At 42.9% G+C, this 243,793-nt stretch overlaps 1 protein-coding gene and 1 pseudogene across 5 annotated transcripts; one reads left to right on the top strand and one right to left on the bottom strand.

Moving 5' to 3' along the window:
• Positions 1–378: 378 nt before the first annotated feature.
• Positions 379–153,921, bottom strand: FAM135A (family with sequence similarity 135 member A). 5 transcript variants are annotated; one of them, XM_067532673.1, is made up of 22 exons: positions 153,794–153,921; positions 137,815–137,900; positions 135,964–136,086; positions 107,613–107,692; positions 91,715–91,854; positions 91,546–91,616; positions 90,904–91,077; positions 86,340–86,466; positions 85,801–85,954; positions 82,386–82,463; positions 78,877–78,926; positions 72,719–72,874; positions 58,117–58,190; positions 57,672–57,826; positions 55,062–57,402; positions 50,756–50,916; positions 37,995–38,086; positions 33,481–33,578; positions 15,853–16,004; positions 13,664–13,774; positions 2,561–2,674; positions 379–1,845 (listed from the first exon to the last, which is right to left on the bottom strand). In XM_067532673.1, the coding sequence occupies exons 3-22, from the start codon at positions 136,038–136,040 to the stop codon at positions 1,640–1,642; spliced, it is 4,611 nt and encodes a 1,536-aa protein (XP_067388774.1). In that variant the 5' UTR covers positions 136,041–136,086; positions 137,815–137,900; positions 153,794–153,921; the 3' UTR covers positions 379–1,639. The 5 variants fall into 5 exon arrangements, 4 of the variants coding, with proteins under 4 accessions (XP_067388774.1, XP_067388775.1, XP_067388776.1 ...); XM_067532674.1 differs by lacking the exon at positions 153,794–153,921 and adding an exon at positions 152,349–152,469; XM_067532675.1 differs by lacking the exons at positions 379–1,845; positions 2,561–2,674 and adding an exon at positions 10,335–10,582.
• Positions 153,922–224,554: 70,633 nt separating this feature from the next.
• On the top strand, positions 224,555–227,396 carry LOC137143072 (bone morphogenetic protein receptor type-1B pseudogene; annotated as a pseudogene).
• The last annotated feature ends 16,397 nt before the right edge of the window (positions 227,397–243,793 follow it).

The raw sequence follows: 243,793 nt of genomic DNA, 5'->3' as shown, positions 1-243,793 counted from the left end.
AAAATATCTCTGAACATAATTCAAACATTTACTAGAGCATAACATACATTTTTAGAATAATGTTGTAAATTGTATTTTACACTCAACTAATAAAAATGTATTAATTGTATTCTGTCAGCACCATAGGGACTTGCCTTATGTAACTCAGTAATACATTCTTTGAAGTGATCAAATGGCTGCATTGCTAACTAGTCTAAGGTGCTCATTTGAAGCTTGTAAACTACAGAGAAAAAATAATTTTACAAAAATAAACCCTATCAAATGCAAGGTTACTTAATTATAAACTATTATTGATAATAGTTTTGTGAAATAATACAAAATATATACAGCCTCCCAACATTTTGGAAACTAGTAAAAGATTTCAGTTTCTTTAATTGCTTCTATTAGTCATTTGTTCATTTTATTAACACCAGATGCAATAACACAATGCTAAAAATAAACATGCATTAGTTATACAACAAATTTATAATTTTCAAAAAATTCATTTAGTTACAGTTAGTGAATGCACATATTACCTCCTTTCCACATTTAGTGCATTACTGTTTTAAACAGGTAAAGGGGTAAGGAGGAGGAATTGAATTCAATGCTATTCAGCACCAGTAAAACTCAACAGACCTTTAACATTCCTGTATATCAAAAACATTTTATCTGCATCACTAAACATGTAAAGTTTATAATTTTGTTCCATTTCAAGATGCCTTGATTTATATTTACAATACTTTGTAATCAATAAAACATTTTAAGAATATTTAAAAATTATCTAAATTCATAAAAGTATTGCAGAAATGTATTACATTTACTTATTTTACGTACATACAAGGAAGTCCATGTAAAAGGTTCATTTGAAGAACTGAACTGATAAGAGTAAGAGCAATTTTATTAAATTTGCAAAACCCCAATTAGAAGGCAGCTGTCATTTAAACATTCAAAAATCCCTAATTGCTGCTTACTTCTGAACACTAAAGTTCCAGTAATATAAGTGAATATGTAAACCAACATGTTTTTGAGATCATCAGTAGAAAATGTATTTCCACAGGCATAACATGTTTAATAATGTGATCATCTTGTAAAAAAACTATTAGGATGTAGTGATATCTGAACAGGCAACTCAGTTTGCTCATTAAAACAATGGTCTTTACCAGGCTTTCAGATATAGTTGTTTTCAATGTATGATATTTTAGCAGCTGGTTGTTTTTCCAGTTAAACTTTCTACAATGCTAAAATTTAAAAACCAGATGCATAATACTTCAGCAGAGTGTTGAAATTCCAATTTATTTTGGCATCCAAATCCTCTATTAAAATATAGCCACATAGCATTGACTTTTGTAGTTTAAGAGCCAATAATAAACCAACCCAAATGTACATACTGTAATTTAATCTCCGCTCAGTTAGGTACCCAAAAATTAAGAAAAAGTAATAGAAAAGTAAAAAGAATCAAATAAAAAAATATTGCACAGCCACATTACCTAGAAAGTAAAGTTGATGTTAAAAAAGCTCTAAACATGGATGATATAAATTATCTTCCATACAAAAGTATAAATATATCTTAAAATACAGCTGCAGCTATACTTTAATACCACACATTATTTGATTCATCTGTTAATGAGGTAATAGTCAAGTCTCTTACAATGTTTTTCTTCTACTGGAAATATTTTAGGGCAGCAACCAGAAAGAATTTTTCTAAAAATATTTCTGAATCAAGGACAGCAATGTGTGCTGCTCTCCCTATGAGAGAATCAGCTGTATTGGGCAATGCATTGATGACATTGTAACGAACCAAGTTACATTCCTTGTTTTGAAGAACTGGCAGAAGCAGGTTCTGGATCATTTCTGCATAAATTGGTCCTGTAAAAAAACCAAACCAAAAAACTTGAATTACATGCGTCATCCAGAGTGAGCACTTGTTATGTGCTCCTGAATATGAAAATATAAACACATTCTAGAAAATAGAGACCTATTTTATATTGTCTCCCTACCAAGAAAAAATTTGGAACCTAATTTCCATAGATTTATTTTAAAAGATAATCTTATAACCCATACATTTTACTGTTTGCATTTCAAGGTGAAATTGTGTATATCAGTACTAACATGACTCCCGAATATTTTGTTTATCTACTTGTCAGATAGATAATGCTACAGTACAAATGTGCCATAATATCTCATCAAGAACTATAAGCATAAATGATCCTCCGTAAGTGGAAAAAATTAACTTTCTTTTCACTGCTAGTATGGAATTGGGCCTCTGCTAAAGAAAATCTGCCACTTTTTTTTTTTTTTTTTTTTTTTTTTTTTTTAAATTACAGATGCCATTATGCTCCCAAAGTCAACAGCAAAGCTTCTGATTGACTTCAATGGGGATATGACCAGGCTCTACAATATCACCATTTAAGTTTTTTAAATGGTGAGAAATCAATCTTGTGTGTGTTCCCTTTACAAAAAAACAAACATTTTACATAGAAAATTCAATTATTTCAAAATAATGGTTTATTCTTGACCTTTTGTAATAAAGCCATCCATGGTCTAAAACACCCAGAGACTTCGCAGACTACTCATTTATTACCTGACTGTTTATCTTTCAGAGCTGTTTTACACATCTCTATGCGGGCAGAGTGATAAGGAACATAACGATCCTGCAGGGATCCAACTAATACTATGTTTTTGAAGTAATGAAGACCTGTAGGAAGGGAAATAAATGGTAAATATAAGCAATATGAATCACTGGAAAATTGCTGCAAGATTAATATAATAAACATATTTAAACAGAAACCTGATACTGATTTGTTATTATATCTTGTAAAAAATGAAAAGAGATTAATTTTATTCATTAGACCTTAAAAAAAATATCCAACAAAGTTACATTTCAACCCTTCCAAAAACAGTGAACTTTTTCCAACAGCCAGAAATTACAGTCCAAAACCCAAACACCTTTCAAAAAACTGAAATAAGGGACTTCTTGAAAGAAAGCAACCAAAGTGAAAGTTGACTTTTGAAAGACTAGACTTTTCACACCCATGCAATAGGAGGTGCCTGAGACCCACAGATCCAAAAAAGTGCACAGTGGCTTCTGCCTTCGATTTCTGGAAAGAGGCCCTGCACAGCTGACTTCCAAAAAGGTTCTCAGTTTTTCTGTACTTTCTGATGGAATTCAGAGATTTACAGTCAAATGGCTCTATCAACATACATTATTGAGACAGAGGCTCCCTCCACTGATCACTCACATCAAAAGGCTAATACCATGTCAAGTCCACACCCTCATGAACAATTTTTTCAAATAGTTGTGACAATCATCAGTTAGTGTTTTTTCCTGAAGCTACCCTGCTGCAAGGCTTAGTGGGCAATTGGGTTTGCTTCAGTCTGAGTCCGGTGTTCTGTGCAAAGACTCACGCTAGATTTTTGCCTTGAAGATTTTCCTTTCAAACATTCTGTGCCAGATTGAGAGAGAATTTACTAGACACTCTCAAGGCACCTTTGGGGAGGGATTTGATGTATTTTACAAAGTCAGTTAGTGTGGGTGACATCTCCAGATAGATATGACACCCTGCATACCATGTTTAACTCATATGCAGCGAGCATGTTTGCATCATCTTTCTCTGCATGGACCAGGGTGGATAAAAATCGGTGGTTTAAAAAAATTTATTTTAAAAAATTTAATTTAAATACAAATGTATGTTTCAAAATAAACATTTAAAATTAAACATGAAATTAACCACCTATGTTAAGTCCTAAACTTATGGCAATCTATTAAAATAATTTAAACTAAATATAAAAAGTAATATTAAGCAGTACATTTGCTGCCAAATTTTAAAGAAAATGAAACCACTGAATTGGTGGAAGTCATTGGCCAAGTACCTAGAAGCAGACTGTGTTGATGTGCTAAACAAGCTTATGACAGCAGTAGCCTCTTCTGTAGATAGAGAGAGAATATTTTCTTGGTTTCAATTATTCAGCTGCTTCAGTTCATTCAAATTTAAGAAACCTATTGGGAGTTGAAGAAGTAGGAAAGCTTGTTTTCCTTTTCCAATCTATGAATAAAAACTAGGTGTGAGAGGCAATGATCTACTAGTTCTAAAATCTTGAAGGCCATGATGACCAGAAACAAATCAGTTCACAGTATTTGCTTAATAAATCAGTTAGATTTAAATGAAAAACATGTTTGGATAAATTTTGGTATATTTTTTATTCTTATATATTCAGCACCTTTAAGGTAGTTTAATTTGATAAAAAAATTAAAATGATGTTTTTGTGTATTTTTAATTGACTTTGACTTTCCATGGCAATAGAATTTGACATAAATACAAAGTTAAAAAAAGCTTATAATAAATAAGAAATGCATCCTTCACCATTTTCTAACAAAAAATGTAAAAATTAGGAATCTGAATAAATGTAAAGCTATACAACTGCTTATACAACTAGAGGTCACCAAATGAAATTAATAGGCAACAGGTTTAAAACGAGCCAAAGGAAGTATTTCTTCTCACAACACACAGTTAACCTGTGGAACTCCTTGCCAGAGGATGTTAAGGCCAAGACTATAACGGGGTTCAAAAAAGAACTAGATAAGTTCATGGAGGATAGGTCCATCAATGGCTATTAATCAGGATAGGCAGGGATTGCTGTTTGCCAGAGCCTGGGAATGGCTGATGGGATAGATCATTGATGACTACGCATTCTGTTCATTCCCTCTGAAGTCCCTGGCTTTGGCCACTCTTAGAAGATAGGACACTGGACTAGACGGACCATTGGTCTGACCTAGTATGGCTGTTCTTATGCTTAAATAAAAGTGTATATGGCAGTATTCTTCACTGCAAGGCCCAGGAGCCAGTGGTGGCTCTCACTGACCCTAAGTGCAGCTCCCTGACTAATTGTTTATATTCCAATTTATTTTATTTTTAACATTAGAATATGTACTGAGCCTATCAAAGTCCGCCTTCTTTACATGTCACATTGACCACATGGCACGATGTGCGCCAATAAGTACATCCATTGTATAATAACCATAATATTACCATAACAACCATAGTGTTAATTTAGTAGTTAATGTGGCTCTCACATTGAAGTTTTTTTTGCCAAAGTGGCCCCCGCTTGAAAAATAGTGAAGATCACTGGTATAGGGTAGCCTCCTGGTTAGCAAAAAGAAGCACCAAATCTAGAGTAAAGATTATATTTAGTTGCAAATAACATGTTTCAATGGTTACCAACTAGTAAGAATCAACTTTTTTTTTTTTTTTTTTTAAAAGGAAGATGACTAAAAGGCACAAATGCAAAAAACACAATTAAAATAGATTATTTAAATCAATCTATCCTAGTATGGACATAATTTGAAACTACTGAACTTCCTTTCTTCCTTCAAGGAAACCGATCCCTTCTTTAAAGGAAGAACCAAGTGCCAAAGCACTATACAAGTGTCTGTTGATCAAAATGCATCATAGCCCCGAGTTGAGGCACTAAATGCCTATAACCAAATGCATCAAAAGCAAGCACAGACATGCCCTAGATAATACAGTGGCAGCCAAAAGAGCACTGAGGTACCCCAGAAAAACACGCCAAAGTGCTCAAAAAGGGGAGGAAAAATATGCAGAGGCAGAAAATCCTAAAACTATAAAGCTTGCTACAGAGTACATGAGACCTTTGGTTGCAGCAGGCTGAAGAAGGCAAGGTTATTCACCTTGTGAAGTAACTGGAGTTCTTTGAGATGTGCCTCTATAGGTGTGTCGCTTCAGGTGTGCAGAGCCCCTATTTGCCTCTTATTGGAGACTGTGCTGGCCATACGTGCACTGCTACTGACAGACTTCCTTCACATTTTCACGGCCCATACTGAGGATATGTAGAACTGCACAAGTGAGCCACCCTCAGTTCTTTCTCTACTGCAAAGTTCCACAGAGAAAACTCCAAAGCAGAGGGGAAGGAGGTCGGGTAGTGGAGCACACCTTGAAGAACTTCAGTTACTGCACAAGATGAGCAACTCTCCTCCTTTGAGTAGTGTTCTGTGGGTGCTCCACTTCAGGTGACTACCAAGCAATATCCCCACAGGGAGGAGGAAGAGTTTTGGAGCAGAGTTTAATACAGAAGACTGAATTGCATTGCCAACTGCAGGATCTGATCTAGAGGCAAGAACCAAAGTATAGTGCTTAGAGAAAGTACATATTAAAGTCCAGATTGCAGCATTCCAAATTTCAGCAACTGGAACATCCTTGGTTAATACCACAGAAGTAGATGCAGACCTTGTAGAATGGTCTAGCATACTAGTAGGTGGAATGTTGGAAGACTCATGAGATAAGTTGCTCAGAAATCCACCACAGGAGTCTGTGGGTGGAGACTATGGATCCTTTGGATCTGCAATTGAAACAGTCTGGGAAACTTTCTAAATGGGTTGGTTTTGTCCAGATAGAAGATTAAAGCCCTTCTTACATCCAAGGTATAGAAGGCAGTGTGATGTGGTGTTGGGGAAAAACTGGAAGATGAATGGTCTGATTAATATGAAATTCAGAAGACACTATGTAGAAACTTAGGATGTGGTTGTAATGAGACTTTTTCCTTGAAAAACATTGTAAAGGGAGGGCCTCTGCCATTAAATCCCCCCCAGTTCATTGAACTTCTGGACAGAAGTGATGGCCATGAAGAAAGCTATTTTCATGGATAGTTGAAGCAAGTAGCTAATGGCTTAAGGGGGAGGGTTCATAAGGCAATTAAGGATGAAGTTCAAATCCCATGTCAGGGTATATCCTAATCTGTGGGAAAAGATTCACCAGTCTTCTGCGGAATCTTGATATTATAGGGTGAACAAAAAGGAAATACTTTCCACGGGCAAATGATAGCTGCCAAATTAACCCTGATGCAACTCAAAATATGACCTAACCTCTTAAATTCCAACAATTAGTCTAGGGCGGTGCAAAAAGAAGAATGAACAATCACTTATGTTGTTAAAATGAGGAACTTCTCGCCAGTTACAAGAAGGGTGAAATCTCATCCATTTGCTGGGTCATCATCCGAGACTCTGGAATGGTGGCCAAAGATTGAAGGGGCACATGAATGTTTAGCGTATCTGGCACATAAACACCTTATAACGCCAGTTACGACAATGCCATGCAAACACCTGTTCTCACTTTCAGGTGACACAGTAAATAAGAGGTGAGCAGCATTATCTCCCATAAATGTAAACAAACTTGTTTGTCTTAGGAATTTGAACAAGAAGTAGGACTGAGTGGACCTGTAGCCTCTAAAGTTTTACATTGTTTTGTTTTTGAGTGCAGTTATGTAACAAAAAAAATTCTACATTTGTAAGTTGCACTTTCACAATAAAGAGTACACTACTGTTCTTGTATGTGGTTAATTGAAAAATACTGTTTCTTTTGTTTATCTTTTATACTGTGCAAATATTTATAATAAACAAAGTGAGCATATACTTTTTATTCTGTGTTGTAATTGAAATCAATATATTTGAAAATGTAGAAAACAAATATTTATGTTTAAATTGGTATTCTGTTATCGTTTAACAGTGCAATTAAAACTGCGATTAATCGTAATTAATTTTTTAATTGAGTTAATTTGTTTTGAGTAATTGCTTGAGTTAACTGCGATTGAGAGCCCTAATTAACATGGGATGTTCTGTTGGGGAACTCATTCAAGCACTCTGTGTCTGTTTCCACATCTGTAGATAACTCTTACCTACTTCTCTGGAGTGTTTTGAGGATTAATTTCCATAAAAAATGCAACCTATTTTTAATTTTCTAGTAAATACCAAGTGGTTAATTAGATAAAATCTGCTTCTTTCCACTAAAGGAATATGATTATTCTACTTCAGAGTACAAAAAACACTATATTTTCCAACTGTTTGAATTCACAAGGTTTATAATTAAATCTAAGGAAAAAAACAATTAATTTTTTTTACCTTTCAATTTATTCTGAAAAATTAAGTGACATTACGTTCTTCTTTTATGTTGAAAAGATAATGCTACAAAATATAAGATTCAGCTTATATGGAACACAGATTTAAATGTTCATGTATTTTTCATTTTTGTGGCAAAGATTTTTATATATGGAACAGCTTGCATGTCACTACAGCTGGCAAACTGCTATAATTTCTTATCACAGTATGAAATAAACAATCATTTCTAAGACCCCAGAAATTGACAGATTGTGGCTGCTAAAGACAGAATAGGCTGATTGGAAAGATATTATTCCCAAAAGTAACAGGATCATTTTAAAAATTAGCATCAAGAAGACAACAACATTAGAAAACTGATCATCACGTATATAACGAGCTTTAAGATAACAATTAAAATAATAGGAAAATTTCATTGGATGAATAATGGTTTAAATCCCTCCAACATATATTGACTTGTCCCTAAAATAATTGAAAATGCAAAAGCTAATGAGCACAAACTTGGACTCTTTTCCTTCTGAATTATCCTGTTGTCCCTTAATCCTCATCTGCAGATTTTAAAATGTTAGTACATTTCAAGAGATCAAACCCAGAATAAGCTTATAATTGAAGGGCAAAAAGATTTAAGAAAGACTATCAAGGTGCAGAATCCAGATATAAAATATTATAAAGTTTTTCTGAATAAGATGGTTCTCAAGAATTACTTAAAAAGCTCAATTTCACAATTGATAATACTGTCATAAAACAGAATGTTTAAATTCCTGTTTCCTCCTTTCAATCTGCTTTTATAACAAAAAAAAATGTGTGTACACTAGCATGCATTCAGAAACAAATATCAGTTTTAACACAGTAACCAAGAACTAGGATTTAAAAAAAATCATTTTAGTATGTCAGAATTCTGTACCTACAAGACAAGGTGTAAGTAGTTTGTTCAGGCTGCCTCTTACAATAATGGCTACTAGCTTATCAGGTTTCACTGATAAATGGTTAACTATATAATGAATGACATTAAGTTGCATTTGACGTTTTTTTTAAAAAAATCCACAACTGTAGTAGTCTCATGAAGTCTCTTCAGAGAGGTGTATGCAATGATTGTCTTGAACTTTTCTAACTGACCACATGATCTTTCCATATACACTGAAGTTACTGACAGTGCAAATGCCTGTAATGCCATACTCGATATGACAGGTAACGAGTGGGTTTCACATCTCCAATATTCAAGTGCTGTTAAACTGTCATCACAGTGCGACACTTCACGTACCATGTACACGTGAACATTGTGCTTGAACACTTTTGCTTTGCAACGGAAAAAAACCCGCAGAATATTTTCATATTCACTAAAGCTGAAGGTCATCTGAGCCTTGACAAATGTATCAAACACTTTACAGTTCGCAAATAGACATCCTGATCCATAGAGTCCATGGGGTACATTGTGGGATATGGTTGCCTTCAGTTTGCTTTAAAATTCTGATGAAAAAGCTTGCATTGCAGATTAAAGGAATTGCCTTCTTTAGCCCATGGACTTGAGTTCCACTTCTTTTAAGGCATTTATGTACATCAGCTGCAACTTATTAATGCAATATCTCAGAGGGGCATTTGTTTCCATTTGGATTTTTCCCCAAAATACATAATGAACAGTTAATTTGCAATACAGTTCTTGCTGGTTTCCATTGTCCTTGACCATCCGGTGTAGTTTAATTGCCTTCTTTGAGGTGACTGAATCCTCTTCTGTCTTGCACACTGTCCCAATGAGTATGAATGAACTGTGCTGCCTCGAGCCATGAAAACCAGCACTATGGCAAAACATAAGGGAGAACACGTAAACCCAGTGGGCTCACATTGTTGCTCGCACAGATTTTAAAAAATTCTCTTTTGCCTGTTGGTTTGTTTAAATATTTCTGGAAAATGTATCACAAATAAATTTGTTGCTGGTCTAGAACCATCTGTTCTGACTGCATAGTCAATGGCTACATGCAAAAAATGAGCAAAACATGGAATGTGCTACAGGTGTGGATACATTTCTTTCAGATCATTTACAAAATGTTGGATGTACATCGCAGAATAACTGCTGATTGACCCACAGTTTTCCCACATTTGGTCATACTCTGTCAACACACATTGAGTCCAGACTGAAATGACTTAAGAACAATAGAGAATTTTAATATAATAGTATTTATTCATTTATTTATTTTTGTCATTGTAGAATACTCAATGACATTAATTGCTGGCTATTCAGCAATTACTAAAGAGACTTCACCACCAAAAGATCCTTAATTGCAGATTTGTGGTGAGCAAAAAATTCAGGCAAATATATTTCTTCCAACTGATGACATTCTGGGCAAGTACACGCTGCTGGTACCTACATGTGAAGTAGAGCTAATAAAAAAGCTTAAACCACAGACAGTATTCATTGGAATTGCCTCAAAGCTCAACATATGTACCATTCAGTGTGAATAATCCACAGCTTCCTCTTTTTTTTTTTTGGTCTCATTCTGTCAGGCTTCTGGGTTCTTTTTGCTTGTCTTTCTTTTAATTTCAAATGAGACTTACTGTCCAAATGTTCAGCAATATAAGTTGCCTGTCAAGAGATTTGTTTTTACAAATTTTGAGGTGCAAAATATCCTCTCAACGTTTTCCAGACCTTTTCACGGTTTTAAATTGGAGGTCAGAGCATTCACTGCAAAATTCTTCTTTTGCAATCTATTTTTGAAATAAAACGACAAACTTGTCTCCGTTACTGTATAAGTGCAGTTGGGTCACCCACCACAAATGTAATTGCATTTCATTGATTTTCCTCAATTTTGACCCCAACACACTAATAAATGTTGCATAATTATCTGCAACTACAGCTCCACTAATGCTGAAACCAGCTGTTTTAGCAGAAGTATAAATCATGCTTTATGCAGCATTCACTACAACATGCTTTATATGCATCAGGATGGGATTTTAATAAGTTCTCAAACAGCATTTTTCTTATTTTGCCTATCTGTAAAGTTCAATTATTACTGATGGAAATATTTTTTCATTCGTTTGTGTGCATGGTGAAATTGATATTTACTAACATTTACTGATAAAAAAATCGTATCTTTCCAAGCCTAAAAAATATGCTATAATGAAAGTTTAAAAAACCCCACCCCTATGCTGGTGAAGACTCTATAATTTTTGCCTCCCACATCTTCCAGTCTTCTGTTTGCAGAGGTAGCCTTTAGAATGTATATAGTTTGACACTGCTGCCAGAAAAATAATAAAACCAGGTAAGATGTGGTATCCATGTGTATCAGTATATTTTAAACAGCCACATTTTATGAAGATTTGTTTATAAAATGTTAATAAATTATTAATAGACGTTTTAAATAAATAGTTAATTAATTATTATAGTACAACAGGTCAACCATGGCTTATAATCATCTATAACACATACTGCTCTTGTCTAACATGCTTATCTGAGCTATTAATCATTTAACTTTTTATAAACTACAACTGTAACCTCAATATAAAATGTGACTAATTTCAGAGTGGACTTATTTTATGATAATTTAGGGTCAGAATGTAAACTCATCTGAGCACTGGCTCGGGAATAAAGGGGTGTAGTTCCGAGGAGGAGGACAGGGAAACAGCCTCCACAGAGCAATGCCACAACTTATCCCTTTAAGCTGAACTGTTAGGTAAAAACCCAAACAAAAGCTCTTACTGCTCTTCTATGGAAGTATAAAGATACTTTAAAATTTTAAATGTTAGGCTAATTTGAAAGTAAACTTGTATTTTCTGATTGCTGTTTGCATTAGAAATATTAGGTACTTTCTCTTCTCTTTGATACAGGACCTAGGGCAGGCTCTTTAGAGCAGTGGCTCTCAACCTTTCCAGACCACTGTACCCCTTTCAGGAGTCTGATTTGTCTTGCGTACCCCTAAGTTTCATCTTACTTAAAAACTACTTGATTACAAAATCAGACATAAAAATACAAAAGTTGTCACAACACACTAATACTGAAAAATTGCTTACTTTCTAATTACTTCCTAATTTTAACCACATATAAATAAATCAATATATACCATATATATAAATAAATCAATTGGAATATAAACATTGTACTTATATTTCTGCATATAATATATAGAGCAGAGCAGTATAAAACAAGTCATTGTCTATATGAAATTTTAGTTCTGACTTTGCTAGTGCTTTTTATGTAGCCTGTTGTAAAACTAGGCAAATATCTTGATGAGCGGATGTACCTTTTGAAAGACCTTTGTGTACCCCTGGTTAAGAACCACTGCTTTCAAGGATCTAGATATGAATGTCACATAAAGCTGTGACCTGAGCTGCAGCTTTCCCCCTCAAACGGAGGGAGTAGCGGAGAGTGAGTCTTAAGGGTTTCTGGAGGTCCCCCAAGATTCAGCCTCCTCTCCTTCCCTCCCTTTCAATTGAGGGGCAGGAGAGCTGCAGCTCAGATCACAGCCTCATATGACATTCCTATCCAGACCTTCCAAACACCATGCCCCTAGGTCTTCTGTCAAAAGGAAGAGGATAAAATACCTGATATTTCTAACGCAAACAATCAGAAAATAGATTTTAAAATAATGTTGTGAAAGTGATTATATTTCACAAAGACGCAGTGAAGAGCACACAATTTAAAAAAAATAAATTTGAAGATTTTAAAGCCAACAGCAACCATTATGATTATCTAATCTGAACGCCTGCACATCACAGGACACACCACCTCACTCAGTAATTGCTGCATCAAGCCCATATATTATGGCTCAAAGAGAAATTATCTTTTAGAAAGACATCCACTCTAGATTTAAATACTTCCAGTGATGAGAATTCACTGTATCCCTAGATAAGTTATTCCAATGCTTTGCTCCTTGCAGTTCATCTTTAAATGTTAATAGCATGCCTTACCAGCAATATAATTATTATTTTGTGATAGTTACTTGTGAATGGAAAAATAGCAACATTTACTAAAAACTATAGACTTTATCAAACTTCTAACCTCAACCATTATTTTTCTTCTTGTTCCTTGCCCTTCCCCACCCATTTTCCGAGATTTTTCCTTTCTGGAACTTATCTTCCAGGAGAGGAGCAGTTGGGAAGGTCAACCTTCTCCTGTCTGTTGTGTTCTTTCATTTGCTCCCTACCAAGTCTCTGAGGCCAACTGCCAGGGGAAATGACAAGATCCTTGATGTGTGACTACCTTGATGGAGGAGAACCTCCAATTCTTTCTCTATACAGTACTGCATTCACCACAAGCATCCCATCTCAGTGCGTGCCTGCCTGAAGTATACATCCATCGATGTTTACATGATATCCTCTTGAGCCAGTGAACCCCATGTCTATCCCCTCCATGACAAACTAACTGCCTAATCAGTGATCTTGCAGAAATGCTACAACAGAAGTTTAGCATTGAAAAAAATATACATAGGTTATCAGAAATGAGAAGACATACCCCCTGCTCTTTTGGTCCTTCATGACTGTATAATAGACTCAGTCTTGCTCTCACTGAAGCCACTACTTCAGTGGTACAAGATCAAGCCCAAATACAGCTTGGCTACCTTGTTCATTAATTAGAAAGAAAGTCCCACAATGATCTACCTACCACAGTATAAACAAAGTGTCTGATTTATTTCTGAAGTAATACTTACTATAGATAAATAACGGACTGTAGAAGTGACAGGATGGTAGAACATACAATTATTTCTCTAAGAAAAATATTTTCTATTTTTTCTTTTTATTGACATCCTGTATATACTTGTCTATAAGATGAACAACATGAACAAAGCTTACCTGCTTTTTTACTAAGTTTATACAAGAAGGTTTGCCGTGGGTCTGAATGATCTCGACATGTCAATTGTAATAAAGAACCCGACTTTTTCCACTTCTGCATAAACCAGAGACCTGTATGGTTACGTACAGCATATGTAAGTATATTTCAGCAGTAAAATAAGAATCACTAAATGGCAATTAAATGTGCAAAGTCATTGTTCATACATTACATTTCCCATGCTATATTTTATTTATATATTAGCATTATCAAGTCCACAACCATTCTATAGTTCTCTCAGCCATCATTTCCTATCCGATATGTATTTAATAAAGAATTAATACTGTCCTTCGTTAAAACAAAGATATATCCTTGATGGTAAGGAAAAAGGTTCTCTCACCAAAAAGTTCAAGGTATGTCTTTAAATATTAGCCACAAGTTAATACACCCATAACATTTTAAAACAATGTTTCAAATGTTTTGATACTGAAATATATATAACCTGTCTGAAATATGAGAGACTCAAATGTCACATCTCACCAAAAAAAAATAATTTTTAAAATCACATAGGTCAAGATTCATGGAAGGTGGATAGATCATGGAAGGCAGATAGAACAGAAAGGGAAGGCTTTCTCTGGATTGGGGAGAGGAATGGAAAAGAGGTGTCAGTATTATACCCTCCTGGATGTTGTGCTAAGTAAAGCCATCTGGCAAAATGACTTTTCAGAAATTCTTACAGCCCTTGTTATCGTTAGAAAGCAGAAGAAAACAAACTACCAGGTATTCTCAAGTGGTCACATATAAACATATAGCTTTTAACCCAACGTTTTAATGCTAGACATGCTCCAGCCTATCCAGACCAGTAAGATATGGAGCTGCTAGCATTTGAATCACAACTTACTTCAAGTCATTATTGTATGAATCCTCAAAAGGTATATCATATGCAATTATTTGAGTTTTCTGGAATATTAACTTAAAATTTTATAATCCATTAAACAGATGAAAAGCAAGGAGGGTTATTGTAAGAAAATTGTATCTTAAGCAGTGCTCAACCACAAGAGATCCAACTTTTCAGAGTATAAAAGTTTTCTGTATGATACCTAGAAAGGTCTGACCTTATTGCTAAGATGACTGAAGGCAACCAGACACATTGCTGACTATGAAAATGCTCAAATATCCACATTTCTGATCTTCTGGAATACTGAACTTTCAGAAAGCAAATAATATGTTGTTCATGCTTAGTACATAACTTTTTTCGGTAACTTATGGGGGAAAAAAAACTCCCCCCGCCTCCCTCCCCAAAAAAGGCAAAAGCATGCATTGAGGGCTACATTTGTACATGCCCAGTTTAAAAAGTCCTCTCAATGTCATGGATTTCCTCAATTCCAGCAAAATATATCTGGGCAAATAATTCATGACAATGTTAATCTTTTTCCTATTCACAAAATGTACACACACAGATCATATGTTTTCCTTAATTATTATTATTTGGTTAAAAACACAAGAGGCAGTCAGAGGCTTAAGGACATCCAGAGCATGGGGTTGCACCCGATTCTCTTGGATAACAGCCACTGATGGACCTATCCTCCATGAATTTATTTAATTCTTTTTTAAACCTAGTTATACTTTTGGCTTTCACAACATCCCCTGATTGTGAGTTCCACAGCTCGAATGTGCATTGTTTGGGAAGTAATACTTCCTTTTTTTCTTTTACACCTGCTGCCAATTCATTTCATTGCCCGATTCTTGTTTTGTGAAAGGGTAAATAACACTTCCTTATTCACTTTCTCTACACCATTCATGATTTTATATACTTCTATCATATCCCGATTCAGCTCTTTTCTACGCCGAACATTCGCAGCCTTTTTAATATTTCCTCATATGGAAGCTATTCCGTAACCTTAACAATTTTTTTGCCCTTCTCTTTACCTTTTCCAATTCTAATACAACTTTTTTGAGTTGGGGCAACCAGAACTGCATGCACTATTCAAAGTGTGGGCACACCATTGTCCACAAGCATCTTTCTCCCTTTGTTCATAAAAGCAGAGTATGAGAATGTGCCTGATTCTCTTCAATCCAAAGTATACACAAAACTGTAGGCCCTAAAAGTGTCTTTTATTAACATTTCAAAGGTAAGAGATGCCTACTCATTTTCTCCTAAAACAAATTCATCCTGAATTCATACCACTTAAGATAACATTGAAGCTTTTACCTGTATTAACAAGAGCACTGCTGTTGTAGAGGGTACCAAGATGTGGTCCAGACAGAGACAGGAAGGTATGAAGTTTGTTGAGGTAATATTTAAACCGAGGTCTTGTGAGCACTGAACGGATTATTAAATTGCCCAGCGAATGTCCAATAAAACTATTCAAAAAGAAAAATAGCATAACATGAAACATGAAATGGTGAAATTCTTTGTGTTTTATTTTTCCTCAAGTAAAAACTGATGCCTTTATAAAAGTTTTACAGATTAATGAAAAATTTCCCCTCTGGACTTCAAAATGTCAAGTAAAAAACAAAAACAACAACAAACTAATAAGAAGTTCAATATTTTCCAAACTGCCCAACTTGCTTAGGAAGAGGTCTTTTGTGAGTGCCTCAGAATTGTAAAACACATAAAAAGTCTATTTCAATTAAAACGTCCACCAATTTTTTTTCACGTTTATTGTTTCTGAACCAGTTACCATTAACACCAATTGCTGAGAATGTGATATGCCTGACGGACTAAGTCATCATTTTGGTATTTAATGACTGTAGAAGTTAGTGGGATGGATGCTGATCGGCTGCCAAGAAAACTTCCATGATACAGATTTTAGAAGTGTTCCTGAGAAGGAGAACATAAGAACTGCCGTACTGGATCAGACCAATGGTCCATATTTAGACCAGTATCTTGTCTTACGACAGTGATCACAGTTAGGTGCTTCAGAGGAAATGAACAGAACAGGTAATCAAGTGATCTATCCTGTTGTCCATTCCCAGCTTCTGGCACACAGAGGCTAGGGACACTTCAAAGCATTGTTTGCATCCCTGCCTATCTTGGCTAATAGCCATTGATGGACCTATTCTCCATGAACTTATCTAGTTCTTTTTTGAACCCTGTTATAATCTTGGCCTTCACAACAACCTCTGGGAAAGAGTTCCACAGGTTGACTGTGCATTGTGTGAAGAAATATTTCTTTTGGCTTGTTTTAAACCTGCGGCCTATTAATTTCATTTTTGTTCTTGCATTATGAGTAGTAAATGACACTTCCTTATTTACTTTCTCCATACCAGTCATGATTTTATAGACTTCTATCATATCCTCTTAGTTGTCTCTTTTCCAAGTTGAAAAGTCCCAGTCTTATTAATCATACAGAAGCTGTTCAATACCCCTAATAATTTGTGTCGCTTTTCTGTATCTTTTCCAGTTCCAGTGTATCTTTTTTGAGATGGTATGACCAAATCCGCATGCAGTATTCAAGATGTGGGCATACCGTGGATTTATGAAGTGGCAATATGATATTTTCTGTCTTGTTATCTATCCCTTTCCCAATGATTCCCAACATTCTGTTAGCTTTTTTGACTGCTGCTGCACATTGGGTGGATGTTTTCAGAGAACTATCCACAATGGCGTCAAGATCTCTTACTTGAGTGGTAACAACTAATTTAGACCCCATCATTTAATATGGATAGTTGGGATTATGTTTTCCAATGTGCATAACTTTGCATGTATCAACATTGAATTTCATCTGCCATTTCATCACCCAGTTTTGTGAGATCCCTTTGTAATTCTTTGCAGTCTGTTTTGGACTTAACTTGAGTAGTTCTGTATCATGTATCAAATTTTGCCACCTCACTGTTTACCCCTTTTTCCAGATCATTTATAAATATGTTGAACAGTGCTGCTCCCAGTACAGACCCCTGGGGGACACTATTATTTACTTCTCTCCATTATGAAAACTGACCATTCATTCCTACCCTTCGTTTCCTACCTTTTAACCAGTTACTGATCCAGGAGAGGACCTTCCCTCTTATCCCATGATAGCTTAGTTTGCTTAAGAAAATGTTACTTAAGCCAATCTGGATGGATACTTTATTTTTGGTGGAAGCAACATCTCAGACGGGTTTGTCTGGAGAATGGACTAAAGAGCTGAATACTTAAGTTTTATGGTTCAATTGTCCCTCCCAGGGAGCAGAGAGCAAGTCAAGCTAGCTGCAAAAGAAGGATAGCTACACCGTCAGGAATAATGTACATCAAATTTGTTACCACCACTGGTAACGAGGAGTGAGGCTCCTCTTTACCAATCTGAAAGTTGGGTGCACCTAGCAGGATATTATATCCCTGACTAAGCTCTATTGTACTCTTATACACACTATGTATAAGGCTCTCTTCTTATACTTAAAGCAATTCTTTTGAAGGGATTTTTCCATTAAATATGCTGCAAGGTAGTCTTATAGCATTATTATAGTGGTGCCACAGGAGGGGGATGAGAACAGGCACTGAGATGAATGGAGCAGTTTACACTTCTCATAGCTATTGTTTCAGGTTGTATTCATATCCATTGGGTGTTCTCATTGATCTGAGAACATCACATGGAGATGAACAGAGCACTTCACACCTTTCCTACATTGCATATGGATGTGTAGAAAAGCCCTTTCCTTCTATTATCCCTCTATCCTTCTTGTTTAAAGGACAACATCTCTAAGTGCTCTAAAATCTGCATGCTTGCATGAATTTTCTTTCATATGCCTTGTGAGAGTGCAGAGTAAGATTTAGTGACCCTCATTTGGGTCATCTGAGCCAGGGGTCTGGAGATACAAGCCCAAGGGCATCGGAACCTTTGTAGAATTGGGGGGACCATGGCCTCCTGTCCCCCTCTCATTCCCCAGCTCTGGCGTCATTGGTGGGAGTGGGAAGAGGCGCAACCTGTACTAGGAGGAGCTGGGGATTGCTGGGGCAGAGTCCAAATGTCCTACGAATGAACCTTGCTGAAAGAGGCAGGGTCTGAACCACTATCACAGGAAGGTAAGAGCCCCATCCAGGGGACAGGGGCAGAGTCTGTCTGTGGAGGGGTTGGGGTGGGGTCTGACCAATGTATGGTGGTGCTAGGGAAGGTGAGGGCAAAGCCCCATCTCTGAGAAGCAGACGGGAGGAGGGTAATGCATGGGTTATACTGTGTCTAGGGGGCAGGATGGGGAGGTGGAGGAAAAGGGAAAGAGAAAGAGCCCCACAAACTAGGGTTGCCACCTGTCCAGGTTTAATCCGGCCAGTCTGGTTTTTGGTTTCTGTGTCTGGGTGCCATTCTGTGACCGGATACCCAAAGTCTGGTTAAGAACATCTTCACTTCTTCGCTTGTATAGATGTACAGTCTGGAACGATTACAGTGTGCATGCATCAAAAAAGAAAAAAGAAAACACCGAGGGCTTCTATGCAGCCACTTATGCTTGCCTGGGTAACTCAAGTAATCCGCACGTGTCCTCATATCACAAACACATCTTTATCAAGCAGGCCCAATTACAGCTTCCACCATTTAGTGTGGGTACACCCAACACACTAACTGCACCTGGAGCGTACGCAAAAAATTCCCATTGGCTGCTGCCAGCTCCAGGGGACCAGAGGAAAGATGGCATGGACAGCCCCCTCCCCCCTCCCTTTTTTTTTTGTCCTTTAATAGTGTTAGATGGAATTCTGTGGGTGAAAGCCAATGGGTTGTAAAAGGAGGTGAAGAGCTTGTATATTTCAGCAACTGTGGGGTTGACAGAGTAAAGGTATGTGCGTTAACAGGGCATATTGGGACTTTGCTGAGAGAGAGTTAAGGTGGCATGGGCAACCTTAACGGTGCATTTCCTGGTTTTCAAAAGTTGAGTTTTGCTCAACTTAATGTTCTACAAGTGGATGACATACCACCAACCAACCTTAACTCTGCATTAACATATTTTGCCACTGAATTCATAATTACAGTAAGTGCCTACAGATTCCAACCGAGATCCAGGCTCATTGTGCCAGATACTGATCTTAAGCATCACAGAAACATAGAGTTGGAAGGGACCTTCAGAAGCCATCAAGTCCAGCCCCCCACTCTGTGGCAGGACCAAGTAAACCTAGATCATCCCAGTTTTTTAAAACTTCCCATGATAGGGATTCTATAACCTCCCCTGGAAACATATTCCAGAGCTTAACTATCTTTATAGTTAGGAAGTTTTTCCTAATATCTAACCTAAATCTCACTTGATGCAGGTTAAGCCCTTTACTTCACTGGACATGGAGAACAGTTGATCACCATCCTCTTTATAATAGGACTTAACTTATTTGAAGACTTAGTCTTCTTTTCTCACAACTAAATATACCCAGTTTTTTTAGTCTTTCCTCCAAGGTCAGGGTTTCTAAAGCTTTTATCATTTTTGTTGCTCTCCTATGGAATCTCTCCAATCTGTTCACATCTTTCCTAAAGGGTGGTGCCCAGAACTGACATGGACTCCAACAGAGGCACCACCAGAACCAAGTAGAGCAGAACAACTATACCTCCCATGTGTTACATACAATACTCCTCTTAATATACCGCAGAATGGTATTTGCCTTTTTGCCACTGCATCACATTGTTAACCCAATCCATTTCTGATCCACTATTATCCCCAGTTCCTTTTCAACAGTGCTAACACTTAGCCAGTTATTAGCCATTTTGTAGATGAGCATATGATTTTTCCTTCCTAAATGAAGTACTTTGCACTTGTCTTTATTGAATTTCATCTTATTGAATTCAGACCATTTCTCCAATTTGTCAAAGTCATTTTGTATTCTAATCCTATCCTCTAAAATTCTTGCAACCGTTCCAAGCTTAATGTTATCTGCAAGTTTTATAAGCACACTCTTCACTCCATTATCCAAGTGATTAATGTTAATGCTGAATAGCACCAGACAGAGGTCTGATCCCTTCAGGACCCCACTAGATACTCTCTCCCAGTTTGACAGCAAGCCACTAATAACTACTTTTTGGTATGGTCCTTCAACCAGTTGTGCATCTACTTTATAGTAATTTCATTTGGGCCACATTTCCCTAGTTTGTTCATCAGACATGAGAACGTCATGGGGGACGGTGCTTAAATCAAGATATATCTTACTAAAATCAAGATATATCACATCGACTGCTTCCCCTGCATCCACTAGGCCTGTAACCCTGCCAAAGAAGGAAATTAAGTTGGTTTTGCATGATTTGATCTTCACAAATCTATTTTGGCTATTCCTTATAATCCTATTATCCTCCAGGTGCTTACAAATGGATTGTTTAATAATTTGCTCCAGTATCTTTCCAGGAATTGAAGTTAGGCTGACTGGTCTATAATTCCCCAGGTCCTCTCTGTTCCCCATTTTAACGATAGGTACTATGTTTGCTCTTCTCCAGTCTTCTGGGACCTCACCCATCTTCTATGAGTTCTCAAAGATAATTGTTAATGGTTCCGAGATTGCTTCAGTTAGTTCCTTAAGTACCACAGGATGAATTTCATCAGGACTAGAATACATCTAACTTATCTAAATATTCTTTAACCTGAGTTTACAGTCTAAATAGACAGAGAAAATGTGGAAGAAAGGGAATCTAATGCATGGAAAAATTAAGAGACTTGCCCAAAGACACAACAGTGAGCGTGAGGCAGAACCAGGAACTGAACAGAGATCTCCTGAATTTCTGTCTTGTGCCTGAACCACAAGTCCATCCTTCCTCCTCATTATACTACTATATTCCTAAACAAATATTTGGTTAAAATGGAGTTAAGGTTGAGAAAAAACAAGGTTACTTACCAGTAACAGATGTTCTTTGAGATGCGTTGCTCATGTCCATTCCATTAGAGGTGTGTACACACTTCCATGCACGGCTACCAGAACATTTTTCCCCTTAGCAGATCCCATAGGGCCAGTTCCGGCGTCCCCTGGAGTCACGTGCACATCCCACGCTATATGAGGCACTGCCGGCCCTACACACCCTCAGTCCCTTTTTTCTGCCAATTCTGGCAGTGGGGATGCGGGGTGGGTCATGGAATGGACATGAGCAACATATCGGAGAACAGCAGTTACTGGTAAGTAACCTTATTTTCTTCGAGTGCTTACTCATGTCCATTCCATTATAGGTGACTAACAAGCAGTACCTTGGAAGTGGGTTGGAGTTACCGATGAGCTGCCTGCAGCACCGCTCTGCCGAAGCCTGCATCTTTCCGCACCTGCTGGACAATGGCATAGTGGGATGTGAAGGTATGCACCGACAACCAGGTCGTGGTTCTGCAGATGTCTTGCACAGGCACTCTCTCCAGGAAGGCTGTAGACAAAGCTTGAGCACTGGTTGAGTGCGCTGTGATAGTTCCCGGAAGCGGCACCTTCGCCTGCTTGTAGGAAAACTTGATGCAGGATGTTATCCATGAGGAGATGCGCTGGGTGGAGACAGGTGAGCCTTTCATCCGGTCGGCCACTGTGACGAAGAGCTGCAACCATCTCCGGAATGGCTTTGTGCACTTGATGTAGAAAGCCAGAGCCCGTCTCACGTCCAACGAGTGCCACCTTCTCTCCTCCTCCTCCTCCTCCTCCTCCGAACCGTGTGGTTTGGGAAAAAATATGGGGAGAAAAATATCCTGGTTACAATGAAATTGGGAAACCATCTTAGGCAGAAAGGCCAGGTGCAGCCTCAACTGAACCTTATTTTTATAAAATGCCATATGGGGGGCGAGGGGGCACCGAGGGCAGCGTCCTAATCTCAGAGACCCTCCTTGCTGAGATAATGGCCACCAGGAAGGTCACCTTCCAGGAAAGCAGGAGCCGAGGGCATGAAGCTATGGGTTCATGGCCCCATGAGTTGCGAGAGAACCAGGTTGAGATCCCAGGGAGGCACCAGGTCACGGACCTGCAGATAGAGCCTCTCCAGCCGTTTGAGGAACCTAGCTGACATCTGGTGGGAGAACAGTGATCTCCCCTCTAGCAGCTGATGGAAGGCCAAAATTGCCGCTAGGTGAACCTTCAGGGAGGCCACCACTAGTCCCTGGAGCTTTAGCTGAAACAAATACTCCAGGATCGCCTGTATGGGTGAGAGGCTAGGCGAGATACCCCAGGACTCCACCCAACAGGTAAACAGTCTCCATTTAGCCCGATACACGACCTGCGTGGAAGGCTTCCTACTACCAAGAAGGACTTGTTGAACCTGTGCATAGCAGGCTCACTCACCTCCGGCCAGCCACAGAGCCTCTACACCATGAGGTGCAGGGACTCCACGCAACTGAGGGGCGATCGAGAAGTCCAGCAGCATGTTCAACCAATGCTGGAGCGATAAAGATAATATTCGATTTGTTCCTCTTGATCTTTAGCAGGACACTGAGCAGGAGGGAAATGGGCGGGAACGCATACATGAGGTTTCCTGACCAGTCCAAGAGGAAGACGTTGGAGATCGACCACAGAGAGAGCAGAACTGTGGGCATTACTTGTTCCAGGCTGATGCGAACAGGTCCACTTGGGGAGAGCCCTGCCTCCAGAAGTTCATAGATGCCACCTCTAGGTGTAGCAACCACTCGTGATGGAGTAAGAATGACCTGCTGAGGTGGTCCGCTTCATCATTCCTCACCGCTGGGAGGTGAGAGGCTATCATGTGGAAATAGTGCCTCATCGCAAAGTCCCACAGGTTAATAGCTTCTCTGCAGAGAGCTGAAGAGTGGGCTCCTCCCATGCCTGTTGATGTAGTACATGGCTGCTGTACTGTTTCTCAGCACCTGTACTACCCTGCCCACAAGAAAGCGGAGGAACATTCTGCACACTAGGCAGATGGCCTGCAGTTCCTTCACATTGATGTGCAGGCGCCTCTCTTCTCTCGACCAGATCCCTTATGTGCCATGTTTCGCGCTGACATGGGCCTCCCACCCTACATCGGAGGCGTCTGATATTAGGTAACTGAAGGGGTTAGCTCCTCGAACAAAATGCCCTTAAAAAATGGCCGAGAGGTCCTCCACCTAGGGAGCCAAGGACGGATCGGGGAACTGTGAACACTTAATCCAGGGGGTGTCTGCTCAGAACGTATACTGAGGCCAGCCATGCTTGAAATGGTCTAAGTTTCAGGCGAGCGAGCCTCACCCCATAGGTGCATGCCGCCATGTGACTTAATAACTGCAGGCAATGTCTGGCTGATGTCGTAGGGCATTGGTGCAGATGGGCAATAACAGAGGCCATTGCCTCGAAGCACGGTTGGGGCAGGAAGGCTCTGGCCTGGGAAGCGTCCAGGATTGCGCCAATGAACTCTATGTGCTGCATTGGATTTAACGTGTACTTTTGTTTGTTTATCAACAAGCCCAGCCGGCAGCAAGTGGCGCGTGTGAGGGTCACACTGTTCTGAACTTGGGACCTGGACCTGCCCCTGATTAGCCAATCATCCAGGTATGGGAAAATTTGTACACCCTTTCGCCTCAGGTGCACAGCCACTACCGCCAGGCATTTGGTAAACACCCTCAGGGCTGAAGACAGGCCAAAGGATAAAGCTGTAAATTGGTAGTGGGAGCCGGCCACCATAAAGCAAAGGAAGTGCTTGTGGCTGGGGAGGATAGATTTTTGAAAATATGCTTCCTTCAGATTGAGAGCGGCATATCAGTCTCCTGGATCCAGGGCAGGGATTGTGGAAGCTAAGAAGAACATGCAAAACTTGAATCTCTCAAGATATTTGTTGAGATGACGCAGGTCTAATATGGGCCTTAGACCCCCTTTGGCTTTGGGAATGAGAAAGTACCTCAAGTAGAATGCTCTTCCTGCCATATAACGAGGGACCTTTTTCACCGCTCCCAGGTTGAGGAGATTTTCCACCTCTTGAATGAGGAGATGCTTGTGAGAGGGGTCCCCGATGAGGAACGGAAGGGGAGGGTTGTTGAGGGGAAAAGAGAAACAGGAGGGCATAGCCCACTGCAATTATACCAAGGACCCAGTGGCCCGAAGTAATTTTGGCCAACTCGGAGTGGAAGGGCGCTAGGAGGTTTAAAAAGGGGCAGGAGGGATCCAGGCAAATGGTTGGAGTGCCACCCTCGGGTGCACCATCAAAAGGGCTTCCTTTGGTTGCCTGAATGCCTGGAGGATCCATGCTGAGGGGCTGAGGAAGAACTTGGGGGACAGATTGCATCTCCTACACCCCTATTACTGTCCTTTTGCCTATAGCTTGAGAACAGTTGAGGTCAAAACCTTTGTTGCTGCTGTGTCTGGGGATGTGACTGACACTTAGATGACTGCGGCATGTAAAGGCCCAGGGAGCGAAGCGTGGCCCTCGAGTCCTTCAGACCATGCAATTTAGCATCAGTCTGGTCTGAGAACACGGCCGACCTGTCGAAGGGAAGGTCCTGGATGGACTGCTGGACCTCTTCCACGATGGTTTATAAAGTCAAGCACCTGGTCCTGGGGAAGTGTCTCAGCGAATCTCACAGGTTAAAATTATACCTGCCCAGGATAGCCTGCTGATTGGCAATCCTAAACTGTAGGCTTGCCATAGAATAAATCTTCCCCCCAAACAAGTCCAGCTTTTTATTGTCCTTGTTTTTAGAAACAGACCCCGGCTGTCCCTCTGGTTGGCAGCATTCACCACCAGAGTCCCAGAGGAGTGGTGGGTGAACAGATACTCAAACCACATGGCCGGGACGTAGTATTTCTTCTTAGCCCCTTTAGATGTCGGGGCCACGGAAGAGGAAGTTTGCTACAGGGCCTTTACTATTTTGAGTACCTCTTCATGGACGGGGAGGGCTACTCGAGCTGGGGCAGCTGCTGCAAGTACATTAAAGAGGCTGTCCAACTCCTCTTTTAATTCCTCCACCTCCAGCCCCACCCTTTTGGAGCTCCTGGTGGAGCCACCCTTTCAAGCAGCTCCTGATGCGCTCTGAAATCATCCAGAGGCGCTGAGTGGTCTTGGAAGACTGCTTCGTCCAGTGAGGAGGAGGAGGATTGGATGGGCACAGTGGGAGGTGGCACCCCTTCCTGCCAACAAGCATTCCCCACAGAGGTCCCCTCCTGTGGGTTCAAATCATCCTCCGAGGGCAAGCGGTGGGCCTTCCCAAGTACTGGTGGCACTGACTGTGCCCCCGAGGACTTAATGGACTCAATATGGCCATTGGGGTGGCCACTGCCTTGGAGGCCATCCCGGGGCTACCTGCACCGGGGGCTCTGTCACCTTTTGTTGACGGTGACCGGGAGGGCACTGAGGCACTGTCCGAAGCCTCCGAGGCTCCCGACGTGCAGTTCCAAGCGGGGGGGAGTAGAGCCCCAAGCCACATGTGCTCTGTTGCTCCAGAGAACGTTCTCTCAATGCTGCCGACCTCAACAACGAAGAGGAATACGGTCGCTGCCGGGATTGGTGCCAGTGCATAGAACTGCGCTCAGAGGAGCTGGATGTTCCAGAGCATTGCCTTGGTACTGATGACTTGCGGCGCTGCTTGCCTCTTGGTGCCATGTTGGACTTCGGCGACTGGGTTCCGTGGATCAAGACCGGCATTGGAGGGTGACTCCATTTCCCGTCTTGGTGCAGGTCGGCTCAACGACCGTGACCTGGAACCGCTTCTAAGGGAGTGGCGCTGCTCTACCCTAGGCGACAGGCCCACAAGAGATCTTCCTCCCTGCACCAGGGATCTCCTGAGCCATTCAGGGAAACCTAACGTGGGCTTCCCCTGCGACACCGGTTCCTTCTCCCTCAGTGGGGCGTAGGCATCGTAGGCAAGGCCAACAACTTCCCGGAGTTGGGGATGGCTCCCTGACTGGAGACATTGGCTCTGATGAACGGGTGTCCGTGGTCCTGCCCCGATGCGGATCCGTGCTCGACCCCACCTGTTTGGACAGTGCGGGGATGCGTCCGTGCTCTGAGCACTGCTTCCGCTTCTTCTTCGGTACTGGAGAAGATGCGCGGTGTCGAGTTGAGGCCGGTACCGACAGTGCACTCTGCACCGACCTCACACTCGGTACCAAGACAGAGCGGGCTGTCTTGGAGGCTGGATGAAGTGCTTGAAGCAATGCTTTCAAATGGATTTCTCTGTCCTTCTGAGTCCTTGGTTTGAAAGCCTTGCAGATCTTACACTTCTCCTTGCAATGGGCTTCCCCCAACAACTTCAGGCAGCTGTCGTGGGGGTCATTGAGTGGGAAAGCTTTCCCACAGGAGGCACACAGCTTGAAGCCCGATGACCGAGGCATACCCCGATCTTGGCAAAGCCCTAGCCAGGACTACCCTAGGTACTTACTACCACTATTCACAGATAATTAATCTAACTACCTAACTAACAGAAGTAACAACAACAACAGTTCAACAACGGGGAATGAAGCACTTGCGAAGCAAGCAAAGGCAGTTCCAGCATCCGTCATGGGAGGAAAGAGGGAACTAAGGGGGTGTAGGGCCATCAGTGCCTCATATACCGTGGCATGTGCACGGGGCTCCAGGGGACACCGGAGCCAGTCCTATGGGATTTGCTAAGGGGAAAAAAGTTCCGGTAGCCGTGCACGGAGGTGCGCACACACCTATAATGGAATGGACATGAGCAAGCACTTGAAGTAGTAACCTTAAAAAGATTGAAAAGTAATTTAATCTAAAACAATTGTATGAATGCTGTAATTATCTCAAAATAGGAATCATAATCCAAGAAATTCAGAGTTAAGATTAAATGTAAAGCAAATTCAAATATGTTAAGGTATAGATTTGCACACAATTAAAGCACCCATAAACCTTAACTCTGCCCTAACTGTGCATTTATATACAGAACACCTCACATTTTAATGCAGGATTTTTTTTAATTTATTTTTTTTTTTACCGGTTTGATGTCTTTATATTATTTTAGATCGGTTTTCCTACTACAGTTGAGGATTCTACTAGAGAACGCAGTGGCATAGAGTTATGGTTTTCCAATTCAAGCTGTAAATGAAAAAAAAAAAAAAAAAAGCTTCTGTGTTATCACATGCAGTCACATTAAAAACAACAGTAGCGTGGTTGAAGAAGATGACATGCCTTCTTTGCATTTACTGACTTTCTGAATAATAAAGATTTGAGACCATTCCCAGTTCCCTTAGAATATGTTATACAAAGCATTTAAGTAAGCCAGCACAACTTTTAGCATATTCAGGAAATGAATGCCAAACAAACAAAGATTCCTTATCTCAGAGAACATCACATGATAAGGCAAGTAACTTCTTTTTCTTTTCTGGGTGACTGTCAGTATGTAATCCATTCTTGGAGACTCCAAACAGTAGAACCATAAAGGAAGTGGAATATTGGAGTCTCAGAAAGGTAAAGGTTGAAGAAGTGGCTTGCCAAATGAAACATCAAGTGCTTTGTGAAGGTATGGACTGAACTCCCAGTGGCAGCCTTAACAAATCTCTACACTATTTTTAAAAAGTCACAGAAGGAATCTGATCTCTAGTGGAGTGAGCTTTTAGCTGAACAGGGGGACTGCATTTAGCATTTTGATAAAAGAGTGCTACGCAACCTGAAATCTTCTGACATAGGCTACAAACTATTTCGCTGAAACTCTGAACCATTTGGTTTTGTTTAAATAAAAAGATAATGACTCAGCAACTTGTAAGGTAGGTAGACATCTTTCACATCATTCATGTGGGGTTTTGGAAAATATATAGGTAAACAAACTGTTTGATTAATGAGGAGATCAAAGATAATTTTAGGGAAAAAACTTAAGTGAGGTTGAAGTGATACCATATCTCTATGAAAAACTCTATAAAGTGGACCTGGCATACAAGTCTGAATTTCCCCCCACTTTGGATGCCAAAAGAACAGCAATTGGAAATGAAGTCTTCACAGAGATGATGCAGAGAACATGTGGCTAATGGCTCAAACAGTGGTTTCATCCATTAAAGCAGCTAGTACCTAATTAAAATCCCATGAACGAGATAGGTGTACTAAGCATTTTAAAAAAAACTTAGGTACCACTGGATGGAAAAAAACCTTGTAGTTTTGGACTTGGGAGCAGTAAGCCAACATAGCTGCTAAATGAACTCTTATAGATGAATTGGAGAGACCAGTTAACTTTGGAGATACTATAATAGATAGTATAAAATAATGGGCTATGTGTAGAAAAAGGGGAAACAAGATGCTTCTGTGCCCAAAAGCAAATCTCTATCATCTGGCATCATATGTAGATCTCGTGAAGTCCTTTCTCCTATTAACTAGGATATTCTGGGCATCTCTAGAACAGAACTTTTCCATGTCAGTTAAGCAGCAGGTATACAAGCTGTGAAGTGTAAAGTCTGTAGATCTGGATGTAGAGTTTTCTGCCATGCTAAAATATTGACTGATACAACAGGCAGTGATTTAGGGGTACAAATGGACTGCCTTAATAATTCTGGGAACCACAAATGTCTTGACCAAGTTGGTGCATTAGAATGTACCTGAGAATCTAAAAATAAAGGCTCTAAAAATACAGCTACCGTAATAAACTTACATTAACTATGAAACTAAAGTACAATATAACTATATAACTCTTGGAAGAGAAGGTTAAAGGACTAGAGACCCAACTATCAACCCTGTGCTGCATCAGAGAAAATGAAAACTTTCTGGATAGAAGTCATGATTTGTTCCTGCAGGTGCAGCATGTTGAAGAATCAGAAAGGGTAGCACAGGGGAGACTGAAGAACAGGGAAGAAAACTGGAAAGAGTCCAGCGGAGGGCAATGAAAATGATTAGGGGGCTGGAGCACATAACTTAAGAGGAGAGGTTGAGGGAAATAGGCCTGTTTAGTTTGCAGAAGAGAAGAGTTAGGGAGGATTTGATAGTGGCCATCAACTACCTGAAGAGGGTTCCAGGGAGAATGGAGCTAGGCCGTTCTCAGTGGTGATGATGAAAGAACAAGGAGCAATGGTCTTAAGTTGTAGTATGGGAGGTCTAGGTTGGATATTAGGGAAAACTTTTTCACTAAGAGGGTGGTGAAGCAGTCAAATGGGTTATCTAGAGAGGTGATGGATTCTCCATCCTTAGAGGTCTTTAAGACCTGTCTTGACAAAGCCCTGGCTGGGATGATTTAGTTGGGGTTCGTCCTACTTTGAGCAGGGGGTTGGACTAGATGACCTCTTGAAGTCCCTTTCAACTCTAACATTCTGTGATTCTATATACAGCTGTTTGCATAGGATTAATCAGTAGCCGCTATAGAAAAAAAAGCCTGCCTGTAGCATACGAAGTACAAAACTTGCACTGTGAGTGTTAGTAATATTATGAAGTGATGAGCCAGGTAGTAAATTTTGTTGCAGGAAATTTCTGGAAAAAAAAGTCACAGCTAAGTCACCACAAGTTTTAGTAATTTTTTTTGGGCATCTTCACTGCCTTTCAGAGGCACTAGCTGGGATTAATATGGGCATTTTTAACCGTTCCTTGGCATAGAGAATAGCAGGGATTAATGGGGACATTCCTAGGGCTCTGTCTGATAGAAAAATGAGCCATGTTTAAAAATTTAAATAATGTGTTTTAAACATTGATGAAGACAAGAAATAAAATGCCTTAAAGACGTTAAACCCTGTCAACCCTGTCTAAACCAATGTTTAAACATTTTAGTTAAAATGTGTTAGCTAACATTTCTAAAACACAACCTATTTTTCCAGTCTAGACAGGGCTTAATAAGGATAGGCCTCTGGAAGCCCTCCATAAATTCTTCAACCCCAGCAAAGTTTCTACAAACATTAAATTACATGGTTCCAAGGGGAAAAAAAGGGACATTATGGAATCCATGCTTCTCTAAATCGCTTGCTAAACTTATTTCCTCAATCATATATTATTCTTAGTATATTAATGGAGCTGGAGTTGCAGTTTTCCATTAATTCACTATTCTGTTTTACATATCTTTCTAAGCAGTCCACTGTAGATTTGTAGCTTTTTAAAATAAATTGACTTAGTCTGCCCTTGCTATGTTTGTCTGTACTTAGAGAAAAAACCATGTGTATTAGTTGATTACTAAAATGTATTTATTCTTTATGCTTTTGTTTCCCTATGAATATTATTAATAGGATATATAAGCTTCCATTCTATTGATCACCAATTCAAACTTCATCACAGATTGGTAATGAAGTTTGCTGCCAAGCTAATTTTTTTTTGGCAACCTGTGTGTGAAAGAAATCAAATGTCAGCCCAATCATAGAGGACATATGTCTATATTACATAAAAACCACAACTGGCACCCCTGAAGCCAAATTAAATGAACATGGAAAATAAACTAGCCTCCTACACCTCAGGTAGATTCCCTCAGTTTGACAAGCTATACTGGTATTATAGTGTGTTGAACACTGTATTAACACTATAGTGCAACCATCCATGATGCATTAGCTCTCTACATGAATAAGGGAAAGTCTTCAGGAATGCCTATCCAACACTTTTCATAAGGACTAAAAATTATACAAGACTAAAATGAAGAACAATAAATTTGTGTAATGCGTACAAAGGAGTTTTGGAGTCCTTATATAAGTCACTGCCAGGCATACTAACCTACACAAGTGTTATTTCTGTTAAGAGTTTTGTAGTGTATGATGTATTTTGACTTTCTGGTTCTACATTATTTAACATAGCATTGCCTTCCAAAAGGTAACCTTTTAAAATGCTGTCTCAGTGGATAGCACTTAACTGTCCCTGGTCCCATGGTATTTGATGTCAGTTTGTCTGTATATATTAACTGAACAATACAAGAATCATAGAAATGTAGGGCTGGAAAGGACCTTTAGACATCATGAAAGAATTAAAGTCTGCTATGCTCTCTCACATAATTGCTTGTTCAGATCCTCATTGTAGAGTTGTGAGCCAAGCCTTGTGATCCTGGAAACCACTCTAAAATAATTTAACCATTGGCAGGGCACATAGGGATTAGGCAGTAACTACCACTCTTAAAGGCCTATTCCTGTAAGTGTCTCGAGTTGTTCTTTCCTTCATCGAAAACACCTGAATAGAAGCGGGGAAGAATGATGGTTCGGTGTGAATTTGTAGAGGCACCATATTCAGAGAACGCTAATTACTGGGTTAATACGTACATTTCCTTTTTCCCCTCATGCAATTGTCTCTAGTGAGAGTCACTGCCAGACATTAACAAAAAGTAGAGCTCTAGAGGATGAGGACTGAATGGTTAACTGCATACAAACTAAAGTACTAACCTCCTGAAACAAGCATGTAATTGGACTCTATCTATTCAGTTACTCAGTTCTAGAGTTAAAAAAAAACAAAAACTGATGGTTGAATGTGTGAATTAAATACTGAATGGCAACCTTACTAACTTCCGTGTTAGGTACATTATAAAGATAAACTATGGAGATGTCTGCTATGTTGGTCAAAAGGGACTGAAAGGTATTTCTGGTTTTGGAACTCCTATTTGCTCACAACAGACCTTGATACCAAGTTTCAACCATTTCAATTCTCTCTGAAAAGATTACTTTCCTTTTAGACTTTTCCTCAAAAACCATGAATGAATGGGAAATGAGCATCTGAAAGGTTTTGGGTCTTTCTAAACAGTTACTCAAGGCTCTTTTGACACAAAGTTTATGCATTTTAATCTCACCAAGGATGCTATGAGACTTTGCGAAAACAAATAAAAAATACATGGTTAGATACAGATGAAAATCAGGTATCTTATGCAGAAACTGGATAGAGACAGATCATTCCTTATGTTTGTGAAATGATGAAGAAGAAGAAAAGGACAAGGGGAACAGAATGTGCATGGGCTCTCTACTGAGATATCAAAATTGCTATTTTCTACAGGATGAAGCTGGAGAATCTGAAACTGAGGAGATTTTCTCTTAGTGCTGCTCCCCTTAAGGTAACAAGCAGAATGAGATTACAGCCCCCTCCCCCCCCCAAAAAAAGTAAGATAGATACTTCTGCTGGGTTCCTATGTGATACAGTTCTTATGACACCTGAAGGAAATTGTCTTCACCTAAAGGTAAGATGAAATCCTTCTAGAAACTGAGCTGCTTTGGTTTCCTTCAGTTTTCTCAGAAGTTTTACTGCTGAGGAGATTGGACCTTTGAAAAGGCAGAGGAACAGCATTTCCCAAAGCAAAGGGTGTGGACAGCCTCAGTTGTTGTCCTCAACTTACATTAAAAATATTAGCCTACAGCCGTTTCTGCTGTGAAGAAAAACTTCAAAACATGACCTAAGTGTAACTGATGCAGCAATATCGGTCTGAGTTTGCAGAGAGCCTAAAATAATAGTTCTGAGGTCTGAATTATGTACTCATAATAAAACATATTTTTTCAAGTATAAAACAAAACACAACTTTAAATACAGAGTTGGCAACTGGTGCCTTCATGAGTATTATTAGTTAACAAGGATTGATGGTATGGTATGGTCCATATAGTAAATAAGATACACCTCATGATTTATCTCCTCTTTGATGTTCTCAGACAGGTTACTGAAGACAATAATACAGGAGGGCCCAGAATACATTACAATCAGCCCATGATGCCTATGATGCAATATGTTGTTGTGTTGCCTAAATCTCTACCAGAGGACCTTAAAACTAGACTGTTTAAAAAAGTTTCAAGATTGCAGAGACCATCACACTAATTCCCACAGTGTAGATCTAAATAGTTAATATATTCTGCGAACTTCAGTTATTGATAAAAGGAAAATTACTGTAAGATATCGCAGCTGTTGAATTATTAAACAACCAGTAACCTGAAGCCACAGTACTATTTATAGTTGTAATATTGTGTATTAAAACTATTTTTGTTTGTTTTTATTTAGAAGCCCATATCATCTAATTTTCTCTTACCTTCATTTTGGTATATTTTCCCCCAACCACCTCTTTTTCGTAACTGCATGACAGTTTAGGACAATATTAACCATATATATTCTAGAGGGTACTGTATTTTTTATAGAAATAAAGTAATATTCAGTATAGGTATTACCTGATTTTTGAAATTGTTAGGTTGTAAATTTGAATATATTGTATTATTTCATCTAAAAGGCGATCAGTCATGGAATCAAAATCAGCAAAGGTATCATTCTGTAGAAAGGCAAAATAATTATGTATGTTCCAAATATGATCAGTTATTTTGCATTCAGTATAAATTCTTATTCACCAAATATGTAATAACTAAACCCACCCATAAAAACATGCATGCTAACTTTGATAGAATACAACAGTGCAGCACCCTATTGGGTGGGGGATTTTTGGGAGCAGGAAATAAACTACTATTTGTACATCATTTTATGATAAGTACGTTGCTCTGAAAAACACCAAAACAAATATTAACAGTATAAAAGACGGTTACTTACCTCATAACTGCTGTTCTTCAAGATGTGTTGCTCATATCCATTCCATTATAGGTGTGTGCACGCCTCCATGCATGGTTACCAGAACTTTTTTCCCCTTAGCAGACCCCATAGGGCCGGCTTCGGCGCCCTCTGGAGCGCTGTGCACATGCTACAGTATATGAGGCGCTGCCAGCCCTACGCCCACTCAGTCCCTTCTTTCCGCCAACTGCGGCGGTGGGGATGGGGGTGGGACATGAGCAATACATCTTGAAGAATAGCAGTTACAAGCTAAGTAACCGTCTTTTCTTCTTCGAGTGCTTGCTCATGTCCATTCCATGATAGGAGACTCACAAGCAATACCTTAGAGGTGGGCCAGAGTTACGGATGAGCTGCCTGCAGCACTGCTCTGCCAAAGCCCACGTCGTCCCTCACCTGCTGGACAATAGCGTAGTGGGACATGAAGGTGTGTACTGACGACCAGGTGGCAGCTCTGCAGATGTGCCGCACAGGCACTCTTGCTAGGAAGGTTGTAGACGAAGCTTGAGCTCTGGTTGTGTGTGCTGTGATGGTCCCCAGAAGCGGCACCTTTGCTTGCTCATAGCACAACTTGATGCAGGAAGTTATCCACGATGAGATGTGCTGGGCGGAAACAGATAAGCCTTTCATTCGATCAACCACTGCGATGAAGAGCTGCGTCGACCTCCAGAATGGCCTTGTGCGCTCAATGTAGAATGCCAGCACCCATCTTACGACTAGCGAGTGCTGCCCTCTCTCCTCCTCCGAATCGTGCAGTTTGGGAAAAAACCCGGGGAGAAAAATATCTTGGTTATAATGAAATTGGGAAACCATCTTGGACAGGAAGGCTGGGTGCGGCTGCAACTGAACTTTATCTTTATAGAATACAGTATAATGAGGCTCCAAGGTCAGCATTGTAATCTCGGAGACCCTCCTTGCCAAGGTAATAGCAACCAGGAAGGCCACCTTCCAAGAAAGCAGGAGTAAAGAGCATACAGCCATGGGTTTAAAGGGGGGCCCCATGAGTCGCGAGAGGACCAGACTGAGGTCTCAGGGAGGCATAAGGTCACAGACCTGTGGATAGAGCCTCTCCACCTTTCAGGAACCTAATTGTCATAGGGTGGAAGAAAGTTAATCTCCCCTCCAAAGGGTGGTGAAACACCGATGTAGCCGCTAGGTGGACCTTCAGAGTGGTGACTGACAGCCCCTGGAGTTTTAGCTGTAGCAAATACTCCAGGATTGCCAAGAGACCAGGAAGGATTCCCCTGAACTCTGCCCAGCAGGTAAATCGCTTCCATTTAGTCCGATACATGACCTGCATGGAAGGCTTCCTGCTACCCAGCAGGATTTGCTGGACTTGAGCCAAACAGACTCACTCATCTGTGCTCAGCCACAAAGCCTTCACGCCGTGAGGTGTGGGGAGTACAGGTCTGGGTGCAGCAGGTGACTGAGATCCTGGGACAGGAGATCGTGCCATCTCGGAAGCTCCAGGGTGGGGGGGGGGGTGTGGGCACGATCGATAGGTTCAGCAGCATGATGAACCAGTGCTGGTGCAGCCAGACCGGTGCGATTAAGATAATGTCTGCCTTGTCCCTCTTGATTTTCAGCAGAACTCTCTGATGGAGAGGAATGAGTTGGAACGCATACATGAAACTTCCCGGCCATTGTAGAAGGAAGGCGTTGGAGAGCGACCCGGCCTCCTGACCATGGAGGAAGCAGAATTGCGGGCATTTCTTGTTCCATGCTGATGTGAACAGGTCCACCTGGGGCATGGATCTGCCCCGATCTGCAGGTGCTCCATCACTCCAGAGAGCGGCTTCTTGGTGTCGACGATCTCGAAGATCGACGAGAGCCAGTGCCGACACCGCAACCGGACGTGGAATCATGCTCCGACAAACCGGAATGTCCGGAGCGTTGTCTGGCCACCAAAGACTTGCGGCGCTGCTTTCCTTTCGGTACCAAGTCAGCCTCTGGCAACTGGGTTTGCTGCTGTCTCTCTGCAGGCAAACTCTTCAGTGCCAAGTTCCTTCCAAGGAATGGTCCCCCGTGGGGATCCAGACAGGCGCTGCCTTCTGGGGGTGAACTTCTCCCGGTGCCAGAGACCGTGACCGGCGCTGGGAGGGCAACCTCGTTCCCTGCGTCTGGCAAACGTAACCTGGAGTGACTTCTAGGGGAGCAGCACCGTTACGACTGCTCCACCCTAGGTGACCGGCTTGCCAGAGATCTTCCTCCCCACACCAGGGATCTCCTGAGCCACTCAGGAAGTCCCAGCATGGGCTTTCCCTGTGACACTGGCCCCTTCTCTCTAGACAGAGGTCAGGGCGGTGTGGGCAAGGCCAACAAGGCTCTTGCCATCTGAAAAGTCTCCGGCGTTGACAGTGCCGGTAGGTGCAGAGGTGCCCCCTCACTCACAGGAGTTAGGGGTGGCTCCCTGGCTGGAGACACAGGCTCCAGTGAGCGGGTCCCCGCAGTCCAGCTTGTCTGGTGTTCAACCCTGCCTGCTTAGATGGTGCGAGGGAGTGTCCGTGCTCTGAGCATTGTTTCCATTGCTTCTTCCTCAGCGGAGATGAGGTCCGAAGCCAATGATGCACTCTCCACTGATGCCATGCTCGATACCGAAGTGGAGCAGGCTGGCTCAGAGGCCGGTCTAAGTGCTGCCTCCAGGAGTAAGGCTTTCAGGCGGATTTCTGTGTCTTTCTGAGTCCAAGGCCTGAAAGCCTTGCAAATCTTGCACTTATCTTTACAATGAATTTCCCCCAGGCACTTCAGGCAGCTATTGTGGGGGGTCACTCAGTGGGAAAGCATTCCCTCAGGAGGCACAAGGTTTGAAGCCCTGTGACCGGGGCATGCCCCGCTCCAGGGAAAGTCCCAGCCGGGACTATCCTAAGTGCTACCTACCACTATTAAGGTCCGATCTAACCAACTAACACAACAACAAATGATTAAGGTTGAAAACAAGGGGAATTGCGATCACTTGCAATACAAGCAGAAGCAGTTCCAGCAACTGTCACAGGTGGAAAGAAAGAACCGAGGGATCGTAGGGCCAGCAGCACCTCATATACCACAGCATGTGCATGGGGCTCCAGGGGGCACCGAAGCCAGCCCTACAGGGTCTGCTATAATGGAATGGACATGAGCAAGCACTCGAAGAAAAATATACCATTAGTCTAACCTCTATCACATATGCACAGTCTCATCAGCTGGACAGAAAAAATACAAGCCACATATCCCAGACTAAGCAACACTGTATCTGAAAATGATAATATGAGGCAATTTACTGTATGCTTCTCTCACTTCCAAGTGTGAAAAGACAGCCCTTATTTCAGTCTAGGGCTGCTTCTCAACATTAATTAATAGCAACAAGTTACAGTGGCTGTAGACTAAGATCAAACAAGTTGTTTCACCTCAAGTCCATTAATGATTGACTGTCTGTAACATATATTGTAATTGGATAAAAATCATTTAAAGATGTCAGCTATACTTTTTTCAAGCTAAAGTAATTTGAAAACTATTCTAAAAAAAAAATCACCAAAATTTAAAATTGGTTATTGCTACTGATTTGTCATCGTAATGCCAATATTGCAATACAATGACCAAAAAAAAAAGGGTGATTATTTTGCGGATCTCAGATTCTGTTAGAAGAACTGGTTTGTCACGTTTCTCCCCATGCTGTTTCACTCCTGCTAGGTGGAATGGGGAAAAATTAGGGATGTTCTGATCTGAACTGGTTATTATGCTGGGAAGAAGAGGGAATTCCAGATTATATTACTATACTTCTGAATGCTCTGTAGAGTTGTGTGTGTGTGTATCTTAATATGACTCTACAGAGCATTCAGAGGTATAGTAATATAATATAAATAAAAATAATTTCAAGGTCATGTCAGTTTGTATAACTGCTTTAGTATAAAATAAAATTAAACTACAGATTCTGCAAAGGGATCCACCTGAATGGACCATTTTAAGACCACTGAGTCTCATGAAATACAATAGGAATCTGAATAGGCTAAACAGTCTATATCTAAAGATACTTCTGCAGGATCAGGATCTGAATTCATTACAATACAATAATAATGGTAACTAAGTAAACATTATTTTTTAAAAATGCACACAATTTAATTTGCATGAAAATCTTTTTGTTGTTTACAAATACCTGGTTCCTCTCAGACATAAGAAAATCTATTCGTCCTCCAGGTATTCCAAGCTCAATGTAAGTCTTCACTAATCTTAGATCTGCACTATTACCTTAAAACAAAAAAATAAAGTTCAAATGTTAGATATGGCAAAAGTTATCTTGCTACATAAGAAGGTCAATATACTAATTTAGAAACAAGCCTGACAAAATGGATAGACAGATAACTGCAGCACTGGCACTTCCCAACAAACTAATGTACATTTTATAATTTACCATTTCAAAATCAAAACTAATTAAGACCCGGGATGTTGTAGTAGCAAAACCAAACACAGTGATACAATCACAATCTACAGAAATGACGTGAAGCTCACAGCCATTCTGGAAAACCCAGGACTTATATAGTTAAGTTTTGGTGACTATGTACACAATATTATACATTCACTGGATGTTAAGACAGAAATCACAACAAAGTACTAACTAATTTTGGTAACATTCAGTGACAAACTCAGACTGGAGGAGTAGGATTAGAGAATTTGAGGGATGGGGGTGAAGAGGAAGGGACCAGTTAGAAGTAGCACTACTTAAGAATTACTAAGGTAGAAAGGCAAAATGGAGTATAGAAAATGAGGTTATTGACCTGTTCAGTAACTCTTCTTCTTCGAGATGTGCTGCACACGCCCATTCCACTCTGTGCGCCCAGCCATCAGAAAATTTTTCCTTCTGTGGTATCCTTTGGGTGGCTCGACAGCCTCTGCTGCCGTGCGCCACTGTGTACAGATATAAAGTTTAGAGCCACCCCCAGCGGTCCCTAGTTTCTTTTTGCTGGAATGCTGATGTAGGGGGGTAGGAGGGCTGTTCATGGAATGGACATGTGCAACACATCTCGAAGAACAACAATTACTGAATAGGTCAATAACTTTTTTCTTCTTCAAATCATTGCACATGTGCATTCCACTCTTGGTGACTCACAAGCCGTGAAACACGAGGTGAAATCAGAGTCTATTTCAATAAAGAACAACTTGTACAACTCTAGCATTGTCTCGAGTCCTTAGCAACAGCATAATGGGAAGAAAACATGTGCACTGAGGACAAGTTTGCACTCTATAAATGTCCACAACTGGAACATGTGCTAAAAAAGTTGCAGAGGCTAATTGTGATCTTGTTGAATGAACTGTGACTCTGCTTGGCAGCGTTTCATTAGCCAGGTCATAGCATATGCGTATCCAAGAGGCTACCCAAGAAGAAATTCTCTGAGTAGAGGTGAGGCTGATTGTCCTTTTATTCTGCCTCCCACAACTACAGTTGAGAGGATTTACAGAAGTGCCTGGTTCTGTCCAGGTAGAATGCCAGAGCTCTCATGACGTCCAGAGTGTGCAAACTTTTCTCTTCCTGCTTGAATGTGACTGTGCGCAGAATGCTAGTAAGTAAACTAGCTGGTTGATATGGAATAAGTAAACTAGCTGGTTGATATGGAATAAGTAAACTAGCTGGTTGATATGGAATAAGTAAACTAGCTGGTTGATATGGAATAAGGACATCACCTTTGGGACAAACCTTGGATGAGGATGTCCTTAAAGAAGATCTCTCAGAGAGGCTCAGACATTAAGGCATGCAGTGCTTCTACTCTTCTGGCCAAGGTGATGGCAACCAAAAATGCCACCTTCATTGATAGATATAGCAGATAGCAAGTAGCCAAAGGCTCAAACGGAGGACCCTTAAGTCTTGGCAACACTAAGTTCAGATCCCATGGGAAAATGGGGTCTTGCACCTGATGATAAAATTTGACGAGGCCTTTCAATAAACTTATGGACATATCATTAGAGGAAAAAAAAAAGACCAGTTATCTCTTTTAGAGTGGAAAGTTGAAATAGCTGACAGCTGTCCCTTGATAGAACTAACAGCCAAACCTTGGTGATTTCAGGTCCAATAAGTAATGTAGTGTGTTTTAAATGGAAGAATGGGAAGGTGATACTCCGTAATGGCGAGACCTGATGGAAAAACATCTCCACTCAGAGAGGCACGTAGTCCCAGTAAAAAGTTTTTCTACTATTTAGCAGGATCTCTTGAACCTCTTTGAGCAAGGCCGCTCTCTAATGTCTAGCCATTGAGCATCCATACAATTAACTGAAGAGATTGCAGGCTCGGGTTGAGTAGACGACCATGATTTTGGGATATTAGGTCCAAGTAGTGGAAGTGAGATTGGAGATTTTACTCTCAATGTCAGGAGAACCAATGCTCATGGGCCCATGTTGGGGGCTGAGTATGATTCTGGCCTGGTTCTGACTTATCTTTAGTGATACCCTGTGAAAGAGCAAGATTGAAGGGAAAGCATAAAGAAGCCTGCCTGACCATGGTAATAAGAACATGTCTGTCAGGGAACACAGGCTGTGACCTTGTATGGAACAGAACTGATGACACATACTGTTGATCCTTGTTGCAAACAGGAATACTTGGGGAAAACCCCACCAGAGGAAGATGTATCTGGAAATATCTGATGAAGAGACCACTCTGTGACTCAAACTATCTGCTCAGGTGATCTGACAGATCATTTTGGAACCTCAGTAGGTAAGAAGCTTCTAGATCTATCAAGTTGGCAATACAGTGCTCCCAAAGCAGAGATGCCTCAACAGGAGACAAGCAGGTTCCTCCCTGCTTGCTGAGGCAGGATATTGCCGATGTGCTGCCTGTGAGGACTAACAGGCAGTTTCCCTTGATCTGTGGGAGGAAAACTTGGCACATATATCTGACAGCTTTCATTCCTCTGATGTTGAAGTGTAAAGCTAAGTCCTCTGTGGACCACAGACTCTGAGTCTGTAGAGAATCCAGATGAGCCCCCAACCCAAGGGCAGATGCGTCTAACGCTAATGTGAGCATTAGCTGCAGATGGGCAAAGGGAACACCCACATATACAGTGGTGGACAAGTCCAGCCAATCTAGGAAGCCGGGGGACGTGAGAGGGCACTCTCACCACTAAGTCTAAATTGAGACAGCTTGGTGAGCAGATTGAGACTAGTCAACCCTAAAGGATTCTGAGGCACAGTCCACAGATGTCCACAGGAGCCTCCAACAGTTTCATGCTGTTGTGATTGGGTGAGCTTTGAGATCTATAACAACTGATCAAATTGCCTGAAACCTCTATTTCGGAAGAGATTTTAGCTTGAGTCATGTCTAGTACAGCCCCCATAAACTCTGTTCTTTGAACCGGGGAGAGAAGAGACTTTTCTGAATTGACTAGCAGTGCCAAAGCACAGAAATACACTGACCCGCACCTGCAGTCTGGATCGGCCCTTGACAAGCCAGTTGTTCAGATAGAGATAAACTTGGACACCTGATCTTGGCGCTCTTCCTACTGAAGTTAAGGACTTGGCACGGAGTCGGATCAGGACAGCTCTAAAGGTGGTCTGATCGCTGCTTCCATCACCAGGAACTTCAGTCTAGCCTCCTTATTTTTCGTCTTAGGTTTGAATTCCTGGCAAATCTGGCACTAGTGTTTCATATTTGGTTCTCCCATGCATTTGAGACAACTACAGTGGGGGTTACTCACCAGCATAAGTTTTGAGCAGGAAGCATACTACTTGAAGCCTGGCAACTGGGGCAGAATCCCAAAACAAGATAAACCAATAAAAATAAAAAACAATTTCTTTTAAACAAAACAACTAAAGCTCACTAACTATAACAAGTACTGAACTACACTTGTGTATACTATATACAAAGAGCGGAGAGTAAACTGTTCTAGCAATGAACAGAGGCTCCAATGACTCTAAGGAACTAAGGAGGACTGGGGAAACTCTGCCCTTTATGCCTGTACATAGTGGCGCACAGCACTAGAGTGTGTTCACGCCGCCCAACAGGTACTGCTGAGGGAAAAGGTTTCTGACAGCTGTTTGCTGTTCACATAGCACCAAGAACAAAATGCATAAGTGCAATCACTTGAAGAATTATAGAAATGTAGGGCCAGAAGGGACCTCGAGAAGTCATCTAGTCCTTCCCCCTGCACTGAGGCATGACCAAGTATACCTGAAAAATCCCTGACAGATAATCTAAACATTCTTAAAAACCTCCAGTAATGGGGATTCCAAAAACTTCCCTCAGTAACCTATTCCAGTACTTAACTTAACTTAATTCTTATAGATAGAAATTTGTTCCTAATATCTAACCCAAAGCTCCTTTGCTGCAGATTAAGCTGATTGACTACTACTTCTCCTTCCTTCAGTGGGCATAAAGAACAATGGATCACATCCTCTTTGTAACATCCCTTAACACATTTGAACATGCCCCCCAGTCTTTTTTTCTCAAGACTAAACATGCCCAGTTTTTAAAATTTTTCATCATAGGTCAGATTTTCTAAACTTTTTATCATTTTTTGTTGGCCTCCCCTGGACTCCTTCCAATTTGTCCACATCTTTCCTCAAGTGTGGCGCCCAAACTGGACAAAGTACTTCAGCTGAGGCACCACCAGTGCCAAGCAGAGCAGGACAATTACCTCCTGTGTCTTATACAACACTCCTGTTACTACTCCTCAGAATTAAGTGAGCCTTTTTTGCAACTGCGTCATGTTATTGGCTCATACTGAATTTGTGATCCTCTAGATCCTTTTCTGCAGTACTGATGGCTAGCCCATTATTCCCCATTTAGTATTTGTGTATTTGATTTTTCCTTCCTAAGCGTAGTGCTCTTGCACTTGTCTTTACTGACTTTTACCTATTGTTTTCAGACTACTTCTCCAATTTATTAAGGTCCTTTTGAATCCTAATACTGTACTCTAAAGCACTTGCAACCCTTCCCAGCTTGGTGTCATCTGCATTTTTACAAGCATATTCGCCAATTCATTATCCAAGCCATTAATGAAAATGTTGAAGAGTACTAGACCCAGAACAGACTCATGCGGGTCTACACTAGCTATGTCCTCCCACTTTGACAGCAACCATTGATCACTTCTCTTTGAATAGAGTTTTTCAACCAGTTGTTGATTATTGGAAGATAGGACTAACATCCCTGAGTGCTACAAGAGAGACATAAGGATCCCATAAAAATGGCTTAATTGGCCTTCTGAAGATTCCTCTTATGTTGGAGGAATCCCCTGGTGGTTTGATGACCTAAGCAAAAATACCTTCATCCTGTCTATAATACAGCTTCCACTGTTGCTACTATCAGTGGACCTGATCCAGTTGTGAATTACACATCTGAATTATGCCAGGGAAGAGAGACTAAAAGATGTCTCTTTTTTGGTTTCAGGTTCACCATTTAGTAAAAATATTGTAGGATTACAAGAAAAGGGTACTCTGCTGCCCCATTTAAATAATCAAATTCATTATGCAAGTCAGTTCCCAATAGGAAGGCTACAATCTCCAAAACAAGATTTTTTTTCCTAACTGTTTTTTAAATCAATAGATGAGGAGGGTTTGAAATGAGGCACAGTAGGGAACAAGGGCACGGTTTTGGCAACAATTTATTATGGATGGGTTAACTGCTATATACTTCTTGGCATTATATGGTGTTAGGAAAATCTGGATGGGGGAAAGAGCATCTCCCAGTCCAGTATAAAAATGGAATTAAACAAATACTAATAATGAATGCTCCCTAGACAGAGATGTGAGTAGAAAATATTTGGATATTTGTTTTTAAACATGGGAATCTGATAGCTGAACCGGAAAGATGATTATGGTATATAGGAACTGCTATATCAGATAAGACCAGTGCTCTATCTACTATACTATCTCGTTTCCTTAACTGGCCAGTACCAGATGTTTCATGGGAAGGTACAAACAAACCTCATAGTGGACAATGATGGAATAACCTACCCATAGGTAAAGTTTCTCCCTAGCCCACAACAGTTAGTAGTCTGCTTATGTCCTGAAGCATGTGAATATATTATGTCTAATTTTTTTAATCCTTCCTAATTTAAATGGTGGATGTTCTCATTACCAGAATAAATATCTAATCCTTTTTTAATCCTACTAAGCGCATGGCCTCAGTGATATCTTGCAACAACGACTTTCACTGGTAAATAGCTGGATAAACTCACTTCTCTCTTCACTTCTCTTCTCCTTATAGCTTTTAAATAAAATCATATCAATACCAAAAATTTTGTTTTATTTTTAGGATATGAGCAACTATTTAATTTAATTAATATAATATATATTTGAATTAATTAATATAAATTGATACATCTTCTCTCAGATTGATTTATCTATGACAGAGTATTTGAATGAAAGTTTTATACAAGGTACTGGTTATACCAAATTAAGTGAATTCCTGGTTTCCAAGAGAGTTTCATTTAAAAGATTTTATTGCAATCTAAAAATTGTTACAGAATAAGAGCATAAGACGTTACTCATCTTGTGCAGTAACTATGGTTCTTTGAGATGTATGGATGCTCCACTTCAGGTGCACATGCGCCTCTCGACCCCTTGATCAGAGACTTTTCCATTAGTAGTGCTCATTTGGCCTGCACATATACCTCTTTGTGTCAGACACTGAGGCTATACAGGGAGACTGTTTTAAGCAAACCGCCCTCAATTCAATCCCACAGAGAAAAGTCTGAAGCAGAGGGGATGGAGGGCAGATAGTGGAGCCTCCATAGTGCATCTTGAAGGACCATAGTTACTACACAAGGTGAGTAACCTCTTCTTTTCTTGGGTGCTCCACTTCAGGTGACTTCAGAGCAGTTTCCCCAGATGGAGGACATAGCTTCAGTACTGAGTCCAGAAAGAATGGTTACTTACCTCATAACTGTTGTTCTTTGAGATATGTTGCTCATGTCCGTTCCCAATTAGGGGTGCATGCTCCACATCCATCGGTGCCAGAATTTTTTCCCCTAGTGGTACCCGTAGGGCTGGCTCTCTAGCACCTTCTGCAGTGGCACACAAACATGCCCATATATAGGACACTACTGGCCCCTCTCCCTCTCAGTTCCTTCTTATCTAACTCTGACTGAGGGGAAGGAGGGCAGGTGTGGAATGGACATGAGCAACACATCTCGAAGAACAACAGTTACAAGGTAAGTAACCATTCTTTCTTCGAGTGCCTGCTCATGTTCATTCTCAATTAGGTGATTTACCAGCAGTACCTCCAGAGGTGGGAGGAGTTCACAGACATCTCCTTTGCAACACTGCCCTGCCAAAATCAGCATTGACTCGGGTTTGCTGCGTGATGGCATAATGAGATGTAAAGGTATGCACTGAGGACAAAGGAGCAGCTCTACAGGTGTCCTGTATGGGACTGTGTGCCAGGAAGGCTGTCGAAGATGTCTGAGCTCTTGTGGAGTGGGCCGTCATGACGTTGGTGGCACGACTTCTGCCAACTCGCAGCAAGCTTGAATACAGTCTGTGATCCAATTTGAGATTCGCTGTGACGACACAGGCCATCCCTTCATCCACTCAGTGATTGCGACAAAGTTGTATGGATTGATGGAATGGCTTAATTCTCTCTATATAAAAAGCACAGCTCTCCTGACATCGAGTGCATAGAGATGTCTCTCCGCATTGGAGTTGTGAGGCTTTGGAAAGAAGACCGGTAGGAAAATATCCTGGTTGACGTGGAAGTTGGAAATCACTTTGGAAGGAAAACTGGGTGCGGTCGTAACTGATCGTATAAGGGGATTCAGAGGTCAAGGCTTGAATTTCTAAGACCCTATTGCTGACTTGATCGCCATCAGGAACTCAACCTTCCAGGATAGGTATATGTCAGGAAACAGGAAGCCAATGGCTCAAAAGGTGGTCCAGTGAGTCTGGAGAGAATGAGGTTCAGATCCCACTGGGGAATTGGGTTTCATACCGGTGGAAAGAGTCTTTCCAGGCTTCTGCAGAATCTAGTTATTTTATGTGAGAAGACCATTTTCCCTTGCATACGAAGGTGAAATGCAAATATGGTTGCTAGGTGCACCTTGAATGACAAGAAGGCCAAACCTCCCTGTTTAGGTGGAGCGGATATTCCAAGATTATCTGAATGGGCATTTTAGTTGGAGAAATATCACAATGGGCTACTCAGTGGGTGAAGCGCTTCCACTTGGCAAGGTAAGATGCTCTGGTGGAGGGCTTTCTGCTTTCCAACAGAACATACTGGATCTGTGCCAAGAAGGATTGCTTTTCTCGACTCAGCCATGAAGTAATCAAGCTGTGAGGTATACAGAGGCCAGATCCGGGTGGAGCAGACGACCATGGTCCTGTGAGAGAAGATCCAATCGGGAAGACAATGTCCAGGGAAGGGCTATGGACAGATCAAGCAACATCCCGAACCAATGTTGACGCGGCCATGCCGGGTCGACCAGAATGATCCTCGCTTGCTCTCTCTTGCCTTTTATGAGGACTTTGTGAATCAGCGGGATCAGTGGGAAGGCATACATGAGATTGCCCATCCAGGACAGTAGAAAAGCATCGGTCAGAGAGCCTGTATCAAGCTCCTGCAGGAAACAGAATTGGTTGCATTTCCTGTTCCCTTTGGCGGTGAACAGGTCCACTCGGGATTACCCCACCTCTGGAAGATGCTCCTGGCCCCCTCTGGGTGCAAGGACCACTCATGATGAGAACAGAAGGATCTGTTGAGACAGTCCGCTAAGGTATTCCTGACCCCCGGTAGATGAACCATTTCTAGGTGAATGCCGTGGTTCACACAGAAGTTCCACAAGTGCAAGGCCTCCTGACAAAACATTGGGGATCAGGTCCCCACCCCCTTTGTCTATTGATATAGTACATTGACACTGTATGTCCATGAGAACCTTAACTACTGTGTCAGAGAGCTGAGGATGGAACACCTCGCAGGCCAGTCAAATTGCTCTGAGTTCCCTGACACTGATATGTAAGGCTACATCATCTCTGGTTCAGAGGCTTTGGGTCCTGAGGGAACCGAGGTGCATGACCCATCCCAGGTCTGAGGCATCAGAAGCTAGCAATAACGCCAATTGCGGGTCCGCAAAAGAGACCCTCACCAGTGTGTGATGCAGATCCATTCACCATTCGAGAAAGGTAAGTATCCGAGCAGAGACTGTGAGGACTGTATCTAGGTGGTGCTTGGATGGGGAGTACATGGTCACCAGCCACATTTGGAGAGGTCTCAGTTGCAGTCTGGCATATTGAACCACGCAAGGGCAGGCTGCCATGTGACTCAATGGGCTGAGCCAAATTCTTGCTATAGTGAGGGGGTGGACTGACATCCGAGTTATCAGCTCCGACATAGCCTGGAACCTGGCTTCTGGTAAGAGTGCTCTAGCCCATATGGAATCCAGGACTGCTCCAATAAATTCTATCCATTGAACTAGAATGATTGTTGACTTTGGCTCATTTATTAGTAGGCCCAGCTCTTGACAGGTGGTCTTGACCACTGAGATGCTGCACTGGACTTGCATTCTTGATCGACTCCTCATGAGCCAATTGTACAGGTAGGGGAAGACCCGAATGCCTCGAGATCTGAGATGGGCCACTACCACTGCCATGCACTTGGTGAACACATGTGGTGCAGCTGAGAGACCAAAGGGAGCACCATGAACTGATAGTGTTGCATGCCCACCATGAACTGTAGAAATCTTCTGTGACCTGAGAAAATGGAGATATGGAAATAGGCATGTTTTAAGTCAAAGGCAGCGTATTAGTTGGTTGGATCCAGAGAAGGGATGATAGCCACGAGAGATACCATATGGAACTTCAACCTCTTGAGGTATCTTGAGGTCTCGCAGGTCCAGGATAAGCCTCAAGCTGCCTTTTGTTTCTGGGATCAGGAAGTAGCGAGATGAGAAGCCTCTTCCTCTCAGTACTTGAGAAACTTCCTCCACTGTGCCCCCTTGCAGGAGGGCTGCACCTCTTGGACAAGAAGTTGCTCAGAAGAGGGATGGGGAAGGTGCATGGGGAGGTGGGAGCGAGTTAAACTGGAGGATATAGTCTGTTTCTACCATGTTCAAGACCCAGTGGGCCAAGGCTATGGTGGTCCAGGTTGGAAGGAAGGGGGTAAGACAGGATGAAAATAAATAGGAAACCAGATCTGGAGTGTCTGGTAGTTGCCCTTGAGCATATTTTCAAAAGTTCTGTTTTTCCCATTGATGGTAGAGGCTCGAGCCCAATTGGGGAGGCAGTCAATGAGGAGTGGCCTTGACGCCTCTTGTAATCCCTATTCTTTCTCTTGTAAGGCTCTCCATAGGGAGGTCCCATGAACCTCTGCAGCTGATGTGGTCTGAAGTGCTTCCTGGTGAATGATGGAGTGTACAAGCCCAGGGATCGCAGAGTGGCTGTTGAATCTTTCAACCCGTGTAGTCTGGTGTCGGTTTGGTCAGCGAACAGGGCTGAATCGTTGAAGGGGAAGTCCTGAATGGACTGTTAGATCTCCGCTGAAACGCCAGATGATTGGAGCCATGAAGCTCTTCTCATCAATATCACCGATGCCATGGACCTTGCTGTGGAATCAGCTGCTTGAAGGGAGGCTCTAACAACTGTTCTCCCTTCCTCCAGGATGGATTCGAATTCTGGTCTGGATGCCTGTGGCAGGGAATTGGAGAATTTACCCAACAACTGCCAGATGTTGACGTGGTACCTACCCAACAGCGCTTGCTGGTTGGACACATACAGTTGTAGGCTTGCTGTAGAATAAACCTTACATGCAAACAAATCAAGCTTCTTTGCCTCTTTATTCGTTGGGGTAGAACCCATCTGGCCTTGCCTGTCCCTTTCATTGGCATCTGCTACCACCAGCGACCCAGGGTAGGGATAAGTATATAGATATTCAAATAGGAAATGAGAGTCCTTAGGAAGAACATAATACTTTTTATCTGCGCATTTATATGTTGGCAGAATAGTGGCAGATATTTGCCACACAGTCTTAGCTGGATGCAAAAGTCCCTCGTTGATGGGTAATGCCATACCAGAAGATGTGGCTGACTGTAGGATATCGAACAGTTTGTGTTGTGAATCCCTCATCTCATCAAATGGAATCTGAAATGTGTCAGCTATCCTCTTTATGAGGTCTTGAAATTACTGAAAATCGTCGGCCATTGGAGGTGGTGGAGGCATAACCACCTTGTCTGGAAATGAGAATGAAACAGGTGTTTGAAGGTTGCCTCTTTCTTTGCCCTGGCCTCCTTCTCAAACGTTTACTCCTGTGGGCTGGTTGGGGAAGAGAGGACTGTACACCCGAGCCTCCCCATGAGACAGTACTGACAGTCTGGCAAATTGCTGCTATTAAGTACCCCGGGATCCTAGTACAGCCATTAGAGGGGCCTATATGGGAGTAGGGGTGGCATGCAGGGTTGAGTCCATCACGTTGGATGATGATTGCAAACTTCCCTGTGATTGTCAAAGAATGGGTTTCTGACAGGATACACCGGGGAACACTGAACTGAAATATAAGAGACTGACTGGGAGTCCCTTTCATCCTCCTCAATATTGTCCAATGGAAGAACACCCAATGAAAAGGTGTAGAGTCCTGAACTACTGGAGGACTGTAGTAGTTTGGAGATCGAGGTCTTGGTACTGAGATATGCTCAGTACCCATGAGGAGCAGGGATTCTGGATCACCTGTTACGGACAGGTCCCTTGTGTATCTGAATTCCCACAGTACTGAGTAGGGAATTGGTATCAACATAGTAGTCAAGGGCATAGTAGCTGAAGCTGACGATACTGTCGATGATGGGTGTACCAATGTAGGTCCCGATTGAGTCCCAGGATGCCAAATGGATAGATACCAAAGGTAGAACTGAACCCGATGGTACCAGACCAGGGTGTTAATGCTTGCCCTCCTTATCAGTGGTAGAGAGTACTGAAGCCCCGTCAGTCATGTCTCTCCTTCAAGACTTTCTGGCCTCACTGGTACTGGAGGAGGAGTCCTTTGACTCGATACTGAGCTGAGAGGCCAAGGCTTTAGAAGCCACAGATTTCCCAGGGGATCTGGGCTTTTTCAGAGCAGGCTCCTTAAGATAAGAATCCATGCTCCTCTTTTTGGAAGTCTTCTCTGAAGCCTCCAATGATCTCCCCTTCTTAGCAGAAGCTTGCATCAAGGTGGAAGGGGTGCAGTGCAGGAAGGTGTCTGGAGACACATGTACTGGGGAGAAGGTGCACAGGGGAGGGGAATCTTCTGACCTGACTCAAACTGGTCAGGTAGAGTGTTCCATCATTAACAGTCTGAGTTTAATTTCCCTGTTCTTCTTTCTTCCAGACTTGAAGGCTAGACAGAAGTTGTGCTCCTGGGAGACATGGGACTCCCCCAAGCAACCAATAAACTTAGAGTTGCTGTTGATCACAGGTATAGCCTCTCGACAAGAGAGGTAGCATTTGAAACCTGACAAGGCAGGCATGCCTGACTAGAAGACAAGGCTCCCCAAGGAGAAAAAGAGAGGAGGAAAACTATCCTTTCACTAAGTGCTAACTAACTGACTATAACTTATACTAACTAATCCTAAAAAAAAAAAACAACTATAGGTAAAATGGAATACAAAACAGCTGAGGCACTCTCAAGGCAGACATGCTAAAGCTCCATCTAAGACCAAGGCAGTAGAGAAGGAACTGAGGATGGTCTGCCTGCGCATCACTATATAGCCTCAGTGTCTGGGACAAAGAGGCACAGGACACATGCACAGGCCTAATGGGCACTACTAACAGAAAAATCTCCAATCAAGAGTTTAAGAGATGCATGAACATCTGAGCACTCATAGGGACACTGCTCGAATAACATCTGGTTCTCAATTCACTTTCATGAATCTATTTCTTTCAATATGATTTAATTCAGAATTCAAAACAAAACCAAAACTTGATATACAATCTCAACTGATCTGTAATTCAGTAAAAGCCAGCACAGCATACCATCTAGGCCATGAACACAGACTACAAGATGTATTCCATCTTCTGAACCTTCATCCTCTTCTGTGCTGAAATAAGGTACTGATGAAGCCAGTCTGAGAACATCACTATACATAAATCCAGGGAGTTTAAGTTGCTTTAATTCCTCTTTAGCCTGGAAAAAACTGGAACAAAACAATGCTTACTATAACAATTCTGTTATATAACTTATTAAAATCCAACAAATGTAGAGTCTCCAAGAACATAATTCCACTGCTTTTTACTTAAATATTTCATTTATTTCGTTCATATGAAGCATGAAAAACATTTATCCCAGGCTCAGGCACCAATTATTAAAAATGCAAAATTATTAAAAACAAATAAGTGACAAATTAACAAAAGAAGTCAGTCCCCAAAATTCAAATTTTCCACCTCAGCTCCCATGAAATCGATTCTCCCCAAATAAAGTTCCTACCCACAAACATAAGCTCTCCAAACACCTGTGCAAATTGGTGGGCTTTGAGGCATATCATAATGATCAACACAAGATTTTGGAGTTATTCCTGCCAAGAGCAGCAAACAGCATTCATCTAAATGAAATATTCATGTAAATAAAATTAGGTCTTAAAGCCTGATCTGAAGCTCACTGAAGTCAAAGTACAGATTCCCATTAACTTTACTGAGTTTGGATTAGGCAGGCACATAGGTCTGGATGCACAAAAGGAGTTAGGTGTTGCAAGGCTGAGCATCACAATGCCTAACTTTTAGGCACTTAGAAGAATCATTGCAATTCACAAAGCCTGCCAAAGCTATTATACAGTGAATGGGGCGAGATAAATATCTAGGCCTGACATTCACAAAAATCAGCACGCTAGGCAGGAAGCCACCTAAATTAGTCAATGACAGATGCTGATGAAAGGGGTTGAGCTAAGCCCAATTCCCTCACACCCCTGAGTGATGCCGTTATACCAACTTGAGTGCCAATATAGACTCTCACAGAGGTGGAGTTCTTTAGCCAACTGGAGAGCTCTCTCCCATCGGCTTAAAGCGTTTCCATCACTAGTGATATAGGGGTGCAGCTGCGCCGCTGTAAGTGCTGTAGTGTAGATGTAGCCTAAATCTAGGCTGCTGGAAGGTGCTAATCTGCTAGCAATTCACACTTGGGAATTCTTTTTGGAGTTAGGCACCTATACCATTTTAGCACGAAACAGCAAGATAGGGATGGTGTTTTGGGGAGGAGAATCTCCCTCAACTTTTAGCCCAGTGGTTAGGATACTCAACAAGCATGTGGGAGACACCTGATTCAATTCCCCCTTCCATCTGAGGGGTAAAAGGAATATGAACAGAATCTGTCACCTTTCAGGTGAGTGCTCAACCACTGGGCTGCGGGATATTTAGAGGTGGGGATCACTCCATCTCTTCTGTTGAAGCTGTTGCACTGTGGATAAATAGTGAATGACAGTCACTCAAGCACAGAGATTGTATCCAGTGTGACTGCTCTAATCACCAGACTAGAGTCATTCTCATGCTTGTACTTTCTCTCTCTCTCTCTATGGCCCATGTGAAAGAGAGACACGGTGGCAAGGTAATATCTTTTGTTGGACCAATTTCTGTTGGTGAGAGAGACAGGCTTTCAAGTTTACGCAAAGCTGTTTAGGTTTGGGAAACGTACTCAGAGCGTCACTGCTAAATACAAGTGAAACAGATTGTTTAGCATAAATAGTTAACACTTATTTCAAGGGACCATCCAAGGTGAAGTGGCCAGTTAACATCTCTCCAGTCATGGATGGAAGGGAACAGGTGGGGGGAGGAGTTTTAGTGGATTATAGATTGTTGTAATAGACCATAAATCCAGTGTCTATTCACTCCATGATCTTTGAGAGAGCGAGAGAGAGAGAGCAAACAAGCATGAGAATGAGTCTATAACCTGGTGGTTAGAGGATTCACCCAGAATGTGGGAGACTCAGGTTTGAACTGGAGGACTCCCCACCTCCTGGATGAGTACCTAATCACTGTGCTAAAAGTTTTGAGGGGGCTCTTCATCCTCCCTCGACCTTTGCTGTTTTGTGTGAACTCACCTGGGGAGCCCAATCTGATAGGTAGCCTCTGAGCACACCTATTGGATTGGGCCCCACACTCAATTTAAGAGGCCAAATGCTCAGTACCCTCCTGCGGTTTGTGAATTGCTCTGGGTCTTAAGCAAGAAATAGATATCCAGGCGCCTAGAGGAAGACAGCATGGCAAATGCTTAGAAGTAGAAAAATAGGTACCTAGGGAATTTCTATTGCAAAAACTTAGTTGCTGACTTATTTAGGCACTTACAGGATTAGGTGACAGCTCAGTGGGAATTTTGTGCATCGCAGTGGAGCATAAAACTGGGACTTAGGTGCAGGGACCAGAGGCATAGGGAATGGTGGGAAAGCCTACCTCCTTTTGTGCATCCAGGCCTCATTCCATAGGTCACCAAAGGATGGGAGACAATGCTTGGAATTGTCTACCAGCTGCCATTTTGAATACACGGAAGAACTGGCAGTGATTTGCTCCAAAAGGAGCCATGTACAGTCTTCGTTAGTAGAGAAAAAGACCATTATGTGAAGTCTCATGAGTGAGAGAGTCAGGAAAATAGGTGATTCTAAAATCACTTCACCAGAAAAAAGGACTCTAATCTAAGTGTCCTTGTCTATGCTTATTTATATTTAATTATTGTACATGTAGTCATTAGTGTAGATCCAGACTTTATGAATTACTGTACCTCTATAGCTCTAATAAATGTAAATGATGAGAGTATTTTAATGCTCCCACTCTTTACCAGTAGGGGTAACACACACTGTAGCTTCTGTAGCAGAGCACATTGTGCCCACCTGGAGCTTCTTGCATCCCTCCATTCCTCCTTCTTTCCCCCACAAGCACCTTGAGTGACGCCTTCCCATGCCCAACCATTTCAGGGACTCTCTACTAATCCCATCACCCCTGTCCTCATGCCAGTGGCTGTGTCTCCTCCCCCATACCACTGACTCCTATTCTCCCCTCACCCCCAATGGCAGGGTCTCTGTGTTCCTCTTCATTCCCCCATCCCATCTCTACACACACACCCCTACAGTGCCTGCTCCACTCTTCCCAGAGCTCCTTTTCCCGCCCTCATCTATCTCACCTCCCCTGTTCCTGCTTATTCTTCTCCAGCTCTATTTCCCAACTCTGGGTCTCTGCTTCTATACCCACCCAATCCCGCTCTCTGGACCCCTGCTTCCCTCATCACCACCACTCCCTCATCCCCATCCAATCTCTTGAAAGTTCCCGCTTTGTTCCTCATCCACTCACCCCTATTCTGGGTCTCTGTTTTTCCCCCTTAACCTCCAGGTCCCCTCCTTCCATCCCCTCCCATTTCTCTCCACCCTCGATTCCACCACCACCACCCAGGCCCCAGACCTTGCCAGGTCCCTGTTTTTCCTTCCACCATTCCCTAGCCCTCTAGTCACTCCTGCTTCCCTCACTGGATCCCCACTTCTCCCTCACCCTGTCCCCACTTTCCCCATACAAACCCTCCCTGTAAATCTCTCTTATTTCTGTTACAGTTCAGGATATGGCACAATGTTCCCACATGGCAAGTTAAGCTGCTGCCTCTGATATGTGTACATAGCAAGGGGGTGGAGGCAGAGTTTCCTCTGTCTGCAGCACCAGACAATCCGGGAGCCCTGATTTTCCCTTGAATCAGCCTTCTCTGGTGTTCCGATTTGCAGCAAAAGTAATAGGCTTGTACTCATGGATGCCTGGAACATTCCCTGTAATTTTGGAATTGGTGGGATGTAGTGTTCCACAGTTATTGTGTTACAGACAAACAGACTGACAGAAATTGCCACTGAGTTGAGCATTACACACCTCACTTTGCTTGGCCAATTATGCTAGGCAGCTAATTATGTTGTCTTAAACAATTTATAACTTATGATGTGTCTTTTCCTTTATTTACTATATTAAGTTTTCATTTTATAAAATGCCATTTTTCTTTTCTCTGAGAATCTGAAATATTCTGTAATTTCTCATTTTAAAAAGTGTTTTAATGTAAATATATTCAATATAAAAATCTCAAATTTTGCTTTAAACTTGCCAAACAACATGAATGTGCAGAGGTGATAACTGGAATTGTGTGTTAACATACACTTTCTAACAAGCCTCTAAAACCTGAAAAGTTAGTTATGTGTGCAGGAGGAAATAAATCTATAATTCAGAACCTGGGAAGGTATCTTGATCAAAGACCATGTTTCTTTTCCCTCTAAATACCATATTTTAAGTTTTTCAAAATTTAAAGAGACTTTGTTTAAAAATAATCACTTACACTAGCATTTGAGGTTTGGGGGAGCTTTCATACCAGGAAACAGATGAAGCTGAGCTGCAAGATGTGCTGACTGGCTGTTTTGTAATTGCATCAGATTTGCTTTTTGAAGAACATATAACACTGCAAGGAGAGTCTCTCAAGGCAGAGGGAAAAGACAAACAACCAGGAGTACAGACAGGAGTCATATTCATTCCATCTCTTAAATATTCGCTGTTGATCCTTTCAGATCTCAACTCTTTCTCTTCCATTACACCATGATTCTCCTCAGAGTCCACATTTGTACCTCCATCTAAAATATAACTATCATCCGTTTCCTCATAATACCCATTTTCAACCATTTCTTGATCCTGCTCCTCCTCCTCCTCCTCTTCCTGTTGTGAAGAGCCAATGGTTTGTTTTTCAGATGTTTCCTTTTGAGGGCTAACAGGATTGCTGTTGTCAGTAGGGCAAATATCAGAAATATCTGTACTACTTCGAGAGCCAAAGTAGTTTTCTACAAGACCTTGTTTCACCATATCGGTACTGCTGGTTGATGAGAGATTATTTGCATCTGAGTGAGTTTTACTTTCAACTGTTGGCAATTCCTCAGTTGCTTGCTTTAGTTCTAAAGGTCTGTTAAGTTTTCCCTCATTTGTTTTCTCTACATTACACTCAACATTACTAGATTCTGAACCTGAAACAACACATGGCTCCCCCAGATAAATAACTTCTGAATGTAATTCAGTTGCTACTTCTGTAGTGTTCTGATGCCTATCACGGCTTAGAGAGTCCTTAAAAACGGTGTCAAAGTTTGCATGTGGGCTGTAACTTTTCATCTCAGTAGATATATCTTCATTTGAAGCAACTAACTGTAAAGGATCTTTTATGCTTGAAAGTGAGGAATGTAGAGAGACAGTTTCATTGTCTGAATGCGCTGAAAATACAACACACTGTTGCTGCAAAATTATATTTGATTTTTTGCTGTCATCACATTTTGGCAAATCAATTGTTCCCAGATCTAATACAGTTTTGCTGTCACTTAGTTGGCATTCAGGTACAACAGATATCTTTGAATTTTCATCAGGTGAAAGATCATCATCATCGGATGGTAGAGAGTTTATGGATGTCAGGGATGACTGTATTTCACTCAGTGCACTGGTACTTTCAGTACAATGGTTTTCTATTGCATTTTTTATATTGTAATCCGGTTTTAGTAAAAGCTGAGGAAAAAGCCTTTCACTGTTGTAAGCACTTTGCCCTTGAACGGCTTCGAAAAACACATCGGGGTTGGAGTGTGCTGCAAAAGAACTTGGTTCACTTTCTACACCTGAATCTGAAAACCTAGATGAGGCATAAGTGACACTAACATCTGGTAACTTAATCATGTCTCCACTTACAGCAGCGTGAATCTCTTTTGCAGGAAGAGCAGAATGATTGTTTTTTATTTTTGTCAAGGCATCTCCAATATGTTGGAAGTTTGTTTCTTGCCCATCTTCCTTTTCAAGCATTAGTGCCTGTTCCCCTGAATTAGCTTTGCTTCCAGATTCTGTAGTCTGAAAGTTAGTCACCTGTAAATTTTCTCCATGCACTCCATCTTGCAGAAGCTCTGCCCATGACCCAGTACGAACAGTCACTTTCTCTCCTTCATAAGGATTCTTGTTACTTGGTTTGACCTCAATTGTCCTCACTCCTAGTGAAGCTGGCTGACAGCCATGACAATCTTCAACTATGCTTCTAGACATCAGGATGCTATCCACTTGTGTAACTCCAGTACCTGCTTGGGAGACATTAAGTCTGCCAAATACAGCAGAATTTGCACAATGAGAAATCACAGGGCTACACTGGCTTTGCTGAACATGGTCAGTTTTGGCAGATTTTTGTTCAGCTCTGGATGGCAAATATTTAAGTTCTTTTTGACTTATTTGTCTGGTGCAGGTCTTTGTGTCATAAGCAAAGCCACCTGGTGGAGGGTCCAGTCCTTTTTGATGATTTGAAGGCCTGCCTTCATAGCATTTAGAGATGTCCTCTGGTGCTGTATTTTTCAAACATTTGTAGCCTACCAAGACCACAGAGTCCTTAGAGGTCTGTTTTACTATTTTTTTTGTGTTTTCAGTTTTCATTGTTTTCATTAATTTAGTAACCTTAACTTTGGATTTATTTGCATCTTCATTTTTCCCTTTCAAAGACTTTGTTAGCTGCTTTTCACTTTCTGAATGCCAAATACTATAGGCACCCGCAGGTCTGATATTCAATTCTGGGCTAGAAAAACCAGCTACAAAACCTTCTTCGGCTTCAAATTTATCCAGCTTATTGGAATCTGACCTCTGAAGATTCTCAACTACCAACCAGGGTACATCCAAATCTTTTACCAAAAAAAAGAGAAAAGAAAAGTGCAGTTTATAACAAGATTATGCAAAATTACTAAAGCTATGCAACTTTCATTACTAAATATAAAAAATCTTTAAGATATAATATATATATACACACACACACACACGCACACAGGCGCACTAGATAAACATTTCAAAGGAACATTTCTCTATAACTAGAAAATACACAGAAAAAGATACCTGATTTTTCTATAGTTTTAAACTCATTTTTCAGAGGAAAAACGCATGAGCTTATATTTACCTTCAGTAATGGAATCTAAATACCGATCTTCAAAGATTATAGGTAATGAATTCAGGTCTCCATCTAGTTCACTGCATTCAATAGGAAGAGGTGGAAGAGAACTACAGAAGGAGGTGTTTTTGATAGCTGTACACATCTGCAAATGACTCTGAGCACTGAAAAATATTACCTTACATTAAGAAAATAATTATAAGAGAAGAAGGTAATCCTAAAGATAAATTATTACTGTTAATATTTAAACAGAATACACTAAATCTAAGTTCTGATTAAATTAGTTACACAAGTACGCACAAAGCATTTTTGTAATCTAAAACATATTAAAGATAATACTTGTGACATGCCATATGCTGTGCACTATAACAGCTGTTTCTGTGTATTTAGTTAGCAACAAGATTAGGAAAAGTAATAAGAAAAGCCTCAATATATTCTATTTCAAGTTACTCACTGTAGTTCTTGATATGCAAGAGCAGCTTGCCTTGGATGCTCAAGACAAAAGAATGCTTCAGAAAACCTTCGTACCTGAAAGATTCCAATAATTGCAACTAGCAAAATAAGAATTATTTTTACATTGAAAAAACAATAAAAAAAAAAAACCAACAACATTGCTTTATCACAATGTCAGTGTCTCACATGAATAAATAGTAATATTTTCATGAAATGTTTGGTCATCAAATTTCATGAACAAGAGTGTCAGTTTAATACTTTTTTTTTTAAGCACTAACAGATGTAGACTTGGGGCAGACATTAGTTTTGAATAGGCAGCATAGTCTTGACTAAATAGGGGAAAGGTAACATGTCCCAGTTGCCTATCTGGATACATAACGAAGACGTGAACAAAAAAATTAAGATTAACTAAATTTCCTTTTATTTAAATTTATTTCTTATGAGCAAATTCAAAAACATATGATGGTTATCCCTCAACAGTGAAAATTCATCAAATATTCTTCAGTTCCTGAGAATGCAGCAGGTCAAAATTATCCAGGAGTGTGTAATTTGACCTTTTTCTGTCCCAGATTTCAAAGTGAACAAAATATAGTCCATCCGTCCAATTACAATGTACAAAATATTTTCATTTTAGATTGCCTTTACCATTGCTCCTGAACAGGGGCGTACCAAGGGGGGGAAGGATGGGAAAGGACCATGCCCCCGGGCACTGGCCTGGGAGTGGGGGGGCGCTGCCAGCCAGGCCCTCCTTGGAGAAACCGCCTCCGCTCACATCCCCTACAGAGTTTATGACCGGCCCCTCCGCTCCCGTCCTCACAGCCCTTCTGCCCCCGGGCTGGGCACAACAAGAAAGCCGTGGGCCGGGTTGGTGCAGCCGCCAGGGAGATCAGTGGGGGGGCAGCTTGGCCGGTGCCCCCGCCCCTGGCTGGTGCCTGAACCCCTCAGTACGCCACTGCCGCCGCCTCCCACAGTGGGGGGGTGTGGGGGAGAGCGGGAAACAGGCCGCAAACCTCCCACCGCAGGGTGCCGCCGCTATCGGGGGAAGGGGGCCGCAAATACATGTATTGGCCCCTGGGTGCCGGAGATGCACACTACGCTGCAGTTTACAATGCCCAAACATGCAACTGTAATGCTGCATTATAACAAGTTTTATCTAGTTTGGTTGGTTTTAAAAGAGATGCAGAGAAAAGTGTTGGGGTATAGAACAAGAGAGTTTTCTGCAACTCCATAGGCTATTTTCAACACAAATATCTGTTTTATTTACTGACTCATATAACAATTTTAAGAAATGTTTAAATCACTCAGCCATCTAACTATACTTGAAGCTAATCTGTTTAATAATGTTTTCTTACTACTTTCTTTTGCACATCCCCTTCCATTCCTCTGAGTAACTGATATACTCGTGGTCTCTTAGATTATAAACTCTTCAGGGTTGAAACAGACTCAATATGCATTTGTATAATTCAATGGGGCCCAATCCTCAATTGAATCCTCTGGGTGCTACCATATCAGCTAAACACGTACACCAGTAATCACCGCTACATACAATACAAGGAAAATCTAGTCAAGCACTGTTGAGTTCTGCAGCATGAGATTATGGTACTATGCAATTCACATGTACTCAGAAGCAATAATTAAACTGAAAAGCCCAAACGACTTTTTGGTTTATGTGTAAAACCCATTTAAGTCTTATTTTCCGTGCCAATAAGTGTCCACAGTAAATATTTCTCAGAGAGAACTAGCCACATGTCAATCTCTGATTTTTCAAGTTTCTATCATTTACATGAAATTTTTTTAATGGAAAAAATATAGGAAAATATTTTATCCCAGTTGCATAATTCAGAAAAAACAAAAACAGGATATGAATCACTTTACCACAAAATTCACCTTTAGGCTATCATCAAGCATGAAAAAGTTCAACCACTAGGGAAAGATTTAAAAAAGTAATGGGGAAGTGAAAACAGCAGGTTAAAAGGGAAACTGCATTGCACATTTGACTTGTGGCTTTTCTTATAGCTTTTACCAGCAGAGAAAGTTAATCTATTTTTCCTATCCCAAGGAATCATATTTAAATGATACAGAAATGTTTCTGTTTGTAGAAGTAGACTTCCAGTTATAATGTTTCCTTAGATCTTAAATTTGCTGCTCTGGAAGCATAAGCTCAACATGGCTAGTTGGTTTTTGTTTTATATCATCAGACAAACCACACACTCTCCACTTCATTCCTACAAGAGATTGTGTCCTTTTATTCTGGAAAAATGAGACTACCTTTATAAAGAAAAATTAGCATAGTCTGTGAAATATGGAGAAAAAGCCATATTAATATCCCTGCCCTGAAAGTCTGAGCGAGAGCTTGAACCGGTGTTCAAATGGGAAAGGCATAAACAAAACAAAACAAAACAAAACAAAAACTTCAATGAGACACTCCAATCACACATCAAGGGAAAGTTCTTTACACAGGAATCAACTTTTCCTCTTTGTGATGGGGTCTAGCCCTTTTAGAGGAGTCAGGGACCAACTTATCTGAGACACGCTCCTTTAAAGGAGAACAAGCCAGCTCGGATCCAGCTGAAAGTGCTAGGTTTATTATTATTGTTAGGATTATGGTGGCACCCACAAAAACTGTGCTAGACAATTTTAAAGCATACAGTAAAACACAGTCCCTGCCCTGAAGAGCTTGTAATTTAGGAAAGGAAACCTGTGCATCATATTAATAAAAGTGATATTACTCAAATTATCCAAAATCTAAGTATAATTGATTTTTGTGCTAAACCAGTGATTAGAAATGGAAATAGAGGACTGAGTGCTGTCAACTGGGTTAAAGATGCAGATCTTCCAGCTTTATGCCATTCTTCGGAGAAAGGCACTCTACAGAAAGGCATAGTAGTAATAATACTGATCACTTACATAATTAATATTGATGTTGCACTAACTAATCTTAACATCCTTTCTAAGCAGGTAGCAGCTAGGAACATTAGCATATGGTTGACCTTTTCCTAGCAATAGACATCTGATATGTTTATGTCTTTATTAAAATATTTAAACATGTCTACTTTATTATTTAAATTTTTAATTATTAAAATATGTCTACCTTATTAAAGTATTTAAAACAAATGTCTATCTCCCAAACATGTCTACTTTAATCAAAAGTGCCCATTAAAACATCCAGTTGGCAAATGAGGGAATTCACTATTATATAAAACCAAAAGGCCTCATTCATAACTGACAGTTTACTTGCTAGTGTACTAAGAAGGTGAGTGACTCAGATGATACTCAGCAATTAAAAAACAAGGTTACTTACCAGTAACTGATGTTCTTTGAGATGTGTTGCTCTTGTCCATTCCACTATAGGTGTGTGCATGCCTCCGTGCATGGCTACCGGAACTTTTTTCCCCTTACCAGATTCTATAGGGCCAGCTCTGGCGCCCCCTGGAGTTCCACAGACATGCCGCAGTATATGAGGCGCTGCCGGCCCTACGTCCCCTCAGTCCCTTCTTTCCACCAATTCCGGTGGCAGGGACGGTGGGTGGGTTGGGGAATGGACATGAGCAACACATCTCGAAGCACATAAGTTATTGGTAAGTAACCTTGTTTTTTCTTTGAGTGCTTGCTTATGTCCATTGCACTATAGGTGACTAACAAGCAGTATTTGGAGGTGGACCGGAGTTAGTGGTGAGCTGCTTGCAGCACAGCTCCGCTGAAGCCCGTGTCTTCCCATGCCTGTTGGACAGAGGCGTGGTGGGATGTAAAGGTATGTACCGCCAGCCTGGCAGCTGCTCTGCAGGTGCCCTGTCCTGGCACTTCCGCTAGGAAGGCTGTAGATGGAGCTTGAGCTCTGTTGAGTGAGCTGTGGTGGCGCCTGGAAGCGACACCTTCATCTGCTCATAGCTGAAAACAATGCAGGAAGTTATTCACAAGGAAAATGCAACGGCAGAGATCGGTGGACCTTTCATCCCGTCGGCTGCTGCGACGAAGAGCTGCATCGCTCTCCAGAATGGCCTCGTATACTTGATCAGTATACCTGGTGCAGTGCCGCCTTCTCTTCTCCTCCGAACCGTGTGGTTCAGGGAAACATAGGGGGTAATATATCTTGGTCACAATGAAACTGGGAAGCCACCTTGCGGCGGAAGGTGCAGTGCGGCCTCAATGAACCTTATCTTTATAGAATATAGTATGAGGGGGGCGGGCTCTGAGGTCAGAGCCCTGATCCTGGAGACCTTCCTTGCCGAGGTAAACACCACCAGGAAGGCCACCTTCCCAGAAGGCAGGAGTAGAGGGCATGACGCCATGGGTTCCAAAGGGGGGGGGGGGGGAACCAGGTCGAGATCCCAGGGAGGCACTGGGTCACAGACATATGGATAGGTTCCTGAAGGGAGCGGGAGGCTCTAACTGATATCAGGTGGGAGAACCACAATTCCCCCTCCAACAACTGATGGAAGGCTGATATGGCTGCTAGGTGGGCCTCTGCGGAAGCCGCAGCTGGTCCCTGGAGCTTTAACTGTGGCAAGTATTTCCCGGATCTCCTGTACTGGCAAAAGGCTAGGCAGAATACCCCAGGACTCCTCCCTGCAGGCAACAGCCACTTCCACTTAACCCGGTACACAACCTGCATGGAGGGCTTCCTGCTACCCACCCAGCAGGACTCACTGGACTTGCTCTGAGCAGCTCACTTGTGGTCCCTTGGCCATCGATCCACCACTCCCTGAAGTGTGGAGGGTCCAGGTGATCCTGGGATCTGGGATCATGCTGTCTCGGAGGCTCCCGAGGCAGGCGATCGAGAAATCCAGCAGTATGCTGAATCCGTGCTAGCGTGGCCAGGCCGGAACAATCAAGATACCATCTGTTTAACCCCTCCTTATCTTTAGCAGGACTGTATGCAGGAGGGGAAAGGCGGGAAAGTGAATATGAAGCTCTCTGACCGCTACCAAAGAATGGCGTTGACAATTGCCCCCGCCCCTTGACCACGGAGAGAGCAGCACTGCAGACACCTCGTGCTCCAGTCCGATACAGACAGATTACCCTTGGGGAAACCCCCCTCCAGATGGTTATAGACATCCTTAGTGGGCGCAGCGACCTCTCGTGGTGAGGAAGAGCGACCCCTTGGCGCGGTCCGCCTCGTTGTTCCTCACACCCGGAAGGTGATCACCGCCAGGTCCTAAGGACTGATAGGTTCCCTTCATAGGGCTGACGAATGGGCTCTCCCCACCTGTCGATGTAGTACATGGCCGCTGTACTGTCTGTCAGCACCTGTACTACTCTGCCCTCGATAAGGCGGGGGGACATTCCGCAAGCCCTGCAAGCATTTCACAGATCTTTATATTGGTGTGCCAACTTCTCTCCTCCCTTGGCCATACGCCTTGTGAGCAGAGGTCAGCGTGGATACAGCACTTCACCCTCTGCCCGAGGCATCCGATATCAGGGTAACTGGAGGAGCCTGCTCCACGAACAGAACGTCCCTTTACACATCCCGAGGAGTCGACCACCAGTCTAGGGAGGGGAGGAGAGAGGACCATAGCCTCCTGGTGCAGAAGTTACCGGCTCGGACTGTACATCAAGGCTAGCCGTCACTGAAACGGCCTAAGCGTCAAGCTAGCTAGCCTCACCACATAGGGCCGAATTGTCATCCGAGTCCTTCCCTGTACCCAAAGCACTGACTCATCCCCGAGGAGTTGACGGACTATGGTCCTGTCCACCAGGAAACCCCATGGGCCTCCATACAGCCGTTGGGGTGACCATTTCCTCTAAGGCCATCTGGGGCTACATGTGCCTGGAGCTCTGGCACCTTTTGTTGGTGGCGGCTCCCCCAGCTACTACATCCGCAAAGGGACACTGAGGCACCGTCAAAAGACCACGGTGGGTCTGCCCCAAAGGCTCTCACTGTGCAGTACCGTCACTCCAGAGAGCGTCCCCTCGACATTGATGACCTCGACTACCAGGTTCGATGTGGGTGCCGCTGCTGGATCTTCATTAATGATCTGGAAGATGAGGTAGATTGCACCCTCAGCAAGTTTGCGGATGACACTAAGCTAGGGGGAGTGGTAGATACCCTGGAAGGTAGGGATAGGATACAGAAGGACCTAAACAAACTGGAGGATTGGGCCAAAAGAAATCTAATGAGGTTCAACAAAGAAAAGTGCAGAGTCCTCCACTTAGGAAGGAAGAATCCCATGCACAGCTATAGACTGGGGACTGACGAGCTAGGCAGCAGTTCTGCAGAAAAGGACCTGGGGGCAACAGTGGATAAAAAGCTGGATATGAGTCAGCAGTGTGCCCTGGTTGTCAAGAAGGCTAATAGCATATTGGGCTGCATTAGGAGGAGCATTGCCAGCAGGTCGCGGGAAGTGATTATTCCCCTCTATTCGGCATTGGTGAGGCCGCATTTAGAGTATTGTGTCCAGTTTTGGGCCCCCCACTACAAAAAGGATGTGGACAAGTTGGAGAGAGTACAGCAGAGGGCAACAAAAATGATTAGGGGGCTGGAGCACAGGACTTATGAGGAGAGGCTAAGGAAACTGGGCTTGTTTAGTCTGCAAAAGAGTAGAATGAGGGGGGATTTGATAGCAGCCTTTAACTACCTAAAAGGGGGTTCCAAGGAGGATGGGGCTAGACTGTTCTTCAGTGGTGGCAGATGACAGAACAAGGAGCAACGGTCTCAAGTTGCAGTTGGGGAGGTCTAGGTTGGACATTAGGAAAAAGTTTTTCACTAGGAGAGTGGTGAAGCACTGGAATGGGTTACCTAGGGAGGTGGTGGAATCTCCATCTTTAGAGGTTTTTAAGCTGAGGCTTGACAAAGCCCTGACTGGGATGATATAGCTGAGGTTAGTCCTGCTTAGAGCAGGGGGTTGGACTAGATGACCTCTGAGGTCCCTTCCAACTCTAATATTCTATGATTCTATGATACGGACAACGCTTCAGCAAGCTGGGCTGACCTGAGCATCATCCCAGTACCAAGGACTTTGCACTCTGCATGCATCTTGGCGCGAAGTCAAACTCCGGCAATCAGGTTCTGCCCGGTCTCGGTGCAGGGCGAACTCCTCGGTGCCGAATCTGTCTCCAGCATCCGGGTTCAGAGCTGCCTTGGTGTGGGGGCAAACTCCTTGGTGCTGCGTCTGTGTCCAGTGACCGGGCTCGGCCCCGCCCGGCAAATTCCTTGGTACTGAGACTGTCTCCAGTGACCGAGATTAGCGCCGCATCATTGCGAGCGAACTCTCCACTGCCGGAGCGATGGGATGGACCTCACCCGGTGCCAGGGGGTCGAGACCGGCAGCGGGCAGGCGACTTCGCTCTCTGCCTCGATACAGGTCAGTCCAGCGACCGCGACCTGAGAACTTCTAGGGGAGCGTTTCTGCTCTACCCTAGGAAACTGGTCTGCAGGAGATCTTCCTCCCCGTACCAGGGATCTCCTGAGCCATTCAGGGGGTCCCAACATGGGCTTCCCCCGTAACACCAGCCTCATCTCTCTCGTGGAGGTATGGGCGGCAGTGGCGTATGTAAGGTCAACAAGGCTCTTGCCACCCGACGGCCTTCAAGTTCGACGATGCCAGTAGGTGCCGAGGGGCTTCCCCACTCCAAAGCGTAGGAGAAGGCTTCTTGGCTGGAGACGCTGGCTCAGGCAGCAGGTCTCCATGATCCGACCTCAGTATGGATTGGTGCTTCACCCCGCCTGCTTAGATGGTGCGGGGGAGTATCGAGTGCCCATTATGTCTCCTCACGGTGCTGAGTCGGGTCAGTGCCAACAGTGCCCTCTGCACTGGCGGCATGCTGGGTACCGCAGCAGGTTGGTTCGGAGCTGGTTGGGGGCTCCATAAGCGAGGCTTTCAGGCGGATTTTTTGAAGGTCCAAAAGCCTTGCAGATCCGTTCATCTCTTACAAGGGTTTCCCCCTCAATCTTCAGGCAGTGGGGGTCACTTAGCGGGAAAGCCTTCCCGCTGGAAGCACACAGCTTGAAGCCATGAGACTGGAGCATACCCACTCCCGGTAAAGTCTCAGTTAGACTACCTCAAGGTCTCTAACTACCACTAACAACAGTTATTAAGCTAATTAACTAAGACAAAAAAAATCATTACTTAAAGTTCAAAACACGGGGAATTAAGCGCTTGCAGTGCAAGTGCAGACAGTTCCAGTAACCGTCAGAGGTGGAAAGAAGGAACTGAGGGGGCGTAGGGCCGGCAGCGCCTCATATACCGCGGCATGTCTGCGAAACTCCAGGGGGCGCCGGAGCCAGCCCTACGGAAACTGCTAAGGGGAAAAAAATTCCGGTAGCCATGCACGGAGGCGTGCACACACCTATAGTGGAATGGACATGAGCAAGCACTCGAAGAAATAGATTTTAAGGCAGCTGATGGTAGTGGTTGAACTAGCTAGAGTCCTAAACTAAATAACTTAAAATGCTGAGTTAGACGATCCTAATCAACTACCTAATAAGAAATATAAAAAAAACCAAATGCTAGCATTCTTCCCAATTACTGAAAAAAGTATTTGAGAGCCGGGATACGGAGATGTCACACCAAGAATACAGTTGCAAACCTTACTGCTGAACAAGAGAGCCGAAGTTGTCTGACCTCAGTTGTAACTAATTACCTTACCATGCAGAGCAATCAGGACTAAAAGGAGGAGAGATCCTTAGAATTTTATCAATAACTTATCTCAGGTGGCACCTTAGCAACAAGAGAAGAGGGAGTTTTACTTTTAGTTTGTGGTTTACATTATACGCAACTAGCGACACGAGGTGAGCAAGGTAATAGCTTTTATTGGACCAACTTCTGTTGGTAAGAGAGACAAGCTTTTGACCTCTCCTTCAGACCTGGGAAACGTACTCAGTGTCACAGCTTAATACAAAGTGGAACAGACTTTTTAGCATAAGTAGTTAACACATATTGTAAGAGACCATTCAAGGTGAAGTAGCCAGTTAACACCCCTCCAGTCATGGATGGGGAAGGGTGTGTGGGAGGGGGGACAGAGGGCTTTTAGTGGGTTATGATTATTGTAATAAGACATCAATCTAGTATCTCTATTCAGTCCAAGATTTTTAGTGTCTAGCAAAGTTATGAATATAAGTTCTCAGGTGTTGTGCAGGTTTCTCTTGAGGATTGAGAGCTCACATATAGAATGATCGCTTCGTGAAAAGTGTTCACCCACAGGTGATTTGGAGTTTTTGTGTCCCATCATTTTTCATTCGAGAGCATAGTGATTGTCTCGTGTCACCCACATAGTTGTCATTGGGGCATTTAGTGCACTGGAGGAGGTACACCACAAGTTGTGAAAGGCATAAGTAGGACCCATGAATCCTGAAAAGTGTGTGGTGAGGGGTACTGATAACTGTAGCAGTGGGGATATGGCTGCAGTTATGCTTCTGTTGTTCTGGCAGGATCTGGTGCTGCTTTGAGTTTCTGTGTCCTACTCTGTGGGGAGTTTGCTTCTAATGATGAGCTTACAGAGATTATGGGGTTGTTTGAAGGCTAGAAGAAGGGGCTCAGGAAAGATTTCTTTCAGGATGTGGTCCCCATCAAGTATGGGTTGTAATTGTTTAAAAATGATACTCATATGTGTTCCAGTGTGGGGTGGTAGGTAACAACAGAGTTCACTGATAGAAGTTGGTCCAATAAAAGATATTACTTCACCCACCTTGTCTCTCTAATATAATGTGCAGGCAGTTAATGTGAGATATTTAGTTTCCGTTATATTTTTAGTAGGGAAATCAGGCTGGAAGAAATAGTTACAGGATAATCTGTTCAGGCCTACCAGATATCACTATAAAACAAAAATGTATCATTACAATATATTTACATACTAAATTGATTAAGGTATAATATAAAAATAGCATACTCTAATTTTAAACATTTTTTTCAGGTCACCTACTTAACTGAAAACCTCATTAGTTGTACTTGGTAACTGTGTACACACAAACTCTCACTCAACAATACTGTAGTTATTCTTGTAATGTAGCAATAAAAATCTGTTGTAATCTTTAAATTAGAGGGATGATGTCTTATTAAAGGTAATCTGCAAGAATTTTAAAAATTAAAATAATTGTACTACTATGTGCTGAATGTCTCCAACAACAAAAATTCAGCACATAAATGTTTCAGAAATATTTATATTGCAATATCAAGACATACAAACAGACCCAGATGTCTTTGATAAACACCATACAAAATCCAGTACAAGGACAATCAGTCAGCATAACGCAGGTTTATTTCAGGGAGAGGTGATTCCTTGCAGAAGACATGGTCTATAAATATGAGAATGGTAAAATTAGCAAAGATGACGCATTTAATAGAGCACATTATCATGCAGCCTATTCATTTCTTGCAATAAAAATGCAAGACTTTCTGTGGCATGGAAAAATATAAGCTCTCCAGAGAGGGTAATAAATAGGATCTTGCATATCACAACTAAATTTATTAGCAGCCTGAAGCCAAAAAAGCTATGCCACTGGATATGAGCAGATCCTATCTTAAGTGAGACCCCTTTTCACTGAAAGCCGTTCAGCACAAGAAAATCTCATTAATCCCCAGAGCATAAAGATTCATTCTAGTATTTAATGCATAACACAAAGTGCTATATTGTGCATTTCAGAATTACGTTCCAAATAGGCAGTCAAATATTCTCTGAAATCAATGCTCATAGGTTTCTCATTTCTTTTTAATTTTAGGTCCCCATAACTCAGGGATTGTTGGCTGCTGCTCCAAATGATATGTGAACAGCAGTGTCTTCTGTGGCCTGTAATATCAACCAGAGTTTTCTGCTCAATCCTGCAGCCAACCTATATGGGGTCAATTAAGTGGACATGGACTTTTGTTTATTTTTCATTAAAAGGCATGGATTTGCACAGTGTTTCAGAAAAATAGATTTTTTTATCTTTTGGTACAGAAAACATAAAAAATCACCTTGGCAAACTAGCGTTCTATAAACTTTCAAAAAATCCATTTAACTGCCCCCCTATAAGTTGGCTCCAGGAGGGTTTCCTAGTTGATGGTACATCACCCAATTCATGGCCAACGGTGGCCAAAGAGCTGGACCCAATAACCTGAGTTTGTCAGGTTTAAAAGAAAAATACAAGTTTAATATTACTTATGTACTGCATGTCCCTTTCATCCTTTGGTGTCTGGATATAGCACATACTGTACAGGAACCTTAAAAATTTGTTTTTAAAATACTTGCAGGCCACTTTCTAAAAGAGATAAGATGAATTTAGTTCTTTTTGGCTATAAGAAGGGTCACCTTCAAGTACAGAGCTGTCACTTCAGAAATGTGGCAGAGTGCGTGTCTCTCCACAGGACCTACATTGTGGATAACATGTAATTACTCCATCCCAACTTGGAGCTGTGAATCTGGATTTACACCTGTGGGAAGTATATTCCTGTAGCTATGTTTGAAGATTTAAAGTTTAGTTTTCTACCAAAAGAGTAAATTTGAGCAATGTTTAGGCTCAAAAATGATTCTGGGGTCAAAAGTAGCTTGAAAAGAGTCATTCCTCAACTTCAAGAGAGAAAACCCAAGGCAGACCCATGTAGTAGCAAATGATTTTATTAGTACACTGTTTAAATTTCTTTTAAACACATCATATCTCAAAATAGGAAAATAAGGATTTAAAAAGCTGCTATAAAACTACAACACTGTCAAAAAATATGGAGGGAACCTCTATACAAACTCTGTGGAACATTACAATGGAGTGGAAGCTGACAGGATAGGGATCGTGAGAAAAAAAATATTTTTGTTGATATGCATATCGAAACTCAGTTAGTGGGGCATTCAACATATACTGATGTAGCTGACTGAAATTACCTAAAGTAAGTGCATCGATATTTAGTTTTCTAAGATAATAGAGCTGGAGAGATTAATTTTAAAATCAGAGGCTATTTCAAAACAAGTATAAGATACTGCACATATAAATCATTACCTAAATTATTTTATCTTTAACATAAGGGCTGAGATAGAGAAAAATATTTATCCTTTTGTATTTGTATTTGTAGGAAGGCGCAGTGGCCTTCCTCTGAGCCTGGGCCCGCGGAAGGGCTGCAGGCGCCCAATCAGACTCTAGACTTGCCGGCAGCCCAGTCTGCCCAGCAACCAGACTACTGGGCCCCGATAGGTCCTGCCGGGCGGCCAACCCGACAGCAGGGGGCGGAGCCTTAGGGAGGGCGGCAGCTATAAAAAGTAGGCCCTGCAGCTCAGACGGGAGAAGGCTGCCGGCGGAGACAGACGCGCTGCCTCGCCGGCTGCGGAAAGGGGCTGAACCTCGCCAGACTACTGCCGCAGGTAACCCCCTCCCGGCCTTGCGGCCCCGGTGACCCGCCTCTAAGGCCTGGGTTGGGCCTCCGGGCCCTCTGGACTGGCCGAGGTCTCCAGGCCCGAGGCGCCGGGCCCAGCCTCAGGCCCGCAGTGGCTGGGACGAGCCACCTGAACCAGAGGGCTGGGAGTTCCGCCCAGAAGCTGGTCCGGACCTGGAGGTGCTGCCAGACGCCCAACCCCAGGAGGCGGGATCTGACCTGGAGGAGTTGCCGGAGGCGGAACCATACCCACAACCCTGCGATCTGGAGGAGCTGCCCCTCGCTGAGGAGCTTCCCAGTCTGCCCCCCGTGGACGCGGAAGGACTGACTGGACTACCCCGTGCAGTGTACCCCGACGACCCCGAGGAACCAACGGACATAGGTACCGGGGAACCAGGGGAGGAAGGAGCCCAGGGACAGCCAGAGGCGTGGCTGTACGAGGGGTAACGCCCTGTCGGCGTGTTGCGGCGGGAGCCCCGCCGAGTGAGTGGCAACACCCGTGCCACTGCTAGGGCCCTGGGCTGGGACGCAGTGGAGTTGGGTGGGCCTGCGTCCCCCTCCCCTCCCCCCTGATCCTTGCCAATCCCCAACAGGGAATCAGCCTCTGCCGCCCGCTAAACTCGAGCCACTGCTCCTTGCTCGCCCGCCCGGCCTGAGGGCCGGGGCGAAAGACTCCTTGCTCGCCCGCCCGGCCTGAGGGCCGGGGCGAAAGACTCCTTGCTCGCCCGCCCTGCCTGGGGGCCGGGGCGAAAGACTAGAAGAATAACATTCCCCTGTTGTGTAGGAAGGCGCAGTGGCCTTCCTCTGAGCCTGGGCCCGCGGAAGGGCCGCCAGGACTGGACCGGGCAGGAGCCCGTCCTACAGTATTATACACAGAATCTGTAAACATCAACATACTATGTGGGCTACCATACAGCGATTTCTAAGTAAGAGTGGCTTCCCCTTTATATCCAACTTTAGAAATAACTTGGAGGATCCTCAATACTGCTATTGATTTTACATGGAAGGTGCTCAGATACTAGGGTGATGGATGGCAGTGTAAGACTAGGATAGATACATAGTTGAATGGGGTCATCCAACTATTAATAATAAAATATCTTCCCTACAGAGTGAACTTTGCATCATTTGTGAAGAATCAAGATTCAGTCTGCCCAGGAAAAGCCAGTGCCATAGCCATGAGTTCTTTCACCAAGAAGGCAGAGTATCCAGCTCTTGTTAGTTATGCCCTGGACTCCGTCAAAGTGTCCCTGATAATCATAGCTGTTGGGCCACAAGAAAAAGGTCATTGAGACAGCTGGGTTACAGGCTAGCCAGTGCGCTTTGTAGAGAACCAGAACCTCAAAATGGACTTTTTGTTGGATAGGTAACTACTGTAATGTATAAAGCACAGGTATGATGTGGTATGATGGGCCAGAGCTGCAAAGTGTTTTATCAGCTGCAGCTTCCAGGTAACCTTTTCATTATCACAGATATAGTGAATTACAACAGTTTAGCTTGGATATGACAAAGTCATTGATCACTGTGATTATGTCTCATTCAATAAGGACTGACACTGTTTCCTGATCTGCTATAAACAGAAGAGGTTTCTAGCTACTCCTGCTATCTGAGAATCTATGCTCCAAGTTTGCACATAACCTGGATAATTGAAGAAAGGAGGGAGAAAATACCTTCATTTGAGGTTGTAGTCACAGCATTTGCTTATTCTTGATAATATTTTACTCTATCAACCAGCATCATCTCTGTTTTGCCTAAAATAAGCCCAAGGCAGAAGCTTTTCACTAATGTCCCAGGTGGTTTCTGATTTGTTTCTTCTATTCTAAGATTCTCCATAATAGCCTTTTCTCTTCAAGAAGTTATGAATGCTATCATACCTTAAGCTGCACATTTCAATTCATGGCTAGCAAGTAATGCCTACATGTAACAGGGAAGTACAATGGTACAAAGATCAGCTAAGTAGGACTCCTAAAGAAAAATGTTATTCTGCACAAATACTCTCTCTCCAAAGCATGAAATTTATTTTCTAAGCTGGGTTTCTAATTCAGAAATGCTGTTAATTGCTACTATGCAGTAGACAGAAATATCTTTTAATTACTTTTAAAATCACATTTCACCAATTAGCATCAATAATTAATTTAATCCACAATTATAATTGCAGTTCGAAGACTACTCTCTAAATTCTATTCTTCTGATTTTCACAATTATAGCAGAAAAAGATAGAATTTGTCATCTCATTGAAAGCTTGTCAGTTTACAGAATAAAAGGTCATCAAAAAAGTTTAAAAATATATGAATCTGTTCTATGTAATACTCAACTGTCAGGTTCAATACTCACCCTCAATGTGTGATGTTCTTGTGCTAGTAATGCTGTGACTTCCTCCTGCAAGGTAATGATCTCTAAAAATTGCCCCCACAGAGCCATCAGAAGAGAGCAAAGCTGTGCAAGATTCATGTTTATAAGTTCTGCCAGTTCATCAGGATTTTCCATTTTCTGAAATTAGGAAAAAATATTCTTACTAAACTTATAAATGCTTGATTATCAATGATGCCTTAACTTGCACACAAAACCAATGAAATAAACTCAGTTTCATACGGTAAAATATTTATCCTCAAAATAATTTTACAAATAAATAAATAAATAAATAAAATTAAAGCTTTTTTGTCCAAACATCAAACACACTTGCCTTCATTTAAAGTTACATTACTAACGAAACATTTTTTATGTGGTATTATCCTGGAAAGTCGTTTAGAATCAGGTCACATCATCTTAAATTGCAATGAGAACTTGACTCACATCAACTGTAATTTTAAAATGAAGGCCAAGTTTGTAACCACTCTCCTTGTTAGAGTTCTAAACTACAGTGTGAAGTACAAACACAGGGAATTAGAAACATGACACATTAACACAAATTGTGTCATTGCCAATGATGAGTGCTGCAGGGATAAAACTGAGATACTGATGTTATCTTACAACTAGTTTAAAATAAGAGACATCTCCTCTCCAGAGCTGATCCCACTGATCATTGACTGTGTGGCACTTGTATTTTTAAAAAGTCAGTTTGCTACTTCAGGGCCCACTCTCATGAGGCATTGAGGACCTCATAGAACCAGGCCCGCAAAAGAAAGATACATGGGAAATTCTTCAGTTTACTGCAGAACTAGGACCTTCTCTTGTAGCATGGTTCCATTAAAATGAAAGGTAATTAAGTGCTAGGGACAGTGTCTTTGGTTAGTACTCCCTGCAATAAGGATCTTAATATTAAATTAGCACATGTATTTTAACACTAATCTCAACTGACCTAAAAAATACAGCACCAGACATTAAAATTGCTGTTGGTTCAGCGGCAGGTTCTTGAAGCCCTATTATAAACATATGATGGCAGAAGTGGTAAGAGAAGGTAATCGAGGTGAGAATGATCAAGGTATTGAGGCAAAGGTTTTAGCAGCTGGGTTAGTTAAGAAAGAGCTGATTTTGGTCATGTTACAGAGGAAGAAGCATATGTAGTGAGGAAGTGCACAAGTCCTCCCTTCTTCAGTTCCTTCCCACTATTTCTTGCTCTCAATTGACATCTTGTCTGAACTTTAGACTTCATGCACTTCAGCCCAAGCTGAGGGAGAGGGATGGGCAGGGTAAGAACATAAGAACAGCCATCCTGGGTCAGACCACTGGTACATCAATCCCAGCATCCTTTCTTTCGACAGTGACCAATGCCAGATGTTTCAGAGGAAATAAATAGAACAGGTAATCATCAAGTTATCCACCCCAGCACCCATTTCCAGCCTCTGGCAAACAGCAATCCCTGCCCATCCTGGCTAATAGCCATTGGTGGACCTATCCTCCATGAACTTATCTAGTACTTTTTGAACCTCGTTATAGTTTTGGCCTTCACAACATCCTCTAGCAAGGAGTTCCACAGGTTGACTGTGTATTATGTGAAGAAATACTTCCTTTAGTTTGTTTTAAACCTACTGCCTATTCATTTCATTTGGTGACCCCTAGTTCTTCTGTTATGAGGAGTAAATAACACTTTTTATAGACCTCTATCATGTCCCCACTTAGCTGTCTCTTTTCTAAGCTAAAAACTCCAAGTCTTATTCATCTCTCCTCACATGGAAGCTTTTCCATATCCCTAATCATTTTAGTTGCTCTTTTCTGTACTTTTTCCAATTCCAATATATTTTTTGAGATTGGGCTACCAGATATGCACACACTATTCAAGATGTAGGTGTACCATGGATTTATAAAAAGGCAATATGATATTTTGTCTTATTATCTATCCCTTTCCTAATGATTCCCAACATTTTGTTAGCTTTATTGACTGTCACTGCACATTGAGTTTTCAGAGAACTATCCACAATGATTCCAAGATCGCTTTCTTGAGTGGTAACAGCTAACTTAGACACCATCATTTTATATGTATAGTTGGGATTATGTGCATTACTTTGCATTTATCAACATTTAATTTCATCTGCCATTTTGTTGCCCAGTCAAACAGTTTTGTGAGATCCCTTTGTAATTCTTTTCAGTCTGCTTTGGACTTAACTTGAGTAGTTTTTTTATCATCTATGAAATTTTGCCACCTCACTGTTTACCCCTTTTTCCAGAACATTTATGAATATGTTGCACAGTACTGGTCCCAATACAGACCACTGGGGGACTCCACTATTTACCTCTCTCCATTCTGAAAAACTGATAATTTATTCCTACCCTTTGTTTCCTATCTCTTAACCAGTTATTGATCCAGGAAAGGATCTTCCCTCTTATCCCATGACCGCTTACTTTGCTAGAGAGCCTTTGTTGAGGGACCTTGTCAAAGGCTTTCTGAAAATCTAAGTAGACTATATCCACTGGATAACCTTTGTCCACATGCTTGTTGACCCCCCCAAAGAATTCTAGTAGATTGATGAAGCATGATTTCCCTTTACAAAAACCATGTTGACTCTTCCCCAATAAAACTTATTCTTCTATGTGTCTGATAATTCTGTTCTTTACTGTAATTTCAACCAATTTGCCTGGTACTGAAGATTGGTTTACCGGCCTGTAATTGCCGGGATTGCCTCTGGGGCCTTTTTAAAAAATTGGCGTCACACTAGCTATTAGGTAAAGGTGGCTTCAATCTATCTTTGTGCTTCCAAGATTCTGGGGGTTAATACTGACCATAGGGTAATTTAGAGAAGTCTAATGGGCTGCTCTAATTTTACCTGGGTGGCTATGCACTGTTCTGCAGAACTGGACAGAATTGCCAGAGCAGTGTTCTCTAATCACTACCTTTCTTGTCCCCAGCCCTGTCACGCTCTGACACTGGAGGCTGCAAGGTAGGCAGTTAAGGGCTGCATCTACTAGCCCTACATGCTGCCCTTTCCCAGGAAGCTCTTTCTGACTTCTGTAAACCTTTTAGCAGCATAGAAATGTACGGCTGAAAGGGACCACGAGAAGTCATCAATTCTAGACCCTGAGTTGAAGAAGGACCAGGTAAATTTAGACCATCCCTGATAGGTATTTGTCTAACCTATTCTTAAAAACTTCCAATGATGGGGATTCCACAACTTCCCTTGGAAGCATATTCCAGAGCTAAACTCTCTTTTAGTTAGAAAGCTTTTCCTAGTATTTTACATAAAACTCTCTTGCTGTAGAATAAGCCCATTACTTCTTGTCGTACATTCAGCAGAACGGAAAACAATTGATCACTGTCCTCTTTATAACAGCCTTCAACATATTTGATGATTTATCAGGTCCCCTCTCAGTTTTCTTTCCTCAAGACTAAACAAGCCTAGGGTTGGTTTGTTTTTAAAAAAAACTTTTCTCAGAGTCGTTTTTTCTAAACCTTTTATTATTTTGTTGCTTTCCTCTGGACTTTTTCCAAAGTGTGGTGTCCAGAACTGGACACAATACTCAAGGTGAGGCCAAGTAGAGCTGTACAAGTACCTCACGTGTCTTAATACACCCAGAATGATATCACATTGCTGATTCATTTTATTTATGATCTACTATAACCGCCCAGTCCTTTTCAGCAGTACTGCCATCTAGCTATTTTGTAGCTGTGCATTTGATTTTTCCTTTCTAAATGTACTGCTTTGCACTTGTTTTTACTGAATTTCAAACCAATTCTCCAATTAGTCAAGGTCCTTGTGAATTCTAATCCTGTCCTCCAAAGTCCTTGCAATCTCTCCCAGCTTGGTGTCATCTGCAGATTCTATAAACACACTCTCCACGCCATAATTCAAGTAATTAATGAAAATACTGAATAGTACTGGATCTAGGACTGACTCCTGTAGGAGACACGTCCTCCAAATTTGACAGTGAACCACTGATAACTACTGTAAGTATGGTCTTTCTTTTGCACCCAATTTATAGTAATTTAATTTAGATCACACTTCTCTAGTTTGCTTATTAGAATGTCATGTGGAGACTCTGCCTTACTAAAATCAAGAGATATCACACCTACTGCTGCCCTCATCCATGAAGCCAGTAACTCTGACAAAGAAGAAATTAACTTGGTTTGGCATGATTTGTTATTTACAATCCATGCTGGCTATTCTTTATAACCTTATTATTCTCCAGGTGTTTACAAATGGATTGTTTAATAATTTGTTCCAGAATCTTACAAGGTATTAAAGTTAGGTTGACTGGTCTGTAATTCCGCAAATCTTCTTTGTTCCTCTTTTTAAAGATAGGTACTATGTATGCCCTTCTCTAGTCCTCTGGGATCTCACCTGTTCTCCATGAGTTCTTGAAGATAATTGCTAACAGTTCTGATATTCCTTCAACTAGTTCTTAAAGCACCTTAAGATGAATTTCATCAGGCCCTGCCAACTTGAATACATCTAACTTATCTGGTCTTGTATGGTGTGTGTGGGGGGAGTGTAAGTGTAAAACACCCTGCATGCTTTTCAGGGTTTAGGGAGTAAATAATTCAAAATAAAAAAACCGCATAGAGATTTTAAGTTTGAGAGATAGGAAAACACTGGTATTTTCAACAATCAGAAAAAAAAAAAGAGGGGAAGAGTCAAGAGGAAAAGATAAAAAGTTCCATTTGGAAAAGATGAGTTTAAGATGGCAGCGGGACACCCAAGAAGCAGTATCTTAAACATATTCAGAGACACAAGAGAGAGAAAGGAAAAAGGACAGAGAGATATGGTAATCATCTGGATGAAGATGAAACAAGAGGAGGAGAACGGAGACAGAACCTCTAAGCAATAATATAAGCAGAATCTCAAATAGATAAGAGAAGAAGGTAAGGAAGAGGATGAGACACATATGAAGAAGATTACATAATGATCACAGCAAGGCAGGGGGAACTAGAAGAATGCAGAGGTGAGGAAACAGAGAGAGACTAAGTAAGAGAGGAGTGATCAGCTGTGCCCAAAGAAGGAAAGAGAGAAAGATTACAGAAATGTAAGAAGCTTTTAGTCTGTGAAGCAATGTTGGCCTGTGAAACACTTCCTAGTGGTCCACAGAGAGCTGGCTAGTCACATGGTGCTGACTCTCCTTGTTTCCAACTTTCACATTATATTAGATACAAGAAAAGATTTATTTTTAGCTAATGTTTCTTTTCCACATAAGCTATACTGCTTTATGAAATTGCCTCAGCAATATTGTGCTATTGAGAATGAAAGGGAAAGTGGACTGCATATTACTGAATAGCAGGAGAAGTGGACTACACTATGAAAATGTTTGCGAACTCCTGCTTTAAGCTTTGCTGAGTAGATAGTTAGTCAACTAGGTCAAATCAACTTTGATGAGGGATGACAGTAGAAACCAAACTGGATAATATTAAGGAGAGCTTTGTGAAGGAAATCTAAGCAGATTGAGTAGACAGTATGTCCAAGTATTTTGGAGACAAAGTGGAGGAAGAGGACAAGGATAGCAAGTAAAGAGGCAAGTAGGATAAAAGGAAATCTTCCAGGAGAGGGAATACAATGGCATACTTGAAATTGCGTGTGTGTCAGTAAAATAAGAAAAGTTGAGTGGATGAGAGAATTAGTAAGGGAGGATGGAGTAAAAAGGATAGGTTGGGGGGTAGTAGAAGGAAGACATCAGAGCCTGAGGAGGAAGTAAAATAGAAGAAAAGAAGTATGTTGAAAAGAAATCTTTTTTTTTTTTTAAATTCTCAGATTCTAGGCAAAGGAGGATTAGGAAGAGAAGAAGATAATTTAGAATAGAGTAGAATGTAAAGAAGAGTTGGCAGAGTTAGCAGTGAAAAGTCCATCTGGAGGAGAAATAGTATCAAAATTAAGATTGAAATGCAAAAGATTACTGAATCAAATATAATTAGCAACCATATCTCAATCTGCCACAATCCATAAGTGGAAAACAATATCTCTTGGAATGAGGGACAGTTGAGAGAATTATTAGCAAAAAAAAAAAAAAACCCACAGAAAATAATCATCAAAACTAATAATTTATCTCGGCAGCAATCTATGAAATGCTAACAGAACATACTTTGCTTTTAAGTTATTTTACATTTATAATGCATAAGAGACAAAAATTACCTTTACTTCTTCACACAGTTCTGAAAGGCGAGCTTCTACATCTATGTTTTCTGGAAAGATTAGGGTGCATATGCATAAAATTATATTTTTACCAAATTTAGAGCCATATTTTCCAACTTGCAGAGCAAAATCGATTTCCCTCTTATAGCAATTTAACACAAAAAACTCAAAGAAAGCATGATGTCACTTAAAGGACTACCATCAACTTGAAATCTAGTGAATTTCAAAATCTGAGCTAAAAGGTTTGAATTACTTACTAAGACCCTGAGTCCCTATGACATTTTTTAATTTTATTTTATAATTACATTTACCTATTTTAAAAAAATTTCTCCTCTAACTGTTTGAAAGACTTATAAAAACAATGGGAAATGAGTACCTAACAACACTGAGGGAACAGGGACAAATGGTATGCTGACAAATACACACAAAAAAAAAAGTCCTACTGATAAAGACAGAGAAAAATTTCCTTTAATCTTATAGTAACCTTAGATGTTGTCTGTAACAACTTTAGATAAAACATTTTCATACAGAAGTGTGATTTTTAAATTGATGATATTCCTTTAAAGTAAAGCAACATAATAGAATACAATTAATATTTGTGTCTCAGTGATTGGAAGTTCATGATTTAAATCAAGACTGAAGTCATGATGATGCAATCAGATCAGTGTGGCTGGACCCCTGCACAGCCTCACTCACTTCAATAGGGCTCATCCTCATGGATTGGACTGAAAGATGGGCCTAAAGGGTGATTATATGATGTACATTTCTTACTTCAGGTAACACATAGGCCTCAATCCACTTCTAAATGTGAAAAACTAAAGACATCGGTAGTCCTATGGAAGTCAGTGAGATTGCTTGCATGTTCCATAGTTCTAAACAGTTATTTTCAGAACTTTATTAATTGTTCATTTTTCTCAACTAAAAAAAACTTCTACAATGCTAAAATGCTTTCATATCAGTAGACAAATTTTAAATAATAAAACATTAATTTATTCTTTTAAGAAGTCCATATAAACAGTTTTGTATGTAGATAAGCATTTATATTTTGTGGTACACCTAATGTACATATATGTTGTATATGTATTTTAATATTTTGAGATAGTGTAAAAATAAATATGTTTTGTAATATTTTCTAAAACATCTAAATGACTTAAGAGCCTGAGTCTAACTGGAAAAGGGGCTTATGCATGTTTAAAATTTGTATTCTTTAAAACTATTATTTTAACTAATCTGCCAAACTACAATTATCAGAAATATTCCAGCTCTGAAATATTATTTTGTCTATACATTTGGAATGGCAGTATTTTTATTTTGAAAGAATTTAGAGCATAGTAATAGGGTCTGACCATGTCCAGGACTGAGAATAGAACACAACCAATTTAAATAAAAAGGAGGGTAGCAATTGAATGCCAAAAGCACTTACAGAACAGTTGTGGATCTCTCACCTACTCAAAAATAATCTATTTTTAAATAAAAGTTCTCACAGATGAAATACCTTGTCAAATCAATTGGCCAGGCTACCAAAATAACCACTTTTGTTACCTTAATTCAAATTATTCAGGGAATACAAATTTGTTCAAAAAGAACTACTCCCTTTAATTATCATTTCAAGCTCTCAATATTGTGAAATTGCACATGATGACATCTTGAAATTAGATCACAAAATGTGGATGACTTATTTATAAACATATTTCTCCTTTTGGAAATTCTTACGTGCCATAATCTGCCATCTTTACTCACACTGATTAGTAAGAATAAATTTAGTGTTAAAATTAACAGGACTGTTTGCAGAGTAAGGCTCAGATCCTACAAAGATTTATGCATGAGCTTCACATCATGAACTCTCAGTAGTCTCACTGATTTATATTGCCAGGATAGAATTTATTTCCTCAATTATCCTTGATTTTCATGGTATTATAGGTACTTCAAAAAATGGAATACCATACAACCCCCCTTGGCAAATCTGTATACAAACATTAATTTAGGGAACATTCTGCAATCTTACTCACCTCAAGCTATATGAGTACCGATGGCAGAATATAGCCCTAAATTAAGTTGTGTTCAATTTGTATAGTTAATTTCATTTTTTGAAACATTACAATATCATAAAAATGAAGGACAAGTGAGGAAATACATTTTCTCATGAAAACATATGAGTCAACACAAACCCTCCTGTAATAAGAATTTTAGGGTATATTTAATATTTACACACTTACAGAATGGCACAAACATTTATTTAAATTTATCTTAACGGAGTTCTTACACTGTATTTGATAAAAAATGTATTTAATTTTTTTGAACAATCATACCTATTTTCAAAAAATCTTGAAAGTAATACCAAATGACCTAATCCATATAACTAAAAGCATATTTCTCTTTGAGAAACCAAGCTTTCAAGTTGTAGTAATGCATAAAGTTGTCAGAAACTAGTAAAAAACCAGCAATTAAAACCAATTACATACACTTCTATAATCTAAATAGCTGATAAAGATAATTACCCTCTCCTCCCCCCCAAATAAATTAAAAATTTTCATCTGAGCTATATTTTCATTTGTGTGGTGGACCGTGCAATTTCAATTACTTGCGAAAACAAATTATATGGCTTATTCAATCATCATTGTGCTGAAGGTTTACCGTTCATGTCAGCTGCAACCAAAACTGATTTTATACCCAGTTATAATACTTTGAGAAACAAGTTTATAATGGAAAGATTGAAAGTGCAATTGTACTACTATAATTAACTGAATATAACTAAACTTCAGTCATATCACCTTATAAAGTAAAATATTCTGTGTCAGTAATGCTCATCCAGCAATAATTTGATATGATTTTCCTGAATCTTTGGTTCAAAAACAGTAAAAAATTCCAGACAAAGCAGTCATACTTGGTCTGCAACAGGCCTACTAGAGTCATTGCAGTGCCATGTAAGAGACCTGCAACTGATTTGTGGACCAGTTTCTCTCTCCCCACCTGGAATGTGCTACAATATCATCCTCCCTTGGCCAATTAAGGTACAGTGCTGACAATCTCCAAAGAGAAAACTGTCCATTCAGAAAGGGACAGCTGCAATTTAAGCCTTGAGAACTGGTTGGTTTAGAGGTAGAGAAAATAAATGTGGAGGCTCCAGCAGAGACATGGAAGATTCTTCAGGAAGAAAATATATTCATCTTTATCATTTAGAAATCTAAAGCCGTACCAATTAATGAAACTCAATGAAATTCTTTTTTTGTCCAGTTATTTGATTTCAAATCAGCTGAAGCCATTTAACTATTCAATCACTTCTGTTTAATAAAACAAAAACTAAACTGAGTATCAATAATGGTAGCTCATTTCATTGATATACAATGCCAAGATTTAGCCCAACCACTGTTTTTTCTGGAGTTCCACATATTTGCATTAGGACTGAATATGGTCCTTAGTTTTTTTAATCCTCCTTAAACCTGAAACAAAAATACTCTGTACTAATAATAAAAGTCTAAGGGGTTATATCACCTGCTTTAAAAACATACCTAGACAGACGTCTCCCTGGGTTCGTAGATATTTTCTTCTTAGAAGGCGTTCATAAAGCACCTGCATGCTGGCCTTGGCTAGTTATAAGGATTGTACACATATGACTAGTTACTACACTCCTTTTTTTCAATCTGTGCTTATTTGCCTTAAAGTTAGTAAGCAAGTTTATTGCTAGCCTAGCAATTAGTGCAATAAGATCAGAACATTAAAGCATATAATTTTAGTAAAGTTTCTAGATTAGATGTTACTCATGATGTACATTAAGGCTGTTTTTGAAATTTTCTAATGTCTGTTTTGTTTTTTGGTTTTTTTTAAATGAACATAGCTCAAATGCTAACAATTAAGGTTATTTATAAAGTCCAACAGTATTTTGTGTATAATGTTGCAAATTCATTTTATTAAAAAAAATATACAATAGGTCAACATTTTTAAATGAATAAAAATGTACATCATAGAATTAAGTGAACAGAAGAAACCAAATTAAAGCAAGATAAAGTCATTTTATTTAAAACCAAAGATAACAATGTTTTTCCTGAGATTTAAAAAGGATTTGGGATTTTTTTCCCCCAAAAGCCCATTTGAACCTCAGATGTAAAATATACTTTACTGTGTAAAAATTCAAGATAAATAGTAATAACAAATGACAAAAATAAAACATGTATTATAGAATGTGCAAATCTAGTGCGTGTTTTTTTAATATTTACAAAAATACAATTGTCTTTGATTATTGCTGATTTTTAAAGAAAATTCTTCTTAGCTATCATATTGGTTATTTTCCAGAAGCAAAAAGTGAATAACGTTAGCAATGTTAGTATCTTTATAAACGGTTTTAGTCATTGTTGTCATATAAACAATCCAAATCAAGGCATACGCAATATAACAGAAATAACTGAAAAAAAAAAATCACAGTTAAAGAAAAAAAAAAGAATATTAGCATACTAAACTGCAAAGATTTAGAAAAAAATTAAAATATAGAAAATGTCAGAAATAGATATATAGTATATACAGAATATCAGACAATTTTCAAAGCACTAAATATATTATTTTTGATTATTTCTGTTCAAACTGGCATTATCTCAAAGTCAATTAAGATACTGAAAGCAAGTATGAGCCCAACCCACTTAAGGCTACAGGAATTGACCATTGACCTAAATGGGCTTTGAATGATACTCTACAGCTGTTTTATTCAAATCCCTGGTTTCTATTTTATTATATATATATATTTTATTTTATAAAATGTGTTCAGGGAATTGAAGGAAAAGCAGTGGTTAATTCAGGAGTTCGATCTGGAGTGTTCAAATTAAGAAACTTTGGTATTCTAAGCTCATCTTTATTTACAGTCAGGGTAAAACCAATAGATACTATCTGGCACAAAAGGCGTTTCCTTGCTAAAAGCTGAGTCATTCACATAGAAAGGGTGTTCCCTGCCCCATGAGAATTAAAGTAATTGGCACACAATATACTCTGCACTGCAAGACCTGCAGAAGGGGGGGAATGCAGGTGCATGGCCCTCTTCCCCTCAAAAAATGTGTGTGTCCCTGCAGCCCCGGAAGGAAGGAAACAGCAGGGCGGCTGGCTGAGCTCCTCCTCCTCCCACCCCAGCCTGCTGCTTCTCCTTCTTTCCTGTTGCTGGAGTTCCATGTGTTGCCTCTGCCTCCAACTCACCTCAGTGGGTGGGCAGTCTGCAAAGTTTCCTCCCTCCCGGGCTGCAGGGACACACAGTGCCATTGCCAGGGGGAGCCGCTGCTTCCTTGCTGCTGGGCATCCTGAGAAATCTGGGGGCGAAGCGGGGGGGGTGTCACACAAAGCTTTCATTTGTGTGTTTAATGTGCCCCTTCAAAAGTGATCAAATATAAAATCCTGCTCATGCCTCTGCTGCACTGTGTCTATAAGCACTGCATCTATCCTTGATTAATAGAAAGCCTAGTTTTTAGTGTAACTGGTACGTTAATGAGCACACATTTTTATCTAGAAAAAAAAAGACACTATATCAAATTATTTCTGGGATATTCCTCAAATTAATAAATAAATAATTTTCTTTACTTTTTTATTTTTTGCCAACAGTTTTAATGTCTCAAAGTCCTGTATGGTAAATTCCTACTGATTACTCATACTATAATGTGAAAAAACAAAGCTAATTAACAGTAGTGAAAATGGTAAACCTATCAAATAACACTCATGGATTCCAAAATTCCCTTCCCCCCCCTTTTTTTAAAGCCAAAAAAATGTGATGTTCAACATAAACATGCTTGGTGTAAATTCCAGTGGTCCTTGAGAATGCCAATGTATTATCCTTTTATAACTATACCACCTTTTTGGTTCCACAACTCAAAAAAGATGTTAGTTTAATACTAATTTTGCATGTTAGAGTATGTCTTAAAATGCTACAGCATAGACATTACCTACACTGATGGGAAGGATTCTCCCATGGGCATGGATAATCTACCTCCCCAAGAGGGACCTAGCTATGTCTATTCCAGGGATTAGGTCAGTATAGCTACATCTCCCAGGGGTGTGGATTTCTCACACTCCTGAGAGTAAAAGCTATACTAAAATAAACTCCTACTGTAGAACTGGTCAAATAGAACTATATTTTACAGCAACATTTCTATAGCCCTATCTGCTAAAGATGGCTGATTCAAACTCTAGTCAGAGTCTCTTCAAAGTCAATAGAATTTATCACAAATCCCCTTACATTCTTTCTCATCAAAGAAATATGTTCTCTAACTATTCAACTTTAATCACGATGAGAAAGTGGTTACTTTCAAAATTAAGCTTAATTTTACATACTGACTGTTCAGTTATATGGATTTAGTCCACAGTATATTCTGTTTTTCAGAAGTCCCAGATAATTAATATTTTTATGTCAATTTAAGAGCATCTAGCCTTTAAAAACCAACATATTTACTTAGAAGTAATTTCTTCTTGTAGATATAATTTCAAGTTTTCCCCATGATGTTCTTTTCAAATAAAAACTTACAGCATTTAGAAGTTTTTTAGAATCAAATTTTAAACTTATTCACAATCATGCTTCCTTACAGCATGCGTTTACGTATAATACTGTATTTAAACTAAGGGATAGTGGGCTTTTTTTTTTTTGCTTCACACATTTTTAGCACTAATGTATTGATTTGAAAAAGCTATAAAAATAATGTAAGACAACGTAAAGCCAATTTATTAATCTTATTAACTTGATGGCAATATTTTTCATTATTTCTTTGATCATTACCAAAAGACTCATTTCAGTTCCAGTAGTAAAACAGCAGATGAACAATAGGTACAAGGTATGAGATGAATTATATTTCAAGCTAGAAGAGGAGAGAGAAAATAGGCCTTTCTAAGGAGCACAGCAAGAAGATAGAAAACATCTTTGTGACAGAAAATAAAAGATTTATTTTATTACGTTCAGCCTACCCAGTTCTATTCGGTGAGAGGAGGGGAGCTCCTTTGCTATCATGATGAAATAGCTGTGTAACCCTTTGAATGCAAGTAGTAAACTGGCACAAAGTGTATAGTGGAGATTGTACGCATGATTCAGGAAGGACTCCGCAATCACAAAACTGCAACCCTAAAAAAGGATTAGTATACATATTAATAACATACAATAAAATAGCACTAGCAAAGTAACTAATCTATAGATAATCCTCCATCCCAAAACTCATCTGAAACAAACTCATCCATGTGCCTGCAATTTCCATTGGAGTGCAATCTCACAAAAAAGATAAACACACTAAATATTTTAAGTTTTCCATAAAAGTGAACTTAAAACATATATCACAGCGTTTTGGTAAAATTATTCCCTTTATGTCATGTCACTAGGCATAGTACAGTACCTTTAATGAAGTTTGACCTTCATTACCATTTATTCAAAAAGAATTATTACCCAATAAAAATATCTACTTTTGCCCCTCAAAAATATTATAAATAATATAGTCAATCGATAATATTCTTACATCTGCTGATAATTGTTTTGTGTAGCTATTGCCGAAGACCACACTTTCAAGAGTAGGAATCACAGTGTCCCTGTTCTGTACTGGTGCGTTTCTATTTAACCAAGTATTCTTCACTGGACGAGGAAAGCTGTCAGAACCATTGAAAAATAGAGAAAAATGTCCACTTGATTATAAAATACAAAGTGAATTGACACATGTAATAAGGAGTAGTATGACACAATTATTTATCATAGTAGCAGAAATTCTTAACACAAAATATTTGTGTTCTAAATGGAAGTAACAGGGAATCAAGGAGTCTCAGAGGCTAAGGTAATTACTAAGTATTGCCACATCCTGGTTCTGAGTATCTTCTTACAACAATTGCAAAGCTTGTTTGTTTCAAATTTCTTGAAAAGTATTAAAAAGGACATGTTGGTAATCAGACTTTTAGAAGTATTTTCAAATATTTCTGGGTGAACTAGTAACACTCTGCTCTAACGATGAATGAAACATGAAAATTACTATTTCATTTTAGTGTTTCCTTCAACGTTATGGTGAGTTGAGATATAAAGTTAAATTGCTCCATTCACTCACCACTGTAAAAGCAAAAACTGGGAGAAAAGTTTGCACAAACAGTACACCAGCAAATTCAAAATTTTTGCCAGCTTTCTACAAAGCCATGGATGAATATCACCCTTATTTTCTGAAAACATCATGCATACGAACAAGAACAGATTTTGCTAGCAACCATAAAATTCTTGCAGCATAGCTAAGGGAATGCTACAGCTCCAATGATAAATTCCACTTCCTGCAATATCCTTTGGAGGACTGACATTTACATGTGCATTTTGTGCGCTGAAATTCACGAGTAAGGTTAAGATGCTGTTAGGGGTATTTGTAGAAAAAGTCAGGGACAGGTCATGAGCAATAAACTAAAACATCACGGAAGCCTGCTACCTGTCCCTGACTTTTACTAAAAATACCCTGGGGAGGGAGGACAAACAGAGTGCTGCCAGGGCTTGCAGCTGCTCCAGCCCCATGGCTGCTTCTGCAGCAGGGTCTGACTGCGGTTGCTCGAGCCCCCGGGGGGCTGATCCAACCCCACCAGATGCTTTGGCAGCCGGGGAGGGAAGGGGGGTTTGCTGGTGATTAGATGTTCAGTGGCTGGCTCCAGCAACTGAGAGCCCCAGGGCTGGCCACCAGCTGTTTAGGGGCCCCCACAGGGCTGGCTGGTGATCAGCTGTTCTGGGGCCCCAGGGCAGCCGCTGCTTTGGCATCCCCAGGGCTGACAGGTGCTCAAGCTTTGCCCCAGAAGAAGTCAGAGAGGTCCTGGAAAGTCAAAGAATCTGTGACTTCTGTGACAGAATCGTATCCTTACTTATGAAGAAGAGCTCAGAGAAAGAGAAGGAGGAGGCATGGAGTTTTTGAAAACTCAGGAAGAAAGCAAAGAAAGATACATAAACACTGATTTTTCTTTAAAGTAACAAAAGCAATAGTTTTAGTGTAGTGCTGTTTGTTTTTCCACCCACCTCACTTATTGTGTGTGTTCTGTAAATATAAAAATTAGTGATCCCTCCTCCCCCCCACTTATATGAGGAACAGTTTAAGAGGACTTGGGAAAGGTGTTTGAAGACAAAGTCCAGTAACATTCATCTACAAATTTAGGATACTAGGGCAAAGGATGACCAATAAAAAGGCAGGACAGATGTTAATGCCATTGTGGCAGTGGCAAGAACCACAAAGAAAGTGGACAGGGACAAGGTCAAGGACAGCAATGGCAGTAACTGCACTATCAGCAGCTGCTCTGGGCACTTCCGCTTCTCTGTTGGTCATTAACCATAGTCAACAGCTAATCCTTCTGGCTTCTGCTTTTGAACCAAACATTTTTCTTCCATTAATCCATCACTAGTAGATGAGCCACTTTCTTGTACTAGTCTGTGGCATAAATTGTTGTATTGCAAGAGGAAGTATGTAAGTCACCTAGTAGGGTCAGAGTCATTGACAGAATATATCTACCTAAAGAACTGCATAAAAATGAGCTTCGGTGATTCCCCAGACTCAGCACCAGTGTTGACTTGTATTGTAAAACTAATAAAGGAGATGTAGTCAGTGTCACAGACAATATGGATTCTAAAAAGGAGATGGGTAAAAGGAGGATGATTTTGTGGTTAAAGTGCTGCTCTGATGTTTGGTAATCTGGGTTCAGTTCCCAAGCTCTGCTACAGACCTCCTATGAGAGTTTGGGTTGGTCACTAAGGCTATGTCTACACTGCACACCACAGGTGCTGGAGAGTAGGATATCTGTAGCTACACGCAACAGTGAAAAGCAAGCTGCATCCACACTGGGGCTTGTAGCTACATGAATCAGTGAAGGTCTCTGGCAGTGGGGAGATAGTAGGGAAAGGCTCTGGCAACAGGGAGCTGTCAGAGCCTTCCCCCACTGCCAGAGTCTCTCTCTGTGGTGGGGAAAGGCTCCCACAGTTCCCTGTGGCAGGGAAAGACTCCAACAGTGGGGAAGCAGAAAGATACTACATTGCTGTGTACATAGCAGTATACACAGGAAAGGCACTGCTTGGTAGTGTAAGAGAGCCATGTAGGGTACATATCCTAAGGGTTCTGGTGTGTCTTTATTCTACTCACATAAGCAGTGCCTCGCCGTCTACACAGCTATTTACAACCATGCTAGAGGGACATGCAGTGTATGTGCTCTACACACTGGTGTAAGGAGTGTGCAGTATAGACATACCTTAAATGCAGAGATCCCCAAAATGTGGGGAACGCCAGAGGAATGTTCGCGCAGGGGGGGGGGGGGGGGGGGGGGGGGGGCGGCGGCGGCGGCGCACGGCCAACTCTGGACCATCCCTTATGGGGACAAGGAGGGAGCACCACCCAACCCTGCTTTGCCCTTAGCTCTGCTCTGGGCCCGGCTGCAGCCTTTGTGCCCATTTCGGCCTCAGCCCCAGGGCGCAGCAGACAGCCTCAGTGCCCAGCCCCTGCCTCAGCCCCCGGTCTCGATGCCCGGCCCCAGCTGGGGGTGGGGGAGATGTGGACAGGGGTAAAGGGGAGCACGGGGTAAGAAGTTAATGCCTTAATGTCTCTTTCCTCAGCTCTGATCTTTGTAAGGGCAGGAAAAACAATATTTTCTTTCTTAAATAGACAAGTCAATGGGTGAGAGATTGTCTCTTAAAATATGTATGTACAACACCAAGCACAATAAGGCCCTACTCTCATTTGGGACATCTAAGTACTACTGTAATACAAAAAATAAATATTCAAATAAAACCATGCAGTAAGTTCTCTTACTGCAATAATGGTAAAAGTTGCTCTGTTAAGTCCTTTTTGTTGTTGAGTCACATTAGCACAGATGTAGACTACAGAGACTACAAACTACTATATTACTTATTTGTGGGGTGGGGTGGGGTGGAAGAGGCATAGATGGTTATTTTATTAATTTGACATTATTAGTTTAATTTACCTCTTTGCAGAAATATGTATAATTCTCTTTAAAAAGGTTTGTTTGTAGGTTTTTCCATAGCTGCAGACAACCTAACACAACATTTTTATAGCTCCATCAGTTACATTACTGAAATTTAAGTTTCACAAGGGCATATGCATAAGAGAAAGAAACTCTTAAAATAAATACTTTAATTCAACAGATACTGGGTAAGGCCATCAGAAAGGTACCAGTAGAACATACCAAAAAGTACAGGGTAATTCCAAACCCTGTTAGAACGAGAATATACAAGCCCACATGCTTCTTTATTCATTATCCTATAGTCTCTTCTTGCAAAAAAAAAATAATTACAACATAACACTGTGGGGAGAAAAAAGTTCTGGTGCTCTCCCAAGCTGTGTCCACAAACCAAGTTTCTCCACTCAAAACAAAATGAAATAGACTGTGCTCAGTCTCATAACATGGTTATTCCTCTTCTTTCTTGTATGTCTTTTGATAATCTATGTAATAATTAAAGCTGATGGGGATAGTGTCACCACTATGCTTCAATTCATTTAAATAATCAATGGCAGTTCACTCCTCAGCTACTTTTTCAGGTTGCCTGTACACTCAAAAAGACACTACCATACTAGTTATACTGTGTTCACATTATACAGGTTTTCTTCACATCTATGAAGGATAGAGATGTAATAAAAAAATGAAAGCAGAATCTGGAGTACAAAGTATAGCCATCAGAAAAGAGTACTGTCTCAACATACCACTGAGATTCAGCTCAATTCAACCCATGGATAAAATAAGATAAATAAAATGAATTGAGATCACCTCTCCCGAACTATAGACTGTTTGAACACTTACAGGAGGTGATATCGCTTGCTCTCTACTTCTTTTCTTTCAGTATTGCAGTTATCTGTGTTTACCAGCTGTACTCCTTTTATTCTTACAAAAAAGTTTTAGGAAAAAACACAAACAAAAAACCAACAAAACAGCTTTTAATCTAAAATATCATAAAGCACAACACACCACACACAAACTTTACTGCAAGTATTACATCCATTCTCACCAAAACTCTCAAATAAGTTACAGTAACTAAGAACCCAACACATTAATTGCATCTTATTAATGGGATATTACCTTATCAATGGCTGGTGTAGAGCAACCAAAGAAGCATGGACTGTAACAGATATGACAGAGAGGTGGAAGTAATCGAACATAACATTGACGTAGTGATGAAGGCCCTGGTGTAAGCTAAAGTGCAACTTTAAAGTTCGACTACTAATTAGTTGCAGTGTGCTCAGGTCATCTGGCCTTAAAAAAAAAAAAAAGGGGGTGTCATTATTGGAACAACATTTTAAGTAACTCAATAATAAAATCCCAAATACAAGAAACAGCAAAGCATTATTTAAACACAAGGCCATTCTATTGTGCAGTTGTTAGTGCCATTGGTTTCAATAACTTTAATATATTAAATATAGTATTGTTTTATACTACATCATGTATAAATATAATTACATCAGGCTGAATAGGTAAACATTAAGGAAATTATCTTAAATCCAATAATTAACATCTGCAAGCTGTCTCAAGAAATTAGCCAGAATTTTTTGCCCACACAAATTAACTTCGACTGTATGAATAGCTTCTTTAAAATAAATTAAACATTCTAGATCTTTAAAATGTTTCAGCAATATTTTGTACATACAATGTTATAGTTTTAATCTCTCTATTTTAAAAAAGCAGTTAACAGGCATTTTGGTGATGTATTAATTTTAAACTTACGAATAATCTGTGTCGGTGAAGTGTAGATCTAAGGATAGCAGGAAATTCATTTCATTAAGGGATTCTTCAATCTGAAAAGGAGTTATAAAATTATGTTCAGTATTTTGCAAACTATGCCTAAAGGTTCTGAAGTATCTGAATAGTTAAATATACTTGAATGGCAAATTACCTTCCGTTCATCTAAGAGCATTTTAATTTTGAAGATCATAACATCATTCACGGAAACCTCCTCATTTTTGTAAAGAATTTGAAATGTTTTACTACAAATTACATTGTCATGGACTGAAGCTGGAAAGGCAAGATCAGCACCTGAAAAATTAAGCAGACATAGAAGTTTTAGCAGAATCCAGGGCAAATAATGAAAATATTCTTTTGTTCTACTTTGAAACCTATTATTATTTTACAGCCTCCAAATGTGTGCTAGACATCTCTGCAGCCAACGTTCTCATTTCTAAGAATTTCTACCTAATTTCAGACATGATGAAATGAGGTGGGCCAATAAAACCATGGGGAGGGGACAGTGGAGGAAGAACAGGGGTTACAGCACCAAGATTACAGAGCTACTGAGCAAAGGTGTAACACAGGGTACTCAGTTTTAAAATAATATGTTATATATATACACACATATAAATACATATAACATAAAATGCAAGTGTATTTGTGGACTCAATTCCTCTGGGCACTAGCTTAGAAGTGATTCTTCAGGAAGGATTTAAAATGAGAAGAGGACAGTTAAATGTTTGTTTAAACCTGTCATATATTACTTCATCTCTATTCCCATACGAGAGCCAACGGTTCATTTTTTTTTTTAAATTAGAGATCACAGACAAACAGTACAGTTAAATACTTCAATCATATACAAAAATGTATTACTGAACAAAAAAGTGATGGATTGAGGGCACTAAACTATTTTTGCCGAATTAATAAACCAAATAAAGTAGTGAAATGTAATGATGGGAAACACACTGAGATTTCCTGAATCTTTAAAGCAATAATACTTAGCACTTTTCATCTCTAAACTGCTTAACAAACATTAGCTACTCAGTCATCTCAACATCCTGTTACACCGTTATGAATTACCCACATTTTAGAGTTGGCAAAACTGAGGCAGAGAGGTTAATTGACTTTACCAAAGCCACTAAATGAATTAGTGGATGATCCAGAATTAGAACATAGGTGTTCCTGGCTTCCAATCCTGTGCTCATTACTCTGACTACCTCACATCGCCTCCAAATAAGTCATCCAATCCTTATATTTGTTCAATATGGCACATTTGCTTTAAGCAGGACGCACTGAACAAAAAGAGTGGACAGAAATGTGGCAAGTATGGTTAGAGAAAAGGAGAGACTGACTTGCAAGGGAAGATTTTAAAAGTTGGGTAAGTAATGACAAGTCTACAAATATTTGAAGGGTGTGAACACCAAAATGTAGAGGATTCATTCTGCACAACAGAAAGGATTTAGCTAGGACTAAATGAGATACAATTTAAAAGGCAAACATTTATTGACAGTAAAAAGCATTAGCCTATGGAAGACACTCTTATTTTGCCTACTCTGTTTTTAAGTAAGTGCACTACTGTGCAATAAGGAACAATCCTTAATGGGCAGATAGGGCAATATCCTAGATGTTTTCCACTTCTAGATTCTGTGAGTATGGCAGACAATGCTCTTCTATAACCCTTGTAACATTTTAGTGTTGCCCTTTACAATCTATCAGGAACTAGAAGCAAATGTGCATATATTAGTTCTTTGGAATGTTTACATCTACATCAGTGGTTCCCAACCTTTTTGGCTCGAGGGCCACAGATATCATTTTTACAATCCTGAAAGGCCACAGCAGCCACCTCTGTCTCCTGTCCCCCTGAATGCAGCAAGAAGCCTGCACCCGTCTTTTAGCCCTGGGGAAATGTGCTCAGCCTGGGTCTTTAGGCAGAGACTCCTTTCTGTAGCCAGCAGGAGGGGAGCCGCAGGCCACTTTGAAAGCCCCTGCGGGCCACTTTTGGCCCCCGGGCCTCAGGTTGGGAACCACTGATCTACATATTCAGGTTAAATTTATGATTGCTGTGAACTCTGAGCTCAAATTCAGCTCTCTGTTTACTGCCCTAAAAGCTTCCTGCAGCCCTCTTGGTATAAATAGCTATAAAAGCTGCTTCCTATCTATCCCAAGGAATAGACATTGTTGACAATGACTTCACAATAACATTTTCAGCATTACACATCTGTCCAAGTCTTGTCCCTTTTATAGACTGCACCAATTCAGAATGGTATAGGAGAATGACGCTGAAGATGCACTGAGCTTACAGAGAGAATAGAATAGATTATTTCAAGGCTGACCAGCAAAGAAGAAATTTTAAAGTTCATGCACTGACATACATAATGTGGTATCATGGGCATTGACTGCCTCTTGAGCACTTCCTCATGGTCTGAGGTCACCCTCCAGCACCCAGCCTCTGTGGTTGTCCCACCTCTTCAGGGCCCTTTTAAGAACTCACAGTTCAAAAAAGAAATTCAAACAATCCCCACAAAGGGTCCCATTTATTTAGTCATCCAGTGCACACTGGGGCCCTCCAGGCCCCAAGCCTAGTTCAGTCTCTCTCCCCCACTAGTCCAACACAAAGTCTTTCTGAACAAAACACACACACTGCAGTTTTCAGCCGGACACAGCCCCTTCCTCTCTGAAGATCTGTCTATCTGCTTCCCAGTACATCCTGCCTGGAGTTTGCCCCTCTCCAGAGGCCTTTTCAGACAGTCCTTTGAAGTCTCTGCCCTGCTCATTGGGCAAGATCTCTCCTGGGCCCCCCTGCCTAGAGAGCTTTCTCCTGAACTTCCCTACCTTACCGTCAGGGCTTCCAGCCTTTGGCAATTTCAGTTACTCTCTCAACTACACTTCCTTGCATCTTCCTGCTACCTTTTCTATTGGAATCCCCTGATTTCACTCAGGTGGGGCTCATCTTGTAATCGGGACTGTATTAATCCCAGGCTCTCCAGCCCACAAGCAAGCTATCCTGTTACAAACACATATTCCTGTGAAGAGTTATTTCAAACCAAGTTATCAAGTAGGTAAGTGTGCTTGCCAAGGTGCAATGAGAAACTTACATCTTTTTTTAAATATGAGTATTTTAATATAATGATTCAATGCTGTGAGTGCACTAACAATCATGCTTCTGTTTATTGTTTCTTGTGCTTCTGCAGATGTGGCCTTCGTGGGAATCTAGACACCATTGGAGTGCCTGCGCCAGATAAGGATGCGACCGAGGAGGAGCAAGGAGGACATGTTTTGAGAGGTGCTCCAATCCCCAGAGGCAAAAAAACACTGACACAGAGTGTTGAGAGAAACTTTAAATGAAAATTATAAAAGAGACAGAAAAGGACAGAAAGAGCCAGATGTGAATTTTAATAGGCCAGGAGGGATGATAAAAGTGATGGAGGACCAAATGGAGATGTTAAAGTCCCTAATCATGCTGCAGGCAGAATTCATGCATGCTCACTCCTCCCTGCAGCCGACACAGAAGTACGTGCCATGCCCTCCCCAAACTCCTCCCATACATTCCTTCTAACCTTCTGCTTGTCGCGGTACCCCATTCACTCCACTCCTTTGGACAGCTTCCAAAATGATAGCTGGATGTACACACAGCTATGAGAGGATACACTGCCCTTCACTGTTATCTCCTTTCCCACCAAGCTTTTTGTGTGTGTTGTTAATTGGTATTTAATAAAAACACTCTCTGAAAGATAATGAATCTTTATTTGTCTCCTACACACAGTGGCTGCTGCTGAAATTAATACACAATGGCAACTGAATCATTTGCAGACTACAAATTACAGTCAGGAATCATCAGAATTTTCATGCATGGCAGCAAGTTAATAAAGCATCGTAGAGTGCTGTATAGAAAGACATTACTGGTGCTCATTGTCAAAATGGTGCCTCAAGGCCTCCCTGATTCAAATCCCCCCCGCTGTGCCCCTCAAATAGCCCTGGTATCTGGCTGCTCAAAATCAGCCGTGCTCCACCCCAGGAGAAACTTTTCACCTTTAGCCTCACAAATATTATGGAGCACACAGCAGGCTGCTATGACCATGGGAATATTTTCCTCATTTAGGTCTAACCTGCCATAAAGACAGTGCAACACGCATTTAATCTGCCAAACACACATTCTACAGTCATTCTGCACCTGGTCAGCCTATTGTTGAAGCGCTCCTTGCTGCTGTCCAGATTTCCCATATAAGGCTTCATGAGCCATGGGAAGTAAGGGGTATGCTGAGTCTCCTAGGATCACTATGGGCATTTCAACATCCCCCATTGGAATCGTCTGATCTGGAAAGAAAGTCCTTGCTTGCAGCCAGTGTTCCTGAAGAGGTGTGTGTCATACACCTTCGCTGACCATTCCACGTTAATGTCAGTGAAACGTCCACGATGATCCATATGCTCCTGCAATATCATAAAGAAGTATTCCTTTCTACTGATGTATTCTGTCTCAAGATGGTCCAGAGCCAAAATTGGGATATGCCTGGCATCTATCGTGCTGCCACAGTTAGGGAATCCCATTACCGCAAAGCCATCCACTATTTCATGCACATTTCCAAGAGCCACAGTTCTTCATAGCAGAATGTGATTAATGGCTCTGCACCTTGCGTTAACGCAGATCTAACGCTGGACTTCCTGACACCAAACTGATTTGTGACTGATGCGTAGCAGTCTGGAGTTGCCAGCTTCCACACAGTGATCACCATGCACTTCTCCACCATGAGGGCAGCTCTCATTTTGGTGTCCTTGCACCGCAGTGTTGGGGAGAGCTCCACAAACAGTTCCAAAAAGGTGGCTTTCCACATCCGAAATTCTGCAACCACTACTCAACATCCCAGACTTACATAACAATACGATCCCACCACTCAGTGCTTGTTTCCCAAGCCCAAAAGCAACTGTCCATGGTGTGCAGCTGCTCCATGAAAGCCAAAAATAATCTGGTGTTGTTTCTTTCTGTATCACACAGCTGGTCAGGCAGCTCTGATTTCTGTTCAGATTGAGAGGGTTCACGATATACAGCATGACCATCCGCGATGTGTTCAGAACAGTGACCATAACAGTGGTGAGAAATGCAGGATCCATCCTTTCAGAAACAGATGGTGGGCGCACAGTAAACAGAGGCCTTTGAAAAATGCTGCAAAATTCAGTTGGAAACTCATGGAATGATGGGACGGAAAAAAAAACTGCATCACGGGACATTGAGCCTGCACCCATGATGCACTGCGATCCACTCCGCCTTCCCACAGCTCCAGCTGCAGAAGTGGTGAGCTGAACAGTGGGATAGCTACCCAAAGTGTACTGCTCTCACTGTCGATGCTAGAGCACCAACTGTGGATGCACTCTGCCGACAGGAGCGCTTTGTGTGAACATGCACAAGTGACGCAATTATAGCACTTTTTAATCGTCAGTGTATGTAGACAAGGCCTTAGATACACTCAAGGGGGTTAATTCCTGTGGAATATGCAGGGTGAGAGTCATTGATCAAAATCAGTGGAGAATTCATTCATTCTTGCATCATCACAGAAGCAGACAGCCCATCCCTAATCTGATTAATCTTCTCCACAAAATAACAAGCAATTTCCTCACAACAAGGGGGACTCAGAACAGCTATTGACCTGAGACTGTTTGGATTTATAAGACTAGGATAGTAGATACTTATAAATATATTTAAAAATTTGTATCCCTTTCCTTACACCCTTTATATAACAACTGGTCTTAGTTTGTAAACTCTAAAAAGGAGGAACCATATATTTCCATGTGTGTATATACAGTACATTGCACAGTGAGACTCAAGCTTGACTGAGGTCCTTGGGCACTTCTGTAATATTATGCCCAAAAATATACGTTAAAAGAATGTAAGAATTGCTAAGTCAAGAAATATTAGGGAATACCAGAATTACTGTTACCTGTGCAAACTTAATTTGTCCTCACTGTGCCATTATGACTAGACTTGTCAGAATTTGATTTTTATTTTCTTTGAACTTTGATGGATAATAGCAGTTTATTTTTAATTTTTCAGAGTTTCAGGAAATTATGGTGGAGTCAGACAAAGGAAGGGTTAAACAATAATTATTTAATGAAGGCTCTTTTTAAAGTTAAAGCTTTATAAACATTAAAAACAAATGATTGTCAAGATCATATGTCAAAAGAAAGTAAATAGTCTTACAACAAACACTAAGAAGTTTTCAAGCAGATTTTTCATATTTTGTCTAGCTGTAAATTTTGATTATTATTGATGGAAATAATGGGTGAGTGTGGTGAAACTGACAATTGTCTACATTTATGAATAAAAATCTAATCCCTCCAAACCTAATTATGACACAATCTTTACTTGCACATACTATTACTTCCACATTATGCCTGCCTCATTGAGTGAATGGGTAGTTATTCAAGGTTTCTTTTTATCTTTCTCATTCAATGTGTGGCTCCAAATCTTTTTGGATGGGAACACTATCCATATCATGCACTAAATACAACCTATTACATTTCCTTATGGGCATTTTTAAAGTACTCTGATCATATTATCCGAATTTATCAGAAACATTAAATCAATTCATATTCGCAGCACCTGTGAAAGAAGCTGGCATTTTTCTTCCCATTTTACAGCTGGGGAACTGAAGCACAGAGATTAAGGCCAAAATTTTCACATGTCCACTAATTTGGCGTTCCCAACTTGGGATAACAAGAGGTAGATTTTTCAGATACTTCGCATTTTTATAACACTTTATATGCTCAATGTACAGCTCTCATTGACTATGGTTGCAGCTCTGAGTGCTCAACATTTCTGTAAATCAGGCCCCAGGTGTTTCACACTGGACATCCAGAAAAGGAGGAACACACAAATAGTGGCCAGCTGTAAAAATTTTGGTTAAGGATATCAATTAATTGTAGTTAATGTCTGTGATTAATTGACAACACAATTAATGCGTAATTTTTTTAACGCATTAATTGCAGACTTCTGGGCGTGGAGGGAGTCATCAAGCTGCGAGGGATCTGTGTGAGGTTAGGCACAGTAACCCAAAGCTGCCACTGTAGGGCACAAAGAGATGAGAAGCGGAGAGAGAAAGAAGAGGTCTCATCCAGTCTCCGACAGAAACACAGGGATCCTGCCCCCTTCTGCCTGAACCGTGCCCCATTGTCCGTTGCCAGTCATGCTCCCAGGACTGCTCCCCTGTGCCGTGCCCCATTGTCCCTGGTCAACCACTCACTCCCGAGATTGCCCCATTGCACTGTGCCCCATTGTTCCCAGCCCACTGTTTAACAGCATGATTAATCATGATTAATTGATTAATCACTTGACAGCCCTAATTTTGGTGACTTGCCCAGCATCACATAGAAATGCTGCAGCAGAAGCAGAGATACAATCCAGTTCACAGGGGTGGCATTCATCTGCTTTATCCAAGAGACCATCCTCTGTCATCCTGCAATTCCATGCCCTATCGTCCAACTTCTGCAACAAATAAACCAGGGATCCTACAGTCAACAGCCTCATTCACTATACTACCCTACCCTGATTCATCCCCACAGAAAGTCCATCCTCACAGAAAGTCCACTGAGTGAGGCAGGGGCGTGTGGAAAGAATAGTTTTATATATATAAAAATCACAAACTGAAAAACAACAGTTCTCTCATGTGGAATCATGACAACCTCCAACCTGAGTCCTCAGTAGAGTCCAAGCCTTTAGATCATACAATCATAGAAGAAACTTCTACCACTTGAACTAAAAGAGTAATTGGTAGCACAAGTAGGCTGTTACCCTCTGCAAAGATCAATTCCTAAAAGGAGCTCAGAAATACAATTCACCTGTGGGTTTCATGGCTATTTGCTGACAGAAGAGAAATGTAGAGACCCAGGACTCTTGAGCACAATTCCTAATTCTGAAGGAGTTTTCTAGATAGGTACAGACCGTTCTTCCATTTCTGTGTCCCCAGCATGTCTCTGTCCCCTCCTCTCCCATCTGCTCTCAAGCCCCAGCTCCTGATCCTACAATTCCTCAACCCTCTCAATTCCAGTCAGGCTCCTCCTCCATGTTACTTGGTGTCACCAGGGGAAACAGAGGAGAGAGTCTCCCTGTCTCAGCTCCAGTGCTCAATTCCACAGAAGCTCCCAGCAGCCAGGGGAGGAGCAAGTGTAGGGAAAGTCCTGCTCAGCTCCTGCAGCCTGGGATGGAACAAGCTCAGTGCAGACTGAATCTTCAGTATATGTAGCATCCACAACTCTAACAAGCCTTTATTGAGAATGTGGAAACTGACATTTTTCAGAGGTTTATAACTTGGCCAAATGTATGTAATTTTTTACCATGATATCAAGAAGTACATCTCTGACACCAGAGTGACCAGCATACCAAATTTCAAATCCCTGTTACAAAACATGGGTCATATTAGAGCTTCTCAACAAAATGGCTGTAAGATTTTTTTGATTTTTTTTTTTTTTTAAAAACATGGACAAAACAACATTTTCTTTCAATCTCATTCTTCCCTGACTAGGGGTGGGGAATCCATGATTAGGGGGTCTATATAGGCAGCCAGCAGCACAGGAGCCAGCAAACAGAGTTGGAAATGGGGGAGTTTGAGGGAGAGTGTGTGTGATGTTACAGTTTTGGGATGTCTGTGTTTGTCTGTTTCTTCTTTTTTCAGGTTGATGGGAGCTTAGGAGGGAAGGCTATGACAACTACAAAGGCCACAGTGGTAGTGACACAAGGAGTGGAAGAGACAATCAAGATGACTGCATGTGGAAGGTGCAGCATGTATGTTATCCTGGAGTTAGTACCTGAGAAATGCTTTGTTCGTATGAAGTGCTGCCTGACAGAGCAGATGAGAAGAGTAGAGCAGAAGTTTGGAAATGCAGATAGAAACTATGGCTGAAATTTTAAATGGATTCAAGCAGATGATGGAGGGAAGGGAAGAGGAGGCTGAAGGGAAAATTCAAGACTCGCAGATACTAGCTGGACTGGAGAGCTGTGAGGGTTGACTGCTGGATGAGGAAAGTGGTCAGTGGAAGCATGTGACTACCAGAACCCAGCAGAGGAAAAGACCGGCTAGTGAAGAAGAAACACAAAACTCAGAAAAAGATTTGTTGAATTAGAAAATGAAGAAGGGGCACAGCAAATATTAACATAATGTGGAAGGGCAAGGAAAAAGAGAAGATCGGCTAATCCTACAAGAAGAGGGAAAGAGTCAATGGAGATAGTCAGAGTTTGGAGCCCTAAGACAACAAAGGATGACTTGCAGAAGATTGTAGGTGAGAACAAAAGACAAGACAAGACAACCTGCAGCCAGAAAGAACAGAAGGGAGAAGGCTGGAGAACTGCATCAACACGAGGAAGAGGCAGGTCTACATAACTGGGGACTCCCTACTAAAAAGAACGGACAGGCCTGTCACCAAAGCTGATTCTGAGAACAGAAGTGTGTGCTGTCTGCAGGAAGCGAAGATATGGGATGTGGACTTGAGGCTGAAGAGGATCCCAATGGTAGTTGCAAAGAATTCACTGATTGTCCTTCACATGGGAACAAATGATACAACTAGATTCTAACTGGAATGCATCAAGGGAGTATATGTGAGGCTGAGGAGGATGCTTAAAGAAATGGAGGCTCAGGTGATCTTCAGTGGGACTCTAACTGTCCCTAGAGGAGGAGAGCAAAGGCAAAACAAGATTATGATGATCAACAGATGGCTCAGGCAGTGGATCTGATCTGGTTATGTATAGAAACCTCTAATATTTTTAATGAAATAAATACTACTAGGAATTGTGTGATTATGGGAGACTTTAATTTACCAGATATAAATTGGAAGACAAGTGCTATTAAAAAGGTAGGGCCCAGATATTCCTGGATATTACAACTGACAGATATTTTTCACCAAATAGTCACTGAACCAACAAGAGGTGATGGCATTTTATATTAAGTATTGGTAAGTAGTGAAGACCACAAAGAAAAACTGGTTGGAGAGAACAACCTTGGTTCAAGTGATCATGAGCTAATTCAGTTTACACTAAAAGGAAAGATTTAAAAAATTGGTCTGTAACTAGGATCCTTGATGTCAAAAAGGCAAACTTCAGTTCACTTCCCTAACTAATTCCCTTAATTTTTTGGTCTGAAGAACTCAAGCATCTGAATCTGGAGGAGGCTTGGAATTACTTTAAATAAAAGCTGCAGAAAATATCTGAAGTCTGCATCCCAAGCAAGGGGGAAAAATTCATAGGGAAGAGTTGCAGACTAAGCTGGATGGGCAAGCACTTCAAACAGATTATTAAGAGAAAAAAGAAAGCCTACAAGGAATGAAAGATGGAAAGGATCAGCAAGAAAAGCTACCTCTTGGAGGTCAGAAAGCATAGGGATAAAGTGAGAACTATCAAAAACCAAGCAGAGTTAGACTTTGAAAAGGAAACAAACCTATAGTAAAAAGTTCTATAGCCATATAAATAAAAAAAGAAAGAAGTGGAACTGCTAGGATGTGGTGGAGATTCAAGATAATCTAGGAATGGTCAATACCTAAATGAATACTTTGTGTCAGTTTTTACTAAGTTTAATGAGGATCTTAGGGATAGGGGTAGGGTGTCCAAAGGAAATGAGTATGTGGAAGTAAAAATTACCATGTCCGAAGTGGAAGTCAAACTCAAACAGCTTAATGGGACCAAATCAGAAGCCCTAGATAATCTCCATCAAAGAATATTAAAGGATCTGGCACATGCAATTGCAAGCCCAATAACAAGAATTTTTAATTAATTTCTAAACTCAGAGATCATAACCTATGCCTGGGGAATCACTAATATAGCTCCTATTTTTAAGAAAAGGAAAAAAAAAGTGATCCGGGAAACTATAGGCCTATTAGTTTGACCTCAATTATATGCAAGGTCCTGGAACAAATTTTGACAGAGAAAGCAGTTATGGACATAGAGGTTAACAGTAATTGAGATAAAATACGATAGGGTTTTACAAAAGGTAGATTATGCGAGACCAACATGATCTCTTTCTTTGAGAAAATAACTGATTTTTTAGACAAAAGAAATGCAGTAGATCTAATCTATCTGGATTTCAGTAAGGCATTTGATACAGTTCCACTTAGGAAATTCATTACACTGGAGAAGATGAGGATTAATATGAGAATTGAAAGGTTGATAAGAAACTGGTTAAAGGGGAGAGACTTTAACAAGTCATACTGAAAGTTGAACTTTCAGGCTGTAGGAAGGTTACTAATAGAGCTCCTCAGGGATTGGTCTTGGGACCAATCTTATTTAGCATTTTCATTCATGACTTTGGCACAGAAAGTGGGAGTGTGCTAATAAAATTTGCAGATGACACAAAGTTAGGAATTTACTGCCAATACAGAAGAGGACCAGAACATCATACAAGAAGATCTGGAGGACCTTGAAAACTGAAATAATAGAAATGGGATGAAATTTAATAGTGGAAAGTCATGCACTTAGGGACTAACAACAAAAATTATTGCTATAAGTTGGGAACATGTCAGTGGGAAGCTACAGAGGAGGATAAAAACCTGGGTGTATTGGTTAATCATAGGATGGCTAGGAGCTGCCAATGTGATGCGGCCATGAAAAAGGTTAATGTGATCCCTAGGATGCATCAGGCGACTTATTTCCAGGAGAGACAGGGAAGTGCTATTGCCATTATACAAGGCACCGGTGAGACCTCAACTGGAATAATGTGTATAATTCTGGTCTCCCATGTTTAAGAAAGATTAATTCAAACCGAGAAGGGCTACTAAGATGATCACAGGAATGGAAAACCTACCTTATGACAGGAGACTCAAGGACCTTGGCTTGTTTAGCCTAACCAAACAAAGGCTGAGGGGAGATATGATTGCTATCTATACATACAACAGAGGGATAAATACCAGAGGAAGAGAAGTTATTTGGGATCAGCATTCACGTCACACTCCACGTCAGTACCTGGCCTGACCCAGGGAAGCTAATGATCTAACCAGTGGACCAAATTAGGTGACGAATCCTGGTCATGTGTACATACGCTAAGAAGAAGTTAAGTACTACTGTTGACACAAGAACTAATGGATATGAACTGGTGACCACCAAATTTAGGCTTGAAATTAGATGAAGGTTTCTAACCATCAGAGGAATTGAAATTCTGGAATAGCCTTCCAAGGGGAGCTGTGAGGGCAAAATACCTAACTGGCTTCAAGACTGAGCTCAATAAATTTACAGAGAGCACTGTACAATGAGATTGCAGACCACCTGCAACTGCTAGTAGCAAAAATCCGCAATGATCAGAGACAGGAAAGGATCTGAGTTACTAAAGAGATTTCTCTCTCATCTATCTGGCTGGTGGGTCTTGCTGACATACTTAGGGCTCAACTGATCACCGTATTTGGGGCTGGGTAGGAATTTTCCCCTAGGTCACAGTGGCAGAGACCCTGGGTTTTTTGGTTGCTTTCCTCTGCAGCACGAGGCATGGGTCACTTACAGATTTAAACTAGAATACATGATGGATTCTCTGTAACCTGAAGTCTTTAAATCATGATTTGAGGACTTCAGTAAATGAGCCAAAGGTTATGGGTCTGTTATAGGAGGGATGGATGAGGTTCTGTGGCCTGCGATGTGCAGGAGGTCAGACTGGACGATCACAATGGCCCCTTCTGGTCTTAGAGTCTGAGTCTTAGAAACAGCTTGACTGTTGTAGACGAAACTTTCCAAAAAAAAAAGTTCCATCTGAGGCAGACACACTGTATGGAAAATTTTGGCTCAAACATTAAGTTTGACCAAGTTACAAGCAACTGAAAACAGGGTTTAAAATAGGAAGTATTAAGCAACCTTAAGAGTTTTAAGAATTTTTTTACTAGATACCCAAAAAGCCACAATTGAGAAAGAAGCCTATACTTGTTTAAAAAAACCCTGGGGGAAGTGAAAGCAGAAATAAAAAATTATATAAACAAACAGAACTAGAGGGGAAGATGATAGCAATATAAAGTAGACGATGGATAACGTAGAAAATTGATAAAGGAAGTAAAAGGGCACAAGAAGAAATCTTATAGTCAGCAAAAGACAACAAAAAGAAGTATTTTAAGTATATAAGGAACAAAAGGAATCCTAACAATGATATAGGTTCATTATCAGATGGAAATGGTAAACTGTCAATAATAATGCAGAAAAGAGAGAAGTGTTCAAAATATTTCTCTTCTGTATTTGGGAAAACGACAGACGATGATGAAAATGATAAAATACTTTTTATTACAAAAGGAACTCGTGAGAATGTTAAACAGCAACTAGTGAAGTTAGACATTTTAAAATCAGCAGGTCCAGATAACTTGCAAGTTTTAAAGAAGCTGGTTGAGGGGCTTCATGAACCATTAATGTTTATTTTTTCACTAAGTCTTGGAAAACAAAGGAAGTTCCAGAGAACTGGAAGAAAGTTAATAGCATGCTAATATTAAAGAAGGATAAACTGGATGATACAAGTAATTATAGGCCCATCAACCTGACAGTGATCCTGGGCTGTATAATGGAATGCTTAATATGGGATTAAATTAATAGAGAATTAAAGCAGGGTAATACAATTAATGCCAATCAATATTGGTTTATGGAAAAATAAATCTTGTCAAATTAACTTGATAACATTTTTTATGACATTACAATGTTGGTTAATAAAAGTAACAATGTAATAGACTTCTGTTAGGCATTTGACTTGGTTATACACAACATTTTGATTAAAATCTAGAATAATACCAATTCAACATGGCACACATTAAATGGCTTGCTAACTGGTAGGTCTCAAAATGTAATTGTAGATAGGGAATAATCGATAAACAGCTGTGTTTCTAGTGAGGTCCTAATGGATCGGTTCTTGACCCTATGCTATTTAATATTTTTATCAATAATCTGGCAGAAAATATAAAATCATTACAGATAAAGTTTACACGACACAGATTGGGGGAGTGATAAATATGAAGAGAACAGGTCACTGATACACAGAGTGATCTGGATCACTAGATAAACTGGGCACAAGCAAACAATATGCATTTCAATACAGCCAAATATAAGGTCAGACATCTAGGAACAAAGAACGTAGGCCATAGTTATAATATAGGGGACTCTACCATGGGAAGCAGCAACTCTGAAAATGTTTCGGAGGTTATGAGGAATAAGCAGCTGAATATGAGCTTCTAGCGTGATGCTGTGTCAAAAGGGCTAATGCAATCCTTGAATGTACAAGGGAAGCTCAAGTAGGAGTAGAGAGATTATATTACCTCTGTATTCAGTGTGGGTACTATTGCTACTGGAATACTGTGTCCACAATTCATGAAGGATGTTGGTAAATTGGAGAGGGTCAAAGAAGAGCCATGAGAATGATTAAAAGATTGGAGAACCTGCCTTACAGTGACACTCAAGGAGTTCAATCTATTTAGCTCATCAAAAAGACTTTTTTTACACTCTGATCAAATCACCCTGAAAAACCTATTTTGGGAACAGAAATTTTCAGTCTAGTTTTTCAGTCTAGCAGAGAAAGGTATAAGGCGATCCAATGGCCGGAAATTGAAGTTAAACAAATTCAGATAGAAATAAGGTACAACTTTTTAAACAGTGGGAGTAATTAAACATTGGAACAATTTACCAAGGGTTGTTATGGAGTCTCCATCAACTGAAATTTTTAAATTAAGTTTGGATGTTTTTCTAATAGATATATTCCAGTTAAACCAAAGCTACTGAACTTGAAGCAGGAATTAATTCAAGGAAATCCTCAGGCTTGTTTTATGCAGGAGGTCAGACTAGATGATCACAATAATCTTCTCTGGGATTAAAATCTATGAATAGCCAATGCCCATTTATACTTATAAGCAGGAGAGGTAGCAACACCTATAAAGGTTGCCTCATACTTCCTATTGTAAAACCCTTTTTACAGTTGCTTATAACTTCACAAACTTTAACCAGTTGGTCTCAAATTTTACATGCTGGTTGCCTGCCACAGGCTGAACTGTTTTGGAAAATTTCAGTAATAAAAGGTTCTCCCATTTGCAAGAATGAGGTTAAAGAAAACATTGTTATACCCATATTAAATTCAGGCAATCTTTTTTTTGAGAATATCCAGCACCCCCATGTTTTGGAGCAGAGATCTGAAATTTGGCCATGTTTAGTTGGGGAAGGGATGCTTCTTTGTGTGTTGAGTTTACGTGTGTATCTCAGTGATATGTCTTTTGCCATTCTTCTGAAAATCCAACCAGATTTGGCCAAGTTATAAGCTTGTGAAAAACTGTAGTTTATACATGCTCAGTAGAGTAGCTAGAGCTTCAAAACTTACTTCCCTGAAGAGTCAGTCAGCCCAGGGCTGAGCAGGACCTTCTCTGAAACAGGATCTCTGTAGGTAGCAGGCCAGGCTGAATCAAAGCACCAGAACTGAAAGCAGGAATCTTGTTTCTCCTATGCTCTCAGTGATCCCCTTTGCTTACACCCAAGCAATCATGAAGGAGAACTGCTGCCTGATTCAGCTGACAGAGGGGAGGGGGGGGGAGGAGGAGGAGAAAGGCATTAGATTGGATCAGGGAGCCAAGGTTGAGTGGTCAGGGAGACTGGAACTAAAAGCTCTTGGGGAGGGAGTGGGAAACTGGCACTGGGAGTTAGGTTGGAGAGAAGATTGGGTCTGGCTGGGCAAAGAGGCTGGGACTGGGAGCAGGGTTGTGGGGGAGGAAGGCTGGGGCAACACAGATTGCCCAAGGAACTTCAGCAGGGTGAGACAGACTGACCTGAAAAGGAGACTGGATGTGGGGAGGGAGGCTTTAGGAAGTAGTTAGCTATTTAGATGATACTTTAAAAGCAGTGTCAGTCAGTGTACAGTCAGCTTCAGTGAACAATTCTGTGAAAATGAACAAGGCAGATAATTCACATAGGTCAGCACAAAAACAGACTTTTTATTCTCAGTTACTGTTACTAAAAATTAAGAAATATGGAATGTGAAGCATTGCTGGTGTTTAGCTTAAAATAATTTAAAGGAAGTCAGGCTCTGCACCTAAAAATCCTGGAGGTGTCCTCTTAATGTAGTCAAACTAGACTACATGCACTATAAAATTCCTGTACTTACCTGTCACCCGTAACAAGCTAGCTTCTAATTTGTGTGGAACTCTTGGAGGAATTTTCATAGATGCACGAATCTGGTAAAAACTAAAGAAAGAGACAAAAAATCATTTGCAAACTATGCAATAACCAGTGACTCTCACATATATTTACCAACACACACACACACACACACACACAAATATAAAATAAATATTTTCCTTTCATGACCCTCTAAGTTTCATACTTTCAAAAGTAGAGAGAGAGAATTCCAAAGCTTAAAATATGAGGTTACCAGTGTAACTTTCGTTTGCTATCCACATAATTACCTATCATTAACTAGAAGGATAGGTAGAAAACTCAAACATATTCTGTAGCCTAATTATACAATTCATTTCCATCTTTATTTCATCTGTATCTTTCTGCCCTATTTTATTAATGCCCCCACCCCTCTCCAGTTCTTTACTGGTACTGACTGGTTTTTGGTCCATAAAAATCTCAAGAAAACATGTCTTCAATATTGCTTTTAATTTACTGAACTCCTGCTGACCTCATCACCATGGCAAAGAGTCAAAGTATATACTACATGATCTCTGTTCTGTCTACTCCAAATTTTCATCATCATGGAAAGGCTAGACTGAAGGGTAGTTTTTACACTTAGACCTGCTCATTATCAGGTTATAATCTTTTTAGGACAAGGACTGTGTCTATCTCTATCTTTGTATAGCTCGTAACACTTAGGAATTGCCACACGGTATTCAGCCAGTGCTCTGTCTAGTCTAGAATCCCATCTCTAGGACCAGGTGCTTCTCAGAAACAGTTCTCAGAAACAGGGGACAGTTAAGGAATAACATGCCCATAGCAGAAGCTTCTTCATAAAAATCTCAGAAGTACAAAGGTTGATCCTTTCTAATTTAAAAAAAAAAATCTCACCTAATTCTCATTTCATGTAATGGCGGATTTTTGCTTACCCATATAAACGTCCAATTCATTTTTTGAATCCCACTTAGCTCTTAGTCTCACTAATATTTTGTGGGAATGAGTTCCACAGGTTAATCATTCATTGTGTAAATAATTTCCTTTTATCATTTTTAAGGCTGCTTCCTTTCAATTTCACAGATGGTCCCCACATTCTCATATTATGATAAAGAATATTTAGGAGTGAATGATTTAGCATTTATATTCCATTCATTATTGTATACATCTGTCATACCCGCTTATTCATCTCTTCTCTAAATGAAGCAGTCACATATCCTGTGACTCATTTTAGTCACCCATCCCCCTCTATTTCTACTAAATCTCTTTTGAAATACTGTGGCCAAAACTGAAAACTGGGCCCCAGTTATAGCAAGAGCCTCTGGGTGCTAACATAATGTAAGTAACATAAGAAAGAAGTAGGTAACTAATATCAATTCAAAATTTGACCTCTTACACAAAACTAAGTTAAAAGAAAACTTCAATTTGGCCAAAATTGTGAGACAAAAATAGTGAAATGTTGGAAGACGTTAATAATTAAATTCTGATGTGCTCAATGCTCATACAATAGATAAAAGGAAGACCATGCCTACTTTGAAGAATTTACACATCTAGAACATCACCATTTAAAAATGTGATAAAACAGCACCCATATTACATTTACAAACTTTGCAATTTTTCAGAAACCTACAGTGAAGCTGTACAAAAAATAACCTTCAGAATAAAATGCTAAAAGAAATTACATCACCGGTCAAGCATGAGTTAAGAATGATCATTTTTTTCCTTCAATATGTATAAAATATTTAAATTAGATATCCAACATCTCATTCTACCACTGTAAGGAACTGAGATTATTTAAAAGAAATCCCTTCACAACAGAAATCCAATAGGATGCATTCTAATACAGGAACTTGCTTCTCATCTTTGGATCAGCTATGACTTTACATCATCTCATAGGTAATAATGATTTCAGTTAAACCAAGATGAGGCTGCATACTACAGTGAAACCCATGATGGCCCCATCAAAGGCCATTATCTGAAACTTATGATATAGTCAAATGTATGTAATAATTTCTGGATCCAAATATAACATTTTTCTAACAAACACCTAGATCTTGACATGTTATTCGGAATATGGCTTTGCTCCACCTTTTGGTCCACAATAACTAGACTCTGAAGGGCATGTCACAAAGCTCATCTCCTTACCCCAAGCATTTAAAACTGGGAGGAACTATAAAGATAGAAAACTGCTGGTGGCGACACTGATACGAAATTTTAAATTGCCTCTCACATCTTTGGTGGGTTATAGTGAATCATACTGCTGCACTGACAGTATTATTTGTGATATATTTATCAATTATGTGAAAGGCACCTAAAGTATATGGACAGGTGCCCTTTTTAGTATTTGTATAAGTCTACTATTTATTAATTAATTTAATTCTAAAGCAGCTGTTCTTAAATTGTGGTTCAGCATAACTTGTAATCTTCAAAACTCTTGCTGGTGGTCCACCACAGATTTTTCAGCTGAGTATTGCACTGCTGTTTAAGAAATTTAAGTTTTGGAAGTAGTTTTTACACATGAAAAACTTGGGCATTCTATAGATTAAATATTTAGTCTCTATGGTTAGGAAAGATGTTAGCCACCTTAATCAGAGTTCATCCAATTTGGACCTTTACCTGCAAAATTAGTTCCCAATAACACACTAAGAATCTTGTGGGCAGATCCTTGCATGTGCAGAGTTTTCAATGCAGGTTCAGGACCTTAGAACCCAGTTCAGCAAAGCATTTAAGCTCATACTTAACTTTACCAACTTTGCTTAATAAGGATGGTTTGCTGAATTGGAACCTTAATTTGCCTTTTCGGACAGAGGCAAGCTAAACACAAAAAAATAGTACTGAAAAGAAAACAGAATTTGGAAAAGGTATGTTTTAAAGGGGAAGAGATTTCTGAAATCTTAAAAAATTATTTCACGCAAAAAAGTTAATTCTCCTTAATGATACTATTTAACAACAATGTTCCAGAGATTATGAGGGATGAGGTGTATTTCAGAAATGTAACACTTATGAAATGGCATGTATTAATTTTTATGTTCAAATCCTAGTAATGATGCTGGTTTAAACTGTGAAATGAAAAATATATTTCATCATCTTTACTTTTCCTCTCATTACTCCCCTCCAATTCAGGAAAACTCCACACACTAGTTCAATTTGAGTTTGCTGAAGAGGGGAGGGGGTCGTTTGTTTGTTTTGAAGATAGATGGCTTTATGATACTCAGTGCAGTTTTATACTTTAAGCAGTTATTAATACATAAAACATTTACCTTCTAATCCTAATATCAAAATCCTGCAGGGGTTCAGCTCAGGGCAAAATATGTAAACATTAAATTAAAATCTCATCCCTTTATTTTTGAAGTAAGTAATGACTTAACTACAGTGAGGCGCACACACACACTTTACTCAAGCTGTGCACCAGTACACTGCCTTACTGATTTGCAAATACTGTGCAGTATTGTGAATATTAAGGATCTAGCTGCAAAGAGCTACAATGTGACAAATTATTCCATTCACTGAGATATATGCATAAACCTATAAGCTCTAAAATGAACGTTAAATTATTTGCTAAACTAAAGACAAATATATCCTCCTCACTTACAAAATATTTTGTTGCTTTTATCTCTCACACCCACTCTCTTTGCTCCACCCAAGCTTCACTCCTGACCGCTCCCCTTTGCCTAGTTCACCCACTCTTGTCTTTCCTGCTTTTGTGCCTTCTCTCTGTAAGCTTGGCTCAGTTTCTCAACTAATTTATGCCAGGCTCCTTCTATGTCTATTTTCAAAAGAATTTCTAACAACCCCCCATTCCATGAAGCATTTCAGTTATGATGCTCTGTTTAAGTACTCTACAGTATTGAACCTGTTTGTGCTTCTAGATTACAGTATTGTGAGGCAAGGACAACAAACAATATTGTGAGAAAAGAACTTGTCTGGCACAGTTCACCAGTTATACTAGGTATCCTTATATTGCTTTATAAATCAGATGCAAATGTGTGCATGAATTTACCTCCTATCCACCACAAGATGAACAAAACATCTTAAACAGCAATAAATAAATAAAAATAGATAAAACACAGGTTACCTTTGGGGTCTAAAAATAGTGTGGATAATTAAAGATGAATGTAATAATAATTATAAATATTTTATGAATAAGCCAGGTTCCCAAAAATAATTCCAGCAACCTATTATGTCAGAATTTATATCTTTGACTTATTTACCATTTTTCTTGACTGTATTAAATGCTGTGGGAGATAGTCAAATTTTTAAGGATTACATGGAAATCAGAAACAATTTTTGATAATAAGATATGATGTAAACAAGGGAAAGCTACTTATTTTTTAAAAAAGGAAAGATCAATGCAGTTTAGAACAGTTACTCTATTTTATGGTAACTCTGGTTCCTCGAGATTATATCAGTGTGTATCCTGTCGTAGGTGTGTATGCACTTCATGTGCACAAGATCAGATTTGTTTGTTTGTTTGAAACAGCTGTGGCCCTTATGCATCCCATGCTTGGGAATATAGGGCAGGCCAGCCATGACCCTCATTGAGTTCCTTCACAATTCAAAGCCCATGGCAGCAGAGGACTCTGAAAAGAGGGGACAGACGACGGGTTGTGGGATTCACACTAACAACATTCTGAAAAAATCATAGTTACTGTGAGGTAAGTCACCATTCTTTCTTAGATTCACAGATTATAAAGCCAGAAGGGACATGCATTCATCTGGTCTACCTTATGCATAATACAAGTCCTAGGATTTCCTTGAATTTTTTCCTGCTTCTAAATCCAATATTTTTGGTTTAACTGGAGCATATATTTTAGAAAAATATCTAATCTGGATTAAAAAATTTCCAGTGATGGAGAATCCACCACAACCCTTGGTAACCTGTTCCAATGAACAATTACCCCCATTGACAAAAATCTGCATTTCATTTCCAGTCTGAATTTGTCTAGATTCAATTTCCAGCTACTGGGCCGTGTTATACCTTTCTCTACTACTGTGAAGAGCCCATTACCATATAAGTAAGTATAGTCTACATTCTTTGTTCCTAGATGTATGACCTTACATTTGGCCATAATGAAATTCATATTGTTTGCTTGCACCCAGCATACCAAGCGATCCAGATCACTCTGTACCAGTGATCTGTCCTCTTCATAATTTACCACTCTTCCAATCTGTGTGTCATCTGTAAACTCTGTCAGTAATGATTTTACGTTTTCTCCAGGCAACTGAAAAAATGTTAATAGCACAGGGCCAAGGATTGATTCCTGTGGGATCTCACTAGAAAAAGAAAAACAAGTCGCTTGATGATTTTCCATTTACAACTACCTTTTAAGACCTGTTATCCAGTTTTTAATGCATGTGCCACGTTGAATTTATGTGACAAAGTGGGTAAGATCTTTTGTTTGACCAATTTCTGTTGGTGAAAGAGAGAGGCTTTCAAGCTACACAGAACTTTTCTTCAGGTCTGATATTTAAATCAAGATGTTCTATATAAACAGGTCAAATGCCTTACAGAAGCCTATTATATCAACACTAGGGTTATGGTTTTGTTGAGTGCTAACAGCACTTCATCATAAAACCAACCTTTGAGAGCCAGTCATTTAGATAAGGAAATATCACCAGTCCCAACTGCCTGAGATGGCTTGCGACTACTGATAATTCTTTTGTGAACACCCTGGGGACTTGTCGTGGGGGATACATACACCCCGCCAATCCTTGAGGCACTGTGAGGGTGATCTGACTCCATGGTTGAGCTCATCAGGCTGTCAAGCCCTCGGGGTTGTGTGACCTAGCAGACAGACTCAGTACATCAGCCCCGGCCTTTAGGGCAGCATGGTCTAATGGCCAGACTGAATAGAGCAGCCCCTGCCTTCGAGGCAGCCTGGCCTAATGGCCCAAGCCAATCGGGCATCCCTTGCCTTCAGGGCTGTGCAACCTAATGGTGGGTTCTGGGCTGTGCAGCCTATTGGCCAGAGTCAATATGGCTGCTATCCAGGGGAAGGTGATGGCCAGGGCAGGGAGACCTGGACCCTCCCTGCTCCACCGGGTCCTAACCCAGAGCCCTGTCACTAACCAGTGAGTGCCACTGAGTCAGCAGGGATCCTACTGCAATACGCTGACTTCTCCCGTGGCCTCTGCTAGGCCCCCCTCCTCCCCGGGCCTCTTTATACCCTGCCTCCTGAAATATTGATCTGTGTCTCATGTCTCTGCGTTTCTCAATGAGGCTCTGACTCTGCTTGGGTGGCTGGGGGTTTCAGGGTTCCTGTGTGATTCTCGGCGTCTTCGGTATCCCTGGTCTGGGGCTGCAGCGGCAGCTGCTGGGTGGGAATCTCCACCACATATCCTTCCTTCTCGGCATCCAGCCTAGAGTAAGTGAGCTAGGCTACTCCCTTTCATACTGAAGCAGCAGTTGGAGCATGCCTAGCCTGGTCGGAGGAGGGGGACTTCCTCCACCCATAGTGTGGGATTAACCCTTTCTGACCAATGCAGGATAAGTACACCCTATCACATACCCTCCCACTCCGGTGGGCAGCCACCTCTTCCCTCCTCCCCTCCCCAGGGGAGAAAAAGTCCTCACCGGTGCGTGCTCTACTGGGTTGATGCAGTTCGAGGAAATAATGTGGTTGGAGGGAGAGATACCAGTACATGATCCTGGAATTGGCATCTTTCATGCTGTTCAATGACCTGAGTGGTGCATGATCAGTAATCAGCTGTCCCGAATAGACAATAGTGTAGGGCATCAACGGCCCCCTTTATGTCCAATGCCTCCTTCTCAATGGTGGAATAGTGTGTTTCCCTGGGGAACTATTTGTGGCTCAGATGTAAGATGGGGTTTTCTTCTCTGTAGACCTCCTGGAACAAGACGCCTTCAGGCCCCACTTCCAAGGCATCAGTTTGAAGTATTCAGTCCTTTGTGAAGTCCAGGTGTATAAAGACTGGCTCCTGGTTCAGTGGTTTCTTTAGAACCTGGAAAGCTGTTTGACATTCATCGGACCACCGCACCAGTTGTGGTTGGAAGTTCTTAGTCAGGTCTGAGAGGGGGGCTGGAAGTGTTGCAAAGCCAGGCACAAACCAGTAGTACCCGGCTAGTCCCAGTAATTGCCATAACCTGTTTTTTTGTCCTTGGCGTTAGTGTGTCCAACAGGGCTTGTACCTTACTAATTAGAGGTCGCAATTTGCCCCCTCCCACTACGTACCAGAGGTAGGTCATCTCTCTCCCTTGTCCGAGGTGGCATTTTGCGGGGTTGGCTGTGATGCGGCGCCCCTAAGGACCGAGAGTACATTAGAGAGATGTTGAAGGTGGTGCTCCCAATTGGTGCTATAAATCATAATGTCATATATATATATAGGCCACTGCATGCTGGTCGTGGGGCTGAAGTACTCTGTTCATCAACTGCTGGAAGGTGGCAGCCACCCCATGCAGTCTGAATGGCATGGTCACGCACTAGAACAGGCCGCATGGTGTAGGGAAGGCTGTTTTCATCCATGAGTTGGGTGTCAGGGGAATTTACCAATACCCTTTTGTTATATCCATGGTCAATAGGAATTTGGCTCCACCCAGACACTCTAGAAGTTCTTCGATGGGTGGCATCAAGTATGCATCAAACCAGGAGATGATGTTAACCTTTCAGAAGTCAATGCAGAATCTTATGGTCACGTCTGGTTTCGGGCCCAGGATGATTGTGCTTTGCCACTCGCTCCACGATTCCTCTACAACTCCCATTTCGAGCATCAACTCCTGGCGGATGGTGGTCCACATCTTTTGGGCCAAGGGCCATGATCATCCCACTCCTTCTGCCCTGGGGTCATAGCAATATAGTGGCTTATGATAGCTGTCCACCCTGGGCATGTCAACAACATGTTCGGGAAACCTGGCATGAGTCGTTGCAGCTATTCCTGCTCTGAGGGGCTGAGGCACTCTCCCACTATGACAGGCTTCAATTCTAGGGATTCCCCTGCCAACAGTCCCAACTCCAGTTTCAGGGGGTAAAGGCACAATGAGTAGGGCCTCCCAGGTCTTCAATAAATTCACATCGTATGTGTGGACCTCATTTCGCCATTCTGGTAACTTGATCTCATAGTCCACCAGCCTTATGCCACTTGGCTAAAAGTTTGGATTCCGTGGAGGACAACAACAGTAGAAACCAATCCCCTGGCTCAAAAAGCTGCATTCCTTAGTTGTATTGCCTCTCCTGTGTCTGCTGAGCTTGTTACAGGTTCTCCTGAACGAAAGCCCACAGGGAATCGCTCACATGGTTGTAACTAATAATGGGCAGTCCCCTGAACATGTGTTTCTTGCTCCTCCCAAAGGAAATCAAGGATTCCGTAAGATTGCCTGGCATAGAAGGAGATCAAAGGGGAAGAACCCGATCGAGCTCTGGGGGAGCTCCTGTATGACTAATAGCAGTGCTGGCAGCAACGTGTCTCAATGTTGAGGGTCATCTTCTACAAACTTCCACAACACTGCCTTTAAAGTCCCGTTGAATTGCTCGACTAGTCCGTCGGTTTGGGGATGGCATACAGAAGTCCTGAGGGATTGAATGTTCAGGAGAGGGACAACTTGGCCAGGAGGACACGTTAGTGCCGTGGTCGGTTAAGATTTCCTTGAGTATCCCGAGCCTGACAAAAATGTCAATGTTGGGTGCTGTAGCTGTGTGCAAGGGGATTACTTCAGGATATCATGTTGCATGGTTGACAATTACTAGAATGAAGAGGTTCCCTGTCTTGCGCCGCTCTAATGGCCCCACAAGATCCATGCCAATGTGGTCAAATGGTATGCCAACCACGAGAAGAGGTACAAAGGGAGTGCGAAGTACCCCTTTGGGTCTAGATAGCTGGCATTCAGGACAGGAGGCACAGTAGTCCTGTAACTCCTGGTGTATGCCTACTCAGAAGCAGCATTAGGCTACCTCTGGAGAGCCGTTTCCCTACCCAGGTGTCCCGCCTAGGGCATTTTGTGAGCTAAATGCAGAAATCTCAGGCAGTGGCAATAGGGACCAACAGTTGCCAGATATTTCCATGTGTTTGAAAGTCCTGCACAACTCGATAGAGGCAGTCTCTTCAAATCTCGAATCATGGTTCCTGAGGTGCTTGGGGAGCGTTGTTTTCTTCTTGGTCTGGAGTTGTGGCCTGTTCCCAGGCTCTACTCAGAGTTGGGTCCTCCCTTTATTCCTGGATGAAGTCCTGATCATGCTCCAGGTCTGCCTGGTCATCTTCCACAGTGTGTTCTGCACCCAGACGTGGATCGAGGGTTTCTCCAGGGGTTGAAATGGTCCTTCTCCTGGGTCAGGCTCCGGGAGGTGGCCTTCCTTGACTCTCCCTCCCCACTCCTGCGGTTCAGCGGCCATTTCCTGTAGATTTCCTGGAACTTTGGCCAGTCCTGTCCCTTTCTGACCAGTGCAGGGTAAATAGTGCAGGGTAAATAGACCCCATCACAGAGCAGTTGAAAGGCCCAAATTGATACCCAGTACTGACAGTGATCCTGGCAAATTACAAATTGCAAAAGCATCTGTGGGCTGGATGCACTGCTATAGGAAAATAGTATCATGGAGATCCAGGGCTATAAACCAGTTACCTGGATCAAACGATGCTATTGCTACCAAGGTTACTTGAACCTCTGTGTCAGGATGAAAGTGATCAACATTCTGAGATCCAAGATGGGTCTTCATTCCTCTTTCTTCTTGGGAAGAGAAGGTTAATCACCTTGTGCAGTAACTGAGATTCTTCAAAATGTGTATCCCTGTAGGTGCTCCATTCCAGGTGTCTGGTGCGTCCTCACGTCCGGATCAGGGATTTCCGCAAGCAGTGCCCGTTCGGGTCGTGTGTGGGCACCTCAAGTTGAGTCCTTCTGTTCCTTCTCTACTGTGGAGTAATAATGATAGGCTCCGAAGTAGAGGGAAGGAAGGAGGGGTAGTGCAGCAACCACAGGGACACACATCTTGAAGAACCTCAGTTACTGCACAAGGTAAGTAAACTCTTCTTCATTGAGTGGTGCCACTGCAGGTGCTCTACTCCAAGTGATTATGGAGCAGTGCTCCTCAACTGGAGGGGGGTACTTCAGGGAGAGATACCAGTACATGATCCTGGAATTGGCATCTTTCATGCTGTTCAATGACCTGAGTGGTGCATGATCAGTAATCAGTTGTCCCGAATAGACAATAGTGTAGGATTCCGATTCCACTGAGTTGCAAAGAGGTCAATGGTTGGGTGACCCCCATCGTCAGAAAACGTCTTGTAGTATGTGATTGTTCCACTTTCATTCGTGTTTTTGTGTAAAGTGTCTGCTGTGTGCATCCACAGTTGTGTTCTGACATCCCGGTAGGTATGAAGCTGAGATGTTGATTCCATGGTGGATGCTCCATTTGCATAATTTCATCACCCCTCTGCACAATGATCAGGCTCCTCCTTGACTGTTTATACAGAATATGCACACAATGTTGTCTGTCATGATTTTTATTCTTTTGTTCTTTATAATCGGGACGAAGTGTAAACAAGCGTTGCATACCGCACGGAGCTCTAGCAGGTTTATATGTAGGTGTGCTTCCGTCGGTGACCATCTGCCCTGTGAGATGCTTCCCTAATAGGAGGGGGAGTGCATGTATCTCTAGTGATGAAATCGGAAGGTAGATCCTGAGAAAATGGGACTCTGAATGTCATGTTGTTAGGATGTACCCACCACAGTAGTGAGTGTTTGATAATGGTGGGCATTGTCAGTGCCTTGAAGAGGCTGTATCTGCATGGTTTGTAGACTGTTGCGAGCCATGCCTGTAGGTAGCACATATGTAAGCGTGTGTGTTGCACCACTGACGTAGTGGCCGCCACATAGCCCACGAGTTGTATACATGTGTGGGTTATCTGACTGTTTCTTATGGATGAAATTAGATTTACGATGATGGCAAATCTCTTTTCCAGTAGTGATGCCCATGCAAATATTGAGTCCAGGTGGATGCCTATAAATTCTGGCTGTTGCACTAGAATCAATGTGCATTTCTGCTGATTTATAAGAAGACCTAGGTCTTGGAACAGTGCTATCATTTGTTGGGTAGCTTGTACTACACCTGCACTTCATTGTTTGCTTTTATCAGACAGTCATCCAGGTAGGAGAATATTATTATTCCATGCCTGTGGAGGTAATCAGTTACCATGGCCAACATTTTTGAGAAAACTCTTGGAGTCATAGAGAGGTCAAAAGGCAGTACGCTGTACTGATAATGATTGTCTTCCAGAACAAATCTGAGAAACCATCTGTGTGCTGGATGTATGGTAACGTGGAAATAGGCATCTTGCAGGGCAAGGGTTGAAAACCAATCCCCTTCTTCCAGTGCTAGTATTATAGTTGACAGAGTGACTATCTTGAATTTTTGTACTCTTACGAATTTATTTAGTCTCCTGCGGTCCAAGACGGGTCTCCATCCTCCACTTTTCTTCTTGGTTAAAAAGTAACAGGAGTAGAAATCCTTCCCTTTGTATTGTTGTGGCACAGGTTCTACTGTGCCTAGAAGTAGTAGTAGATCTACTTCTTGTTGCAGTAGGTGCTTGTGAGATGGGTCCCTGAAGAGGGACAGGGAAGAGGGTTGCGTTGAAGGGACGGTAACAAAGGGAATGGAGTATCCTATGCGTACGATCTCTAGCACCCATCTGTCTAACGTTATGGACTCCCAGATATTTAGAAAAGGGCGGAGACAATGGCCAAATTGATTTGTGGTGGTTAGCAGCACTGGATGTTGAGGGAGGCTGTTCAGGCCCTTGACCAATTTTCAAAATTGCTGCTTTGTCAACAACAACAGCTGCGATGTTGACTGGTTGGATTAGTTTGGTCACCTCTGAAGCCTTTGTCTATTTCTATCATGTAGCCTTTGTTGCTGCGGGTATTTGGGATATCTCCGTTGACATGGTTGGTATGTGTACTGTCTCCTTCTTGTAGGAGCGTATATCCCAAGTGTCTGCAGTGTGGCCCATGAGTCTTCATTGTATGCATGACCTCATAAGTCTTTTCACCAAACAATTTGGATTTGTCGAAAGGGAGGGCTTTGATTGTAGACCAGAGATCCTTGAGTAGAGCAGCTGAATGGAGCCAGGAGGCCTGTCGCATCACAATGGCAGCGGTCATGGTCTTGGCGGCTGTATCTGCTGCATTGAGGGCAGCCTGCAATGCTGTCCTGGATACGAGCTGTCCTTGACAAGAGACTGGAATTGTTCCAGTCTGTTCTCCAGGATCACTTCAATAAAGTTCACTAATCTAGAATATATGTTGTAATCATAATTGAACAGGACTGCAGCATAATTTCCCACGTGTCATTGTAGTGTGGCTGAGGAGTATACAAACAAATCTACCCTTTTCCAATCCTTGTCTTGGCATGTGGACTTGTGGTGGGTTTGTTTGCCCCTTTGGTGAGCCACCTCAACAAAAAGGGAGTTCGGAGGAGGATGGGTGAATAAGAACTCCGCTCTCTGAGAGGGGACATAATATTTTTTGTCTGCTCTTTTGCACGTTGGAGGAATAGTAACTGGAGTTTGCCAGGTGTTATTGGCAGGCTCCATCAGCGCCTAATCCATTGATAATGCTATTTTGAATGGGGCTGCCATGCGCAGAATTTTTAAGAGTTTGTGGTGGGTCTGGGATACCTCTGAGTGGAATCTCCAGGTCTTGCGCCACTCTTTTAAACAAATCCTGGAACTTCCTGAAGTTATCTGCACTCGCGGTTGGGGGCAGTATTACGGCCTAGTCCAGCGATGAGGAAGAGCTGTGCAGTGTTGGTGACTCTTCCTGTTCTGATACATCTTCTGGCTCTTCAGTGACTTCAAGGGGAGGTTCCCAAACCAGTATGGCTAAGCAGGATGGTGAGACTGTCCTGTCTCTGTAAGAGCTGGGTGGTCTGCTGTATGCCCTTGCATATCATGACCATGCATCCCAATTGCGCCATGATATTGGGAATGGTATATGTGGGCCGAGCCATGGGGGTGCATACTATGGTTGGCTCAGGTATCTGCTATCCCCCCTATGTCTAGGTACGGGGAAATGGGTCTGTGTGGTGAAGAGAAAATCCCTTCTTCATCCTTGTCATCTTCACTGGATGATGGTAGTGGGGACATCATATCGTGTGGAGATGTGTCGGTCCCAAATAGAGGTGAACTGGGGGGGGATGATGTTGGTTCTATATCCTCCAGTTTAAGATGGCAGGTCTTTATTTTGTGTTTCCCCCTGGTGCTGGGCTCGGTGCTGTGCTGCTATCTGGTACCGTTAGGTGAGTTGGTGTCAAGGGTTCACTCGGCTCCGTTACGGTTGGTGTGGGTGCATGGCTCGGTACCAAGCTCACAGTGCCGCAATAGTGGTCCGTGCTGTTGTACATGACAATGCCGCGATCAGTGCCGCCTTTAAGCACAGTGCCAATTTTAACATCAGCACGCCGGTTCCGAGGAAGTAGTTGTGGTTTTAGACCTTGATGCCACATTGGTTTGCTGTTTGTCCTTCAGTGCCATTATAGTTGTGGTAACTGGCGGGTTAATTGCTACCATTGATTTAGCCAGTGCATTTTTCTTTTTCAGTGGGGTTTTAGTCAGGGTTGAAGCCCTTTTTCAGGAATCTCTCCCACTCAGTAACGGAGAGGGGGAGAGGTGGGTCAGACGTGGGTCTCAGAGGTTTTTCCATTAAGATCATTTTGAGCCTGAGCTCTCTGTCCCCCCTTGCACGTGCCTTTAAGTTCTTACAGTGGGGACACTTTTGAGAGATATGTCCCTCACTGAAAGCTTTGGGAATGCCTGTCCACGACTGGCATGGCATCTGTGCAGGACAAACCTCTTTTGAAGCCTGGGGAACCAGGCATGATTGGTTCTAAAGTATAATTACTCTAAATCTATGGGATTGTAAAAAGATTTTTTTTTTTTTTTAAGGGAAGGGATCAACAAGTGAAAAACTGACTAAACGACTGGAAAACTAACACTAATCTATCCTATCTAACCGCTATATGGGTTGTTAGTAGAGCTGTTGTGGTCTCCATCTCGGATCGTGGATGGTTGAGAAGGAACTGAGCAGCTCGAGGCACCAACGGCATCGCAAGACGAGTCATGCATGCGAGACCCAAATGGGCACTGCTTGCGGAAATTTTCGATCCAGATGTGAGGACGTGTCAGACACCTGGAGTGAATCACCCACAGGGACACCACTTGATGAAGAACTAGAATACCTCTTCCTGCATATGGCAGTGAAACAGATTCTATCACTCCTAGTTGTAGCTGACGTTCTACTTCCAATTTTAAAAGCCCCTGTGTGTAAAGGGACAAGAAGAATGCAGTTAAAATGCATCATATAGCTAGATGTTATGACTTCCATCTCCCATTTGTCAGATATAATTCTTTCCCACAAATCTTTACACTGAGAAATACTGCCCCCAAATGATAGGAGGGAGATGTAGAAGGGAATGTGGCTGAGTTTACAAATGATGAAGTGATTCACAACTGTCGACTGACTTATTGTAGTGCACATTTAGAAGATGATGAAAACTGTTGTTGTTGTAATCACAGAGGCTGAAGGTCACTTTTTCTGGAATGTAGGCCTCTTTCGAAGTGGCTCATATCTATGATAAGTTCAGAATGGAACAAGACAAGATATCTGGACTACCTGATCTACTGTGTTTTCTTTTATTTGAAGGAGTGTAAATCCCGCATGAGCAAAGCATCGCCCTTGAATCTTTTAAAGAATGAAGGGATTCATCTGTGGTATTGCTCTGTTCCATCAAACGGGAGATCTTTGACAGCAGTCTGGAATTCTTTTGGGGATTCCAGAATGTAGCAACCAGGATGTATGCTGTTTCTGTTGCCATTGAGTGAGATGCAATACCCTCTGCATCAAAAAAAGCTTGCAATGATGCCTCAGCAATAAACTGATCTCTGTAATAATTGTCTTGAATTGCTCTCTTTGTTCCTGAAGCAGATGTTCAATAAAAGGTGTGAAACTTATTATAGTGGATGTAATTGTATTTGGCAATGAGAGTTTGATAATTCACCACTCTAAATTGCAGTGAGGCCAAGGAATAATTCTTTCAGACAACTAAGTCTAGACGTTTCTGGTCTCAATTATGCGGTGCGGTCTCTGAATGTTGCTATGGTACTTGTTGTCAGCATCCACCATCAATTAATTCAGTGTGGCATGTGTAAATAAATATTCTTTTGCAGGCACATAATATTTCTTGCCTGCCCTTTTACATGTTAGAGGTATTGACACTGGGGTTTGATGTACTGTTTTAGCTGGTTCAAGAAAGGCTTCATTTACTAGTAAAGTTACTTTATATGAAGAAGCAGTATGGAGAATGTCAAACAGCTTATGCTTCTTTACTTCCTCCATCTGAATTTGCAAGAAGTCAAATACTCTCTTCATGAAGTCCTGAAACTGCCTGAAGTCATCTGTATAGGAAGGAGGCGGCAGCAGCATCACTGCCCCATCAAATGAAGACGACATATTACTTGGTACTGCTTCCTCATGTGTTCTTTTTTCTTGCTCCCCAAATGACTCCTTATGTAAAGGAGATAGATGGGAAGGGTCCTGGAGGTGAGATGGTTTTTTCCCCTCTGATTCTCTCTATCCAGTTGCATAGGCAGCCTAGGAGAGTTTCCCTATACATCGCCAAAGGGTTTCAGAATTGTCATTGTGGAGGACCATAGGAAAGGGTGGAGCCACAATGCTTAGTCGAGTCATGGAGATTGTTGGGTGGCTCACATGTTTTTGGTCTTACAGACTCTCTCTGAGGGAAACTCAGGAGAAGAAGTCCAAAAAGAGGATATCTAGGTGAGTCCTGAATAGAATCTGAGGAGCTCCCATATTCACACTCCAAGGGAAGGGAGTAGATTGTGGGATGTCTGAAGGCATAACTCCTGACATATATGATACTAGTGAATGTGTCGGTACCAGAGACAAACAAGAGTCCCATATTGAAACAATCTCATTACCCATGGGTAAAGGGGATTCCGATTCTTTGAAAATCAGAAGGTCCTTAGATCATTGGTTCTCAAACCTTTTTTCATTTGTGGACCCCTAAAAAATTTCAAATGGAGGTGTGGATCCCTTTGGAAATCTATTGTCTGTCTATATAACTGACTGAACAGAATTCAGTTTTCAGTCTAGGTCTTTTGCACACCACAGGTTGAAAACCACTGCCTTAGATAACGTGACCTTGTCCAGTAGTGAAGCTAGTAATGAAGAGGAGCCCTGCCAAGGTATCAGTACCAAGGGAGTGGCAACTTTTGATGGTACCAAATTCTCTGACTGCAAAAAGGGTTTGGGCATACCCGAAGGTGCATTCAGCACTGAATATGAAGTACTCGGTACCACACGCTTATGATTCATCAAAGAGGCCTCCTTTGACTAGTGTTTACTCGGTATCAAACTCAAGGTAGCCACCAGTGTAGACTGGGGCTGTGCGCCCAGAAACTTAGGGCTAGAAGCACAGCTTGAAGCCCTCTTAGATGGTATGGGTGCATTGGCACTGGTAGATCTGGGAGCCTCAGCTGCATACTTCCTCCCTCAGCTTCTGGTTCCAGATAAAGAGAAAAAGGAAAAAGAAAAAGAAACCAAACTGTCAGCCCAAACTGAGCTCAGCATATAGCCCTATTCCCACAGGGAGGCTTCTCTGGCCCCTTTGTCAGGGCCTTCAGGGTAGGTCTGTTCCTCTCCCCAGCCTCCTCCTTTTAAGCAGGGTTACTCCCTTTTCAACCTTGTCTCAAACTGCAGCATGCTGTGCAGGCCTGGAGGGGCTGGGCTATCTGAGCCCAGTACTGTCCTTTAACTCTTTCCAGCCTAGTGTGGAATTTGCATACCCCATCACAGAATGCTATAATAAGTAGAAATGAGGAAATTCTAAGAGAATGTGCTATTATTTTATTTGTGTTGTGTTCTAAAGATTTGAATTCCAGTATCTGTGTGCACACCAACTGTTTTCATTATATGAGGTACAATTGTACTAAATGGTGGAGGGATCAGTTATTATATTAATAATGTGCACTATTGTAGTGCCAGGGACTCTAGTAATAGACAAAGGATCCCACTCAGCTAGGTTCTATACAAACAGAGAATAAAGACAAAGAACTCTGCCCCAAATAGCTTACAATCGAAGTATAAGACAAGAAACAGCAGATGGATACAAACAGATAAATAGGGAGTACAAAGAAACAAAGAAAAACAGTGGTCAGCAGGACAGACAGTGGTCTCAGCACATCAACAGCCTAACCACTGTTAATTTTTAGGCACCATGGAAAAGGAGAGTTTTGAAGGAGGAAAATGAGCTGATTTTGCAGATGTTTACTGAGATTTCCCTCCACTCGTCAGAGGCAACATGGGAGAAAGAACAAAGGTGATTGTTTGAAAATTTAACAAGTGGGTGTTGGAAGGCCAATCAAAGGCAAAAGTCAACATCTTGATTGTGAATGACAGATAAATAGGGTTGGGATAGGCTAAGAAGGGCCTTCAAAGTGAAGACTAATAATATTTGATGCCATAAAGAAGGGGGAGTCAGTGGTAGAATTAAAAGGAGAGGGTTGACATGATCATAGCGACAGGACACGGAAATGATCTTTGCACCAGCATTCTGAATGGATATGAGTGGGGAAAGATTGCATTTGTCAAGGAGAGCAAAAAGGATGTTGCAGAATTAAGACATGAAGTGATGACAGCTTGGACAAGAGCTTCAGTTGCACAGATGGACAGAAATAGTGGTATCTTAAAGATGATACTCAGAAAGAATCAACAAGATTTAGACATAGTCCTGGTCTACACTTATCTGATGATTCGGCAGCAGTCAACGGGAGTTACGCAAGCTACGCAGAGCTTGCGTAACTCCCGTCCACTGCTGTGCTTCCCTTCTGCACAGCATCTTCACTGTACTGCACCAAAGGGAAACGCGTTCCCGTCGATGCAGTGCTACACCACTTGAGGGGGTGGTTTTACTGCATCAACTTCTGGACTGATTGAGCAGGTCCTCACTGAGTGTTCAATCGATCCAGACAGGTCGATCTAATGGCAGCGACTCTGCCGCCGTCAGTGTAGATATACCCATAGTCTGGATGTTAGGACCTAGAAAGCAAGTCTGAGTTAAAATGAAACTAAGATTACAGGCATGGTGTTGGAGCCTGTTGGCAAAACTGGTACTAGGACATGAAAAGACATGCATGTGTATTTTGAAGGATCATGTATCCTTCATTTCAGCACTGAGTTCTGCAGATTTAGTCAACAGCAGTGCATGGAGATCTTGTCATATGAATTGTTAGCAGTCTGTTGGCATACATGACAATGGTCTCTGGGGTTAGAGCATCTTCATCAGATGCACTACAGCGGCCTAGCTGTATCAATGCAGCTACATAGATGTAGTGCTTCTAATGTAGACCAGCCCAGAGTTGAGAACCATATTTATCTTTGCTAGTATGGATCTATTAGGAAAAATTAATGTTGACTCCAGGAACATTTCTCTTAGAGATTCTAATGGAAAGGAATACAAGGGCATCCTTCCTGTACATGAAGAAAGAATTCCCTCCCATCTCTTCATGGTACTATAAGTAGGAAACTAGTACCTTCTCGTGGAGTAGAGGGAAGAGAGATATACAAATAAGAGGTATAAAACAACAAGGAAGAAATTGTAACGCTAAGAGAGACAACAAAAGTGTCTTCTAACAAATCTAAGTAATTATTTCCAACTTATTAAAACTGATAGAAGAAAGAAATAGTAAACTAAACTTGTTTAAAACCCCGAGGAATACCCTAGGAATAAGAAAGAAATAAGTCAAAAAGTTGACTGGCTATGGCTACTGAAAGGAGCGGCCCAAGAAAGCTCCTATTATTAATGGCAAAAAGGAACCAACAGCTGATATTACCAGTTGGCTGGTACCACTAACACAGCAAAGTTGAAATTAGAGCTGAACAGACAGAAGATATGAATCCACATCTCGTACCTCCCAGGTGACTGCCTTAATCATCAGGCTATAGAGTTGCACTCTCTCTCTCTTTCTTTGGCCCAATGAATCTTTAAGTATTTATACAAAATGGAATAGCTCAACAGGAGAAATTGAGAGTAACCAAGCCCAGAATATCAGATAACCTGATGATTAGGGCACTTGTGTAGGGTGGGGAAAAATCCAAGTTGATCCAGAGTGAGGATCAAACCTGGGTCTCTCAATTCCCAGGAAGGAGCCCCAACCACTGAGCTAAATGTTATAAAGTGGGAGGGACAGATGCACTGACAGATGGACACTCACAGGATAGGTCTATACTGCGATGAAATACCCCCAACATGGAGTGTCAAAGCCCAGGTTAGCTGACTCAAGATTGTGGGAGTTGGGCTAAAAATTGCAGTGCAGACACTCAGGCTCTGGTTGAAGCCTTTCCCCCTTGCAAAATCTCAGCACCCAGGCTCCAGCTGGAGCCCAAAAGTCTAAACTACAGTTTTTAGCCAGGCAGCTCAAGCCCAGCGAGTCAGAGTCAACTGACCCGGGTCATGCACAGCAATGCTGCAGGGTCTTTTACTGCAATGCAGACATATCCACAGATGGTATACTGGCCTTAGCATAAACTAATTGGATCAAATTCAGGAAACAGATTTATGTTGGCTAAAACTTACATTTTCGGTGTATAAATTATTTGTCTGAAAAATTTTCAGCCCAGTTCTATTGAAGTGTTCCTTCTGTTAATGTGTGCAGCCCTCCAAATCTTTCAGCTTTGGAACTTCTAGCCCAGGTTTGCACAAGGTAAGAAATCCTGAGAAAATAGTCCTCTTCAAATAATAACTCTTTTTCACTTGAATTAAAAAACAAGACAAAAACCCCACACTTCTACTATTCTTAGGTTTTTGTAAGATTTTACAAGACGTAAATTTTTATTTAAAAATCAATCTGACAGTGTCCTTTTAATCCTGAGGCAAAGTTATTTGCTTCTATCACCCATCCCACTTTCCTCTATCTTTAGGATTCAGAGAATTCGGATGTAGATTTTTCCTTTGCTATCTTGAGGGAATCCTTTTGCATCCTGTGTTGGAACTAATATCTTTAAAAGATTTGGACATACGCTTAATGTTAATTACATTGTTAAAACTTGCAAAGTGGATGACTTTTCAGAAGCTCTAGATCTTTTATACACTGTGACAATTTAAAATGTTTATGATCTGGGGCAGCTTGACTTTTTTGTATCCTGTTCATTTATGAAAGTGTGTTTAAAAATAGACACTAATACCTTGAGTAAAATTCAGCAACAAGTAGTATGATGGGGAAAAAAAAAAAAAAAAACACAATTAACAGACCAGCAGAACAAGAGCTCCTCTTAATTTATTGTGTATATCAGCCTATATGAGGGCTTGTATAATGTTTAAATTAGTTCAGAAAAATCACGACCCCACATTAACGCTTCTCAGCTCATAGAGCAACCACATCAGTTACTGAGATAAGCTCAGCTACTCATTAGTGGACAACAGAATGCTGCGAACTTTAGACGTATACCTCCATTTAGCAGCCCTGCTTAAAAACTCCAGGATGAGATGAGACGCATCAAATCTTAGTAGCCTCAGGCTCTCTTCTTTAGCTAATGGAATAGAACATAAAGCTTACCCAAGATGAAACCAGGAGAGTCCATCCTGCTGGACGAAGAAACATAGGACATAACGTAGCTGCTGGACATAATCACTGGCTGTAGCTGCACCCTCAGTGAGTGCTCATGTGATTGAGGCTGACCAAGATACTAAGCATAGAAGAAAAATAGCTCTCTTCACCTGGTAAAAAGCTGAACTGCCATATGACCCTAATGGCAAAGGTATTCATACAACAGCCTAAATGAAGGAAGATGATCCTGCTGAGAAGAAGCCTACACCTATTGAACAGGTGTGTATATCTTTGGGATCTGATCATTAACACATCTGTAGCATGAAGCCAGTTTAGGAGGAGGCTGGGGAAGCTATCCCAGTGCACTGAGGAGATATCTTGAGGGATAATACTATTTTCTTTTTCCAGTTCTAGAAGAAAACAACTCTTTCCATGATACTTCACCATTGTCACATGACAACAGGATAGTTAAGACAAGAAAAACAGGAAAAAGACAACTAGATGTATTCCTAACATCGCCTCAAACATTTGGCTTGTCTATTTAGATTGTAATGTTTTCAAGGCAGGGATAGTGTTTTTGTGTTTGTACAGCACCCAGCATTATTTGTATTGTGATAACATTCAAAATATCATTGTTAAAGCCCCACATGCTGAAATATGCTTTGCATCCAAACCTAAGAATGTTACAATATGAACCATATTAATTCTACAGACTAAATAGGAAAGTGGAATTTGATCCACATTAGACACACTAGGGAAATTTATCTATGCCTTATGTAAAAGTTTCCTTTCTAGGAGGAATGAGGTCCACAGATCATAACATTATTTCTCTGTTCTATGCAGCTTTGGAGGCAGAAGACCTGCCAAAAAGTGACAGCGGAGGTGTGTCTCCACCTCTGAGAAATCAGCAATTGGGACACTTCCACAGCCTAGGAAATCTTTAACCACTCTATATTAATAAGGAATATTATGCACTAAAATGAAATACAACCTCCTGCTGAGCAAAGAATTCAAATAACCACCAATTTTGACTGGCAACACATGCCATTTCCCCTCAATTAACAGTCCATTTAGGGTGGGTTGGATGTGTGGTACTCATTACTCTAACTCTAAGAAAGGGAATTTCCAGGTAAGGCACAGGTAATTTTTCCTATTCTTATTTGTACCAAGGTCCACAGATCATGATATCCACTCAGGGTGGGTGGGGTGTATACATTTATGTAATAGATGTGAAAGACAATAACCCATTTCATAATAGTAACTGGATTGCTACAAGCATAGAGTACCTCTCTATTGACAGTAACACCAGATGAGGACTGAATATCTAACTGGTATAATCTGAAGAAGGTCTGAACAGTTAAGCACATCGCTGCTTTGTATATTTCCTTGTATGAAATATGTGATCTTTCGGTCCATGAATTTGCCAAAGCTCTGATGAAACGATTTCTCATTTTGGAATATGGTATTACGGTTTTTTGCGTTTGAGATACAATCTCTTTGCTCTTTGGAAATGACATATTTTGTGGCCTTCTCTCCCTTCCACAGCAGATGATAAAACACAAAGAAAGTATTCACCTTTCCAAACTGAGCTGTGCAGTGAATACATACTTTGGAAACGCTGTGGACATCCAAAGTATGCCACGGTTTCTCTTTTGGGTGCACTGAAGTTGGGCAGAAGGTTGAAAGGACAATTTCTTGCACTCCATGGGCCAAGAGCTAGTCTTTGGTATGAAGACAGGATCAGTTCTGAAAATTACATTATCTTTATGGAAGGTGAAGTACTAAGGTTCCAGGGAAAGAGGTCCTAACTCAGACACTTTGACAGTAATCACCTGAGCTTTCAAGAAGGCTACTTTAATGTTTAGAAAGTAATGAGACACCTTTATGAGTAGTTCTAGTGGTGGACTTGGAATGGTATTGAGAACACAATGGTATGAGGTTAAGATCCCACAAAGGAATTCTGTGCACTTCAGGAGGATGAGGAAGACATATACCAGTTGAAGATATTTTTAAGATTAGTTCTGCAGCAGAAAGGAGCTGGACTGCCTGCCTGCAGCTGTGGAGGCAGGTGAAAAACTGGAGCTGTCTCAGAGGTGGAGTCACACCTTTCCTGACATTGATTGGCAAAGCTGAAGAGACCCAGTGTCATGGATCTACGGACCTCATTATGAACAGAAACAGTGTTACAGACTGCTCTCTATAGTACTGGAAAATGATTGTCAAAGGCACAGTCCTGAAAGAATCTTACTTGACACACATTTCTGAACAGTTGTACAACAGTTAGCACCATTCAAATCTTACTACCCTCTGAGCTAGAGTTGAGAGAATCTGGCAGAGGTACGGGAACAGAATTAAAGTCACTTTAATCAAGAATGAGAGTGTCCACACAGGAGATTAATGCAGTTTAACTAATCCACTTTAAATTCACACTTTTAGTTAATTCAGGTTAATTTTTCTGAGTGTCCCTGTGTACATAAGCCCTTCGTTTGTTAGCAAATGTACAAAGGATCACTGTATCATAATGGTAGGCAATCAGCTGGATAGTTAGTTCAAAAATAAAACACAAGGATTATACTTGATTAAACTTTCTTCTTAGGGAAAGAATGGATAGGTTACTCACCTTGTGCAATAAGCTGGAGTTCTTTAAGATATGTCCCCTTGTGAGTCCTCCACTTCAGGTGCATTTGTGCTCTGCACCTTTTGATCAGAGATTTTTGGTAGCAGTGCCCATTTGGCCCATGCATTACCCCACACATCCTTGTGCCCCCGCAGGTGAACCACCCTCAGTTTCTTCTCCACCCTTCTGCAACTTCGAAGCAGAAGGGAAGGACGGCAGATAGAGCACCATAGGGGGACAAATCTCAAATAACTCCAATTACTACACAAAGTGAGTAACCTCTCCTCCTTCCTCCAGTAGTGTTCCTGTGGGTGCTTCACTTCAGGTGACTGTCAAGCAGTATTCCCCTAAGGAAGTGGGAAGTTTGCAGCAGAGTCCAATACAGAAGAGAGAATTGTGTTGCCCACAGCCACAACTTCCCACAAGTGCCAGGGTTTAATTATTAGAAAAGGTATGAACAGAGGACCAAATTGCCACTCTATATATGTCTACAATTGGTGCATACTTAAGTAAGACCATCAATGTAGATAGCGCTTTTGTAGAATGTGCTATCACTCTCGAAGGGGGTCGGATACAAGCTGTCGTAACTAGTCTTAATACAACCAGAGATCCACTCTGACAACCTCTGTTTCTAAACTACCAAATCCCTGTTTCTGTCTGCAATGGAAATGAATAGTTTAGGAGATTTTCTAAATGGCTTGTTCCTGTCTAGGTAGATAGCTAATGCCCTCCTAACTTCTAGAGTATAGAATATGACTCCTTGACTAGTCTTCAGTGGTTTTGGGAAGAAAACTGGGAGATGAATGGTTTGATTAACATGGAATTCTGAGCACACTTTAAATAAGAATTTTGGATAGACCCATAGAAACACTTTCTTTCTGGAGAACACCATAAATGGGGGGTTCATCATTAAAGCCCCCAATTCTACCTTTTGGGTGGAAGTGATTGCTACAAGAAAGGCTATTTTCATAGATAAAGCGAATAATGAACATGTAAGATAGTAATTCAAATGGATGCTTCATAAAGACATTAAGGACTAGGTTCAGGTCTCAGCTAGTTGGATGATCAAAGAGCAAAAAACCCCTATGGGTGTGTGAAAGGCTGTTATTGCCCCTAAGTGAACCCTAACAGAATTCACAAAAAGACCTGATGTCTTCAATTACTAACAAGTAATCCAGTACTCTAGGAATGGAGAACAAGTTGGCAAAATCTGATGACTGTTACATCAGAGATGGTATAGTTTCCATTTCTGGAGATAAGTATTTCTATTGTAGATGGCTTTCTATTATTTAATAAAACACTGTACAAATGAGGAACAAGATCTCTCTATTCCTGAGAACCATCGAGGAACCATGCTTGGAGCCACAGAATCTGTAAATTGGGGTAAAGTGTTTGACCTATATTTTAAGTCAAAAGGTAAGGACTGATCGGAAGCTTCCGTGAAGGACAAGAAGTTAATCTGATCAGATAGGGATACTAGTCTTAGCCACATCGGTGCAACTAGTATGACTCTGGCCCAATTTTATGGAGAACCTTCAATAGTAACCATATCAGTGGATGCACGTAGGGAAGTCCTTTCGTCCACAAGATGAGAAATGTATCTCCCAGAGATAGTTGATTGAGACCCCTCTGGAGCAATATGTGAAGCATTTTGCAAACAGATCAACCTCCAGGAACCCCCATACTGAGACTATCATGTGAAGAACTCTGGAGTTTTGTTACCATTTGTAATTTAGAAAGAAACATCTGCTGAAGTCATCTGCCATGGCATTTTGAATACCTGGGAGGTAAAAAGCTGGGATGATTATGTGGTTGGTTATGCACCAATTCCAGAGTTCTATCACTTCAGCACAGATAGATCAGCTCCTCCCTAATATGGCTGATATAATACTACATGCCATGTTGTCTGTCATTATCCTTACTGAGGTCATTCTGATTAGAGGTAGAAAGCGTAGTCAAGCATTTTTGACCACTCTGAATTCCAAAATGTTTATGTGCAGAAGCTGCTCTTGTGGAGACCATTTGCCTTGCACCTTGTGAGGTCCCAGATCTGTCCTCCAACCCAAAAGCAAAGCATCTGATGTTATCACCATAGTAGGGAGAATATGAATGAACGGAACACCTGCGCAAATATTGGCAGGGTCTTTTCACCAGTAGAGTGAGTGTAGAACCCATTAGGGAACAAATAGTAACCCTCTTGGATTGTGTTTGTTGTGCCTATGCTATCTCTGCAGAAGACCTTAGAGAAGTAAGCTGGCAGGATACACTACAAAGATACATGCAAACGTGTCCCAGTAGTTGAAGGTACTCTTACTGTAATTTAAGGATTGCCCTGAATCCTTGAGATGCGGTTCACTAGTGTGAGAAAACTGCTGGATGGTAGGTATGCTGTGCCTGTCAATGCATCCAGGGAAACCCCTATGAAATCTAGGCACTGTAGTGGAGTCAAAATGGACTTTTTGAGGTTGATTTGGAGGCCCAGGCTGTGAAACAGAGAACACATGGACTTTACTGACTCCAAACCTACCGATTGGCTGATAAAGGGCAGATCCTATCGTCTAAGTACAGGAAAACAATTATGCCAAAATGACAGGTGAGCAGCAATTACTGCCAAAATTTTTGAGCATATCCTTGGTGCCAAAGATAATCCAAAAGGAAGCACCCTATATTAGTAGTGTTCACTGTTGATTTAGAAACACAGAAACCTCCTGTGTGATGGGTGAATAGCTAAATGAAAATATGTATCTCGTAGTTCGAGACTTGTGAACCAATCTCCTAACTGTAATGATGGAATTATTGCTGCTAGGGTCATCATCCTGAATTTTTGCTGTTTTATGTTGCTGTATCTGTTTAGCAAACCGAGGTCTAAAATTGGTCTCCACTCCGCATGCTTTTTGGGTATCAGGAAGTATTTGAGTAGAATCCTCTTCTTCTTCGTGGCACTGGTTCTATTGCTCCTAAACTTTATAGTGAGGTCAGTTCCTGTTCTAGTAACTGACTGTGAGAGGAGTCACTGAAGAGGGACAGGGATGGGTAGGAGAGTCTTGAAATGGATAGTGTAACCAGAGGTTATGGCTTCCAAAACTCATTTGTCTGATATTATATGCTCCCATGCAGCCTGAAAATGGGAGAAGCAGCATCCAAAAGGAGGAAGGGGGGTAGAATGTTGCAAATGTAAAGTTCCAGCGACTGAATGATTGGAGCCACTCAACCCAGCCATCAAAACTATTGCCAGGAGAATATGGATGTCTGGAAAGATGTTCTCTGCCCCTGGACGTAAGGTTTGCTCCATCATTACAAGTTTAAACCTGATCTCTCTATTTTTTCCAAGATCTATCCTTGAAGGATGTACAGATCTTGCACTTACTAGGAATATGGGTATCACACAAGCAGCAGAGGCCCTGGGAATACCTGTCACTGATTGGAATAGTCTCATAGCAGGAGCTATTTTGAATATTGAGGAATACTGCATTCCCGAGAAAAAACAACAAAAGACATAACCCTAAGAAGAAGAAGTTCTAAACTACTATCTAACTATATCTAAGAATAAAAGGGTTTTTTGGGGGGGGAGGAGAAGGGGGGCCCAAAGGAAACACTAAAAGGTAAGTAACTATAAACTATCTAAATCCTAAATGGAGAACAGGCACATGTTGCAGACTCCATCTCAGGCCAAAGGAGGTCGAGAAGGAACTGAGGGCAGTTCATCTGTGCAGCCCCCAATAGCCACAGCTTGGGGCACTAGGATGTGAGAATCAGATGCAGGGACCAAAACAGACACCACTACCAAAAATCTGTGATCAAGGGCACAGGGCACATGCACACCTGAAATGGATCACTCACAGGGACACTATTTGAAGAACTGGATATTTTGTAACTGTTCCTACAAGAACCTTTTACTATATTAAATTTAAAAAGCTATATTTTACTTATACACACACACGACTTTTTAAGAAGCAGGACTTGTGAAGCTTAAATACATACAACAATCAGGGGGGTGATGGATCCCAATCTCAGCACCTCCTTGCCAGCCATCACTGTGAATTCTCCCCCAGCCCTGAAGGGCCTGCTTTGGAGCAGGCTGTGCTGGGACTCCGAATCACCGCATGGTCAACACCACCCTCTTTTCCCTACTGGCTGGACTGTCTGTGCCAGAGCTGTGCTCAGCTCAGCATGAACTGGGCCATAATCCCAACCCAAATCAGGCTGGGTTGGACCAGCTAGCACCATGGGCTGAGAAACCTCCCCACTCTCCCCCATCCCACTCTTCCTGGAATAGGACTGGCCCACTAACCCCCAACGAGCAGCTGCAGCCTGAGGAGGCAGGCAGAAGCAGGATAGCTTCTTCCATTTCTCCACTGCTGGAAAAACTGCAGTGGTTCTGGGGCTAGGGAGGGAGAGGGCACAGTGGTTATGCATATCCCATGAAATCAAATATTTACCCATGACATTGCCGTGATTTTTTTTTTTTTTTAAACAAATGTTTTTCTCAGGGCCTGATGCTTAAGGGATGGAGTGAAAGAACCCATGCAGGTGCTAGTGGGAGAAATAAATAAGCAGGCTAAAGAGATGTCTCAATGTTAAGACACAATGCAATGAGATGAAAGACTAAATAAGATAGGAAAACTAGTGGAGGAGCTCACATAGGATGTGATATTGTCACAATAAGCTAGGAAGAAGATTTTGGCAGCAACATTTTAAACGGACTTGAGGAGACTCGGCTGCATTAGTTAAAACCAGTGAGATTACAGTAGCTAAAATGGGAGAGGGCAAGGGCCTGGACAAGAGCATAATCCACATTCAGAATATGTAGCTCTTTCACCCCTCTCCAATCAGATTATAAGTATTTGATAATAGCTGAAGTTCTATGCCTAAGATTTTTGAACCTTCATGTAAACTGCTAGAAAATAGCTGCCCTTCCCAGCTACCTTTCGAATGAGCAGTAAACACTTAATTTTCAAGTCACTGTACAGAACTAATAATAAAATGCGAATCGTCACTATGGCAAAGATAGGTATATCTGTAGAACTTGGTTTATAATGCCAGTATATCCACATACCTTAAAAGAATAAATATACTGATAGAACATAAATATTAAATTTTAAGTAACAACCACTCACTACCATACAAATTTATTTTCTTTTTGAAAGAATACAGTACCTACCCTCTTTGAAACAAATCCACATTGTAGAATTTGTGGAGCTCCACGGAGAATTCTACCATAGCCTGTACTTCACTCATTTTTATGTAGATGCATAAGCCAAAATTGTTGTCAGCACCTTAGTTACTGGAAATAAAGAGAAACAAAATTGTTTTGAAGTCAGAGGCAAAAAGACACCTATTTTTTTTTTCAGGACCAGTATGTGGTATGGGCTGTGCATAAGCTTCCTCACTGCTTCTCTGCAATCTGAGTCTGGGTGCATTAGGGGTAAACAGATGCTGCATACCAGCAGTTCCTACCGCCACTCCTTGATTCAGCTCCACCTCCCTACTCCAGAATATACCTGGCTAGTGTAACTGAGCCAGCATGCAAGATGAGGGTTAGTAATTTAAATATAGGTGTTGGCCAGTAGCAAATTACTACCCCCGAAGCAATGTGGGGGAAGGAGTCTTATGTCTCTAAGGCACAATGCTTTCCCTGCACTGCTCTTTGGTCAGCATACCATCATGCCACCACATACACAGGGCTTGTAGCAAAACCACTAGAGCCCTTTTTAAAAATGATTTTATACTTCTTTTATAATATGTCAACATCCATTTTCAGCCACAAAAATAAAATGAAGAACACTGCTAGGACCCCATTTAATCCTAACCACATAAAACACTATTTTGACACTCCTTTGTTTAATTCACTTTTTATGATGGTTATCAGTTTTAAAAATAGACTGAATCACTATGTTCCACTTCAGTTTAAATCATGTCAGTGCAAGCAAGAATAGTATCTTGAATTTCAACATTCTTCCGAATGTACAGTTTAAAAAGTTACAAATCAGTTATACATTGTGCAGTTTGAGTTTCTCCTTCAACAATGCCTGTTTTACCTATGATTTCTATGTGTTACATATAACAAAGCACCAAAAAAGCTGAAGAAAAAAGAAAAAGAACCTTACAGGTGTTTCTTTGCACACATCCAAAATCTGATACCACTGAAGTCAACAGCTAAATTTCCACTGAATTTACAACTAAATTACCACTAAATTTCAACAGCAATAAAAATTTACCCTTTAATTAACAAAATTCAACAAGCAGAAGTACTTCTGAAAATAATCAGATAAGGTTAGTCCATATTGTGTCTCAAGACAAGTGATTAACATCCAGAAAGAGGTGCTTCTTTCATTCAACTTGCATCTCCTGACTGCCTAAGAAACAGTGGACTGCTTTGTGGAAAACTGGCTGTGCATGAGCAAAAGGAGTCAAGAGACAAGGTGGGTGGGGTAATATATCTTTTACTGGACCAACTTCTGCTGGTGAGAGAGACAAGCTTTCAAGCTTCACAGAGCTCTTCTTCAGACCTGTATGGCTTGAAAGCTTGTCTCTCCCACCAACAGAAGCTGGTCCAACAAAAGATATATTACATCACGCAATGGGTATCTCTAATATCCCAGGAACAACAAAACTACACTGCATACAACAGGAGTCAGTGAAGTTACATAAACGTCATACATACATTACAGCAGACCTCATAATGAAAGTGAAGTGTATCCTAATGCAAAGACCAGAACTAATGCAATGTTTTAGTTGTCCTTGGTTACTCGTAAAAAGTACTGTCTCTAGTTCTTTTAACATAGGTAAAATCTGAAGGGCATTTTGAAATCCAAGCACTAAGAATGGAAATCCTTACAGCAGACCACAAATAGTGATTAAGATGTCAGTTACAATCATTCTATACTAAGGGCCAGAATTCTGCTTTTATTTACACCTTTAATTCTCACTGGCTGCAGTAGGAGTTCCATGGATGTTAGGTGACAAAAAAGAGCCAATAAACTATCAGCAGAAGAAAAATCTTTGTTCTTACCTCTACTGGTAAACAATCCATTTTAATACATGAAATGATCAGTCTTCCAATTCTCCATTATTGCTGTCAAAAACATATTGTTTGCACTAACAAAAAAAAAAAAAAGAAAAATTAAATGCACCTCTTAAAGCACATACAGCTCAATGTTCATTATTTTTCCTGACTTATCCTCATGTGTTTGTTACTTTCAAAATGTTAGTGAAGAATAATTCTAGTTCCACCATATTCATGAACAATCCAGGCTTTGAAATGAATGAAAGCACTGTCAAAGACTTTGATTTACCCAAACTGCTTTAGATTTCAGGCAGGCAGGGACAGGATTCATACAGATTTCAATACTACTTCCTTTTATTAACGATGGTTCAAACAGACAGTTTTTCCCTTTTGCATCTCTCACAATTGCAGAGAAACAGTGCCCAAGCTTACTCCTGCAGGGTTGAACAGATGTCAAATTTCATCTGTTATTGCCTTAGCTAGCTTCAGAAAAGAAAAATATCAAGAAATAAAAAGTACAATATACAAAAATATACATGCAATTTCACAAGATGAGCATTATTCTAAGCGGGTCAATCTTAACAGTGCTTTTGTCAAAAATTCCTTAGGTGAAAGACTGTTCCAACTAATATCCATGGCAAAACTCACACTGTCATCAACAGGGCCCGGATTTGCCTTCTTTTTGCTTACAGAGTATGTAATGCATATTTCCCAACACTCATTTTTAAAAAGGGTTTAAGATCTACAGTAGAATAACTGAACTTGGAAAAAACTCAAGTTGAGTAGATGACATTTTTAGTCCTAAAATCAAAGACAGTCAGTCTCAATTTACATTTTGAAGAAGCAGTTGACCTTCATAGCCACTAAAACACAGTGAAAAGAGATTGAACAGTAGAAATACATAAAACAATGAAGGGAGGAAAGAAAACAGTAAATTACACAAGTTTTTAATCTTGTGTAATCTCCTCCTATGTCTCTTATTGCTTCTTCAGTGAGTCCTGTGGAGGACAGTCCTCCAACTTTTTGTGGGGCTCTGTCCTTGGCTCCCCTCTCTTCTCCCTCTACATCTTGTCTCATGGTAATCTCATCTGCGAACACAAATTCAATTACCATCTTTATGCTGACAACTCAGAGATCTACCTCATTATTCCAGAACTGTCTACAAGTGCCCTAACTAAAAACTCAGCCTGCCTGTCTGACATGCCTCATTGACATCTAGCCATTAACTACTCTTGGGGGAATTCTGCAACACCCCACCACCACCGTGGACCCTCTGCTTCTTCCTCCCCTACCACCAAAACTGGGGTCCCTTATTCCCCCTTCCCCAACTCCCATTATGGGGGTACCCTATGCTCCCACCACCACCACTGGGGACCCTGTGCTCCCCTCTCCCACCCTGACTGACCCCTTCCTTGCCTGTCCCACCCCCACCAACCCTAGCACAACAGAGGAAACAGAGCCGCAGTGCTTCTGGAAGAGGGGACCTGCCTGTGCAGCACTGCAGGTAAGAGCTCTGTCCGGGACTGGCGTGTGTGCCATAAGCAGACCTCCAGTGCAAAACTCAAGGGGATGGGATCAGGTGCCCACCCTGCCCTCTCTAAATGGTGCCCCTGGTCAAGGCTACCAATGGCTTCCCCGCAGCTGCTTGTGTCAGTCCCACGCCTCTGCAGGGCAGGTGCAGTGATGGGGGCAAAGGATGTGCACTGGATGCTCAATTATAAAAAGTTATTTTTACATGAGGAAAAACCAGACACATATCACTTAGCAAATGAATATTAAATTTGCTTTCTCTCTAAAAACAAAAACACATTTGCAAATCAAGGTTTATAATTAAAATAAGTAAAAATGAGCTTACTACTGACAAACTATCTGACATCAACACAGCAAAATATTGAGCTCCTATGGTAATCAACAGAAATTGAGGGTGCTCAGCATTTTGCTGGCTCCGGCCAACCTCTCCCATATTTGTGAGGAGAGTGGGAGTAGGGAAAATGAAACTGGTTATAGTCACTTTCCCTTTTCTCAAAGGGGAATGAAATTGGTCAATGTACTTTGGCAATGAATTCTTGTGTTTACTTTAAATCTACTTAATACCATTATGAAAATTAATATAATGGTCTAGAGATAGGAAAAAGATGACCTACCTACAAAATACATCCAGAAAGAAGATTTGATAAAGTAGACTTTTTATCATTTGTTTGTAAGTTTACTGAATAAATTGCACATAAACATCTTTCCTTGTAAAGTGTCATTATCAGAGCAGTTAAGGTAAAACTAAAGAACGGTGAGATAAAGCCAATTAGCTGAATAAGCTCAGGTACTTTATAATAATGTAAACATGTTAAAGGCCTTATTGATCCTTAGAGCTAAAATTCTGCCCTGACATACTTTCCATTCAAACCCATTGTATTTCTATAACTTTGCCAATAGTATAAATAAAGTATAATGTTAAAGTTGCTAAAAATCTTAAAACTGACCTATCTTCACAGTGACCTTATTCTGAGTCTGCACTTATCTCTCTGAAAACAATTCATTCATTCTCTTGGTAGAAGCATCACAGGAAAAAAATTGTACAAGGTAGACAGACTCGAGACTCACAAATTCATAGTTTCAAAGGCCAGATGGGACCACTACAACAGTCTGATCTCTTATATAACAGAGAACTTCCCTGAAACAATTCCTAGAACATATATTTTAGGAAAACATCCAATCTTGATTTTAAAATTGCCAGTAATAGAGAATCCATCACAACTGTTAGTAAATTGTTCCAATGGTTCGTTGCCCTCACTGTTAAAAGTTATAGACTGGAAATAAGGTATAATTTGTATAGCTTCAATTCTAGCCATTGGATTGTGTTATACTTTTCTCAGCTAGATTGAAGAGACCATTATTGAACTATTTGCTCCCAAGTAGGTTTTCATAGACAGTAATCAAGTCACTTCTTATCTCTCTTTGTTAAACTGAAGAGATTGAGCTCCTTGAGTCTTTCATATATGGCATGTTTTCTAATACTTTAATCATTGTCATTCTAATACTTTAATCATTGTCATCATTGTCTTCTTTGAACCTCTCCAATTTATCAACATATTTCTGGAATTGGTGGACACCAGAACTGGACATAGTATTCCAGCAGCAGTCACACCAGTGCCAAATACAGAGGTAAAATAACTGCTCTACTCCTACTTAAGATTCACATTATATATCCAAGGATAGCATTAGCCTTTTGGGCCACAATGTCATATTGGGAACCCATGTTCAGTTGATTATGCACCACAATCCCCACAACTTTTTCAGTCACTACTCCCCAAGATAAAGTCCTGCATCCTGTCAGTATGGTCTACATTCTTTGTTCCTAGATGTACATACTTACATTTAGCTGTATTAAATTGCATATCATTTGCTTGAACTCAGTTTACCAAGTGATCCAGGTTGGTCTGTATTACTGACCTGTTCTCTTCATAATTTACCACTCCCCCAATTTTTGTATTACCTGCAAACTTTATCAGCAATGACTTTATGTTTTCATCTAGGATATTGTTAAAAATGTTAAACAGTGTAAGGCCAAAAATTAATCGCTGTGGAGCCCTACTAGAAACACACCCATTTGATGAGGATTCCTTTTACAATTACTATTTAGAGATTCATCACTTAGCCAGCTTTTAATCCATTTAATGAGTGCCATATTGATTTTTATATTGTTCTAGTTTTTTTAATCAAAATGTTGTGTGATACCACATTAAATGTCTTACAGAAAGCAAAGTATATTACATCAATTTTGTTAAACTTGTACATGTCAGTCACACCTCTCAAATCCCCGTCATTATGAGTTACCACTTGTTTATTATCTTAATAACCTACAAAAAAGTTTCTTCATGTTGCTAAGGATGTATATTATCAACATCAAAAATGCTAAATCCCAAACTAGAACATTCAGCTTGTAGGAATATTTTCAAAAAAGCATACAAGAAAGTGATTTTCAAAAATGCAAGGTTTCAAAAAATGATGCAATAGAGTTTTATACAGACTATTAAACTCTCATCATTTCACTCTTCCTACCTTACTGGTTGTTCTCAACCTTATTCTGAGACTTTTATGACAAGTTTGTGACAGCTTGGATATTAGAGGAGGCAGATATCCAACCCGTGCTCACACTTTATAATCGCAGCAAACTATGAATTTAACAAGCACTCTAGTCTTTAAAGATATATAAACATAGTATGTATGTGTGTGTGCACATACTCACACACAGATGATATTTCATATTCTAAAAAGTGACTGACTGCTTCAGTAGAAGATACTGGTTACCTGTGTGTACTTAGAGTCAAATCTACTTTATTGATATGTTTTACTCCTGATATAGTTCTGCAGGTCTAACAACTCTAAGAACTTGTTTACATTCTGGTCTTCTTATCACCACAACTGTTGGCTAAGTTCAAAAGGCAGAATTTTATTTTTTACTTAGTTTAAGACAGAAATCCTGTTTCTTTTTTAGAGTCTAGGGCAAATTCGCAGGGCTAGACAATTAAATTAAAGCCCCAAATTCTCAACCATGCCATCTTTTTACTAGTTAATTGTTTAAATAGGATAGAAGCATTGAAAGACACTAAAAAAGGAAGCCCACAGTGTCATGCACATTATATATATAAACTATGGACCTATTCTGTCAACATTTTTCAAAGAGAGTAAGATGATCTCTAAAATAACACAAGGTAGGTCAATGTTTTTAAATCAACTTTGATGATGTCTCAGGCTAAACACAAACAAATTACAAAGTTTAGAAAGATTCCGACTTGCTAATGGAAAACTACACTTTTTTCATGCTATCCACAGTCAAGAAGTATGCATATTATAACAGTAAAGCTGCACTGACATTTACAAAAAATAATTTGATTCTGTCTGATTGATATGAAAAACAGAGTGAAAAAGGTCCTTGATAAGATTCTACTATTTAACTGGCCTATCAATATCCTTAGAATATACCTCAGTTTCACACTTGCACAGCGGGAGTAGTCTGAAAGTAAAAATCAAAGACTTGTTTAAACTTTTGCTTTTGATTTTATAAATCAGAATATTGCACAAAATAAAACCGAGTTGCTGCAATTTTCCCCAACCTGAGCGAACCCAATGGGGGAGAAAAACGGTTTTATTAACTGAAACACACAACACACATGCTATGTGATTCACTTTCTAAGTTCAGTTATTCCTCAAACATAAAAAGCCTTAGATTGTCCAAAATGAAGCTCTTATAATTCTGGAAGTACAACACAGGAGAAAAACTGTGTCTCCAACTAATTAGTTAAGCCACTCTTTTTAGTATCCGCCAAGATACTGATACACTTCTATCAATTTAGGCCACAGTCCTAAAATCAGATCTGTGTGGTGGATGCTCGTGCTTGTGTGGAGTACCACTGATTATCACTGGGTCTTCATGCACATACAAGGGACTGCATGTAGAGATGTGAGAAGTAGATCAGAGCTTTATTTACTTTTTCCCCACCTAATCTAAATGTGCTAAAACATGCCTCACTGATTATATGCTATTTGTATATGAATACAAGCCTTTTAAAAATTGACAAAATTCTGAATTCAACTGTTCTGCCTTCTGCAATTTTTCACCATTTTGATGGAAGGAACTTTAATACAATATTCTATGCACACACATTGAAGTGTTTGGTTTTAAATGCTAGAAGAAAAAAGGAACAATCTCAGGCTTACATTTCATTACCACGTATCAGCCTTTCTATCCTGTTCTGAACTCAGCCTATGACCTTTATTTGGTATCAGTTATGGTATTGCCATAGCATCTTAATTTATTTTTAAATTTGTTCCACTTTTTTTGTTATTAATTTGATCAAGTCAGATTTCTGCTGAGGCTATAATAATATAAGAAGTTCCTCATCTGTCCAATTTCTTGGAACCTCTGCTTGGTTTTTCTTTGTTTTTGTTTTTCTAAGTTTAGAGTTTCACATCCCTTTTTGGTACAATACATGCTATGTTTGAATAAACTTCTCAAAGCTAATTTCAAAATGTTTATAGTAGTTAGATACACATGTAAAGATTACGGTTGTCCTGGAGTCTCCAGGAATTAAAGATTAATCTCTAATTAAAGATTATGTCATGTGAGGAAACCAGAACTGGCAATCCTAAAGATACAATCTTCCTGTGAGTTCTACCAAGTGTCATCTGGACCAGCTTTTTCAGACTGGCAACCATAAAGGTGATTGTAGTCGCAGAAGACTTTTTCACATTTCACAACTTGCTTTAGACTGTTAGATGTTGCTTCTTTTTCAGAAATGTTTAAATAGTATGCTTAAACACCCATACATCATAAGCATAGGATGATAATACCTGACATTCTCTCATCCTGTTTATTTTATTTTCATGACTGAATGAGTGGCAAAGAGCCATACTTTTCTCTGCATTCCCAGATGGCATCTCCAGCTAGTTGGACAATTTTCTTTTCAGCTGCAAAACCAATAGCATTTTTCTCTGAACGAATGCTTATAGCCATTACCAAAACCAGCTAACCATCTTGCATTAATGTTAATTCCTTTAGTTTTTCTCTATTTTTTCACTTGCAGCATCTAGAAGTGGATGAAAATTTAAATCTGTCTGGAGAATTATTTTTAGGACAAAGTGCTTCTTCAATCATGTCTTTCTGATATTGTGCTATCCTGAAGATAAGTTAGCATAAAGGAATGTAGCAACCTTATCAAGTCTAATTTTTGCCTTTTTGTTGCTTTTACAGATAATCAACTGATTTTCGCCATTTTTTTAAGTGTCTAAAATAGACTACTCAGAAACAAAGTCAATATTGAAGAGCTGCTAGAAGGCGTGGCACAGAGACTTAAAATTATCATGTATATGCTTCAGAAACAATGGCCTTGAAAATGTATCAAACTTAATGATCAGCTCTAACACCTTCAACAAACATATTTAATCACAATTTTCTGTGCTTTTTGAGAGGAACATGAATCCTTTCATGTTGCTACTTAAACTACTGACAACATTTACATTTTACTTTTAGAATAGTTATTTGTTAATGTAATTGTTTTTTCTACTATTTACTTGTCATGTTGCATCAGAAATTCACACACTGATATTTGGAAATCACCAGTTTACAGCTTTCAAATTTATTTCAGTTAGAATGAGAAATGACCTATTAAATACAGCATTATGAAGAATGAAAAATAAGCTGAACTGCTGTAGAGCTCTAGACTCACCTTCCAAATATTTAGATTTTAGCAAACAATGCCTCCTTATCATTCATAATTTCACCCATTCCCCTCCTGAACATATGACCACTGATCCTGTTTACTAGCCACGCACCCCTCTATCAAATCACCATTGACTCTATACATTTCTTTTCTCATGTAGGCTTCTAAAATATTCAGTAACTTTTATTGTTTCCCCAACAGGAACAAGAAGAATCTTTATGTATTCAGCAGTTATGTTAACTTTTTTTAATGTTTCCATTCATACACTAAAATTAGAGCCTAATGCTTGAAGCATCAGAACACTTTCAAATATAAGGAGTTTTAAAAGTGGCATGTTTTTTCTTCCCCTCTTCCCCCATCCCCACAAAAAGATCCTATTTTTTAAAATTGCAAAGTAACAGAAACAATCACCTTAGCTTTAACTACATATGGCTACATGGGCAACAAGATTTTCTTTTAAGGATGGCAGGGTGGTCTAGCAGAGTAAGCACAGGGTTAGGAGTGAGGAAGTCCCAAGTTCCAAATCAAGCTCTGCCGCTGACTCTATGTAGTTTATTTCAATAGCACGTGACTGCATATATCACAGATCTTGTGCACTTTTACATTTTGCCCATGGACTTTAGAAAAGTTATCCATGTTGTGAAACCTATCTAAAACTAAGTATGCCACACGTAAATAGGTAGGTACATTTAGGCAAGCCACATAGTTACAGAAGATTAAAATGACCACATTCACGGGTACCTTGACCACTGAATAAAAAGTTGTGGATAACAGTGACTCTCCATTTGGGGTGATGATCTGGGGACAGAGTTAAAGTTCCTGGAGTTAACACTCTTAACTTTCTCCTGCCCTTGTCTCCTCACTGAATCATGTTGTTTTAAGATGGTTACCTCCTGCTTTGGACTCCTCTTATCCTGTTTGTGATGTCAATATGCAGTGCCCCAGCTTGGCTAGACTCTGCTAACTCCAAGGAGAGGCAGAGACAAACCAAAACAAAAGGGATAACGTTCTAAAAATTTAAAATGATAAGGGAAAACCCAAAAATTGTACCAAGAGGATAAATAATATAGCACATTACCAAGTACTGTACTTACTACTTATGATGATAAACTATAGGTTACCAACACATTAACCTGTGCGAGTCTGAACGCGCACAGGGTAAGGAAGAGCAGCAAGTTAATACCAAATGCATTGTTATTAACAAGAACAAAAAATTACTCAACAATATACTGTCATTTCAGAGGAGAATCAACTTTTCCTCTCCTTTGCTGTAAATCCAGCTCCATTCCTGCTGTCCTGTTCTATGCTTCTTTTGGATTCGATGTTCTGTGGCTGTACCGCTCTGCATCAAGTTTGTGCAAAAGCAGGGTTTCTTCACCTACTAGATCCTCACTTGTCCATTAGGTACCTTTGAATTGTATTCTTTCAACAGAAGTTTAAACTGTCATTCTCTCTGTTCAGATACTTTTAAGTCATTTGTGGGTGGGCTTCTTGTTTATTATTTTCGGGATCTGTTTTCATCTAACAGTTTTTTGATCAATTTCCTTTTTCACCAATTATATTTCCTTTCAGTTATTTCCCTTGATTCTCTCTCTGGTAAGTCTGTAGATTTTATTTCCCTCTACTTCCCTTCTCTAATAGAGTCTGCTCACACACCCAAGTCTATTTTTTTCTGTCTCCCCTGACCTGAAACCTTTCCTACTTTCCTCCTTCTCATTCCCAGTACCCTATTTTTACTCTCTTATTTTTTTATTTTATCACTTCTCCTCCTACTCCTGCTCCAGTTCATCCACTAGCTCAGCATCTAGATTTTTCTCGTCCCTTCCTTCTTCTCTAATAGCTTTCTCCAACTGCCCTTTTGGTGCAGATTCCGAGCCCCCTATCCAAATCAAGCTGTCCTTTTATTATCTCTCTCTCCCCCCAGGACAGCATTCTGTGCTGCTGCATCACAGCTGCAGCAAGTGTCAGTGCAGATGGCAGTGCCAGGGTCATTACACAAGCTCTGTGACTTAAACAGTAGAGACTCATTTACAACATATAGGAAAGAAAATAGAGACAGGGTCAGAAATTTTAAGGTCAGAAGGGACCATTAGATCATCTTATCTGAGTTCCCGAACACCAAAGGTCAAAGAACCTATATTGAGCCCAATAACGTGTGACTGGGACATATTTAGGAAATTAAGAAGACTGGTAATACAAGGGCCAGGAGCAGATCAATGTGAATGGGGATTCTGAAAAACAAGACAGCTCCATATTTCAGAAATATCAGAATCACAGAAAAGAAGGTGTCACACTGGCTGGATTTGGGGGGGGAGGTGGGGGAGCATTTACGATATTGTTTGACATCAGTATGTCAAAATCATAATAATTCATGTAAGATATGCCATGTCAGATACTGTTAGAAAGGCTATAATATGCTAAGTAAGATGATAATACTTATGGTCATGTGTTATATGTGTAATGGAAGTTATGGATATATCTTATATATCTGTATTTCAAATTGTGCTGTCTGAGACACACCTTAGACAGGATGGCGGCAGAACAACAGCCTGCTTAAAGGCCCATTGAGATATTCACAGATGTAAGGGGCCCAGGGGGAAAAGACAGAGGTATACCTGATGAGTCACCAGGACTTGCTCATGTGACTTTGAACTCCATTTTGGTTCCTGTGAAATTCCACAAACAGCACTACAGGGGCCAGAGGATATATAAGGCTGTTCTTCAGTCAGGATTCACCTTCAGCTACCAACCTACCTCTGGATCAGCTCATCTACAACTGAACTGAAGCTGTGAAACGAAGGACTGAGACCCATCCAAGTACTGGATGTATACCAGAGGAACTATGCAAGCCTGCAAACTCCACAATTCTTCTAAAAACCTGATGTAAACGGACTTTCAAATCATTTGTATGTATCTGATTGCTTTAATCCTTTAACATTTCTCTTATGGTTTGTTTCTTTCTTTTTATAATAAACCTTTAGTTTAGTTACTAAAGGATTGGCTGGCAGCGTGGTATTTTGGGTAAGATCCAAACTTATATTGATCTGGTACTGTGGCTGACCCTTTGGGGTCAGAAGGAACCTTTTAAGTAAAGAGCATAGAGTTTAAATAACTGGTCTCTTTACTGGCCCTAGTGGCTGACTGGGAGCTGGAGACTGGAATGCAATAAAGGGGGCTGTGTGTATTTGTATACTGGCTTCTTGATAACCAGTGTGGGGAATCAAAAGCACAGTTTGTGGCTGGTTGGGAAGTCTGGCTTCAGTGCCACGCACCAGTGCTGGGAGAATCTGCTTTCCTTTGCAGCCTGTCCTGACCTTGGCATTTTCAGGTGGCTACCCTAGGCACGGAAGGGTCATAGAAGGTTCCTGCACAACTGATGAATATTGTAAAAAAAATTAAATCTCTACGGTGTTGTTTCTGATATAAAGGATGATTTTGCGCGCGCGCACACACACACACTCTCTCTCTCAGCAAAATGATGGGAGGTAAATATGCTGCTGGAGGTACTGTAATTGTCCCTTTTAATGATTCTTGAGACAGGAAGAAAATCCAAGATAAATGACTTAAAATTAAAATACAGAACACTATTTTTGTTTTCCTTATACAAGTTCTCCAAAGGAGGAAAATTCAGAATGTATTTTAAATAAAAATGTGGATGGGGAGTTTGCTGTATCCTGTTTCTGACAAAAGTATAACACTAAAACTTTTCTGTTTTCAGATGTGTCCTCCACTCCAAACCTTCTAAGAATGATGAAAAAAGGAATCAGAACAGACTATAAAATGGAACTATCTGGTGAAGATGAAACTGGCTGATGTGGTTTATTCCCTCTCTCAAACTGTATTTTCATATGCTGTATTTCAATCTCTATTCTACCTACAAACTGCAGTCACAGACGCTTCAGTCTATTCCCTGTATTTCCATCTGTGTTTGTCACAGGAACTGTTTTCTATTTTCTTCTTAAAATAAACACAACTTGCTCCCCTGACTTCTCACTGACCCCAGTGGAAAAAACTCTTCCTCCCTTCCTTGTTCTAGGACCTGTTACTTTTATTGTTGGATGCTCTGTACATTGTTCTGTGAGCCAGAGAATTATTAAGACAGACATATTTCTACAAGTGTTAACTAAATTGCATTTACTGTAACAGATATCTGCCACTATAATTAGAAATGAGTGTGCATTTGTATTTAATTCCTAGTTTCATATTTTGATTTGATAAATAAAATTTAAAAAGGTCTGCAGTTTTCTATACAGTGTACTTCAGGATGTACTTGAGAAAGTGTTTTATGCCACAATTCGTAAAATGATGTCTGCATAGGCCTGAATTCAGCAAATCACTAAGCAAGTGCTTAACTGCATTTCAGTTCAAAGTGTGTGCTTAAGTCCCACTTCAGTTGAACTTAAGCAAATGCTTAAGTGTTTTGCTGAATCAGTGCCACGGAGCTTGATCCTGGAATCACTCTCAGATATAGTTCTTACTCATAATTAAGCTGACTGTAGTCAACAGGACTGCTCACATAAGCATTTTGCAGGATCAAACCTATCGGGTTTTTTGCTATGGGTGGGTAAGAGAGATTCCCAGAAGCAAAGTCACTTTCTAGGAGGCATCACTTTTTCTACACAATCAAAAAAATTAAAAATAAACAAAAACAAAAAACTCACAACTTTTCCTTGCTCTTCTGATTATAAGGGGAAAAAAATTAAATGTAAATATCTATATCATAATTATGTCTGCTGAGTATGTAGCATTGGTTAATGTGCAAGTCATGAAATTGTTAATAAGAACATATGCTGTCTAAAAGAAAGATCAATGTAAAAATCAAATGTATTTGCACCAAATGTAAATGCCTAATTTGGATATATGTGGTCTGGCACAATGCATTTACAAAACTGACTATTTGTCACATATAACAGTGGACTTGCAAAAACTGTCAAGAGCATTTACCCATTCATACACAAAAATGCTGCTCATCTGCCCTTATCAAGATAATGAAAGCACTAATGATATTTTTCCCATCCATAAAATAAATAAGTAAAACTCCCATCACTTGGTTGACCAAGTGAGTAGAATTTGGTCTGACTGTATTATAGCCTTTTGGGATTTCTGACTAAAAAAGCACAAAAGGATTCTGAGACAAGGGGCACAAAGGACAAAAAGGTGGGTAGGTCAGAGGTCACAAAAGGAGAAGGCAAGTTATTTTAGTTTACAGGTGAAGAATGAATGAGGGGCAATAGTTTATATCAATAACATTTTTTAAAAGGATGTCAGTAATGAAATCTTTAGTTCCAACTTCCTCTGCTGCAATTAATTATAATCTTGACCTTACAAGTTCATCTTCTGGTAGAAAAAGCAATGCAGCCACTACATTAGCTTAATCCTTGTATTCTCCCAATTATAACTGATTACTATCCATGCCAAATTCTACCAATGACAGCATAAATGTATTGGTCACTGAGCTATATTTAAGGATACCATATTCATTTCACTAAAGGCAGTATCTTATTCTCCCTATGAAAAAAAACTAATATCTTCCATTCTCTATATCAGTCAGTTTCTATAACTGAATTTAAAATACTACATTTCACATAAGCTTATTTAAATCATTCCAAAGAATACTTTCTAACTCATGTTCTATTATTTTAATCAGTTACAAGCCAATACTGACAGAAGCTGCAATGAGAGATGAACTATGCTGTGAAAGAAACCTAGAAAGACTGGGGGGAATGCAGAAAACATAAGGATGAAAACAAAACACAAATTTAGGCACTCTGTCTGGTGCAGATTGGTGGGGTATTCAGTCTACTTTGACATTTCTGGACTTGTGGATATTTAGAAAGTGACTAGGGTAGTCACTGGATTGTAGAGGGAGAGAAAATGACAGGCCTATGCCTCATTCATACAAATTATTTTCAAAGATACATCACTGAAGTCTAATTTCTTGTTTGCCTCTTACAGCATAGCCCTTTCATATTGAAGGCTCAAGGATTTTTTGACAGAGACTGGTTAAAGCGTTTAAATTGTTCTTCACACTCAAATTGTTAACAGGTCTCTACATTGCCAATGCAATTTAATCCCTTCTACAGTAATAAGAAAGATCAGTAACTTTCATCTCTTACCTGAAAAACTGAATAGGATTTGCATTTTGATCTCCTCCCCCCCACCCAATGGTAATGCAAATGAATTCAGATTAACTCAGTGAGATGATTTGTTTAAAAAGCAAGCCAGAAAAACAACAACCAGAAAACCCCCAGAACCTATGCCTACTCCACTGATAAGGTAAGACCCCGAAACAGAAATAAGTTTACCCTCCAACCAGAGAGACTAGCAGCAAATACATAAACAGAGTAGGTGAACCTTAAACAAAAAAACAAACAAACAAAAGCCACTTTTTAAACAGATGGCTTTAAAAGTGACATTTCCTTACTTATGATAAGAACATCACTACAGATTATTAAAACTAGAGTTTTAAAATTATTTCCATTTATTTGTTATGTATGATATGTAATTTCTTTCTCAGATTGGACAATCTAGTAGTCACTGACTATAAACTTGACACCATATACAAAATTTACATTGTTTCTCATGCACTAGCATGAAGGGATAAAAAGTTTTCAACAGAATTCAGAAAAATGTTTATATTGATCATAGATTTCATAAAATATTTCAAAACAACCTAAATATGATCCAAAATGTAACATTAAAGAGAGTCACTAAGGCAGTCTCTGTAGCCATCTCTTATTAAATAAGACTATTCCCAGTCCCACAACGGTACTTTCTGTTCATTCAAACTCACTATAAATGTGCTGATATTTGGGTTTATTTTCCCTTCAATATACACACAGCTACTCTTGATGCTTAGGGGATGTTTGCATATTTGCTGAGTGAAGAACAGATCACTTTTTATAATAAGAGTAAAATGCAATTAATTGTAATACAAATATAACTGCACAGGTTATATTTTTTACAACAGAACTGAAGTATGCTTTTCTTTCTGCACCACGAATGGTAATAGCACATCCTTATTTCATAGAGAAGCACACTGTCCTATGTGAAGTTTCCCCAGAGCGTTAATACATAGTGTCCAAATGCATTTGGCAAATCCTTCAAGTGCAATCCTTAAGTAGCTTTGTGTACCAGGAAATAGCGTAAAATATTCCTAAAAGACATCCAACAACTTCTAGACTACATGAGGAAACAATATTCAATTATCAATGCTGATCATTCTTCAAACATTGGGGGCAATATTAATAGTGTCCTCAGAAAGAACCTGAAAAAAAATCAACAAAAGCCAATGAATGCTTTTCAGTGTACACTAACACTCACCACATTTGATAGTTGGTCACTTTACCAAGGGAATGAAATGGAAATTATTTTGACCTACTATATTTCCAAGACTCTCTTTTATACAGATTAAACAATGAAAAAAACCCTACCCATGTAGAACTTCTTATAGACAAAGGGCCAAAGCACTAGAACGATACACTAGCCAAAGGAAGGATAAAAAGAGGGAAAGGGCGAAGATAAACGACTTTTTGCCTCCTGCTACGGGGAAAGAGGGAAGAGCACGGATAGCTGATGAGTCGGTTCCAGTCAGCGCTGCTGAGGGGGACGCGCAGGGGGGTGGAAAGGGCACTCATCCGGGGCTCTCCACGTCCCAGAGGCGGGGGTGGGATTGGGAAGGAAGTGCGGGAGAGTTTTCATTCCCTGCTGGTTTCCTTCTCCCCTGCTGTCGTCCCATCATGAGGCAGGGTTAGTATGATCATCGCAGGCCAAAAGGAAACAAACAGGTCCCTGCTGTTTGTGTCCGGAGCCGGACTCCCCGCCGAGGCCCCACGCCCAGCAGCAGGGCACAGGCCAGAGCCAGGAGGGCAGCAGGCGCGCTCGCTGCTGATCGGAGAGCTTTCATTCGCGTGCTTTGAACGCAGACACCCCCTACCCCACCCCACCCCACCCCAGTTGCGGGGGAGCGCGGCGAGGGAATTCAACCTGCCCTCCGCTCTACCCGCTCCGCTGCACAGGCCTCTTCCCTTCCCACACACCAACCTGAGCCACAATGGAGCCGCCTTGGTGTCCGCGGATCGCCCGCCCCCTCCTCGCTCAGCTCTGTTCTCTTCCAGCGGAGTCCAGGCCTCAGCAGCACCGGGATGGCGTAGCGCATGCATCCGACGCCACCGCCTACTGCTGCCGCCGGGCGGCCCGTGTCGCCGGCGCCCCTCTCCCTGAGGTGGGGGAGCTGCTGGCCGCGAACGCCGCCGGGCACACGCCGCCCCTGTTCCTAGGAGCTGCGCGGCGTCCGGAGCCCGGGAGGGCTGCAGGGGAAGCAGAGGCCGGCAGCCGTGACTCCCCCGCTACCGCCTCATCCTCGGCTCGGCGTGTCCGGGTCTCGCCGCGGCCGCATCAGGCTCAGCGGCGACGCCAGACCCAGGCACTGCCCCGGCTCCTGCTCCGAGCCGGGCGACTGCTCCCCCTGCTGCTACGGCTGCCGCTCGGGCTCGTGCTCCCCCTGCTGCTCCGCCGGGCCGGGCCGGGCCGGGCCCCTGCTGCTGCTTGCAAGAGAGGGTCAGGCAGGAGCCTGCTCTATGCCAGCGGCGCTACGGGTGGGGCAGGGGCAGCCGGCCCAGCCCGGGACACACGGGAATGGCCGCGCCAGCAAGGGTCTGCTGCCACCCAGACGCTTCTGCCAGCCCCAGGGCGGTTGGGCTGGCCTCCCGCTGCCACTGCTGCCCTCTGACCGGGGAAAGGGGGGATAGCGAGGGGCCAATACTCACCTAATTCTGGTCTGAGGCACGGCCGGGATTCTTCCCCGCGCTGGGTAGCAGCTCCTGGGGGAAAGCGGAGAAGGCTCCTCACCGAGGCTTGGGATTGGGGCTGTCTGACGGGGTAGTGTAAATCAGGCCCCCTACTGGCCGCTCATGACCACCCCTGTCACAAATGCCGTCCTCCTAACGTGCCAATCGACTCCTTGGCGAGGGACACCGGACCAGGCTCGCACAAGGAAAAGGCGTTTAAAATAATCAACATAGTAGCTGCCTTTGAGCAGGGGTTCTCAACAATGGTTTTGGTGGCCTCACAGTGCAGCCACCAACTCCTGCTGGGGGCCACTCTGACAATTTTCCCTATAATACTTTAAGAACAACAAATAAATATGCACCTACACATGGCCAAATCATCGTACTTGATGTAGGGTATTTGGTTTAGGATATTTTTTTTTTTTTTTTGCAAATTCAATAATAAAAATAAGGTACAGGTGTCTCTATTCTTTACTGGAGCTAAACAGAAACAAAAATAAGGTATGCATGTTCTTGTCTTTTGTTTCTTGGGCTTTTTGGGTTGCCTTTTTTATTTTTTAAAGTCATGTTAGCATAAGTCTGCTGCTGTGAAAAGTGGTATTTGTGTGTTTGTTAATAGCATTTTTCAGAGAAGCAGACTTGCTAGCTAGCTGTGAGGCAGTGAAAAGCAGTATTAACAAACATACAGATATTGCTTTTTGCAGCAGATTTATTCAGCCAGGGAAAATGGGGGACAAATTAAGCCCTGGATTGGGAGGTGGGCAGGAGCTAGGGATGATGGATGGGGGGCCAGAGGAGGCAGCAGGGGCTGATATAATGGAGTGGGTGAGGGACCAAGGGAGGCAGTGGGGGCCAGCAGCGATGGAGGGTGGCAAGTCTCCGTCCAGAGCCTGAAGCCCCACAGTAGGATCCTGGGGTTCCATGGCAAGAGCCCAGGGATGACGGGCGAGGGGTGGGGCGCCTGGTACTGGCACCTGCTGCCCTGGGGCTGGAGCCCAGGGGACAGAGCCTGTTGCCACGTGGCAGAAGCCCAGGGCTGGAAAGGGCAGGGCAGGGCCTGGGGGACAGCCCAAAGCCTCACAGCCGGAGCCAGCCATCCACCACTCCAGCCCAAGCCCTGCCACAACCCCCAGGAAGATAGGGAACTCGCACTTGCTGTCTAGTCCTTCTGTGTTTCTGACTCCAGAGGGAGGCAGAGCCCAACCCCTGCTGATGACCCTAGGGGAGTGTCTGCTGCTTCCCACTCCCCCAATCACCACCCAGGAGGCTGTGGCCGTAAGAAAAGCCCCTGGTGGCCACCTTTGAGAAACAGTTCCTTAGAGGCCGTACATGCACACCGAGGTCCAAGAGAACCACCTCAAAAGAGGAAAAACTCAAAATTCTGAAGGGGGTGAGGGAGAATCCTGCAGGATAGTAGCTTCAGAGAAGCAGAATTAAAGATGACTAGTCTTCTCTAAGGTCACTCTTTAAGCAGCATTCTCACTCCTAGGGAGAAAGAATAGAATGTATTGAGAGAAAATGAGAACATATCTGCAAAACAGGTAATATTTCTTAAGCAAAGTGAGTCATGGGATAAGAGGGAAGGTCTTCTCATGGATCAGGAACTGGTTAAAAGATAGAAAACAAAGGCTAGAAATGAATGGTAAGTTTTCAGAATGAAGAAAGGTAAATAGTGTCCCCAAGGGTCTGTATTGGGACCAGTACTGTTCAACATATTCATAAATCATCTGGAAAAAGGGGTAAACAGTGAGGTGGCAAAACTTGCGGATGATGCAAAATTACTCAAGCTAGTTAAGTCCAAAGCAGACTGTGAAGAGTTACAAAGGGATCTTACAAAACTGGGTGACTGGGCAACAAAATGGCAGATTAAATTCAATGTTGATAAATGCAAAGTAATGCACCTAGGAAAACATAAGCCCAAGTTCCCAACTATACATATAAAATGATGGGATCTAAATTAGATGCTGCTCCTCAAGAAAGATCTTGGAGTCATTGTGGATAGTTCTCCCAAGACATCCACTGAATGTGCAGCAGCAGTCATGAAAGCTAACAATGTTAGGAATCATTAGGAAAAGGATAGATAAGAAGATAGAAAATACCATATTGCCTCACTAAATACATGGTACGCCAACATCTTGAATACTGCTTGCAGCTCTGGTCGCCCCACCTCAAAAAAGATACATTGGAATTGGAAAAGGTACAGAAAAGGGCAATAAAAATTATTAGGGGTATGGAACATCTTTCATATAAGACTGGCACTTTTCAGCTTGGAAAAGAGACAACTGGGGGCGGGGGGTATGATACAGGTCTATAAAATCATGACCGGTGTGGAGAAAATGAGGAAGTGTTATTTACTGCTTCTCAGAACACAAGAACTAGAGGTCACCAAATGAAATTAATAGGCAATAAAATGAGCAAAAGTAAGTATTTCTTCACACAATGCACAGTCAACCTGTGGAACTCTTTGCCAAAGGATGTTGTGAAGGCCATGACTATAACGGGGTTCAAAAAAGAACTAGATAAATTCATGGAGGATAGGTCCATCAATGACTATTAGCCAGGATGGCAGGGATGCAAAACCATGCTCTGAAGTGTTCTTAGCTTCTGCTAGAAGCTGGGAATGGGCAACAGGGGATGGATCACTTTATGATTACCTGTTCTGTTCATTCCCTCTGAAGCACTTGGCATTGGCCACTGTCAGAAGACAGAATACTGGAGCTAGATGGACCATTGGTGTGACCCAGTATGGCCGTTCTTATCTTCTTATATAATAAGAACAACAATGCTACTAGGAAAGCAAGAGGAAGGGGATTAAGAAATGTCTCTCAAACTCACTCACAGGCTACATTCAGAGAGGTAGCCCCCAGGCAAAAAGGTGGCCTAGTGAAAAGAGATATTCCCTCCCACAGCCTGGAAAACAAAATCACTCAAACAACCCCTCCTCCTATTCCCCCTTTCCCTCCAATTTCTTTAATGATGGGACAGCCTGGCCTCCACTGCCTTGGAAACAAGTTCTGAAGAAGCAAACTGGGATTCCTGTCTGAAGTCCAAATCCAACATGTAGCTGTTTTCTAGATGTTTGTGTTGGAAATGTTTATAAGACAGGCCATGGCAGACTTGCCTTTAGTCTTGGAAGCCTTGTAGCCTTCTAGCTTCATGCCAACCAAATCATCGCAACGTTAAATATGATCACACGTCCATTTAGATGTGGTTGTTTTGGTAATACCATTGCTCAGTGAACAGGTGTCAAAAGAAAAAAAAATGAGGTTGGAGCTGATAGTCTTCTCCAAACAGAAACCCAAGAATTTCTTAGCATCAAGCATATGGAGGGAAGGCCTCACAGGGACTGGCATGGAAAGAACAGTAGCAGATTATAGCCTGATAATGGGGGCATTCCAAAATCACACATGGAGAGGAATCTCCAGTGAATCTATAGCACCAATTTATCCTTGTAAAATCTGATCAAAGATAGATCAGTCACTACATCCAGATGTTTAATCACTCTACAGACTGAAGTCACAGTCACCTGCAAGATGAAATTCCATGTAAGAAATTTAAGCTCAGAGGAAGTAAGTGACTCAAGAGAAGTTTATATCTGTGTTAGCAGGACCACATGAATGTACCAGGGTCTTGTTATAACAGAGCTTTCAAAAAAGTGTCAATTCAAACCTGACAACATGAGGTTACAATGATACTGATTTACCTTGGACTGTTTCATGACAGGCCAAAATAGCTGCCAAATGTGCCTAGATGGTTTGCCTAAATTACACTCAGCCATAAGAGAAAGGTATTGAAACAGTTTTCGTGCAGGGCATATAAAAGGGTGTACTTGGTCTTGATTACCACACAATAAATCTTGGAGAGGTGAGTCTTTCTGATAGATGGTATCTGAGAATGAGATACCAGAAACACACAAGCAACCTGCCCAGAGAAATCATGCTTATGGACACCAGGAGCCAAAACATTGCGGAGAGGGCTCCTGAGTTGCAATGTAGAAAGAGGTCTTGATTCTGAGCAATTATCCAAGGCCAAACTGACACGAGTGGGATTAGATTAGGATATTTGCAACAGAAGAAAGAAACATGCCTACCTGGACTATTATGATAGTTAACCTTCGTCTCTCCTGAGCTTTGCTAGGACTTTTGCTGCCAGAGGGACTAGTGATAAGTGTACAGGAAACTCCTTCCCCTGTGGTTAGAGAAATAATTCCTGCTAACACAATCTCTCTCTCGCTATAAGCAGAAGATTGATAGCTTCTTCAGATGAGTGGCTGAGATCCATCTCCCACCAGGGAGATCTAATTTGCCATCCCCTGGTCCACAGACTACTTGTCAGGATCTGTCACAGATTGTCTCAATCTGTGATCATGTTCTTCCTTTCTAGGTAAGTGGCAATGATTATAGGAGAGAGGCCACTGCCATTCTTGCTGTGCTTCCCAATACAGAAGGTGTGCAATCCAGTGCCTCATTGATTGCTTATGTGAAGTATGATAGCCTGACAGTCATTTTGAACCAAAACCACCTTGTGGGATATTAGCTTTCTGAAGGTCATTATTGTATACAGAAAACTGCCCTCCCCTCCAGGTCATTTCTGTGGAACTGCTATACCTAGAGTGATTAAGTTTCTTGGTTGTGGAGTCCCTCTGAATGGGCTCATCTAAGGTGGGATGCATCCATAGACATGACAATTGAGACAAGAGGTGTTTGAAATTTCATTCCTATATACATATTAGTCCAACCACCAGGCCAGAGAAGCCTAGAAGTCATCCATTACTTGGCTGTGATGTGAGAGTCCCTTTGATGCCTGCTTCTGCTGGGATCTCAGGTTACCATGAGATGTATCATGGGAAATGTGAATATAGGTACAAACATTAAAGCCGACAATCATAGTATCATCTAAGCTGACAGAATCTAGGTTGGCTCATACTTATTTTTTCTGTCAGACTGGTAATATCTTATCTAATGCATTGGGGGAGGAAGTCTTAGAAGTTCTGCTAGACATGGTTCAACTCAATGTATTTCAGTTTAGGATTTAAACTGGGCTGGGTCAGCAATCTGCTGTTTTTTTGAGGCAGCTATCTAGTTCTTTGTAATCTCATATTTCATTTTAAAAATTAGTCTCTAGACTTTATAGCTCTTAGAAAACATGAAAACTGTCTGCCCTGTAGAACCAGAAGGCCAGAGGGAAGGAACAGGGTCCTTGGATGCATCTGAACCTAATCAAGAGGGAGTAAATTGCAGAATTCAAAAGGGTATCCAGAATTTCAACCAGCCAGCCCCATTCCTGCAGCAGCAAGTATCTGATCTACTCTGGTGATAGGTACGAGGCATTTAAGACCAGGTTGTTTCTTCTCTGGTTCTAATTGCTGCTGTACACCTCTCTGCAGGCTCAGGTAGACACAATTGCTTCAGTTACTTTTAGTTCATGTCTTCAAGCTTTTCTTTGCAACTATGATGGCTAGAACTTTTTTCCTAAGACAAAAGCTGAGATTGATGTTATTTGTACTAAAGTTAGGCCATTTGTACCTAATGCTAGTTTAAGCTCCTGGCATTTCTCTTGGGAAAGAGAACCAGTCAGGGTTGGAGCCATGATCTGGTTAACCTTTTATCTAACATAATCCCAAGCCACAGTAATGCAGTTCTCTAGGGTAAATTTCTTTAAAATGTGATCAGTGGTCCTTCTAGCCACTTACACAAAGCAGCCGTCATGGACAGGATGAGTTTTGAGGAAGGATATACATTCTTAACTGTCATCAAGACTGGGAGAGGCATGGCAGATCCTTACATTATAGGTCCAAAATAGGATGCAAGAGCACATTACACCTTCTGGACAGGGGTTCCTGGCCAGATTGTGGTCCTTGTAGATTTCAGAACAGATGTTAACTCAGAATCTGCTGTCTTACACAGCTTCCATTATAAGGGGGGAATGCTAATCACGATGCTTGTGTTGTGTTACTCCAGACATGTATTTGTGATCAGAAATTTCTTCCATCTTATCTGAGCCCAACAGCAATCCTCATCAGCCTGATCTTCTCCATACTCCTTCTCAAGACGCTAGAATTATCCAGGTCTCTCTTTTGCCTAGAACATCAGAAGTGTGAGTCGAGGAAAAACAAGAATTTAACAAGGAACGTGTAATCACTGTCAAAAGCAGCAGAGAGGTCAAGGAGGATGAGGATGAAATACAAGTTCTAATATTTAATCAGAAGAAGTTAGAGACCTTGAAGTAAACAGTTTCAGTTCAGAGAAGTGATGTATTATTTTGATCATAAGTGTGCAGGGTTTTAAAAGACAAAAACCACAAAAGTTAAATATGTCGCATACAAGAGAAGAAATTTGCTAAATATTTAATCAAATACTATATAAAAAGCCCACAGAATGAACACCACAGAAAGAAAGAAATGTAAAAAACAAAAACTCTGGGCTTATATTAGCTATCATTTATAAAAAAAAAAATTGTAATCTATAGGTTGTTGACATAATACAAAAATAAAACCTAGAGAGAGTATAGAAAATAATACATTGCAAAGTATCACAGCTATTCAGGAAGCATAGATGTATCAGATTTCAACATCTGAATCCAGTAATAACTAATAATCTCATTTATATCTAACAACTTTCATCCCTAACAGGGAAACACTAACAACAGGAATTAATTAAACCGTCCCTGTGACAGCAGCAGGACATTCAAAAGCAAGCTTTCTTGGGCAGCAACGGGAACAGAACTAAATCATTTACAAGGTGATAGATATACTCAACCTCTCCCATGGAGCTACTGGAAATAGCTTTCTTCATATATATATCACTCTCTGGTCCTAATAGTCCCAACTGACTCCCAACTTCTTTCTCTGACCCCAGGCAGCAACTGCCATGGAACCATCTCCCCAAGACTCTGTGACATCAATGACAAACAGTCTCTACTCTTCTCCAGTGCTTTGATCACTCTACTTTTACATTATTCAAGTGTTGGGGACCATTACCATGTCTGTTGGGAGAATATTTCATTGCTTTATAAATCTCACTGCTAGACACTGTCATGCGGGCTGACTTGAGAGGGGGAGCAGTTAGTATATTGTATGACATCAGCATGGCAGAATCATAATAATCCATGTGGGATAGGCCATGTCAGGTGTGGTTAGGAAGGTTATGATATGCTAAGTAAGAGAATATTACTTATGTTCATGTGTAATATGTGAAATGGAAGTTATAGATGTATTTGAAATATCTGTGTTTCAAATTGTGTTGCCGGGCAACACCCCAGATAGGATGGCTGCAGAACAATGGCCAGCGTAATGGCCCATTAAGGCCTTCCCAGATGCAAGGGGCCCAGAGAAAGAAGCCAGCATCACTAATGAGTCACCAGAACCTGCTTACGTGACTGGACCCCAGGCACACCTGAAGAGTCACCAGGATTGGCCCATGTGACTCTAGACTCCATTTTAGCTCCTGCAAATTTCACAGGCCACATGGCCAAAAGACAGAGGGTATATAAGATCAAGCCAGAGAAACCATTTTGTCTTTGCTCCTGTCCAGTCTGCAGCCATACACCGATCTCTGGACCAATTCATCTTGCAACTGAACCGAAGGACCTAGACCCATCCAGATACTGGATGTGAACCAGAGAGAATTACACAAGCCTGCAAGTCCACGTTTCTTCCAGAAACCTGAAGTATATAGACTTTTAATCATTTGTATATCTGTGATTTACTTTAACCCTTTAACATTTCTCTTGTGGTTTATTCCTTTCTTTTTACAATAAACCTTTAGCTTAGTTACTAAAGGATTGGCTGGCAGCGTGATATTTTTAGGTAAGATCCAAACTTATATTGATCTGGTGCTGTGGCTGACCTCTTAGGGTCAGAAGGAACCTTTTTAGCAAAGAGCAGAGAGTTTAAGTAACTGGTCTCTTTGCTGGACCTAGTGCTGATTTGGGAGTCTGGAGCTGAAATGCAGTGAAGGGGCCTGAGGGCAATTGTGGACTGGCTTCTTGATATCCAGTGTGGCGTGATCAGAAGCAGTTCGTGGCTGGTTGGGAAGCCGGGCTTCAGTGTCACCCACCAGCGTGGGGAGAATCTGCTCTCCTTTTGCAGCCTGCCCTGACCTTGGCATTATCAGCTGGCAACCCTGGGCATGGGTTGTATCACAGACACTATTTCCTAATATTCAATATTTTCCTTTGTGCATTTTCACACCACTGTTCCAGGTTGCACTTCCTTCTATCACTATTTCTCTTATGGTATTACATGCTTGAAATACTTGTAGATAGTTATATTCCCACCCCAAATCTCTGGTCATCATTTAGCCAAGCTATACATATTTACAACTATTAATCTTTCCTCAAAAGCAAATACCTCCAGTCTCTCATTTTTTTGGTCTTCTCTGAATTCCTTCAGAGTTTTCTACATCTCTGCGGTATTGGTGTGGAACAGGCTATAAAATTCCACGTGCAATCTCAGCAGTATCATATGGAAAGGGACTATTGCCACCTTATTCTATGTTCTGATGCCTCCAAGTAAGCAGGTTAAAATCACAATGCCTTTTCTGGGCCATATCAGATTGGAAGTTTATATGTTATTCGCTATCCATTATCACCGCTACATTAGGGATCTTTCATCATTTCCACTTTCCATTGGATATTTCTGTTTTGAATTATTTTTCTGTAGATGTATTTATCCAGGTGGAATCTCATTTTGTTATTTCCTGCTCATATAGCTAATCTCTTTAGGTCCTTTTGTATTCTTTCTCTGCCCTCACTAGTGTTCCCAGTTTAGTACCACTTATAAATTTGATTTAATATACCGTTTACCTCCACTTCCAGAATATTTATGAAAATGTTAATTAGGATCAGACCTAAAATCAACAGCTATAATACTGAATTAGATGCTTCCCCACAGCTCTGTGATTCCATTTAACATTGTCCATGGTATACAGTCCTTTTCCCAGACTACAGTCCATTTGCTGGTGTAAGATTTTGTGCAGGCCTGTGTAACAGGGCAGCCTGCCACTTTAAGGGCTGAGGTGCATCTGGGCCCAGACAGCCCTGATATGAGGCAGAACCTCTTTAAGAAAAGGTTTTTGGGCCTGGAAGTTTGCATAGAAGATCATGAGACTCATCTGGGAAGGGTGCATAAGACTGAGTCATGTGATTGCCTGCTGGGGCATATGAAGGAGTGGTTCCTGCTCAACCAGAAAGAACCTGGAAAAAGGAGGGATCTACAAGGAGGCAAGCCTGAGTGATGAAGGGCTGAGCAAGACAATGTCTTTGAGGCTGTAGCCTGTTTTGGTCATGAGAATAACTTTGTTTTGTGTTACTCATGAGTTTATATGTTTAAACTGTAAAGCGTGCTATAAGGCAAGAGCCTGAAATGGACTTGGACATGGCATTGGTTCCTTCTTGGGCAGGTGAGATAGCTTACCAGTTTACAACCTGTACCAAAAGTAGACTTGTATGTATTCAAAAGCCCAAATGTATTATGGAGAAACAGTATTCAAATTGCAACTGGGGTAATTTATAAGATTAATTTTCAAGTCTCTCTTTAATTTCAAAATTTTTTTCCTCATTTTAATATTCTAAGCTAAAATCCTAGTTTATAGAAAAACTGTTCCAGACAGTCTAAAGAAATTGAGTATTCTGAGAGTAAAGAACTTGAAAATGTTTCTTCTTTGGAAATTGAGAGGGCAATTTTCTGCAATCACTTTGAAAGATCTTATTGTATTATGTTTATATATTATTGTGGGCTGGGATTGTGTGCAACCTCTATAGGAGGGAGATGTAAGACCTGGGAGTTCAGAGGACTATATTGAAAATGTGCCAGACAAGTATGGACTTTTGGGACAATAAGTGTTAAATAGGTTTCCTGGGGAATCCCTAAAGAGAGGTTAATGCAAATTCCCCAATTCCCATTATTCAAATACCAGCCTTTTGATGCTACATCCTTAGAAGAAGGTGACTGTTTGCTGATCTCCTGTTACAGAAGTCCAAGATCAAGAACCCAAGATGCATGAAGAAATGGCTGCTCTGTCCAGACTTGGTTCTAGACCTGGATCTAAGACAGATATGAACTTGTAGCCATAGCACAAAACCAGCTGTGGGTTTTGAAGGACTCAAACCTATCAGAGCCCTAAGTTGGAGTTGGGGGTGACCTCTTGTAAGCTTTTCAGTGTGCATGTAGGTTCTTTTGTTTGTTTGTTTGGGGTTTTTTTGTTTTTTCTGTAAATGCTTCTACCCTAAGACTAAATGTGCTTGTTTAGAAGCAACTGTGTAGTAACTTATAACTGAGAGCAAGGCATTGGTCACAATCCTTAGAGAGAAAGCAAAGCGAAGGTGATGGTCTTTTGGGCAGTCTGGTTTACTGGGGATATTACAATTTAGATCAGGGAGCTGAGCAGCCTTAAATCCCCGGTCAGAGGGGAGTGAGATGTGGGTTTCTGCCCAGAACAGATGATGGCTAGGAGTGGAAGTCTTTAAGCAGGGGCCCACGTGGGACCCTGGAGAGGGAAAATACAGGGGGGAAACTGTGACAGAAGTGTCTAACATCTCTATGACCTCTGTAGTATTTACCCACTGAAATCACATATCATACAAATAAAAATTAAATGGATTTTAATGGCTCATGCAAAACAAAATTTTCAAGGTCAATAATAGCAATCAAATGAAGGGAAAAAGCATGCCAATGGACAATATTTGTTCAGTCCCCATGAAAGCCGGTGGCACGGGCCGGCCGGGGCGTCGTGACCCTTCCTCGGGCCCAGGCCACGAGCAAGGCCACAGCGCCTTCCTTTAAGGGAATAAACAGTGCCCGTTTACAAGTCTTTAGCCCCAGCCCCCAGCGGGGCAGACTAGCAAGTGGTCTGGGGCCCCCCGGCCCTCAGGCAGGGTGGGGCAGGCAAGCAGTTTGCAGTTCCTGGCCCACAAGCTGGGCAGGGCTGACTGGGCAGTCAATGGCCCCCGGTCTTTCCACAGGCAGGGCTAGAAAAATAGTCTGGAGCCCCCGGCCTTGCATGCAGGCAGGGCAGGTAGAGCTCAGGATCCTCTGTCTCCCAAACTCAGAGGATGTCAAGCACTCCCGGGGTGGCTAGGGAAGGCGGGTGAGGGGGAAACATGCCCACCCAATTCCACTGCGTCCCAGCCCAGGGCCCTATCAGTGAGTCAGCGGGGCTCCAGCCGCAACACGCTGATGGGGGTTTAGCCCCCGACTCAGCCACTTGCTGGTCAGCTGTCCCTGGGCCACTTCCTCCCACCCTGTTCCCGGGTACCTGTCGGTAGTAGTCTCCCGCTGGGGCTCTGGGGTAGAAGGCAAGCGGCAGTCCCACAAGTCCCTCACCGTCGATTGGCAGCAGGTCTGGAAACTCCTCTGCATCGTCAGCGGAGGGCAGCTCCTCCAGGTCCCAGGGGTTCCTCCGGTCCACAGGGTTCAGTCAGCTCCCAGGGTTCCCCGGTGTCAGGGAGCTCCTCCAGGTCAGGGCCGGCCACAGGGGGTATTTCCCACCCAGGAGTCTCAGGTGGCTTGTTCCCACTACTAGGGCCTGGCAGTCCCACCCAATCACTAGGGCTCGGCAGCCCTGTCCAATCACTAGAGTTCAGCGGCCCTGTCCAGTCACTCAGGCCCGGGCAGGTTTTGGATGCTCCACTCAGTGGGGCAGTTGCTCCAAACAGCTGCTGGGTCTGAATCAGGCCTAGGGCCACAGCCTCTAGGACAACATGTCTGCCTGCAGCAGCAGCAACTTCCCCCCCTACTGAGATGCTAGGCCAGCTTTTTATAGTTCCCCTTCTTGCCTTTGCTCCGCTCCTCTGTTGCCAGGTAGTTTGGCCTGTAGGGCCCTGTTCTGCCCAGCAAGGGCGTTGCGACCCTTCCTCGGGCCCAAGCTCCGAGGAAGGCCACAGCACCTTGCTACACCCCATAAAATTCTCATTGTCAAAGGTGATATAGCAAACACTGTGTGACCCCTTTAGACAGAGAAAATAGAAACAGATCCTGATCCATTGACTTCAGTGGATTTTGTACTGGACACTTAGAACTGGATAACATTTTAAAAAATTTGAATAGTACAGTGTTTCCTCCTCAAGTTTACATCTCTTACCCTGAGTAACTAACTTGCTGAAAATGTACAAGTAAATCTATTAGTTTGTGTTGTAAAAATTTGAGAGTAACCCCTTTTGGAATATTTTTTGGGTAAATGTCTTTTTCAGATTTCTTTAACAAAGAAGTTCCTAAAGTTTTGGGATAGAAAGCTAATTTATTTGTAACATATTGCAAAAAGCCAAGACATGGGTTATTATTTATGCTTAACAACATGTAATTTATATATATTGTGGTAAAGTCAGGCCAGATGGCTACAAAAGGGTATGACTATTTGTGAGCTGGGAAGTGGGCACCAGAGCAGTCCTGTCAATCTCCGCAGCTGCACAGACACCCTGCCCTCCAAATCTTGCCAGTTCTCCACCGGGGAGGGATGGATGGCGGAAAGGTAAACGCCCAGATATAGCAGAGGACCTGCGCTCCACCAGATGGCTTGAAGCACAGGTGGGAGGGAGCTCGTCCGCCACCTGGCCCCTACTATCAGGCCAGAGCTCTTGACCCAGGCAGAGGAGGCTGCTGAGTAAATGGCCAGGCAAGCCTCCAACTGTGCCAGGTCACCCGGGTCCTGGACTGTGAGGAGTACATCGGCGGCGTACGCTGACAGGACCAGCCTCAGCTCTGGCTCATGGAGCATCAACCCCATCAGCCTCCGGTGGAGGAAACAGAGGAGGGGCTCGATGGCCAGAGCGTACAGCTGGCCCAAAAGTGGGCAGTCTTGACGCACTCCTTGCTTGAAGCTGACCAGTTTGGTCAGGGTCCAGCTGAGCTTGACCAGGCACTCTGCGGAGGCGTACAGCACCCGGAGAAAACCCACAAATCGGGGACCGAAGCCTGTCAAACATCTTCTCCCAGTCCAGAGACAGGAGGGCGAATGACAGACATACCTACACCCAAGCTCCAGGAGGTTCTGGACCAGGTAGAGATTATCGAAGATGGTGTGGCCTGGGACGGTGTAGGTCTGGTCGGGACAGACCACGTCCTGCAGCACGTACCCCAACCTCAGCGAGATAGCCTTGGCCATAATTTTAGAGTCCATGCCAAGGAGTGAGATGGGACGCCAGTTTCGAAGGTCACGGAGGTCCCCCTTCTTGGGCAGCAGGGCCAGCATGGCTCGCCTGTAGAAGAGGGGAGCACTCCACTGCCCTCGGACTCGGCCCCAACAGTGGCGAGGTCCAGGCCGAGGATGTCCCAGAACGCGCGGTAGAACTCTGAGTCAGCCCGTCCATGCCCAGGGATTTGTTTGTGGGCATGAGGCAGAGGGCTTCCGAGAACTCAGTCAGAGTGAGAGGTAGCTCCAGCCAGTCCCAGACGCCCATGCCGACCGTGGGAAGTTTGTTCCAGAGCACTCTGTGGCTTTGGTCGGATCCGGGGAGAAGAGGCTAGCATAGAAGGCCCAGGCCCTTCCGTGCATATCCACTGGATCCGTGAGGGAGGCGCCATCCTCTGCCAGAAGGCAGGTGACATGCTTCCGGGCCCCCCTCCTTTTCTCCAGGGCGTAAAAGAAGCGAGAGCCACGATCCATCTCCCGAAGGAGATGGATGTGGGATCGAACAAAGGCACCCCAAGCCCGAAGGTCTTCGAGGGCCCAGAGCTCCTCCCACTTCTCCCGGCATGCTCTGCAGAGGGGTGAATCCTTGGGGCCTACGGCTAGATGCCTCTCCATCTCTTTGACCTCCCGCTCCAGCTGCTCTATCCCTGCATCCCTCCGCCGGCTGGCCTCCAGAGTGTAGTCGCGGCAAAAGAGCCAGGTATACACCTTCCCCACGTCCCACCAGCGCCGCGCCAAGGGAAAGGCATGCCTCTGCTCCCGCCAGGCCAGCCAGAACTCCCGGAAGGATGCCATGAAACCCACGTCCTCCAGCAAACTGTTGTTAAAGTGCCAGTAGGCCGGCCCTGGCCTCTCCGCAGTGAGAGAGGCTGTCATGGTCACCAGGTGGTGATCCGAAAATGGGGCTGGCCATACACCGGAGGAGTGGGCCCGCGAGAGATGATGACAGGACAGGTAGATGCTGTCCAACCGGGAGTGGCTCGACCAGTCTTCCCCCACCCGGACAAAGGTGAAGGTGACGACGTCGTCCAGGTGGTGGTCGTGCCAGACATCCACCAGGAAGTGATAGTCTACGATCTCCCAGAGGACGTCCCCGACGGCCTGGCAGTGCTCGATCCCTGTGCGGTCTTGTTCCTCGCGACTGGTGTTAAAGTCCCTGCCCAGGACCAGGCATTCACGAGGATCCAAGGTGCCAAGGAAGGCGGATGCCTGCTAGAAAAAGCGCACCCACTCCGGGCCCACAGTCGGGGCGTAGATGTTGACAAGGTTCAATGCCAGCCCCTTCATGTGGGCCCGGAGGTGCAGCAGGTGGCCCGTCACGATCTCAGTGACCCCTAGCACCTCAGGCTGCAGGTCGGGCGAGAACAGGGTGGCCACTCTGCCCACGCGGGTGGAGAGATGACTAAGGAACACCTCGTCCCCCCACTCCAGCCGCCAGCTGGCCTCGGCGGCTGGATCTGTATGGGTATCCTGTAGGAACACCACAGAATACCCTCCCTCCCGAAGGAGGGTAGCACCTGGCTCCTGCGGAGACCTGTCCTATACCCCTGGTGTTTAAGGTTGCAAAGGTGACCGGCCTTATGAGGAGGGCTGGGGGGGATCCTCGTGGACAGGAGCGCTAGCGGTCCCCATTGGGCTCCTCAGCAACTGATGGCTGGTCCCGAAGGCCATCAGGGCGTCATGGAAGCCGCAGACCCGCTGGTAGGCCATGGCGTCCTGCTGCCCAGTCCCTTTCCCCTCCTTCATTGTGGCCCTCACAGCCCGGAGGACATGGTGGAAGTCCCCGCACCATTGAAGGGCAAGCTGCACACGGTTCCAGGCACCACCTGTATCTCGGAGGAAAGTGCAGCTCATCGCGCAGCACCTCGGGGAGGGTTGTCCTCTGGCTTGGCCCCTGCAGTGGCCCCGCAGCCGGTCGGGACGGGCAATAGGGGCAGCGGTGGAGGGAAGACAGCAGCCCCAAGTGGGCTGGGAGAGGTGAAGGCAAAGGTTGTTCCCTGGCAGCACACAAGGGGAAAGGAGACAACTCCAGTGGTGGCAGAGGCACAGGTGGCGGGGGTAGGAAGGGAAGAGTCAAAGATGGGGCTGGGAGCCAAAGGGGGATTGGGAGCAGGGAGGGGGCTGGGGCAGGGGTAGGGGAAGGGTCAGGACTCAGAGTGGGGCAGGGGGCAGGGCCAGGGGCAGGATCCACAGCCCCAGCAAACAGGCCAGTAGGGTGCAGTACCTCATGATTGGGGCTGGGAGCTAGAGAGGCAGGCAAGGTGGGGGTGTCTGCCATGGGGCCGGGCTCGGGAGTCCCAGTGCCCCGGGCTCCAAGCCCACATGCAGGGACAGCTAGGCTGGCAGCCTTTGGGAGAGGGGGAAGTGTCCCACAGCAGGAGAGGGGGTGCTGGGTGGTCCAGAGCCTGGCCGCTGGGCCCTGGCCACACCCACAAGGGCTGCGGCGGTGGGGTGCCGCTGCTGGTTGGCCAGCCGAAGGGGCCTAGGGGTTCCCCGGGGATGGGAGCAAGGGCCGGAGTCTGGGAAGGGAGGGGGGAGGGGTGTCTGGGTACTGCCCACATCAAGGCCCTCCATGGGGGGAGGGTTGTCCACCCCTGGCATGCTGGGGTCAGACCCAGGGCATCGCTCTCGTCGAGCAGAGACGAGAGGTCCCCGCCCGCTACCACGAAATCCCCCCCGGTGGTGGCCGAGGAAGCAGTAGCCCCGGCACCAGCGGGGGGTTCGGATGACAATGGGGTGGGGACTTCCGGATGGGGACTCCTCGAGGAGGGACTCCAGGAGGGAGATGGTGTGGTCCACATCTGCCACCACAGCTTCCTCAGCAGGTGCCGCCCGCTGGGCTCTGGCAGGGGGCATGGCAGAAGTCCCAGCTCCAGCAGCTCCCTTCATGGTCTTGCAGGGGCTCTCTCCTGCCTCGGTGACGAAGGGGAGGGGGTGCTGGGTTCCGGCCTTGTGCTTCTTGCACTTGCCCTGCACGAGCACCCAGCCCTCCCAGGCGGAGGGCCGGGCAGTGGGGACAGGACCAGGGGAAAGAGCACAGGGGTTGGGGCTTGGGAAAGCGGGGAGGGCAACTGGGGAAGGAGAGGCCCCTGCCGAGGCAAGCCCCCTCCAATGCCCAACAGTGGCGGCCCTGGCTCCCTCTCCTCCGCAGGCCCCGGCGAACTGCGCGAGGCGTCGGTGGGGCCCACCCGCTCTCCCAGGTGTCCCAGGTGAGGCACCCCTGGGGGCTGAGCAGAGGTGATGTCCAGCAACAGAGGAGGAGGGGCGGCCACAGGGACTGGACGGCTAGGGTTGCCACCGCTGGCCTGGCTGGCGCCCTCCTGGGTGTCAGGGGTTCCAGGCCTCCCTCCTTGCTGGACCAAGGGGCAGTCCTTCCCGATGTGCCCCGTTGCCTGGCAGAGGTAGCACCAGGCCTCCCCTGTTGAGTAGTGGACCTGGTACTGGGCCCCTTGACGGGGCACCAGAAACGACCCCTCAAGTGCCTCTTCATCACGTGCCACCGGCGGCAGCTGAAGCTGCTCCTGCCAGCGGAAGAAGAGGACGTGGTGGAGGGCGGGGTCCTTACAACCGAGGGGAAGTGGGCTGATGGTGGAGAGGGGTTTCCCCACGTGGAGAGGAGAGGCAGAAGGGCGGCATTGGGGAGGAAGGGCGGGACGGAGGTGAGGACCACCCATATGCCCAGATCCTCCAGGGGCTCCATGGGGACGTGGATGCCCCCCACCACCAGACCCATCTCCACCGTCTCCTGGGAGGTGGCCTCAGATGCCAGGAAGAAGACTGCCTTGCCATACATCTTTGAGGCCTCCACCACTGCCATGGGACCCACCCCCCACGCCATTGCCCGCACATAGGTTTTCATGTGGGGCGAGGTGGGCACCAGAAGGCAACGGACCCCGTGCTTCCTGATGAGAGTGGGGAAGAGGCCTCGGCCCCCAGGGATGGTGCTGGAGGCGGCAGTCAGAGCAGGTGATGAGGCAGTGAGTGGGGGGCCCACGGCCACCTGGGCGTAAGCCCTGGGAGCGGCGCCACCCTCAGAGCTGGTGGAAGGGACAGCGGGGGCGGGTAGAAGGGGAGGGAGCCCTGCCGTGGGAGGTGTTGCCTTCCGGGCAGGGCCCTTGCTCTTCTTCCCCCTCCCGCCCAGCCCCTCTTACCAGCCGAGGGGGCAGGAGCTGTGGCAGCAGTAGAGTCCCCAGAGCCCCTGCTCAAGTCGTCCACCGCCGGTGCCCCAGGACCGATGCCTGGTGGCCCAGGAGCAGTAGCAAGGCCAGTCGCTATGGGCGGGGACAGATTGTTGGGGCGAGAGCATCTGGGAAGGGGGTCCCAGCCCCAGGCACATGCGCCATCCTGGGAGAGAGTAGCAGCAGGTTCACTCACCCTCTCCCTTCTGGCCAGGGGGGAGGCAGGCAGGCAGGCCGGCCGGCAAAGTTCCCAAGCACCAGCAGGGCCCCCAAGCACTGGTAGCAGCAGCAGGACCCGCAGGCAGCAGCAGCAGCACCTCCAGCAGCCCTCTAAAAGGGGATGCCAGGGCCTGGATGTGAGCCCTAGACTACTAAAGGCCCTTTCCCCTGCAGGCAGAGGTGAGGTTACTGAAGGTCAATTAGAGACACCTGGACCCAATTAAGGGCTATGCCAGGCCTACTTAAATCCTGCCTCCCATAGATGCTCCCAGAAGGTTTGTGGTGGCTGGAGGAGAGACCACCCCTCAGCCACCCCCGTTAGGAGACAGTGCTTCTCTGCAGTCAGAGAAGGAAAAAGCATGGCTCCAGGCTGTGGGAAGGACTACTGTGTCTCTGATCCTCCAGGGCTTTACCACCACCTCTACAGCCCTAGAAGGAGCCACAGAAAGCTACCTCCCTGGGCCCAGGGTTATATACATGGATTGGGACTACCTGCCCCTACCCTGTGGGGTTGAGGGACACTCCACAGGCCTGAGATAAGGCCTGCACCAAATGCCCCATGAGAGGTGCCATGGGGAAGAGACAAAAGACTTGTCCAGATTTGGTGGTGGAGCCTGAGGTAACTCTGCCCCAAGGAGACTGTTGCCAGTAGGCCAGACTAAGGGGGGGTTGCTGTACCACTATAAACATTTACTCCTAATGTAATTTACATTTTGATATATTATGTGTTGTTCAAAAGGACATTTAAAAATTGAATAGGACAAACTGATGACCTTTAGGTGTCCTTGGGAAAAATCACTGTCAAGTTCTGAAATATTGTATCCCTTCAGATTTTACAGTGTCTTGCATAATTTCAGCGCTGATTGATCACTGATCAATTTAGTCTATCAATTTAATCATACTTTGGCATAAAATGAAGGTCTTTAAAGGAAAAATGCCTACATTCATCAGGAGCCTCCAAAATTGTAGTTTATTAGGTCCAGAAGGCCTGCAGCAATTTGAGAGCTATAAGGAGTAACAGCAACATAGCAGTTCACAGCTGAAGCACCTTCCTGAATTGACTTGGAAAGATCCATAATATTTAAAATATTATGCAACACAACTGAGGGAGTAGCAGTGATTTTAGCTGTTTGTGGAAAAGAAACTTTTGAACATAAGGCTGTCTTCCCAGGCTTACTGGGAGTGGAGGAAAAATTACTCAGCTGCACGCTGGCCTTGCTTAGTGGGGAAGATAAGACTAGAAAGAAAATTAAAGGGAAGTCATAACTGAAGACAAGTACTGTTTCGTTATTACTGCAGCCTGCCTACTTCTGAGTTCCTCTAGCTGCTGAAGGCTTTTCTCCATTTACTCCAGGGCTGTGAAAGTACTGTGGGTTTCAATTGCCCTCATGACTGCAGCATACAGAGGTTTGGAAAAAGAAACAAATTCTGTGTTTGGGTGGATTGCACTGCTTAGCCCTGAGAGGAATATTTATTTGTTTCTCTCTTTTATTGTCTGGTTATCAACTTATCAGTTTATTTAAAATACCCCCTAAGGTGGAACATTTATCTAATCTGAAAAACTCAAGATTTCCAATGAAATCTAAAGACTTTTTTCATTAACTTCAGTAGAATCTGTGGAGTGAGCTGAACCAAGAGTAGAAGAAACTTGTTGCTTCTTTCTGTAAAAGGGAGCTTAATATTTTTGTATTTTTATTTTTTTTTAAACTAGAATTTCAGGAACTATGTCTCCAAGAAAAACTGTTGCTTGGGGGTGCATCGTCATCTCTCTCTATATATGTAACCAAATAGTATAGCTTTTTCTCTCATGGTTTTACTGCAAAACATGTTATTTTGTATTTTTTCTTAAAGCTCCAGGTCTTGGAGACATGCAAGTACATAAAATTTCAGCTTTTATAAAGAGTTTCTAGCCTTCATGGTTGTGGAGAAGAGGCTGAAAAAATGTGAACCCTAAAAGCTGAAAATTCTAGAAGGCAAATGAAATTGAACTGTAGTTTTTTGTTTGTTTGTTTTGTTTTTTAAATTTCCTGATTTTTAAACCCACTTTCTTGATTTTTGGATGCTTGGAGCTGGCAATATTGCAATTTTGTATATGCAGTAACCTACATTTGCATGCAAGTAAAATAATTATAGGTTAGATCACGACCTGCTACATATCAAGCATGGAAGTAAGAACATGTCCTAATGCTCCTGTGGTGTGGACCTGAACCTTTTTGGGACTGAGCACCTGCTTAATCTTTCCCCAAAGTAGGTGGGCAGGGAATTGGCAGGGCCTTGACCTGACCCATCCTATTTGCTGTCCAGAACAACTGAGCTAGAAGCAGGGTGTCATGATATGCTCTGATGTGGACCTAATGCAAGCTACTACCCCGCCCACCTGAGAATACAGAGAAAGAATAGTGACTCAGAAAAGTTCCTCCAAGTCACAATGGCTCCTGGGGTGGTGCAGTTTACACACACCATCCTTTGCTCGCAGCAGTGCCTAAGGCTTTGCCTTCACTTAATTTGGGTTTAACTGTGGATTTTCCCCTATAATATGCTCTGTATTCACACATCCACATGCCTCTATATGTTCTACATGGCAAGGTAGCCACCACAGCCTGAGGTACACAGCAGACCCTGAGTGCACTTATCCCACATAACTTGAGATAACTACAGTGAAAACAAGAAGATACAGCCAATCACAACAATCAATAAATGATGGTCTTCTAATCCCTTACTCCAAGGCCCTTGAGCATTCATTCCATCTTGCCATCTACCTGTGCTCTGAGTCCTCAATAGAAGCAGTTTCCCTTCACGTGCCTCTGCTGTGTCCTTGGTCCCACGTTGTGTGCAGTTTTTCCAATTACTCTCATCCCTAGTGTTTGAAACAAAAGAATAATGCCTGGTAAAAAGGCTCATGTACCAGCATGCAGCCATCTGGCCAGAGGATCACACCAGAATCCTGGTGCAGCTTTGGACCAAACCAACACAAAGCAAGACTTTACCATTGTTCTTCTTTGAAGAGTTATGTCTCAGCCATTCACGGACAGCAATCCAAGAAGATAAAGGGGTTCAAGGTGAGATACCAGATCAAGAATAAGAATAACAAATCTAGTGCTGTCCGACAACCTGTTTAACAATGACCCGGACCTTGTTCTGAGTAGCACCTGAAGCAAGGAACCTTGTTTCAGCGTGGACTTCTCTATGGAGCCAGACTGGCGTGTGTTCGGAATTTGGATGTTCGCAAAGACATGTCTCCCCACAGTGGACAGCTAGTCCAGCCTCTGGGAAGGGGAGCTCCAGCTCAGAGAGGACCCAAGTCCCAAATCACAAGATCTCTCCTTGGTCTGGAGCAGGAAGAGCATAGCAAAGTGGAGGGCTCCACATAGAAGAACCAGGAGAGGACTCAGCATATCAGCCAGATAAAATGAGTGCAGCTATCTTTGTTATTATGAAGGGTATTGTGAAATATTTAGACAGGTTTTAGTCTATAGTCCCAGTTGCTGCTTCAATTGTGGGCAGATGAACCATTACACTCACCCACACACCCATCCCTTGCTATTAAACCAGTTAAAAATGGACAAATGGAGAAAAAACCTGGCAAACCGGCAGCTTGCTGTGGCTGAATGCAGTAGCGTTTTTTAATGGAAAAGCAGTAATGCAAAAATAAAATGCTTTGTGGCCAAATCCCAGGCAAAATAGAACTTGCTGTAACACAATCCTTAAAGGCACTATCATCCCAAATACCCCAGCATGTTAAGACAACCTCCCATTACTGCAGAAAACAGTTTATTGCTGATATTATTTTACTCCATTCCTGGAGAGTAATAGAATAGAATTTTTTACTAGTAAAAAATTCCAGGAGACCTCAGATTCTTTGGCAAGGCGAGCCTCCCTTTGCTACTGTTATAACTTGCAATCCCTGTCTTGTCACTTATCAGTTCATCTGCGTCAAAACAGATGACAAGATTTCCCTTGTGTAGAAGTTTTCCTCCCCCCCTGCCTGGAATAACTGGTCTTTCTTCCATTCTGGTATCTGAAGCAGTACATCATCTTGTAAGGTTGCAGCAGCCTTTAAAGAGTTTAACATTATTGCTATTGTGGTTGAGTCTACCTGGACTCCCCAATGCCACCCACCTACCTACCTTTCGCTCCCCCCCCCCCAAAAAAAGAAATTTCTGGGAGAGTTGGAAGGTGAAATCAATCTGCCATTTGTTTTTGTTGGAAAACTCCATTACAAAGCTTCACAAAAGACAGAAGTTTGCTGGCCAAGAGAATGGCATTCTTTTGAGATAAAATGTGTTATTATGAGTATGAAATTATGAAGTCATGGACACTGACATTTTTTTCCTCTCTCTGTCAGAACCAAGTGCAACACTATTAGACTCATCCAGGGAGGGGACAGCATGTAGGAGACCATTAGTGTCAGGGACAGGCTTCAGAATTTAAGGTCAAAATGGAGGACCAGGGATAACCTGATGTTGGAAATGCATAAGGATTGCTCCAGGTGATTGGAAAAGCATGGGGAGCTGGAGGAGAAGTGTAGGAAGAAGGAGAAGGCTTCAGAGGAGAAGCTACAGAAAACTATTTCTGCCATGATTGAAGATGAAGGCATGGGACTGTTTCTCATACATATCTGTATGAAACACCATGTGGACTCATGAGCCTTAGAGGCAAATCCATGGAACTCTAAGCCCCATGGATTTGCCTCAACCTTACCATATCCTATGAACAACAATGAGATATGGAACCTCATACCATGAACAATATCTGCTGCACTCTTCATCTACTCCTACGCAAGGGAAAGAGAACAGATACAAATAAGAAAACTGTGCATTAGTATAATGAGCATTTATGTTATGTCTTATGTTTGCACATACTTTCACCATGATGTGAGCAGATACACTGTCCTATTTTCAGTGTCAATCAACTTCAGTAAAGGTAAAGAGAAAGGAATGTTTATTTCTTTAATTCATTCATAAAAATACAAACAGTCCCAAAGCACCATGCATCCCCACCATTAATCAGCCACCCAGCTTACTCTTCCAGAAACACGAGAATGCAAGAGCACCAGGCATTCCTTCTGGCCCTTGCCAGTAAGATTCATTTGGTGGTTTGTCTGTAAGCAGACCCCAAAGCATCATAGTTGGCAACCCAATCCATCACAACATACACCCCCTTATCCTCATGTGAAGCACACAAAATGCCTCAATCACACACATGGCATTAGACTGACTGCAGTCCAAATGAGTCAATAAGAAGCATCATCTTCCTTTTGGTCAGCCAAAAGTTCTACTGCACTCTACCTGTTCAGCATGTAATTAAACTGCCTCTTCTCCGGTGAGCATTTATCAGGATAAGGCTTCAGGAGCCAGGGCAGCAGATAGTACACTGGGACACCTAAAAATCACAGCTGGCACAGATACCCCACTGATGATTGTATTGTTAGGGGTGAAAGTTTGCCTACATTGACATGGGCCAGAGTTCCAGAACATCCTAGTATCATGAACCTTTCCAGTGCATCCAATACAGGTGTCCATGACTATGCCATGTTGGTCCACATAATGTTGAAGTATCCTTTCCTGTTAATGTAGTTTCATACTTCAAATAGCTGGCATCATAAGAATGAGTGTCCCTTCAGTATCACCTGCACAGCTGAAGAACTCCATCAGTTCAAACCCCACAATTATTTCAAGAAAATGTTAAATTTTGACAACCCTGGGGGACAGCACACCATTAATTGCTTTGCAAATCTTAATGACCGCGGTGCTAACGGTAGATTTTCCAACCCCAAACTGATGGCTAACAGGTCTGTAATAGTCTGGGGTTTCCAGCTTCTTCAGGCTAATAGCAACACCCTTCTAGAGCATTATCGGTTCTGTGGCAAAGCTGTTGCTCCAGGGTGCTCCCTTATGGCCAGATGTGACATTCCAGTAGTGGTGCCTCAGGTTCCCCCTCTTATCTTTTGGCCTGCTCTCACTGTAGCAGTAACCTGGCCATCCAGCCAGACCACGTTGCAGAGTCCTGCTCCTTCTGGGGCTAGAGTCCTTTACCAAAGGACAAAAGAATGTAAACAAAATCAAACCTTCCACCTGCCTAGGATCAGCTGGCAACCACCTTGTCACAGGCATGCCTCTGCTAATCTATGCTGCCCTCCTGTCTAACCACAGGCTACTGTGCCTTGATCAACACCACAGCCCAGGAGCTGGTGCCCTGCTCCCCTCACTCAGAGGTTCAGACAGACTACAGTTCCTCAAGATCTCTGTCTCCTGTCAGTCTTCCAACTCAACCCTGGAAGAGCCATGTTGCTCTACTTCTCAGCCTTCTTTCAGGCTGCTTCCCATGGATAGAACTCTTTACCTTCTCTCTTCAGGGTATCCTCTGACCTCACCCAATTCTTTATAGCCACAGGCAATGTTCTTCCTCAGGTGGGCTTTATTTCTAATTAGGCCTGGCCCCCTTCCAGGTGTGAGCAGACAGGTTAATTGGCTTCTCTGGCCTATATTAGTCATAGGCCCCATGTTAATCACAAGCTCTTATCTGAGTGTTCTGCTACTTAAAGCCAAGGAAAGCTCTCGCAAAGCTCAAGAATGTGACTTTCCCCATACTAAAGTTTTGGGCGCAAGTCTAGTCATCCCTCATTTCCATTATCATGTAGTTCTACCAATGTGCGTTTGTGGTCTTGGTCCAGAAGTGGCAGTCTGTACAGAAGGCATCTGCCATGAAAAACTGCATCAGCTCGATCCACATCTCCATGTCCACATCGTCCCATTCTGTTGTTGCTGGGTTTCTGTTTGTAACTGCAAGCTACTGCCTCTGTCTTCTCTGAGCCAAAAGCAACCTGGGAAACACCCATCACTGTCTCTTCGCAGCAGCTTCTGCAGAGGCAGTCAAATAAATATTGCCTCTGTAGAAAGAAGCAGCTATTGATCTTGGTTATTAGGGTGAGCGGGATCCATACCTTCAGTATGTAATAGCACACCTCCATACCAGTCTGGGTCCTTCCACAAAATGAATTCCCTGGGCCTAGGTAATTTTCTCCCACAATCTCCAGAGTGGATGGACAATTTATCCCTCACACCCTACAAATGTGAGCATAGAGGGACAGTGAATTGTAGCTCTATGAATCATGAGATACACACAGATTGCTAATGAAACAGTGGCAAGCAGTACAGCTAAGGGTAAAGCTGAATACAGGTAAAGTTGAAAAAGTGGAACTTTATTAAACCCTAATGGCTGAGTTGCTTCCTGCCCATCTCCTCAAATTCCCTATTTTCCTGGTGATCAATAACAGTATCTCCAGGGAACACAGGCCCTCTGATTCCAGTTCCACTGTTCATGATATATTTTCCCTATTTTACAAAAGTTTTAATATAAACATTACTAACAAATAATTGACTCCCAGATCCCCATCCTCTGTCCCATCTGCGAGAGGTTGCTAGCACATAGCCAAGTTGGGGTCTCATCTTTACCACAGACTCAACTGGTTACAAAGTCTTTGAGACTTGCTCAACATGTGACCATATCAGTTGTGATCTCTCTCTATCACTCTGTCATTTGTCTCTGAGTCTAGCAAACTATCTCTCTGTAGAGTCTCCTCCCTTCCTGTGGAGTTGGCTTCCAGCTGGTTCTCTGTCTCTCCATTCTGTAAGGATATCTGTAGGCTCTCTCTGGGTGTTGCATCTGCTGGCTCAGAAGTGCCTTCTGTTTCTTGAGATCACTTGTCCCTCTTGTGTAGTCACCTTGTCTGACGAGAGTGCCACTGCACCCCTCACAGCTCCTTTAGTCCACCCCTTCTACCGTCTCTCTGATGGCTGGATACTCACAGGAGTGCCTGTCTCCAGGGCACTTGCCTGCTTTTTCTGATTGTTAGCCATGACCTCTCAGTGGTGCCTCCATCCTTCTGGCTGCAACAGGTGTCTCATTGGTAGCAGGGTTTCAGTCCTTTGCCTCATCAGTGCCTGCACTGGATTATTTTGGCACCCCTTTGATGGGTTATTTTTGTGTGCCAAAAATGCTAGCAAGGCTTCTGAACTAGAAGAAATAACCTTGTGTACCAGTCTCTTAGCTGTTTTCACAGCTGATTCCACCTTACCAGTACTCTGTGGGTGTGCTGCGAAGAAGGTGTGGTGGTCAAACTCCCATTTGTGTGAAAATTCCTTTAATTCTTCTGATACAAATTGGGGTCTGTTGTTGGTGCATAGTGTCTGGAACGCCCTCTCTCTTAGACAGCTATCGGTGCCCATGTATGAAGCATGCATTTTTTGCATGACATCCTTATATAATCAGGTGGGAGAACAGGTTTCCGTCCTCAAAATGTAATTCCATCCTGCACTCTCAGCTCATGTTTAATTTGAAAATACGGTTCTGTTCCTACTGGTACTTGGCTTTTGTCTTGTGGCCACACTGCTAGCATTGCTGTCTCGGCAATGTAGTTGGATTTCCTTTCCCATAGCATCTTTAATTTCAATTAGCTTTATTGTTGAAATGTGGAGATAGAGATAGTGCAGCATGTTAATGGATTCAGTGTCCTGATACTAGCATCAGAGAGTTGGGGAAAGGGTATATAAGTCCTACTCAGGGTATCAGATATCAGTAGACATCCTCGATAATTTCTGATCTCTTCCTGGTAGTCCTGGAGTTATATCAACATGCACTGCAATCTCTTTGGAGCACTAAGAATGGGCTTTGCCATAATCTTCTCTTGATTTGTAGTCTGATTGCAGTATTACTGGGTGTCCATAGGTAAATTGATAGAATTGCTACGCTCCAAATACCACTACTCCTGCAAAAGAATTACACTCTATTCATTCTTTGATGCATCACACCAAGTGTCAGTAGCCCTCCTGGCTGGTAGTACTTCATGACAGGGCCATCTGTTATCCTTTGTTTCAGCATGTCAAAGAATTGCTGTTGGGGATCTACCCTGCCCTACTCAACATCCTCCCTTGTGAACTGATGTATGGGTTCTGCTACTGCAACCAGATATGGATAGCACTTAAACAGAAAAATTATTCCTATGAAGCACTGTACCCCTTTCACATTCCTGGAGTTGGCATTTCTAACTGCCTTGATCTTGTTGGGATCTGCTTTCAGTCCCTGTGCTGTTAGCAGATGTCCAACGTTTGTCTACTCACATTGTTTGACTTGCATTTGTAACTCTTCTGCTAGGCAGAGCCAGCAGCAGCAAAGGGTTGGGGTCTACATCTAGGGGTTCCTATCAATAAGACAATACCAAACTGGCTTGAGCCCCTACCCAGTCACCTAGGAAATCACACACTATCCCCTGCGTGCCCCCAAAAGGCAATACTTCCCCTTTCACAAGCACAGTCTGAGCGTAGAAAGTAAACCTTTTAATAAAAGGAAGGAAGTAACACAGCACTGGTTTGGGAAAACAGTGCAAACAGAATTGATGAACACAATGAGCTAAACCCACCCCACCCCAGAGTGCGTGGGGTGTGTCCTTCACCTCTCCCTTCTCTCTTTCCCCTGCCCTACTGACCATCGTAGTTACACTGTCCACCTCTTGGAGTCTGAAGTCCCCAAAATTACATGTTACAGCCAATGTGCAATATAGGGGTCTATCCCTGTCCCTTCAGATGGGTCGCTAGTGAAAAAGTGTTCCTCCACAGTTTCATTCTGTTTTGGGGAGCAATAAGTCCCCAGAGGTCCTAGGACTACTGTGAGGTTTGAGGCTGTAGTGAACTTCAAAGTGGCACAGACCACTCTGCCTCGAACACCAATCATGTAAAATAAGTTTTACTTTCCTGCTATTGTCATCCTCTATGGCCTGGTCTGTGCACAGCTTAAATTACTCCTTCCACTGGGTCCATCACGGAGTTAGGTTTGTGTCTACAAAATCAAGGGTTCCAGGTGCCTCAGACCAAGTTCCAGGGCTCACAATGTCAGCTGCTGCACTTCAGAGAACTCACAGCTCAGATGTATCATCATGTTTCATTAGCAAAGAGGGAGGCTGAATGGAGGTTAAGTTGAACAAGTGGAATTTTATTAAACCCTGTGCATTGCTCTGTCCATGTGGCTGAGTTGCTTCCAGCCTAATTCCCCATGTTCCCTGCTGTCCCATCAATAGCAATCCTTCCAGGCAACATGGCCCTCTGACTCCAATTCTACTGATCATGCTATAATCATGACCAACTACAGCACCAGTGCGGACATGGGGCGTGACAGCAGTGTTCTGATATCAATAACAGGGCTGTATTGTAGTGGGTTAGGCTACTGTGTGATACTATTTTGCAACTGCTTAACCTGTAGTTAGCATGCAGTGAAGACATATCCTAAGAGTCACAATCTAGCCCAATGAACAGGGCCTGCTTCCAAAACCTCACCTCACAAACACCAGGAGACAGCCTGTTGGAGAAGGAGAAAAGAGGCGAGTGTGGGGGTGGAGTCAGTCTGTTCTGTTAAAAAGGTCATTTTATTTTCAGAGCCTATACCCATTAGAATTCTCTTCAAAAAGGTCCTCAGCTCTCTGGAGTGCATGCTCAAAAGATTCACAACAAAACAAATCATGAACAAAAATATACAGCTAGAAAACCCACTCACCCAGGGAGCAGAGACTCATTTCCTCTATAAAAAACCAGCTGCTTTCTGCTCAGTTTACCTTTTTATATCTATTCCTAGTAGTGGGATCCAGCTGCTACTGTTGATTGCAACTTTCTGCATACAAGAGAACTATTCCTCTGGGTTCTAAGTTCCCATTTCTCAGTCAGGCTTCACTTGTTTTTATAAGTGAAACTGAATTGTGGGGGAACTATAATACTGAGGATCCCTATTTGAGTCCTGAAGGGTCTGTACCTTAGTATTGCCAACCCTAAACATTAAAAAATAATGAGATTTTAACAAAATAATCCATTTGGACTCTTTTAGTTTGCTTCTGGTTTTTCAGCCTTTAGCCACTATTTCCAGCTAATATCTGCAACTTGAACTAAAAATACTTTAAAAAAATCAAAGCTGATATACACGTGTAATAACCTGTCTTTGTGAGCTGGATTTTTAGAAAAAACACCAACTATCATAAGACTCATGATAAAATTGTGAGAGTTGGCAAGCCCAAAGGTATCAATTTAGCAAAGTATTTAAGCATTTAAGTCTATGCCTATTATGCAAAATAGTTAAGCACATGCTTAAGTCCCAAATGCTTGGAGTCTAAATAATTATACCTTGTCAGGGGGTTGAAGTCTGAGTCTGACAGTGGTCCAGTGATGAGAGTCAGTGGCTGGGGTAGAGGAACCTGGGAACTCTCTGCTCCACTGGGTTCCAACCCTGGATCCTGGAAATAATAGCACAAAAATAATGGCCTAGGGGCAGGCACCCTTTTGCCTGTGTCCTGGGTTACTTCCTACCTAAGCTTTGGTTCCCACATCTGTGCCACTGGTCTGTTTTGGGACTCTACCTGAAGTTCTCTCTGATCACACTCTGGAAGGTCTTCCTCTATCAGCCACAGCCCATTGTTCCTGGCCTCCATGGGGTGAAGGGCCTATGGTAGCTTGGCAGTGGGGCCTGGTCTCAGTTGTGTGAAGCCTCAGCAGTGTCTCTGTAGGAGCTTACAGCACATGACTGCTCACCTGCTCTGTCCTGAGCTAAGACCTTTTGAGCTTAGTCTTCAGTGTGAGCATGCCCAGCCTGCGTGGTTGGGCAGGGCCCTCTGGACCCAGAGTTGTTCTTTAACCCTTCATTCACCACTGTGGGGCTCATACAACCAACCACACATCTTATAATGCGTAAAAGTGTGCACATGCATCATAATAGGATGTATGTGTGACTTTAGAGGCCATTTAAAAAAATCTTAGCTTTTTGAATTATAGGAAATTCTGGATATAATACTTTGTGGAAAAAGGAAGGAAGTTAACAAAGTACCATGCTTCATGTAAAATAGAATAAAGCCATCCATAAAATGTGTTTCCTTTGTGAAAATCCTTTCCATAGAAGTATGAATTTATCTAATGAATTTCTGTATTATTTTATGAACTGAAATAGCTACCCACTCCAATGAGATTCCTACACAGACTGAACAAAATTGAAGCATAGAGAAGTGACATACCACACACTTTGTGGTATCCCATAAGGCTAGAGCTCACTTCAGTTCTCTCATATCATTTTATTGGATCTTTTTTATAAAAATCAGTTCTTTGTTAAAAAGCAAACAACTGAGAAAAATATCCATTTACCATTGTAAAATGTATAGTTTTTCCTTGTTTGTTCATGTTTTAACAACTGTGTTTCTTTAGGTGGTATTTTCTCACCTCATAGAGTGTGTCAGTCATATAATATGTCATCATAGTGAACTCTTTTTAGTATTTGTTTTGCTTCATTTATTACTGCATAAGATGTTAAATGGTTACATCAAAATCTGTAGAACTGACCGAAGTTATTTTATCCCCCTTTGGTGTTATTTTAATTAATACAACTATTTTTCTCTTGTCCTTTATATTTTAATGGACAGGTTAGTGTGTATATGTACTACTGCTCCACTAGATGAATCCAAAGTATTCAGTTCTTTCTTCATCATAGGAAAATTACTGATGCTAGCTAAAGGAATTTCCCCTTTATAGGGGCCAGTGGTTTTGGAGTAGTGAGTAGCTAAGTTTTACAGTATGACCACCATCTCTGTGAAGTTCTGAATGGCCACAATGACCAGCACAGTGACAACAGAGAAGTTCTGAGTAGTTACAGGTTGTTTTAATATTGTGGAAATAACATGAGTCTGGACAATGGGTGTACTAACTTACTATAGCAAGTTTATTAATGTTTATAAACTACCAAATAATATTTTAAATATTTTTATGAAAACCAGTAAACAAATTCCCCTTTGTCAGAATACTCATTCTAGCTCATATAAACTAGTACCAACAGAAAGAGGAAGTTAAGGTATAAAAGGGAAATAAAATAAATGTGGTTTTAATAGTTTATCTTATTGCATACAAAAGAGGTGCTTTGGTAATATTGTACTGTATAGTGAAATTAATACAAAGTACTCTGGCTGTAATCAATTTGAGACGATTCTTTAATAATTTAGGTCCAATACACATTATAAACACAGCCGTAACAGGGGTTTAATTTAGAACAGACCCAGTTACAATATATTAACATTTTGTACTGTAGAAGAGACCTTAACTATGTTCTGTAACCATGCTAAAGGTACATTCCAGAACGGATCTGTGTGGTAGCCAGATCCACTGATGTGTATCTGTAGTGTCAATGGCACTTTAGGCCTAGTCCACATTGGGGTTCAGTGTCAGTTTGCTGAACAATTTTAAAACAAGGATGTTAAGGCAGCTCAGGCTAACTTGGTTTAAACATGATTAGGCAGCCAATATAGCTAGTTCCAAACCATGTTTAGAATTTGTGTTCTACCCTAGGTTTCCCATGTCTTAAACCAATTCAAACCTCATTCTTGGCACAGTATAGCCAGGGCTTAAAAGATCAAATCATTGTCCCTCTAGGCTGGAACATGACTATCAAAAAAGTCTACCCACAGTTTATAAGCAAACAAACTGAAGCTTAATGTCAAATGAGTTTATTTCCAGATGGGTGATACAATTATTAATAAGCCAGTAATCAAGCCCTCAAATAATATAAAATGCAGAGCACTACCTTTGACATTTTGACTGAGAGGATAAAGAGTGCAATTAAATCACTGCAAATTCCTAATAGATTTCTTATATCAAAATTCTGGACAGTTACAAATAACTAATTAATTTTGCAGTTTTTAAAAACTGGGTTTGGGCATTGACATTTGTTTCTGCCTATGGTCATTTATTCTCAGTATAAAAATTTGGTATACTAGAACATAACAAGGAAATATGTGTATTCTGCATTCCAAGGAATAAATTATCTAAATTGTACCACTCAGATAAGACATTTGAACTTAGTTTAATACAAAGGCATTCAATAATTCTAGATTCTGTATATCCTAAAATCTATACTTCAAGATTAAAAATATAAGATCTACAGGGCATGGACTGTGTCTTCTCTGTGTTTTGTACAGTGCCAAACACACAGGCAGTGCTTAATAAATAATAATACACCGGTCAGCATTCCTTTTCCTCATCAGACAATCTTATAAGTAAAACTTCTAGGGTGCTTTACCTTTTCTGAAATAAGATAAATAAACCAATAGTAATTAGTCTCTTCTTCAAGAAATCCTCTGTAGATAATAACAAACTCACCATTATTTACCATCATGTCTTGAAACTCTCTTTTTTAAAGAGAAGGTTATTGAAAAGCTGCTGAGGGATTCCACTGATTTATTTGATCTCTATTAATAACGTGTTTAGACTACAGCATGGAATTAGAATTGTATTGATACCTAGGGCGGTTGATTTTCTTCTCACACTGGAAAAAGGTAAGGAGTTAATGCAGAATCTATTCTTTCAGCTTCTTTTGACACTATTAACCAAAGCGTATAGTTTAGTCACTTGCAAAATCCTTCAGAAGAACTTGGACTTGCTCTTCTCTAGCTTCTCTCTCTCCAAGAAGTGCCAGAAGGTACAGCTGTATATTTGCCTTTTTCCCCTTATATCCTCTGCATATGGAGTTCCCAGGGTTTTACTATCAACCCTCTTGTGTTTATAAGAATCCTCTAGGTGAAAAAAAGTTAGATATTTTTGGCTGCAGAATCACCTATTTGCTGATTATTGTCAATCCTATGTTTCCTTTCCACAGAACCCATATTCTACAGTCTCAATCTCCAGGGATGAGATCCTCAACCCCATTGTGGCCTCTATGTCAGATAAAAGGGTCAGAGTGATGCAAATGAACTCCAAAAGTCCTGGTTCCAGCTGATGTCCATTCTGTGGACCCATTTGTGAGCCATGGTGTTGGGAGTGTGCCAGGAGTGGGTTTAAGGGCAGGAAGTTTGTTTTTGGGGGTTGGGTGTTGCAGGAATTCCAGACAGTGCTGTAGTCCAGAAGGCAGCCAAAATTTATTCAGGCGCCTTGGGCTGTCAAAATTATGCCAGGGGCCTCTCCAGCCACAGAGCAACCTAGGATCAGGACAGTGTAAAAGTGGTTCTAAAGTCACCTCCCCATCCCTCCTTCTCCTATTAGAGAGACAACACATAATCTCTCCCCAGGTGTCTGATAGAGAGTGATCTAAATTACAGGAAACTGGTTATGTTTATATCCAGAAAAAGACAAAGGAGAGTTACTTTGAGGAAACATTTACCCTGTAAAAGGCAGTAAAATCCATTTAAAAACTCTTGTGGCTAGTTCCTATGTTTGACTGCTACATGACAAGTGCAGGGTTTTTTCAGTTAAGGTTCTGCTCCCTCTGCAATTCATTCTTCTTGGCAAATCAGAGCCAGAGTCTAGTGACCTTCAGGGCACAAGCAAGAGACATTTATTTTGTTGAGCAGTTGATTGACTGTTTTTGTTTTTGCTAACAGCATATCTAATTTGTGTTTAAAGTCAACGCCTAGTTGCCTCAGCAACAGGCTCTGTAAAAACCAGTAAATAAAATATATACATTTTATCCCTGCTGCTTGCCATTCTGCACCAGTTTTGTACAAATATAGTTATTCTCCCTATTTGGTTTTAGTATAAGTAATGGACAAATATTATAGCTAGTTTGGTCTACTGTGTATTTTCTGTGTGGCAGGTCCCATCCCAGCGCACATCCCCTCATGGCATGGCAAGGCCCGCATGCAGCTCATCCTCAGCTCCCTCCTAGTTCTCCCAATAACTTGTTTGCAGTCCAGAGCACTTAATATAATATTTCCCTTCCTGGCATTCATTTTATTATGTCTTTACAAAATACAGTCTCCATTGGCCATTCAGGCCTAAAATTCTTACCTGTTAGAGCTTCCAATTTCACCCTCATTCCAGGGTTTCAGGTTCCCACTTTTCCCTCCAGTTAGCTGTGAGCCAGGGAGCTCTGTCAGTCTCCCTGGACCACTCTCTAGAGAATCTGTTTTCCACAGGCCTCTTTCTACCCTGGTCCCTGGATTCACAACTCTGTCCCTGTGGTCAAGGGATTCTGCCACCCTCCTTTTTTGGGGCTGTGCCATACTTTTCCTGGTTAAAGAGTTTCACGGCTCTTCTTCTTTGGGCTGTGCACCACTTCCCATGGCTAAGGGATTTTACAGCCTCCTCTATGGGGCTGTACACTACCTCAAGCAGGCTTCTTGAGACTACCAGGTCCTAGGCCCATTTCACAAAACCTCTCTCCTCTCCCCCAGAATCGACCAACAAACCCCTGTTCAGGTGATAGCACCTTGTGACAGAGTGCTGAGGCCTATGGAAAGGTCAGCACTCTGAACACTGTAACCTCAATTAGATTTCCCAGAGAGACAGTTGATTGAGGAAATAGGGAGGCTGGATGAGTTAAGGAACCAGCTGCCCATCAGCTGACTAGCTTGATAAAAGGCAGGAAGGAAGGATTAGCAAAGGGGAGAAGAAGGGCTTGCTGAGCCCAGACTGAAGAAGATCCCAAGGAAAGGAGATTTTTTTCCTTTCTAGGACCCTGATGAATGGGGCTGAAGGTAATAAGTCATAGGTATTAGAAGAGTTGTATTGCACTGTACAGGTGTTCGTAGAGGGGACTTAAATAAATTATATGGAATGGACACTGAAAAAAGAGAATCTGAGCAGTTTCTGTGGTAATCAAGGATTAGGCAGGATGTCAGTTCCGTTACACTGCCTCTTAACATGTGACCCCATTACCCAGCATGACCACTACTCCATTAAATACCTATTTCCTTAAAAGGAACAATGATGGCTAGCCCTGAGCCCCATGACTCCTTAAAGGGGACAGACTACTCTGTTACACCCTGCCAAGTGCTAATTTAGGGACCAATATTTTTGAGGAATTCTTTAAGTGGAGAAAGAGTAGCCATATGTTAAGCTTGATAGTTTGGTCTGGGAGCATGTGTAATTCCACAAGCAAGTTAGTGATAGAAATGTAAGGGAAATGTCATTTGATTTGTAAAAATCTACAGAATCATAATTTCAATGGTGTTACCCCATGAGGTGTGGCGGGGGGAGAGGGAGGGACTAGATGTCCTTCCCTTCCCCCTAACTCCTAGCTCAAGGTCCTCTGGTTGATGAAAATTTTGATAATACATAGTCAGAAATGGGTCAGGTTAGGTATCATTTGAAAGGCCTTTCTCCCACAAACACAGTGGTACCAAATATGACAAACCTAGAACAACTGTGTAGATATATATTCAAGAAAACGTTTTTAAAAATAAAATGTTTTTAAATTATACTTTAACATAGGCATGTCAAACATGCAAGCCTCACAAAGTTAAATCATGGCTCCCAACTGACAGTGCTGAGTTATCAGTTAATGCTCAGAACATGATATCTGATTAATTTTTTAATGTTACAGATTACTATAAATGGAAGAAGTGCTTCAAGTTGATTTGCCATCACTGACAAAAAGAAGTGGTTCAGAGATATTGATTATCAGGCATGGTTGCTGATCTCTCAAGACTCTAGACAGACTTATGTACAGTGCTGGGGAGGAGCCGGTGGTCATGGTAAACACAGATACCAGCGACACAGGCAAAGGTAGAAGAGAGGTCCTGAAGGCCAAATTTAGGCTGCTAGGTAAGATATTCAAGTCCAGGACCTCCATGGTAGCATTCTCTGAAATGCTTCCAGTTCCATATGCAGGGCTAGTTAGACAGGTAGAACTGCAGGGTCTCAACATGTGGATGAGACGAAGGTGTAAGGAGGAGGGTTTAGATTTACTAGGAACTGGGGAACCTTTTGGGAAAGAAGGATTGATTCCATCACAGGAAGGATTGATTCCATCTAAACCAATATAGAACCAGATGGTTGGGGAAAAGTCAGAAGTTACAGAGGAGCACATGGTTCATACAGAGACATCCCTTGGGGAGGATCTATTAACTGGGATTCTCTATATACTAGTAAATAGGAGAGGATTGAAGTTGATAAAGTACAGGAGGAGCTGAAGAGAATCAGTCAAATGAAAAAAAGTCCCATTCAGTTACATCACATGAGGCAGACAACTAAATATTGACAAATTTTATAAGTGCTTGTATATAAATGCTAGAATTCTAAATATGGATGAACTTGACTGTCTGGTATTAAATGAGGATGTTGATATAAATTGAAAGAACAAGTTAAAATTACTTAGACAAGTTAAATGTCTTCAGGTCACCAAGGTCTGATGGAATACAGCCTAGAATACTCCAGGAGCTAACTGAGGAGATATGAGTCATTAGCAATTATCTTAGAAAAGTCATGGAAGATGGGAGAGATTCCAGAGGACTGGAAAAGGGCAAATATAGTGCCAATCTAGAAAAAGGGTAATAAGGACAACCCAGGGAATTAATGGAGCTAATAATTAAACAATCAATTTGTAATCACCTAGAAGATAATAAGGTGATAAGTAACAGTCAGCATGGATTTGTCAAGAACAAATCATGTCAAACCAGCCTAATAGCTTTCTTTGACAGGGTAGCAAGCCTTGTGGATGGGGGAGAAGTGGTAGATGTGGTGTATCTTGACTTTAGTAAGGCTTTTGATACTGTCTCACAAGACCTTCTCATTAACAAACTAGGAAAATATAGCCTAGATGGAACTACTATAAGCTTGGTGCATAACTAGTTGGAAAACCATTCCCAGAGAGTACTTATCCATGGTTCACGGTCAAGCTGGAAGGGCCTATTGAGTGAGGTTCTGCAGGGATCAGTTCTGGATCCAGTTCTGTTCAGCATCTTCATTAATGATTTAGTTAATGGCCTAGAGAGTACACTTATAAAGTTTGCAGATACCAGGCTGGGAGGAGTTGCAAGTACTTTGGAGCAGTAGTTCTCAACCAGGGGTACATGTACCTCTAGGTGTATGCAGAAGTCTTCCAGGGGGTACATCAACTCCTCTAGATATTTGCCTAGTTTTACAACAGGCTACATAAAAAACACTAGCAAAATCAGTACAAACAAAAATTTCATACAGACAATAACTTATTTATACTGCTCTATAATAGTATACCCTGAAATTTAAGAATATGTATATTCAAATTGATTTATTTTATAATTATATGGTAAAAATGAGGAAGTACGCAATTTCAGTAATAGTGTGCTATGACACTTTTGTATTTTTGTCTGATTTTGTAAGCAAGTAATTTTAAATGAGGTGAAACTTTGGGTACACAAGACAAATCACACTCCTGAAAGGGGTACAGTAGTCTGGAAAGGTAGAGACATTGCTTTAGAGAATAGGATTAAAATTCAAAATGATCTGGACAAACTGGAGAAATGGTCTGAAATAAATAGGATGAAATTCAATAAGGACAAATGCAAGGTATTCCACTTAGAAAGGAACAATCAGTTGCACACATACAAATTGGGAAATTACTCCATAGGAAGGATTTCTGTGGAAAGCGACCTGGGGGTCATAGTAAATCACAAGTTAAATATGAGTCAACAGTGTAACACCTTGCAAAAAAACCAAGCATCATTCTAGGATGTATTAGCAGGAGTGTTGTAAGCAAGACAAGAAGTAATTCTTCCACTCTACTCTGCACTGATTAGGTCTCAACTGGAGTATTGTATCCAGTTTTGGGCCCCACATTTCAGAAAAGACGTGGACAAACTGAAGAAAGTCCAGAGAAGAGCAACAAAAATGATTAAAGGTCTAGAAAACAACCTATGAGGGAAGATTGAAAAAATTGGTTTTGTTTAGTCTGGAGAAGAGAAGACTGAGCAGAGACATGATAACAGTTTTCAAGTACATAAAAGACTGTTACAAGGAGGAGAGAGAAAAATTGTTCTAGTTAACCTCTTGAGGACAGAACAAGAAGCAGTGGTCTTAAATTTCAGCAAAGGTGGTTTAAGTTGGACATTAGGAAAAGTTTCCTAACTGTCAAGGTAGTTAAGCACTAGAATAAATAGCTTAGGAAGATTGTGGAATCTCCATCATTGGAGATTTTTAAGAGCAGGTTGGACAGACACCTGTCTGGGATGGTCTAGATAATGCTTGGTATTGCCTTGAGTGCAGGGGAGTCACAGATTGGTATTTTGGGTCATGGCTTGTAAGAAGCCTTCGCAACCCAAAGAATTATCCAAGGCTCCATCAATCTATAGTCTCCAAACCAGAAGAACAGACTACAGCTCTGCTTGAATGCAAAGAAGAATGTCGGAGTGAAGGCGGCAGGGATTACTACAGACATAGCAGCAGACAGATCATTGTCTGCTTGTCTCCTGGTCATGTTCAGATCTCAACATGATGTTGATCTATGTGACACTTTGGGAAAGTACAAGTTCCAAAAATAAGAGGATCAAAGAAATGCCACCATTGCTAAACAACACAGTAAAAGAGGTGGTTAGCAGCAAAAAGGTTTCCTGTAAAAACTGGAAGTCAAATCTTATTGAGAGAAATAGAAAGGAGCATAAAACTCTGGCAAGTCAAGTATAAAAGTAAAATTAGGCAGGCCAAATAAGAATTTGAAGAGCAACCAGCAAAAAAGAAAAAATAATAGCACATTTTTTTAACGTATATCAGTAGCAGGAAGCCTGCCAAACAATCAGTGGGGTCCCTGGGTGATCGAGATGCTATAGGAGCACTCAACGAAGACAAGGCTGTGCGGAAAAGCAAAATTAATTCTTCGTATCAGTTTTCACTGCAGAGAATGTGAAGGAGATTCCCACACCTGAGCCATTCTTTTCAGGTGACAAATCTGAGGAATGGTCCCAAATTGAGATGTCAGGAGAGAAGGTTTTGGAACAAATTGATAAATTAAACAGTAATAAAATCACCAGGACCAGATGGTATTCACCCCAGACTTCTGAAGGAACTCTGATATGAAATTGCAGAACTACTAACTGTACTATGTGACCTATTGCTTAAATCAGCCTCTGTACCAGATGATTGGAGGATAGCCAATGTAACACCTATTTTTAAAGAAGGCTCCAGAGGCAATCCTGGCAATTACAGGATTAACTCCGGTACCAGGCAAATTGGTTGAAACTATACTAAAGAACAGAATTATCAGACACATAGAAGAACAAGATATATGTTGGGAAAGAATCAACCCAGCTTTTGTAAAGGCATATCATGCCTTATAAATCTATTAGAATTCTTTGAGAGGGTCAACAAACATGTGATCCAGTGGCTATGGTGTACTTGGACTTTCAGAAACCTTTTGACAAAGTCCCTCACTAAAGTTTCTTATGCAAAGTAATCAGTAATGGGATAAGAGGGAAGGTCCCTTCAGGGATCAGTAACTGGTTAAAAGATAGGAAACAAAAGGTAGGAAAAAATGGTCAGTTTTCACAATGGAAAGAAGTAAACAGAGGGATCTCCTAAGGATCTGTACTTGGACCAATGTTGTTCAACATATTCAAAAATTATCTGGAAAAGTGGATAAACAATGAGGTGGCAAAGTTTGCAGATGATAACAAAATTACTCAAGATAGTTAAGACCAATGCAAATTGCAAAGAATAACAAAGGGATCTCACAAAACTGAGTGATTGGGCAACCACATGGCAAGTGAAATTCATGGTTGATAAATGCAAACTAATGTATACTGGATAACATAATCCCAACTTTACATAGAAAATGATGAGGTCTGCTGGGAAAGTTGGCAGTCACTCCCTGGGAATGTTTGGAGGCTACAGGAACAGGTAGCCCACAGTTACTCCCTGGAAATGAGCTGTTACCACTCAAGGAAGAGATCTTGGAGTCATCATGGATAGTTCTCTGAAAACATCTGCTCAATGTACAGTGGCAGTAAAAAAAGCTAACAATGTTAGGAACCATTAGGAAAGTGATCGATAATAAGATAGAAAATATAATGCCATTATCTAAATCCATGGTATGCCCACACCTTTAATACTGCATGCAGTTCTGGTCACTCCATCACAAAAAAGATATATTAGAACTGGAAAATGTACAGAGAAGGGCAACAAAAATGATTAGGGGTATGGAACAGCTTCCCTATGAGGAGAGATTTAAAAAGACTGACAGTTCATCTTAGAAAAGACAACTAAGGAAGGATATGATACAGGTCTATAAAATAATGAGTGCTGTGAAGAAAGTGAATAAGGAAGTGTTATTTATTTATGCAAGCACTTATAAAATTTGTCAATATTCACTTGTCTGCCTTCATGTGATGCATTTGAATGGGACTCTTTTTTGTTTAATCTCTTTCAGTCCCTACCTGAACTTTATCAACTTTTATCCTCTCCTGACTTTCCTCTAGCTCTTAGTTTAAAAACTCCTTTACAACCATTAACATTTTATATGCCAGCAATCTGGTTCCATTTTGATTTGATTCAGGAAGAATGAGCTCCTCCTCTCCCAAAAGGTTCCCCAGATTCTAATAACTCTAAATCCCTCCTCTGAACACCATCATCTCATCCATGCATTGTGACCCTGCAGTTCAGCCTGCCTAACTGGCTCTGTGTGTGGAACTGGAAGCATGTCAGAAAATGCTACCATGGAGGACCTAGACTTTAATCTCTTATCTAGCAGTCTAAATTTGGTCTCCTGGACCTCTCTCCTACCTTTCCCTGTGTCATTGGTACCACCATGTCTCCCGTAGGGGCATCCTCAGTGCAAGAGGAATACCAGGCAAAGAGGGTCCCAATTATGGGATCATTTACCTCCATCTCCAGGTTGATGTCCTCCCTCCTTGAGATTTTCATCCTCCTCAACAGTACAGAGGCGGTCAGACTGGGAGAGGGATCTCTCTACTGTGTCCTGAAAGTCTTGTCAGCATACCCCTCTATATCCCTTAGCTCCTCCAATTCAGCCACTCTGGTCTCAAGAGTCCATATTTGGCCTCTGAGGGCCATGAGTTGTTTGCACCAAGTGCCCACAAGGTAGGTAATCGTACATGTGGCATTCAGTGCAATAAACTAGATAGCCCCCACACTGCTGCTGGACAGCTGCCTGCATTCTTTTGATTCTCACAGGAATTTTGTTTTTTTATTCTTTGTGGTTTTTTAGAGGGTTTATTGGCCTAACTTTAGAGTGTGTTTGCTAGTTGTATCTGGCTCTCACACTCCCTCTCTAAACTCCCCCACAAAACTCCCATTTGCTGCTCTCGTTTGTTAGCTCCCATTGGGTAGCACCTTCCTTCATAATTAGGGAGCACTCAACATTAATAAAGGTATAAGAATGTGGTCACCTCGGAGCTGGCTTTTTAGATCCCTGTTTTCCCTGAGTTAGACCCACCCTCTTGTCAAGGGATCTAAAGGGATTAGAGATCAAAGGATAGCAGGCTAGATACTCATTAGGAAGCTGCCTTGCATCTCAGGCTGCTAGGCTCAGCACACAGATCCCAAAACAGACTACACTATAAACTTCAATCAAGGAGGCACATGGCAAGCAAGCACAGCAACAAACAGACCACAAACTCATCCCAAGGGTCACATATTAATCCCTCATCCCTCACAAAACTCCCATTTGCTGGTCCTGTTCGCTAGCTCCCATTGAGCACCTTCCTTCATAAGTAAGGACCACTCAACATTAATAAAAGGTATAAGAATCTAGCCTTACCATCTTTCGACACACTGGAAATATGGACAGCAGGATTGGTCTGTGGTACCATTCAAAACTATTTCAGGCATGCCTTGTTGGAAGTTGAAGAAAATCAGCTAATCCAACCTGGAGAAGTCCCTTTTTTCTCTGTCCAAGACAAATCTGCTTCCTTTTTATTTCTCTCCCACCCAACTACTCTTTCTTGATCCTTCCTTTTAGAATCTTACTCGATGGTTCGAGGCTTGCATCTTTAGTAGGAAAACAATCTCAAAGAAGGTAGTCACTGGTGCAGCTTACACTGGGAAATTTGGTTTTAAAGGGCTAGACTTTGGCGGGTTAAATTGTCTTTTTTTTGTTTTGTTTTTTTGTACAAAACAGTTAATTCATCACAGACCCAGCTTTAACAATTACATTGGATAGTTGTTGCCAACATTAAACCCTTCTTCTGTAAGTTTCTCATTAAATGTGAAAGTAATGAAAAGTAATTTACTTTCTTAATTCCATCCATTTACAAATGTCAGACTTAAACACAAACAAAGGTTAGTTGTAGGCTGTTTACAACGGTGGCTAGAAGTAATTTTTCAAGTGTAGGGTTTAGCTAAATTGACTGTTTAAACTTTTGCTACCTATGCTGTGGATTAATATACTGTGTATAACAAGTCAACATTTTGTGGATAAAGTTCCATCATTAGAACTGTCCACCTGATACCATCATGAGTACAAAAATTTAATTTTTCAAGTCCTTTTGATGGTCCTGGCAGAAATGTAACTCTCTTCTGTTCGCTTTTATACTCACTTGTCACAACAGTATATGATTTAATAATGTCCATTGAGTTCTTCCACTCTGATACAGATGGATTTGATAACCATTGCAAGATTTTACAAATACAGCCTTGGATGATTTGCATCATGGTTATCGCATGTTAGCTGAACAACTAACTTTTGTTCCTAGGAAGTACTAATGTCTGTTCAAGAGTTCTTAAGAAAATTATAACTTCCTGTAGTAAAACCATTATTGCTATTCATTTGTGGTGTGTTGTATATTTGCGCGTTAGGGGTTTGTCACTGAACCATGAACCTGTGAATCACCCATTTTTAAAATTGCTATAAAACATAGCCTCGCATCAGAGTATACTGATGTTTAGTTTGGCGTCCGGCCCCCACTTCGGTCCCTGGTTGCAGCACCTCGTGCCTAGCCCCCAACCGCAGCCTCAGTACCCAGCCTCAGCCTGGGCCGCCAGGATCCAGCAGGGTTCCCGGCCACCATGGCCCCACTCCCAGTCTTGGCCCCCAGCCCTGACCACAGCCCCACTAACTGTGGCCCTGCTCCCACATGCAGCCCCCAACCTGACTGTGGCCCTGCTTCCACCTTCAGTTGGGGGGAAGGCAGGGGTAAAATGTTTGGGGACCACTGCTATATCCTCTATTATATATGTACTGGGTATATATGATATAACTATATAGTTTGAGTGTTTGCTTTTAGTATGGGATTCAAATTTATTTTTATTTTTATTTTTTACTTTTAGAAGGGGATTCAAATTTAGCCTTCTGTTGGTCATTCTGCACAATTCTAATCTCTAATCCTTTTCATATAATCATGTGGCTCCTCTCTTTATGTTTTTTTATTATTCTGTGTATAATTAAATCCTGTAATCTTGAATAGTATTTGCTCTCTTCATTAGGATGTGATTATTTGATTTATAATTGAACAAAACCCCATTAAAAAGATAACAAAAATTAGTCTTGGCAGGCAAGGCTTGAAGGTTTACAGGCTAGAATAATTTTTTTTTTCTGTAGGATAATGCAGTTTTTGTGCTTTTCTTTTACTGGCTTTGATTAATATTTGCATTAGATAATGTACTCTGGAACTGATGCCACATGCTGTTGTAGATTGTAAGTCACAATCAACTTGTCCATTCTTGACCTTTTTCTGTATTTGTACCTGTGTTTTTGTCCTTTTGTCCTTTTAACCATTAAAATTCCTAATCGGCCTATATCTGAAACCTAAAATGCTGAGTGCAAGTACAGCACAAAAATATGAGAACCACTACGCTCTTTGGAATATCAGCTGAATTGAAGTAGCAGGGATTTGAAGGAAGAAAAAGAAGGTTCATTAAACCTTCAGCTAGGTGGCAAATGGAGAGCCAGATTCTGCCACCCTTACTCACATTAGGTCGTACTTTACTCTGAGTAGTCTCCAGGAGATTCAATATCTGGTAGTAGATCTGGGACAGATTCTGGCATCTTTACTCATATTGAGATATACATTGGATAGGTACAACTTGCAGAGTAAGGTGCTACCCAATATGAGTAAGAGTGGCAGAATATGGCCTAAAATACACACTCTGAAGAGAAGCAGGAATGAGGGGAATAAAGTTAATATTGAGATGTCTGATGGAAATTAAATGATGAAGAAAGAAAGTATTTGAATTGTCAGTCTTTATGTCTGAAGCACTGTCCCCCAGATGCCCAGCTCCTTCTCTTTCTCTCCCTCCGGAAGATTTTTCCAATAAACAATGAGACTAAAAGACATGGCATAAGGACATAAGAACGGCCATATTGGGTCAGACCAATAGTCCATCTAGCTCAATATCCTGTCTTCCGACAATGATTAGTGCCAGGTGCTTCAGAGAGAATGAACAGAACAGGTAATCATCAAGTGATCCATCCTGTCACCCATTCCCAGCTTCTAGCAGACAGCAATCCCTGCCTAACCTGCCTAATAGCCATTGATGGACCTATCCTTCATGAATTTATTTTTTTAACCCCGTTATAGTCTTGGCCCTCATAACATCCTCTGGCATGGAGTTCCACAGGTTGACTTTGCGTTGTGTGAAGAAATAAATACTTTGTCTTTTTTTAAACTTTTTAAAAATTTCATTTGGTGATCCCTACTTCTTGTATTATGAGAAGGAGTAAATAACACTTCTTTATTTACTTTCTCCACACCAGTCATGATTTTATAGACCTCTATCATATCCTCCCTTAGTTGTCTCTTTTTCAAGCTGAAAAGTCCCCGTCTTATTAATCTCTCCTCATACAGAAATGTTTACATGTCCCTACGCATTTTTGTTGTCCTTTTCTGTACCTTTTCCAATATATCTTTTTTGAGAGGGAGCAACCAGATCTGCATGTAGTATTCAAGATGTGGGTGTACCATGGGTTTATAAAGAGGCAATATGATATTTTCTTTTATAATCTATCCCATTCCTAACAATTCCCAACATTATGTTAGACAAAAAAAAAAAAAAGCTGCACATTGAGTGAATGTTTTCGGAGAACTATCCACAGTGACTCCAAGATCTTTTTTCTTGATTGGTAGCAGCTAATTTAGACCACTTCATTTTATATGTATAGTTGGGATTATGTTTTACAATGTGCATTACTTTGCATTTATTAACATTGAATTTCATCTGCCATTTTGTTGCCCAGTTTTGTGAGATCCCTTTATAACTCTTCACAGTCTACTATGGACTTAACTATCTTGAGTAGGTAAGGTCTTATCTTAAGTAGACATAGACATTCTTTGCAGACTCTCGTAAGAGATAGGAATGGTCGGGAAAAGACAGCTACTGGAGTTTGAAAGATTAAAAGCCATATTCAGTACTACTTTTCACTTCATATAATAATTTGCCACCTGTTCAAGGTGGGTGTATAATTTGTAGCAGTGCCTAGATGCTAAGGCATCTGGGGCTAGATCCACAAAGGTAGTTAGACATTGAACTGCCTCATTAGTGCGTAAGTCCAACATTTAGGTGCTACCGACATTCTCAAAATCACTGCGTAGGTGCCCCCTAACTGTGTAGGCACCTAAGTTTCCATCAGTGGGCATGTACATGGCCACATAAGTCCTGAAGCTGCCCTGCAGGGATAACAAGTTGCTCAAAGGCCTCCCTCACAGCTAACCACAATAGAATTAATAAATTAGGCATCCCTCACCTCCACTAGCTCCAGTAGGCATTCCAAGAGCATGCCTAACCCGCACAAAAAAATGGCCAGAGATGAGCAGGTTGGGAACATGTGTGTCCATCCATCCAAAATACCCAATATCCCAGTGGATAGGGCACTCACTTGCAATACTTACTTTGCAAAAGTTTCAAATCCCTCCAATGCCTGATTTGGAGCAGAGACTTGATTCCAACTCTCCCACGAGAGTGCTCTGACCACAAGGCTGTTAGATATTCTGAGGTGATCATTCTCAATCTCTCCTGTTGAAGCTGTTCCACTTTGTGCAAATAATCAAATATTAATTAAAGTAGGGACTTGAACTTGAGTCTCCCATATGTTATACGAGGGCCCTAACCACTGGGTTATATTGTTAATCTTGCCCCTTCTTTCTCTTTGCGCCAATGGACTACTGGCAATAATGGGGTTTGGGTAGAGGTAGGGGGTTGGTCTTTCTCTGTGGTTATTTTTGAGAACGGGATGACTTGGCTCATGTACTTATCTCCAGGAGAAGATTCACAGTTCAGAATCTCAAGTGGAGGTAAATTCTTCCCTCATCAATGGGACTTAGATCCTGTAAATTTCTAAGGCCCTTTCCTCTATATTTCTCTCCTGCCTAGATTAGGGGGCTCTCCACTCAATTTGCTGACTTTTGAGGAGCCCTTCTGTGACCTGTCCCGTGCCCAGGGTGCCAACTGAAAATGCCAAGGTCAGGGCAGGCTGTAAAAAGGGAGCAGATTCTCCCAGCACTGGTGGGTGGCACTGAAGCCAGACTTTCCAACCAGCCACAAACTGCGCTTCTGAATCCCCACAGAAGCCAGCATACAAATATACACAGCTCCCTTTACTGCATTTCAGCTTCTGGCTCCCAAATCAGCGCTAGGTCCAGTAAAGAGACCAGTTATTTAAACTCTATGCTCTTTACTAAGAAAGTTCCCTCTGACCCGAAGGGGTCAGCCACAGTACTAGTTCAATATAAGTTTGGATCTTACCTAAAATATCACGCTCCCAGCCAATCCTTTAGTTTAGTTACTAAAGGTTTATTGTAAAAAAAAGGAAATAAACCATAAGAGAAATGTTAAAGGGTCAAAGCAACTCAAATACATACAGATGATTGTAAGTCCATATACATCAAGTTTCTGGGAGAACTGTGGAGTTGCAAGCTTGTACAGTTCCTCTGGTGTACATCCAGTACCTGGATGGGTCTTAGTCTTTCAGTTCAGTTGCAAGTGAATTGATCCAGAGGCAGGTATGTCTGTAGCTGAACAGAAACAAAGACAAAATGGTTTCTGTGGCTTGACCTTATATACCCTCTGGCCTTGCCATGCTGTCTTGTGGAATGTTACAAGAACTAAAATGGAGTCCAGAGTCACGTGGGCCAATCCTGGTAACTCTTCAGGTATGCCTTCAGTTTCTTCCTGGGCCCCTTGCATCTGTGAGTGTCTTAATGGGCCATTATGCAGGCTATTGTGCTGCCACCATCCTATCTGGGGTGTTGCCCAGGCAGCACAATTTGAAATACAGATATCTCAATTATATCTATAACTTCCATTTCACACTTTCCACTTACACATGAACATAAGTATTATCATCTGACTTAACATATTATAACCTTTCTAACAGTACCTGACATGACATATCTCATGTGAATCATTATGGATTTTGACACACTGATGTTAACCAATATGACAAATGCTCTCCCCACCCCCCACATCCCTATCTACCCAGCATGACACCTTTCTTAGCAACTCACTCATCCCAGGTATTCTTTAGGGAGCCTGTGTGTCTAACTGAGTCTGAGAGTTTTCCCCCAGGTTGCATGGCCCCTACGAGTCCCTTTGTCAATTCAGTCCCAGGTTCTTAGAAATCAAAATTAATATAAAAAGTACTACTTAAAGGAACTACCACCTTCAAGACTGGTCAGCTGAAAATTTGACCTATCCACTTGTATTTCGGATCCTTGACACATAAATTATATGACACTATTCTCCTAATGTATCTGCCTGCTTTGTTTCTGTAGCCTTCCTTTTAAAAAAACAAAAATAAAAACAAAGTCCATAGTACACTTAGAACAGTTTATAACTTTTAAGATTGGTCAGATTTTCGGATTAATAACTCTATTAATTTCCTTTTAAGCATGTTAAATTACTTCTGTGAAAATGACTGCATTATTATTAGACAGACAAATTGAGTGAGGTAATATCTTTTAGTGGACCAACTTCTATCGGTGAAAGAGACAAGATTTTGAGTTTATACAGAGCTCCTCTTCTGTGTAAGCTCAAATGCTTGTCTCTTTCAATGACAGACGTTGGCCCACTAAAAGATATTACTGTAACTCACCCACCTTATCTCTCCAGTAACCTGGGACCAACACAGCTACAACACTGCATGAATTATTATTAGTTATTTACTTACAAATATTTTCTGTTGGCATCATTCAATTCTTTATAAAATATTTTCTAAAATACGTTTTGTTTTGTCCCATACCTAAAATCGTCATGATTTTTATGGAATTCCAGAGTCATTTCCATAGGCCAAGGGTAAGGGGAGGGGGAACAACTACACAGTATTAAAAGGAAACTGTGAACTTGAAAGCTAGTCATTAAAAAAATAAAAGTAATTTTAAAAACAGTTTGAAATAGTTTCAGGTTATACATTTTCCCCTAAATTTCTCTAACGAGTTTTGTGGTTTTACACTCTCTTTTTCCTGTTTTAAAAAGTGTTTTTATCTCCCCTAGAGCAGTGAAGATTCACACAGCACAGGTCAAATTTACTGTCAAAGGCCCTGGTTATGCAAAAACTCATGTACATGCTTAACTTTAATCTTGAAGTCAATGGAGTGTCTCGTGTAAAATTAAGCATGTCTTTGCATGATCAGGCCTTAATACTTAGAGGAAAAATTACAATTTACTCTTCAGTAAGGGCTTTAAAATTCACAAAGTAACTACACAGACTTTTTTCTCTAATCTTTTTCATTTAGAGAAATCAGAGGAATTATTTGTAACAATAGCAGATTAAAAATTTTAGAATGAAGGATAGTTTTCAAATTAATTTGCACTGCTTTTCGCTAATCATTTTAGAAAATACATTCTGATTACTAAAGGAAGATTGACAAATGTCTTCTCAGAAATGATGTGTTTGGTTTCTTTTAAAAGAATGCTTTTAACATCCATGAAAAGAATGTCTGTACTTTTAGGGAAGATCTAAATATGCGTGGTTTTTGTAGAAATCCAACAAATTACAAGATATTTTCCATAAAAACCACAGAATATTTAAACTATTTGTAATAGTTACCACAGAAAACATGTTATGAACCACTATTAACCACATCTGACCATTCAAGTCAGAAAACAGTACACCTTGAAATTGTGGCCTAGATGGATACAATCATCAATGAGACTGTAAGAATAAGAACAACACTTTAAAGAGGGAAAGACTTTACAAATGAGGATATTTATAGAAAAGCAATGCACCATGACTGCAGCTTTCTGTGTTTTCTCAGTTCCACAGATGAGAATTTTTGTTTGAAAAGGGCTTTAACCTTCTTCTGCCTGATCCTACAATTAAGTTGTCAGATCTATATCATACCAATGGGCCACAAATGGGCCTCTTGACATTTATGATTATCACTGTAGTACATGTCTTCAAATTCTTCTTGTTGCTTTAAACTTTTAAGAGTGGCCTAAGAAAGTTGACATATGGTCTCCTGAAAGGAATTTTTTTCTGTCCACTCCCTGAAGTAACAGTGGGATGGGGAGTAGCTTGCTTGCTACTCCTCCCTAGAGTGAGATCATATAATGAAAAAGAAGAGGGAGAGGATGACCTAATTCTTTCTATGAAGTCTTGCGAAGAAATTTTGGAGAGAGAGGAGGAGGAACAGGGGCTGGCTACTAAGCTTCAAAGGCAGTGGAACTCTTGAAGCAGGGGCGTGTGCAGAAATTTAACTTTGACTCCTTTAGGAGGGGCACATTCTTGCCCCTGCTGGCCCTGGCAAGAGCTCGCTCTTCCCTCCTCCCCCTCCCCCCCACCTTGGCAGGCTCTCCCCTCCCTGGCAGGAGCTCACTCCTCCCTCCCTTTTCCCTCTGCTCTGGCAGGAGCTCACTCTTCCTTCCCCTTGGCCTGGCCTTGGCCCTTTCCTGCCAACATAACCCCAGGGCCCTGGGGCTGGAGGAGTTCTGTCCCCCGCACACTTATGGAGGGGCTGTGCCCCTGCTTGCCTCTCCTTATGCAGGCTCCTGTCTTGAAGAAATGGAATTTGAGTGGGAAAAGTAGACTCTAAAGGATAATACAGTAGATCCTTAGGGTTATGAACACCAGAGTTATGAACTGACCCATCAATCACACACCTCATTTGGAACCAGAAGCAATGTTCAGTTGTACCATGACGTTTTGTTCAGAGTTACGAACATTTCAGAGTTATGAACAACCTCCATTCCCGAGCAATTCATAACTCTGAGGTTCTACTGCAATATTGTATACTGTATATTGGAGTATCAGGATGTGTCTGCAAACCAGAGACAAGCTAACAGAGAGAATCCTTCAATGGGAGTAGAATTTGAGTCCATTGCTTGTTTATATAGCTTAAGTTTGGGGATTATTGCAGGGTTTTCTTCTGCCGTTGAGTACTGATTCTGATCTTGTGTTGCTCTCAACAGCTGTTCCTATCGCCATTATATGCAGGTGGAGTTAGCAAACTGCACAAACCACACTAAGTCAGCAGAATTTCAATGGCTTTGTGCAAGGTTCTAACACATGCTTACAGCATATTTCTAAAAAGATCCCTGAATACTTTTTTACAACTGGCTGTGGAAAGAGAATTTCTTCCTACCCCTTTCATTTAGCTTATGCTCTAAAGAGCTTATGTATATTCCTTATAAAAATATCCTGTCTAATGTAATTAGCTATTTGCATTCTATACAAAATGGAGTTTTATTGTCTGTCAGAGAACAAAATTCAGCTCACTTGGATAAACATGGCTACTGACTCTTTTGTTCTATGCTCTGCAGACTCTAAAGTTTTACAGGGCATAAAAATGCCTGGTCATTCTCTTTTATTTCAATAATTCTCTGTTTTCAGTGCTTGGAAGAAGGATCTAGACATTCAATTTTCTAGGTAGACAGATATACTGGGCCTAAAAGCTGCCACGAGCTACATGTCACTCAAATTCACTGAAGTAAAATCAAATCTGTTGTACCATATGTATGTGTCCCCTTTGAGACTACATAATAGTAATGCAGAACTACCCTCTCCTACTGAAAGCAATATGGGAACTCTGGCCCTATCTGGGAATATGACTAATGATAAATGATCTCAGAAGGGATTATGGGACTGATTTTTAAAGGTATTTGTGTTCTAACTCCTGTTGAATCACTGGGAGTTATGCCCCTAAATGCCTTCAATAAATAACCCTTTATGCGTTCTGCCTATGTTATTCAAGGTGTTCCTCTTTGGCAGCTCCTCCCCATGCCCCCCCGTCCCCTATGTTCCTCTAGAATATTATTTGGAACTCATCTCCCATTTGCTGCTGCCATTCAGGGCCTACACATTGGCGGGTGGCGGGAAGCGTACACTTTACTGGCACCTGGAGGCCCAAGCTGCGACCCCCATTATGTGTGTGGGAGGGGGCCTATGTTACAAGTTTGTAGTGGGCCCAAAAAAATTATGCTTGGGCCCTGCAATAGTTTTGCGGCCTTCAAATGCCTAACCAATCATTCCTATAATAGCTGAGTGGTTGCAGAGTGTTTGAAATGTATTTGACATGGAAAAGCATCAAAAACTGCAGAAATAATAGGTATGCTGACCATATTGTTATATGGGCAGCTTTCCACAAGCAAACAGAAAAGGAAAACTCTGCTTTAACTAAACCAGACACTTAATTTCTTCTGTGTCAAATGGTCTTTGTTTTTTGAAAATGTATATTCTCATGCCTTTCTGGGATGGTTTAAACTGATTAGATAACATCCCAAGGTTTTGTAATTGTTATATGTCAGTTGATTGCTCCTTGAATTTTCCCTGTATTAATTTCTCAGTATTTAATATTGTATGCTATGTTTACCATAACACATTGTATTGTTGTTTTTCTTCCTGAAGTATCTTGAGAATACATACATTATGATCTGGAGGCCAAAAATAATAATGATTTTATGAGCTTTTCTACTGTTCTATGAATTTGTCCCTATTACTAATTAAGTTACTTTAAGACTTTAAAAAACCCTAAAGAAAATATTGTCAGATTGACATCAAAAGTCAAATACGTAATTTGATTTTTAGGAAATGAACAAATTATAATAAATAAAGTCATAGAAATTTGAAATGGAAATGACTTCTTAGCACTTCTAGTCCATCTTCTGCCTACAATGATTCCTTCGTCTATTCTCCTTTGCTTTGTCCACTCATGTTTCTAATAGAATGTTTCTCAATAGCTTGTAGTTACCTATTTAGAAAACTTTAGGTGTCCTGTAAATGTCTAGTTGTGTGAACTATTCATCTGAAGACTTTCAAAGATGTTCATGTTCTCAAGTTAGCTCTCTTGTTTCTGAGCTGCCCCTTCAGCATTTTTAAGGGAAGTGGGATACCCAAATCCCTTGGGCCCCTGTAACAGGGTGACTACCTCCAGACTGTCCTTTCATAGCTTAAGATGCTTTACAGGCACTCCTGCCTCAATTCCCCTCTTCCCAGGGCTTTTGCAAGAACTTTCACAGCCTACTTTGACTGCGGCTGTGACTTGGCCTTCTAACTTTATCATCGTAAGCATCACCTCTTCTGGGGTTTCCAAGTCCAAAATATATAAAAAGAGTCTTCACTCCAGTCTGTGGCTGGGCCAAACTCTTCTCCTCGAGTGTCTTTCGTCCTGTTCTCTATCCAGCAGAGACTCACAAGGCTTCTTACCTGGAGTCTGACCTTACTCTTCTTCTTGTGTTTTATGGCAAAGTAGACTAACCACCAAGCACTGGATACCATAGATAATTCAAGAATTAAAAAGTCTTTCACTTTTCTCAATATTCTTAAAGCATTGCAATTGCTTTTTTTTTATAGGACCCCATTTTCCTGATGATCTCACTAGGTGTTACAGTGAAAATTGATACTTTAAGGTCAATACATTTTTCATATATCGCCTTTTGATGGTATACTCTGCACTCTCAAAGGAGATGATCAGCTATTTCCTGGGCCTTGCACATCCCATGTCTATCTTTATGTTGGTTTATTATAAACAAAATTACTGTTTAAGCCACAATGGCCATTTAAAAGTCAAAATATAGCTACTTCACTCTTTGTCTCACAGCCTAGGAGAATATCAGCATTTTTACTCTAGGGCATATTTCACGGAATATTTTCCTCCTTCATTTATTTTGCCCATATTTCCTGCCATTCCTCTCTCAACTCATTTTTAATTAGATTTTTTAACTCCAGTTTACTTAAAGGGATCTCTAAATCAACTTGCTCATGTTTGACAGCATTTTTTGCAACCTTGTCTGCCAGCTCATTGCCCACTACCCCTACATGCTCTATGATCCATGCTATTACTATGATTACACCAAGCTGTGTCAATCCTGTTGTTAACAGAAATATTTCATTAAGTATATCTTTTCTGCTATCTGAAATGCCATTTCTGACCACCAGTAGTTCTGATAAGGAATCAGACAAGATGACCAGGGGAGCTGGGCACATACCTATGACCCAATTTAATGCCAGCATTATTCCTGCCAGTTCAGTCATCAAAATGGTAAAAAATTTGATAGATTTACAGCTTTCTTGATCCAAATGAAGGAATGCAAAATGTTGCTCCCACTTCTCCAGTTTTTACATCTTTGTAGCCATTGGCATTCATTTGACAGTAGGATCCCCATTTATCACAAATGTATTGATTGTTATATCTTGCACATTAACATTCCTTTTCCTCTTTTAATTTCTACCTCTGGAGGTATAATTTTCCAATTATAATGCATTTTCCCAAAGCTATACATTTTAACATCTGAGTTTTTCTTTTCATTAAGACCTTTGTTCATGATTTAACCGTACTTACTTTAGGCATTTTGAGTTTTTGCCCTACTCTTTGACCACTTAATTCCCAGCCTTCATCATATATTAGCATCTATTGAAGTGTTCCATCTTCACTGTTTCTAATGTCTTTAGCCCAAAAGGTTAAGTTTAAAAGCTCCATTCTGAAAGTAATAGGCATTTCACCTACAGCTATCTGCAGAACACACAACAGCATTGTGAGTGAAGGCATCATGTGCAATTCACAACACCTGAGCTTGGCTTGAGTTAAGATTTTTCAGATTTGTTTTTGATGCCAGACTGAAAGCCTGGCACCTATACTAAATAATTAGTTCCAAGGAGCTTGTTATCAAATATCACACCTAAAAAATTGAAGTTTTTAATTATATTTATATGCTTTCCATATAGATACAATTTATAATCTTTTTAAATTTTGTTTTTCGTGAATATCATTCCCTTAGTTTTGTTAATTGAGAATTTAAAGTCCCACGTTTTCCCATTCCGTACCCTTTCTTAGTGCTTCATTTACAATTTTAGCAACTATTTCAAGGTTACTGTTTTTTAGCCCAAGGGCATAGTTATCAGCAAATAAAGAGAAGCCTATTATAGCAATCTTCTCTTTTGGAAGATCATTTAATTATGTTGAATAAGGAGGACTGATGACACTCTTCTCTGGAGTGCCACTTTCCCCTTACTCTTCCACAGGCTTCTGCTCTTAACTCTTCCCCAAAAGGCCCGATTGGGTTACATGACCCACCAGATACATTCCCACCTGGAGAGGTGAGCTAATTGTGTCACAGGTGGGGCTGGACCATCTCCCTTAAAAATGCCAGCCACCCTGTGACAGCCCCTTTGAAAATTCTAGTGCATAATAGTTATTATACACTTTGGTACCATTTGTTGAAAAGTTTGCTTTTGTGGAAATGCAACTGCATACCCAGTTAGGCAAAACATTGCTAGTCTTAAGGATGCTACTCCGGCACATATTTTTGAAAATTTAGCCTAACATTTAAAATAAATATTTCAATACCAAGGTAATGCCTAAGGGCTCAGTCCTGCAAACATTTATGCATGTTCGTAACTTTATACATGAGTGATCCCGCTGACTTCAATGAAACTATTCACATGCATGAAGTTATTTATGGTTGTTTACAGGATTGGAGCCTAATTTTGTAAAAGATTAGTTTGTTTAATTTAGAGGAAATCAAAAAGATATATACATTTGTTTTGTATTTAAAACACTTTTGAAAAAAATTGTTTTAAATATTTGGTGTTAAGGAATCTGCATATGCTCTGAGGCATGAACTGTCATCTTTTTTGTGTTTGTACAGCACCTACCACAGTGGAGTACTAGGTCCATAACTAGGGCTCTGAGGCACTACAGGAATACAAACAAACAATAATAAATAAAATGAATGTAAATGGGAAGCTAAGGGTAGGGGGTTATTAGGAAATATCTATAGATTTTAATGCACCAGGATGCTATATATACAGTTAAGAAAAGCAACATTTCCGCTGAAAGGATCATACATTCAGTTTCTCTGTATGATTTACCACTTACTAAGCAAGGTTGTTCTCATTTGTTTCTTGGGGAAAGCGTTTCTGGCTGTTCTGTAGTCACTGTTATTGTGGGACGTCTTGTACAAATAGAGTCCTACATTTCACCCTAAAGGTACCAAGATTTGGAGGGCCTATTGCCAAGATGGCTTGACATCTATCATCTGAGATTTTCAACCACAAGTCCCCAGTGAGCACAGTTATTACGGTAGGTCTTAGAAAGTTTTTGAGATAGCCAGACTCCAACCCAATGAGAACTTGAATAATTAGTATCAGTTCCTAGAATCAAATCTTAAATCAGATAGGGAGCCAGTGTTATGGATGGAACACCATCGGTACCTACTAGGCAAGTCATTGCATGCTGGTCCAGAAGAAATGACAAATGGTCTTCATGGACAGACACAGCTAGAGTGTTTTGAATCTTGTTGGAGGTAACAAAGGCATGGCTCATGTGTTTAAGTCTACATCTGATAGGACAGGGCCTTCTTTTCTAGGTAGCCAAAGATGGAAAAGGCTCTTCTGGACACTGTTGCTATGTTATCTGGTTGTTTAGAAGCTGCAATTAGTTCAGAAGGACACCAAAACTGTACATCCACTTGAAAGTCAGAGGGCAGAGAGTTTTAATAAAAAACAAGTACAGTGCTTGTCTCAGTTCCCTGAAGAATTTTTCTCTCCTATCAACGTTATTTATCACAGCATCTATTTTAGCTGGATTCAGCTACAGTCAGTTATTTTTCATCCAGGTATTTATCTCCCTCAAGCATTGAGACTTCCATGAGAACAATATATAAATCTGTTTTCAGCATGCAGTTGGCCTTGAAGCCTGTAATATCTCACTCTCCAAGTGGTTTCATGTATACTTTGAATATGAGGGGCATATAACTGATCTTTGAGGAATACTCACAAAGAGTTTGTGTGAAATTGACGATCTACTGTCAAAAGTCTAGAGGAATAGGTTGTTACTGATGAATAAACTGATAATTCTGCTAGAATTGTTCCACTTTGTCAAATTAAATGGGGACTGGATGGTTAAGCAAATAAGTAATGGAATACAGAGTCTTTCAAATTTGACCCTGATTAAAAGAGATCAAAAGACATTGCCAGCTGACAGCTATGTGGTGGCCTTTTTGAAATGAGATGATGGTCTCAGTCCATATCCTAGTCAGTAAATAGACATTTCCATCAGAAGAATCCTCCCCATATTTGAAGTCATTAATTCTTGTGAGGAAAATTTCAGAGAAGAGACCAAGGGCTCAGTGCACATAGGACCCAACAGGGTTCCATCCCTGGTGCAAACATGTTGTAGCTACTGAAGTTATATTAAAGGTGAATTGGACGAATTGAGCCTAACCTATATTCTCACCCTTAGAGGCTACCTCTCTGGGGAGCACACCAGTTCCCAAAGACTGCCCACCCATGCTTTATTTGTTCTGTAGCTAATAAAACAGAATTTAAACTCCAAGGGTTTCACTCTGGTATATTTTGGAAGCACTACATTCATATAAAACTAATTTAAAAAAAAACTGCCTGTAATCACTATTGGCATATACATCTGATTTTACTAACAATTTTCAAATGCATTATTCATGACTGGAACAGCCACTGTCCCTCCAATTCCTTCTATTTTTCAGCATATAATTTATTTGTATAGTGCCACGGGTTTCTAAACAGGGAAGAGGGCCTTACTGTGCTAGGAACTGCATAAACAACTAAACAGGCCCTGCCCCCAAAAGTTTACAATCTCCATCTTCTTGTGTTCTGCACCACAGCATAATGGATACTCAGTGGTCACTTAAATGGCCACATGGTTTACATTGCTTAATTTAAATTATACAAAATAGATATTTACATAATGACCTGGAAGTATGTCAAAATACAACAGACTCTTTCAGCAGAATCAGATATAAATTAGATACCACAGTGACAGGTGCCTTAGAAATACCTAATATATGTAACTATTTTGTATGACGACAATAGAGAATCATCTCAGCAGTCACTATATAAAATACTTCATGGTGATTCAGATATGATCCTGAATGCAAATGATGAACACACCCATAATTAACATTGCAGAAGTAAATTCTTCAGAAATTGCCTCCGTGTACATGTGAAAAATTGTGTCCAAATAGGTGGACCTTCAATTCATACTGTAATTAACACCTATGTTGCATATTCATTGGGGCAGGGACTGAAACCTCCTACTAGATAAGGGCCCTAATAACCAGGCTTTAGAATCAGTCTCACTCTCTGTTTGGCCCAGACAGTGACTAGTCAAATATTTTATTCAAAGTGGATCAGCTTCAACAGGAGAGATTGAGAGTAACCCACCCTAGCATAGCCAATAGCCTAGTGGTCAGGCACTTGCCTGGGCATGAGACAACTAGGGTTCAAGTTCCTGCTTAAGAGTCTCTCTGACCTCCCAGGTGAGTGCCATAGCTATTGGGAAAAAGGAGATGATGCAGCAACGGCAGGATCACTGCTAAATCCCCTTGTGAATCTAGTTTGGGAAATTAAAACAGTTCATTTAGTTATTTTAAAAAATTCTTCTTTAATTTCAACCAAAAGAAGTAGCCGAAATCAACACACATTTGCAAAATGTTTCAGTTAACCCAGATCTGCATTTTTTGTCAAAAAAATGTTTTGGCCAAAAATCCCAGTTCTAATTTATATCGAACATTATTTTTAAATGTTAAACACCAACTGTAGGCTGGTGGCATGGTCCAATCAGCGGCGTCGCGACCCTTCCTTAGGCCCAGGCTCCGAGGAAGGCCACAGCGCCTTTCACGGAGGAGAATAAGCTCCCTGTTTATGAATCTGTAGCCCCGGCCCCAGGTGGGGCGGGCTTCCCTGGCAGTCTATAGCCCCCTGGCCCTCACGTAGGGCAGGGCTGGTAAGGGGTCTACAGCTCCCCAGCCTTCCAACAGGTGGGGTGGGCTAGCAGTCTATTGCCCCCAGCCCGCAGACAGGGCGGGGCAGGCAACCGAGTCTTTAGCCCCCAGCTCACAAGCGGGGCTGGACAGTACCAAGGTCCTATGGCCCCTGGCCCTCAAACAGGGCAGGGGTGGTGAGTAGTCTGGTGCCCCCGGCCCCCAGGTGGGTGGGGGGGTACAGTCTACAGCTCCCGGCCCTCAAGCTGGGAAGGTGAAGGAGTCAATAGCCCCCAGCCTTCAAGTGGGCAGGGCACATAAGAAGGTTGCAGCCCCTGGCTCTCAAGCTGAGCAGGGCTGGTGTGGCAATCAATAGCCCTCAGCCCTCAAGCGGACGGGGAAGGTACAGTGGTCTATAGCCCCCGGCCTTACAGTCAGGCAGGACTGGAAAAGTTTGGAGTCCTCTGGCCAGCAGTGCACTCCTGGGGTGGTTAGGGAAGAGGGGAGGGTGATGCACACCCACCCGACTCCACTGCGTCCCAATCCAGGGCCCTATCAGTGGCAAAGCCGTTTGCCACTGAGTCAGCGGGGATCCAGCCGCAACACTGACTGACTCAGTCACACTCAGCCACTCTCTGGTCGGTTGTCCCTGGGCTACTTCCTCCCACCCAATCCCCGGATATCTACATCCACATATCTCCCTCTGGGTCACTGTGGGAAGCGGCGAGCAGGTGTCCTGTGAGTCCCTCACTGTCAACTGGTGGCAGGTCTGGGAACTCCTTTGGGTCATCAGCGGAGGGCAGCTCCTCCAGGTCCCAGGGGTTCCTCCTGTCCCCTGGGTTCAGTCAGCTCCAGGGGGTCCCCAGCATCAGGCAGTTCCTCCAGGTCAGGGCCAGCCTCAGGGGGTATTTCCCACCCAGGAGTCTTGGGTGGCTCATCCCAGTCACTAGGGCCCAGCACTCCAGGCAGGCTTTGGAAGCTCCGGTCAGCGGGGCGGTTGCTCCAAACCGTGACAGGGCTTGGTCAGGCCTAGACTGCAGCCTCTGGGAAGACACGTCTGCCTCCAGCAGCAGCTTGCCCCTGACTGAGCTGCTGGGCCTGCCTTTTATACTTCCCTCCCTGGCCCTGGCTCCACCCCTCTGCTTCCAAGTGGCTTGGCTTGCAGGGCCTGGTTCTGGCTAGCGGGGGCGTCACGACCCTTCCTTGGGCCCAGGCTCTGAGGAAGGCCACAGTGCCATTTTACACCAACACAAAAGGAAATCACAAGTATTTCTCAAAAGATTACTTTCTCCTCCCACTTTTATACACCCTCTTGTTCAAAGTGTCACATCACAACGACCTACCTTGAGCAAAGAAGACTGGATGAGGCCACCAACACCGTTCTCATTTCGGCCAGTGGTTGAGCAGTTCACTGATCTTTGTCTGTATTTAAATAATAATCGAGATTTTCTCACAAAAGATGCATTTGAACATATTAACACTAATTAAGCAAACATTATAAATGTGTGAGATATTCCAAATAATATGTCTATTCAGAATATTTTGTCTAAACTTTTGCTGAGGCTAAGTATCATTCCACAAATCTCCATTTGAATTGGCTAAGGAAGCTGGGAAGTTTCTATAGCAGTGGTTTTCAACTTTTTTTCATTTGCAGACCCCTAAAAAATTTCAGATGGAGGTGTGGACTCCTTTGGAAATGCTAGTCAGTCTGTGGATCCCCAGTGTCCATGGACCGAGGTTGAAAACCGCTGTTCTACAATTATTTTATTTTATATTTATATTTTTATTTATTTATTTATTTTAATATTTTATTTTATATAGGGAGAAACCAACCTCCCCGCCAACACACCTGTATGGGTATGGGTGTTAGCTAGATTGCAGGACTGGTACATTTCTGCTGCACACAAGAATAGGGTGTGGATAACCGATACAAGGAGTCTGCACTTCCTGTGAGCTGCAGAGCTGTAATATGCAATTACTACGTTAGTTCTGACATGCAAGATTGTTATGAGAGTGGCAGCTGGCCAGGGGAAAAGTGCAACACTGCATTTCAAGGATGAGATTTTTATTCCTTCCAGCTGTGGAGGAACTCCAAGCTTAAAGCACCATGAGTGTTATTAGTTTAGAATAATTTATGCATTATATGGGCAGAAAGCCACCTTTGATATTTTGAACATTTAATACCCATGGATTTTTCCATCTCTCAAAGTGTATCTACCCTGATCTCCACCCCCTATGGGTTTGTAAGGGCGGGTCTCCTGGCTTTGTTCCAGGTAGGTGGCTTCAGCTAGTTACCTACTTTGCATGCTACTCTCTGAAACAGGAGAATCATGAGTCAATATAGTGAGCATAAATTACAGCCAATCTGCAGTAGAATAATTTATTGTGTAAACTTGTTGATCAGTTTGACTCTGACTCATGATACTGTTGTACTTCATGGGTATATCATCTTCTCATTTATTCATTTGGCTACTACAGAAAAGGGCAGGAGAAAAAGTAAAGGGATAGATTTGGCACAAAGAAGATTTATAGGGCCCATCCAGGGTCAAATTAAAGTAATCTGGGGCTCTAGACACACTCTACATGGGGAGCCCATGGCCCCAACCCCACATTGTGGCACACCGCTTCTTCATCTGACTGCAGCTTTCAAAGTTAAGCAGAACAGGGTGGTTCATACCACATGGAGCTATTACTTCAGGCATCACAGCAAGTATCAGCTACACTTGGGTCATGTTTTCAAGCTTTTCTTTTCAGTCATGAAGGCTAGAAACACTGTTTTAAAATGAAAGCTAAGAGTCATTTGATCCTTCAGCCCTGAACCCAGCACAAGCTTTTGAAGCAATACCTCCTATGTCCTTCCTGGGAATTGGCTTTATGGGTGACTCAAAAACACTAGCACAACATAAACCTCAGCCTAAACTTTCTCCCCAAGCTAGGCTGTTTTTAGGATTTTCTCCCAGGCCCTTTTCTACTCCTGCCATGTTTATATCCTTGTTGGAGCTAACTGGACTCATTGAACTGCATGACTGAATAGTCATTACTCTGAATTTTGATGCAGGTTTTAGCACCTGGATCTATGACTACTCCAGAGTACAGCTTTATATTCCTATCTAGGGTCCTAATCTGCCACCCTGTTACACTCTTCCTGGGTGTTTTATTCCCCTCCTTTCCTCTGCACTCAGCTAGACATTTGCACTCGCCCAGCCAACTAGCCCCTCGCTGTTTGCACACCCATACTCATCTGGGTACCCACTTTTGTGCACATTCACCTGGCACCCCTACTCACCCAGATCCTTATACTTGGAGAGGGTGCTAGAGCCCTAACAGGAGCCAAGGAGAGGAAGCCTGGAGGTGCTTAGAAGAGTGGGTACTGCCAGCCGTGTGGCAGTGGTGTAATCAGGTGCATTTCCTTCTGGCAGGCACAGGGGAATTGCTTATTTCCCTCCTACAAGTTGTCCCACTGAAGTCTGAGAACTAGGAGCTGGGGTCTGTTTTCCACAGCCTTTCTCCTGGTATTCACTGGCATAAATTTCTGTACACTTAGACCAATGCAAAATGAATTTAAAGTGGTAAATAAAACTCTATCCCTCTGATAAAATAGCATTTTACAACCACTTTGCTCCAGTGTAAATTACAATACAAAGTGCAGGGCATTGGAGACTCACGCTCATGGAGTTCTATAAGGAGAACTCCAAATCTGGAATTTACTTCCCCCTTGCTCGAACAGAGTTCATATTTATTTACCATCAGGGCACACTGTAAAGCCTATCAGGTTACCCAGATTTTTCAGGGGGTGGGAGAAGGACCACTGAAAGGGAAAAGTCTCAGTTTTTGTAGTTTGGGGAATGTGTTAGCATTGTCATGCCAACTTTTAATTAATTTGTAATTGTAAGCCGGTGGCATGGTCCGGCCGGGGCGTCACGACCTGTTAGTCAAAATGTTCCCTGATTCGTTTTACCTGATTACCGAGTCTGTCACCGGGTGAATTGACTGAGACTGATACCCAGTAAGGTGCAACCAAACAGCTTTTATTTTGGGACGTGTCAGAAACACTATTCCCACTTAACACAGATATAATAAACACTGGTGTCAAGACAGGATGGGGGAGTGAACTCCAGGCCCAATACCTTAGAACACAGCCCCTTTGGTCCCCTCAGTCTGCGATAGTATTTAAAGTTTCTTTTCTCTCCTCCCAGGGAGTGCTGGTCATGATCTCCTTCACTGGAACCGGGTCTCTTCAGGTAAGTTTGCTTCTCGTTCTAGATCCGTCTGCTTCTTGTCCTCCGTCTGTAGCCACGCAAAATGCTAGTACCTAGCCACGTTACCACTCAAACGGACAGTGCTTTACCCTGGCACTCACTGCCTTAAATAACTTCCCAGGGGCTGATCTTAGCCAATCCACTGCTGGGATTTTCCCGCTTTGTTCGGGCTTTGCACATGGCACCGATTCTTAGGTTTCCCGCCTTTTGCTGTCACCAGGCATACTTCACCTGCTGGCAGCCTGCCAAGTGTTAGCATCCTGCCTGTCTGAGGCCAATTCCAAAATGGATTCTAAATCCAAGATGGAGTTTTCCCTTATTATTTATCCTATTTACAACCGAAAGAAGGGCACATAAACATAACTATTATATCCACCTAACAGTTCCCCTCCTTGCTGCTTCAAAGGGGGATGCACATCTGGTCATCCTTCTTCAAGTGCAGCACTCTTAACTCCCTACTTAGATACCTTCCTGACTCTGCAGCAGACCCAGCAGATGGTACCTAACCAAGTGACTATCAATATACACTGAATTATCAAAATTATAATGAACGAGTGTAACAACAAATGCCAAGTTTTCCCTTGTGAGCCGGAGAATAAATTCTCCCACCAATGGGTGAATATCGAGTGTTTTTGTACTCGGTCCAGGATGCTTGTTATTTCACCCATTGCATGGTGAACTGATATCATAGTGGCCTTCCCAGTGTCCTATAAGTCTCTTAGCTTTTGATCCATCTCCGGATGGTTCAACAGCTGTTTTAGAACTGCAACATCAGGACCCACTTTGATTGGCGTATATCTGTACATCTTGTAGGATATCAGCAATTCTCCCATCTTTGGAACCAAAGATGTAAAATACACATCACATCCCTTGACTCGGTATACATTATACATGCAAAGATTAACACCAGAATCATGCCATATATTATAAAATTAATTAAGTACAAACAGTCTACATTTGCTCCTAATACACACACGTTTCATCTGTTTGCACCACCAAGGAATGGCTATTCTGAGACTTCTTCATATGGAAGTGGTACTTCCCTGCATCTGATTCCAAACATATGTGCCTACCACATATATGTGGTTGGTACACACATACCCCTTGTGTGGCCACCACGTACATTCCTCTAGGTCCAACACCGATCCGTCTCTCTTGACCATTTTCGGCATATCTATGGGCATTAGGGTGGCTTCTTCCACCATCGGCCCTAGTGGGATTACGGGGTAGTCCCAATCTATACTTGTGTTTTGCATGGTAACAACGTGTGCTGTGGCCACAGAATCTTTTGGATCATAAGTAAAGTCCACCAATTCCCACCATTTGCTGTGCTTCACCTTGAATGGATTCAGGCTTGTCTTTAATAATTCTCTCAGCTCTGTAGTGATAACCCCCTTCCATCCCTCTCGGCAGAAGTTCCCTGTAGTAAAAGACAGCCACAATTGTGCCTGCACACACGTTATTGCCCAGGCTGAACCATCTTGCAGTTTGTTCAATCCCTTCATTAGTGCAATGTCGTTCCCTTGCTGATCTCTAAACCACTCGGGTAATCCCTGTGTTATTTAGTATTCCAGGGTACTTATCTTCCCAAAAGAGGATGTCAAAGGGTGGTTCAGATTGTGGATGTCGTGGCCTAAATTACTGATCTTTGTCACCAAGCTCTCCGCATTTATGGTGTTCGAGATGCCTAGGCTGGTACCCACCCCTCCTATTACCTTTGCTACTAGGTCTCTTTTTCTCCTGACTTGGAAGTCCCTGACCATATTTCTAATCCAGATGTTCCACCCTCTCATAAAAACCAAAACATAAGGGCGACATCCTGCCTGTATGTACGCCACAGATACTGGTAAGGGAACAACCACCTTATAAATGGCGTACTCAGAATTTCCCATTATGATCCTTTTTCCATTCTCCTTTACCACTACAGCTCGTGCTGGGAAAGTCTGTGACTGGGGTAGCACTTCCACCTGTGCCACGTCCTATGACCCGTAGATACTGGTAGCATACCAATTCCCTGAATCATTATGCCACACAGTAATGTTGGTAATTCCCTTGCAGTGGGTGGTAAACTCCCTATGTATTGGACTCAAACACGGGTTACCTCCCTTACTGTGTGGACAGAACCCGTGCTGACTCCACACATGGCACGTAGCATACATCGTCCAATTTTGATTAGGGGAGTATACCCTGATGGCAATCTTGGGATTGTATCCCTGTAGGCTGGCTACCACCATTACCTGCACTGAGCCTTCTTTCACCCTTTTGGGGACCTCCATTATGATACAGACACACCTGCCTAGGCCTGATACCTTTTGGGCCTTGGAGCACTTAACAATTATGTGATCATATATTTCCCATTGACAGGTTTGTTCCTGCCCTGTCTTGGTTGTCCTAACCCCTGAGGTCGCATCCTTTTCATGCCTCCAAGCCAGGTAACACATTTCCCTCTCTTCATATACATACATGGATATTCCTCCCCCAATAGCCAAGGGATATGACAAGATCATATTCCATGGCGGTGTAGTCATGACACACGAATAGTGTTCTCCTTCCCATAGAACTAGGGCACTGCCCACACTCCACGCCAATTTTATACAAAATATAAGGCGAATGTCGGCCATAATGTAATCTGTGGGAGGAACACAGCACAATTAATCACCTCACACCTCCTTTTCCTTGTCCAAGTCCCCTTTCCACTTCTTTAGTTGAGAGCTGTGAAACCATTTCTTTAGCTTCCTGCCTCTCTTATCAGTCAGCTCTACCTTGTATACCATGGGACCGGCTTTGTTCGAGATTCGCACTGGCCCTACCCATCTCAGGCTCAGAGCGTGTCCGGTTTCTGAATAAAATCTATAAAGTACTCTTTCTGCCACGTCCCACTCTGTTGGGTTTAAATGGGCCCCAAGCCATTTATCCATCCCTCAGATATTGGCCTTCAACTGGTGGGCGACCCTCATCTGTATCTCCTTAATATTGTCCAGCACCTTAGCCATAAACTCACCCATTTTTACCTTGGGCTGTAATACATCAGGTGGAATTCCCCCTTCCACCCACCATAACTCTGGGGTTCGCATTCTCCTCCATGTGAACACCTCATGGGGAGTGAATCCGTGTGATCCCATGGTCGACCTTATAGCCATTAAAATGAGGGTCAGTTTGAGGTCCCGGTCCTTGCCGGACGCACACACCAGTTTCCTGTGGGCCATTATCAGGGTCCGATTGGATCTCTCGACCAGCCCAGATGATTGTGGGTGACCGGCAATATGCAACCTCTGTCGGATCCCTAGGGCCTGGCATAGGTGTTTGTTCACCTCCCCAATTAAATGGGGGCCCTGATCCAAATCCATGGATTCTGTTATCCCATTCCTATCAAATGCCTCATTTAACAAGGTCCGTACTTTAGTTATGGCTGTATTATTGGATGTGGCATAGGCTTCCAGCCATTTGCTAAACGAGTCCACTATCACCAGTACGTAATTTTTTCCTCTCCCAAGTTGGGGAAGGGGTCCTATGTAGTCTATTTGAACCCACTTCCAGGGTCCAACAATTGCCTGGTGCTTTAGTGGTCCTTTTACCACCTTTGAGTCTGCATTATTACTGGCACAACTGAAACATTGATATATAAATTTTTCCACTTGATTTGACATGTTAGGCCACCAGGCCACCGTTTGCAGCCTTTGCAATGTTTTCTCCTTGCCAAAGTGGCATTGGTGGTGTGCCAGTTGGATCATCTCATCCCTTAAACATGTCGGTAGGACTAGGATCGGGAATTCCTTATCGGTTCCTATCTTTGCTGCCAGGACTATTCCCTCCTTGCTTTGGAATATACTCCAGCCTTGGTATTCTTGCTTGGCAAGTATGTCCTGAACTTCTCGGTCTTTTCGTTGCAGCTCTGCGACATCTGCACAGTCCTTTTCCTTCCTGGACCTCTGCAGACAAATGGGCACCTGGATGCCATCTGATTCCTTCCACAGCGTTTTCAGGATTAACTGCACTGCCTCCTTCACTAGTTTGTCCACTTGTTGATTCAATTTGGACATCAATGTATCCTTTTTACTGTGGGCCTTGACCTTGCACAGGTAGGTGTTCGCTGTCCTCTCCTGTGCCGCTTCCCACGCATGGAGAAGATAGTTGGAATGGACCACCGGTTTCCCGTCTCCAGTGGTCATGTGTCTCTCTAACCATACCGGCATCCAGTCAATCAACGCCCGTAATGTCCATTCTGAGTCGGTGATAATCGTTAGCTCCTGGTCTGGGTCTGCTTCCACTAAAACGGCTACCACTGCAGCTGCCTATGCTGAAGGTGGTCTCACTGTCCCCTGCAGTGTCTTGCCATCTTTATGCCGCAATATTGCGTACCCAGCTATTGGTTTTCTGTCCATGTGATAGCAGTTCCCATCCGTGGTCCAGGTCTCTGTCCCTTCCTTATCAGTGTCTGCACAGCCTTTCCTCACCTTGAAGGGGTACTCCCTTTCCATGGACTTTTCCTTAGGCAACGGACACTAATGTTCCTCACCTTGACACAATAGGGTGTAAGGGGCCATAGTTGGTTGTTTAGACTTATCTATGCTGATTTCCCTATTGATGAGGGTGAGGGTCCATCTGGAAATTCTGGGATTGGACACACATCCTTGATTCACCTTTCCCAAAAGGACGTACTTGATCGGGGTATGGGAAGTTCTTAGCATGATGGGAGATAGACTCACTATGTATTCCCAGTGCGTTATAGCCCAGGTCAGGGCTAATACTTCCCTTTTGCAAGGGGAGAACCTTTTTCAACCTCACTAAGGTTTCTAGATCCATATGCTATGGGTTCCCCTGTCTTACTGTCCTGGGACAGCACCACACTAACGCCCTCCGGGATAGCAGCAATCTGCAGGGTGAATGGAATTCCTTCCTTAGGATAGGCAAGTGCTGGTGCTGATATCAACCCTCTTTAGGTCTACAAATGCCTTCTTCTGCTGGTTTCCCCAAGTCCACTCTACATTTTTCCTGAGTAACTGGTATAATGGCCATGCAATCAATGAATACTGATCTATAAAGTCTCTAGAAAATCCAGTTAGTCCTAGGAAAGAACGCAAAGTGCTTACATCCTGGGGTGCAGGTAACTTCCCGATTAGTTCTATTCTTTGCTGGTCAGGACGCCTTCCATCTACACCCAGGTTCACCCCTAAGTAGGTGACCTGTTGCTGCACCAGCTGGGCCTTGCTGGGATTTACCAGGAACCCAGTTTCCTTCATCCAAGGCCTCTAAATTCTCCTCCTTGGAACAGGTAGCAATCAGTACATCATCTACATAGGAGATCACCATCTTCCTATGTGTCAAGTCTCTCCACATGTGTGTAACCTCCTGATGACAGAGAGAAGGCGAATTGTGGCAGATGTATGAAAGTCAGCTGCCTGTTCTGAAATGTGAAAGCCAGTTTGTACCAGTCCTGCTCATCCACCAGAATGGAGAAGAAAGCATTGGAGAGGTCAGCACTGTGAACCACTGGGCATTCGCTGCAATAGTGGCCATTACGTTCTGGAACTTAGCCACTACTGGGGCTAACCTAGGTGTCACCCGGTTAAGCTCCCTATAGTCCAGTGTCAGTGTCCAGGTAATCCCGTCTGCCTTCTTCACTGGCCATATCGGGGAGTTGCATGGACTGTGGATTTCTTTTAAAACTTCTTGCTGGAAAACATATCCAAGCTCTCCTTTAGGCTTTCTTCTGCCTGATGTGGGTATCTGTAGTGTCTCATGGGCTTAGGATCAGGTCCCAAAATCCGTACTATTCCATCTATCTTGCCGCACTGCAATTTGTTTCTAGTGAAGGCAGGGAGATGTCTTTCTGTCACCTTGGGCACCTCTTGCTCCCACTGTGAGAGGGAAATCTCCACTGGTGCCTTGACTGCGGTCACCCTACATGAAACTGCTATCTCATAGGGCTCCTGTCCTTCTCCCTGTGCTAAAATCGCTCTGTTCGGCAAATCAATCACAGCTCCCATCTTGATTAGTACATTCATCCCCAGGATTCCACATCCATCCAGCTCTTGTAGTCCAAAGCTAGAACTACATGACATTTTTCCAATGGTGCATTGTAGAGGGGTGGTGAAAGGCACCAAACTATTCTTCCCATTGAAACCTTTCAAAACTCTCCACTCCTCTACTGGCATCTGTTTCACTTCTGGTGTCTTCCGTATACAGATCATAGATACGGCCGCTCCAGTATCCACCAGAAGCCCTTGTTCTATGGATCCGAACTTCCCACTGAATGTTGCTACCGCAACTGGTTGTCCCCAGGTATCTTGGATAACTGGAGCAACAAATTCAAGAGACAACTGTGAATCTCGGTCTCCTCACTGGAGATTGGGGCGATCTTCTTCAAGTGGCGGGTTACCCCCTTCTTGAGCTGCCAGCCTGCTCATTAGCTCCGTAGTCTCCAGGCCATCTATCCTCACAGGATCCTCATATTTAAGGAGTCTCCTCCAGACTATTTCCCACAGCTTTCTGGTCTCATACTGATCCTGCTCCTCTTTTGAATGTTGCTGAGATCTTTTGGACAGAGGTGAGAAAGGTTTCTTAGACGCACTCTCCCTTTCCTGTCTTTCTGTCTCCTCCTCCTTAACATCAGTCAGCTTGGCTGGTTTTCCTCAGAATCCAGTAGTGCGAGCACTCTGCTCTTTCTTAAACTCATGTGGATCCTTTAAAAAGTTCCATCTTGTTGCGTATGGTGGCCAGTTGCACCCCATTCGGTAGAGCTCCAAAATCTTCGGGACTCATACCCTCTCTTGCCAGAGCTACCAAGTCATCAGCATTCATGCCAGCTACTTCTCCTACTCGAGCGATCCAATCTACAACAGTATCCTTATTCAAGGGGCCCATAGTTCTCCCCATGGCCCTTGCTTGCTCTGGTGTGTATGTCCGGAATTCCTGGCGGACCTCATCTGGTCTGCCTGCCCCTACGTGCTGAATAACTGTGGTGGTTACCGGATTCATTGGGATCACTTTCGGACTATTGGGCCACACCCTATCCATATCTGCCTCCTCTCGGGGGCTCTCCCTTGGGCCTGAGGCACCACTAAGTTGCTGTTCCTTCTTACAGGAACTCCCTTTAATGAGCTGGAGCTAATCTCACTGCTTGACCCGGAGCTGGTGGTCTGTTTGTTCCCGACTATCCCCTTAGTTTCCTTTAATTCAAGCGACAGGGCTGCGATTTTTCTTTCACACACCAACTGATCTGCCCCTGCCCTGCGCTCCTCCTTGATCTCCCTCAGGAGCCACTTTACTGCTGCCCCTGACTCTTCCAGGTCTGTGGTCAATCTCCTGACTGCTTTCTCTCTTACTGAGAGAGATTCTGTTAAACCCGCAACCTGCGCCTCCAGCTTGTTCAGCTGGGTAGCCTGCGCCAGGTCCTTTACCCTAGACCACTCTTCTTGTCTTGCCAGCTCGGCAGCTTGCAATTCCTGCTCTTTCAGCAGCTTGGCAATACAAGTTCACCTAAACCAACCTCCCCCAAGAGCTGATCTCCTCGGCACATCAGCTCATTTACTATGATGGTTAGCTCCTGGGCTACCATATACAGCCCGTATCAGAGCCCTCTTTCTCCTTTTTTGAAGGACGCGGCCTTCCCGCCACAAAGTCCTCCCAACAGCTGCACAGATCTTTGTACGCCATGGCCCCTCTGAACAACCCCGCCTCCCAGGGATTTTTTCCCTTCCCTAAGACATGGAGAGAGGAATCCAAACTCTCTTTATTTGCTGGCTGGCTACAGCCGCTTGCTCTGAACTTGCGAGCTCCGCTCATGGTACTAGTTGGTTCTTCGGCGGCTTTCACCACATTATCTCCCTACACTAGCTAGCTTGCTGGCTAGTGTAGGCTCTGAGCGCTCTGCTCCTTGCTCACAGAGCTTCCCTGCTCCTCTTGCTGCTGCAGCTGCTCCACTCGCAGCTCTCACAGCAGCTAGGCTGGCCCAAGCAATGGCTGGTGCCTGTATCCCTGCAAGCAAACTGCTTGCCTCCTAAGTCAAAGCGCAGCTTAGGTTCCTCTCGGGTTGCGGCACCCCTCCTTGCATTTTGCTTTCCGCAATGCCGCACCCCAACCTTCTCAACCAGTGGGTCGGGTGGTTCCCTTCGGCTGACACGTCAGCATGGTATCCTTCCAGGACAATCCTTACCGTAGGACACAGTCCTCAAAGGTCTGCCTTAGTCCGACTGCTGAGTCGAAGGCTTTCCTTACCCTTAGGAACCCTCCTTCGTAGCTGGGGGCTGCTCTCGACTTTCCAGTGTAATATAGCAAGCCACCCAAAAAATCAAATTAAGTGTCAGTCAATGCACTTCAGTGTCCCTTTGTGGCTGCCAAATTGTTAGTCAAAATGTTACCTGATTCGTTTTACCTGGTTACCGGATCTGACACCGGGTGAATTGACTGAGACCGATACCCAGTAAGGTGCAACCAAACAGCTTTTATTTTGGGACGTGTCAGAAACACTATTCCCACTTAACATTAGATATAATAAACACTGGTGTCGAGACAGGATGGGGGAGTGAACCCCAGGTCCCATACCTTAGAACACAACCCCTTTGGTCCCCTCAGTCTGTGATAGTAATTACAGTTTCTTTTCTCTCCTCTCAGGGAGTGCTGGTCACAATCTCCTTTGCTGGAACTGGGTCTCTCCAGGTAAGTCTGCTTTGTCTGCTTCTCCTCCTAGACCCGTCTGCTTCTCCTCCTAACCTGTCTGCTTCTCCTCCTCGACCTGTAGCCACGCAAAATACCAGTACCTAGCCACGCTATCATTCAGATGGGCAGCCCCTTGCCCTGGCACTCACTGCCTTAAATAACTTCCCAGGGGCTGATCTTAGCCAATCCACTTCTGGGATTTTCCTGCCTTTCACTGTCACTGGGCAGACTTCACCTGCTGGCAGCCTGCCAAGTGTTAGCATCCTGCCTGTCTGAGGCCAATTCCAAAATGGATTCTAAATCCAAAATGGAGTTTTCCCTTATTATTTATCTTATTTACAACCGAAAGAAGGGCACATAAACATAAATATTATTTCCATCTAATGGACCTTTCCTTGGGGCCAGGCTCTGAGAAAGGACACAGCGCTTTCCTCTGTGCGTGCTGCAACCGGGTGGCTAATAGTCGCGGCGCTACATGGGCCTGACGCTTTTGGCCGATTTGGGGCAAGGCGAGATGCTGGCCAGCCATTCCTTGGGTAAGGAGGGGACACCCCTCATGGCTGCAACGGCAGGAGCCGCATATAAAACAAAAACTTATCATTGTATTTAGAGTCACAGCAGAAGGTAGAAATTTTTGTTCAGAGCTCCTTATTTCCATAAAAGTAGTAAACAAGACATCTTTATTGACACTTCAGTTTTGAAGCGTCGCTGCACAGCACTGCTCTCTAGTTCCAACCATGCCAATGGTCTAGACAAAAAGTATTTGCGGAGTTCTGGAAAGTTGAACTTGGAGAACAGAAAGGAAGATGGTGAGAGTACGGCACTTGCTTCTCCCCAGAAGCCACTGCAGTGTCAGTACAATCACCACTGTCCAGATGACTCAATCGACAGCATCTGCAGAACTGATGGCTACTGTTTCACCATGGTAGAAGGTGAATCTGGAGGGCGTACAGTCACCTCAGGATGTCTACGCTTAGAAGGCTCAGACTTCCAGTGCCGGGATACACCCATAATACATCACAGAAGAACTATTGCATGCTGCAGAGACAAAACTTTCTGCAATGAAAAACTTTCACCCTACACTGCCACCACTGAAAAATAGAAATTTCATAGAAGGAAACTTTCACCATAAGGCTTTGTTGATCTCAGTAAGTGTTTGCAGTATACTCCTGGTACTTATATTCTGTTATTTTAGGTATAAAAGGCAAGAAACTAGACCTCGTTACGGCATTGGACTTGAACAGGATGAGACTTACATTCCTCTGGGGGAATCCCTGAAAGACTTGATTGAACAGTCTCAGAGCTCAGGGAGTGGATCTGGGCTCCCTTTGCTGGTCCAAAGGACTATAGCAAAGCAGATTCAGATGGTGAAACAGATAGGTAAAGGTCGCTATGGAGAAGTTTGGATGGGAAAATGGCGTGGAGAAAAGGTGACTGTAAAAGTGTTCTTTACCACTGAGGAGGCCAGCTGGTTTAGAGAGACAGAAAATCTATGAGACTGTCGTGATGAGGCATGAAAACATTTTGGGGTTCATTGCTGTGGACATTTAAGGTACAGGGTCTTGGACCCAACTGTATCTTATCACAGAGTACCATGAGAATGGTTCCCTGTAAGATTATCTGAAAACCACTACCTTAGATACAAGAGCCATGCTAAAACTGGCCTATTCCGCCGTTAGTGGCCTGTGCCACTTGCACACTGAGATCTTCAGTACTCAAGGCAAACCAGCCATTGCCCACCGTGATCCGAAAAGTAAGAACATTCTAGTGAAAAAAGAATGGCACCTGCTGTATAGCAGACCTGGGTGTGGCAGTTAAATTTATTAGTGATACAAATGAGGTGGACTGTAGGAAGGCGCTGTGGCCTCCCCTGGAGACAGAGCCGGAGGGATGGCGCGAGCAGCCTGAGTGGACCAAACCAGGTCCATCAGCTAAGTCTGCCTGGCAACCAGGGAACTGGTCCGTGATAGGACCGCCCAGCCAGCCCAATCAGTGGCTGCGGGGAGGAGCCCCCACAAGAAGGGGCGGTATAAAAGCATGGCCCCAGAGCTCAGTCAGAGAAAGACTGCCGTCCGAGACAGATGTGCGGCCCCCACTGGCAGAGGCCTAGGCCAGTGCAGAGCCGCCGACCAAGCCCGGCCCCACTCGAGCCTGGAGAATGGGAAGGGCCTTCCCGGAGCTGGACCAGGCAACCTGGCCAGAGAGACTTGGCCGAAGTATCCGGACCCCGGGACTGGACCGAGCCACCGGAGCCCCGGGACTGGGCGGAGACCCCGGAGCAACCTGGGTGGAGGATACCCCCCGAGGCCTGACAGGACCTGGAGGAGCTGCCGGCTGCTGAGCCCTGAGTTGGGAACGGACCTGGAGGAGCTGCCGGAAGCCGAGCCCCTCCCCATGCCAAACAACCTAGAGGAGCTGCCTTCAAAGAGGAGCTCCCAGCATTGCTGCCCATGGATGAGGAGGGACTGACAGGCCAACCCCAGCCAGAGTACCCCCGTGATACCGAAGACACCAGTACTGGGGCCAGCGGGGAGGAAGTAGCCGAGGGGCAGCCATAGCTTGTGGCTGAATCTGAGGCCTAGTCGGTGTGTTGTGGCGGGAGCCCGCCGACACAGTGGCAACCGCTTTTGCCACTGCTAGGGCCCTGGGCTGGGACGCAGTGGAGACTGGTGGGCCTGCGTCCCTCTCCCCCACTTTCCTAGTCACCCCGAGGAGAGCCTCCTGCTCCCTACCACTCCAGAGAACTCTAAACTGCTTGCTCATCCTGACTAAGGGTTAGAGCAATTGACTACTTGCTCGCCGAAAGTGAACTGATTCCCTTGTGTAGGAAGGTGCTGTGGCCTTCCCCAGAGACAGAGCCTGAGGGAGGACCCCAGCAATCGGGCCAGCAACGACAACCTGGTAACACGGACATACCACCAAACACCCGCATAGGAACAAAGTGCTATATGCCTCCTGAGGTGCTGGATGAAAGCTTGAATAGGAATCACTTCCATTCATATATCATGGCTGATATGTACAGTTTTGGACTTATTCTTTGGGAGGTTGCAAGAAGATGTGTGTCAGGAGGAATAGTTGAAGAATACCAGCTTCCATACCATGATCTTGTGCCCACTGACCCCTTGTATGAGGACATGCAGGAGATTGTGTGCATCAGGAGGCTCCGTCCCACATTTCCCAATAGAGGGAGCAGTGATAAGTGCCTAAGAAAAATGGGAAAACTCATGACAGAATATTAGGCTCATAACCCTGCTTCTCAGCTCACGGCCCTGCGAGTAAAGAAAACACTTGCCAAAATGTCAGTCACAGGACAGTAAACTCTGAAGTGACAGAAAAGCCTGACTTTCCCTTGTGGTCAGAGGACTTTATCACACACACACACACACACACACACACACACACACACTCACCCCCCCATCACACTGTCTGAATAAGGGGCCTTGAGGTGTATTCATGAGCTCTGATTACTCCTTTCTACACCAGTCTCGCGTTGGGGGTGTCATGCTGGGTAGATGGGGGGGGGAAGGGGGGGGAGCATTTGTTATATTGTTTGACATCAATATGTCAAAATCATAATAATTCATGTGAGAGATACCATGTCAGGTACTGTTAGAAAGGCTATAATGTGCTAAGTAAGATGATGATGTTTATGTTCATGTGTTATATGGGAAATGGAAGTTATGGATATATTTGATATCTGTATTTCAAATTGTGCTGGCTGGGACACACCCCAGACAGGATGGCTGCAGAACAATAGCCTGCGTAATGGCCCATTAAGACATTCCCAAGTGCAAGGGGCCCAGGGGGAGAAGTCAGCATCACCTAGTGAGTCACCAGGATTTGCCCATGTGACTCTGGACTCCATTTTGATTCCTGTAAAACTCTACAGACAGCATGGCCAGGGCCAGAAGGTATATAAGGCAATGGCCTGGGAAACCATTTTGTCTTTGTTCCTGTTCAGCTACAGACACATACCTGCTTCTGGATCAATTCACTTGCAGCTGAACCGAAGGACTAAGACCCATCCAGATACTGGATGTATGGCAGAGGAACTGTATAAGCCTGCAAACTCCACAATTCTTCCAGAAACCTGATGTATATGGACTTTCAATCATTTGTAGGTATCTGATTTGCTTTGACCCTTTAACTTTCTCTTATGGTTTAAACCTTTAGTTTTAGTTACTAAAGGATTGGCTGGCAGCGTGGTATTTTAGGTAATATCCAAACTTATATTGAACTGGTACTGTGGCTGACCCCTTGGGGTCAGAGGGAACCTATTTAGTAAAGAGCATAGAATTTAAATAACTGGTCTCTTTATTGGACCTAGTGGCTGACTGGGAGCCAAAGGATGAAATGCAGTAAAGGGGGCTGTGTGCATTTGTATACTGCCTTCTGTGGGGATTCAGAAGTGCAGTTTGTGGCTGGTTCGGAAGTCTGGCTTCAGTGCCACCCACCAGTGTTTGGAGAATCTACTCTCCGTTTGCTGCTTGCCCTGCCTTTGGCATTTTCAGGGGGCTACGCTGGGCATGGGACAGGTCACACCCCACTATAGGGAAATACCATTTCAGTAACTGGTTCAAGGTTATGCATGTTGCTTTCTGTGAAAACCTATTGTTTTTTTTTTTATTGTTAAAGATACTGCTTTAAATTTTATGAAACTTGTAACAATACAGGTCTGTACTTCTAACCACATAAAAAAACTGGGCCTGAAGATGAAAGCAAAAGTGACTTTTTAATTTATGAAGTTATGCACCCCCAAACCTGGTGGTTTTTGAGGAAAGGGTGTGACATTAAAAAGGAAAATGAGTGCAAGTGCCCCGGGGGGATTCCCATTTTGGACACAAAACTGATTGACCTGTGGCATTCAGCTTCAGAAGGTTAAGAGTAGATGTTTAGGGTTTGATATAATGTTAACTAAGAGTAAAAATATTAAAGTACTAAATGAGACAGCCATAATGATTATTTATGAAAATGCAACCTCTTGAATTAGCTTAAAACCAGGAAAGGGTGACAATGTAAAGAGCTGAGAGTAATATTTGTGTTCTTTTCTGGGAACCAGTGCCTTATGGAAACCTGTAAATATAAGAATGAGGGAACAAACAGTTATGTTCTAGGGGAATAAACAATGCTGATTACCAGTCTTTAGCCCTGGCCCCCAGCAGGCCAGGCTTCTCTCCTAGTCTGTAGCCCTCCAGCTCTCTTGTAGGGCAGGGCTGATACGGTGTCTGTAGCCCTGGCCTTCTAACAAGTGGGGCGGTCAAGCAGTCTGTTGCCCTCGGCCTTCCCACAGGCAGGGCTAGCAAGCAGTCTATTGCCCCGGGCCCTCAGGCGGGTGGGGCAAGCGAAACAGTTTACAGGCTCTGGCCCGCAAGCCGGGCAGGGCTGGTCAGGCAGTTAATAGCCCACGGCCTTCCCACAAGCCGGGCTAGCAAAGCAGTCTGGAGCCCCCAGCCTTGCAGGGAGGCAGGGTTGGCAGCGCTCAATATGCTCAGTAATGCAAGCTCTGAGGGCACCAGGCATTCCCGGGGTGGCTAGGGAAGGGAGGGAGAGAGGGGGACACAGGCCCACCCGACTCCACTGCATCCCAGTCCAAGGCCCTATCAGTGGCGAAGCAGTTTGGTACTGAGTCAGCAGGGCTCCAGCCACAACACGCTGACGGGGGTTTAGCCCCCGACTCAGCCGCTTGCTAGTCAGCTGTCCTTGGGCCACTTCCTCCCACCCTGTTCCCGGGTACCTGTCAGTAGTAGTCTCCCTCCGGGGCGCTGGGGTAGAAGGCGAGCGGCAGTCCCACAAGTCCCTCACCGTCGATTGGCAGCAGGTCTGGAAACTCCTCTGCATCGTCAGTGGAAGGCAACTCCTCCAGGTCCCAGGGGTTCCTCTGGTCCACAGGGTTCAGTCAGCTCCCAGGGTTCCCCGGTGTCAGGGAGCTCCTCCAGGTCAGGGCTGGCCACAGGGGGTATTTCCCACCCAGGAGTCTTTGGTGGCTCATTCCAGCTACTAGGGCCCAGCGGCTCTCTCCAGTCACTTGGGCCCGGTGGCCTGGGCAGATTTTGGATGCTCTGCTCAGCGGGGCAGTTGTTCCAAACTGCCGCTGGGTCTGCCTAGGCCACAGCCTCTGTGAAAACACATCTGCCTCCAGCAGCAGCTTCCCCTCTACTGAGCTGCTAGGCCTGCCTTTTATAGGCCCTTTCCTGCCTTGGCTCTGCTCTGCTGTTGCTGGGCAGTTTGGCCTGTAGGGCCCTGTTCTGCACAGCAGGGGCGTTGTGACCCTTCCTTAGGCCCAGACTGAGAGGAGAGCCCCTGCACCTTGCTACAGGGAGCTGCGGAGCTCCCACTCTGCTGGAGGGCCCAGACCTCCCTCTGCACCCCTTGCTGCTGTGGCTACTGCTGCATGGGGGCCCTTCTGGCCTGGGACCTTCCTGCCCTCTCTGGTGGGCGGGAGGGAGCGGGTGGGCGAGTGGCCCCTCCACCACCTGTGGCAGGGCCTTTCTGGCTGGCTCCTTGCTTCTGCTGCTGCTGTAAGTGCCCCTTCCCTCCTGCTGCTGCTGCCTCCCCCCTAACTAACTACCTGTGAGTGTCCCTGACCTTCCCCTTCTCTGACTCCCCTTCCCTGTAGCTGCCCCTTCTTCCCCCCCGCCCTCCCCCTCCGGGTTTGTTTGTTTTCTCTGTTTCTCTGTGTGTTTGGTTTGTTTGTCCTGCCCTCCTTGATTTGGCCTCCAGGTCAGTTTGTTTGCCCTGCCCCAGCCCCTGTGTTAGTTTGTTCCCTGCCCCGCCCGGCCTTGGAAGTTTGCCCCTGAGCCTTCCCAGCCCCAACCTATCCCCCCTACCCCTGCCCACAGCTGCTTCCCTGCTGCCCTGCCCCCCTGACCCCTGTGCCCCCTTTAGTTGTCCCCCTTCTTTTAGTTGGCCCCCCCTGCACACCACACCCCCTACGTTGGTTTAGCCCCTGCCCCCCATGCAGCCAGAGGAGCCGGTGTTCCACTGAGGGCTGGTGAGTGCATTGCCCCTGTCTCCCTGCCTGGTTTGGTCTCTCCATATTCCCTTGTGTTAGTGCCTCCTCCCCTGCTCTCAGCCTAGCGGGGAGGAGCGATTGCTCCCCCTTCCCCTCCCACCATTCCTTGCCCTCCCTTCCCCTCCCCATTCCGTCCCCTCTCCTCCCCCACCCCAAAACCTGTGCCTACCCACTCCCAGGATGGCGGGTGTGCCTGGAGCCGGTACCCCCTCCCTGGATGCTCCCACCCCTCCCTCATGCCCCAATGATCCATCCCTGCCTGTGGCGACTGGCCTTGCTGCTGCTGCTGGGTCACCGGGCACTGGTTGCGGGGCGCCGTTGGAGGCGAACTCGCGTAGGGACTCTGCTGCTGCTGCCACGGCTTCCGCCCCCCCACCCTGCTTCGGGGACGTGCTCTTGGCCGGCAAGAAGGATGGGGGGGAGGGAAGGGGCCCTGTGGCAGGGCCCCCTCCCCTTCCTTCTCTCCCCTCCTCCACTGTCCCCTCCACCAGCTCTGGGGGTGGCGCTGCTCCCAGGATGTATGCGCAGGTGGCCGCAGGCTCCCTGCTTGCCGCCTCATCACCTGCCACAACCGCCACCTCCAGCACCATCCCTGGGGGCCGGGGCCCCTTTCCCACCCTCACCAGGAAGCACGGGGTCCATTGCCTCCTGGTGCCCGCTTTGCCCCATGTGGAAACCTACGTGTGGGTGATGGCACACATGGTGGGGCCCACGGCTGTGGTGGCAGCCTCGAAGATGTACAGGAAGGAGATGGAGAAGGGGCTGGCGGTGGGGGGGGTCCACGTCCCTGTGGAGCTCCGGGAGGACCTGGGTGTACGGGTGGTCCTCACCTCTGTCCCACCCTTCCTCCACAATGCCGCCCTTCTCCCTCTCCTCTCCACAGTGGGGAAGCCCCTCTCCACCATCAACCCGCTTCCACTCGGCTGCAAGGACCCCGCCCTCTGACACATCCTCTCATTCTGCCAGCAGGTGCAACTTCAGCTGCCGCCACCGGCACATGGCAGGGAGACGCCTGAGGGGTCGTTACTGGTGCTCCATCAAAGGGCCCAGTACCGGGTCCATTACTCCGAGGGGGAGGCCCGATGCTACCTCTGCCGGGCGATGGGGCACGTCCAGAGGGATTGCCCCCTGGCCCGGCAAGGAGGGAGGCCCCGGACCCTGGAGACCCAGGAGGGTGCCTGTTAGGCCAGCAGTGATGACCCTAGCAATCCGGTCCCTGTGACTGCCCCTCCTCCGTTGTGGGACGTCGCCTCTGCTCGGGCCCCAGGGATGACCACCTTGAGATGATCGGGTGAGCGAGCAAGCCCTGGCGCAGTCCGGCGGGGCCTGCGGAGGAGAGGGAGCCAGGGCCACCACTGTTGGGCACCGGAGGGTGCTTGCCCTGGGAGGCAGCCTCCCCTCCCTCTGCTACCCTGCTCCTGCTTTCCCAAGCCCCAACCTCTGTGCTCTTGCCCCCTGGTCTGCCCCTGCTGACCGGCCCTCCACCTCGGTGGGCTGGGTGCTAGTGCAGGGCAAGCGTGGCAAGTGTAAGGCTGGAGCCCAGCACCCCTTCCCCCTCAATACTGAGGTAGGAGAGAGCCCCTGCAAGACCATTAAGGGGGCTGCTGGAGCCGGGCATTCCGCCGTGCCCCCTGCTCCAGTGCAGTGGGCTGCACTGGCTGAGGAGGCCCTGGTGGCAGATGTGGGCCGCACCATCTCCATCCTACAGTCCCTCCTCGAGGAAGCCCGAGCCCTCCCGCCCCGTTGTCCCCTGGACCCCCCTTCTTGTGCCGACGCCACCGCTGCCTCGGCCACCGCTCCGGAGGACCTCGTGGTGGCTGGGTGGGGACCTCTCATCCATCTTTTATGAGATTGATGCCCTGGGCCTGACCCCAGCCTGCCAAGGGGAGGACGATGCCCCCCCCCCAGGGAGGGCCTCGACCAGAGACGTGCCTAGCTGCCCTTCTGTCTCCCCTCCCTCTCGTCTCAGGCTGCTGCCACTGGGCAGGGCTGGTCAGACACCACCCTCAAGGAACGAGACCACATGGGAACTGAGCAGTGCCCAGCTGCTGTTGATGTCCTCTGGGAGATTATAGACCATCGCTTCCTGGTGGATGTCTGGCACGACCACCACCTCGATGATGTTGTCACCTTCACCTATGTCCGGGTGGGGGATGACCGGTCGTGCCACTCCCGGTTGGAACGTATCTATTTCTCCCGTTACCATCTTTCACAGGCCCACTCCTCCAGCGTCTGGCCACCCCCATTCTCAGATCACCACCTGGTGACCGTGACAGCTCTCTCACTGCGGAGAGGCTGGGGCCAACCTACTGGCACTTTAACAACAGCACGCTGGAGGACGTGGGCTTTATGGTGTCCTTCTGAGAGTTTTTGCTGGCCTGGCGGGGGCAGAGGCGTGCCTTTCCCTCGGCACAGCGCTGGTTTGATGGGGGGAAGGTGCGCACCCAACTCTTCTGCTGCGACGACGCTCGGGGGGCCAGCCGGCAATGGGATGCGGGGATAGGGCATCGGGAGCAGGAGGTCTTAGAGCTGGAGAGGTGTCTGGCCCCTAGCCCCAAGGATCCATCCCTCTGTGGAGCGTGCCAGGAGAAGCGGGAGGAGCTCTGGGGCCTCGAAGCTCTTCAGGCTCGGGGCACCTTCGTTCGATCCCGCATCCATCTCCTTTGGGAGATGGATAGCAGCTTCTGCTTCTTCTATGCCCTGGAGAAACAGAGGGTGGCTTGGAAGCACATCACCTGCCTTCTGGCAGAGGACAGCATCCCCCTCACAGATCCGGCGGAGATGCGTGGAAGGGCCAGGGCCTTCTACGCTACCCTCTTCTCCCCAGATCTGACCAAAGTCGCTGCCCACAGGGTGCTCTAGAACGAACTTCCCACAGTCAACGTGGGCGACTGGGATTGGCTGGAGCTGCCTCTCACTCGGAAGCCCTTCCCCTCATGCCCACGAACAAATCCCCGGGCATGGACGGGTTGACCGTGGAGTTCGACCGCGCGTTCTGGGACGTCCTTGGCCCGGACCTAGCCACCATCTGGGCTGAGTCTGAGGCCAGCGGAGAGCTCCACCTCTCGTACAGGTGGTCCATGCTCACCCTGCTGCCCAAGAAGGGGGATCTCCACAACCTTCAGAACTGGTGTCCCGTCTCGTTTCTCAGCACGGACTATAAAATAGTGGCCAAGGCCATCTCGCTGAGGCTGGGGTCGGGGCTGCAGGACGTGGTCCACCCCGACCAGACCTACATGGTCCCAGGCCATACCATCTTCGATAATCTCTACCTGGTCTGGGACCTCTTGGAGCTCGGGTATAGGGATGGTCCGTCGTTCACCCTCCTGTCCCTGGACCAGGAGAAGGTGTTCAACAGGATGGACCATGGATATCTCCTGGGCACCCTGCGGGTGTTTGGCTTTGGGCCTCATTGCGTGGGTTTTCTCCTGGTGCTGTACGCCTCTGTGGAGGGCCTGGCCAAGCTCAACTGGACCCTGACCGAACTGGTTAGCTTTGGGCGAGGAGTGCGTCAAGGCTGTCCACTGCCGAGCCAGCTGTACGCTCTGGCCATTGAGCCCTTCCTCTGTCTCCTCGGCCGGAGGCTGATGGGGTTGGTGCTCCATGAGCCAGAGCTGAAGCTGGTCCTGTGAGTGTTTGCCAATGGCATAGTCCTCACAGTCCAGGACCTGAGTGACCTGGCACGTCTGGAGGCTTGCCTGGCCATCTACTTGACAGCCTCCTCCACCCAGGTCAACTGGGTCAAGAGCTCTGGCTTGACAGTAGAGCTGTGTGGTGGGGGAGCTCCCTCCCACCCATCCCCTTCAAGCCATCCGGTGGAGCGCGGGTCCACTGCTCTATCTGGGCGTTTACCTTTACACCACCCATCCCTCCCCACTGGAGAACTGGCAAGATTTGGTGGGCAGGGTTTCTGAGCAGCTACGGAGATTGACGGGACTGCTCCGGAGCCTCTCCCTTCAACAGCCTGGTCCCACCCCTGAGACTCCAGGCCCTCCTCCAGCGGTTGATACTGGAGTTCTTTTGGCCAGGCCTGCACTGGGTCTCTGCAGGGATCTTGAGTCTCCCCCTGGTAGAAGGAGGGCAGGGTCTGTGCTGCCTCCGCTGCCAGGTCCACACCTTCCGCCTCCAGGCCCTGCAGAGGCACCTTTATAGTGCAGGTAGTCCGGCGTCGAGCCACTTAGCGCACACCTAGCTCTGCTGCCTCCAAGGGCTCTGATACGACAGTCTGCTCCTTTATCTCCATCCAAGAGGTCTTCCGTGAGACCTCTCTGAGCTGCCGGTCTTCTACCTGGACCTCCTCCAGGCCTGGAGTTTGGTCTCCAGGACTGGAGGCTGGTCTCGGCCTCCGGGCCCCTTGCGGCCACCGAGGGAGGGGATCTCCTCACAGAGTCCCTGCTACACAACTACCTACTCTGTGTGCAGGTGGCGGAGGCCCCCTCGGTGTGACGGAAGTTGGTCCTGGCAGGAGTCACCAGGCTCGGAGATCTCCTGGACTACGACTGGGGGAACGGGGTGAATCCCCACGCGCTGGCTCAGCGCATGGGGCTCTCCACCCTTCGAACCCCCCGGCGCATACTCCAGAAGATGAGGGCAGCCTTGTCCCCTACTGCTTGGGCCTACCTCAAGAGGGTCTTGTGAGAGGGCTCTCCCTGCCCCCCCTCTGCAAGTCCCAGCCCTCTGGCGCTTTCCATCGGGCCCCAGGCCCGTGAGATCCCCCTCCCCCCGGCCGCCGTCTCCCCATGCACCAGGCCGGCTGTACGACTTGCAGCCAGTCCTATTCCGAACCATGCCAAGGGACCATCTGTACATGCTCATGCTCCACACCTTCCATTTCCTCACCCTCGTGTCCCGCCCTGACACCAAATGGCGGGACCTGTTACCACCTGCAGAGGGTAGACTCCAGTCTCTATTCCATCTTGACCCCACAGCCCACCAGGGCCATCAGTTTGTGGCTCCTTCACGGAGCCGTGAGCATGGGCGTGTACTTGGTGCAGTTCACTACTATCCCTGACACCTGCCCCTTCTGTGGCTTGAGGGAGACCTTGGCGCATGTGTAACTGGAGTGCGCCAGGGTGCAGCCCCTGTTCCAGCTCCTCCAGAACCTCCTACTGAGGTTCTGGCTGCACTTGTCCCCACACCTGTTCATCTATGCACAGCCCATCCATGGTCCCACAAAGTTGCAGGATCTCCTCCTCAACCTCCTCCTAGCCCTGAACAAAGTGGCCATCCACAAGACCAGGGAGAGGAGGTTGTGGGGGCGTCACTCTGCAACTGTGGTGCCTACTTCCGTTCCTCTGTCCATTCACACATCCGGGCAGAGTTTCTCTGGGCAGCGTCTGCTGGCTCCCTTGACACCTACCGGGAGCAGTGGATGCTGTCTGTGGTTCTCTGCTCGGTGTCCCATTCTGCTTCTGTTTAAACCTGTGACCCCCACGCCTGGTCCTTTTTTCATTAGTTGTCCCCCTCACTTAGTTGTGACCTGGGTCCAGTGACTCCTCCCCTTAAGGGGGAGGGGCCTTTAGCAGTGGGCGGGCTCGCACCTGCCCACTTCCCAGGTTACAAATAGTTCACCCCGCCCCCCCCGAAGTCCAGCTCCCGCTCTCCGGGGCTGGCCTGCTCCCCTTCTCCCATGCGAGACAAGGCATCAGCATTGGCCTGGTCCCTACCTGCTTGGTGGTGGATGGTGAAGGTGAAGGGTTGCAGAGTGAGGTACCAATGCATTACCTGGGGGTTGGTATCTTTCATCTGGTGGAGCCAGCGGAGAGGTGCATGGTCCGTGATCACCATGAAGGGGCTTCCAAGGAGGTAGTATCTTAGGGCCTCCAGTGCCCACTTCACTGTCAACGCCTCATTCTCAATAGTTGCATATCGTTCTTCCCGGGGGAACAGCTTGCGACTAATGTATAATATGGGGTGTTCCTCCCCATCAAAGTTCTGGGCTAGCACAGCCCCCAGTCCAACAGCTGAGGTATCAGACTGTACCTCAAAGGGGCGATTAAAATTGGGGCTGTACAAAACCGGCGTATGGCACAGTGTGTCCTTCAGTGCAGTTAACGCTCTGTCACTCTCCAGGGTCCATCGGACATGGTGAGGCTGATCCTTTCTTAGGAGGTCTGTGAGCAGCACAGTGAGAGTGGCAAAGTTGGGGACGAATCTGCGGTAGTAACTTGTCAGGCGCAGAAACTGCCGTACCGGCTTCTTTGTGCTCAGTCAGAGATACTCTTGCAGGACCTGTACCTTCCCAATCAGGGGTCGCTGGATTCCCCAACCTAGGTTGTATCCCAGGTAGGTGATTTCCTGCCACCCTATGTGACATTTCCCAGGGTTGGCGGTTAGCCCTGCATCCTGCAGTGCCCTCAGAACCACAGCCACTTGATTCAGGTGCTCACCCCAGTCTCGGCTGTACACTACGTCGTCGTCCAAGTAGGCTGCAGCATAGTTTAGGTGTGGCCCTAGGAACTGGTCCATCAGCCTCTGGAAAGTCGCTGGTGCCCCGTGGAGTCTGAAGGGCATTTGGCAAACTGATATAGCTCACTGGGGGTCGCAAAGGCTGTCTTTTCCTTAGAGCTGGCGTCAAGGGGGATTTGCCAGTATCTCTTGGTGAGATCCACGGTGGTGAAATAGGGAGCCTTCCCCGAGTCGATCCAACAACTCGTTGATGTGTGGCATGGGGTAGGCATCAAACTTTGAGATGAGATGATCCACCTGTAGTCTATGCAAAATCGGTGCGACCTGTCAGGTTTTGGCACCAACACAATGGGGCTGCGCCACTCGCTAGTTGAGGGCTCAATCACCCCCAGCCTCATCATGGCTTGGACGTCTTCCTCCACAGCCGCCTGCAGATGGAGAGGGGGTAATCTCGTGCCGGTATGCACCACCTTCCCAGAGTGGGTCTCAATCGTGTGGTATAGCCGGGTGGTCCTCCCGAGGGTCGCAGTGAAGGTCATGGTGAAGGCTTTCACTACGTGTTGCCTGTTGCTTTTGGGTCTCGGCTAAGCCGCTGCCCAACTGCAGTTTGCCGGGGTCCTCCTCGTCAGAGATCTGTGGGCCTAGGTCTGGATCTGGGGGGTGAGGGTCAATGAGTAACCGTCCTGCTCAGGCCAAGGCTTCAAACAGGTTAAGGTGGTAAATTTGCTTCTTCTCATGCCGGTCTGGTTGTTGGACCTCATAATTCACCGGGCCGACCTGTCGGATAATTTTGTATGGCCCCTGCCATCGGGCCAGAAGCTTAGACTTGGTGGAGGGCAACAAAATGAGGACCTGGTCACCTGGCTCAAAGGAGCAGGCCTGCGCTCCCTGGTTATACATCCGGGCCTGGGTGGTCTGGGCAATCTGCAACCTTTCCTAGGCGAGTGTCCTGGCCTGTCAAAGATGTTCCCAGAGGTCCAGGACATACTGGAGCAGTCCCTTTGCTGGCAACGGGGCCTGCTCCCACTGCTCCTACATGAGATCCAGGATTCCCCTCGGCTGTCGGCCGTAAAGCAGTTCAAATGGTGAGAACTGAGTGGAGGCCTGGGGGACTACGCGGATGGCGAGGAGCAAAGGTGGGATCAGTTGGTCCCACCGCCGCAAATCTTCCGGGGGAAACTTCCGGGGCTTATGCTTCAGAGTCCGATTGAACCGTTCCATTAACCCATCGGTGTGGGGGTGATATATCAAGGTCCAGAGCTTCCAGACCCTGAGGATGTCACATACCTCCCGAAACAGCTGGGAGGTGAAATTAGTTCCCTGGTCTGTCAGGAACTCCCGCGGTAGACCCACTCTCGTGAACACCTTGACCAATTCACCTGCAACCGTCCAGGCGGTAGCATTCTTTAGAGGGATGGCCTCTGGAAAGCGGGTGGCATAGTCCATCAGGACAAGGAGGTACCGGTATCCTGCCACACTCCATTCCAGGGGCCCAACCAGGTCTATGGCCACCTGTTTGAATGGCGTTCCAATCAAGGAGAGAGGCATGAGGGGGGCCTGCAGAACTCCTGTTGGGCTGCAAATTGGCATTCCGGGCAATAAGCACAATAGTCCCGGACTTCCTGGTACATGCCAGACCAATAAAAATGGGTCAGTATCCGGGCCAGGGTCTTATTGAGGCCCAGGTGGCCTGCGGCCAGGATGTCATGAGCCAGTCTCATCATGGCTCTCTGGTGGGTCCATGGCACTACGAGCTGGGCGCGGGGGGTCCGAGTCCAGGCGTCCCATTCCAGGCAATAGAGCCAGTCTTGGCGCGATTTGAACTGCAGCTACTGGGCCTCCCATTGGAGGGGTTGGTCACTACTCCGTCTACGGCAGCCAGTTGATCGTAGATGCAGCTGAGGGTGGGGTCTTCCCATTGGTCTCGGCAAAAGTCGTCCCCTGGTTCCCCTGAGTCGGGTGGATCCATTCCCACTGGAGGGGACTCTCCTTCCTTGGTCTCCATCTCTCTGGGTGGTTCCGAGGTGGGATCCACCTGGTCGTCTTCAGGGGGTGACTCCTGGGGGTCTGGTGCTTCTGTCTCCAGGGCTCCTTGCCTGGCGTGTCTTGGCTGCCTACCCACTGGAGGATCCCCGCGAAGCCTGGCCAGTCTCGGCCTAGGCTCACAGGGTACAGGAGGCAAGGTGCCAGCCGTACTGGCAGCACCCGGGTGACCTGTCTGGGTGACCTGTCCAATGGGGTACACTGTGAATGGCAGACCCACAAATCCTTCCCCAGCGGCAGGTCCAGGAACTCCTCTGCGTTATCAGCAGAGGGCAGCTCCTACAGGTCACAGGGTTCCAGGAGTTCCTCCGGTCCACAGGGTTCAGTCAGCTCCCAGGGTTCCCTGTCGTCAGGCAGCTCCTCCAGGTCAGGGCCAGCCCCAGGGGGCATTTCCCACCCAGGAGTCTCGGGTGGCTCGTTTCAGCTACTAGGGCCTGGCGGCCCCACCCAAGCACTTGAACCTGGCGGCCCTCTCCAGTCACTCGGCCGGGCAGGCTTTGGATGCTCCGCTCAGTGGGGCAGTTGTTCCAAACAGCTGCTGGGTCTGGGTCAGGCCTAGGCCACAGCCTCCGGGAAGACACATCTGCCTCCGGCGGCAGCTTCCCCTCTACTGAGCTGCTAGGCTGGCCTTTTATAGTCCCTTTTCCTGCCTTGGCTCTGCAATTTGACTTGTAGGGCCTTGTTCTGCCCAGCAGGGGTTTCACGACCCTTCCTGGGGCCCAGGTTCCATGGAAGGCCACAGTGTCTTGCTACAGTAATGTATTATTAAATATTATTCATGCAGTCAGAGCTGGAAGATAGCTTCACTGTATTATTAAAAAAAACAAATGCAATTTTCCTTGCAGTTCTCATATACCATCTTGCACCCTACAGGAATGCTTAAAATATACATAAAATTTTAACCTAAGCTTGTAAAGCACTTTCAGATCTTTTAGGATAAAAGGTGCAATATATAGAGGTCTTTCACCCTATATATGTTTGTGTGTGTGTGTGTATATAAACTTAATTGCAAGATATTATATTACTGAGGTAATCAGAGAACACATTTATTCTGGTTTTATCCAGTTTAAACTAGTAGTTGATTGATTTAAGCAAATTTCAGATCAATATTTTTATTTTTATTATACAGCCCACAATGGTAGAATAATTTTTGTCTGAGCATAGGTGTTGCCATAATAGACTGAACCAGTGGTTCATCTTGTTTAGTATTTGGTCTCGGACACTGAGCAGATGCTTTCAAAGGAACATGCAAGAAACCCCATACTTTACAGTTATGGAATAACCATTCATTAATTTGTATACCTTAGTCTCTTATTCATCTTCTCTGTAAATTAACCATCCAAGTTTCTTCATATGGAAGTCTTTCAATGCTTCTAATTATCTTTGTCACTTACCTCTCCCCAAGTTTCTGACAGAGCACAGTTTTTCCATTAGGTTTCCTAAGAGAAAAAAACCCCAAACAAATCAGAAGAAGGTCAATAGTTATTTAAATGAGAAGACAGGCTTCTCTATCTTCTAAATTAATTGTAACACCCTTCCAAGCAAATTGGTAATTTACCACTAAAAATACACACTAAACATGTCAGCAATAAGTTCTATTATAACTGAGACAGTAATGTCAATAAATCTAGCTTCCAGACTCCCAGTATTTATATACAATATTTATATTCAAGTTAATTAATTTCTGGTTATCATGAATGAACTTAGCAAGTATGGACTTAAAACCTTGAATAGGTCATTATTTTTGGAACACACATGTAGATTGTCAATTTTCTCAGACCAGTTTATGGAAAATAATTTGTGCCTCCTGACTTTTTAAGGTAAAAAATTAAGGCTAAATCCATTAAAGCAACAACTCCACAGCAATATGTTTTATTACATTACAGTACCGCGCACTGTTACTCCTTTTTGCCTGAGTGGTTAGCCAGTATTCAGGATCTTGTGGGTTGTTTCTAGTAAGAAGAGAAATTGATGAGGGAATCAGGTATTTCTATGATGTAATCCTGTTTATTTATTAAGCACATACAAAAAAGTCCTGCTTCCCCAAACACCCTAGTAATCAAACAATAGGAGGCAGTTTCTTTGCTCACAGTTTCAAGTCTCTTTCCAGCCAGCATTCCGCTAAAACAGTTCTTTTGCTTAGTTCTCTCTCAAGGCCACGCTCCCATTGCCTTTTTGGCTCTCTCCTTGGCTTTCCTGTTGCCTTCTTTGTTTCTTAGCTGCTTCTGCTCACAAACACTCACACCTCCATGATTTTCCATCAAACAATAAACAGCAAAACCACCCACCCACATAACTCAATTTCTCACCACCCTTGCATGTGGCCTGTGTTTTGGGTGCTGGATCCTATTGTGTTAGCTCTCCTATGCCAGAAAAGAAGTTTAACTGCTTCCTGAATGAAGGGCAGCTATCAAACTTAGCAGCTCCATTTTCATTCATTCATAACTTTTTAAAATTGTCATCTAGGAGGCTGAAATTGTCAAACCCTAATTGCTCCCAGAAGGTTAATTTTTTTTGGGGGGAGGGAGGAAGGTGTAAAATGTTGAGCCAAAACAGTTCAGCTATTTTGAATTAGTGGGGAGAGAGAGAAAAGGTGTGTGTGTTTGGGGGTGGATGGGTGAGAATCTTTTCTCAGTATAAAATAATTCTTATGACTTTTCTTTGATCAGTTCAAACACAGAAATATCTGGGGTTGAAAGTTAAAATATGGCATGGAACAAGCCCTCACTGATTAAAATTGCCTTAATGCTTTCTACTGAAAATTAGTCAGGAGATGCAGCTTTGCTTGTTTTTTATAAACCTTTGAAAAACGTACTGTGGTGTGTGCTGTAGTTTTTTAAAACAATGATGAAGGTAGGCAGCACTGTGTATGCAGATGTGCGTGACTAATTTATCTTAGTACTAAATGTACTGAAATTTTGTACATCTAATGAGGCAGGATTCCACAGAGCACAAGGAACTTGTGATTTTGCAGAAGTATAGCTGTTTCTGTGGTTGATGGCATGGAGCTCAGACATATATTCCTTTTTCAGCCTACATGATGCTCCCACTTCAGTTCTCACTCGGCCTGCTGAGGCTGATATCCATGTAGGGAACTGCTTCGAGATGGTTCATGTGTATGTTTCATGGATTTGATTGTGAATGTTTTTCTGCATATCTTCTTTGACTGCTTGAGCACATGAAATAATTCAAAACAGCCCTGCTCTAGCAGATATGTACTCTTTAGCTCTGTTTACCTGACCAGGATCAGGCCCTTAGTTGCTAATGTTATGGATGAGATCCTCATCCTAGTCCTTGCCCCTTTATACTGGGTAAAAGGAATAGAATGGTATAAAAGGGCCTTAAATCCCTTGTATCCAGTCAGAGGAGAACTTCTCCTTGGCGTCTGCATTGCAGAAGACATCTGTCAGGTGTCCTTCCAAGGGTCTGCATGCAAACCCCTCTATAGGGAGTGGGAAGGGAGTGTTAGGGATGGAGCCACAGCTCACAGAACTTCTGAGAATTTGAGCAGTACTGTGACTCATAGGACAAGCCCAGGAGGCTGCCATAACTTAGGCTTTTAGGGGTATGTTATGTTGAGACACTCTCCAGCCCATGGAGCAGCTCAGGATTAGGGGGATTCAAAGGTGGCCTAAAGCCATTGTAGTCTCTCTACCCTCTGGGCTGGTAGTTCTGTGGTGCACTTTTTACAGGCAAAACATGGAATCTCACCCTATATTTAGTTTTTGTTCCCATCACTCAATAATCAAATCTGGAGTATAAATCATGGTACTGAATTTTTTCAGTAGACTATTACTGTGATAGGGTAGATAAATTTCAGCAGAGATATGTTGGGCAACAACGTTACAGTGGGATGAAGTGATAATGCTGTGCTGCTTGCATCTCTTTTGTGTGAAAAGCTTTCAAAATATCTGTTGGTCAGGAATGAAAACAAAATGTAAAAATCATTTTTTGCTTCTGTCTCCCAAAATCTGTATTTTGTGCAGTAGGATTAAAATATGAACTACAGGTATGGACAGTGTCCTTGATGGTTAACTTTTAATTAACTAATTGTCTACCTATGCTCTAGCTGCCTCTATCTCCCTCTTATGTCACCTGAAGGTAGAATTTAGTTCTAAACATTGATCTGGGGAGAAAAAACAAACATTTAGATAAGAAGGAATTATTTGGACTTTGCAAACAAATGGATGTAAGAAAAATAAAATAGGGCAAATTTTGACCCTACCAACCTTGACTGTCCTTTTAAGTGGC

This window comes from Emydura macquarii, unplaced genomic scaffold (genome assembly GCF_026122565.2).
Source record: "Emydura macquarii macquarii isolate MOO-44397 ecotype Brisbane River unplaced genomic scaffold, CSIRO-AGI_Emac_v2 contig_3295, whole genome shotgun sequence".
NCBI classification, from domain to species: Eukaryota; Metazoa; Chordata; order Testudines; family Chelidae; genus Emydura; species Emydura macquarii.
The sequence above is the reverse complement of the archived record's forward strand: the minus strand, read 5'-3'. Positions and strand labels throughout refer to the sequence as shown.

What these genes read in the sequence shown, in the direction of transcription:
- FAM135A (XM_067532673.1), bottom strand. Translation starts at nt 136,040, where the DNA reads ATGAGTGAAGTACAGGCTATGGTAGAATTCTCCGTGGAGCTCCACAAA. An exon ending in CTACACCAGCCATTGATAAG is followed by an intron (nt 86,467 to 90,903) that starts GTAATATCCCAT and finishes TGGTTCTGACAG; the next exon opens with CTTTCCTCGTCCAGTGAAGA. An exon ending in CTCTCACCGAATAGAACTGG is followed by an intron (nt 82,464 to 85,800) that starts GTAGGCTGAACG and finishes CCTTATAACTAG; the next exon opens with CCAAGGCCAGCATGCAGGTG.